Source organism: Macaca mulatta, chromosome X (genome assembly GCF_049350105.2).
Source record: "Macaca mulatta isolate MMU2019108-1 chromosome X, T2T-MMU8v2.0, whole genome shotgun sequence".
Classification (NCBI taxonomy): domain Eukaryota; kingdom Metazoa; phylum Chordata; class Mammalia; order Primates; family Cercopithecidae; genus Macaca; species Macaca mulatta.
The window spans coordinates 86980502-87268859 of record NC_133426.1 but is presented as its reverse complement, the minus strand read 5'-3'; the positions used below and the strand labels follow the sequence as shown (position 1 = coordinate 87268859).

At 37.1% G+C, this 288358-nt stretch overlaps 2 protein-coding genes, 1 long non-coding RNA gene, 3 other non-coding genes and 4 pseudogenes across 9 annotated transcripts; 4 read left to right on the top strand and 6 right to left on the bottom strand.

The window, feature by feature from the left end:
- Positions 1 to 2640: 2640 nt before the first annotated feature.
- On the bottom strand, positions 2641 to 2749 carry LOC114675190 (U6 spliceosomal RNA). The gene has a single exon (XR_003726285.2). It is a non-coding gene; the product is annotated as a U6 spliceosomal RNA (small nuclear RNA).
- Positions 2750 to 58366: 55617 nt separating this feature from the next.
- LOC709150 (ubiquitin-conjugating enzyme E2 L3 pseudogene) lies at positions 58367 to 59076 on the bottom strand (annotated as a pseudogene). The gene has a single exon (XR_001442034.3). The product of XR_001442034.3 is annotated as a ubiquitin-conjugating enzyme E2 L3 pseudogene (transcript).
- Positions 59077 to 61127: 2051 nt separating this feature from the next.
- On the bottom strand, positions 61128 to 61234 carry LOC114675166 (U6 spliceosomal RNA). The gene has a single exon (XR_003726262.1). It is a non-coding gene; the product is annotated as a U6 spliceosomal RNA (small nuclear RNA).
- A 27690-nt stretch (positions 61235 to 88924) lies between these two features.
- LOC709054 (cyclin-dependent kinase 2-associated protein 2 pseudogene) lies at positions 88925 to 89596 on the top strand (annotated as a pseudogene).
- Positions 89597 to 91519: 1923 nt separating this feature from the next.
- On the top strand, positions 91520 to 91646 carry LOC114675272 (small nucleolar RNA ACA64). The gene has a single exon (XR_003726351.1). It is a non-coding gene; the product is annotated as a small nucleolar RNA ACA64 (small nucleolar RNA).
- Positions 91647 to 102782: 11136 nt separating this feature from the next.
- On the bottom strand, positions 102783 to 103750 carry LOC708847 (histone H3.3A-like). The gene has a single exon (XM_002806298.4). The coding sequence runs from the start codon at positions 103731 to 103733 to the stop codon at positions 103323 to 103325; it is 411 nt and encodes a 136-aa protein (XP_002806344.2). The 5' UTR covers positions 103734 to 103750; the 3' UTR covers positions 102783 to 103322.
- A 9047-nt stretch (positions 103751 to 112797) lies between these two features.
- LOC106992281 (small ribosomal subunit protein eS24 pseudogene) lies at positions 112798 to 113238 on the top strand (annotated as a pseudogene). Its single transcript, XR_001442035.3, has one exon. The product of XR_001442035.3 is annotated as a small ribosomal subunit protein eS24 pseudogene (transcript).
- Positions 113239 to 139323: 26085 nt separating this feature from the next.
- Positions 139324 to 142100, bottom strand: LOC114674675 (uncharacterized). Its single transcript, XR_003725799.2, has 2 exons — positions 141966 to 142100; positions 139324 to 139982 (listed from the first exon to the last, which is right to left on the bottom strand). It is a non-coding gene; the product is annotated as an uncharacterized LOC114674675 (long non-coding RNA).
- A 193-nt stretch (positions 142101 to 142293) lies between these two features.
- BRWD3 (bromodomain and WD repeat domain containing 3) lies at positions 142294 to 276914 on the top strand. Of its 2 annotated transcripts, none has more exons than XM_015127728.3 (41): positions 142294 to 142708; positions 142844 to 142902; positions 143106 to 143135; positions 143549 to 143608; positions 158375 to 158525; positions 160201 to 160299; positions 205848 to 206008; positions 207330 to 207551; positions 213957 to 214057; positions 214560 to 214630; positions 215945 to 216045; positions 216680 to 216720; positions 220125 to 220229; positions 221268 to 221421; positions 224414 to 224548; positions 225570 to 225698; positions 226673 to 226898; positions 229813 to 229980; positions 231782 to 231968; positions 233294 to 233387; positions 238539 to 238688; positions 240638 to 240714; positions 243253 to 243421; positions 244498 to 244611; positions 248052 to 248159; positions 251262 to 251386; positions 252448 to 252530; positions 255689 to 255800; positions 256589 to 256650; positions 256759 to 256914; positions 257558 to 257678; positions 258646 to 258771; positions 258887 to 258965; positions 260600 to 260656; positions 261700 to 261840; positions 262709 to 262783; positions 264088 to 264240; positions 265632 to 265795; positions 266175 to 266272; positions 266801 to 266959; positions 270984 to 276914. In XM_015127728.3, exons 1-41 carry the CDS (start codon positions 142678 to 142680, stop codon positions 271736 to 271738), a joined length of 5409 nt encoding a protein of 1802 aa, XP_014983214.1. In that variant the 5' UTR covers positions 142294 to 142677; the 3' UTR covers positions 271739 to 276914. The 2 variants fall into 2 exon arrangements, with proteins under 2 accessions (XP_014983214.1, XP_014983215.1); XM_015127729.3 differs by having other exon boundaries at positions 266807 to 266959; positions 270984 to 274310.
- LOC106995254 (proteasome subunit alpha type-1 pseudogene) lies at positions 237279 to 238253 on the bottom strand (annotated as a pseudogene).
- Positions 276915 to 288358: the final 11444 nt, after the last annotated feature.

The following is a 288358-nucleotide window of genomic DNA, read 5'->3' as shown; positions in this document are numbered from 1 at the left end:
GATGAATTTTTAAGTGTGATAATTGTATGGCATTTTGGTATATTTAACATAATTTTAACAAATATGTTAAATATAGTTCTTATCTTTTAGAAATAAATAACTATTTACAGGTGATATATAATTCTAAGATTTGATTCAAAACAATCAGAGGTGGATGTGGAGGTGGGCAATATATGAAAGTAGACTTCATAGTACATGAAGTCAACCACTCTCTCATTAGCTACTTCAACTTCTTTTCCTCCTCATCTTTCTTCTGAGGCTACCCTGATCAAAACCTAATCTAGAAAAAGATTATGATCAATTCAACTATTCCTATCCCTTAGTCCTGCCCTCAGAGACACTAGAGAAACTTATATGAGCATTAAAATCAGTGCTACCACAAACTCCTGTTTCTCACAGTCCCTAAAACAGAACTCTGCTTTTATATTTATCCATTAAGCATTCTCTCCCACTTCCTTGCAGTGCTTTTCTAATGATTTGCAATCATCCTTCATTAGTTTATTCAGTTCCATTTAATTAATTCCTGTTTCTCTGCTTCTTGGATTAGCAGTCTCATGAACCCATCTGCTTCACAACCAAAGAGTTCTGAAAATCTTGACTCAACACACTGATATAGTTTTAAATTTTTGAAAGGATGTCATCAGAAGTACCCCAGAGTATTCTTTGAAGTGTCAACACTTTGAAGTGTCTGGTGCAGTCCTTTTCCACAGGGCTCTGAGATACTACTTGGTTGAAGACAAGAATTCTGAACTGTAGCTGATTGCAGAATTTTCAGGAAAGCATCAGAGTAAAACAAAAATTATCTGTAAGTAACAGTGACTTAAAGTCACTGTGGCTAATTTGTTACTGACAGTTTTCAAGAGTGAGAGATGTGATGAAAGATTATAATGAATAATGTAACTGACAGGGAAATATAGTTGTTTCTGTGGTATGCAAAATGAGATAATAAAGTCAACCAAAAAGTTTTAAACAAAATGTCCACAAAGACAATGCTTAAGTCTATTTTCAAAGAATATAATGAATATTATATTTGATAAATAAAAATGGATAAACATTTATTCCAGAGAAAAAAAAATTGATATAATGTAATCCTGATTCATAATATATCATAAAATATAAAACATAATATGAATATACTAATAATATATATAAAATATTAAGTAAAGAAATCCAGTAAAACATCAAGTAGAGAATAGGACCTAAATATCTCTATTATAATAAAATTCCATAGGTAAGTGATGTGAACCCCCCAGTTGAGAACCACTGGCCTAGAAGATCCTAGGTTCACATTAAATAAGTACGATTGAGATGAAATAAACATTTTAAATAATACTCTATACTGTTGCCTAACATCAGACAAAGTACCTTCAGGACTCATAAACATAGGAAAACTCAACATAACCTTGAAGTACTATTTCAATGTTTTCCCTGAGATTAAAATCTATTGTGAAAAGTGGAAGTATTTACAAATCTTCAGGGACTTCTAATTAAGCACACGATTTCCAAAATATTTATATTAATAAATTTTATTCATACAAATTTAACCTAGAGAGAGCTGAACATTTTTATCTGATAATTAGTCCCATACAACTCATTAGCAGTAATATACTAAATAAATTTTATTATTTCTAGCCCTTCTATTTTTACAAAGAAAGAAACAGATCCTTTGTGAGTTTACCTTCTTGAAAATGTTAGGTAGTTTTAGATGTAAAACATATCCCCACATTTTATTTTAGTTTATTTTACATCTAAGGATTCAACTTTGTGAAAGCAAAAATCAAAAGTGTTCTTGAAATTTGAGCACTTAAGATAGGATCATGGATGCCTGAGGGATAATATTTGTCTCCCTATTTGAAAGTGACAATACCAATTTTAAAAATAAAAATAGACATGATTATAAGGAAACTTAGCACTTTCTGTAAGAGAAAAATAAACAAAGATGTTATAAAGTCAACATAAAGCACACAATGGAGCACTATTCAGCCATAACAAAGAATGAGATTCTGTCATTTGCAACAACATGAATAGAACTGGAGATCATTATGTTAAGTGACGTAATCCAGACACAAAAAGATAAACAACGCATGTTCTCACTTATTTGTGGTATCGAAAAATCAAAACAATTAAGCTCATAAACATAGTACAAGGATGGTTATCAGAGACTGGGAAAGGTAGTTGGGAGCTATGGGAAGGTGGGGATGGTTAATGGGTACAAAAAAATAGTTAGAATAAATAAGACCTACCATTTGATAGCACAACAGGGTAACTATAGTCTATAAAAACATTTTTTTATTAGTAGTATTCTTTTGAGAGGGAGTCTCACTCCGTCGCCCAGGCTGGAGTGCTGTGGCCGGATCTCAGCTCACTGCAAGCTCCGCCTCCCGGGTTCCCGCCATTCTCCTGCCTTGGCCTCCCGAGTAGCTGGGACTACAGGCGCCCGCCACCTCACCCGGCTAGTGTTTTTTTTTTTTTTTTTTTTTTTCGTATTTTTTAGTAGAGATGGGGTTTCATCGTGTTAGCCAGGATGGTCTCGATCTCCTGACCTCGTGATCCGCCCGTCTCGGCCTCCCAAAGTGCTGGGATTACAGGCTTGAGCCACCACGCCCGGCCTATAATAACTTTTTAAAAAGATTTTAAGTTACAAACATTTAACAATTCACGAATTGTTAATTGTCATCTTTCCACAGGGACCACACTAATTCTCTCTGTAGCATTCCAATCTTAGTATACATGCTGCCAAAGCAAGCACAATATAGTCAGTAACAACGTACTTGTACATTTCAAAATAGAGGGTGTAAATGGATTGTTTGTAACACAAAGAATAAATGCTTGAGGGAATGGTTATCCCCAAAAATTATATGGTTAAAAAATGTGACTTCCTATTGTACACTTAAAAACAGTTACAACAAAATAGTGGCCGGTTGGCTCGCTGGGACCGCGCGCACCCCGCAGAGTCCCTTGAGTGGATTGGGAAGCGACGCCCCACCTGCCCCGAGCTCACCATTTTCCTCTCGCGCTGGCTGCAGCTGACCCGGCGAAGGAAACCGACCGGGCCCTGGGCTGGAGGTAAAACCCCACGCTCAGAAAGAAGAATTAACTCGACTTTTTTCGGAGGGGCGGAGCAAGATGGCCGAATAGGAACAGCTCCAGTCTCCAACTCCCAGGGCCAGCGACACAGAAGACCGGTGATTACTGCATTTTCAACTGAGGTACTGGGTTCATCTCACTGGGGAGTGCCGGACGATCGGTGCTGGTCAGCTGCTGCAGCCCGACCAGCGAGAGCTGAAGCAGGGCGAGGCATTGCCTCACCTGGGAAGCGCAAGGGGGAAGGGAATCCCTTTTCCTAGCCAGGGGAACTGAGACACACAACACCTGGAAAATCGGGTAACTCCCACCCCAATACTGCCCTTTAAGCAAACAGGCACACCAGGAGATCATATCCCACACCTGGCCGGGAGGGTCCCACACCCATGGAGCCTCCCTCATTGCTAGCGCAGCAGTCTGTGATCTACCGGCAAGGCAGCAGCGAGGCTGGGGGAGGGGCGCCCGCCATTGCTGAGGCTTAAGTAGGTAAACAAAGCTGCTGGGAAGCTCGAACTGGGTGGAGCTCACAGCGGCTCAAGGAAACCTGCCTGTCTCTGTAGACTCCACCTCTGGGGACAGGGCACAGTAAACAATAACGCAGCCGAAATCTCTGCAGACGCAAACGACTCTGTCTGACAGCTTTGAAGAGAGCAGTGGATCTCCCAACACGGAGGTTGAGATCTGAGAAGGGACAGACTCCCTGCTCAAGTGGGTCCCTGACCCCTGAGTAGCCTAACTGGGAGACATCCCCCACTAGGGGCAGTCTGACACCCCACACCTCACAGGGTGGAGTACACCCCTGAGAGGAAGCTTCCAAAGCAAGAATCAGACAGGTACACTCGCTGTTCAGAAATATTCTATCTTCTGCAGCCTCTGCTGCTGATACCCAGGCAAACAGGGTCTGGAGTGGACCTCAAGCAATCTCCAACAGACCTACAGCTGAGGGTCCTGACTGTTAGAAGGAAAACTATCAAACAGGAAGGACACCTACACCAAAACCCCATCAGTACATCACCATCATCAAAGACCAGAGGCAGATAAAACCACAAAGATGGGGAAAAAGCAGGGCAGAAAAGCTGGAAATTCAAAAAATAAGAGCGCATCTCCCCCGGAAAAGGAGCGCAGCTCATCGCCAGCAATGGATCAAAGCTGGACGGAGAATGACTTTGACGGGATGAGAGAAGAAGGCTTCAGTCCATCAAATTTCTCAGAGCTAAAGAAGGAATTACGTACCCAGTGCAAAGAAACTAAAAATCTTGAAAAAAAAGTGGAAGAATTGATGGCTAGAGTAATTAATGCAGAGAAGTTCATAAACGAAATGAAAGAGATGAAAACCATGACACGAGAAATACGTGACAAATGCACAAGCTTCAGTAACCGACTCGATCAACTGGAAGAAAGAGTATCAGCGATTGAGGATCAAATGAATGAAATGAAGCGAGAAGAGAAACCAAAAGAAAAAAGAAGAAAAAGAAATGAACAAAGCCTGCAAGAAGTATGGGATTATGTAAAAAGACCAAATCTAACGTCTGATTGGGGTGCCTGAAAGTGAGGGGGAAAATGGAACCAAGTTGGAAAACACTCTTCAGGATATCATCCAGGAGAACTTCCCCAACCTAGTAGGGCAGGCCAACATTCAAATCCAGGAAATACAGAGAACGCCACAAAGATACTCCTCGAGAAGAGCAACTCCAAGACACATAATTGCCAGATTCACCAAAGTTGAAATGAAGGAAAAAATCTTAAGGGCAGCCAGAGAGAAAGGTCGGGTTACCCACAAAGGGAAGCCCATCAGACTAACAGCAGATCTCTCGGCAGAAACTCTCCAAGCCAGAAGAGAGTGGGGGCCAATATTCAACATTCTTAAAGAAAAGAATTTTAAACCCAGAATTTCATAACCAGCCAAACTAAGTTTCATAAGTGAAGGAGAAATAAAATCCTTTACAGATAAGCAAATGCTTAGAGATTTTGTCACCACTAGGCCTGCCTTACAAGAGACCCTGAAGGAAGCACTAAACATGGAAAGGAACAACCGGTACCAGCCATTGCAAAAACATGCCAAGATGTAAAGACCATCGAGGCTAGGAAGAAACTGCATCAACCAACGAGCAAAATAACCAGTTAATATCATAATGGCAGGATCAAGTTCACACATAACAATCTTAACCTTAAATGTAAATGGACTAAATGCTCCAATTAAAAGACACAGACTGGCAAACTGGATAAAGAGTCAAGACCCATCAGTCTGCTGTATTCAGGAGACCCATCTCACACGCAGAGACATACATAGGCTCAAAATAAAGGGATGGAGGAAGATTTACCAAGCAAATGGAGAACAAAAAAAAGCGGGGGTTGCAATACTAGTCTCTGATAAAACAGACTTTAAACCATCAAAGATCAAAAGAGACAAGGCCATTACATAACGGTAAAGGGATCAATTCAACAGGAAGAGCTAACTATCCTAAATATATATGCACCCAATACAGGAGCACCCAGATTCATAAAGCAAGTCCTTAGAGACTTACAAAGAGACTTAGACTCCCATACAATAATAATGGGAGACTTCAACACTCCACTGTCAACATTAGACAGATCAACGAGACAGAAAGTTAACAAGGATATCCAGGAATTGAACTCATCTCTGCAGCAAGCAGACCTAATAGACATCTATAGAACTCTCCACCCCAAATCAACAGAATATACATTCTTCTCAGCACCACATCGTACTTACTCCAAAATCGACCACGTAATTGGAAGTAAAGCACTCCTCAGCAAATGTACAAGAACAGAAATTATAACAAACTGTCTCTCAGACCACAGTGCAATCAAACTAGAACTCAGGACTAAGAAACTCAATCAAAACCGCTCAACTACATGGAAACTGAACAACCTGCTCCTGAATGACTACTGGGTACATAACAAAATGAAGGCAGAAATAAAGATGTTCTTTGAAACCAATGAGAACAAAGATACAACATACCAGAATCTCTGGGACATATTTAAAGCAGTGTGTAGAGGGAAATTTATAGCACTAAATGCCCACAAGAGAAAGCAGGAAAGATCTAAAATTGACACTCTAACATCGCAATTAAAATAACTAGAGAAGCAAGAGCAAACACATTCGAAAGCTAGCAGAAGGCTAGAAATAACTAAGATCAGAGCAGAACTGAAGGAGCTAGAGACAAAAAACTCTCCAAAAAATCAATGAATCCAGGAGTTGGTTTTTTGAAAAGATCAACAAAATTGACAGACCACTAGCAAGACTAATAAAGAAGAAAAGAGAGAAGAATCAAATCGACGCAATTAAAAATGATAAAGGGGATATCACCACCGACCCCACAGAAATACAAACTACCATCAGAGAATACTATAAACACCTCTATGCAGATAAACTGGAAAATCTAGAAGAAATGGATAATTTCCTGGACACTTACACTCTTCCAAGACTAAACCAGGAAGAAGTTGAATCCCTGAAGAGACCAATAGCAGGCTCTGAAATTGAGGCAATAATTAATAGCCTACCAACCAAAAAAAGTCCAGGACCAGATGGATTTACCGCTGAATTCTACCAGAGGTACAAGGAGGAGTTGGTACCATTCCTTCTGAAACTATTCCAATCAATAGAAAAAGAGGGAATCCTCCCTAACTCATTTTATGAGGCCAACATCATCCTGATACCAAAGCCTGGCAGAGACACAACAAAAAAAGAGAATTTTAGACCAATATCCCTGATGAACATCGATGCAAAAATCCTCAATAAAATACTGGCAAACCGGATTCAGCAACACATCAAAAAGCTTATCCACCATGATCAAGTGGGCTTCATCCCTGGGATGCAAGGCTGGTTCAACATTCGCAAATCAATAAACATAATCCAGCATATAAACAGAACCAAAGACAAAAACCACATGATTATCTCAATAGATGCAGAAAAGGCTTTTGACAAAATTCAACAGCCCTTCATGCTAAAAACGCTCAATAAATTCGGTATTGATGGAACGTACCTCAAAATAATAAGAGCTATTTATGACAAACCCACAGCCAATATCATACTGAATGGGCAAAAACTGGAAAAATTCCCTTTGAAAACTGGCACAAGACAGAGATGCCCTCTCTCACCACTCCTATTCAACATAGTGTTGGAAGTTCTGGCTAGGGCAATTAGGCAAGAGAAAGATATCAAGGGTATTCAGTTAGGAAAAGAAGAAGTCAAACTGTCCCTGTTTCCAGATGACATGATTGTATATTTAGAAAACCCCATTGTCTCAGCCCAAAATTTCCTTAAGCTGATAAGCAACTTCAGCAAAGTCTCAGGATACAAAATTAATGTGCAAAAATCACAAGCATTCTTATACACCAGTAACAGACAAACAGAGAGCCAAATCAGGAATGAACTTCCATTCACAATTGCTTCAAAGAGAATAAAATACCTAGGAATCCAACTTACAAAGGATGTAAAGGACCTCTTCAAGGAGAACTACAAACCACTGCTCAGTGAAATCAAAGAGGACACAAACAAATGGAAGAACATACCATGCTCATGGATAGGAAGAATCAATATCGTGAAAATGGCCATACTGCCCAAGGTAATTTATAGATTCAATGCCATCCCCATCAAGCTACCAATGAGTTTCTTCACAGAATTGGAAAAAACTGCTTTAAAGTTCATGTGGAACCAAAAAAGAGCCCGCATCTCCAAGACAATCCTAAGTCAAAAGAACAAAGCTGGAGGCATCACGCTACCTGACTTCAAACTATACTACAAGGCTACAGTAACCAAAACAGCATGGTACTGGTACCAAAACAGAGATATAGACCAATGGAACAGAACAGAGTCCTCAGAAATAATACCACACATCTACAGCCATCTGATCTTTGACAAACCTGAGAGAAACAAGAAGTGGGGAAAGGATTCCCTATTTAATAAATGGTGCTGGGAAAATTGGCTAGCCATAAGTAGAAAGCTGAAACTGGATCCTTTCCTTACTCCTTATACGAAAATTAATTCAAGATGGATTAGAGACTTAAATGTTAGACCTAATACCATAAAAATCCTAGAGGAAAACCTAGGTAGTACCATTCAGGACATAGGCATGGGCCAAGACTTCATGTCTAAAACACCAAAAGCAACAGCAGCAAAAGCCAAAATTGACAAATGGGATCTCATTAAACTAAAGAGCTTCTGCACAGCAAAAGAAACTACCATCAGAGTGAACAGGCAACCTACAGAATGGGAGAAAATTTTTGCAATCTACTCATCTGACAAAGGGCTAATATCCAGAACCTACAAAGAACTCAAACAAATTTACAAGAAAAAAACAGACAACCCCATCAAAAAGTGGGCAAAGGATATGAACAGACATTTCTCAAAAGAAGACATGCATACAGCCAACAGACACATGAAAAAATGCTCATCATCACTGGCCATCAGAGAAATGCAAATCAAAACCACAATGAGATACCATCTCACACCAGTTAGAATGGCGATCATTAAAAAGTCAGGAAACAACAGGTGCTGGAGAGGATGTGGAGAAATAGGAACACTTTTACACTGTTGGTGGGATTGTAAACTAGTTCAACCATTATGGAAAACAGTATGGCGATTCCTCAAGGATCTAGAACTAGATGTACCATATGACCCAGCCATATCATTACTGTGTATATACCCAAAGGATTATAAATTATGCTGCTATAAAGACACATGCACTCGTATGTTTATTGCAGCACTATTCACAATAGCAAAGACTTGGAATCAACCCAAATGTCCATCAGTGACTGATTGGATTAAGAAAATGTGGCACATATACACCATGGAATACTATGCAGCTATCAAAAAGGATGAGTTTGTGTCCTTTGTAGGGACATGGATGCAGCTGGAAACCATCATTCTTAGCAATCTATCACAAGAACAGAAAACCAAACACCGCATGTTCTCACTCATAGGTGGGAACTGAACAATGAGATCACTTGGACTCAGGAAGGGGAACATCACACACAGGGGCCTGTCATGGGGAGGGGGGAGGGGGGAGGGATTGCATTGGGAGTTATACCTGATGTAAATGACAAGTTGATGGGTGCAGCACACCAACATGGCACAAGTATACATATGTAACAAACCTGCACGTTATGCACATGTACCCTACAACTTAAAGTATAATAATAATAAATAAATTAAAAATAAATAAATAAAATAAAGTAAAATAGTATGTCTTATAAAAATTTATCAAATCCACATAAAGCACAGAGAATTATTTTAGTAAGACACAAAATCTTTGCTATCTAGGTTAAAGGCAATAAATAGCAAACCAAGGAAATGAGCCCATCAAAATTGAGAAAACTTTGCTGAGATATTAAAGCGTGTAATAGCTTTTCAGACTCAGGCATTATAAAACAAGTCAAACAAAAATTGTCTTCCAAGTTTGCATTTTCATTATGCTCTTTCATTTTCTGGAACAGACTGACACTGTACTTTATTTAGGAGGTCTGTGAGGTCAGGACTAATTTCATATTACTAAGATGTTATTAACATGCAATATATTCATCATTGATAACTTCAAATGAATCAGTAAAGAAGCAATTAAATTTTTTCTTAGTTTCAATTTTTAATGTGGTAAATATTTGAAGAAATAACTCATAAAATAATGCTCCTTGGAGACCTCAATATATTCAAAGAGTGTATTACTCAGGGTTCTTTAAAGGGACAGAACTAATAGGATAGATGAATATATAAAAGGAAGTTGATTAGGAGAATTGACTCATGATTACAAAGTGAAGTCCCACATTGGGGTGTCTGCAAGCTGAGGAACCAGGAAACCAGTCCAAGTCACAAAACCTCAAAGTTAAGGAAGCCAGTAGTGTAGCCTTCAGTCTGTGGCTGAAGGCCGGAAAGTCCCTGGCAAATCACTGATGTAAGTCCAAGAGTTCAAAAGCTGAAGAATTTGGAGTCTGATATTCAAGGACAGGAAGCATCCAGCACAGGATAAAGATGGAGGCCAGAAGACACAAGCCAGTCTAGTCCTTCCACATTCCTCTGCCTACTTTTATCCAAGCCATGCTGGCAGCTGATTAGATAGTGCCCACCTGGATTGAGGGTGGGTCTGCCTCTTGAAGTCACTAACTCAAATGTTAATCTACTTTGGCAACACCCTCCCAGACACACCCAGGAACAATACATTCTTCAATTCAATCAAGTTGATACTCAATATTAACCATCACAAAGAGTATAAAGAAGTTTAGAGACAAAACAAAACAAAACAAAAATCCTCTGAGAACTGCTACTTTGGTATAACATTAATCGTGTCCATGAGAAACAGAAGCATGTACACAATCTTATTTCTCCAAAACTATTGTTCTTAAATATAGTCTCAAACATTTATATTAATTATCACTTTTAACCGAAGTAACTTCTATTTCACAAAGAAAATTGAGGAGTGGGTAACTGAGAATTGCCTACCACACCTCAGCATATAGCAGACCAGGAGAGTTCATGGATATGCATAACACAACATTTTAAAGCTACCCACATCCCATATACAGCATTTCAAAGTAGCAAGAATGAGCATATTATCATGACCTAAAGATACAATTTAGCAGTCACATGCAATGGCTCACACTTGTGGTCCCAGCACTTTGGGAGGCCAAGGTGAGAAGAGCACTTGAGCCCAGGAATTTGAGACCAGCCTTGGCAACATAGTGAGAACCCATTTCTATAAAATAAAAAAGTTAATGGGGTGTGTTTTATTTTATTTAGAAATGATGTAGACATTTAGTGAATTCATTGATTAACTCAATTCACTATGAGTCCAAGGTTTTAAGTTATCTGAAGATCTAGAAAATTATCTGGAAGCTGACATACTGCAAAGCATAAATACTATTGAAACATAGTTCATCAGAATAATGATTCAATTTGGTTAAATGTAAATGTACATATTTCATAATCTTAAACATTAAGTAATGCTAGTTTCATTGATCAGTAAACCTGTATAAGTCTAGGAAAAACATACCCATGTAGAATAGAAATGTATACTTGTATTATACATAACACTGATGAATCAGAGAAAAAGACATGGCTATTTTTATACAGGCAAAATTAACAAACTGCTCTGGTTTGCCAAAGTATTTGCTAAATTATGTAAACTTGGATTTATATCCAGTTTTAGTCTTCTGCATATGACTAGCCATTTATTGCTGCACCATTTATTGAATAAGAATCCTGTGTCCATTACTTGTCTTTGTCAGGTTTGTCAAAGATCATATGGTTGTATGTGTGTGTTCTTATTTCTGGGTTCTCTATTCTGTTGCATTGGTTTATGCGTCTGGTTTTGTACCAGTACCATGCTGTTTTGGTTACTGTAGCTCTGTAGTGCAGTTTGAAATCAGGTAAATGGATGCCTCCAGCTTTGTTCTTTCTGCTAAGATTGCCTTGGGTATTAGGGCTGTTTTTGTTTCTATATGAATTTTAAAATAGTCTTTTTTAGTTCTGTGAAGAATGTCATTGGTAGATTCATAGACATAGCATTGAATCTATAAATTTATTTGGGCAGTGTGGGCATTTTAACAATATTGATTCTCCCTATCCATGAGCATGGAATGTTTTACAATATATTTGTGTCATCTCTGATTTCTTGGAGCAGTGGTTTGTAGTTCTCCTTGTAGAGATCTTTCACTTCCTTAGTTAGCTGTATTACTAGGTATTTTGTGTGTGTGTGTGACATATATGAATGGGAGTTCATTCCTGATTTGGCTGTCAGTTTGGCTGTTGTTGGCGTATATGGTGTATATGGATGCTAGTGATTTTTGTCATTGATATTGTATTGGGCAACTTTGCTGAAGTTATTTATCAGCTGGAGGAGCTTTTGGGCCAAGACTATGAGGTTTTTTAGATATGGGATCATGTCATCTGCAAACAGAGATAGTTTGAATTCCTCTCTTCCTGTTTGGATGTCGTGTTTGTGTGTCTGATTGCCATAGCCAGAACTTCCAATACTATGTTGAAGGAGTGGTGAGACAGGACATCCTTGTCTTTTGCAGGTTTTCAAGAAGAATGCTTCCAGCTTTTGCCCATTCAGTATGATGTTGGCTGTGGATTTGTCATATATGGCTCTTGTTATTTTGTGGTATGTTCCTTTAATAGTTTATTGAGAGTTTTTAACATAAAGAGGTGTTGAATTTTATTAAAAGCCTTTTCTGCATCTACTGAGATAATTATGTGGTTTTGTCTTTAGTTCTGTTTATGTGATGAATCACATTTATTGATTTGCACATGTTAAATCAACTTTGCATCCCAAGGATGAAGCCTACTTGATCATGGTGAATTAACTTTTTGATGTGCTGTTGGATGTGGTTTGCAAATAATTTTTGGGAATTTTTGCATCGATGTTTATCAAATATATTGGCCTGAAGTTTTCTTTTCTTGTTGTATCTCTGCCAGGTTTTGGTATCAAGATGATGCTGGTCTCATAGAATGAGTTAGGGGAAAGTTCCTTCTCCTCAATTTTGTGGAATAGTTTCAGTAGGAATGGTACCAGCTCTTCTTTGTACATCTGGTAAAATTTAGCTGTGAATCTGTCTGGTCCTGACCTCTTTTTTGTTGTTGTTGGTAGGCTACTTATTAGTGCCTTAATTTCAAAGCTCATTATTGGTGTGTCCAAGGATTCAATTTCTTTCTGGTTTAGTCTTAGGAAGATTTATGTGTCCAGGAATTTATCCATTTTGTCTAGATTTTCTAGTTAATGTGCATACGGGTATTCGTAATATTTTTCAATAGTAGTTTGTATTTCTGTGGGGTCAGTGGAAATATCCCTCTTGTCATTTCTAATTGTGTTTATTTCAATCCTCTCTCTTTCCTTCTCTATTCTTGTCTGCTTGTCTTATTTCAAAAAGGCAGTGTTCAAGCTCTGAGATTCTTTCCTACACTTGGTTTATTCTGCAATAATACTTGTGATTGCATTATGAAGTTCTGTAGTGTGTTCTTCAGCTCTATTAGGTTGGTTATGTTCTTCTCTGCACTGGCTATTTTGTACGTCCGCTCCTGCCATGTTTTATCATGACTTTTAGCTTTCTTGCATTGGGTTACAATGCACTCCTGTAGTTCAGTGAACTCCTTTGTTATCACTATTCCGAATTCTATTTCTGTCATTTCAGTCATCTCAGACTCCGCCAGGTTCCAAACCCTTGGTAGAGGCCATGCAGTCACTTGGAGGAAAGAAAGTACTCTGACTTTTTGAGTTTTCAGTGTTCTTGCACGATTCTTTCTCATCTTTGTAGACTTATTTACCTTCAATTTTTGAGGTTGTTGACCTTTAGATGGTCTTTAAAATTTTATCCTATTTGATGACCTTCAGAGTTTGATTGTTGTATAAGGTGGATTCAGCCAACTGGCTTCATTTCTGGAAGATCTTATGGGGCCAACATTCAACTTTCAATTCCTGGACTGCATGTTCTAACTCTAGGGGACTTGTATTGGGCCCCAGCATTGTTCTCTGATTCCTCGAGGTTTGGAAGCTACTGCAGCTGGAGGACTGAGGTGCAACAGCTCTAGCCCAATGTTAGTGGATGCAGGGATGCCAGCCTCCCTGAGGGAGTTCATCACAGTGACAAAGGGAAGGCAGTTAAGGAGGAGTGGGGGGCCTCTGATGGAGACTGTGTGTGCTGTTGCACTAGAAGTGATGTTGATTTGGGGCAGGCTGCTGGCCAGGGCAGGTCTGGGTGCCTTTTCTGTGCCCTGCAAGTAGGAGTGATCGCTCAGGATGTGGGAGGAGACCCTGTTCTCTGGGCAGCATTAGCCGCAAGATTGGGGAACTGGTGGGGCGGGGCTTGCTGGCTCTGTGCCCACCAAGGCTCCATCTACAATGGTGGTCTGCAGGGGTCATGGGGCTGCTTCACTCCCGTGTGCTGGCAGGGCAAGTAAAGCAAAACCCACCTGTGCTGACACCCACCAGCAAACTGATGTGGGGAGTTGCTGTGGGTTCAGGGGAGCCTGCAGTATAGGGAGGGAACATGCAGGCTGGTGCACAGCTGTAGGGACCACCACACTGGAGCTCTCCACCTGTCAAGCATGGTTCAATGGTGCAGAAGCTACGATTTGTAATATGTTTCTGAGTTGGATTCTTCAAGCATACATTTTTAGCACATTGAAAATCTTAAATACTCAGTTTCCTTAATTTCTTGGAATTTTAGGAATATTTAATTATATAAGCATTTATTTATCTATATAAGCCATACATAATAAAGGTCCTTTTAATTTAAGTAACTTTATGATATAATTTATTTTTTGAGGTAAACATTACTTGCTTTTATTTATTGTGTTAGAAATAATATAATAATTTACTAACAACATCTGAAGGTAGAAAATCCCACACTCACATGGGAGGTCATGATCTTTATAAATTACAGGCACATAAATATGCAGACACAAAGGGGTTTACAGCTTCTGTTCCAAAATTTCAGCCATGTGGCCAAAAGCAGTGACACACACCTGTAATCCTAGCACTGTGGGAGACCAAGGTAACAGAATCACTTGAGCTCAGAAGTTTGAGAACAGCCTGGGCAACATAGTGAGACCACATCTCTACAAAAAAATTTTAAATTAGCCTGACTTGGTGGTGCACACCTGTAGTCTCAGCTACTTGGGTGGCTGAGGATCGCTTGAGCCCAGGAGATCAAGGCTGCAGTGAGCCGTGATTGTGCCACACCACTCCAGCCTGGGAAACAGAGAAAAACCCTGTCTCAAAAAAATGAATAAAATAAATTAAAAAATTAAGTAAATAAATAAATAAAATTTTCAGATATTAATTAAGAATAAACACAGAAACACAAAAGATCGCCAGTCCGGATATCAAAGAGCTAGTCCTCTTCCTGTTAGACAAAAAAATTCCTAATTATTTGAACTTAATTAAAATAGACAAATAAGACAACAAATTGAAAAAAAAACTAGCAAATGCAATTCCCTGTTGTCTCTCACCCAACATAGATATTATAAACATTTAATTCACTTACACATATCATTGATAAGAGTACAAAATCAAATTCCTCATGTATGGTCAGACTATAAAACCAAATTCCCAGTAATTACTCCTAGCTGTGATAAATAACTTATTAGCCACAAATGAACAAAAACAAATGAAATCAAAACACAACATTAATAAAGATGAAGATCAAAACTAGAGAAATAGAAAGTCAGCAGTGCTGGTGAGGAGTGGTGGCTCACACCTGTAATCTAAGCACATTGGGAGGCCATGGCAGAACGATTGCTTTGAGCTCAGGAGTACGATACCAGCCTGGGCGACATGGCGAAATCCCGTCTCTACCAAAAGTACAAAAATTAGCCAGGCTCTGGTGGCTCATGCCTGTAGTCCCAGCTACTCTGCAGGCTGGGACTGGAGAATCGCTTGAGCTTTGAAAGTGGAGGTTTCAGTCAGCTGAGATTGCACCACTGCACTCCAGCATGGGTAACAGAGTGAGACACTGTCTCAAAACAACAACAACAACAACAAAAAGAAAGTCAGCAGTGCTATATTGCCAATTTGGAGTCATCTCTAGAAGCCAAGAGAGACTGGTCTGGGCTTAAATAGCTTATGGGGTGCACTCCTCTCGTTAAGTTTACTTGGTTCTGTTAGAAGAATTCACTAGGCATCTCAGTGGAAAACTGTTAAAAGACAATTTTCAAAAAAAAAAAAAGTAAAATCATGACTGTCATATAAATATGTTATGTATTTCATTTAGCCATGAGGAAACAACACAGATATGACTACTGGTTCAAAAGAGACTCTGAAGAACAAACAAATTTAAAGATCAGAAAAATTAAAATAAATGTTCCAACAGAAGCAAAACTGCTTTTTTCAAGTAGAATGGGGGACCAAAAGAGAGAAGTTATTTGAACTTCTCTTGGATAGACAGAATTTGCAAATCCATAAATAAGAATTATTTTTCATTGATACCATTTATTTACAGTTTACAGAGTTATAAAATAGCTTCTAGAATCATAAAACTCAGAGAGGTGTTCTCTAGAGTCTAGAAAATGGATAGTTTTCCAGTGAAGTACTTTTCATTTTTCTACAGAGTGTCGCCTCCAGATTCTGTCAAACTTAGGTTTAAAACTCTGCTATTACTGTTCGCTAGTTGTACAACCTGAAGTTCAGTGCATAACTGCTTTCTCCCTCAGTTTCTTCCTCTATAAAACGGTAATAATGATACCATTCTCTTAGGATTGGAAAAGTGTAACGAAATATGCATTAAAGAGTGTCTGTCTTATAGTAACTGCTCAATATATGATATTGCTATTAGTAAATTAGTGACTTTTGAATCTAGCTACTTTCTTTTCCTCCTCCGTAACTTTTATCATAATTTCACAACCCTAAATTATGAGAAGCAGGAAAACATACTGGAAAGAGTATAGATTTCAGGCTTAAACAGATCTGAGTTTATATCTAGGTTCGAATATTTATCAACAATGTAATTTTTGGCAAGAGATTTAAACTGTCTATTCTGTTTCCTCGTATGTGAAGTGTGATAGTAAAAATTATCTCATATAATTGCTGGAATAATAAAAATAAGACAAAATAGCAAAGTGCTCAGTTTTGGGGGAACAGATGGTGTTTGGTTACATGGATAAGTTCTTCAGTGGTGATTTGTGAGATTTTGGTGCATCCATCACCCAACCAGTGTACACTGTATCAAATGTGTAGTCTTGTGTCCCTCAACCCCTCCCACCCTTTCCCCTGAGTCCCCCAAGTCCATTATATCATTCTCAGGTCTTTGTGTACTCACAACTTTAGCTCCCACTTATAAGTGAGAACACATCATGTTTGGTTTTACATTCCTGAGTTACTTCACTTAGCACAATGGCCTTCAACTCCATTCAGGTTGCTGTGAATGCAATTATTTCATTCATTTTTATGGCTGCATAGTACTGCATGGTGTTTATATACCACATTTTCTTTATACACTCGAATGATGGGCATTCCGGTTCAGTCCATATTTTTGCAATTGTGAATTGTGCTGTTATAAACATGCATGTGCAAATGTCTTTTTCATATAACGAATTCTTTTCCTTTGGATAAATATCCAGTAGTGGGATTGCTGGATCAAATGGTAGTTCTACTTTTAGTTCCTTAAGAAATCCCTGTGCTGTTTTCCATAGTGGTAATAGTTTACATTCCCACCAGCAGTGTAAACTTGTTATCTTTTCACCACCTCTATGCCAACATCTATTCTTTTTTGATTTTTAAATTATGAACAATCTTGCAGTAGTAAGGTGGTAAAACACTGTGGTTTTGATTTACATTTCCCTGATAATTAGTGATGTTGAGTATTTTTTCATATATTTATTGACCATGTGTATATCTTTTTATGAGAATTGTGTATTCATGTCCTTAGCCAACTTTTAATGGTATTGTTATATATTTTCTTGCTGATTTGAATTCCTTGTAGATTCTGGATACTAGTCTTTTTTTCAGATGCGGTTTGGAAAAATCTTCTCCCACTCTGTGGATTGTCTATTTACTCTGCTGATTATTTCTTTTGCTGTGCAGAAGCTTTTTAGTTTAATTAAGTCACATCTATTTATTTTTGTTTCTATTGCATTTGCTTTTGGATTCTTGGTCATAAACTCTTTGCCTAAGCCGATGTCTAGAAGAGTTTTTCTGATGTCATACCCTAGAATTGTGTGTGGTTTCAGGTCTTAGATTTAAGTCTTTGAACCATCTTGATTTGATTTTTGTATAAGGTGAGAGATGAGGATACAGTTTCATTCCTCTACATGTGGCTTGTCAGGGACTTGGAAGAATGATGATTGGAAAATTTGTGAAAATCCTTTTCAGGAAAGGGTATGTGGATGAACCTCTCTGAGTGGTAAAAAAACTGTGAAGACATTTGTATCCCATGTGAGTACTCACAAACGGGTGATCTAAGTGGAGGAGGAATTTAATAATCAAATGGATAGGATGACCCATTCTGTGGACACCACTCAGCCTCTTTCGCCAGCCACCCCTGTCATCACCCAATGGGCCCTTGAACAAAGTGGCCATAGTGGCAGGGATGGAGGTTATGCATGGACTCAGCAACATGGACTTCGACTCACCAAGGCTGACCTGGCTATGGCCTTTGCTGAGTGCACACTTTGCCAGCAGCAGAGACCAACACTGAGCCTTTGATAAGGCACAATTCCTTGGGGTGATCAGCCATCCACCTGGTGGCAGGTTGATTATATTGGATATCTTCCATCATGGAAAGGGCAGAGGTTTATCCTCACTAGAATAAACACTTATTCCAGTTATGGGTTTGCCTCTCCTGCAATGCTTCTGCCAAGACTATCATCCATGGACTCACAGAATGCCTTATCCACCATCATGTTTACTATTCCACACAGCATTGCCTCTGATGAAGGCACTCACTTTACAGCTAAAGAAATTTGGCAGTAGGTTCATGCTCATGGAATTCACTGGTCTTGCCATGTTCCTCAGCATCCTGAAGCTGCTGGATTGATATAACAGTGGAATGGCCTTTTGAAGTCACAATTACACCAACTAGGTGACAATACTTTGCAGGGCTGGGGCAATGTTCTCCCGAAGGCCGTGTATGCTCTGAATCAGGCTCCAATATGTGGTACTGTTTCTCCCATAGCTAGGATTCATGGGTCCAGAAATCAAAGGGTGGAAGTGGGAGTGGCACCACTCACCATCACCCCTAGAGATCCACTAGCAAAATATTTGCTTCCTGGTCCTCTGACATTATGTTCTTCTGGCCTAGAGATCTTAGTTCCAGAGGGAGGAACACTGGCCCAAGGAGACACAACAATGATTCCATTAAACTGGAAGTTAAGATTGCCACCTGGACACTTTGGGTTCCTCCTACCTTTAAGTCAACAGGTTAAAAAGAGAGTTATAGTGTTGACTGGAGTGATTAAGCCAGACTATCAAGATGAAGTCAGTCCACTACTCCACAACAGAGGTAAGGAAGAGTACTCATGGAATACAGGAGATCCGTTAGGGCGTCTCTTAGTATTACCATGCCTTGTGATTAAGGTCAATGGTAAATTACAACAGCCCAGTCCAGGCGGGACTACAAATGACTGAGACCCTTCAGAAATGAAGGTTTTGTTCACTCCACCAGTGAAAAACAAACAAACAAACAACAAACAAAAACAAACAAACAGACAAAAACAGGACCTGCTGAGATACTTGCTGAAAGCAAAGGGAATACAGAATGGGTGGTAGAAGGTAGTCATCAATACCAGACAGCTACAACCACGTGACCAGCTGTAGAAATAGATCTATAACTGTCATGAGTATTTCTTCTTTCTTTTGTTACAAACATATTTGTGCATGTATAAACTTGTACTAAGAAAATATCTTCATTTTACTTCCTTCTTCCTTTATCATATGACATAAGATTTATTGACTTCATATCAGCATTTAAGTATTGTTAACTTTATGTAGTAGTATTTGAGTTGCAGATTGGTGCATTTCCAGTTGTATGAAGAATAGCTGTATTATGTTAGGAGTAATTGTGACTTTATTATTGTCTTTATTTGAAGATTTTGTAGATCTCAGGAGATGTGTATGGCTTCATGTTGACAAGGGGCAGACTTGTGATGGTTAATACTGAGTGTCAACTTGATTGGATTGAGGAATACAACGTATTAATCCTGGATGTGTCTGTGTGGGTGTTGCCAAAAAAGATTAACATTTGAGTCAGTGGGCTGGGGAGCGCAGATCCACCCTTAATCTGGTGGGCACAATCTAATAAGCTTCCATGGAACATAAGGCAGGCAGAAAAATGTGAAAAGGGGAGATGGGCCTAGGATCCCAGTCTACATCTTTCTGCTGTGCTAGATGCTTCCTGTCTTAGAACATCAGACTCCAAATTCTTCAGTTTTGAGACTCTGACTGGCTCTCCCTGTTCCTCAGCTTGTAGACAGCCTATTGTGGGACCTCGTGATCACATAAGTTAATAATAAACTCTCTCTCTCTCTCTTTCTCTCTCTCTCTCTCTCTCTCTCTCTCTCTCTCTCTCTATATATATATATATATATATATATCCTATTAGTTTTGTCCCTCTAAGAGAACCCTGAATAATACAGATGATCATATGTTTTTTGTTTTTTTTTTTTTTTTGAGATGGAGTCTCGCTCTGTCACCCAGGCTGGAGTGCAGTGGCCGGATCTCAGCTCACTGCAAGCTCCACCTCCTGGGTTTACACCATTCTCCTGCCTCAGCCTCCCGAGTAGCTGGGACTACAGGTGCCCGCCACCTCGCCCGGCTATTATTATTATTTTTGTTGTTGTTGTATTTTTTAGTAGAGACAGGGTTTCACCGTGTTAGCCAGGATGGTCTCGATCTCCTGACCTCGTGATCCACCCGTCTCAGCCTCCCAAAGTGCTGGGGTTACAGGCTTGAGCCACCGTGCCTGACCTTGTTTTTAATTCTATTTATGTAGTGTATCACATTTATTGACTTGCGTGAGTTAAACCATCTCTGCTTCCCTGGTATAAAATCCACTTCATCATGGTGGATTATCTTTTTGATATGCTGTTGGATTCGGTTAGCTAGTATTTTGTTCAGAACTGTTGCATCTATTTTCATCAGAGATATTGGTCTGTAGTTTTGGTTATGTTCTTTTCTGGTTTTAGTATTAGGGTGATACTGGCTTCATAGAATAATTTAGGAAGGATTTCTCTTCCTTCACCTTTTAGAATAATTGCAGTAGGATTTTCACCAAATCTTCTTTGAAGTTCTTACGGAATTCAGCTGTGAATCCATCTTGTCTTGCACTTTCTTTTTTGATGGCAACTGTTTTACTACCATTTCAATCTCACTGCTTGTTATTGGTCTGTTTAGGGTTTTTATTTCTACCTGGTTTAAGGTTTACTCATTAAGTGTCTTAGAAAACTTTGATATCTAAGTGTGAGTGACACCAGTGTAAATGATTGAAGAAAAATCATTATAATATACTATTTGCACTCAGATTACATTGCAAACATCTTTTTAATTTCTTGATTCACTTTAAGAAAATTTAAACTGGAATAGATATAGTTTATGTAAGAAAGTTGACATGGAACTCCTTCAGGATACCCATAATCAAGGAAAGGTCATGTGCTAGAACAAATAATCAATTATTCAATGAGCATTTATATGTTTTAAGTTGAAATAAAATATTTAAGTTACTTTATTTTTATTATTTCTCAATCTAATTCAGATTTTAAACAAATTTTTCAACTATCAATTGATCCCTTCTCAAACTGCATCAGATAACAGAATCTACCATACTTTAGTAAAATTACAGTGTAATAATTGGAATGTTTGTGGTATATTCCTTCGATGACTAGTTTGTTGAGGGTTTTTATCATGAAGGGATGCAAAATTTTATTAAATAATTTTTTTGCATCTATTGAGATGATTATATGGGTTTTATTTTTAATTCTGTGTATGAGATAAATCACATTTATTGAACTGAGTATGTTGAACCATCCTTGCATTCCCTGGAATAAACCCACGATCACAGTGGATTATCTTCTCAATGTGCTGTTGGATTTAGTTTGATATTATTTTGTGGAGGATTTTTGCTTCTATGTTCATCAGGGATATTGGTCTGTTGTTTTCTTTTTTGTTGTCCTTGTTCAGCATTGGTATCAGGGTGATACTGGCTTCATAAATCAGATGGGGAGAATTTCACCTTTTTTTTTTATTTTTTGGAGCAATTTCATGAGAACTGGTACCAGTTACACTTTGCATGTTTGGTAGAATTTGGCTGTTGATCTATCTAACTCTGGACTTTTTACTTTGTTGGAAAAAAATTATCTTACTGATTAATTTTCACTATTTTATCACTATTCAAGATTTTTATTTCTTCTTGGTTCAATCATGGGAGTTTATACATTTCCATTTTTTTTTTACTTTATCTAGGTTTTCTAGTTTGTGGGTGTATAATTGTTCACTTTAGTCTCTAAAAATCTTGTGTAAAGACCATATATGACAACCCACAGACACATCATACTGAAAGGGAAAAAGCTGAAAACATCCCCTCTAAAAACTGTAACAAGACAAGGATATCCATTTTCACCACTCCTATTCAACATAGTATTGGAAGTTCTAGCAAAAGCAGCTCAGCAAGAGAAAGAAATAAAAGACATCCAAAGTGGAAATGAGGAAGTCAAACTATCTCCATATACTGATGATATGATCTTATACCAAGAAAACCCTAAAGACTTGATATGGTTTAGATGTTCACTCCAAGTCTCATGTCGAAATGTGATTCTTAATATTGAAAGTGAAGCCTTGTGGAAGGTGATTAGATCATGGAGGCAAATCATTCATGAATGGCTTAGCATCATCCTCTTGGTAATAAGTGAGTTGCTCAGTTAGTTCACAGGAAATTTTGTTGTTTAAAGGAGTCAGGGGCTTGCCCTTTTCTCTTGCTCCCACTCTCACCACCTAACATGCTGGGTTCCCTTCTCTTTCCAACATGATTGTAAGCTTCATGAGGCCCTCACCGGAAGCAGATGCTGGCACAATGCTTTGTGTACAGCCCGTAGAACCACAAACCAATTAAACCACATTTCTTTAAAACTTACCCAGTCTCAGGTATTTCTTTATAGCAACTCAAAAACAGATTAACATAAGAATTTTCCAAAAGAGTCCAGGATTTCATAAATAAATTCAGTAAAGTTTCAGGATATAAAATCAACATACCAAAATATGCAGCATTTCTATATGTCAACAACAATTAAGCTGAGAACAAAATCAATAAGTCAATTCTACTTGCAATATCTGCAAAAATACAAAACACCTCGTGTTATATTTACACAAGGAAGTAAAAAATCTATACAGGAAATATTACAAAATACTGATGAAATAAATTATAGATGACACAAACAAATAGAGAAACATCCTGTGCTCATGGATAAGAAGAATCAATATTGTTAAAATGACCATACTGCCCAAAGCAATTTAAAGAGTCAGTGCAATTCCCATCATGGTATCAATTACATTTTTGAAAGAATTAGAAAACAAATCCTAAAATTTATATGGAACCAAATAGAACTTGAATAGACAAAGCAATTTGAAGCAAAAAGAACAATACTGGAGGCATTATATTACCTGACTTCAAATTATGTTACTACAAGGCTATTGTAAACAAAACAGCAGTGTATCAGTATAAAAATAGGCACATAAATCAATGAAGACTAGAGAACCCGGAAATAAAGCCACGTGCCTACACTCAACTGATCTTTGACAAGGTTGACAAAAGCATGCACTGACAAAGAACATTCTATTTATTTAATAAATGGTGCCGAGAAAATTGGATTGCCATACGCAGAAAAATGAAACTGATCCTATACCTCTCACTCTATTACAAAAATTAACACAAGCCAAGTTAAAGACTTAAATGTAAAGCCTAAAACTATAAAATTCCTAGAAGAAAACCTATGAAAAGCTCTTCTGGATATTGGCCTATGCAAAGAATTTATGACTAAAACTTCAAAAGAAAATGCAAATAAAAGAAAAATAGACAAATTATACTTAAACTAAACAGCTTCTGAATCACAAAAGAAATAATCAGCAGAGTGAACAGACAACGTGAAGACTGGAAGAAAATATTTGCAATCTGAGCATCCAACAAAGAACTAATATCCAGAATCTACAAGGAATTCAAACAACTCAACAAATAATCCAATTAGAATGTAGGCAAAGAATATGAACAGACATTTGTCAAAAGAAGACATATAAAATATCCAACAAGCATATAAAAAACGCTCAACATCACTAAAATTCAAAGAAACGCAAATTTAAAATATGATGAAATGTCATCTTACACCAGTCAGAAGGGCTACTATGAAAAAGTCAAAAATAACATGTTGGTGAGGATGTGGAGGAAAGGGATCTCTTATATGCCCTTAGTGGGAATTCAAAACAGTACAGCATTTGTGGAGAACAGTATAGAGATTTCTCAAAGAACTAAAAATAAATACCATTTGATCCAGCAACTCCACTACTGAGTATACACCCAAATGAAAAGAAATTATTATATCAGATACCTACACACATACATTTATAGCGGTATTATTCATAACAGTGAAGATATGGAATCAACCTAAATGTCTATCAATGGATGATTGAATAAAGAAAATGTGGTAGTATTATACACACACATACCATGAAATACTACTCAGACATAAATAGGAACACAATTATATCTTTCGAAGCAATGTGTATGAAACTGGAGGCCAACTCAGAAACAGAAAGTCAAATACTGCATGTTCTCACTTATAAGTGGTAGCTAAATAATGTGTACACAGGGACATAGAGTGTAGAACAATAGACATTGGAGACTTGGAAGGGTGGGGGAGTGGGAGAGAAGATGAGATGAGTAATTTCATTTAGGTGATGGTTACACTAAAAGTTTAAGCTTTACCAATATGCAATATATTCATGTAACAAAACTGCTCATGCAGCCCCTGAATTTATGCAAATTTAATGAAAATAAAAGAATTGAAATGTTTGGGCCCAAAACAAAATAGGCAAGATGAACTTAAATGAACTCTTGTTGAGGTATTCAGTTGCATATTTAATTTAGTTTCAATAAAATAGCATCATAAGTCACATTCCTGTTGGTATTCAAATTTTATTGTATTTGTTCTTATGTTTGTAGATGAGATGTAAATTTTATTTATTTAGTCATGGCATGACTGGTATATTGAGTCAGCCTAACTCACAGCATAATAAAAATACAACTTTATTATTATTTTGTTTTCCCCTGTCCCTTTAATATTTATTGAGAGGAAGTAATCTTCTTCCTTCCTTAAAAAACTTACAAGTCCCAAACTTTTCTAATCATCCTTAGGTAAGTAGATAGTCTAGTTATGACTTTAAGTCACAAATTCAGTTTATTGAAAAATAAGAATATGCAATATGTGGCACAAGTTGAACTCAACTAAATTATTCAAATCTACCCTTTTCCAGCTTAAGATTACTTCAAGCTGGAAGCCTGTAATGGGAAGCATATATGGCCAACTTGTATTCTATTTCTCTGCTTTGTGCTTAACCTCCCCACCTTTTACTCTATCCGTTCCCCTTTTGCTAGCAAATTTCTGACTCATCCAGGCTCACAGTGGTTGGAAGAAGAGGTAGGTATGAAGATAGATGAGTCTTAATTGGACTTAATCTGTCCCAGACTGGCTTTGTATTCTCTGGATCCAACTGATAGTTAAAGCTAACTCTTTTATTTCAAAGCTTTTTTGCGTCCTTTAGAACATCTCTCCTGCGATTCTCTTGATAAGATGACAGGCATATATATCTCCATTAATGGCTGGTGAATTCTTCCACAGTTTATATGACTCTCACATTCACTTCTAGGTCTTTGCTGCTGAAATCCTCATGGCCACTACACTAGGAAACCCTATCAAAGAGATCCAAGATAACCTCCTTCTAACTTTTCCATGTGGCCAACATTGGATCGACAGAAAAGTTCATGAATCGTTTGCTCAAATCCAATACTGTCACCTCTATCCAGCTTCTATAGCTTTCTCTAGCTTTCTAATGAGTGAGCAAAGTACTAGTCCTCTGTATTCTCCCAACTGTAGGGAAAATATTTTAAGCTCTAAAACTCTACAAGTTGTCCCATGGATGCCCCATTAGTAAGTCCTATGGGAAGAAGTAGAACCTTCACAATTCTCCCCCATTAAGAGGATGTGGGGACTCATAGCAGTACAAAACTCTCTCAAAAAAAAAATCCTCATAAATTCTTCTCTTTCTCTATTCCCTTTTAAATTCTTCAATGAGTCAAGAGATTCAAGAGTGAAGGAACCATGACACTAACAATTTACATAGGGCAATCTGTCTTGCAATCATTTTGGTACCTAATACCTGTTGTATTGAGGCCAGAATTTCAAGTGAGATGAGATTCTTCTACATTAACAATTTGTTGCATCTGTATAAAAGCTAGATTTATGTTTTTCAAATCTATTAAAATCCCTAATCCATTTATTCTACCACATTTTCACTGCCCGTCAGCTCCATAATGTTCTTACTTATCACCTTACCCAGCTAGATTCCATGGTCCATCACTAAAATAAATCCCTTGCATACACTCTTTGGCCTCATTTTTCTGTCTATCTTACTCACCTAACAAATCACCAAATCTAGTTAACCCCCTTTAGTACCTGTTGTACACCTGAACTGAGCAGCAGAATATAGCTGGAAAACAATGCAGATTCATACTGGTTGATCTAACTTTATAATTATGTACATTACCAATCCTGGAAATCCCGTTACATCTATTTCATCATTCTCTTTTCCCCTCTCTTCAAGACAAATGTTTTGTAACTCCTCCACTCTCCTCAAAATTCTAATACTGCTCTCTTGTCTTCACTCTTTCTGATCACATTACCTCTTATTTAATTAAGAAGACAGAAGCACACAGAGAAGATCAATGTCATTTTCCCAACATTAAATCTACCAAACTATCTGCACATGTGTTCAAATACTTCAACTTCTAGATTTCTCTACTTCCAAGCTGTGTGACCTTGAGCAAATTACTTAGCATCTCCATGCCTCAGTATTTTTTTATATATAGAAAACTGGAAAAACACTGTTTCCCTCATTAAGTTGTCAGGAGAATAAAATGAGTTAATAACCCCTAGAATAGTTTCCTTCATTTAGTATATTTGGGAGAAATTGTAGTTTTCATTATTATTCAAATTTTTGTTCCTATCTGAGATCAGTTTCTCATTTGGCAACAGATGTGTATCCCCATGCCTGCTCAAGAACTTTGGCAATTAACTGCTATTTTTCCCATATCATTAATTTATTCATCATTATTTATTATTTCTATAATTATACAAACATGCTATAATAGCTCTCATCTATAAGAACTACTCTCTAGTTTACACGTTCCTCTTCAGCTAACTACCCCATTTCTCTGCTCTTCTTAACAAAACTTTTGAGCAACCTGGCCAACTAGACGCTCCTAATACCCCCCAAAAACAAAACACAAACAATAAATAAACAATAATGTTTTTAACAAAATAACAAAAAGAGAGCACCAGAGAACAGCAAAGAAACAGCAGAATTCCTGAAGAGCAAAAATCCCAGGATGGCCACATTTACAAAAAGGAAACATCACTTCTGTTACTCCATTCCCCTGGTCAGATCAGCTCAAAACAAGGAGGGTCTTCTTCCTGCAAGGAAAAAGTAAGCAAGAGGATTCCAGCAGCCACCATTGCCACCACGCCACCACAGTCACCTTCAGTTGTTGCTACTGGAAACTCTTGAAGTCCTCTGAAGCTCCGAGACCAGCAGATGGAGCTCCTCATAATCCATGCACAGCTTTCCCAAGAGAAGAAGCCAATACTGTTCCTTACTTGCTTCCATCTCATATCCCATGTTCCTATTGCTCTACCCCATCTTGGAACCAGAGCCACTGCTAGAGTATATATATTACAGGGGTGAGTAGCCATTATGTCTCTCCACTCCACAGGCTCAGCCACCGCTGCGTCATGTCCACCCAGTTGTGCACCAATCATCCCCAAGTAGAGCTGCTGCTATGCCCTATCCCCTAGGACCAAGCTACAGCAGAGTCACTCCTGCTCTTAGGGCTGAGGTGAAGTGGTGCACCACCACCACCTCCAGGGACCTGGAGCCTTGAACTACAAGAGCAGTTGAACCTCCTGCACCATAGCCAAAGCAGCACCCTGTCCCCCTGGGAACCTCAGGCCTTTGGCACACTGGCACTTTCTGAGGCTAAGGGGACATGGCACACTTGTGTCCTAGGGAATCAAAGCCTTGGCTGAGATGTGTCCCCCACCCTTCAGACCAAATAGCCACAGTACCCTGCCTACGTAGAACTGGACTAGTCCCGCACAATTTGAGCTACTGATGCACTCTGTCCCTCTGGGAAGTGAGATTATTGCTTCACTGCTTTCTGCCCCCAGGGCCCAAGGCACATCAGCATGTTGCCATTTCTGTGTTCTTGCTTCTGCTGAACCTAATCTTACAGAGCCTAAACTACGGCAGTACCCTATCATCCCAGGGTCCAGAGTCACCATTCTGTGGTACCTCATCCCTCAGAAAGAGCCTAAGTTGCTGCATTGCCCTGTTGGTTCTGGGTTCTGAATTGCAGCTGTGACATCTATTTCATCTCTGAATCAAATAGAGGGGCCCGAGCCTCTGGACCTCTTCTTCCTCAGATACATGCCAGTGGTGTGACTTGTTCCCCCAGGATTAGAACCACAGCTACATTCTAATCATCTGAGCCCAAACTTCTGAGGTTTGCCTCAGAGCAACACATCCTGGCTAGTAAAAGAACTGCACCCACTTGTGTCTTGGAGAGTAAACCTATGCTTCAAGTTCTAGGAAGTTTTCCAAGAAACTGAGCCCAGAAATATGGTTCCACAGCCATTCTGAACACCTGTGCCATGCATCCCAGTGCACCATGGCTTCCTATGAGTCATGTCAGACCCAATTCCAAAAGAGATTTCCTCAGCCAAGTCTCCCATTTGTAAGGAATACAAGAAAAAACATCCCAAAAGCCCTGGCCTTAGTAATCTACACAGCTACTGGCACTGCTGCAGCCTAGAATACTAAGGCACATGCAGTTATCACTAATGTTTGTCACAACTGAAAAAGCTGCACAGAGACCACACCACTGCATGCATATGAAACCAGAACCATCACACCATACCCAAGCAGCACCCTCAGTCCCATTTGCAGGTGAAAATCTTCCCCTATGAAAGCCACTTTGTAAAATTTGGAAGAGGCCACTGCACTACCAGATGCAGAGATATCAATGCAAGGACACCAGAAATGTAAAAAGGCAAGAAAAAATGACACCACAAAAAGAACATGATAATTGTCTAGTAATTCAAAGAAATTGAAACGTATGAATTGCCTGAAAAAAGAATTCAAAATAATAATCTTAAGGAAACTCAACAAGACACAAGATAATACACATAGACAATTTACTGAAATCGGAAAGACAATTCATGATCTGAATGAGAAATTCAACAAAGGGATAGATATCACTAAAAACAACCCAGAAATCTTGAAGCTGAAAAATTCAATCAATAAAATAAGAAATACAACTGAGAGCTTCAGAAGCAGACTGGGTGAAACCAAAGGAAAACAATCTATGAATTTGAAGACAGGCCTTTTGAAATGACTCAGTCAGGAAAAAAAGAATGAAACAAATGTGAGGACATCCTATGGGACTTATGGGGCATCATTAAGTAAACAAGTATTTGTATTATGGAGGTTTCAGAGGAAAAGAGACAGAGAAATGGACAGAATGTTTATTTAATAAAATAATTGCTGAAAACTTCTTAAATCTTAAGAGAAATATGGATATGTAGACCCATGAAGCTAAAAAGTTTCCAAATAGATTCAGCTCAAAGAGGTTCTCTCTGAAACACACGATAAGCAAAGTGTCAAAAATCAAGCGCAAAGAGAATTCTAAAAGAAAAATGTGTGGCTTCACAGCTGAATTCTATCAAACATTCAAAGATAAGTTAATACCAATATTTATTTAACTCTTTCAAAAAATAGAGCTGGAGGGTATACTACATTTCATAAGGCCAGAATCACCTTGATACTGCAGCTGAAAAAAGACATAATTTTAAAAAGTAAGCATTACAGGCAAATTTCTCTGATGAGCAATAATAACATGAATCCTCAATAAAATATTAGCTGACAAAATCCACCTCATAAAAAGCATTATACATTATGACCAACTGGGATTTATTTCTGGCTTGCAAGTCTCATTTAACATACACAAATCAATCAATGTGATACACCACATTAAGAGAATGAAATATAGAAATCACATGATTATCTCAATTGACATAAGGAAAGCATTTAGCAAAGTCCAACCATCTTTTCTTGATAAAAGCTCTCAAGAGATTAGGTATGGCAGATTTCCTCAACATGATAAACGTCACTTATGAAAAAACCTACAGCGACGTTACAACCAATGGGGGAAAACTGAAAGCTTTTCCACTAAGTTATGGTACAAGAAAAGAAGGCCTACACTCACCAACTCTATTCAACATAGTACTGAAAGTACTTGCAAGAGCAATCAGAGAAGAAAAAAATAAAAGGTATCTAAATTAGAAACCAAAAAGTAAAACTACCTCTATTTGCAGATCATATAATCCTATATTTAAAAAAAACTCCAAAGACTGCACAAGAAAAACTGTTAGAACTAATAATGACTTCAATAATATTGCAGAATACAAAACTGAAATACAAAAATCTGTAGCGTTTTTATACACAAATAACAACCTAACAGAAAAAAGAAATAAAGAAAATAATTCCATTTATAATTGCATCAAAAATACCTAGGTTTAATCAAGGATGTAAAATAAATTGAAATATATTTTGTGCTCACAGCTCAGAATGATTATTATTGTTAAAATGTCCACATTACCAAAAGTAATACACAGATTCCATGAAGTCCCTATCAAAATCCCATTCTTCACCAAAAAAAAAAAAATTCTAAAATTTGTATAGAGGCGTAAAAGACTCCAAATAGCCAAAACAATTCTGAGAAAGAAAAACAAAGTTGGAGGCATCATACCTCCTAATTTAAATTATACTGCAAACCTGTAGCAATCAAAACAGTATGAAATTGGCATAAAAACAGACATATAGACTAGTGGAACAGGAAGGGGGCCCATAAATAAACCCAAACATATGTGGTCAACTACTTTTTCACAAGGGCACCAAGAGGACACAATAAGGAAAGGATCATCTCTTCAATAAATGGTGCTGTTGAGAAAACTGGATTTCCACATGCAAAAGTATAAAATTGCACCCTTATCTTGTGCCATACACAAAAATCAACTAAAAATAGATAAAAGATCTAAATGTAAGATCAGAAACTATAAAACTCCTAGAAGAAAACATAAGAAAAAAGCTCCTGGACATTAGCCCTTCACAATGATTTTTGTATATTATACCAAAAGCTCTGGCCATTAAAGCAAAAATAAATGGGACTACATCAAACTAAAAACTATGTGCACAGCAAGGGAAACAATAAACAAAATGAAACATCAGTCTATTGATTGAGAAAAAAAATTGCAAACCATTTATCTGATAAGGATGTTACATAGCCAAAATTCATAAAGAACTCCAAGAACCCAATGGTGGAAAAACAAGTAACTTAATTTTTTTAATGAACAAAAGACCTGAATAGACATTTATCCAAAGACAGAAAAAATGGCCAACGGGTATATGAAAAAAGTGCTCAATGTCATTAATCATAAGGGAAATGAAATCAAAACTATAATGATATATTGCCTCACACCTGTTAGAATGGCTATTATCAAAAAGTCAAAAGTTAACAAATGTTGACAAAGGCTGTGGATAAAAGAAAACTCTTGTACACTGTTGGTGCAAATGTAGATAAGCGTGGCCATCATGGAAAACACTATAAAGGTTCCTTAAAAAACTAAAAAGAGAACTATCATATGACCCAGCAATCTGTCATTTCAGCGCATACTCAAAGAAAATGAAACCACCACCTCATAAAAATATCTGCAATTTCATGTTTGTTGCAGCACTAGCTACAATAGGCAAGATACAAAAGCAATCTAAATATTCATCATGTAACAAATGAATAAAGAAACTGCTGTTAAGCATATACAAAGGGATATTATTCAGCTCTAAAAAAGACCAAGATGTTTCCACAACACAGATAAGCCTGGAAGACATTATGCCAAGTGAAATAAACTAGACACAGAAAGAAAAATACTGCATCATCTTACCTACATGTGGAATCTTTTAAAAATTCAAATATATAGGATAAACAACAACAACAACAAAAAAAACAGTTATAGGGATGGTGGTGTTGAGGGCAGAGAATGGATATGTAGGATGAACAAGTCTAGAGATCTAATGTACAACACAAGGACTATAAGTAACAAAATTATATTATAATATGGGATTTATGCTAAATGAGTAGATTTTATCTGCTCATGCAACATAAACAAAATGGGGAACAATGTAAGATAATGTATATGTTAATTTGCTTCACTATGTAACCTCCTTACAATCTATATATATCCCATAACAAACATATTGTATACCCTAAATACACACAACAAAATATATTCTTAAAAAAAAGAACAAAAGTCTTTAAAAGAGATTTGTTTTTACTTGCCTACTTCGCCATTGACTCCTCCATCCACTCCAGTAAGGATTTTTCCACATCACTCCATTAAAAAGTCTCTTGTTAAAGTCACTAATAACCTACATGTTACCAAATTTGATGTTCAGTTCTTAGTCTTCATCCAATTCTACCCATCAGCAACATTTGACACAGCTGATTACCCACTTCTGCTTTAAACACTTTGTTTACTTGGTTTGTTTTTTGAGACATCTAGCACATTGTAAGTTCTTAATATTTGATGAATTAGTAAATAAATGATGGAAAATTATAACATAGTGTTTCTCAGACTTGAGAACTCAAGGACGCCTAAGAATATATCTTTAGATGTCTCCATTTTTAAAATTCACAATAAAATTTAAAAATTGTCCGTTTATGTGACCTTTTGGTGCTAATCCTATCACTAAACAACTGTAAACATGAATCCTGAAATCAATGAAACCATACAGCAGTTTCAATTACAAGAGGGTTATTCAAATGTTTCAAAATATACTTATGCTGACTCTATTTTAAATTACCAACTAAATAAAAATACAAACCTTACTCTCATAGAGGACTCTTAGACTTTGAAAATACATTGGTGGATCCCTAAAGAGAATGGAAACTCTGCAGTTTGAGAAACAATGGCACAGTGGTGATAACGCTTGAAGTCAGAAAACAATAATTTCATATTCCATCTCCACTAGTTATGTGACTTTCCAGTGATTTTACTTATCTAATGATCTGTTTTCTTATTTTAAAATGGAAAAATTATGGTCATTGTCATTTACTTCATATGGGAGTTGTATGGATTACATGAGCTAATTTACATACTATCATCTCTCTCTTTTAAAATTATCTCTATGTAAATGAATAAAGTTTTATCTCATATCTTAACCTTTTTGGAATTACAGTCTGATGTAGTTTGGATATTTGTTCCTGCCCAAATCTCGTGTTGAACTACAATCCCCATTTATGAAGATGGGTCTTGTGAGAAATGTTTGGATCATGGCAACGATTTGGCCATGTTTGGAGCATGGCTTGTTTGGAGCATGGCTTGCTCCAAAAAATGTTTGGAGCATGGCTTGCTGCTGTCTTCATGATTGTGAGTTATCATGAGATTTGGTCATTTTAAAGTATGTGGCACCTCATCCCCCCACTCTCTCTCTCCGTTGCCCCTGTAGTTGGCATGCGACATGACTTATCCCCCTTCACCTCCTGCCATGATATTAAGCTTCCAGAGGCCTCCCTAGAAGCTGAGCACCATGCTTCCTATAAAACCTGCAGAACCATGAGCCAATTAAACCTCTTTTCTTTATTACCCAGTCTCAGGTATTTCTTTATAGCAATGCAAGAATGGCTTTACACACAGTCCTTTTGAGAATCTGATGAATGTTAGACACCCTCTGTCCTAAAAATGCACATTTGCACAAAATCTGAATAATGTTTGCCATAATTCTGAATCCACTAAAGTTGTTCACAACTTCCTCCCAGGAAGCTCTCAAACTTCAAATGTAACTAGAATATAAAATAAATATTAAATTAAGACCCACAGAAGCCAGTTTTTCCTGAATTTACACACCTAAATGATGACAGAAGTCTAGCACTAAGGTTGTCAACACCAGGGATGCCCACTAAGAAATGATAGGGACTTGGACATTGGAGATAGGGGTACAAAAGAAACTCAATTATCAAAGTCAGAGTGGCACCTGTAACAGATGTAAGAAATGTGACCAATAAGTTACTGTCATAAACTTCCTTCTCTTCACCCTTCATTTATGGAGTCATTTCCATAATTTTTTAGAAAAGTTTCACTAGGATTTGTATTGGGTCTTCTTTGTAAATCTGATAGAATTAGAATGTGAATCCATTTATTCCTGTTTTTGTTTCTTTGAGGGAATTTTTACTACTGACTCTATCTCACTACTTGTTATTTGTGTGTTCCAGATTTCTATTTCTTCCTGATTCAATCTTGGAGAGTTGCATGTTTTCAGGAATTCATACGTTTCCTCTAAGTTTTCAAGTTGTGAGTATAGAATTGCTCATAGTAGTCTAGAATGATCTTTTTTTAATTTGTTGGTATCAGTTACAGTGTCCTCTTTTTCATTTCGTTTTTAATAAAAATAGATATACAAGATTTTTATTTTTGTTTTTACTTTACTTTTATGGACACATAGTAGGTTTATATATTTATGGAATACAAGAGATATTTTGATACAGGCATGCACTGTGAAATAAGCACATCATGGAGGATGGGGTATCCATCCCTTCAAGCATTTATTATTTGAGTTGCAAATGATCCAATTGCATTCTTTGAGTTATTCTAAAATGTGCAATTCAGGTATTGACTATATTTGTGCTATAAAATAGTAGGTTTTATTCATTCTTTCTAATTATTGTATACCCATTAACCATTCCCACACACCTCTCAACTCCATACTACTCTTTCTAGGCTCTGGTAACATTTTTCTACTCTCTTTGTCCATTACTTTAATTGATTTAATTTTTAGATCTGAAAAATAAGTGAGAACATGCAATGTTTCTCCTTCTCCGCCTGGCTTATTGCACTTAATATAATGATCTCCCATTCCATCCATGTTGTTGCGAATGCCTGAATCTCATATTTTTATGGCTGAATATTACTCCATTGTGTATACGTACCTCAATTTCTTTATCCATTCATCAGTTGATAGAAACTTAGGTTGCTTCCAAATCTTAGATATTGTAAACAGTGCTGCAAGAAACATAGGAGTGCAGGTATCTCTTTGATATACAAATTTCCTTTCTTCTGGGTATATACCCAGCAGTGAGATTGCTGGAATCATATGGTAACTCAACTTTTAGATTTTAGAACAACCTCCAAATTGTTCTTCATAGTATTTGTACTAATTTACACTCCCACTAACTGTATACACAATTTCCCTTTCCCCCATATCCTCACCAGCATGGGTTATTGCCTGTCTATTAAATATAAGCCACTTTAACTGGAGCAAGATGATTTCTCATTGTAGTTTTGATTTGTGTTTCTCTGATAATCAGTGATGCTGAGCATCTTTTCATATACCTGTTTTCCAATATGTATGTCTTCTTCTGATAAATATCTATTCAAATTTTTGCCAATTTTTTATCAGATTATTAGATTTTTTCCTCTAGAACTCTTCAAGCTCTTTATATATTCTGGTTATAACTTCCTTGTCACATGGGTATCTTGCAAATATTTTCCCCATTCTGTACATTTATTTTTCACTTTGTGGGTTGTATTTTTTGCAGTGCATAGGCTTTTTAACTTGATGTGATCCCATTTGTCTATTTTTGCTTTGATTGCTTGTGCTTGTGGGATATTGCTCAAGAAATCTTTGCCCAGTCCAATCTCCTTGAGAGCTTCCCCGAAGTTTTTTGTAGTAGTTTCATACTTTGAGGTCCTAGATTTAAGTCTTTAATCCAGTTTCATTAGACTTTTTGTATTTTGATATATAGGAGTCTAGTTTTATTGTTCTGCATATGGGTATCCAGTTTTTTCAGCACCATTTATCTTAGAGACTGTGTTTTCCCCAATGTATGTTCTCGGCACTTTTGTCAAAAATGAGTTCACATTAGGTGTGTAGATTTGTTTCTGGGTTCTCTATTGTTTTCCATTGCTCTATGTGTCTGATTTTATGCAAGTACAATGTTGTTTTGGTTACTATAGCTCTGTAGTATGATTTAAAATTAGGTAATACGATTTCTCCAGTTATGTTCTTTTTGCTCAGGATAGCTTAGGCTGTTCTGGGTCTTTTGTTGTTTCATATAAATCTTAGAATAGTTTTCTTCTATTTCTGTGAAGAATGTCATTGGTATTTTGATAGGGATTGCATTGACTCTGTATATTGCTTTGAAAAGTAAGGCCATTTAAACAATATTTATTCTTGCAATCCATATACATAATTTTTTTTCATTTTTTTTTGGTGTCCTCTTCATTTTCTTTCATCAGTGTTTTATAGTTTTTACTATAAAGATAATTTACTTCTTTGGTTAATTCTCTGATATTACATTTTATTAGTGGCTATTGTAATTAGGATTACTTTCTTAATTTCTTTTTCACATTGTTCACTGTTGACATAAAGAAATGTTACTATTTTTTAATGTTGGTTTTGTATCCTGCAACTTTATTAAATTTGTTTATCAGTTCCAATGATTTTCCTGCAGAGTCTTTAAAATTTTGCAAATATAAGATCATACTATCTAGATAATTTTAGTATTTAGTTTTCAATTTGGATGCCCTTTACATATTCCTCTTATTATGCTGAATAACAATGTTGACAGTGGGTATCCTTGTCATGTTCCAGAATTTAGAAAAAAACATTTATGTTTTTCCCCATTCAGTAGGATAGATACTAGCTGTGGGTCTGTCATATATCTCTTTTATTATGTTGAGTTATGTTCCTTCTATACCCAGTTTTTGAGGGTTTTTATCATGAAAAGATGTTGAATTTTATCAAATTTTATCAAATGCTTCTTCAGCATCAATTGAATGATTATACAGTTTCCATCTTTCATTTTGTTGATACTTTGTATCTCATTCATTTATTTGCATATGTTAAACTATCCTTGCATCACAGGAATAAATCCCACTTGATCACGATGATTGATCTTTTTAATATATTCTTGAATTCAATTTGTTAGTATTTTGTTGAGAATTTTTGCATCAATATCATCAGAGATATTGGCCTGTAGTTTACTTTTCTTGATGTGTCTTTGTCTGGGTTTGGTATCAGAGTAATACTGGCTTCATAGAAAGGGTTTGGTTTTCTTCTAGGGTTTTTATGGTTTTAGGTTTTACATTTAAGTATTTAATCCATCTTGAGTTAATTTTTGTGTAATGTGTAAGAAAGGAGTCCAGTTTCAGTTTTCTGCATATGGCTACCCAGCTTTCCCAACACCATTTATTAAACAGGGAATCCTTTCCCCATTGCTTGTTTTTGTCAGCTTTGTCAAAGATCCGATGGTTGTACATGTGTGGCATTATTGCTGTGGCCTCTGTTCTGTTCCATTGGTCTATATATCCGTTTTGGTACCACTACCATACTGTTTTGGTTACTGTACCCTTGTAGTATAGTTTGAAGTCAGGTATCATGATGCCTCCAGCTTTGTTCATTATGCTTAAGATTGTCTTGGCTATACAGGCTCTTTTTTGGTTCCATATGAAATTTAAAGTAGTTTTTTTCTAATTATATGAAGAAACTCAATGGTAGCTTGATGGGAATAGCATTGAATCTATAAATTACTTTGGGCAGTAGAGCCATTTTCACTGTATTGATTCTTCCTATCCATGAGCATGGAATGTTTTTCCATTTCTTTGTGTCCTCTCTTAGTTTCTTGAGCAGTAGTTTGTAGCTCTCATTGAAGAGGTCCTTCATATCCCTTGGAAGTTGGATTCCTAGGTATATTATTTTCCTTGTAGCAATTGTGAATGGGAATTCACTCATGATTTGGCTCTCTGTCTATTATTGGAGTATAGGAATGCTTGTGATTTTTGCACAACCTAGGCAATACCATTCAGGGCATAGGCTGGGCAAAGACTTCATGACTAAAACACCAAAAGCAATGGCAACAAAACCCAAAATTGACAAATGGGATGTAATTAAATTAAAGAGCTTCTGCACAGCAAAAGAAACTATCACAGAGTGAACAGGCAACCTACAGGATGGGAGAAAATGTTTGCAATCTATTCATTCGACAAAAGGTTAATATCCAGAATCTACAAAGAACTTAAACAAATTTAAAAGAAAAAAACAAATGACCCCATCAAAAAGTGAGTGAAAAATATGAACAGACATTTCTCAAAAGAAGACATTTATGTGGCCAACAAACACGAAAAAAAGCTCATCCTCACTGGTCATCAGAGAAATGCCAATCAAAACCACAATGAGATACAATCTCACACTAGTTAGAATGGCATCATTAAAAAGTCAGGAAACAACAGATGCTGGAGAAGATGTGGAGAAATAGGAATGTTTTTACACTGTTGGTGGAGGGGTAAATTAGTTCAACAATTGTGGAAGACAGTGTGGTGATTCCTCAAGGATTTAGAACTAGAAATACCATTTGACTCAGCAATCCCATTACTGGGTATATACCCAAAGGATTATAAATCATTCTACTATAAAGACACATGCACATGTATGTTTATTGCCGAACTGTTCACAGTAGTAAAGACTTGGAAGCAACCCAAATGTCCATTAATGATAGACTGGATTAAGAAAATGTGGCACATATACACCATGGAATATTATGCAGTCATAAAAAAGGATGAGTTTATGTCCTTTGGAGGGACATCAATGAAGCTGGAAACTATCGTTCTCGGCAAACTAACACAGGAACAGAAAACCAAACACCACATGTCCTCACTCACAAGTAGGAGTTGAAGAATTAGAACACATGGACACAGGGAGGGGAATATCACACACCGGGCCCTATCAGGGCATGGGAGGCTAGGTGAGGGATAGCATTAAGAGAAATACCTAATGTAGATGACAGGTTGATGGGTGCAGCAAACCACCATGGCACGTATATACCTATGTAATAAATCTGCACGTTTTACACATGTATCCCAGAACTTAAAGTATAATTTAAAAAAAAATAAGAAAAGAAAGAAAATGAAAGAGAGAGAGCGAAAAGGAAGAAAGAAAGAGAGAGAGAAAGAAGGAAAGAAAGAAAGAAAGAAAGAAAGAAAGAAAGAAAGAAAGAAAGAAAGAAAGAAAGAAAGAAAGAAAAGAAAAGAAAAGAAAAGAAAAGAAAAGAAGAAAAAAAGAAAAGGAAAAGAGAAGAGAAAGGAAGAAGAAGATGACGATGACGAAGAAGAAGAAGAAGAAGAAGAAGAAAGAAAGAAAGAAAGAAAGAAAGAAAGAAAGAAAGAAAGAAAGAAAGAAAGAAAGAAAGAAAGAAAGAGAAAGAAAGAGAAAGAAAGGAAAGGAAGAAAGAAAGAAAGAAAGGAAGGAAGGAAGGAAGGAAGGAAGGAAGGAAGGAAGGAAAGAAAGAAAGAAAGAAAGAAAGAAAGAAAGAAAGAAAGAAAGAAAGAAAGAAAGAAAGAGGGTTTAAGGGTTTGGAAGTATTCCCTCCTCTATTCTTCAAAGTAAATTGAGTAGAATTGGTATTAATTCTTTTTTAAATGTTCAATAAAATTCAGCAGTGAAGCAATCAGGTCCCAGGACTTTCTTTACTGGGAGACTTTTTATTACATCTTTTATCTCATTACTTGTTATTGGCCTGCTCAGATTTTTTATTTATTCTCACTTCAATCTTGCTAGGTTGCACATATCTAGGAATTTGTCCATTGAGAATCTTTGAATTTCTGCAGTATGAATTTTGATGTCTCTTCTTTTATTTCTGATTGTATTTATGTAGATACTCCTTTTTTTCATAGTCTAGCTAAAAGTTTGTAAGTTTTGTTTTAAAAAAAGAAAACTTTATTTTATTAATATTTTGTATTTTTGTTGCAATTACATTTATTTCTGCTACTTTCTTTATTATTTATTTTCTTCTATTAATTTTGGGGTGGGTTTACTCTTGCTTTTCAATTTGTTTAACATGCACATTAGATTGTTTATTTGAAGTTTTTCTCTTTTTTTGATGTAAGTGCCTATACCTATAAACTTTCCTCTTGGTACTGCTTTTTCTCTATCTCATAGGTTTTGGTATGTTGTGTTAGCATTATCACTAGTTTCAAGAAATTTTTCAATTTCCTTAATTTCTTCACTGACCCACTGGTCATTCAGGAGCATATTATTTTTAATGTATCTTTATTGTTTCCAAAATTCCTTTTCTTATTAATTTGTTGTTTTATTCCATTGTGATCAGAGAAAATTCTTGATATTATTTTAATTTTTTGAATGTTTTAAGACTTGTTTGTGACTACACATGTGGTCTTTCTTTAAGTATGATCAATGTACTAAAGAAAATAATGTTTATTCTGCAACTCTTGGATAAAATGTTCAGTAAATATCTATTAGATCCATTTGGTCTATAATGCAGATTGTCTAATGTTTCTTTGTTGATTTTCTGTCTAAAAGACATGTCCAGTGCTGCAAGTGGGATGTTGAAGTCTGCAGCTATTCTTGTATTGGGACCTGTCTCTCTCTTTAGCTCTAACAATATTTCCTTTTCATATCTGGGTGCTCCCATGTTGGTGTATGTATATTAAAAGTTTCTATATCCTCTTCCTGAATTGACCCCTTTATCATTATATAGTGACCTTCTTTATCTTTTCTTACAGTTTGTGTCTTGATATGTATTTTGTCTGATATAAGTATAGTGAAGCCTCCTTTTTTTATGTTTTTGGTTTCCATTGGCATGGAATATCTTTTTTTATATCTTTATTTTGAGTCTATTTGTATCTTTATTTGAGTCTATTTTGAGTCTATGTGTGTCTTTATAGGTAAAGTGTCTTTCTTTTAGGCAACACACTAATGGGTTTTGTTTTTTCATCCCTTCATTCAATCTATGTCTTTTGATTAGAGAATTTAGGCCATTTACATTCAGTGTTATTATTGACAAGTAAGGGCTTAATCCTGCTATTTTGCTATTTGTTTGTTAGTAGTTTTGTGGTATTCTCTTCCCTCTTTATTTTCTTCCGGTCTTCTTCCTGTCTTTTTTTTTTCTGCCTTAAAGAAATAATCAGCAGAGTAAACAGACAACCCAAAGAGTGGAAGATAATATTCTCAAACTACGCAGCTGATAAAGAACTAATATCCAGAATCTACAAGGAACTCAAAAAAATCAGCAAGAAAAAAACAAGTAATCTCATCAAAAAGTACACAAAGAACATGAATAAGCATTTCTCAATAAGATATACAGTCAACAAATTTATGAAAAAATACCTAACATCACTAATTATCAGGGAAATGCAAATTAAAACCACAATGAGATACGACCTTACTCCTGCAAGAATGGCAGTAATGAAAAAATCAAATAAGAATAGATATTGGTGTGGATGTGGTGAAAAGGGAACACTTTTATACCGCTGGTAGGAATGTAAACTAGTACAACCACTATGAAAAACAGTATGGAAATTTCTTAAAGAAGTAAAAGTAGATCTACCACTCAATCCAGCAATCCCAATACTGGGGGTATCTACCCAAAGGAAAATAAGTCATTATATAAAAAAGACACATGCACATGCATGTTTATAGCAGCATAATTCATGGTTTCAAGGATATGGAACCAACCTAAGTGTCCATTGACCAACGAGTGGATAAAAAAAAATGTGGTATATGCATGTTCTCACTTGTAAGTGGAAGCTGAATTATGAGAACACATGGGCACACAGAGAGCAACAACATCCACTAGGGCCTGTTGGAAGGTAGTGGGTGGGAGGAGGGAAAGCCTCAGGAATAATAGGTAATGGATGCTGGGCCTAATACCTAGGTAATGGAAAGATCTGTGCAACAAACCACCATGCACACATTTACCTATGTAGTAAACCTGCACATTCTCCACATGTACCCCTGAACTTAAGATGAAAGTGGGAAATCAAATAAATAAATAAATAAGCAAAAGAAAATGTGGTATATATATGGTGTATGTGTATATACATCATGGAGTACAACTCAGCCATTAAAAAATTAAAATAATGTATTTTGCAGTAACTTGGATGGAAAATACACTACAATATTTTGCAACATTTAGAAATCAAATAAGGAATAAAGGGATCCTGAGCTCAGAGATCTTCCTCAGGAAAAAAGGAATCGACAAATTAATAAACAAACAGGTGTAGTAAATTAAATTAGAATCAGTCTCATTGGGCCCATATCGGGTTATTTGTTCCTCTTGTTTTATAAAGAATAAGGTTTGCTTATACCAAAAATTTGTGAATAAGTTAGGGATATTATTTCTTTGATGGGCGAAGCCAAATAGGATATGTATTTACATAATAAGTGTTATCAGTCAAACAACCAACAATACCCAATAGAACCAGAAGAATAGAAGTTTGAAATGAATAAATTTTCTTCTGTCTGGCATGAAAATCACACACTGAAAAAGATGATTTTGTACTAGATTTAATTTACCTGGCAACAGGCAGAGTAAATGTAGGTGTTGTGAAGAAAGGGGTTTATACCTACCATGGTTGCCTCCCTGATAGCTATGACCCCTTCTTGCTGCAAAAACCCAATTTTGTTCATGTGAAATTGCACACAACACCAGAAGATGAATGAATATTTGCCTCTGTGTAGGTTGGAAAGAGTGGGGCAGTATGACCCCCCAGAAGATGTTTTAGAAAAGATTGAAGGTGGTTTTGCTTGTTATCACAATTACTGAAGCGTTACTGGAATTTAGTGAATGAGCTCCATGAATACTAGGTGTCATGTAATGCACTAAATAGTTCCACAAAATGAAAAATTTCCTGCTATCTCTTTGAATTTTAAATGTCCCACTAGATATTGACTATTGTTGAAGAAAACTTTTTTAAAATTATCAAACTTACATCTGTTTCACATATAAAGATAAGTAATTTCTGAACATTTTCAGTATACAATGAATTCTATTTCATTGTATACAGAATACAAAGAATGCAACTACTGTGCAAATGGAGGGAAAATTATACTTTGCATATTTTTAAGTTTACCAAGACTCGATAACCATTTTGGAAAATTGCATCACTGAAAGCAATACAGCTTGTAAAGTCTGAGTTGCCAATATGACAAACCAACAGTCTGTACTTGAGGCTATCAAATTTATGGCAATTCTATGTCTGGGGCAAGCATCTGACTACTTTATTATGTTTTCTAGCATAGTATGCACAAGCATTTCTACACTGAAAATACATATTGCCTTTATTGTAAATGATTCTGTCTTCTTTATATTATACTTATTATATTATTACTATTATTACACCCTTTTTGTGTTATGTGTATGTTTTGCCACCCATGCATTTTATTTCAGGATAGTAAAGAGGGTAACAAGCTATTTGTAATAAAAAGGAGCCTTGGATATGGTAGAGTTGGTAAACTAGCCTAAGCCAGTCATAGCAGACCTGTTGCCATTTGCCAGAGACTGATATAGGAGTTTCATGTAACTTTACTATTTATTTTTGCCAACAAAAAGTACATAGGCATCTGTGGGGATGATTTTCTCCTTACTAAAGAGGGAGCTACATAATAAAATACTCTTTTATAAAATTTGGAATAAAATACACATTAAATAAAATTTATTATTTTAGCCACTTTAAAGAGTACAATTCAGTGGCATTAAGTACATTCACGTGGCTGCACAACCATCACCACTGTCTATCTCCAAAACTTATTCATTATTTCAAACTAAAACGGTGTATTTATTAAATATTAAGTTCCCATTTCACACTTACCTAGACCTAGGTAACCACTATTCTATTTTCTGTCTCTGTGAATTTGACTATTCTAGGTACCTCATATAAGTGGAATAATACAATATTTGTCATTTTGTATTTGGCTTATTTCACTTAGCATGTCTTCAAGGTTCACCCATGTTGTAGCATGTATCATAATTTCTTCCCTTATTAAGGCTAAATAATATTTCATTTTATGTATATACTACATTTTCTTTAGTCATTTACTCATCAAGGGAAATATGAGTTGTTTCCTCCTTTTGGCTATTGTAAATAATGCTGTTGTTATTGTAAACATTGATACAGAAATATGTTAAATTCCCTGTTTTCAATTCTTTTGAGTATATGCCACCAAGTGGAATTGCTGTACCATATGGTAACTGTTTAATTTTTTGAGGAACTGTCTTACTGATTTCCAACAAGGCTGTACAACTTTACATTCTCATCAGCATTTTCTGAGAGTTCTAATTTTTCCACATCATTGCCAACAGAGAGAACACTGGAATTCAACAGAGAAGTATCATGAAACACCTAAGGCAAGAAAAGAGAAGGAAGCAAGTTAGTCTGCTTGGCCAGGATTGGCTGGGAGACCAGAGGCTTCCCAATTCAGGGAATAGCTAAATGAGAGATCCCCAGCAGTCCAAATTTTCACAGAAGCCTCCTTCAATTCTAGCTATGGGAGGGGCCCTCTACTATCACAAAATCAGAAACTAATTTCTGATTAAGGAACTTCCTAGAGACCACATGATGGCACTGCTCCATAGGGGAAACTTCCACTGGGCCTCACACATTCCTCATGTCCTAAGAAGACACTTCACAACATCATTTTGAGAGCACACCGCCACTAGATTGCAACCAGTCCTGGAGTTCATCCACATCCCTGGAGACCCACTAGTATCCTCCACCCACAACTGCTGCTGCTGCCTGGCTGACACTGGTAGAGCTGAGTAACAAGTCCCTAGCAGCAACACTGCTCCTCCTGCAAGAAGTGAGACCACTACTACACATGTAAACGTGCTCTGAGTACAAGCGCCCTCATATGCAGTTGCCACCTGGTTGTGAACATGTACTCCCCAGCCACCTGTTTATGGTTGTAGCCATCGAAAGCAACCCTGCTTTCTCCAGCAACAGGGCCACAGTGAAACCGCTACCATGCCCACGTAAACACTATACTTGAGGCCTGGTGGTCATCAGGAGATCAAGACCATCCTGGCCAACATGGTGAAACCCCATCTCTACTAAAAATACAAAAATTAGCCGGGCGTGGTGGCATGTGCCTATAGTCCCAGCTACTCAGGAGGCTGAGGCGGGAGAATTGCTTGAACCCAGGAGGTGGAGGTTGCAGTGAGCCAAGATTGAGCCACTGAACTGACCCACCTATAACTGTCTCCAGCAAAAATTCACCAAAGCCTCCCCTAACAACTATACCCTAAGCCACTCAGGAGCACCACTAATGCTACTTACAGTTGAAGAATCAAACAGAGACTACACTATTGCATGAAGACAGAATCGAATCCAAAGTGCTCTACTCAACCATAGCCATTTATAGACCTTCAAGAAGGAGTCTTTCCAATGAAAGCAAATATTAAAAAGTCAGAAGTTGACTGTTACAGCAGCTACAAAAATAAATAAAAAATAAAAAGAAATGAACAATGCCTATGTGAAATGTGGGACACCTATAGCAAACAAATATGCAAAATTCTGGTGTCCTGGAAGGTGAAAAGAAAATGAAAGGGACAGAAAACCTATTTAAGGAAATAATGGCTGAAAACTTCTCAAGTATGGCAAGAGATTTAGACATCTAGATATAGGAATATCAGAGAACCCCAAATAATTACAATTCAAAAAGGTCTTATTAACAGCACATGATATCCAAATTTTCAAAAGTCATGGACAAAAGTAGAATCCTAAAAACAGCAAGAGATAAGTGTCTAGTCATTTATGAAGGAACCCATATCAGACTAACAGCAGCTTTCTTAGCAGAAACCTTATGGGCTAGAAAACAATGGGATGATAAATATAAAGTGATGAAAGAAAAAAAAAAGATAGCAAAAAATACTATACACAAAAATTTTGTCCATTATAAATGAAAAAGAAACATACACTTTCCCAGACTTGCAAAAACTGAATTCATGACCACTAGGCCAGTCCAAAAATAAATACTCAAGACAACATTAAACCTGAAAGCAAGAGAAAATTTTATTCTATGGTGAAAAGAAATAGAAGTATGAAACTCATTTGTAAAGCAAACACAAATTAGGAAGAGAAAAAACTGAAATGATACCACTGTATAACAGCATAAAACCACAATGATATAAAATAGGAGAGAAAGAAAATAACAAAGAAAATTTTTAAATTCAGAAAACAATTATCAGTAAGACAGCTACAAAACCTCACATGTCGGCCGGGCGCGGTGGCTCAAGCCTGTAATCCCAGCACTTTGGGAGGCCGAGACGGGCGGATCACGAGGTCAGGAGATCGAGACCATCCTGGCTAACACCGTGAAACCCCGTCTCTACTAAAAATACAAAAAACTAGCCGGGCGAGGTGGCGGGCGCCTGTAGTCCCAGCTACTCCGGAGGCTGAGGCAGGAGAATGGCGTAAACCCGGGAGGCGGAGCTTGCAGTGAGCTGAGATCCGGCCACTGCACTCCAGCCCGGGCTACAGAGCAAGACTCCGTCTCAAAAAAAAAAAAAAAAAAAAAAAACCCTCACATGTCAATAATAACCATAAATGCAAATGGATTCAATTTTTCATGCAAAAAATATAAACTTATTGAATGAATAAAAATATAACCCAATCTGGAGTGGATGCCCAGTAAACAATAGCAGACCTGCAGAAGAGGGGTCTGACTGTTAGAAGACAACCTAACAAACAGAGAGCAGTAACATCAATATCAACAAAAAGGACCCTGACATAAAACCACATCCAAAGGTCATCGGCCTCTAAAATCAAATATAGATAAATCCAAGAAGATAAGGAAAAACCACCGCAAAAATGCTGAAAATTCCATACACTAGAATGTCTCTTCTTCTCCAAATGATCACAACTCCTCTCCAACAAGCGCATGAAACAAGGCAGAGAATGACTTTAATGAATTGACAGAAGCAGGCTTCAGAAGGTATGTAATTGTGTAATAACAAACTCCTCTGAGCTAAACGAGCATATTACAATCCAATGCAAGAAAGCTAAGAACCTTGATAATAGGTTACAGAAACTGCTAACTAGAATAACCCATTCAGAGAAGAATATAAAGGACCTGATGAAGCTGAAAAACACAGCACAAGAACTTCAAGAAGTATACACAGGTATCAATAGCCAAATTGATCAAGTGAAAAAAAGTATCAAAGATTGAAGATCAACTTACTGAAATAAGCCATGAAGATAAGATTAGCAAAAAAAAAAAAAAAAAAAGTGAAAAGGAATGAACGAAGCCTCCAAGAAATATGGGAATATGTGAACAGACCAAATCTACAATTGGTTGGGATCCCTGAAAGTGACAGGGAGAATGAAACCAAGTTGAAAAACACACTTCAGGATACTATCCAGGAGAACTTCCCCAACCTGGAAAGACAGGCCAACATTCAAATTCAGGAAATACAGAGAACACCACTAAGATATTTCTCAAGAAAAGCAACTCCAAGACACGTAATCGTTAGTTTCTCCAAGGTTGAAACAAAAGAAAGAATGTTAAGGGGAGCCAAAAAGAAAGGTCATGTTACCTAAAAAGGGAAGCCCATCAGACTAACAGCAGATCTCTCTACAGAAACCCTACAAGCCAGAAGAGAGTGGAGGCCAATATTCAAAATTCTTAAAGAAAAGAATTTTCAACTCAAAATTTCATATCCAGCAAAACTAAACTTCATAGGCGAAGGAGAAATAAAATTCTTTACAGACAAGCAACTGCTGAGAAATTTTGTCACCACAAGGACTGCCTTACAAGACCTCCTGAAGGAAGTACTAAATATAGAAAGGAAAAACTGGTACCAGCCACTGAAAAAACATACCAACATATAAAGATCAATGGCACTATGAAGAAACTGCATCAACTAATGTGCAAAATAACCTGCCAGCATCATGATTACAGGATCAAATTCACATATAACAATATTAATCTTAAAAGTAAATGGGGTAAATGCCCCAATCAGAACAAACAGACTGGCAAATTGGATAAGGAGTCAAAACCCATCGGTGTGCTGTATTCAGGAGACCCGTCTCACATGCAAAGACACACATAGGCTCAAAATAAATGGATGGAGGATTATTTACCAAGCAAATGGTAAGCAAAAAATGCAGGGTTTGCAATCCTAGTCTCTGATAAAATAGACTTTAAAGCAACAAAGATAAAAAATGACAAAGAAGGGCATTATATAATGATAAATAAATTACTGCAACAAGAAGAGCTAACTATCCTAAATATGTATGCACCCAATACAGGAGCACCCATATTAATAGAGTGAGTTCTTAGAGACCTACAGAGAGACATAGACTCCCACACAATAATAGTGAAAGACTTTTAACACCACACTATCAATATTAGACAGATCAATGAGGCAAAAAATTAACAAGGATAGTCAGTATTTGAACACAGCTCTAGACCAAGTGGACCTAATAGACATCTATAGAACTCTCCACCACAAATCAACACAATATACATTCTTCTCAGCACCAAATAGCACTTATTCTGAAGTCAACCACATAATTGGAAGTAAAACACTCTTCAGCAAATGCAAAAGAACAGAAATCACAAAAAGCAGCCTCTCAGGCCACAGTGCAATCAAATGAGAAATTAGGATTAAGATACTCACTCAACACTGCACAATTACATGAAAACTGAACAACCTGCTCCTGAATGACTACTGGATAAATAAAAACATTAAGGCACAGAAAACAAAGTTATTTGAAAACAATGAGAACAAAGGGACAATGTACCAGAATCTCTGGGACACAGCTAAAGCAGTGTTAAGATGGAAATTTTTAGCATTAAATGACCACATCAGAAATCAGGAAAGATCCAAAATTGACACCCTAACATCACAATTAAAAGAGCTAGAGAAGAGTCAGCAGAGCAAGAGCAAGCAAATTCAAAAGCTAGCAGAAGACAAGAAATAACTAAGATCAGAGCAGAACTGAAGGAGATAGTCATGAAAAACGTTCAAAAAAATCAATGAATCCAGGAGCTGTTTTTTTTAAAATGATTAACAAAGTAAATAGACCACTAGCCAGACTAATAAATAAGAAAAGAGAGAAAAATCAAATAGACACAATAAAAAAAGATAAAGAGGATATTACCACTGATCCCACAGAAATGCAAACTACCATCAGAGAATACTACAAACACCTCTACGCAAATAAATGAGAAAATCTAGAAGAAATGGATAAATTCCTGGATGCATACATCCTCTTAAGACTAAACGAGGAAGAAGCCGAATCCCTAAATAGACAAATAACAAGTTAGAAAATTGAAGCAGTAATTAATAGCCTGCCAACAACAACAACAAAAAAGCCCAGAAACACAAAGGTTCACAGCCGAATTCTACCAGAGGTACAAAGAGGAGCTGGTGCCATTCCTTCTGAAACTATTCCAAACAACAGAAAAAGAGGGAACCCTCCCTAACTCATTTTATGAGACCAGCATCATCCTTATTCCAAATCCTGGCAGAGACACAACAGAAAAAAGAAAATTTCAGGCCAATATCCCTGATGAACATCAATGCGAAAATCATCAATAAAAGAAAATACTGGCAAACTGAATCCAGCAGCATATCAAAAAGCTTATCCACTGTGATTAAGTTGGCCTCATCCCTGGGATGCAAGACTGGTTCAACATATGCAAAACAATAAACGTAATCCATCACATAAACAGAACAAATGACAAAAAGCAATGGCGTGGTTATCTCAATAGATGCAGAAAAGGCCTTCAATAAAATTCAACACCCCTTCGTGCTAAAAACTCTCAATAAACTAGGTGTTGACAGAACGTATCTCAAAATAATAAGAGCTACTTATGACAAATCCATAGCCAATATCATACTGAATGGGCAAAAACTGGAAGCATCCTCTTTGAAAACTGGCCCAAGACAAGGATGCCCTCTCTCTCAACTCCTATTCAACAGCATATTGGAAGTTCTGGCCAGAGAAATCAGGGAAGAGAAAGAAATAAAGGGTATTCGAATAGGAAGAGAGGAAGTCAAATTGTCTCTATTTGCAAATGACTTGATTGTATATTTAGAAAACCCCATCGTCTTAGCCCCAAAACTCTTTAAGCTGATAAGCAACTTCAGCAAAGTCTCAGGATACAAAATCAATGTGAAAAAATCACAAGCATTCCTATACACCAATAATAGACAAACAGAGAAACAAATCATGAGTGAACTCTCATTCACATTCACAATTGCTACAAAGAAAATAAAATACCTAGGAATACAACTTACAAGGGATGTGAAGTACCTCTTCAAGGAGAACTACAAACCACTGCTCAAGAAAATAAGAGAGGACACAAACAAATGGAAAAACATTCCATGCTCATGGATAGGAAGAATCAATGTCATGAAAATGGCCATACTGCCTAAAGTAATTTATAGATTCAATGGCATTTCCATCAAACTACCATTGCCTTTCTTCACAAAACTAGAAAACACTACTTTAAATTTCATATGGAACCAACAAAGAGCCCATGTAGCCAAGACAATCCTAAGATTAAAAAAAAAAAAAAAAAAAAAAAAAAGCTGGAGGCATCACACTACCTGACTTCAAACTATACTACAAGGCTACAGTAACCAAAAGAGCATGGTACTGATACCATAACAGATATACGGACTCATGGAACAGAACAGAGGCCTCAGAAATAACACCACACATCTACACCCATGTGATCTTCGACAAACCTGACAAAAACGGGCAAGAGGGAAAGGATTACCTCTTTAACAAATGATTCTGAGAAAACTGGGTAGCCATATGCAGAAAATTGAAACTGGACACCTTCCTTACACCTTATACAAAAGTTAACTCAAGACAGATTAAAGTCTTAAATGTAAAACATAAAACCATAAAAACCCTAGAAGAAAACCTAGGCAATACCATTCGGGACACAGGCATGGGCAAAGACTTCATGACTAAAATACTAAAAGCAATGGCAGTTAAAGCCAAAATTGACAAATGGGATATAATTAAACTAAAGAGCTTCTGTTCAGTGAAGGAAACTGTCATCAGAGTGAACAGGCAACCTACAGAATGAGAGAGAATTTTTGCAAGCTACCCATCTGACAAAGGTCTAATATCCAGAATCTACAAGGAAACAAATTTACAAGAAAAAAAGCAAACAACCCCATCAAAAGTGGACAAAGGATATGAACAGACAATTTTCAAAAGGAGACATTTATGTGGCCAACAAACATATGGAAAAAAAGCTCCTTATCACTGGTCATTAAAGGAATGCAAATCAAAACCACAATGAGATATTATCTCATGCCAGTTAGAATGGCAATTATTAAAAAGTAAGGAAGCAACAAATGCTTGTGAGGCTGTGGAGAAATAGAAACACTTTTACACTGTTGGTGGGAGTATGAATTAGTTCAACAATTGTGGAAGACAGTGTGGTGACTCCTCAAGGATCTAGAACCAGAAATGCCATTTGACCCAGCAATCCCATTACTGAGTATATACCCAAAGGATTATAAATCATTCTACTGTAAAGACAGATGCACATGTATGCTTATTGTGGCAGTATTTACAATTACAAACACTTGGAACCAACCCAAATGCCCATCAATAATAGACTGGATAAAGAAAATGTGGCACATATACAACGTGGAATACTATGCAGCCATACAAAGAATGAGTCCTTGTCCATTGCTGGGTCATAGATGAAGCTGGAAGCCATCATTCTCAGTAAACTAACACAGGAACAGAAAACCAAACATCGCATGTTCTCACTCATAAGTGGGAGTTGAACAATGATAACACATGGACACAGGGAGGGGAACATCACACACCAGTGCGTGTCAGAGGTGGGTACCAAAAGGAGGGAGAGCATTAGGACAAATACTTAATGCATGTAGGACTTAAAATCTGGATGACGGTTTGATAGGTGCAGCAAACCACCATGGCACATGTATACCTATGTAACAAACCTGCACGTCATGCCCATGTATCCCAAAACTTATAGTAAAAAAAAAAAAAAAAAAAAAAAAAAAAAGATACAGGATCACAGGATCATGGTGGACAAGTGGGGAAACTGAAGGCCTAGATTACAGGAGATTTTGATCTTACCTGGAGCTGAGTCAATTTAGAGAGCCGAGTGTAATCCTGGGGTAGAGGAAGCAGTGGGAAAACACCTGTGAGCTCACTGAGTCTCCTAGCAAGCCATTTTTGCCTGGCCTCACAGAGGCTTTGGGAAAGGTCATAGAGAAATCTCCAGCTGAACTTTGTCACAATTTGAACTGATTGAGAAGCCTCCTTGCCAGAACTCAAGGGATGGCATGAATCCAGTGTGCAGAATCCACAGGTGGGGGAAGAAGGAAAGGCATATTTGCTTTCACAACTGGGAGGCTGGTAGCATGGGGCAAGTTCTCCGCCCTGCTTGCCCAATGTCCAGAAAGAGACTTGGTGTTGTTGTGGAAGGCACGATGTGAGTAAGGCTGGTCCTTTCAGATTGCATGAGAGCTGGGTGAGGCCTGTGACTGCTGGCTTTCCCCCACTTCCCTGACAACCTGCATAATACAGCAGAGGCAGACAATCCTCCTTAGGAACGTAACTTTATTGACCTGGGTACCACACCCCCATCCCCCATAGAAACTGCAGCAAGTCCTGTCAAAGGAAAGTCAGATCTCAGAAATGCCTAGCTCTGCTCCCACCCAGTGGTCCTTCCCTGCTCACTGTGGTAACTAAAGACAAAGGATATATACTCTTGGGAGTTCTAGGGCCCCACTCACCACCTGTTTCTCACCATACTACCACAACTGATGCTTTCTGGAAAGCGCCACCTTCTGGGAGGAGGCCAGCTGGCACAAAAATAGTGCATTAAACCACCAAAGCTAAGAATGCTCACAGAGTTCACTTCACCCCCCCAGCCATCTCTACCAGAACAATTGCTATTATAAATGACTGAGAGACAAACAACCCCATCAAAAAGTGGGCAAAGGATATGAACAGACATTTCTCAAAAGAAGACATTCATACAGCCAACAGACACATGAAAAAATGCTCATCATCACTAGTCATCAGAGAAATGCAAATCAAAACCACAATGAGATACCATCTCACACCAGTTAGAATGGCAATCATTAAAAAGTCAGGAAACAACAGGTGCTGGAGAGGATGTGGAGAAATAGGAACACTTTTACACTGTTGGTGGGATTGTAAACTAGTTCAACCATTATGGAAAACAGTATGGCGATTCCTCAAGGATCTAGAACTAGATGTACCATATGACCCAGCCATCCCATTACTGGGTATATACCCAAACGATTATAAATCATGCTGCTCTAAAGACACATGCACACGTATGTTTATTGCGGCACTATTCACAATAGCAAAGACTTGGAATCAACCCAAATGTCCATCAGTGACAGATTGGATTAAGAAAATGTGGCACATATACACCATGGAATACTATGCAGCCATAAAAAAGGATGAGTTTGTGTCCTTTGTAGGGACATGGATGCAGCTGGAAACCATCATTCTTAGCAAACTATCACAAGAACAGAAAACCAAACACCGCATGTTCTCACTCATAGGTGGGAACTGAACAATGAGATCACTTGGACTCGGGAAGGGGAACATCACACACCGGGGCCTATCATGGTGGAGGGAGGGGGGAGGGGGGAGGGATAGCATTGGGAGTTATACCTGATGTAAATGACGAGTTGATGGGTGCTGATGAGTTGATGGGTGCAGCACACCAACATGGCACAAGTATACATATGTAACAATCCTGCACGTTATGCACATGTACCCTAGAACTTAAAATATAATAATAATAATAAAAAAGACAACACATTCCCAGAATCAAAAGGTCAACAGGAATTAAACACCTAAGCTGATAAAGGACAGATCACCAAGGACTCTGGGTTTTGAAAAAATCTCAGATAATGTAGCATATTGAAAGACACTTAGTGGATCTGTTTTTCTTGGAAGCAAATAACTCACTGTGTTTTTATACAATATCTGCTACTCCCAGTCCCCATCAACCAGACCTCATTCAACAAAACACTTTTTATATAGCATTTATCAATTTATTTCTCATGTAATGTTTTTAGATAAGCGCAATAAATAGCTAAAAAGGAAAAAAAAGCGTCTGTGCATGTCCTTCACTCACTTTTTAAAGGGGTTGCTTGTTTTTTTCTTGTAAGTTTAAGTTTCTTATAGATGCTGGATGTTAGAACTTTGTCAGTTACACAGTTTGCAAATATTTTCATCTGTTCTGTAAGTTGTCTGTTTACTCTGTTGATAGTTTATTTTGCTGTGCAGAAGCTCTTTAGTTTAATTAGATCCCAATGGTCAATTTTTGCTTTTTTCATAATTTTTTTTTTTTGTCTTTGTCATGAAATCTTTACCTGATCCTATGTCCAGCATGGTATAACCTAGATTGTCTTCCAGGGTTTTTAAAGTTTGGGGTTTTACATTTAAGTCTTTAATCCATCTTAGGTTGATATTTGTGTATGGTGTAAGAAAAAGGTTCAACTTCAATCTTTTGCATATGGCTAGCCAGTTATCCTAGCACCATTTATTGAATAGGCAGTCCTTTCTTCATTGCTTGTTTTTGTCAGCTTTGTTGAAGACCAGATACTGGTAGGTGTGCAGTCTTATTTCTAGGCTTTCTATTCTGTTCCATTGGTCTGTATGCCTGTTTTCGTACTAGTGCCATGCTGTTTTGTTTACCATAGCCTCGTAGTATAGTTTGAAGTTAGGTAACATCATACCTCCAGCTTTGTTCTTTTTGCTTAAGATTGCCTTGGCTCACAGGTATACCTATGTAACAAACATGTACATCCTGCACAGGTACCCCAAAACTTAAAATAAAAGTTGAAAAAAGAAAGGTTGTCTTGCCTATTGGGGTTCTTTTTTGTTCCATATGAATTTTAAAATAGTTGTTACTAGTTCTGTGAAGAATGTTGTTGGTAGTTTGATAAGAATAGCATTGAATCTATAAATTGTTTTGGGCAGTATAGCCATTTTAATGATATTGATTCTCCCTATTTATGAGCATGGGATGTTTTTCCATTTGTTTGTGTCTTCTCTGATTTCTGTGGGCAGTATTTGTAATTCCCATTGTAGAGATTTTTTTATCTCCCTCGTTAGCTGTATTCATAGGTATTTTACTCTTTTTGTGGCAATTGTGAATGGAATTGCTTTCCTATGTGGCTCTTAGTTTGGCTGTTGTTGGTCTACAGGAATGCTAGTGATTTTTGTACATAGATTTTTGTATCGTGCAAATTTGATAAAGTTGTTTATCAGCTGGAGGAGCTTTGGGCCAAAACTCTAGGGTTTTCTAGATATAGAATCATGTCATCTATGAAGAGAAATAATTTGACTTCTTGTCTTCCTATTTGGATGCCCTTTATTTCTTACTCTTGTCTGATTGCTCTGGCTAAGCTTTTCAATACTATGTTGAACAGGAGTGGTGAGAGAGGGCATTCTTGTCTTGTGCCGGTATTCAAGAGGAATGCTTCCAGTTTTTGCCCATTCAGTATGATGTTGACCGTGGGTTTGTCATAGACGGCTCCTATTATTTTGAGGTAAGTTTCTTGAATACCCAGTTTATTGAGAGTTTTTAACATGAAGTGGTCCTGAATTTTACCAAAAGCCTTTTCTGTGCCTATTGAGATAATCATGTGATTTTTGTCTTTAGTTCTGTTTATGTGATGAATCTTATTTATTGATTTGCAGATGTCGAACCAACATTCTATCCCAGGGATGAGGCCTGCTTTATCATGGTGCTTTAGCTTTTTGATGTGCTTCTGGATGTCGTTTGCAAGTATTTTGTTGAGAATGTTTACATCAAAAGGATATGAACAGACACTTCTCAAAAGAAGACATTTATGCAATAAACAGACACATGAAAAATGCTCATCATCACTGGTCATCAGAGAAATGCAAATCAAAACCACAATGAGATACCATCTCACACCAGTGAGAATGGCAATCATTTAAAACTTAAAGTATAATAAAAAGAAAAAAAGAATGGCAATCATTAAAAAGTTAGGAAACAACAGATGCTGGAGAGGATGTGGATAAATAGGAACACTTTTACACTCTTGGTGGGAGTGTAAACTAGTTCAACCATTGTGAAAGACAGTGTGACGGTTCCTCAAGGATCTAGAACTAGAAATACCATTTGACCCAGCCATCCCATTACTGGGTATATGCCCAAAGGATTATGAATCATGCTACTATAAAGACACATGCACACATATGTTTATAGTGACATTATTCACAACAGCAAAGGCTTGGAACCAAGCCAAATATCCATCAATGATAGACTGGATTAAGAAAATGTGGCACATATACACCATGGAATACTATGTAGCCATAAAAAAGGATGAATTAATGTCCTTTGTGGGGACATGGATGAAGCTGGAAACCATCATTCTGAGCAAACTATCACAAGAACAGAAAACCAAACACCGCATGTTCTCACTCATAGGTGGGAATTAAACAATGAGAACACCTAGACACAGGACAGGGAACATCTCACACTGGGGCCTGTCATGAGTGGGGGTCTGGGGAAGGGATAGCATTAGGAGAAATACTTAATGTAAATGACGAGTTAATGGGTACAGCAAACTAACATAGTACATGTATACCTATATAACAAACCTGCATATTATGCACATGTACCCTAGAACTTAACGTATAATTTAAAAAAAAAAAAAGAATACAGGATTGGCTTGTTTTTTTGTTTTGTTTTGTTTTTGTTTTTGTTTTTTTTTTTTTTTTGGTTTTTTTGACAGAGTCTTGCTCTGTCTCTCAGACTGGAGTGCAGTGGCACGATCTCAGTTCACTGCAACCTCCACCTCCTGGGCTCAAGCGATTCTCCGGCCTCAGCCTCTCCAGTAACTGAGATTACAGGCGCACACCACCACACACCCAGCTAATTTTTGTATTTCTTAGTAGAGACGGGGTTTCACTATGTTGGCCAGGCTGGTCTTGAACTGCTGACCTCATGATTCACCCACCTCGGCTTCCCAAAGTGCAGGGATTACAGGTGTGAGCCACTGTGCCCGGCTGATGGACCTGTATTACTACTATTACTATTATTCTTATATCCATTTCACAAATGTGGAAATGGAGCCTCAAAGAAGTTATGCATGTTGCCAAAAATTGACTAATAACTGACCCTGAATTTGGACATAAACCTATCAACTCCAAGCCCGCAAATGCTCTGTGGAGTGCTCTACTCTGAGTTAAAAGGACACTTTCCTAGACCATATGGGAGCAGAAGTCCTCAGTTCTTTCATGTTCTTTCATCCAATTCTATCAATGGGACAGTTGTTCTACCATAGCCAAATCGCTAACAGAGCATTGATTCTTCATTTTAGCTATTGGGAGTGCTCTAACTGCTCGCTGAATTTTTCAATGTACTTCCAGACAATGGGTGAGTTTTGGGGAGAATAACGAAATGTGAAGCAGCTACAGAGAGGTGATGTCACCTAATGGAATATGTCCTATGTTAGTTCTCCCAACTTGGATTATAGGCCCCCATCACACCTCCCAATTGTTAACTAAATAGCAGAGACTCTTGGCAAGTCACTTAACCTCTCTGTGCTTCTAATAATAGCTACAATAAAGCCAGTATCACCTGAAAAAAAAAATGCTTAACATAATGTAACCATTACTGAAATTCAAATAGGGAGACAACATTTCACAGCCACTAGGATTGCTGGTGTGAAAGTTAATTATTCAAATTGAGTCATTCTTGTCATACCCAAATAAATCAGTCAAGGGGCCACAGGGAAAAAGCCCTGGGAGCTCATAGCACCTGATCCAAAAATTAAATCTTCTATAAGCCCAGCTGCTGAAATGGCCTGCTGTAACCCCAAGACCACTTTTACCTAGAAGCTTCTGAAACAACCTGCTGGGACCCTAACACTGGTTTTACTTACCACCATCACTCACTAATCAGAGCTAGCAAGAAGCTTGCTATCTCCCAAAAGCTTCTCTAGTGTGAACGAACTTTCTTTCAAAACAATAAAGAGTATGTCTTTTTCTAATAACATTTCCAACATTCTCTTTGGGACATACTGAGGACAACTTGGTCTGTGTGTATGCCCTAAATTGCTTTCCAAATAAAACATTTTAAATGTAAAAAAAAAAAAAAAAGATGGCATCAACGTTAATCAAATATATTGGCCTGAAGTTTTTGTTTTTGTTTTTGTTGTGCCTCTGCCAGGTTTTGGTATCAAGATGATGCTGGCTCCATAGAACACGTTGAAAAGGAGTTACTCCTTCTTAATGTTTTGAAATAGTTTCTGTATGAATTGTACCAGCTTTTCTTTGTACACCTGGTAGAATCTGGTGGTGAATCCATCAGGCCCCAAGTGTTTTTCTTAGTAGGCTATTTATTACTGATTTAATTTTGGAGCTTGTTATTGGTCTTTTCAGGAAATTTATTTCTACCTGGCTCAGTCCTTGGACAGTGTATGCGTCTGGGAATTTATTCATCTCATTTGGGTTTTCTAGTTTGTGATAGTAGAGGCATTCATAGTAGTTTATAATGGTTGTCTTTTTTTTGGTCTTTTTGAAGGGATAAGTAGTATCATTTTTATTAAACATTTCTAATTCTGTTTATTTGAATCTTCTCTCTTTTCTTTTTCATTTTTTTATTTTTTATTTTTTAGAACATCTTAAATTTTTAATCCTTTCTTTACAGGTTACCTAGACCACTTTTGATTAAGAAAACTGTAGAAAGTTAATAACTGCCACAAGGGAACGCCAGGCGGTGGCACGTGTCAATTTCCACAGAGTCCTGCTTTGCGGGGTGTCTGAATGCACTGCACGGGGCCTCTGCTCACACTTGCTGGAACCAATAGTGGCAGATTTTAGTCCACAAGTCGCTTTTCCCCATATTTCTTTGTAAACTCTTCAGCATTCTTACAGAATTTTTTACGGTCCTTAGAGTATTCTTCAGCAAGGTCAGCCCGAAGCGGGTGCTCGGGCTGGGTGTCATTCACCAGTTCTATGAGGGACTGGATTACTTGGTCGGTTTTGGTTGCTGGCTTCCAGTTTTCAGCGCTAATTACTGGCAGACAGACCTGCCCCTTTTCGTCAATGTTCGGGTGATAGATCTTTGTTTTAAATGTGATCTTCGGTGGTTTGAATGGGTACTCTGCTGGAAAGTTGATTTCAATTCTGAAGGCCCCCTTATCATATGGAGGGTTGTCAGGAACAATAAGCCCTTGCCAAGTCAATAAATCAGCTTCATCAACCTGGATGTTACGGAAGTTTTTCATCCCACATTTGCGGATTTCTTCAAGCTCCTTCATCAGCCTCCTGCTGGCCGCCATCTTGGATTTGGTTCTCTTTTCTTTTTTATTAGTCTAGCTAGTAGACTAATTTATTAAATTTTTCAAAAAACCAACCCTTGGATTTATTGATCTTTTGAACTCTTTTTCATGTCTTGATTTTCTTCAGTTCAGCTCTGATTTTGATTTGTTTTTATCTGCTGGTAGCTTTGCAGTTGATTTATTCCTGCTTCTCTAATTATTTTAGTTGTGAAGTTAGGTTGTTAATTTGAAATCTTTCTAACTTTTGATGTGGGCATTTAATACTATAAATTTTCCTCTTAACACGCCTTACCTGTGTCTCACACATTCTGATATTTTGAATCTTTGTTTTCATGATTTTAAAAGAACTTCTTGATTTCTACCTTAATTTCATTATTTACCCAAAAATCATTCAGGAGTATGTTGCTTAATTTCCATGTAATTGCAGTTTTGAGCAATTTTCATAGTCACGACTTCTATTGTTAATAGTATGTTTGGCATGATTTTAGTTCTTTTATGTCTGTTGGGGATTGTTTTCTGTCTAATTATGTGTCAATATTAGAATATGTGCCACGTGGCAATGGAAAGAATGTATATTTTGTTGATTTGGGATGGAGAGTTCTGTAAAGGCCAATTAGATCCATTCGGTTTAATGTTAAGCTCAGGTCCTGAATATCTTTGTTAATTTTCTGCCTCTATAATCTGTCTAATAATGTCAGTGGAGAGTTGAAGTATTCCACTATTATTGTGTGGGAGTCTATGTCTCTTTGTCTCTTGGTAGGTCTCTTAAGAACTTGCTCTGTGAATCTGATTGTTGCTGTGTTGAGTTCACATGTATTTAGAATAGTTAGGTCTTCTTGCTGAATTGAACCCTTTATCATTATGTAATGCCTTTGTCTTTTCCGTCTTTTTTGATCTTTGTTGGTTTTAAATCTCTTTAGTCTGAAATTAGAACTTTAGCCCCTGCTTTCTTTTGTTTTCCATTTGCTTAGTATATTTCCTTTCATCTCTTTAATTTGAGCCTATGAATGTCATGATGTGTGACATGGGTCTTTTGAGGACAGTATATCATTGAGTCTTTCTTTTGTATCCAGCTTTCCACTCTGTACATTCTAAGTGGGGCATTTAGCCCACATGCATTCAAGTTTAGTATTGGTAGATGTGAATCTGTTCCTGTCATTGTGTTGTTAGCTGGTTTTTATGTTGGCTTGTTTGTGTGGTTGCTTAACAGTGACACTGGTCCATGTGTTTAAGTGCGTTTTTGTATTAGCTGATAGCAGTCTTTCCTTTCTATATTTAGTGCTCCTTTCAAGATCTCTTGTAAGGTATGTCTGGTGTAAGATATTGCTTATCTGAAAATGATCTTAGTTCTTCTTCACATAGGAAACTTAGTTTGATTAGATATAAAATTCTTGGTTGAAAATTTTTTTCTTTAGGAATGTTGAATATAGGCCCCAATCTCTTCTGGCTTATAGGGTTTCCACTGAGAGGTCCACTGTTAGCCTGATAGGGCTTCCTTTGTAGGTGACTTGCCTTTTGTCTCTAGATGTCTTTACATTTTTTCTTTTATTTTAACTTTGGAAAATCTGATGATTATGTATCTTGAGGATGAACTTCTTGTTTAGAATCTTGCAGGAGTTCTCTGTAGTTCCTGAATTTTACTGTTGGCCTCTCTAGCAAGATGGGGGAAGTTTTCATGAGCAATAGCCTGAAATATGTTATCCACATTTTTCACTTTCATCCCCTTCCTTTAAAACATGCCAATGATTTGCAGGTTTGGTCTTTTTACATAATCCAATACTTCTTGGAGGTTTTGTTTATTCCTTTTCATACTTTTTTCTTTATTTTTTTCTTACTGCCTTATTTCAGAGAACTACTTTTCAAGTCCTGAGATTCTTTCCTCAGCTTGGTTTATTCTGCTGTTGATAACTTCTAATTGCATTGTGAAATTCTTGCATTGTGTTACTTAGCTCTGATCCATTAGGTTCTGTTTTATACTGCTATTCATCCTTCAGCTACTGTGTTACTTTATTGTGATTCTTATTTTCCTTGGATTGGGTTTGTCATCCTCCTGAATCTCAATGAAAAATATGGGACACTTCACAAATTTGTATGTTATCCTTTTACAAGTGCCATGCTAATCTTCTTTGTATCATTCCAATTTTAGTATATGTACTGCCAAATTGAGCATGATAGTGTATTTTCAACAAGACCCTTTTGCTAATATCAATTTACATAACAAATTAGTAAAATCATATTATTCCCATTTTAACAAGTATCCTGCTGAGAATGGTGGCTCATAACTGTAATCCTACCACTTCGGGTGACGAAGGCAGGAGATTTGCTTAATCTCAGGAATTCAATATCAGCCTGGGCCCCATCTCTACAGAAAATAAATTTACAAAACATTAGCTGAGTGTGGTGGTGCATGCCTGTAGTTGAGCTACTGGGGAGCCTGTGGTGGAAGGATCACTTGAGCCCAGTAGACTGAGGCAACAGTAAGCCATGATCATGCCACTGTACTTCAGCCTGGGTAACAGAGCAAGACCTCTCACAAAAGCAAAACCAAAGAAAACAAATATCCAAGGTCTTCTGTGGTGTCAATGTTGCTAATTTCCATTCACATAAACACTATGTTGTTATATCCTAATATTTTAACACTATTTTAAAATATTTAAAGTTAATGCAGTGTTTATATTTACACAGAGTCATGATATTTTTATTTTACTTTACCAATCATAAAATTAATGATAATTTGTGAAGAGGTTATTGCTAATTAAACTTATAAACTAAAAAATTTCCAAGGCGGGTCTCAATCAATTTAGAAGTTTATTTTGCCAAGGTTAAGGACATACTCAGAAAAAATAAACATGGAATTATAGAAACAGTCTGTGGTCTGTGCCTTTATCCAAGGATGCCTGAGGGCTTCAGTATTTAAAGGGAAAAATTGGGCTGGAGGACACAGATGGAGGGTCTAGTAATTCACATGTTGCAAGAGAAAAAGGAGCAAGTGGAGGAATAGTTAATTTTGTATTCTAAATATCAGAGGGCCTCTTCTCCTCCAAAGGAATGCAGCTCCTTGCCAGCAACGGAACAAAGCTGGATGGAGAATGACTTTGACGAGTTGAGAGAAGAAGTCTTCAGATGGTCGGTAATAACAAACTTCTCCGAGCTGAAGGAGGATGTTTGAACCCATAGCAAAAACTAAAAACCTTGAAGAAAGATTAGATGAATGGCCAACTAGAATAAACAGCATAGAGAAGACCTTAAATGACCTGATGGAGCTGAAAATCATGGCACAAGAACTACGTGATGTATGCACAAGCTTCAGTAGCCAATTCAATCAAGTGGAAGAAAGGGTATCAGTGACTGAAGATCAAATGAATGAAATGAAGTGAGAAGAGAAGTTTAGAGAAAACAGACCAAAAAGAAACAAACAAAGCCTCCAAGAAATATGGGACTATGTGAAAAGACAAAATCTACATCTGATTGGTGTACCCAAAAGTGATGGGGAGAATGGAACCAAGCTGGAAAACATTCTTCAGGATATTATCCAGGAGAACTTTCCCAACCTAGCAAGGCAGGCCAACATTCAAATTCAGGAAATACAGAGAACACCACAAAGATACTCTCAAGTAGAACAATTCAAGACACATAATTATCAGATTCATCAAGGTTGAAATGAGAGAAAAAAATGTGAAGGGCAGCAAGAGAGAAAGGTCGGGTTACCCACAGAGGGAAGCCCATCAGAATAATAGTGGATCTCTCAGCAGAAACTCTACAAGCCAGAAGAGAGTTGGGGCCAATATTCAACATTCTTAAAGAAAAGAATTTTTAACCTAGAATTTCATATCTGGCCAAACTAAGTTTCATCAGTGAAGGAGAAAAAAAATCCTTTACAGACAAGGAAATGCTGAGAGATTTTGTGACCACCAGGCCTGCCTTACAAGAGCTCCTGAAGGAAGCACTAAACATGGAAAGTAACAACCAGTGCCAGCCACTGCAAAAACACACCAAACTGTAAAGACCATCAATGCTAGGAAGAAACTGCATCAACTAACAAGCAAAATAATCAGTTAACATAATGACATGATCAAATTCATACATAAAAATATTAACCTTAAATGTAAATGGGCTAAGTGCTCCAATTAAAAGACACAGACTGACAAATTTGATAAAGAGTCAAGACCCATCAGTGTGCTGTATTCAGGAGGCCCGTCTCATGTGCACAGACACACATAGGCTCAAAATAAAGGGATGGAGTAAGATCTACCAAGCAAATAGAAAACAACAAAAAAAGCAGGGGTTGCAATTCTATCTCTGATAAAACAGACTTTCAACTAACAAAGATCAAAAGAGACAAAGAAGGCCATTACATAATGGTAAAGGTATCAATGCAACAAGAAGAGCTAACTATCCTAAATATATATGCACCCAATACAGGAGCACCCAGATTCATAAAGCAAGTACTTAGAGACCTACAAAGAGACTTAGACTCCCACACAATAATAATGGGAGACTTTAACACCCTACTTTCAACATTAGACAGATCAATGAGACAGAAAGTGAACAAGGATGTCCAGAAATTGAACTCAGCTCTGCACCAAGCAGGCCTAATAGACATCTACAGAACTCTCCACCCCAAATCAACAGAATATACATTTTTCTCAGCACTATATAGCGCTTATTCCAAAATTGACCACATAGTTGGAAGTAAAGCACTCCTCAGTAAATGTACAAGAACAGAAATTATAACAAACTGTCTCTCAGACCACAGTGCAATCAAACTAGAATTCAGGATTAAGAAACTCACTCAGAACCACTCAACTACATGGAAACTGAACAATCTGCTCCTGAATGACTACTGGGTACATAACAAAATGAAGGCAGAAATAAAGATGTTCTTTGAAACCAATGAGAACAAAGACACAATATACCAGAATCTCCGGTACACATTTAAATCAGTGTGTAGAGGGAAATTTATAGCACCAAATGCCCACAAGAGAAAGAAGGAAAGATCTAAAATTGACTCCCTAACATCACAATTAAAAGAACTAGAGAAGCAAGAGCAAACATATTCAAAATCCAGCAGAAGGCAAGAAATAACTAAGACAAGAGCAGAACTGAAGGAAGTAGAGACACAGAAAATCCTTCAAACAATCAATGAATCCAGGAGGTGGTTTTTTTGACAAGATCAACAAAATTGATAGACCCCTAGGAATATTAATAAAGAAGAAAAGAGAGAAGAATCAAATAGACACAATATAAAATGATAAAGGGGTATCACCACCGATTCCACAGAAATACAAACTACCATCAGAGAATACTATAAACAACTCTATGCAAATAAAATAGAAAATCTAGAAGAAATGGATAAATTCCTGGACACATACACCCACCAAACACTAAACCAGGAAGAAGCTGAATTCCTGAATAGACCAATAACAGGTTCTGAAATTGAGGCAATAATTAACAATCTACCAACCAAAAAATGTCCAGGACCAGACATATCCACATTTGAATTATACCAGAGGTACAAAGAAGAGCTGGTACCATTCCTTCTGAAGCTATTCCAATCAACAGAAAAAGAGGGAATCCTCCCTAACTCATTTTATGAGTCCAGCATCATCCTGATACCAAAGCCTGACAGAGACACAACAAAAAAAGAGAATTTTAGACCAATATCCCTGATGGACATCGATGCAAAAATCCTCAGTAAAATACTGGCAAACGAAATCCAGCAGCACATCAAAAAGCTTATCCACCACGATCAAGTTGGCTTCATCCCTGGGATGCAAGGCTGGTTCAACATACACAAATCAATAAATGTAATCCATCATATAAACAGAACCAAAGACAAAAACCGCATGATTATCTCAATAGATGCACAAAAGACCTTTGACAAAATTCAACAGCGCTTCGTGCTAAAAACTCTCAATAAACTAGGTTTTGATGGGACATACCTTAAAATAATAAGAGCTATTTATGACAAACACACAGCTAATATCATACTCAATGGGCAAAAACTGGAAGCATTCCCTTTGATAACTGGCACAAGACAGGGATGCCCTCTCTCACCACTCCTATTCAATATAGTTTTGAAAATTCTGGCCAGGGCAATCAGGCAAGAGAAAGAACTAAAGGGTATTCAATCAGGAAAAGAGGAAGTCGAATTGTCCCTGTTTGCAGATGCCATGATTGTATATTTAGAAAACCCCATCGTCTCAGTCCAAAATCTCCTTAAGCTGATAAGTAACTTCAGTAGTCTCAGGATACAAAATCAATGTGCAAAAATCACAAGCATTCCTATACACCAATAACAAACAAACAGAGAGCCAAATCATGAGTGAACTCCCATTCACAATGGCTTCAAAGAGAATAAAATACCTAGGAATCCAACTTACAAGGGATGTGAAGGACCTCTTCAAGAAGAACTACAAACCACTGCTCAACAAAGTAGAAGAGGACGCAAACAAATGGAAGAACATTCCATGCTCACGGATAGGAAGAATCAATATCTTGAAAATGGCCATACTGCCCAAGATAATTTAGAGATTCAATGCCATCCCCATCAAGCTACCAATGACTTTCTTCACAGAATTTGAAAAAGCTACTTTAAAGTTCGTATGGAACCAAAAAAGAACCCTCATTGCCAAGACAATCCGAAGTCAAAAGAACAAAGTTGGAGGCATCATACTACCTGACTTCAAACTATACTACAAGGCTACAATAACCAAAACAGCATGATACTGGTACCAAAGCAGAGATATAGACCAATGGAACACAACAGAGCCCTTAGAAGTAATACCACATATCTACAACCATCTGATCTTTGACAATTCTGACAAAAACAAGAAATGGGGAAAGGATTCCCTATTTAATAAATGGTGCTGGTAAAACTGGCTAGCCATATGTAGACAGTTGAAACTGGATCCCTTCCTTACACCTTATACAAAATTAAATTCAAGATGGACTAAAGACTTAAATATTAGACCTAAAACCATAAAAACCCTGGAAGAAAACCTAGGTAATACCATTCAGGACATAGGCATAGGCAAGGACTTCATGACTAAAACACCAAAAGCGATGGCAACAAAAGCCAAAATTGACAAATTGGATCTAATTAAACTAAAGAGCTTCTGCACAGCAAAAGAAACTACCATCAGAGTGAACAGTCAACTTACAGAATGGGAGAAAATTTTTACAATCTACCCATGTGACAAAGGACTAATATCCAGAATCTACAAAGAGCTCAAACAAATTTACAAGAAAAAAATCAAACAACCCCATCAAAAAGTGGGCAAAGGATATGAACAGACACTTCTCAAAAGAAGACATTTATGCAGCCAACAGACACGTGAAAAAATGCTCACCATCACTGGCCATCAGAGAAATGCAAATCAAAACCACAATGAGATACCATCTCACACCAGTTAGAATGGGGATCATTAAAAAGTCAGGAAACAACAGGTGCTGGAGAGGATGTGGAGAGATAGGAACACTTTTACACTGTTGGTGGGACTGGAAACTAGTTCAACCATTGTGAAAGACAGTGTGGAGATTCCTCAAGGATCTAGAACCAGAAATACCATTTGACCCAGCCATCCCCTTAATGGGTATATACCCGAAGGATTATAAATCATGCTACTATAAAGACACATGCACATGTATGTTTATTGCTGCACTATTCACAATAGCAAAGACTTGGAACCAACCCAAATGTCCATCAATGGTAGATTGGATTAAGAAAATATGGCACATATACACCACGGAATACTATGCAGCCATAAAAAAGGATGAGTTCATGTCCTTTGTAGAGACATGGATGCAACTGGAAACCATCATTCTCAGCAAACTATCGCAAGGACAGAAATCCAAACACCACATGTTCTCACTCATAGGTGGGAATTGAACAATGAGAACACTTGGACACAGGGTGGGGAACATTACACACCAGGGCCTGTCATGGGGTTAGGGGAAGGGGGAGGGATAGCATTAGGAGATATAACTAATGTAAATGATGAGTTAATGGGTACAGCACACCAATATGTCACATTATACATATGTAACAAACCTGCAGGTTGTGCACATGTACCCTAGAACTTAAAGTATAATAAATAATAATAAATAAATAAATAAATAAATAAATAAACAAATGTGTTAATGTTGGCAAGTTAAATAAATAATAATGCTCAACAAATTTAAAACAGTCATAATTATACCAAACATAGTATTGGACTATTGAGCAATAAAAATAGAAGTGAAGACTAAGACAATACCTCAAAACAATGCAATTACATGAAAATTAAACAACATGCTCCAGAATGATTTTTGGGTAAAGACACCAAATTAAGACACCAAATCAAGTAGTTATTTGAAATTAATGAAGACAAAGATACAACATTTCAGAATCTCTGGGACACAGTTAAGGCAGTTCTTTTTTTTTTTTTTTTTTTTTTTGAGATGGAGTCTTGCTGTGTCGCCCGGGCTGGAGTGCAGTGGCCGGATCTCAGCTCACTGCAAGCTCCGCCTCCTGGGTTTACACCATTCTCCTGCCTCAGCCTCCCGAGTTGCTGGGACTACAGTCACCTGCCACCTCTCCCGGCTAGTTTTTTGTATTTTTAGTAGAGACGGGGTTTCACCATGTTAGCCAGGATGGTCTCGATCTCCTGACCTCGTGATCCGTCTGTCTCGGCCTCCCAAAGTGCTGGGATTACAGGCTTGAGCCACCGCGCCCGGCCAAGGCAGTTTTAAGAGACAAATTCATAGCACTAAATGCTCACATCAAAAGTTAGAAAGATCTCAAATTAAAAACTTAAATTCACAACTGAAAGAATTAGAGAAGCAAGAACAAATTAACCCCCAAGCTAGCAGGAGACAAGAAATAACCAAAATCAGAGCTACACTGAAGGATATCAAGACACAAACAAACTCATTCAAAATATCAATGAATCCAGATTTTTTTTAAGTAATTTTTTTTTTGAGATGGAGTCTCACTCTGTTGCTCAGGTTGGAGTTCAGTGGCATGATCTCAGCTCATTACAAGCAGCAAGGCATTCAAGAGGTGACATGACTTATTTTGAAAGCATTCAGTTATATGCATTAACAAAGAGATGGTTGTATGTTTGAAAGGGAAGTAGGGCATAAAAGTTAGGAAAATTTGTAGCCTGACTATGTGGTAGAAAAGAAAAACTATTTTTCTGGAAAAGAAATCAAGCCTGCTGCAGAAAGTTGCATAAGTAACAAGGAGCTGAATGTTAATAGCCAACACAATGGGGAAAATGTCTCCAGGGCATGTCAGAGATCTTCAGAGCAGCCCCTCCCATCACATGCCCAGAGGCCTAGGAGGGAAAAATGGTTTCACTGTCTGTGCCCAGAGCCTCGCTGCTCTGTGCAGCCCTGAAACACGGCACCCTGCATCTCAGCTGCTTCAGTTCCAGCTGTGGCTAAAAGGGGCCAAGGTACAGCTTGGGCAATTGCTTCAGAGAGTGCAAGCCACAGGTCTTGGTGGCTTTCACATGGTGTTAGGCCTGCAGGTGTGCAGAAGACGAGATAAGGTTTGGGAACCTCTGCCTAGATTTCAGAGGATATATGGAAACACCTGTATCTCCAGGCAAAAATCTGATGCAGAGGTGGAGCCCTAATGGAAAACCTTTGCTAGGGGAGTAAAGAAGGAAAATGTGGGGCTGGGGCACTCACATGGAGTCCTCACTGGGCACTGCCTAGTAGAGCTGTGAAAAGAAGGTCACCATCCTCCAGACTCCAGAATGGTAGATCCACCAACAGCTTGCACCATGCACCTGGAAAAGCCACAGACACTCAATGCCAGCCTGTAAAGGCAGTTGCAGGGGATGTAGCCTGCAGAACTACAGGGGTGGAGCTGCCCAAGGCCATGGGAACCCACCCCTTGCATCAGCATGCCTTGGATGTGAGACATGGAGTCAAAGGAGATTTTGGAGTTTTAAGATTTAATGACTGCCCGACTGCATTTTGGACTTGCATGGGACCTCTCTAGTTCCTTTGCTCTGGCCAAGTTCTTCCAGTTGAAATGGGAACATTTATCTAATTCCTGTACTCTCAGTGATTCTTGGAAGTAACTAACTTGCTTTTGATTTTACAGGCTCATAGGCACAAGTGACTTGCCTTGTCTCAGATGATACTTTAAAGATGTACTTTTGAGTTAATGCTGGAATGAGTTAAGCCTGGGGGACTGTTGAGAAGGCACGATTGGTTTTGAAATATGAAAACAACATGAGATTTGGGAGTTCCACATGGCTGAAGAGGATTCACAATCATGGTGGAAGGCGGAGGAGGAGCAAATGCACATCTTACATGGTGGCAGGCAAGAGAGCGTGTGCAGGGGAACTTCCCTTCATAAAACCCTCAGATTGCCAAGCATGGTGGCTAGCCCCTGTAATCCCAACACTTTGGGAGGCTGAGGTCGGTGGATCACCTGAGGTCAGGAGTTCAAGACCAGTCTGGCCAACATGGTGAAACCCCGTCTCCACTAAAAATACAAAAATTAGCCAGACATGGTGGTGGGCAGCTGTAATCCCAGCTACTCAGGAGGCTAAGGCAGGAGAATCACTTGAACCCAGGAGGTGGAGGTTGCAGTTAGCCAAGATTGCACCATTGCACTCCAGCCTGGGCAAAAAGAGTGAAACTCTGTCCTGAAAAAAAAAAAAAAAAGATCAGATCTCATGAAACTTATTCACTATCACAAGAATAGCATGGGGAAAAGCTGCCCCCATGATTCAATTACCTCCCACTGGGTCTCTCCCATGACACGTGGGGATTATGGGAGCTAAAATTTAAGATGAGATTTGGGTGAGGACACAGCCCAACCATATCACTATGTCTTTAGAAAATTATAAATTCATATCTTAAATTTTTAACAAACGTTTATGTTGGTTTTCATCTTTCTCTGGCATCTTTTTCAGTAGCTTAATAATCAACTTTTGGAATTTTTTTATCTGGTATTTCAAAGATTTTGTCCTAGTTTAAATCCATTGCTGGAGGGCTAGTGTGATCTTTTGGGGGTGTTATAGAATCATTTTGCCATTTTCTCTAAACTGTTTTACTAGTTTCTTCTCATTTGGGTAGACTATTTTTTTCAGTTATTTTTGAATTTATTTTTTATTTCACTTTTTAAAAATTTCTTTCCCCCACCCTTAAGGATGTGACTTTAATATTTACAGCTTATTGTAGCCTAATTTGGCTCTTGGTGCTTTGAAGTGTAAAGACTGTATGAGTTCCTTGGTTAGAGAAAGTCTCTATAATGATTTCCTCAGATGCTGGTTCCAATAGCAACGTGCTTGGTGTTTAAGCACGTTCACTGTCTCCTATAGTGTATAAATGGCAGAGGTCTCTTGAAGCATCTCTTTCTCCCATGGTGTGTATTTACTTATTTAGATATTCCTCAGTATTTTATTTACTAGGTTGAATAGTTTAGGCTTCAGGCCAAGAGTGGAAGTGTCCACAGTTATAAATTGGCTGTGGCTAAAGTAGGTGGGTAAATGCCATACCAAATGGTGGAAAGAGGTCCTGGTCTTCACAGAGGTGGCTGGGAAAGCTTTCAGTGAAATGCACTGAGGTCGTATCGGAGAGAATGACCAGAGCTTCCTCACCTATTTTGACAAGCTAGCAGAAAAGCTATCCACCTCCCAGACACACTCCTGACCCCATGCTCCAGCTATTCAAATCATATAGGCATCTCTTTTATATACAGAAATGTTGCTGTTCCAAGTAGAGAAGAATTGTGACTTTATCTCTCATGCAAGCCTGCACCTGGAGGGTGCTCTTCCTGTGGGGTTGCAGTCACCTTGAAGTGTTCTAAAGAAGCTGTCTGCAGGTACACCCACACCAAGCTTTCATGAGAAAAGCCCCAGCTATGTCTGCAGTAGTAGAGGAGGGGATAAAGAAGTCATGTTCTCCAAGACCCTTCAGGAGCAGCAGGGATGCCTGACTGTTGGGGTAAAGCTGCAGTCTTTCCCTGATAAGCCCAGCACTGCAACTATGCCTCTGCTGAAAGAAACCTTCCACCAGCGAAAATATCTAAGACTCAAGGCCTGTTGTCCAGATTCTTTTTTCCCATGGGGTGTTCCCTTGATGTGGTAAACTTCGCTTTCTCCCTAGGAGTAGAATACCTGAGAGCCAGACTACTTTGAATGCTGTTTCTCCTTTGGGTCTGGTCACCCAGTGGTATAGCTGCCACACTCCAGGCTGGTGCTAAGGGATGTCTGCAAAGGATTCAGTGATGTTACCTGTCCTCAAGTCTCCCAGTATCAGGTACCAGCACAAGCTCTAATGATGGTGGCAAGAAAGTGGTGTAGACTCTGTGAGATTCTTTGGTTATAGATAGCCTTAGTGTGTTAGCTTTCTCAAATACCACTTACAGTAGTAATGAACAAGTTACATGGACAGACTCAGGACCTCCTGTTTAACCACGGCGGTGCAGGCTATGGTAATAGCTAAGGTCATGTACAAGTTTTCTCCTTCCTGGGCTCAGTGCCATTCTACCTGGAGATGCTGTAATGGACTGGGTTGGCTGACCTTCAGCCAGGAGGTGACGCTTTCAAAAGAGCAGTAGCTGTGGTAGTAGCAGTGGCATTTATGCTTGCCTTATAGTACCCAGGGGCAATACTCTGGTTTCTCAGGTGATAGGCAGGACTATAAATCTCCCAAAAGTTTCTGTCCTTCATATTAAGCTACCAGGGGTGGGGGCGGTGGAAGGGTAAAGCCAAGTTGGGGCTGGGTCAGGCAGGTCCCTGCTCAGACTCTCCAGGTGCAGAGCAAGCAATGGCCCTGTGAAAGTCAGGGGTCAGTTTCTGGCCACTGGGGTAATGTTCCACCAAGCACCATAACTCTCTGCTGCACAGAAGTGTTCAGACAGGGAGTGGGGAGTACCAGCTGGCATTAAGTCCCACCCAGCTCCCACACACTTAGCAAGGCAGATCTCCCACAAGCAGTTTTCCACTACCCACAGCAAGCTAAGTTCCAGGTCATCTACACTCAGAACTTAAAACCGCCCCATATCATCAGCTTTCCCCATGAGGACAGAAACCACAGCATTCAGGTCACACCTCTCCCAGTCTGCTGGCACAGCCAGGGCACCCAGCTCCTGCGCTTGTGGCTGCAGCACACTTCCCACTCACCTCCTGGTTCTGGCCAAGGCGCTTCTGCCCCACTAAAGGTTACAGCATAAAATTCAGTTGGGAGCTTCTTTCAACCTGTGACCACTGCCTGAGTTAGTTGGCAGATTTCTGTGAGGTCTCCTGTGAAGCAGAATAAGGAATGGCTTCCTTGGACCATGCTGAAGATGGGAATGCAGGCAAGTTTCTTCCCACTGCCATTCCTACTTTTATATTTCTCACCACTCTCTTACTCAGTTCTGGCACAGGGTAGGGTCAAGACCTTCCCCTGTGGTCTGGATTTCCATTTTCCCGGATGGGGGTGTATATTCTGGAGGCAGTCTCTCTCCTCTCACATTCTGGGGACTTAACAGTTTTTCACCTGGCTCACGGTGTAGGTGGCAGCCTGCTGCTTCTTTAAAAGAATCTAGGGATTTTAGTTTTCCTGTTAAGTTCTTGCATTGTTTCTTGGGGAAAAAAGTTCACAGTGTGAATATCTACACACTATTTTGTGTTTTCAAGTGGGAGAGGCATGCGAACATTGCCTTGAATCTGCCATCTTGGGGGGAAAAAACCCACAAGAGATTTTAATGGAAAAATCAAAACTGGACTGATAATATTTTTATTTTCATTTGTAAGAAAGACATAATATCTTCCAGGTAAATCAAAAAGAAAGAGCAATCCTCTGAATTATTCTGATTCATACATTTCAACCTGAAATTGGAGGAGAGTAGATGGTACTAAAGTAAGCCTGACTAAGAAGTTCTAAAGCTTATCAACATCAGGCTATCTCTGCATAGTGCCAGGCATGTGGTTGGAAGCTGAAATATTGAAACACCCAGATGTTTGGCTAAACAACATCAGATTTCTAAATATTTAGGAATATCCAAATTTTTAAATGCTTTGTTTTCAGTTGCACTTCATGTTTAGATGTTACATGGAATCTTAAATACAGAAAGGAAAGAGTGGAGAAAATTTTCCATACAAACCCTAGGCATTTAATTCTGTACTAAGAAAAAAAAGACCTACTGGAGATCAAGCATGAATACTGGGAAAGTTACACATGGTATAACCAATCACAAATGAGCAATTAAGCAAACAAGCAAGCAAACCCCCAGCCATACCATAGCCAAAGCATGAGTAGCTTTGCAAATACCTGTTATTGAAACAACCGAAGTCAAATTGGACTGAACCATAACATAAAAAGTCATTCATACTAATGGTAAAGTCAGTATTACATGGTGGTTAAGAGCAGGAATTTTCAAATCACCAAGACCTAGGTTTAAATTCTGGCTCTGTAATCTTCATTAGCCTCAATATCTTCACCAGTAAATAGGGATATAAATAGGTCTTGCCTCATAGGGCAATGTGAACATTAATGAGATAACGCATTTAAAGTCCTTAGCCTAGTGTTTGACATATGGTAAATACTTAATATATGTTAGCTTTAAAAAATGATATGAGCTTTTTTGTAGAATTATAACATAATAGGAAGCTAGTTTGACTATTTTCACACATGGATAAGTCTTTGTAATTATTCACGATAAACTCATTTACCTACAAATGAGTCACACACCTGTAGATAAATAGAATTTCAATAAATTAGAGACATTATAATTTTTATTTCAAACAAAAACTTATGCAACTTTGTCAACAAAATATAAATATCTAACATAGTGAGATTTTACTATTGCCTAAAACATATTTTGCAAATAAGTTATCATTCCCCATTTGTACTTAAAGAACATTTACCTGAATAAAAATGTTTTTAGAGATAGCATCATACTGTTAGATAATGGAGATTCAAAAGAGATACTATAAAGTTTTACATCTCATATTATGATAGCTTGGCTTTACAATGTCACTAAATAAAGACATACAATATAGAAGAGGGAATAAAGAATAAATTACATTTAAAGAATATGCTCATATTCATTCAAATCAAGTAACTTGCAGGTTCAACTAAACAGAAAGTACCCTTAATTCATTTTATGCACTGGTTATATTTTTTTAAAGAGATAACCAGTAAACAATATCATACCAAAGTAATACTTTTTTTAAAAAAATAATTTTCCAAGAAATGTCATGTGGACCAAAAGAGTAATACATTCCAAATTTCTGTACTCCACCAGTTATTCCTCCAGATCCCTAGCCAATTTGCCTTCTTAGCTGTAAGGGGGAGGTTTAGTAAGGAGTAGGACTACTCCATGTTGGTTGGAACTGGAAGTCTCAATATTTAATTTTAACAATCTATATAAACTATATGGGAACACCAAAAAAAAAAAAACTTATTCAGCTAATTAACTTGAATATGCTTACTTTCAACAAACCATGTTGTATGTATTAAAATTTACTATGTTGAATTAGTCATAGTAAAACATTTTCAAATTGCTTGTCCTCCTCATTTTAAAATGATAGAATTTAAAAAGCTACTATAGTAGGCAGCTTCTAAGAAGGCCCTCAGTGATCCCCACCTCCTGGTATACACATCCTTGTTTCTACTCTCCTCCCCTTGAATGTGGGCTGAACTTCATAACTTGCTTCTAACAAACGGGATACAGCAATAGCAATGGAATGTCACTTCCGAAATTAGGTTACAAATAAACTGTGACTTCCATCTTGTGCACCTTCTCTTTAACCTCTCTCACATGCTCTGAGGGAAGTCAGCTATCATATTGTGAGCATCCCTATGGAGAGGCCCACATGGCAATAAACTGATATCTCTAGCCAACAGCCAGGCAGAATCTGAGGCCTACCAGGAACCATGTGAGAGAAGTTGGAAGCAAGTCATTCCCAAGTTGAGCTCTGAGATGACAGCAGCTGCCAACATTTTGAATGCAACCTTGTAAAAATCCCCGAGTCAGAGGCTTTCAGCTAAGCTATGCTCAGATTCAAGACCCACAAAAGCCATAACACAACTGATTGTTACTTGTGTTACAGTTGATTGTATAAGCCTCTAAGTTTTAGGGTAATTTATTACACAGCAATAGATAAATAATGTTGCTACTAAAATCAATAATACACCAATTGCAGAGATTCACTGGAGTCCAGGTTTTATTTTCACTCACTTCCATTCCATATTTTACCCATTTGTATCTAAGAGCTATGATAATGACATTTTAATTATGTTTATATTTTGTTTCCATCATTTATTTCTGATATAGGTGGGTGCACATTTTAGAAAGTTCATGAGCAGTATCTTTTTCACTGACAACTGAATAATACATACTTTTTCTTTTTTGTCTCTATGCAATTTATAAAACATAGAGGAAAAGCTCCTTAGATCTATGAAGGTGCTGGGTAGAATGAGGAAAAGGGATGGGTGATTAGATTACACAAGATGACCTTCAAGTTCCTTTCCATTGCTAAAATTCTATGACTCTATAAGAAGGAAAATTTTTGTCATGTTTTTCTCTTCCTCCTCCTCTTCTCCTTCTCCTGCTGTCCACTCTTGAGCAATGTATATGCTCAATATGAACTACATGGTTCCTTTTTGGAGGTGAAAGGCTAGAAGCATCTGTGCTCAGGTAGTCTCCCAAGTATGCAGCTGTCACTGTTCAGTACCTAATGTGGCAACTGCCAGAGCAACCTGGAAAGGTGCCAACTTCTACTGAAAGGCTGCTTCAGTTGGGCAAAAGCCCGGTTGGAGCAGAGAATCTCATAGAGTATATCATAGAAAGAAAATGTTTTTCTGCCCTTGACAGTTATGGTAAGCGTATTGTTGCAAGGTTTGTATTTACGAGGGGACAATCAGGGTAAATATTTTTCTATAATAATGATAACTTGCATTTATCTAGTGCTTTATGCTTTGGGGTTGGTCAAGCAAGAAAAGTGAAATAAAGAGATTAGATCAATTGCCCATATGCATACACAGCTGTGACCTAATCTGTAGACCTGAGTCAAGCCCAGAACTTGTCTTTAGATTCCTGGTTCACTGACCTTTAATTATTGTGAGGCTCTGTTTTAAACACAATATTATTTTCTAGGAAGGGATAATAAGGCAATCAAACAAATTGCTAATATAAAAACATTGTACTATATTTTTTAAACAGCTAGATCATTGTATCATAGTTTTATTTAAAAGAAAATTGAATTCCATATAAACAAGACGGTAGTCAACCTCAACTTGAATGGCCATAACTCAAGGATGAAACACTAATGGTTTTACGAAGTTTTATAAAATGATGTACAAGAGTCTAAAGGTAAAATAGTAGGGCAATTTATTTAAAGGAGTTAGCACAATAATTAACTCAAAATTTATTTCTAATATTCTGAGAATATTTGCATTCTGATATCTTAGTTGGCCTCTCAAAGTAACATCACTACATCACAATTTTAAATATGCCCTTTGATTAAATGATACCGTGAAATAACAACTGGAAGAAATCTGCAGCCTGAAATACCTTGGAGCATTAAAACAAGTAAGAGGATTTTATTGAGTACACATGGACATATGTATATTTGAGGATGAATGGTGCAAGGAGGGAGAGAATTCAAAAACTCCTTATAAGGTACTATGTTTATTACCTGGATGATAAAATAATCTGTACACCAAACCACTGTGACACAATTTACCTATATAACAAAACTGGACATGCACCCTTGAACCTAAAATAAAAATAATAAATAAGTAAAATTTTAAAAATTAATAAAGTAATAAGGTTTTGAGGTTGGCCATTTTTAATAGCCAAATGCATTCTCTCATACATATGTGTTTTAATTCAAGAAACAAAATGCACGGTGTTAAATTTTTTAATACTATCTTTATTGTAGCAGCATTTCAAAACAAAAAAAAGCCTAAGTAATATCAAATTCTAACCTTCACTTTATGCCAAATTCACTTCTAATCATTGCTCATTGGTGGAGATTGTTTACCTATTTTTAAAAATCGATATCATATAATTTGTTATTAAAAAGTAATTAGATTTCAAATGATCGGTACTAACAATTGGTACAAATAAAAATTAAATACTCAATGTTGGTTAATTTAAACATTTGCTGGGTGAGTAATTCTTTCAAAATAGCAGCTTAATACAAGATCTTATCTAATAGAAACCATACACAAAAACAACAGAGACAGCTAATCTTATCTTTCAAGTTGGTACTCAACTTGAAATTTTTGAATATTTAGATACCAAGGAATTGGCATCATTGACCTTCAGGGTTAGAGTGGGAAGCAGAGCAATAGTGGAGGATTAGAGTTGTAGAAGTAGTCAGCTCCTTAAGAAGACTAGAGAACTAGAGAATGGTAGGATATTTAAGTAGAAAGACAGAAAATGCCATGATAGTTTTTTTAAAAATTGAATATAATTCAAAACCTTTTTAAAAACACAAGTCAAAAAATTCTTTTTTTGGTCTAGAATATTTTATGTATGAATTTAAATTTAATACTACTATGAAATGATAAATATAATAGTAATAAAATATATGATATACAAGTAAAATATTTTGTCTTTAAAATATTCACAACACATCTGTGGAATGTGCATAAAGAAAATTTAACTCAAGGTGCTCTATGTTTTTAATACCTTCATTTTATAAATGACATACAGATCGTCTAGCCTATCAACAGGATTCTGAACATCTAATACCAATTAATGGCTAGTTGCCATAACACAGATATGAGAAATGGGATCAGTACATGGCATAACAGATGGCATTATTCCATACAGATGGTGCTTTGTGCTATATTAAGTAAATTTGTAGAACTGAGAAACATATATTTATGTTTTATGGTGCCAGTATCCTATAAATTGTGACGCAGATAAAATACAATACAGAATTTGGAGACAAAGGAGGGTGTCTTGTTGACTAAGAATATTTTTTGATAGCTACTAGACTAAAAAGTGATTTTTGGTTATGGAGCACCATCTAGAGGAAATGTAAGAAAATGTCCTTAAGCAAGAATGGAGTAAAATGAAAATCAAATTTGAAACAATCACATAAAAAAACCCTAAGGAACCAACAACTGTTAGTATTATATATAATTTTGAAGCGCTACCATCATCCAATCATCAATTATTTTTTACTTAAAAAGTAACTTTTTAAAATTATTTTTTCCATAGGTTATTGGGAGTACAGGTGGTATTTGGTTACATGAGTAAGTTCTTTAGTAGTGATTTATGAGATTTTGTTGTACCCATTGCACTGTGTATACACTGCACCCTATTTGTAGTCTTTTATGCCTCAACCCCCTTTTCACCCCTCCCCCCAAGTCCTCAAAGTCCATTATATCATTCTTCTGCCTTTATGTCCTCATACCTTACTTAGCTCCCACATATCAGTGAGAACATACGATGTTTGGTTTTCAATTTCTGAGTTACTTCACTTAGAATGATAGTTTCCAATCTCATCCAGGTCACTGCAAGTGCCATTAATTCATTTGAAAAAGTAAAGTCTTAATAGTGTTTTATATGATGGTTTATTTATAATTTCTATTTCTTTCTGAGGAGTTTTCTACAACACAGTTCTTTTTAGAAGGACGGAACTGAAAAGGACTTTAGAAATCATGTGGGCCACTTTCTTCCTTTTACAGGTGAGGAACATGAGGCTCAGAGTAGAGAAATAGCTTTCTAAGGGTCTTAATTACATTAATGATAGGACAAGGATTAAAATATAGAGAGTCCTTTCTCATTGTAACACACTACCCTTTAAACTGTATCATGCTGAATACACAGACTTTATTTTTGATTAAACAAAAGATCAACAAGACTACTGAAACTTCTCTAATCCTACTAAAATGTCTACCACAGAGTGACTATATCCTCATCCTCCTAATACAGTTTTAAAACACATCTATTTGTATGTAATGGAAATCAATCTTTTTTCCCTTCTAGTTTAGAAACCTGTTATAGCTGAATAACTGATGAGTTTTTGGTAGGTTATAACATTAAGCAACATAAAAACTGAATTGTCGAGTATAAACTGGATAAAGTTAATAACTGTTTCCCCAATTAAGAATGAGAACTTTTTGATCCACCACCCTCCACTGGTAATAATAATTAACATATAACTCATTTCTACTGGAGAATTACTGAAATGAAAGAAAGGTCGGTCCATGTGATTAGTAGAAGGTATGCTGGTTTTGTTGTCAGAGATCTGGATTTGAAACCCAAACACACCACAAGCTGCATAAATTTGGACAGGTCATTGAAGTGTCCTAAACCTCAGTGTCTTCATATGCAGAAGAATCTTTTAATAATACCAACTTCTAAGGGTTGTTATAGGAATTAAAGTGAGATAATGCCTGCAGAACCCTTAGCACGATGCATGGCTAACAAATGTTTACTTCTAATTGAAAGAAAAGCAATGCCAAGAATTAGTAAATTTCATATTAATTTCTAAAAACAAACGAAGATTTCTTGAGTATAACATTCCCTGCCTAAAAACTGACTGTTACGTGGGTCGGCGGGAGGGGTCCTCAGACCTCTGTTAAAATGCAAATATAGGGGTCCTATTTTGAATATTGGAATCAAGGTCATTGGGGTTGTTTTTAACATAAAACTGCATACCATGAATCTCAGAAGAGAGTTACAGTGGTTCTCAATCAGGGTGATTTTCTCCCCAGAGGATATTTGGCAATGTCTGGAGACACTTTTTGTTGTCCAACTTAGGTAGGGGTATGGTACAGACATCTAGTGGGAAGAGATTAGGAATGCTTCTAAACATGCTACAGTGTACAAGACAGTCCTCACCCAACATACACACACACACTAAATTATGCACCCAAAAATGTCAACTGTGACAAGGTTGAGAAACCCTGGATTAATGTATGAAAGTTATAGTTTATCAGAAACTAATAATGAATACAAGTTTGATAAATATTTGAAGCATTTGCTGTGATAGGCACTTGAACAAAATAAAAGTTTTCATCCATGAAGTCTTAAAAATCAGAATATATTATGCCATTTAATATATGGAACATATATGGAATGTTCAGGTATATGTTCCATATACCTGAAAATGTGTCCATACCACCTAGAGATATTTGTAAAGAACTTTATTGGCCTAAGACTTTCAACTGGCCATCTTGATTTTTTTTTTCATTTCTAGTTACTCTAAATAGAAACAGATTCATTATAAAACTTTAGATCACGGCCCCAGGCTTCAAGTAGCTTACAATCGAGCTGAAAAGGTAAGACATGCATTCAAGAAAGTCTACTATTCAGGAGTCCTGTCTATCTCATTCACCCCTATATCTCTTGTGCTTGGCACAGCAGCTTGGAATACAAAATAATAAACAGTCTTAAATGGAAATAAAACAACTAGGGAACAAGGTCCAAGAGTATAGGTTCAAGTAAAATATTAATAAATAATTAATGTTGTAGAATTGAGAGAAGGGAAAAATTTGTATAACTTTAGTAGTAAAAATAGGTCAGGAAAGTTTCCTTTAAAGAGGTAGATGTTAAATAAAATATAAAATTGTAGACAATATAAATATAAAAGATAATTTGAAGTTCTAACGTCTGCTTGCTTAAGTTTAGTCATTCTCCCTTAAACTCTATGGTCTAGCTAATTGATCTGAAACTATATGGTCTGAACTAATTGAATTTCTCCCCAAAACATCATGTTCTCTATGACACTTAGGTTTTTATACATGTTGTTTTTCTGTCTGGAACTGACTTTCCAACCTTATCCACCCCTTCAATCTTCTTTACGTGGTTAACTCCTACTCATCATTCAGGTCTCCACTAGATATTACAGTCTCTGGGAAATCCTCCATGAGCTCCACCAAGATTAGGTTAGGAGATTTTTTTATATTCCAATAATACTTTCTACTTCAACTGCAGCCCTTGCCACACTGTATGATAATATTCTGTTTACATGTCAGTGTTCGCCATCGGTCAATAAGCTTGCCATGTGCAGGAAATGTGCCTTGTTCACCTTTGTATTTCAAATATCTACCACATTGCCTAGCACAGAGTAAGCATTCAGGAAATGTTGTTGGATCAAAAAAATGAATAATATAGAACTAAGATGAGGAGAGATGATAGGACTATAAACATAATTTGGAAGTCATTGAATCAGAGATGGTAGCTAATGCCAAGAGACTATGAGTTATCTAGAGAAGAGAGAAAACAGAAAACAGCCAAGGGCTAAATATTCACACTTCGGTAATAACAACTAAGAAACATGAAAATAAATTAGAGTAAATAAAGAAAACAGAAGGAACAGTTGGAGATTCAGGAAGACAAATGGAATGGTATAGTATAGTAGAAACCAAAGTTGGAATTTCAAGAGGACTCTGTCCCAAGCAGCAAAACCACAGGATGGAGAAAGGTGGTTATATTTCACATTTTTTCAACAGTAGCAGTAGTAATAGAAGCCTGATTGAAGGGATTAAGGAGGAAATTAAGCTAAAAAGGCATAGAGACTTCAGTATGAGTCTTAGTCCAACTAGGAGAGAGAGAAAGAGAGAGAGACCACACAGTAATTTGAATAGAGGGAAGTTTAAGATAAAGAATGTTATATAATAACAGCAGATGAGAATAATGAGGGATTGATTAGAAAAAAGTAAGGTGACCTCTAAAGAATATAGGAATAGCAAAAATAAGGAGCAACTACTACTTCTAGGGTTGAAATAGAGTACCCAAGGAGAGCATTCCCACCCAACTCCAGCCGAGGGCTGAGATCCAGACCTTGTTGGAGTGGACACTACCATGAAAGATCAGTCACTGTGGCATTATGCTGGTGGAACTTGCTAGAAATTAATCCTTTAGGGCTTACTGGAAAATCACCCTCTAAGGATCCTGGGAAAGCTAATCATGCCAATGTGTCTCATTTGGAAGCTGTCTGCTAGAATAATGCCTGAGGGGCAAGGAGTGTCAATGGAAACTGGGAGGTGAGCACTGAAGAAGCTGCCCATGGCATAGAAGCTGGGCAATGGGGAAGCTTCCATATGCCTTAGGTGTCTTCAGGTAAAATCTCCAGTGAGAAAGACGGTAGAGAAACTGATGTCTTCGTGTGAGAGCCAGATTTTGTTGGGGTTGATAAACAGGTTTTAGGATAAAGTGAAATTTGCCTACAAAGAATCAGGGGCTTCACAAATCACCTTACTAAGAAGAAAAAGAGAAAATATAGGACAACTGAGAGTAAAATGAAGTGGGGATGTGTTGAATGAATATTTGTATCTTGAAAGGGGTAACAGAAATAAGAGACTTGCATCTTCATTGAATGGATATCGAAAATTTAAATGGAAGAAGTAATGGGATGGAACTAAAGATTACAGTCATAGAATTTTACAACTAGGAGTACACTCACTGTATAGATATTTTTTAAAAGCTTAAAAGTATTAGGTGATTTTTCCACAGTTGTACAATTAATGAAGGAGCCAGGATTAGAACAAAAGTTTTCTGACCCTCACAGTATTACTCTTTCTACTGCATCATGCTGGAAAGGGCTATTTTGAGAGAAGTAAACTACTAATTAGCTCATCAGAATTTCAAAGGATACACATAAAATGCACTTTGATGATGTTAGCTTAGGTGGGAAGCAAGGTTACTCAAACTAAGAAATTCATATCAAACACATTTGTAGAAAGATTTTAGTATTGTAATGCACTTTGAAGAAAGAGTAGGTACTTGAGGACTAGTGATTTAACTTTAACTATATCATTTAAAATGTAAAACGATAGGCTGGGCATGGTGGCTCTCACCTGTAACCCCAATACTTTTGGAGGGCAAGTCAGGAGGATTGTTTGAGCCCAGGAGTTCAAGACCAGCCTGACCAACATAGTGAGACATTTCCTCTAAAAAAATCTTTAAAAATTACTGGAGCATGATGGTGCACACTTGTAGTCCCAGCTACTTGGGATGCTGAGATTGGAGGATGGCTTGAGCCTTGGAGGTCAAGGCTGCAGTGGGCCATGATCACACTGTGCCCAGCCTGAGCATCTCTTAAAGATGAAAAACCAATGCTGTGGCCAAACTCTCTTCCTGGATGTGCAGAAGCCATCCCAAGATGAGTGGGGTTGCGAAGGAGGCCATCATGGTCCTGAAAAAAGAGCCTAAACCAGGCTTGCTAAGTCTGAATTTGGAGCAGCAGAGACTCCCATTGATGTGAGTTCCTGGAATATCACTTCCTAATTGGAGGTGAAACTCATTGAGAAGATAGATGACCACCTGACCCACCTCTACAGGCTGGCAGGCTCCAGACCTGGCTAGTCAAAAGCTTCTTGTTGACAACTGGGATTCTCCCAAGCCCAGTGACCTATGGCACCCGACAGCCTTCCCATGATCCTTCTTAACTGGAGCTTGTGCCAAAGTCACTTTCTCCAGTGTAAGACAGCTTTTTAACCACCCTAGAACTCTCTCCTAGTTGGTAGACCAAATGAAAACAATAAAACCTCTTTTTTTTTTCTGCCATAAATAATACAGACAGACAGATAGGTGATTGAATAAAAGATATATATTTTAAATAGCTTTCTTAGTGCCTAGCAATAACCAATTAAAACAACATAAATTGGTGAGAGAAGACTTCTTTCAGAGGTCTTAACAGAGCCCTGATACTTACCAGCACTGTGGCCTTGAGCAAGCCATGAAATCTCTTGGAGTCTTAATTTCCTTACCTCTACAATGAGCATAATAAATGCCTACTACACAGAATTCTTGTGAGAACTATAAATAATACATGCAAAGGTCTAGGCCAATGCTTAGCATATAATGGGTACAAAGCAACATCGATCTATCTGAATTCCAGAATAATTAACATTACTGAGTGAATTAAAATTTTAACAAGGAATATGTAGAATCTTTGTAAAGAAAACTTCACTAAAACATATAAATGTGTAATTAAGTGAATCAAGAAACATGACAGTAGCCACTGAGTGGAAAAAATGTAAATAAATAAATAAAGCAAGTGGAAAACAGAAAAAAAGCAGGGGTTGCACTCTCAATTTCAGACAAAACAGAGCTTAAACCAACAAAGATCTAAAAAGACAAAGAAGGGCATTACCTATAAAGGGTTCAATTCAACAACAAGATCCTACTATCCTAAATCTCTATGCACCCAACACAGGAGCACCCAGATTCATAGAACAAGTTTTTAGAGATCTGCAAAGAGACTTAGATTCGCATAAAATAATAGTGGGAGGCTTCAATGCCCCCACTTACATTATTAGACAGACTAAGGCAGAAAATTAACAAAGATATTCAGGACCTGAACTCAGCACCGGATCAAATGGATCTGACAGACACCTAAAGAAGTGTCCACCCAAAAACAACAGAATATACATTCTTCTCATTGCCACATGGCACATATTCAAAAACAGATCACATGATTGGATATAAAACACTGAATGACTTTTGTTTGTTTGTTTTTATTATACTTTAAGTTCTAGGGTACATGTGCACAACGTGCAGGTTTGTTACATATGTATACATGTGAAATGTTGGTGTGCTGCACCCATTAACTCGTCATTTACATTAGGTATATCTCCCAGTGCTATCCCTCCCGCCTCCCTCCACCCCACGACAGGCCCCGGTGTGTGATGTTCCCCTTCCTGTGTTAAGTGTTCTCATTGTTCAATTCCCACCTATGCATGAGAACATGCGGTGTTTGGTTTTTTGTCCTTGCAATAGTTTGCTGAGAATGATGGTTTCCAGCTTCATCCATGTCCCTACAAAGAACATGAACTCATCCTTTTTTATGGCTGCATAGTATCCCATGGTGTATATGTGCCACATTTTCTTAATCCAGTCTATCTTTGATGGACATTTGGGTTGGTTCCAAGTCTTTGCTATTGTGAACAAAACACTGAATGACTTTTGAGTAAAGAATAAAATTAGGTCAGCAATCAAGAAGTTCTTTTTTTTTTTTTTTTTTTTTTTTTTTTTATGGAGTTTCGCTCTTGTTGCCCAGGCTGGAGTGCAATGATGCAATCTCGGCTCACCGCAACCTCTGCCTCCCAGGTTCTAGCGATTCTCCTGCTTCAGCTTCCTGAGTAGCTGGGATTACAGGCATGTGCCACCACCCCCCGGCTAATTTTTATATTTTTAGTAGAGACAGGGTTTCTCCACGTTAGTCAGGCTGGTCTCAAACTCCTGACCTCAGGTGATCCGCCTGCCTTGACCTACCAAAGTGCTGAGTTTACAGGCGTGAGCCACCATGTCTGGCTAAGTTCTTAAACCACCAATGATATTCTGCATAGAACTAGAAAAAAAAAATTAATTCATGTGGAACCAAAAAAGAGCCCAAACATCAAAGGCAATTCTAACCAAAAAGAACAAAGCTGGAGGCATCATGTTACACAACTTTATATTACAGGGTTACAGTAATCAAAACAGTATGGTACTGGTGCAAGAACAGATACATAGATGAATGGAACAGAATAGAGAGCCCAGAAGTAATGACACACACCCACAATTATCTGATCTTTGACAAAGCTAACAAGAATAGGAAAAACCAAGATAGAACTCCCTATTCAATAAATGATGCTGAGATAACTGTCTAGTCATATGTAGATGACTGAAACTGGACCACTTCCTTGACTTAAATATAAAACCCAAAACTGAAAACCCTGGAAGACAACCTAGGCAATAACATGCTGGACATAGGAATGGGCAAATATTTGGTGATGAGGATGCCAAAAGCAATTACAACAAAAGCAAAAATTGACAAATGGGAACCAATTAAACTAAAGAGCTCTGCACAGCAAAAGAAACTATCAACGGAATAAAGAGACAGCCTACAGAACGGAAGAAAATTTTTGCAAATACACATCAAACAAAGGTCTAATACCCAGCAACTACAGCGAACTTAAACAAAATTACAAGAAAAAAAACATTGAAAACTAAGCAAAGGACAAGAATAGGCACTTTTCAAAAGAATACAGACATGTGGCCAACAGGCAAATGAAGAAAAGCTCAATATCACTGACAATTAGAGAAATGCAAATCAAAACCACAATGTGATACCATCTTGCACCAGGCAGAATGGCTATTACTGAAAAATAACTGGTGTGGGAGAGGTTGCAGAGAAAAAGGAATGTTTATATACTGTTGGTGGGAATAAAAATTAGTTCAGCCATTGTGGAAAGCAGTATGGCAATTACTCAAAGACCTAAATACAGAAATAACATTTGGCCCAGCAATCCTTACAACAAATATACCCAAAAGAATATAAATTGTTCTATCATAAAGACACATATACATATATGTTTATTGAAGCACTATTCACAATAGCAAAGAGAGTGAATCAACCTAAAAGCTCATCAATAGTAGACTGGATAAAGAAAATGTGGTAGATACATACCATGGAATACTATGCAGCCATAAAAGAGAACAAGATCATGTCCTTTGCAAGAACATGGATGAAGCTGGAAGCCATTTTCCTTAACAAACTAGTGCAGGAAGAGAAACCCAAATACCGCATGTTCTTACTTATGAATGGGAGTTAAATGATGAGAACTCATGGACACATAGAGGGGAACAACAAACGCTAGGGCCTATTGGAGGGTGGAAGGTGGAAAGAGGGAGAGGATCAGAAAAAAATAACTAATGGATACTAGGCTTAATACCTGGTTGATTAAATAATCTGTCCAATAAATCCCTATGACACAAGTTTACCTATATAACACAACTGCACATGTACCCCTAAACTTAAAATAACATTTTTTTAAAAAAAGAAACATGATAGTAGTCACTAAGTAGTATAAAAGTTAAATAAATAAATAAATAGAAACATGACAGGTTGAGTGCAGTGGCTCATGCCTGTAATCCCGGCACTTTGAGAGGCCCAGGTGGGAGGATCACTTGACGCCAGGAATTTGAAATGAACCTGGGCAACACAGCAAGACCCCATCTGTAAAGAAAAAAGAAACATAACATACACAGCACAACAATTGCAGTCAATATCCTCAATGTAAAATATGAGAGTGGAGAAGAAAAACATGACAAAATTTTTCTGAAGTTTCTCTGAAAAAACAAATAGAAGATAATGGCTTAAAAATGAAAAAGAGAAAAAAATCTTATGTGTGAAAGCTAGCCTTGTCAGATATTAAAATTTAATGTAACCTACAATGATTAAATTAAAATAATATTGGCACCAGATCAATGGAACAGAATAGACAGTGAAGAAACAGACCTTAGTGTAACACTTTAATAGATGGCAAAGAGAGTATAATGCAACAATTGTGAAAGTAAAGATATTTAATAAATAATGTTGGAACAACTGCTTGGCCATTTCACAAACAATCCTCTCATATCATGTAAATTCCAGCTGGATAAAAAGTAGTTAAATTTTCTTAATACAAAAAATCTAATTATAAAAATTTAAAATAGTAGAAAAAAGGTTGATTATGTAATAAATTCAGGATGAGGGGTCACTTTCTAAGTTTAGGAACACTGGGAAATAAATTATAAAATAAAACAATAGATATGATTGAATTTTATAAACTCTTCATCATTAACAACATAAATCAAATTTTAAAAAGAACAAAATTGGAAAAATTACCTGCAACAAATATTACAGAAAGGTGGCTACAGTCTTAATATATAAATAGTTCATACAAATTGATAAGAAAAATACAAAAACTCCAGTATATAAATGAATAAAGGACATAAGTAATTAGATGATTCACGGGAGATAAAACATAAATGGCTAATGAAAAAGTAACATGTTTAATTTCACTAAATCAAAGAACTTCAACTAAAAATAGACAATAGCGATTTTACCTAATCTATTAGAAACATATGCATGATGGTTTCGTGATAAAGCACTTTCACACACTACTGGAAGAAATAATAAAATTAGTGGGACACAGTGGCATACCTTGTAGTTCCAGCTACTTGAGCAGGAGGATTACTTGAGCCCAGGAATTCAGGGATGCAGTATGCTGTGATCTTGTGTGTGGATAGCCACTCCACTCCAGCCTGGGCAACATAGTGAGATCTTGTCTCTGAAAAAAATTAGTGGGGGTATAAATTAGTATATTTCTGAAAAGTAATTTGGTATTATTTTTGGAGAGCTTTTAAAAATGTTCATATTAGGCCAGGCACAGTGGCTCACACCTGTAATCCCAGCACTTTGAGAGGCCAAAGTGGGTGAATCAATTGAGGTCAGGAGTTCAAGACCAGCATGCCCAACATGGAGAAATCCCATCTCTACTAAAAAATACAAAAACTAGCCAGGTGTGGTGGTGCACCTGTAGTCTCAGCTTCTTGGGAGGCTGAGGCAGGAGAATCACTTGAACCTGGAAGGCAGAGGTTGCAGAGAGCCAACATCACACCATTGCACTCCAGCCTGGGCAACAGAGCGAGACTCCATCTCAAAAAAAAAAAAAGTTCATATTATTTAACCCAGTAATTTAAGTTTTATGGAACTATCCTAAGGACCTAATCCAAAATACAGACAAATATTAATGCATGATTATGTCTAATAGTGCTTTAGTTATTATAATAAAGGGAAATAAACCAACATAGAATATTAAGCTAAAGTAATTATAGTATGTCCAAATAATGTAATTCTTCACAGCTATTAAAACAAATTAATGAACAGTTTTTAATGACATAAGAAAACATTTATGCCATACTGTCAAATGAAATGAAAGCAGAAATCAGACAATTTTGGAAACAAATAAGGCATAATGTCAGGTTGGAAAGAAATGTGACAAAATACTAAGAGTGGTTCTTTCTGAGTGGTGAGATTTTTCTGTTTTTGTGATAGTGTTGAAATACTTATTTTTATATTAAAAGGACAAACATGTTTACTGTTAAAAATATATTTAAAAGTTCAGAATATAAAAATTGAAAAGTAATCAGAGCGCGGCTGAGCGGCCCCGCAGCCAATCCCGGAGGAGCGTCCGCCGCGCCCAGGAGTTGGGGATGTCCTACAAACCCATCGCTCCTGCCCCCAGCAGCACCCCTGGCTCCAGCACCCCTGGGCCGGGCACCCCGATCCCTACAGGAAGCGTCCCGTCGCCGTCGGGCTCAGTGCCAGGAGCCGCCGCTCCTTTTAGACCGCTGTTTAACGACTTTGGACCGCCTTCCATGGGCTACGTGCAGGCTACGTGCAGGCGATGAAGCCACCCGGCGCCCAGGGCTCCCAGAGCACCTACACGGACCTGCTGTCAGTCATAGAGGAGATGGGCAAAGAGATCCGGCCCACCTATGCTGGCAGCAAGAGCGCCATGGAGCGCCTGAAGAGAGGTATCATCCATGCTCGGGCCCTAGTCAGAGAGTGCCTGGCAGAGACACAGCGGAACGCCCGCACGTAACAGGAAGCGCCTCGGCCTCAGCGTCTGGACCTTTCCCGGCCACTGCAGAGCACCCGCTTCTCCCTGGCCTTCATCCCGAGTTGCATTAACCATCCTGGGCTTCCTGTCCTGTGTCCCTTGGTGGGTCCCCTCCAGGAACCAAGGAGCGGCTCTCACTCCAGGTGGCAGCACTAAGGACATCCCCCCACAACTCAGTGAGTCCCCATGAGTCCCACCCATGACCTGCCAACAGTGTTGCCCCCCGGAACTTTCTGTGGTCCCCACCGCTCAGCCCTTCCCAGCCCTTCTCCCACTTTGTCCCGAGCCTCCTTCTCCCCCAGCAGGGGCTCAGGCCTGGCACCTCACTGCCTTGTGTCCTGAGCCGTAGTGACTCTTTTATCATGCTGAATTCTGCCAAACTTCTAACTAATACCAATAATGCCAAACTAATACCAATACTACTCAAACCAGTTTTTAAAAAATAGAGCACAAGGGAACACTTCCAAACTCATTCTGCAAGGCCAGTAGTACCCTGATACCAAAACCAGACGAAGACACATCATAAAAAGGAAACTACAGGCTAATATCTCTGATGAATATTAATGCAAAAATCCTCAACAAAATACTAACAAACTGATTTCAACAATAAATTAGAAAGATAATTGATCATGACCAGTACCATTTATTCCTGGGATGCAAGGAGAGTTAAATATGTGCAAATCAATCAGTGTGATACATCATATCAATAGAATGAAGGATAAAAACAATCTGATCATTTTAATTGATCCTGAAAAACATTGATAAAATTCCACATCCCTTCATGTTGAATAAAAACCCTCAAAACCCTCAAAAACTAGGACTAGAAGAAATAAATGTCAACATAATAAAAGCCATATATGACAGACCCACAGCTAGTATCCTACTGAATAGAGAAAAACTGAAAGGCTTTTCTCTAAGATCTAAACATGACAATAATACCATTTTCACCACTGTTATTCAACATAGTACTGGAACTCCTAGTAAAAGCAATCAAACAAGAGAAAGACATAAAAGGCATCAAAATTGGAAAGGAAGAAGGTGGATCACTTGAGCTCAGGAGTTTGAGCCCAGCCTGGGCAACATAGTGAGACCCCCTCTCTACAAAAAATACAAACATTAGCCAGGCATGGTGGCACACACCTGTAGTCCCAGCTGCTCAGGAGGCTGAGGCAGGAGAATTGCTTGAGCCTGGGAGGTGGAGGTTTCAGTGAGTCGAGATTATGCTATTGCACTCCAGCATGGGAGACAGGAGTAAAACACTATCTCAAAAAAAAAAAAAAAAAGTACAAAAGATTTGAATAGACATTTCTCAAAGAAAACATACAAATGGCAAACAGACATGAAAATGTGCTCAACATCATGGATCATCAGAAAAATGTGAATCAAAACTACAATGAGATATCATCTTACCCCAGATAAAATGGCTTTTATCCAAAAGTCAGGCAATAGAAAATGCTCACGAGGATGTGGAGAAAAGGGAACCCTTGTACACCACTGGTGGAAATGGAAGTTTACATTTACATTTGGAATGGAAATGTACAACCACTATGAAGAACAGTTTGGAGAGTCCTCAAAACTAAAACTTGAGGTACCATATGATCCAACATCCCCACTGCGGGTATATACCCCCACCCCAAAAATAAATATATATATTGAAGAGACATCTGCACTCTTATGTTTGTTGCAGCACTTTTTAAAATAGCTAAGATTTGGAAGCAACCTAAATGTCCACCAATAGATGAATGGATAAGGAAAATGTGATACATATACACAATGGAGTACTATTCAACCATAAAAAAATGAGATCATGTAATTTGTAACAGCGTGGATGAAACTGAATATTATTATGTTAATGAAATAAGCCAGGCACATAAAGACAAACTTCACATGTTCTTACTAATTTGTGGGATCTAAAAGTTAAAAAAAAAAATAGATTTCATGGACATAGACAGTAGAAGAATGGTTACCAGAGGCTGGGAAGTGTAGTGGGGGGCCACCAGGGAGGTGAGAATTGTTAATGAGTACCAAAAAACAAAAATAAAAGAATGGTCTCTCTGCCCGGGTAGGTCCAGCAGTGTTGGACACACACATCCCACTAGTGGTTGGGGTCACTGGCATTGGTTGAATATCACCCCCAGCTTTGGCCATGGCCATGGGTGAGATTTGGCACCCAGAGCCTCCAGGGGCCTCAGCTTATTGTGCACTGCCCCATGTGCAGCTGTGGAACCCAGGCCCTGATGGGCACTGTGGCCTCTGCCCCAGTGTGGCCACTCATGTGGTCTAGCCCCTGGGTCTGGCCTTCAACCCCTAAACCTGTCTTCTCTCTGCAGGAAACTGATCCTCTCACACCTGAGCCCAACACTGCCAGGTCTGTGGAAAGGGGGACACTCAGCTGGCTCTGTTTTTCGAATAAAACTGTTTGTCTAAAAGAAAAAATTGAAAAAAATGGATAAAACCTACTATTTGATAACACAACAGGGTGACTATAGTCAATAATAAGTTAACTGTACAGTTTAAAATAACTTCATGGATGTAATTGGATTGTTTATAACTCAAAAGAAGGCCGGGCGCGGTGGCTCAAGCCTGTAATCCCAGCACTTTGGGAGGCCGAGACGGGCGGATCACTAGGTCAGGAGATCGAGACCATCCTGGCGAACACGGTGAAACCCCGTCTCTACTAAAAAATACAAAAAACTAGCCGGGCGAGGCGGCGGGCGCCTGTAGTCCCAGCTACTAGGGAGGCTGAGGCAGGAGAATGGCGTAAACCCAGGGGGCGGAGTTTGCAGTGAGCTGAGATCCGGCCACTGCACTCCAGCCCGGGCGACAGAGCCAGACTCCATCTCAGAAAAAAATAAAAATAAAAAATAAAAAAAATAACTCAAAAGATAAGTGCTTGAGAAAATGGATGCCCCATTCTTCATGCTGTGATTATTTTACATTTAATGCCTATATGAAAACATCTCATGTACTCCATAAATATATATGTATACCTACTCTGTACTCACACAAATTAAAAAATAAAAGAAAAAGTGTAAACCAAAAATAAAGTTCTAAGCCCCCCAACTATCTAAACAGACCCCTGTTCTTAGCTGAAGGCATTCCAAAATCAACCTGATAAACTGGTTTTGGTCATGATGGGAAGTGAGGGAGGTGTGTAAGACATGACTCACAGCTGACCAGCATACACATCAACAAAAGACCTTAAGAATGATGGAACAGACTCTTTAAGTCTAATAAAAAAAAAAAAAAAAAACATTTACAATCTATTTTCTCTGAAGTGTGCTACCTGGGGGCTTCATCTACATGATAAAACCTTGGTCTCCACAACCCCTTATTATAATGCAGACACTCCTTTCTGTTGATTCCAGGTCTTCATATAATAACTCTTTCAAACAATTGCCAATCAGACAATCTTTTAATCCACCTATCACCTGAAAGCCCAGTCTTCCAGTTGTCCCACCTTTCCAGACAAAACCAATGTACATTTTACAAGTATTGATCGATGTTTTATGTCTCCCTAAAATGTATAAAACCAGTTGTAGCCCAACCACCTTGTGCACACGTCGTCAGGACCTCCTGAGACTGTATCATGGGCATGTCCTTAACTTTGGCAAAATAAGCTTCTAAATTGATGGAGACTTGTCTTAGATACTCTTTATTTTACAAACTGGTAACCATGAAGGAACTCTGAGTAGAGGTTCCCCTGACCTTTGTCAAATCTCCTATCCATGCTTGGTAACAGTTTGAGCTATCGTTATTGCTCAATCTAATAGAAAAAATTTACTGGCTTTGGAGGCCCTCCTACAGAGAATCTCTGGTCTCCCAAAATTTTGTTAGAATCTGAGATTTATTTTGTTGTATGACTCCTTTTCTGGAGTTGTACTTTTTTCCAACAAGGAAGGTGAGTTTTCCTGATTCCATAACAATGGAAAGCAGGCAACTCCCTCTGGAGTTTCAGGTCGCCGCCAACAGGGAAGATGAGTTTGAGGTTTTTTCTGCTTCTAAAATAGTACAGAGCAGTCTTATGCATGGGCCCCATTCCTAGATAAGCAGCTTAGTTCAGTTTTTCTGTCTTGAAAGTTCTCCTTAATGACTAAATGTTAAAACTGACAACCAACTGGTTTTAATTTCTTACCATTTCTTACATTGTTTGTTTTGGTTATTCTCCCATTGGATTTGGCCAACTCTACCCAACTTGGTCAAATCTAAATGAGAATTCCAAATTATGGGGAATAAGGCTTCCGAATTGGCTAAAATTCCTCACAGCTGTAGGATAAAAACAAAAACAAAAACAAATCATGTACTTGGTTTCTCCACTCACTGCCTTTCTTTAAAAAAAAAATGTTCTTTCAATTACTTTTCTTCTGCCCTATTCCTCCCTCCAATTTTGCCATCTTCAGTACAAAGTTAAAAATCTAGAGAGGGCTTCTAACACTCAGACACCTTAAAGAACTCAGAATAAAGGTGCCATTCATGCCCCTTTTGCGGTGTTCAGCTTTCTTTGTGGAGTTGCAAGAGTCATGAGTAGATTCTTAAGTCTTGTATTGCATTAACTGACCTCTTTGGGTTTGGGGGAATCAGAGATTATCTTGTACTGCGAGAATTTGACCTTGATGTGTGTAATGGCAGGCGAGAGCTACAAAGTTAGGGGATGGCTGAGGATAGTTTTCAGGAAGGGGTCTGGGCTGAGTATTTTCTCCTGGGAAGCTGCTGTTTAGCATCCTAATTCTATTTTGAAAGTGCATTCTAAAAGGTCTTCTCCATTGCCTTTTTCTAAAGACAAAGAGAGTCATCCCCCTTTTGGGTATCCCATTTGGTTTCCAGTTCAGAGGTGCATTTCAAAGGGTCTTCTCCATTGTTTTTTCCACCTGAAATTAAGGTCAGTTGGTTTGTCTGCACATTTGCATGAGGAACTGAACTGTAATTTGCATAGACAAATGAGAGACTGAGCTACTTGGCTTCAAAAAGAAAGGGGATTTAGCCCCTCCCAGCCAAACGGCACCCTTGGGTGACTGGGGACTGAGTGGGAGTGTCTGAGGGTTGACCGCCCCGCCCCCCCGTCCCCGCGCCCCCCCCCCCCCCCCCCCGCCACAATGTGAAGTGGCCCTACAAGGAACCAACAAAATTTGTTTAAAAAGGCCTTGTCCGGAAAATGCATATAAGAGCTGATCACTAGGCATTTTGAGCGCTCTTGGAGGTGGTAGACCTCTGGTGAGAGAAATTGCAACATGTAAGAGGGCAGAAATGACTCAGTGGTGAAACACTGTGGAGTCCCACTCACAATCAGAACACATTAATACACACAAACACACACAGACAGACACAGACACATACACACACACACACACACACACACACACCCGTAGGCCACAACTCAGGTCCTCTTTTTTAGAAAAAGAGGTGAGAAACAATCTAAGAATGAAGAAAGAGGCTGGGCATGGTAGCTCGCACCTGTAATCCCAACACTTTGGGAGGCTGAGGCAGGAAGATCACTTGAGGTCAGGAGTTCAAGACAAGCCTGGCCAACATGGTGAAACCCCGTTTCTACTAAATATACAAAAATTAGCCGGGCGCGGTGGTGCATGCTTGTAGTCCCATCTACTCAGGAGGCTGAGGAAGGAGAATCACTTGAGCCCAAAAGGCAGAGGTTGCAGTGAGCCAAGATCATGCCATTGCACTCCAGCCTGGGTGACAGAGCAAGACTCCATCTCAAAATAAATACATACATAAATACATAAAAATGAAGAAAGAGAAGGAGAATGATCCTCTTTTTGGTAACCCATTGGTATTATGGTGCCTCTACTTGCAAGTGTGTGGGTAAAATGGAAAAGTTTGAGGGCATTTCAGGTTTTTTAGTACTCCAGTTGATTACATATTATGGTCTGCTGTACACATTTTAAACTGATGAGCAAATCACATCCAGGAAAAATTCAAAGCCCAAAGATCAACCTGCAGCTATAGAGTTTCTAAGCTCTCTATTTCTCTATTTTTTTTTCTGCCTGCTATAAATCTGTTGTTACTTTTCTACTGAGGTAAAAACCACTGTTTGGATCCAACTATTTCTTTGTGTTTATTTTTTGTTTCTGTAAAGCAATGAGTTTGTATTAATATATAATGGCTAGAGTTCTGAAGTAAAATATATGAGATCCTTGTATGAGTGTGTATGTGTGGGTTTATGTATACATGCATGTATTTTGTTATGTGTTGTGGCTACAAGGTACCAAATTGGATTAAAGTTAAGGAGTATTCATAAATTAAGTAAGTGATAATCCCAAATGCTTTTCAAGTTCATGTGACTTAAGTAAAATTTTCTATAAATAAGCCAAATATAATATTATTGGTAAAGTAATATTAGAAATGTCTTAAGAATTGTCAACATTTTTATTTTTTTTTATTTTTTATTTTTTTGAGACGGAGTCTCGCTGTGTCGCCCAGGGTGGAGTGCAGTGGCCGGATCTCAGCTCACTGCAAGCTCTGCCTCCCGGGTTTTTACGCCATTCTCCTGCCTCAGCCTCCCGAGTAGCCGGGACTACAGGCGCCCACCACCTCGCCTGGCTAGTTTTTTGTATTTTTTAGTAGAGACGGGGTTTCACCGTGTTAGCCAGGATGGTCTCGAACTCCTGACCTCGTGATCCGCCCGTCTCGGCCTCCCAAAGTGCTGGGATTACAGGCTTGAGCCACCGCGCCCGGCCTGTCAACATTTTTAGTTGCATTTATTGATGAAGCAGTTTCACTCTTATGCTTGCCAAATACTATAAAATGTCAAAATTTGGCATAAGGGTTATAAAACCGAAAACATAGCCCCAAACAGAATGATCTTTGCTTGTGTAATTTTTGGTAAGTAAGACAATTAATATTGTTGGTTCAATGAAAAGAGCTAATTTCTGAATTATTGGTAAAATACCCATATACTTCACCTCAAGTTTCTTGTGTAGGTAAAAATCTGAAATTTATAGGCTATAAAAATATTTAACAGGGAAATAACTTTAAATAATGACTAACACTGTTTTCATAAATAATCTAGGTAAACCATTAAAAATAAATAAATTGGTCAAGAAAATATAATGGAATAAACACTCATAAATACACTTGTAATATAATCTATGTTAATAGATATTTATTAAATGTCTGGGTAATTTCCAAATTATAAATTTATAGGAACACATTTTTTAAAAGAATGTATTCCTATTAAAAGGTAAATAATTTTTGTCTAATTCAAAAGTTATTTAAAGGTTACATACAAAACACAGTGAAAAGAACCAGGAAGTAAGAGAGATTTAAAGAAAGTTATAGGCCAGATGTGGTGGCTCACACCTGTAATCCCAGCACCTCGGGAGACTGAGGTGGGAGTTCGAGACCAGCCTGGCCAACAGGGTGAAACCTCGTCTCTACTGAAAATACAAAAAAGAAAAACTAGCTGGGCTTGGTGGTGCGCAGCTGTAGTCCCAGCTGTTTAGGAGGCTGAGGCAGGAGAATTACTTGAACCCAGAAGGTGGAGGTTGCAGAGAGCCAAGATCGCACCATTGCACTCCAACCTGAGTGACAGGGTGGGTGAGGCTCTATCTTGAAAAAATAAAATAAAAAATAAATAAGTAAAGTTATAGATATAAAGAGGTATTGTTAGTATGAAAGGTGAAAAGAAAAATGACTTTGTATAACAGAGAAACTTGTCTGGTAAATTTCTGTCCCAAGATAAAATTACTGGTTGTTTAAGAATGGTGGATATTTAAGACAAAACAGATAGTCCAAGCACATCATAAATGTTCTGTGTAAATTGTAATAAGAGTCACAAAAAAAATATATTAAAAAAGTCTTGTGCTTAAATTGGCTATAATTAAAGGAAAATGACAACAGAACAGTCTTCCTAGAAATTAGCATTTGATGTTAAAAATACACTAATGTAAAACTCAAGTATTGGTTAGAACAAGATTTGCTTAAAAACATTGACTTATTTTTTATTTATTTATTTTTATTTTTATTTTTTTTTTGAGACGGAGTCTCACTCTTTTGCCCAGGCTGGAGTGCAGTGGCATGATCTTGGCTCACTGCAACCTCTGCCGCCCGGGTTCAAGTGATTCTCCTGCCTCAGTCTCCCGAGCAGCTGGGATTACAGGCGCCTGCCATAGCGCTCGGCTAATGTTTGTAGTTTTAGTAGAGACGGGGTTTCACCTTGTTGGCCATGCTGTTCTCGAACTCATGACCTCGTGATCTGTCCATCTTGGCCTCCCACAGTGCTGGGATTACAGGTGTGAGCCACTGCACGGGGCCTGACTTAATTTTAATGAAAGATGTTTTTAATTTTAAAATTCTGTAATTTGTTATTTTTCTAAATTCTTTAGATTGATACCTTAGAAGTTCAACTTCTACTGCATCTTGCTGCCTCAGCTCTCCCTTTTGAGAAGGCCTGGGATAGTAAATCACTCCTTCAACTTTTATTGGCTCCTGTAATGCTTTTTATTTAAAAAAAAAATTAATAGTCTAAAGTAAGAGAGAGAATTTTTGAAAACAGGGATGTAAAAATGTTATAAGATCTGCCTTTTTCTGTACGTCTGTTATGTCTATATGTTTTATATGTATCATGTGAAAGTGATATTTCACTACCAAACCATATGAAAGAGCTCTAATCAATTGGCTTAAAGAAAAGTAAGTACTGGCCGGGCACGGTGGCTCAAGCCTGTAATCCCAGCACTTTTGGAGGCCGAGACGGGCGGATCACGAGGTCAGGAGATCGAGATCATCCTGGCTAAAACGGTGAAACCCCGTCTCTACTAAAAAAAAAAAAAAAAAATACAAGGAACTAGCCGGGCGAGGTGGCGGGCGCCTGTAGTCCCAGCTACTCGGGAGGCTGAGGCAGGAGAATGGCGTAAACCCGGGAGGCGGAGCTTGCAGTGAGCTGAGATCCGGCCACAGCACTCCAGCCTGGGCGACAGAGGGAGACTCTGTCTCAAAAAAAAAAAAAAAAAAAGAAAAGAAAAGTAAGTACTTATCAGACTAATAAAAACTAGCTCTGATGCCTTTTAGTTCACATGACTTTAGTAATATTTGGTAAGCTTAATTTGGTAAATTTAATCTTAAAATTCTCTCCAGTAGTTTAAAATTTTAAAAATCATGTTATGTTAAATTAAGTAATCCTCAATTTTTTGCACTGGGAATCTGGTTTACTAAGAGATAAAATAAGAGTAAAAAGTGATTTTGGTGAAGTTTATAAAACACAAGAATGTGGTTTTTGCTAGTTTAGAGGCTAGGGGTTTTTTTGTTTTGTTTTGTTTTGTTTCTAGTTTAGAGGCGATTCCAAACTTCTAAAAATATACAGGCAGCCGGGCGCTGTGGCTCACACTTGTAATCCCAGAGCTTTGAGAGGCCAAGGCAGGCAGATCTCCTGCGTTCAGAAGTTCAAGACCAGCCTGACCAATATGGCGAAAGTCCGTCTCTACTAAAAATACAAAAATTAACCAGATGTGGTGGCGTGCATCTGTAATCCCAGCGACTTGTGAGGCTGAGGTAAGAGAATCACTCGAACCCGGGATGTGGAGGTTGCAGTGAGCCAAGATCGTGCCACTGCACTCCAGCCTGGGAGACAGTGAGACTCCACACACACATTCATATATACACACACACACATACATATATACACACACACACACAGAGACAAAACTAAATGAATAAAGAGAAAATCAAAAGGTGGGAAATTAGAAACCTTTGATTCCTTGGTTATTATCTGTACAGTGTAAAATGAAATTAAAGAATAATGCTGAGGCTGGGTGGAGTGACTCATGACTGTAATCCCAGCACTTTGGGAAGCCAAGGTGGGCGGATAACCTGAGGTCGGGAGTTTTGAGACCAGCCCGACCAACAGGAAGAAATGCCATCTCTACAAAAAACACAAAATTAGCCAGGCGCGGTGGTGCATGCCTGTAACCCCAGCTACTTGGGAGGCTGAGGAAGGAGAATCGCTTGAACCCAGGAGGCTGAGGTTGCAGTAAACCGAGATTGCACCATTGCACTCCAGCCTGGGCAACGACAGCAAAACTCTGTCTAATAATAATGATAGTAATAATGCTGAGTTGGACCTTGATGCTAGACAGAGCTCAGATTTAAATCAGTCTGAGTTTACACCACCAGCCTGAAAGCTGCACCCCAAGGGCAGAATTATGCACGGCAACAGAAAGTAACTCTCAAACCTGTGGTTACCAAGAAGATAGTCAATGTGAGGGAAGGGCAAAACCAACCATAGAGTATAATGTAAAGAAATTGTTCCATTTTGTAGTTTTGTGTCATCCACTTCCTGAGAACCCTTTAATAGAATGTAAAAATAACTACTTTAAGGGCAGTATCTTATATTTTAAATGCTACAGAATGAAAGAGCATGTTTGGGTTGTTACAGTACCCATAGCTTACTATTAGACAATCACTGATGATTATATGTGATCCAGATGAAGAGCAGGTTATTTGTGAGAGAACAATCAGCCCAGTGGATTGGATGAATGCCACTTAAGGTCTGTTTACCCTGAGAAGGGGATTTCCCACCTCTCTCTATAAAATACCAAGTGTAGCATCCCAGATGAAGTAGCTGATATTCCTTATATGCAAGCCATGTGGGACTGGCTTTATGATAACTAAGATATGTTTCCACTGAATATGCCTATTACCCAGATCATGGTAAAAGCTGTGGTTAAGGGGGCCCCTTCTATATGGGCACCCTGGATGACATTACGTCTGCAGAATCAAACAACTGTTTAAGAAGCCTTATCAAATTTTCTGTCCTTCGTGGGTCTTACAGATGTTAATAGAACATTACAGTAATTAACAACAACAAAAAAGGGAAAGGCAAAAGGGAGTCAAAGGACTCATCCCAGAATGGTGGAAATCGTTAGATGTTTATTAAGAAATGAAATGAAATGAAAATTGATGGAGTTACGGCAAAGGTCTTTACAACACTATCAAAGGTTGGGTGAAACAAAGGGAGTCCCTGCTGGGTCCCCTCTACATTAAAAGGTCCCACATCACTTTCCTACATTTGCCCCATGTTGGAGGTATTTAAGAAAAAAACAAAAGGGAAAAGGTATAATGAGCAAGCTAACATTACCTGGGGGCAAAGCTGAGTTGAGTTAAGGTAAAGATTGACAAATGAGCTTGAGTCTCTTGGCTCAACTCCATGCTGGGAACCCAAATCCTTTTCCACCAGAAATGGTCAAATGGTCTGGTAGTAGAGAAGAAAAGTTCCCGGGACCAAAACATAAAAATGTAAAGACAGATAGGATTATGAAATTTGAGACGCTTAAACAGGCTTTCTGTAAGGTAGTTGTGACTCCTTTACCTAAATTTCCTATGAAAATGGGAATTGTATCTCACTAGGGGATGTTTTCCCTATCTAGTATCATAAAACTGAAGGCATGTAAATCTGACCTTTGAGAAATGTTCATTGGATACACTAAATGGGAACTAGTAAGATTGCCTGAGCCTACAGAATATAGGGTGGAAGCTAGAGTGCTGGTCAGGACAAATCCTTCATTTGATAGCTCTTTGTGGAGCGTTTATTGGGGCTTATGACAAATGCCTGTGAGCACTTTCCAATGATAACTACTGGAAGTTTGGACTAGAGAATTTCCACTTAAGGTATATTTACTGCCTTGCTATGGAATACTAACTAAAGCTACCCCTATGCTAACAAAAATAATAGTGCCCCTAAGATTGCCATGAGAAAATGAATGTGGTTTTTATAGGATCATGCTATCTGGGGATGCAAGGAGGAGGTATTCATTAGCAGGGAGCCTCTTTTTCCCTGAGGACTGGCTCTAGCAATGTGAATAGCTGCTAGATTTTTCAGTGCCAGATAAACAGCTCTCATCTGACAAGAGCTGGTTGGCTTGTGAATGGCAGTTCCAAGGTGAACAAACAACATTTTGTTTGAAAGCCTGCTGATTTGGTTAAAGGAGAGTCATGAAAATATTTTTATTTATTTATTTATGTATTTATTAGTTATTTATAGTTTACAGCAATTGGGTAAAGTATGTTTTTATAAGCAAATTTACCTTTCTCTCTATCTGAGGTCTCCAAAATTTGGAAACTGTTCATGCATATTCTGATTTCATAACAATATAATTTGCATAAGTTTACTAAGAGTCTTTTTTTTAAAAAAAATAAGACAATTGGAGACTCTGGTTATTTTTCCAAGGCTTTGACTAGAATAACACATTTTTAGGTAAAGTTCAGCAAAGCCTACTTGAAAAGAGCCTATATCGTCAAACAATTCTTGCTGCACTTTGTGTAAATAATCAGGCCAAGTATAATAAGCCTAAAACTTATTTCACACACAAATTGGTCTTACTGTAATTTCTCCTTAGTAGAAAAGGAGGACTAGAGGAGAGAAATTGTTTCAAAGGAAAACTATAACACCTTTTACTAGACTACAGCCTTGAATTTTGTTTTTGAGTGAAAATTGAATCATGAATTATTTCTGGGCTACAATAATATTCTAAAGAGTATCAGTATAATTTTCTTCATGTTTTTAGTTGGCATCGTAATGGAATAGGTTCCTTTTTCTGTTCTGACACGCACATTCTCTTTCTATTGTCAAACTATTGTTATTTATTTCTCGTAGTTTTACTTCTTCTGAGAAAATCAGAATCATGTATTCAGAAGACTAGAGATGATTTGAAAAGGCCTGCAAATCTTTGTCATTTTGAATCCCACTGGATCCAGTTAGTTTTTCACTGCAAATGTCCTGCTGCTAAACCTATACAAACAACTTTCCTCTAGGCCCAGGGACTACCCCAGAAGAAGTGGGTGTGTGAGATTATAAGGGCCAGTTTTGAGGAACAGAATTAATTCAGACCCTGCAAATCAAGGATGGGTACCTGGATGCCTAAACAGCTGGCAAAATAAGGGACTTTGTCTTCTGGATAATTACATGCATGGCACCATTTCATCCATCACAACCATAAAGAATTTTCTGCTTTCTGTAGAATTAAAAGAAAATTATTACTGAGAGGATATAAAGATACCTGTGATGAAGCCTACTGGGTATAATAGTCCCAGTTATGATATTTATCCAGATAGATATATACTTAAAAACATTATCAGCCACCTTAGGACAAATTGCTAAAAGAGGGCAAAAAGCGTTGTGGCACAAGTCTCTAAACTCCTTAGCCAAAAAGTTTTAACAAGGCTTATGTTTTGTACAGATAATTGTTACATTGTAACTAAAACCAAGACCACAGTAGCTCACTATATAGAAGTTAAAAGTAGATAAATCAGTTTTGTAACCTCACATTTGACTTTTTGTTTGGTGACTTTTATATACAAAATTTTAAGGGTTAATAAATGCCTGTTGATGTCCATTCCTGTTTGGCCTAGAACATTTAAATTGGCTATAAATCTTTTTTTTTTTTTTTAGTTTAATGTATTTTAATAGCAAACTTACAGGAACAGCACAGAAGACAGACAACATTAAAAACATGTACTTGCATGTAGGACAACTCAGTTAGAAAAGTATAGTGAATGAATGGAATCTACTGTATGATAAAAATGCTACAAACACCATTTAGTTGCCATCAATAAGAAATTTACTTGTTTTAAAAAAATCCAAATGCTGGCATTGTCCAGAAAAATTTAACAGGTTTATTTATAAGTATTATAAAGTTGAACCGCTGAAACTTGTTCACTGAAACATTTTAACTTGCATTAATGCTTTACGCCTCTGCATTTATATTAAAAATTCACACACAAATGAAAATGGAAAAACTGCCAATACCTGATTTCTGTCCCCTATTTTTCCACTCGCAATCATATACTTAGGTACCTTTTGACCCCATGGAAAAAAAATATCTAACGTTCAGAACTACCAATAACAGGAAGAAGAGAATTTTTTTTTTTTTTTTTTTTTTTTAGAATGAAATGTTTCCCATCATAGTGGATTCTTAAGCACGTTCTCCACGTATGCGCCGTGCTAGCTGGATGTCTTTTGGCATAATTGTTACACGTTTGGCATGGATAGCACACAGGTTGGTGTCTTCAAAAAGGCCAACCAGATAGGCCTCACTTGCCTCCTGCAAAGCACCAATAGCTGCGCTCTGGAAGCGCAGATCTGTTTTAAAGTCCTGAGCAATTTCTCGCACCAGACGCTGGAAGGGAAGTTTGCGAATCAGAAGTTCAGTGGACTTCTGATAACGTCTAATTTCACGGAGTGCAACAGTAACAGGCCTGTAACGATGAGGTTTCTTCACCCCTCCAGTAGAGGGCGCACTCTTGCGAGCGGCTTTTGTAGCCAGTTGCTTCCTGGGTGCTTTACCACCAGTCGATTTGCGGGCAGTCTGCTTCGTAGGAGCCATGGTACAGAGACCTCCTTACTTACTGGCTATAAATCTTTTGGCTCTAAGTCCCTTGACCCTAGGGTTCCCACTGAGGGAGAGGATGGACCTGGGCCAGGCAGCCATGCCGCCTTAGTAATACTATGGGTCAAAACAGAAGTTTGGTGGCCATCGATGTAACTTCTGGCAAATCTTGGCCAGAAAGGGGAGGATATGAACCAAAAATAAAATTCTAAGCCCCTCAACCATCTGAACAGACCTGCTTCTTGGTTAGGGGCATTCCAAAGTTAACCTGAAAAACTAGTTTCAGCCATAATGAAAAGTGAGGGAAAAGTGTCAGACATGCCTCACAGCTCACCAGCATTCACATCAACACAGACACCTTAAAACTGATAGAACAAGGCCAAGTGCAGTGGCTCATGCCTGTAATCTCAGCACTTTGGGAGGCCAAGGTGGGTGGATCACCTGAGGTCAGGAGTTCAAGAACAGCCTGGCCAACATGGTGAAACTCTGTCACTACTAAAAATACAAAAATTAGCTGGGCATGGTGATGCGTGCTTATTGTAATCCCAGCTACTTGGGAAGCTGAGGCAGGAGAATTGCTTGAACCCAGGAGGCACAGATTGCAGTGAGCCGAGACCATGCCATTGCACTCCTGCCTGGCCAATAAGAGCGAAACTCAGTCTCAAAAAAAAAAAAAAAAAAAAAAAAAAGACTGATAGAACAGCCTCTTTAAATCTAATAAGAAATATTTACTATCTATTTTCTCTGAAGCCTGCTACCTGGGAGCTTAATCTACATGACAAAACCTTGGTCTCCACAACCCCTTATTATAACCCAGATTCCTTTCTATTGATTCCAGGTCTTTAAGTAATAACTCTTTTTTTTTTTTTTTTTTTTGAGACGGAGTCTCGCTCTGTCACCCAGGCTGGAGTGCAGTGGCCGGATCTCAGCTCACTGCAAGCTCCGCCTCCCAGGTTCACGCCATTCTCCGGCCTCAGCCTCCCGAGTAGCTGGGACTACAGGCGCCCGCCACCTCGCCCGGCTAGTTTTTTGTATTTCTTAATAGAGACGGGGTTTCACCGTGTTAGCCAGGATGGTCTCCATCTCCTGACCTCGTGATCAGCCCGTCTCGGCCTCCCAAAGTGCTGGGATTACAGGCTTGAGCCACCGCGCCCGGCTGTAATAACTCTTTCAACCAATTGCCAATCAGAAAATCTTTGAATCTGTCTATGACCTGGAAGCCCCCACTTTTAGTTGTCCTGCCTTTTCAGAACGAACGAATGCACATGTTATGTGTATTGATTGATGTTTTATGTCCCCCTAAAATGTATAAAACCAGTTGTAGCTCAACCACCTTGTGCCCATATTTTCAGGACCTACTGAGGCGTTGTCACGGGCATGTCCTTACTTTTGGCAAAAGAAACTTCTAAAATGATTGAGACTTCTCTCAGATACTCTTTTGTTTACCAAGAGAATATTAATTTTTAGGCTTTGTATGATAACTTAATTACTGAAGATAAATTATGCTTCCTCAGTGACAACAAAGATAAACTAAGTCAGCTAACAAATATAATATAGGCTTTTATTTAGATTACTTCACATCATTCCCCACCTAACAATTCATTACATTTTTCCTGTTGTCAATGTGTTGAATCCCTGTAATTTGTACTGAATCCCCTCACATGTACTCTAAATCTTCAGAAATCCATGGTAAATATCTTCATAAGTTTATTAAGAAACCAGGACCAAGGAGCAAACACAGGTTCCATACAAACTGATAAAATCTCGGGCCTTTAAATTAGAGATTTAGGGTTCTCAAAACAGTCACTACAGACAGGATTAGCTACAAACGGTGTTAATAACTGTTTCACACAAGCAAATATTGAAGAGATAACTATAATACTTTTCCCCTTGAGAAAGCTATGGTACATGACTAGGATTATAAAATACTGCAATGACTACTTCACTCAAGACTTACATTATAATTTTACAGAATTAAGATAGTCGATATTAAGATAGAAAAAGCAATGTGCTGGTTACTTCACCATTTTTAATAATAAAATAAATATTATATCATACAATGCAGAGTCTGAGAAGAGGTACAAAAATTAAAATGTAGAAATTTGATTTGTAAAAGAACATCAGAATCAGATACATTCCCTCTCCATAGAGGGCTCCGCAGTGAGGCCACAGGTAGGGTAACACCCTCCTGGCATAAACAACTTGCTGGCAGTGTCTCTCAGGACTGTTGTCTGGCCTCTCCCAGGGCACAGGGAGAGATAAATTGCACTGAAAAAAGAGAGCTCAGCCGGGCGCGGTGGCTCAAGCCTGTAATCCCAGCACTTTGGGAGGCCGAGACGGGCGGATCATGAGGTCAGGAGATCGAGACCATCCTGGTTAACACGGTGAAACCCCGTCTCTACTAAAAAACACAAAAAACTGGCCAGGCGAGGTGGCGGGCGCCTGTAGTCCCAGCTACTCGGGAGGCTGAGGCAGGAGAATGGCGTAAACCCGGGAGGCGGAGCTTGCAGTGAGCCGAGATCCGGCCACTGCACTCCAGCCTGGGCGACAGAGCGAGACTCCGTCTCAAAAAAAAAAAAAAAAAAAAAAAAAAGAGAGAGCTCAGCTTCCCAGAATCAGAGTTGTCTTGGGTTGGGTGGTGGTGAAGGCAGATATCAGGCAGAAGTTTTGCAGGGATGGCAGGACACAAACTGCAGCCTGGAGCAGCTAGAGGTCCTCAACCATGCAGAGAAATAGACAAGTTTACCATTTTAAGTGAGTTCTCCTTACTTAAAACACTTTCATCTAGTTTCCTGGAAAATATAACGAAGGGCTTATAAACTGCTTTCACTTGATGCATAAGGCTCAATGTTCTTGGGAGTTAAAAGGAATGTGGTTAACATTGTCCAATGCCTTGAGGAGACAGATAATAAATAGGGGAGATGAGGCACAGATAAATGCAATTGACTCTTAAATAACAGACTACTTTTAAAAAGTAAAAAAGCAACTGAGAAATGTTCAAATGATGAAGGCATCTTCAGGTGGCTTCCTTTGTCATTCCCTGTTTTGGCTTGCACTTATTTTTCCTTTTGGTATTTTTCAAATTTTTTGTTTTTGTCTTTACAATTGTGAAGATATCTGGCGTCTCCAGTGAACTGAGGACTCTCAGCTACTTAGGCTTTTGTGTGTCTGTTTTTCACCTCAGCAGTCTTCATTTTACTTGACTGCTATCCTTAAGAAAAAGCAACAGGTAATTATTAAACATTTCCGGGACATAACAAGTATTAGTAATAGCTGAGAAGCCACTAGATACCAGGTACTTAGAGAAGTATGTAGAATTCAGTAAAAAAGTCCAATCTCTTCATCAAGGAACTGGTATTCCAGGGTATAATGCTCCTGTAGAAAAATGATGTCAAAAATCAAGCTTTAAATTATGTATATGTCATTACCTTCCGAAGTAGCAATGAAAGACACATAAGAGAGCATAAAGAAAAAGAGTGCAGGCCCATGTAAAAAACCCAGAATACTAAACATCCTTCCAACCCCACTATCTTATGGATGAAGACAATTGGCATAAATAGCATTACTTTAATCTATTTATCTAAAACTTTCATGTTTAGAGAAGGTAAACATGAGAGCATACCTCACTGAGTATTCCAGGTTTGAAACTGACTGGTTTTCGGCCGGGCGCGGTGGCTCAAGCCTGTAATCCCAGCACTTTGGGAGGCCGAGACGGGCGGATCACAAGGTCAGGAGATCGAGACCATCCTGGCTAACACGGCGAAACCCCGTCTCTACTAAAAACACAAAAAAAAAATTAGCCGGGCGAGGTGGCGGCGCCTGTGGTCCCAGCTACTCGGGAGGCTGAGGCAGGAGAATGGCGTGAACCCGGGAGGCGGAGCTTGCAGTGAGCTGAGATCTGGCCACTGCACTCCAGCCTGGGCGACAGAGCGAGACTCCGTCTCAAAAAAAAAAAAAAAAAAGAAACTGACTGGTTTTCATAATTGTAAAGTTAATTAGGTAGACACAATCTCTTAGTACACCAGTCTTCTGGTGTACAAAAGGAATTAAGTAAAAGGTAAACATGGCAAAGTCATTTGGGGACAGAACACTCTCTGAGTGAAATTAACCCAGCGTATATCACTGGAGGAGTATCAGCTGGAGGATTATGTTTAAGAAAATCATTATGGCTTACTTCTGCCAGAGAGGGCGGGGAGAGGAAAAGTCCACTTCATATTTAGGTTTGCTTTAGTTATCTGAAGGATCCGGATGGAACTGAAGCCTCTGTCTTACTTATTAAATAAATATGGGAACATAAACATAAATAAAAGAGGGTCCCATAATCTCAAAAGCATAAAGATTTGGAATGGCTGAAAAAAGAGAATGAGTTTGTGAACTAAACCACAAAGCATACAAATTTCCCATAGACTTTTGCCATTATTGCAGACTTGCTCCCTGTGTTTTACTATGCCTGTAGAAATACCCTGGAGGCTTTGAGTGAAAGCAGAGCCATTTCAGGAACGTAACCTAGCTATGGATAATCTCTCTACACTGGTGCTACTCTATGCCCATATGGCATTTGAGTGTCCTCAATCTTTTTATTTGTTAGATAGGGTAGTAGTAATGCCAATGTCTACAAAGCAGTTTATTGGTTTTAAAAGATTCTGCTTTATTTATTATTAGGTTTAATAAATATAACCACAGGTAGTAAATGCTAGAGGGTAACTAAATACGGTGAATCTAGAGAAAGAAGGGTTATGCTACAAAAAGTACTTAAAATATTATTTTAAAAAATACCTTCAGGCAGAGCGCAGTGGCTCACACTTGTAATCCCAGCACTTTGGGAGGCCGAGGTGGGTGGATCACCTGAGGTCAAGAGTTCAACACCAGCCTTTCCAAGATGGCGAAACTCCGTCTCGATTAAAAAATACAAAAGTAGCCGGGCATGGTGACAGGTACCTGTAATCCCAGCTACTCGAGAGGCTGAGGCAGGAGAATCGCTTGAACCCAGGAGGCAGAGGTTGCAGTGAGCCGAGATCGTGCCAGGGCACTCCAGCCTGGGCGACACAGCGAGACTCCATCTCTTAGTACACTTTGTTCTAAGTCATTACAGCAATAAAAGACTGAAGTAGAATCTCCTTTCAGTAGGGCTAATTAACAAACATGCCCCCAAATGAAACTGTTTTCTTTGGAGAGAGAAGAGTTGTAATGATGTCTTTGCAGAATGTATTCTACAATTGTGACCACATATATCTGGTCGAATATGTTTATACTGTTGGAACAAACTAGAAAAGAACTACAAGAAGGTACGGTCTAGAAAATGGAAAATGATAGGGTAATATTAACACCTTTAATTATTAAACTTAATTTTGCCATTACTTTAAAGAGAGTATGTTTAGCTTCCAAAGCTACTCATTATTTAGTGTGTTAAAGCTAATAAAAGGCCAAGTGCAGTGGCTCACGCCTGTAATCCCAGCACGGAGACCGAGGCAGGTGGATTACTTGAGGTCAGGAATTCAAGACCAGCCTGAACACGATGAAGCCCCGTCTCTACTAAAAACACAAAACTTAGCCAGGTGTGGTGGCACACTCCTGTAATCCCAGCTGCTCAGGAGGATAAGGCAGGAGAATCACTTGAACCCGGGAGGCGGAGCTTGCAATAAGCTGAGATTGTGCCACCGCACTCCAGCTGTGCAACACAGCGAGACTTCCTTTAAAAAAAAAAAAAAAAAAAAAGCTAGGCCGGGCACTGTGGCTTAAGCATGTAATCCCAGCACTTTGTGAGGCTGAGATGGGCAGATCACGAGGTCAGGAGATCGAGACCATCCTGGCTAACACGGTGAAACCCTGTCTACTAAAAATACAAAAAAATTAGCCGGGCGTAGTGGCGGGCGCCTGTAGTCCCAGCTACTCGGGAGGCTGAGGCAGGAGAATGGCGTGAACCCGGGAGCGAGTTTGCAGTGAGCCAAGATCGCGCCACTGCACTCCAACCTGGGCGACTGAGCTAGACTCCGTCTCAAAAAACAAACAAACAAACAAACAAAAAAGCTAGTAAAAATATCCTTCCCTTTCAAAGGTTTTGCTATATTCTGTTTCCATTACTAACCACTTCCCCTCATATACTTCAGCAAATATATTCCTTATATAAATATTTAGCTATTTACCAGTTTTTTATTTTTATTGAGATATAATTCAATATCATATACTTCACTTTTTTATTTTATTTATTTATTTTTGAGACGGAGTCTTGCTCTGTCACCCAGGCTGGAGTGCAGTGGCACGATCTCGGCTCACTGCAAGCTCTGCCTCCTGGGTTCATGCCATTCTCCTGCGTCAGCCTCCCGAATAGTTGGGACTACAGGCGCCCGCCACCATGCCCGGCTAATTTTTTGAATTTTTAGTAGAGATGGGGTTTCACCGTGTTAGCCAGGATGGTCTTGATCTCCTAACCTCGTGATCTGCCCGCCTAGGCCTTCCAAAGTGCTGGGATTACAGGCATGAGCCACAGTGCCTGGACTTTATTTTTTAGACAGGGTCTCTCTCTGTCACCCAGGCTGGAGTGCAGTGGCACGATCTCGTCTCACTGCAGCCTCAACTTCCTGTGCTAAAGGAACCCTCCCAACTCAGCCTCCCAAGTAGCTGGGACCACAGGCATTCACCACCACGCCCAGCTAGTTTTTAAAAATTTTTTAATTTTTTGTAAAGACAGGGTTTCACCATGCTGCCCAGGCTGGTCTTGAACTCCTGAGTTCAAGTGATCTGCCTGCCTCAGCCTCCCAAAGTGCTGGGATGACGGTGTGAGTCACTGCACCTGGCCCCTACTTTACTTATTTAAAATACACAACTCTATGGATTTTAGTACATTCACAGAGTTATGCAATCATAACCACAACCTACTTTAATTTTTCACTATATATTTGACATAAAATTTTATATATTTATCATCTATGACATATTTTGAAGTCTATATACATCTGTTACCTCACATAGCATTTTTGTGGTGAGAACACTTAACATGCACTCTCTCTGCATTTTTCAAGAATACAGTATATCTTCACTAACTATAGCAATCATGCTATAAGTAGATCTCTTAAACTTATTCCCCCTAATTGTAATTATGTATTCTTTGACCAATATCCTCCCATCCCCTCTCCCCCTTAATCACTTCAGCCTCTAGGAACCACCATTATACTCACCACATATATGAGTGAAAGCATGTGATATTTGTCTTCCTGTGCCTGGCTCATTTCACTTACTATCCTCCAGGTTCATCCATGTTGATGCAAATAGCAGGATTTCCTTCTTTGTATTCCAATGTGTATATACCATATTTTCCTTGTTCATTTATGTGTTGATGGACAGCTGGGTTAATTCCATATCTTGGCTACTGTAAATAATGCTGCAATAAACGTGGGAGTGAAAATACCTTTTGTACATACTGATTTCATTTTGTTTTGCTATATAACCAGTAGTAACATCATATAGCAGCTCTATTTTTAACATTTTTAGGAACCTCCATAAAATTCTCCATAAAGGTTGTACTGATTTATATTTCCACTAACAGTGTTATTACAAGAGTTTCTTTTTCCTTACATGCTTGCCAACACTTGTTATCTTTTGTCTTTTTGACAATAGCTTGTCTTCATTTGCTTGATGTTGCTGTAACTAAATATTTGAGACAGGTAATTTGTAAAAAATAAAGGTTTATTTAGCTCATGATTCTGGAAGCTGGGAAGTCCAAGATTGACAGGCTGCATTGGTGAGAACATTCTTGCCAGTGGGGACTCTGTAGAGTCCCTGATGGTGCAGGAAATCACATGACAAGAGGGCTAACCATGCTAGCTCAGGTATCACTTTCTCCTCTTTTAAACCCACTAATGCTCCACCCAAACACCATAGTCAGATTTCCCACCCTCTTAATACTGTTAAAATTAGTGTGAAATTTCTATATGAATTTCAGAAGGCACAAACCACCAAAATGTGACATAGCCATTCTAGCAGGAGTGAGGTGACATCTCATTGTGGTTTTGATTTGCATTTTACTGATGATTAGTTTTCTTGAGTATTTTTTCATATACTTGTTGGCCATTTGTATGTCTTCTGTTGAGAAATGTCTATTCAATCCTTTTGTTTGTTAATCAGGTTGTTTTCTTGTTACTGAGTTGTTTAAGTTCCTTATATATTTTAAATATTAATCCCTTATCATATGTATAGATTGCAAATATTTTCTCTTATTCTATAGGTTGTCACTTCACTCTGTTGATTGTTTCCTTTGCTGTGCTGGAGCTTTTTAGTCTGATGTAATTTCATTTGACTATTTTTGTTTTTGCTATCTGTGCTTTTGAGATTTTATCTAAAAAAATCATTCTCCAGACCGATGTCATGGAGCTTTTTCTCAATGTTAAATTCTAGAAGTTTCATGGTTTCAGTTAATAGTTTCGGGTCTTACATTTAAGTGTTTAATCCATCTTGAGATGCTTTCTGTGTATGGTGAGAGATAAGAATCTAATTTTACAGGCGGATATCTGGTTTTTATGTCACCATACATTAAAAAGCCCCCTTTCCCCATTTTGTGTTTCTGGCACCTTTGTGAAAAATTTATTTGCTCTAAATGCACAAATTTATTTCTGTGAAGAATGTCATAATTGTCTTGATAGAAATTGCATTAAATCTAGATAGTACTTTGTGTGGTATGGATATTTTAACAGTATTAATTCTTCTAGTTTATGAACACAGAATAGCTTTCCATTTATTTGTGTCTTCTTTGATTACTTTTCAAAATTTATTATTATTATTATTTCACTAGTTTTGAGGAACAGGTGGTGTTTAGTTACATGGATAAGTTTTTTAGGTGAGGTTTCTGAGATTTTGGTACACCCATCCCATCACCTGATTAGTGTGCATTGTACCCAATGTGTAGTATTTTATTCCTCACTCCCTCCAACCCTTCCCCCCAAGCCTCCAGAGTCCATTATGTCATTCTTATGTCTTTGCATCCTCATAGCTTAGATCCCACATACAAGTGAGAATATATGTTTGTTTTTCCATTCATAAGTTACTTCACTTAGAAAAATGATATCCGCTCTTTTCCTCCCTGACTGTCCGAAGATAGGCAGCCATCATGAACGACACCGTAACTATCCGCACTAGAAAGTTCATGACCAACCGACTACTTCAGAGGAAACAAATGGTCATTGACGTCCTTCACCCTGGGAAGGCAACAGTGCCTAAGACAGAAATTCGGGAAAAACTAGCCAAAATGTACAAGACCACACCGGATGTCATCTTTGTATTTGGATTCAGAACTCATTTTGGTGGTGGCAAGACAACTGGCTTTGGCATGATTTATGACTCCCTGGATTATGCAAAGAAAAATGAACCCAAACATAGACTTGCAAGACATGGCCTGTATGAGAAGAAAAAGACCTCAAGAAAGCAACGAAAGGAACGCAAGAACAGAATGAAGAAAGTCAGGGGGACTGCAAAGGCCAATGTTGGTGCTGGCAAAAAGTGAGCTGGAGATTGGATCACAGCCGAAAGAGTAAAGGTGCTGCAGTAAAGGCTACCTGTGTCCATTTTGGATTTTTCACAAGCAGATTAATAAACTAAAAACTTTCATGTGAAAAAAAAAAAAAATGATCTCCAATTCCATCAGGTTGCTGTGAATGCCATTATTTTATTCCTTTTTATGGCTGAGTAGTATTCCATGGTATAACACATTTAGGCCAAGCACAGTAGCTCATGCTTGCAATCCCAGCACTTTGGGAGGCCAAGGCAGGAGTTACAGACCAGCCTGACCAACATGGGGAAACCCTGTCTCTGCTAAAAAATACAAACATTAGCTGGGCATGGTGGCATGCACCTGTAATCCTAGCTACTCGAGTGGCTGAGGCATGAGAATCACTTGAAAAAAGGAGGTGGTGGTTTCAGGGAGTCAAGATCACACAACTGCACTCCAGCCTGGGTGACAGAGTGAGACTCTCTCTATCTATATATCTATATCTCTATATATCTATATCTATATATACACACAACAGAATGAGACTCTATATATCTATATAGATATATAGATACACACACACACACACACATGTATATATAATCTTGCATATCACATTACTTTATCCACTTATTGGTTGATGGGCATTTAGGCTGGTTTTATATTTTTGCAATTGTAAATTGTACTGCTTTAAACATTTGTGTGTAAGTGTTTTTTTCATATAATGACTTATTTTCCTCTGGGTAGATACCCAGTAGTGAGATTGCTGGATCAAATGGTAGTTCTACTTTTAGTTATTTAAGGAATTTCCATACTGTTTTCCACAGTGGTTGTACAGTTTACATTCTCACAAGCAGTTCCCTTTTCACCACATCCACACTAATATCTAATTTTTTTTAAAATTTTTTACTTATGGTCATTCTTGCACAAGCACGGTGGTATTGCATTGTGGTTTGGATTTGCATTTCCCTGATAATTAGTAATGTTGAGCATTTTTTATATGTTTTTTGGCCGCTTGTATATCTTCTTTTGGTAATTGTCTATTCATGTTCTTAGCCAACTTTTTTATGGAATTATGTTTTTTTTTTCTTTGCTGACTTGTTTGAGTTCCTTGTAGAGTTTGGGTATTAGTCCTTTGTCAGATGCACAGTTTGCAAATATTTTCTCCCACTCTGTGGGTTGTCTGTTTATTCTGCTGATTATTTCTTTTGCTGTGCAGAAGCTCTTTAGTTTAATTCGGTCCTATCTATTTATTTTTGTTTTTGTTTTTGTTGCATTTGCTTTTGGGTTTTTGTTCACGAACTCTTTGCCTAGGCCAATGACTAGCATAATTTTTACAATGTTATCTTCTAGAATTTTTATGGTTTCAGGTCTTAGATTTAAGTCTTTGATCCATCTTGAGTTGATTTTTGTATAAGGTGAGAGATGAGCATACAGTTTCACTTTCTCCATGTGGCTTGCCAATTATCCCAGCACCATTTGTTGAATAGGATATCCTTTCCCCACTTTATGTTTTGTTTGCCTTGTCAGAGATCAGTTGGCTGTAAATATTTGGCTTTATTTTTTAATTCACGGTTCCATTGGTCTGTATGCCTGTTTTTACACCACTATCAGACTACATTACAAGGTAAGTACAGCCTCATAATGTAGTTTGAACTTGGTTAATGTGATGTCTTCAGATTTGTTCTTTTGCTTAGTCTTGTTTTGGCTATGTGGGCTCTTTTCTGGTTCCATATAAATTTTAGGATTGTTTTTTCTAGTTCTACGAAGAATTATAATGGTATTTTGATGGGGATTGCACTGAATTTATAGATTTCTTCTGGCAGTTTGGTCGTTTTGACAATATCGATTCTACCCATCCATGAGCCTGGGATGTGTTTCCATTTGTTTCTGCCGTCTATGATTTCTTTCAGCATTCTTTTGTAGTTTTCCTTATAGAGACCTTTCACCTCTTTGGTAGGTATGTTCCTAAGTTTTACTTTTCTTAACAGCTGTTGTAAATGGTTTTGAGTTCTCTATTTGATACTCAGCTTGGTCACTATTAGTGTATAGCAGTGCTACTGATTTGTGTACATTGATTTTGTATCCTGAAACTCTGCTGAATTAATTTATCAGATCTAAGAGATTTTTGGATGAGTCTTTAGGGCTTTCTATTTATATGATCATATCATTGGCAAACAGCAACAGGTTGATGTCCTCATTACCAATTTGGATGCCTTTTATTTCTTTCTCTTGTCAGATTGCTCTGGCTAGGAATTCTAGTACTATGTCGAATAGAAGCGATGAAAGTGGGCATCTTTGTCTTATCCCAGGTCTCAGGGGAATGTTTTGAACTTTTATCTTTTCAGTATAATATTGGCTGTGTGTTTTCCATAGATCGCTTTTATTACCTTAAGGTATGTCCCCTTTATGCCATTTTTTGCTGAGAGTTTTAACCATAAATGAACGCTGGATTTTGTTAAATGCTTTTTTCTGCATCTATTGAGATGATCATGATTTTTGTTTTTACTTCTATTTATGTGGTGTATCATATTTATTGACTTGCATATGTGTAACCCTGAAACCCTGGCATAAAACCCACTTGATCACGATGTATTATCTCTTTGATATGCACTGAATTCGGTTAGCTAATATTTTGTTGAGAATTTTTGCATCTATGTTCATCAGGGATATTTGGTTTGTAGTTTTCCTTTTTGTTATGTCCTTTCCTGGTTTTTGTATTAGGGTAATGACTGGCTTCATAGAATGTTTTAGGTAGGATTTCCTCTTTCTCTATCTTTTGAAATAATTTCTATAAGATTGGTACCAATTCTTATTTGAATGTCTGATAGAATTCAGCTGTGAATCCATCTGGTCCTGGACTTTTATTGTTGGCAATTTTTATTACTGTTTCAATGTCATGAATTGTTATTGGTCTGTTCAGAGTTCCTATTTCTTTCTGGTTTTATTTAGGAGGGTTGTATATTTTCAAGAATGTACCCATCTCCTCTAGGTTTTCAAGTTTGTGCATATAAAGGTGTTCATAGTAGCCTTGAATAATATTTTGTATTTCTGTGGTATCAGTTGTAATATCTCCCATTCGTTCCTAATTGAGGTTATTTAGACCTTCTCTCTTCTTTTCTTGGTTAATCTCACTAATTGTCCATCAATTTTGTTTATCATTTCAAAAAACCAACTTTTTGATTTTTTATCTTTTGTATAATTATGCTTTGATTTAATTTAGTTCTGTTCTTATCATTTTTTTTTTCTTCTGCTAGGTTTGGGTTTGGTTTGTTCTTGTTTCTCTAGTTCTTTGAGGTGTTGGCTTAGATTGTCTGTTTGTACCCTTTCAGACCTTTTGATGTAGGCACTTAATGCTATGAGCTTTTCTCTTAGCACTGCTTTTGCTGTATCCCAGAGGTTTTAACAGGTTTTGTCACTATTATCATTCAGTTCAAATAATTTTTTAATTTCCATTTTGATAACATTGTTGACCCAAGGATTATTCAGGGGCAGATCATTTAATTTCCATGTATTTGTATAGTTTTGAGGGTCCCTTTTGGAGTTAATTTCTAATTTTATTACACCATGGTCTAAGAGGATACTTAATATAATTTCAATGTTCTGGCCGGGCGTGGTGGATCACACCTGTAATCCCAGCATTTGGGAGGTTGAGGCAAGTGGATCACTTGAGGTCAGGAATTTGAGACCAGCCTGGCCAACATGGTGAAACCCCATCTCTACTAAAAATACAAAAATTAGCTGGGTGTGGTGGCGTGCACCTATAATCCCAGCTACTCAGGAGGTTGAGCCAGGAGAATTGCTTGAACTCAGGGAGTGGAGGTTGCGGTGAGCCGAGATTGTGCCACTGCACTTCACCCTGGCCAACAGAGGGAGACTTTGTCTCAATAAAAAGAAATAAAATAAAATAAAATAAAGTAAATAATTTAGATTTTTAACAATGTACTGAGCCTTTTTTAGTGGCCTATCATATGGTCTATCTTGGAGAAAGTTGCATGTGCTGTTGTAAAGAGTGTATACTTTTCAGTTGTTTGGTAGAATGTTTTGTAAATATCTGTTAAGTTCATTTGTTCTAGGGTATAGTTTAAGTCCATTGTTTCTTTGTTCACTTTCTGTCTTGATAACCTGTCTAGTGCTTTCAGTGGAATATTAAAGTTCTCCACTATTTTTGTGTTGCTATCTCATTTCTTTTGTCTACTAGTAATTGTTATATAAATTTGGGAGCTCCCATGTTAGGTGCATGTATATTCAGGATTGTGATATTTTCCTGTTGTACTGACCCTTTTATCATGATACAGTGTCCTTCATCGTCTTTTTAAACTGTTGTTGCTTTAAACTTTGTTTTTTCTAGTATAAGAACAGCTATTCCTTCTCCATTTTTTTTTTCATTTGCATGGAATATCTTTTTCCACCTCTTTACCTTAGGTTTATGTGAGCTCTTATGTGTCAGGTGAGTGTCTCAAAGATAGCAGACTTTCTCTTTGAGACAGCAGACTGTCTCAAAGACAGCAGAATAAAAATTGGTAAATTTTTATTCATTCTGCCATTCTGTATCTTTTAAGTGAAGCGTTTAGATAATTTACATTCAATATTAGTATTCAGATATAAGATACTGTTTTATTCATCATGCTAGTTGTTGCCTGAATATCTTGGTTTTTTTCCCACTGTGTTATTGTTTTATACGTCCTGTGAGATTTATGCTTTAAGGGGCTTCTATTTTGGTGGATTTCGAGGGTTTTTTTTCAAAATTTAGGACTCCTTTTAGCAGTTCTTTTAGTACTGGCTTGGTAGTGGCCAATTCTCTCAGCATTTGTTTGTCTCAAAAAGACTTCATCTGTCCTTCATTTATGAAGCTTAGTTTTGATGGATACAAAACTCAAAGCTGATCATTGTTTTAAGGAGGCTAAAGATAAGACCCCAAACTTTTCTGGCTTACAAAGTTTCTACTGAGAAATCTGCTCTTAATCTGATAGGTTTTCCTTCATAAGTTACCTGATGCTATTGCATCACAGCTCTTAAGATTCTTTTCTTCGCCTTGACTTTAGATAACCTGATGACTATGTGTATAGGTGATTAACTTTTTTTTTTTTTTTTTTTTTTTTTTTGAGATGGAGTCTTGCTCTGTCGTCCGCGTTGGAGTTCAGTGGCCGGATCTCAGCTCACTGCAAGCTCCGCCTCCCAGGTTTAGGCCATTCTCCTGCCTCAGCCTTCCGAGTAGCTGGGACTACAGGCGCCCGCCACCTCGCCCGGCTAGTTTTTTGTATTTTTTAGTAGAGACGGGGTTTCACCGTGTTAGCCAGGATGGTCTCGATCTCCTGACCTCGTGATCCGCCCGTCTCGGCCTCCCAAAGTGCTGGGATTACAGGCTTGAGCCACCGCGCCCGGCCAAGAACACCAGTTATTCTTATGTTTGGTTATTTAACATAATACTAAATGTCTTGGAGGTTTTGCTTATTTTTTTAATCTTCTTTTTTTGGTTTTGTTTTGTTGGATTGGGTTAATTCAAAAGCCTTGTCTTTGAGCTCTGAAGTTCTTTTTTTCTACTTGTTTGCTTCTATTCTTGAAACTTTCCAGTGTATTTTGCATTTTTCTCAGTGTGTCTTTTATATCCAGAAGTTGTGATTGTCTTTTCTTTATGAGATCTATTTCTCTGGAGACTTTTTCATCCATATTCTGTTATTTTTTAAATTTCATTAATTGGTTTTCATCCTTCTCTGGTGCCTCCATGAGTAGCCTCATAATCAATCTTCTGAATTCTTTATCTGGAAATTCAGAGATTTCTTCTTGGTTTGAATCCATTGCAGGAGAGCTAATGTGATCTTTTGTGGGTGTTACAGAACCTTGTTTGGTCATATTACCAGAATTACTTTTCTGGTTCCTTCTCATTTGGGTAGACTGTTTCAGTGGAAATATCTGGAACTGAAGGGCTGCTGTTCAGATTCTTTTGTCCCATGAGGTGATCCCTCGATGTGGTACTCTCCCCATTCCTTTATAGATAGAACTTCCTGAGAGCCAGACTGCTGTGAGTGCTATTGCTCTTCTGGGTCTAGCCACCTAGCGGGGCTACCAGTCTCCAGACTGTTGCTGGGGAATGTTTGCAAAGAGACCTGTGATGTGATCCATCTTTAGGTCTCCTAGCCATGGATACCAGCACCTGTTCCAGTGAACATGGCAGTGGAGTGAAGTCAATTCTGTAGGAGTCCTTGGTTGTAGCTTTTGTTTAGTGTGCTGGTTTTCTCAAATGCTGGTTATGTTAGCAGTGAAGTTGTCATGTGCAACACTCTGTTTACCCAGGGTGTTGCAGGTGGTGGAATTAGTTGTTGTTTTATCCTTCTTTGGCGCAGGTTTCTTCTGTTATGACTTGTTTTAATTGCTTGAGTTGGTTGGCTTTTAGCCAGGAGGTGGTGCTTTCAAGGGAGTACTAGCTGCAGGAGTAGAAGAGGGATATAATCTTGTCCTACATTGGCCTGAATGAATGCTTGGGTTTCTCAGGTGATGGGCAGGGCCATAGCACTCCAAGAGAGTATGTCTTTGGTCTTCGGGGGTTTTGTCTCTCTTGCAATGTTCCCAGTGGCAAGCCACTTCTTTCAAAGGGTCTGTGAATTTTTTGGTTTTCTTGTTATGCTCCTGCGGTGGTTCTTAGAGCAAAAGTTCACAGTGTGAGTGTCCAGATGCTGTTCTGTCCATCTAAGCAGGAGCTGCATGTTAGCCCTGTCTCCTATCCGCAATTTTTTTCTCCCCTCTTCAATTTCTTTTATCAGTGTGTTATAGTTTTCAGCATAGATCTTTTACCTCCTCGGTTAAATTTATTCCTAAGGATTTTTTTTGTAGCTATTAAAAATGAGATTGTTTTATTTCTTTTTCAGATAGTTCACTGTCTTATTTCTTTCTCTTTCATAATTGACCTGGATAGGACTTTCAGGACTATGTTAAATTGAAGTGGCAAAAGTAGGTATTCTTGTCTTGTTCCAGATATCAGAGAAAAAAAGCTTTCAGTTTTTCCCTGTGGAATACGAGGTTAGCAGATTTGTCATAGGTGGCATCTACTTTGTTAAGATACATATTTTCTTTTCTTTTCTTTTCTTTTTCCATTGAGATGGAGTCTCACTCTGTCATCCAGGCTGGAGTGCAGTGGCACAATCTTGGCTCACCACAAACTCCACCTCCTGGGTATAAGCAATTCTCGTGTCTCAGACTCCCAAGTATCTGGGATTACAGGTGTGCACCATCGCACCTGGCTAATTTTTGTATTTTTAGTACAGATGGGGTTTCACCATGTTGGCCAGGTTGGTCTAGAACTCCTGACCTCAAGTGATCTGCCTGCCTCAGCCACCCAAAGTGCTGGAATTACAGGTGTGAGCCACCATGCCTGGCCAAGATACATATTTTCTATACCTAATTTGTTGAGAGTTTTTATCATGAAAAGATGTTAGATTTTTTTCAAATGCTTTTTTTTGCATGTATTGAAATGATCGGCCGGGCGCGGTGGCTCAAGCCTGTAATCCCAGCACTTTGGGAGGCCGAGACGGGTGGATCACGAGGTCAGGAGATCGAGACCATCCTGGATAACACGGTGAAACCCCGTCTCTACTAAGAAATACAAAAAACTAGCCGGGCGAGGTGGCGGGCGCCTGTAGTCCCAGCTACTCGGGAGGCTGAGGCCGGAGAATGGCGTGAACCCGGGAGGCGGAGCTTGCAGTGAGCTGAGATCCGGCCACTGCACTCCAGCCTGGGCTACAGAGCGAGACTCCGTCTCAAAAAAAAAAAAAAAAAAAAAAAAAAGAAATGATCATAAAATTTTTATACTTTATTCTGTTACTATGATATATTATGTATGTTGATTTGCATCTGTTGACCCCACCTTGCATCCCTGGGATGAAATCTCATTTGATCATGATGAATGATCTTTGTAATATGTTACTGAATTCAGTTTGCTCATTTTTTTTGAAAATTTCTACATCTATGTTCATCAATGATACTGGCCTACAGCTTTCCTTTTTTGTCTGGTTTTGATATTATGGTAAGGCTGGCTTCATAGAATGAGTTTGGAAGTATTTCCTCCTCTTCAATTTTTTGGAAGAATTTGAAAAGAATTGGTATCAGTTCTTTAAATCTTTGGTAGAATTCAACAGTGAAGCCATCAGCTTTGTGCTTTTCTTTAATGAGAGATTTTTCATTACTGATTCAATCTTCTTACTTATTATTGCTCTGTTTAGGTTTTCTATTTTTCATAATTCAATCTTGGTAGGATATGTGTCAAATAAATTATTCATTTATTCTAGGTTATCAAATGTCGGCATGTTATTGTTCATACTAGTCTCTTATGACCCTTTGTATTTCTGTGATATCAGCTCTAATATCTCTTTGTTCATCTCTTATTTTATTTGAGCCTCCTCTCTTTTCTTAGTCTAGTTAAAGGTTTGTTGATTTTGTCTGTCTTTTCAAAAAATCCAACTCTTCATTTTATTGATTTTATATTGATTTTTCATATTGTTTTTACAGATTCTGTTTTATTTCTGCTTCAATCTTTATTATTTCTTTCTTTCTACTAATTTTAAGTTTAGTTTGTTCTTGTTTTTCTTATTCCCCGTGATGCAACATTAGGTTGTTTATTTGAGATTCTTCTTCTTTTTTGATATAGGTGTGTATTGCTATTAACTTCTCTCTTAGAATTGCTTTTGCTGTATCTCATAGGTTTTAGTACATTGTGTTTCCATTTTCATGGAATAATGACCTTAAGGGGTACTGCAGGTAATATCTGAAAAATAATTTTAATTTCCCTTTTAACTTCTTTATTGACCCATTGGTTATTTAGGAGCATGTTGTTTAATATACATGTATTTATGTATTTTCTGCAGTTCCTTCTGTTATTGAATCTAGTTTTATACCATTTTTGTCAAAAAGATATTTGAGGCCAGGCACTGTAGCTTATGCCTGTAATGCCAGCACTTTGGGAGGCTGAGGTGGGAGGGCTGCTGGCGCTCAGGAGGTCAAGATCAGTCAGGATAACGTAGCGACATCTTGTCTCAATAAATAAATAAATAAATAAATAGATAGATAAATTAAAAAGTTAGGCAGGCATGATGGTATACACCTGTAGTCCCAGCAGAGGTGGGAGGATCACTTAAGCCTAGGAGGTGGAGTATGCAGTAAGACATAATCACAACACTGCACTCCAACCTTGGCAACAGAGTGAGATCCTGTCTCAAAAAAATAAAACAAATACATGATATGATTTCAATTTTCTTAAATTTGTTAAGACTTGTTTTGTGGACTAAAATATATATATTTTCTCCCAGAGTGTTGCACATGCAGTTCAGAAGAATGTGTATTCTACAGCTGTCAGATGGAATATTCTATAAATATCTGTTAGGTACATTTGTTCTAGAGTGCAGTTTAAATCTGATGTTTCTTTGTTGACCTTCTGTCTGGATGATCTGTCTGCTGTTGAAAGTGATGAGTTGCAGTCCCATAATGTTATTATTTTGCAGTCTATCTCTCCCTTCAGATTGATTAATATTTGCACATGTGTAATATATGTGTAGATGCTTCAATGTTGAGTGCATTTATATTTACAATAGTTATATCCTCTTGCTAAATCGACCATTTTATCATTATATAGTATTTTTTGTTTCTTTTTACAGTTGTAGTTGGCCATCAGTGACACAGGCTAAAAGTTGAGTTCATTTTGCAGGGGCTAAGTGTTTTCCTCTGGCATCGAGGCAGGTTTGTAGACTCAGTCCGAGGGACCAGTCTGGAGTCAGATACCATGGGGTGTGCCCAGTGCTGGGTTTTACTGTGGCAGGCTCGGTATTGGGGTCTAAGGCAAAGTTTCTCTCTTTTCCTCAAGAGGATGGTATGTGTCTCCACTCCGTGTTGCATGAAGTTGTGGAAGAGATAATGCAGGTAATGTCACACTGTTCTTTCTACCCTCTCCAATGCATCTTTTTTATTATGCTATAACCAAGTACTGTGATCTCTCATCTGGTTCTCTTAGATTTTGTGAAGGTATTTTCATGTATGGAGAGTTGTTCACACTGTTGTTTCTGCAGGGAGATGACTGCTGGAGAGTCCTATCCCACCATCTTGCTCCAGTTTCTCTATGTCTTACCACAATCAATTTTAGAACATTTCATCACTTCCCCCCAAAACCCACATCAATTGGCAATCACCCCCATTTTACCCCAAGTCTTTCAGTCCTGGCAACCAATAATCTACTTTCTATCTTAATAATTATTCTAATCTGGACATGTGATATGTGGTGTTTTTTGAATGAATTCTTTTACTTAGTATAGTATTTTCAAAGTTCATTCATGTTTGTACCATACATCAGTACTTCTTCTCTTTAAATTGTGGAATAATATTTTATTGTGTGAATATGCTATATTTGTTTACCATTCATCAGTCGATGGACATTTAAGTTGTTTCCACTTTCTTGCTATTATGAATATTCATGTACAATTTTTGAGATGGGCATATGTTTTTAATTCTCCTGAGTATATATCCAGAAGTGGAATTGTTGGGTAACTCTGTTTAGATAATTGAGGAACTGCCAAATAATTTTCCAAAGCAGCATATGAAGGTTCCAAATTACATTCCTATCAGCATATGAAGGTTCCAATTTTGCCACATCCATGTCAACACTCATTATCTATTTGATAACAGCCTTTATACTGTGTATGAAGTAATTTTGATTTGTATTTCTCTTTTGGCTAAAGAGGCTGAGGACCTTTTCATGTAATTATTCAATGTTTTTGTCTATTTTCTAGTTGGGTTATTTACCTTTTTATTTTTAATTTCTAAGAGTTTTTTTTATATATTCAAGCTCCTTATGTCAGATACATAATTAGCAAATAATTTTCCCATTATGTCGGTTTTCTTTCCATATTCTTGATAGTGCCTTTTGACACACAAAAGTATTTTATTTTGATGAAGTCTAATTTATATATATATATATATATATGTGTGTGTATATATACTTTTTTTTAACTTGAGCTTTTGGTGTCATATCTAATAAACCATTTTCAAATCCAAGATTATGAAGATGTACATCTATGCTTTCTTTTAATGGTTTCATAGTTTTAGCTCTTACATTTATGTCTTTGATCCAGTTTGAGTTCATTTTGTATATGGTGTGAAGTAGAGCTCCAAATTCATACTTTTTCATGTGGATATCCAGTTGTTTTAGCACCATTTCTGGAAGAGACTATTCCTTATTCCTTCCCCCATTAAACTCTTTTGAAATTCTTGTCAAAAGTCAATTTACTAGAAATGTGAAGGTGTACTTCTATACCCTCAATTATTTTCTATTGATCTATGTCTATCCTTATGCCAATATTTCACTGTCTTAAACACTAAAGCATTGTAGTAAGTTTTGATACCAAGAAGTGAGTCCTCCAACTTTGTTCTTTTTCAAGTCTCTTTTGACTATTCCGGTACGTTTCATTTACAAAATAGTTTTAGGATCAGTTTGCCAGTTTCTGGGGGGGGGGGGGGGGGGAGGGGAACCACCTGGGATTTTTACACGCATTGTATCATTAATACATCTGTAAATTAATGCAATGCCTATAAAAGTATTGCAGTATTAACAATAGTGAGTCTTCTGATACATAAACATAGACTCCCTTTCCATTTGTTTAGGTCTTCTTTAACTGCTTTTAACCATGTTTTTGTGGTTTTTAATAGAGAAACCTTAAATGGCCTTGGTTAAATTTATTCTCAACTATTTGATTCTGTTTGGTGCTACTGTGAATGGAATTGTTTTCCTAATTTTACTTTCAGAGTGTTCATTGAAAGTATACAAAAATACAACTGATTTTTGTACATTGATTTTTTTTAATCCTGAAGATTTACATAACTTGTTTATTTGTTATAATAGATTTTAATGGATCATTTAGGATGTTCTATATAAAAAATCATGGTATCTATAAATAGAGTTTTTATCTTCCCTTTCTAAACAGGATGTCTTTTATTTCATTTTCTTGCCTAATAGCCCTTGCTAGAACCTGACGTAAAATGTTGAACAGAACTAATGAAAAGAGACATCCTTTTTGAGTTTAATCCCTAAGATCAGTTAAGAATAAGCTCAGTCTTTACTCCATGAAGTATTATGTTAGCTGTGGGGTATTTTATAGATGCCTTTTGTCAAGTTGAAGTAGTTTCCTTTTATTCCTAGTTTATTCAATGTGTGTATGTGTGTGTGTTTGTGCATGTTTATCATGAAGGAGTGTTGGGTTTTGTCAGACTCTTTTTCTGCAACTATTAAGATAGTCAAGGGGCCAAGATGGCCGAATAGGAACAGCTCCGGTCTGCAGCTCCCAGTTACTAACGCAGAATGTGGGTGTTTCTGCATTTCCAACTGAGGTACCCAGTTCATCTCATTGGGACTGATTAGGCAGTGGGTCCAACTCACGGAGGGCAAGCAGAAGCAGGGTGGGACATCACTTCACCCAGGAAGTGCAAAGGACCAGGGACCTCCCTCTCCCCACCTGAGGGAAGCCACAAGGAACTGTGCTATCCAGCCAGGATACTATGCTTTTCTCACGGTTTGCAATCTGCAGATCAGGAGATTCCCTTGTGGGCCTAACCACCAGGGTCCTAGGTTTTAAGCAAAAAGCTGGGCGGCTGTTTGGGCAGACACCAAGCCAACTGCAGGAGTGTTTTATTTTTTGTACATTAGTGGCTCCTGGAACCCCAGTGACACAGAAACACTTACTCCCCTGGAAATGAGACTGAAGCCAGGGAGCCAAGTGGTCTCACTGAGTGGGTCCTACTCCCATAGAGTCCAGCAAGCTAAGCACCACTGGCTTGAAATTATCCCTGCCAGAACAGCAGTCTGAAGTCTGGGATGATTGAGGTGTGTGTGGGGGAGGGGGGCGCGGGATGGGGCGGGGGGCGGGGGAGCGCGCGTGGTGTCAGCCATTACTGAGGATTTAGTAGGCGGTTTTTCCCTGACAGTGCTAAGGAAGCTGGGAGGTCTGGGCTGGGTGCAGGAAAGTGGCTGTGGCCAGACTGCTTCTCTAGATTCCTCCTCACTGGACAGGGTATATCTGAAGAAAAGGTAACAGCTCCAGTCAGAGGCTTATAAACAAAACCACCATCTCCCTGGGACAGAGCACCTGTGGGAAGGGGTGGCTGTGGGCGCAGCTTTAGCAGATTTTATCATGCCTTCCCGCTGGCTCTTAAGAGAGCAGCTGATCCTGACAAGAGGGATTCTCCCAGCACAGTGCACCAGCTCTGATAAGGGATAGACTGCCTCCTCAAGTGGGTCCCTGACTCCCGTGCCTCCTAACTGGGAGACATCTCCCAGCAAGAGTCGACAGACACCTCATACAGGAGAGCTCTGGCTGGCATCCAGTGGGTGCCCCTCTGGGAGGAATCTTCCAGAGGAAGACACAGGCAGCAATCTTTGCTGTTCTGCAGTCTCTGCTGGTGATACCCAGGCAAACAGGGTCTGGAGAGGACCTCCAGCAAACTCCAGCAGACCTGCAGAAGAGAGGCCTGACCGTTAGAAGACAAACTAACAAACAGAAAGCAACAACATCAACATCAACATAAAGGACCCCTCACTAAAATCCCATCCAAAGGTCATCAGCCTTAAAGATCAAAGGTAGGTAAATCCACGATGAGGAAAAACTAGCACAAAAATACTGAAAATTCCAAAAACCAGAATGACTCTTCTCCTCCAAAGTATCACACTCCTCTCCAGCAAGGGCACAAACTGGATTAAGAATGAGATTGATGAGGCCTGTAATCCCAGCACTTTGGGAGGCCGAGGCGGGCAGATCACGAGGTCAGGAGATCGAGACCATCCTGGCTAACATGGTGAAACCTGTCTCTACTAAAAATACAAAAAAAAAAAAATTAGCTGGGTGTAGTGGCGGGCACCTGTAGCCCCAGCTACTTGGGAGGCTGAGGCAGGAGAATGGCATGAACCCGGGAGGTGGAGCTTGCAGTGAGCCAAGATCGTGCCACTGCACTGCAGCCTGGGTGACAGAGAGAGACTCCATCTCAAAAAAAAAAAAAAAAAAAAAAAAAAAGAATGAGACAGATGAATTGACAGAGTAGGCTTCAGCAAGTGGGTAATAACAAACTCCTCTGAGCTACAGGAGCATGTTCTAACCCAATACAAGGAAGCTAAGAACCTTGATAAAAGGATACAGGAACTGCTAACTACTATAACTACTTTAGAGAGTAACATAAATGACCTGATGGAGCTGAAAAACACAGCATGAGAACTTCGTGAAGCATATACAAGTATCAATAGTTGAATTGATCAAGCGGAAGAAAGTCTATCAGAGATTGAAGATCAACGTACTGAAATAAGGTATGAAGATAAGATTAGAAAAAAAGGAATGAAAAGTAACAAACAAAGCCTCCAAGAAATAAGGAACTATGTGAAAAGACCAAACCTACGATTGATTGAGGTCCCAGAAAGTGACGGGGAGAATGGAACCAAGTTGAAACACACACTTCAGGATATTATCCCAGAGAACTTCCCCAACCTAGCAAGATAGGCCAACATTCAAATTCAGGAAATACAGAGAACACTAATAAGATACTCCTCGAGAAAAACAACCCTAAGATGCATAATCATCAGATTCTCCAAGATTGAAACAAAGGAGAAAACGTTAAGGACAGCCAGAAAGAAAGGTCAGGTTACCTACAAACGGCAGCCCATCAGACTAAAAGTGGATCTCTCTGCAGAAACCCTACATCCAGAAGAGAGTGGGGGCCAATATTCAACATCCTTAAAGAAAAGAATTTTCAACCCAGAATTTCATATCCAGCAAAATTAAGCTTCATAAGTGAAGGAAAAATAAAATCCTTCCCAGACAAGCAAATGCTGAGGGATTTTGTCACCTCCAGGCCTGCCTTACAAGAACTCCTGAAGGAAGCACTAAAAATGGAAAGGAAAAACCAGTAACAGCCACTGCAAAAACAGGGCAAATTATAATGACCAATGACACCATGAAGAGACTCCATCAACTAATGTGCAAAATAACCAGCTAACATCATGATGACAGCATCAAATTCACATATAACAATATTAACCTTAAATGTAAATGGCTAAATATCCCAATTAAAAGACACAGACTGGCAAATTGGATAAAGAGTCAAGACCCATCAGTGTGCTGTATTCAGGAGACCCATCTTATGTGAAAAGACACACATAGGATCAAAATAAAAGGATGGAGGAATATTTACAAAGCAAATGGAAAGCAAAAAAAAAAGCAAGGCTTGCAATCCTACTCTCTGATAAAACAGACTTTAAACCAACAAAGATCAAAAAAGACAAAGAAGGGCATTACATAATGGTAAAGGGATCAGTGCAACAGGAAAAGCGAACTATCCTAAATAAACATGTACCCAATACAGGAGCATCCAAATTCATAAAACAAGTTATTAGAGACCTACAAAGAGACTGAGACTCTCACACAATAATAGTGGGAGGCTTTAATATCACACTGTCATTATTAGATAGATCAACAAGACAGAAAATTAATAAGGCTATTCAGGACTTGAACCCAACTCTGGACAAAGCAGACCTAACAGACATCTACAGAACTCTCCACCCCAAATCAACAGAATATACATTCTTCTCAGTGCCACATAGCACGTATTCTAAAATTGACCACATAATTGGAAGAAAAACACTCCTCAGCAAACACAAAAGAACAGAAATCATAACAAACAGTCTCTCAGACTACAGTGCAAGCAAATTAGAACTCAGGATTAAGACACTCACACAAAACCACACAACTACATGGGAATTGAATAATCTGCCTCTGAATGATTACTAGGTAAATAACAAAATTAACACAGAAATAAGTAAGTTCTTTGAAACCAATGACTACAAAGAGACAACATACCAGAATCTCAGGGACACAGCTAAAGCAGTTAAGAGGGAAATTTATAGCACTAAACGTCCACAACATAAAGTGGGAAAGATCTAAAACTAACACCCTAACAGCACAATTGAAAGAACTAGAGAAGCAAAAGCAAATAAATTCAAAAGCTAGCAGGAGACAAGAAATAACTAAGATCAGAGCAGAACTGAAGGAGATAGAGACACAAAAAGCCCTTCAAAAAATAAATGAATCCAGGAGCTGGTTTTTTGAAAAGATTAACAAAATAGATGGACTACTAGCTAGACAAATAAGGAAGAAAAAAGAGAAGAATCAAATAGGTACAATAAAAAATGAAAAAGCGGATATCACAGAAATACAAACTACCATCAGAGAATACTACAAAACCTTTATGCAAATAAACTAGAAAATCTAGAAGAAATGGGTAAATTCCTGGATACATACACCCTCCCAAGACCAAACCAGGAACAAGGTGAATCCCTGAATAGACTGATAGCAAGTTCTGAAAGTGGGGCAGTAATTAATAGCCTACCAACCAAAAAACCCAGGACAAGACAGATTCACAGCTGAATTCTATCAGAGGTACAAAGAGGAGCTGGTACCATTCTTTTTGATACTATTCCAAACAATAGAAAAAGAGGGTCCCCTCCCTAACTCATTTTACGAGGCCAGCTGATACCAAAACCTGGCAGAGACACAACAATGAAAGAACATTTCAGGACAATATCCCTGATGATGGATGCAAAAATCCTCAATAAAATACTGGCAAACCGAATCCAGCAGCACATCAAAAAGCTTATTCACTACAGTCAAGTCAGCTTCATCTCTGGGATGCAAGGCTGGTTCAACATATGCAAGCCAATAAACATAACCCATCACATAAACAGAACCAATGACAAAAACCATGATTATCTCAATAGATTCAGAAAAGGCCTTTGATAAAACTCAACATCCCTTCATGCTAAAAACTTTCAATAAACTAGGTATTGATGGAATGTATCTAAAAATAATAATAGTTATTTATGATAAATACAAAGCCACTATCATACTGAATGGGTAAAAGCTGGAAACATTTCCTTTGAAAACTGGCACAAGACAAGGATGCCCTCTCTCACCACTCCTATTTAACATAGTTCTGGCCAGGGCAATAAGGCAAGAGAAAGAAATAAAGAGTATTCAAATAAGAAGAGAGGAAGTCAAATTGTCTCTGTTTGCAGATGACATGATTATGTACTTAGAAAACCCCATCATCTCAACCCACAAACTCGTTAAGCTTATAATCTACTTCAGCACAGTCTCAGGATATAAAATCAATGTGCAACAATAACAAGCATTTCTATACACCAACAATAGACAACCAAAGATCCAAATCATGAGCAAACCCCCATTCGCAATTGCTACAAAGAGAATAAAATAGAACAATAGAATACAACTTACAAGGGATGTGAAGGAACACTTCAAGGAGAACTACAAACCACTACTCAACAAAATAAAGAAGGACACAAACAAATGGAAAAGCATTCCATGTTCACGGATAAGAAGAATCAATATCATGAAACTGGCCATATTGCCCAAAGTAATTTATAGATTCAATGCTATTCCCATTAAGCTACCATTGACTTTCTTCACAGAATTAGAAACAACTACTTTAAATTTCATATGGAACCAAAAAAGAGCCCGTAAAGCCAAGACAATCCTAAGCAAAAAGAACAAAGCTGGGGGCATTATGCTATGTGACTTCAAACTATACTACAAGTCTACGGTAACCAAAACAGCATGGTACTGGTACCAAAACAGATATATAGACCAACGGAACAGAACAGAGACCTCAGAAATAACACCACACATCTACAACCATCTGATCTTCCACAAACCTGACAGAAACAAGCAATAGGGAAAGGACTCCCTATTCAGCAAATTGTGCTGGGAAAATTGGCTAGCCATATGCAGAAAACAGAATCCAGACCCCTTCCTTAAACCTTATACAAAAATTAACTCAGGATGGGTTAAAGACTTAAATGTAAAACTCCAAACCATAAAAACCCTAGAAGAAAACCTAGGCAATACCCTTCAGAACACAGGCATGGGCAAAGACTTCATTACTAAAACACCAAAAGCAATGGCAACAAAAGCCAAAATTGACAAATGGGATCTAATTAAACTAAAGAGCTTCTGCACAGAAAAAGAAACTATCATCAGAGTGAACAGACAACCTACAGAATGGGAGAAAATTTTTGCAAGCTACCCATCTGACAATGGTCTAATAGCCAGAATCTTCAAGAAGTTAAAAAAAAATTACGAGAAAACAAACAAACAAACAAACAACCCCATCAAAAAGTGGGCCAGGGATATGAACAGGCATTTCTCAAAAGAAGACATTTAGGGCTGGGCACGGTTTCTCATGCCTGTAATCCCAGCACTTTGGGAGGCCGAGAGGGGCGGATCATGAGGTCAGGAGATTGAGACCATCCTGGCTAACATGATGAAACCCCGTCTCTACTAAAAATACAAAAAATTAGCCGGGCGTGGTGGCGGGAGCCTGTAGTCCCAGCTACTTGGGAGGCTGAGGCAAAAGAATGGCATGAACCTGGGAGGCAGAGCTTGCGGTGAGCAGAGATCACGCTACTGCACTCCAGCCTGGGCGACAGAGCGAGACTCCATCTCAAAAAAAAAAAAAAAAGACATTTAGGCAACCAAGAAATATATGAAAAAAGGCTCCTCATCACTGGTCATTAGAGAAATGCAAATCAAAACCACAATGAGATACCATGTTATACCAGTTACAATGGTGATTATTAAAAAGTCAGGAAAGAACAGATGCTGGTGAGGCTCTGGAGAAATAGGAACACTTTTACACTGTTGGTGGAAGTGCTAATTAGTTCAACCATTGTGGCAGACAGTGTGGCTATTCTTCAACGATCTAGAACCAGAAATACCATTTGACCCAACAATCCCATTACTGGGTATATACCCAAAGGATTATAAATCATTCTGCCATAAAGACACATGCACATGTATATTTATTCTAGCACTATTTATAATAGCAAAGACTTGGAACCAACCCAAATGTCCATAAATGATAAAATGGATAAAGAAAATGTGTCACATATTCACTATGGAATACTATGCAGCCATAAAAAAGAATGAGTTTATGTCCTTTCCAGGGACAAGGATGACACTAGAAGCCATCATTCTCAGCAAAGTAAAACAGGAACAGAAAACCAAACACTGCATGTTCTCACTCATAAATGGGAGTTGAACAATGAGAACACATGGGCACAGGATTGGAACATCACACACTGGGGCCTGTCGGGGGGTGGGGTGCAAGGGGAGGGAAGGCATTAGGACAAATACTTAATGCATGCAGGTCTTTAAGCCTAGATGATGGGTTGATAGGTGCAGAAACCACCATGGCACCTGTATACCTATGCAACAAACTTGCATGTTCTGCACATGTATCCCAGAACTTAAAGTAAAATTAAAAAGAAAAAAAAAAAGATGGTCGTGTGAGTTTTGTCTTGTATTCTGTAAATATTGTGTATTACTAATTGTTTTTCACACGTTATACTTACCTTGCATTCCTTAGATAAATCCCATTTGATAATAGTTTATAATCCCTTTTATATGTTCGAACTTATATTACTGGCATTTTGTCAGATTTTTGCATCTATATTCATAAGAGATAATTTTTTTTTTTTTTTTTTTTTTGAGACGGAGTCTCGCTCTGTCGCCCAGGCTGGAGTGCAGTGGCCGGATCTCAGCTCACAGCAAGCTCCGCCTCCCGGGTTTACACCATTCTCCTGCCTCAGCCTCCCGAGTAGCTGGGACTACAGGCGCCTGCCACCTCGCCCGGCTAGCTTTTTGTATTTTTTTTAGTAGAGACGGGGTTTCACCGTGTTAGCCAGGATGGTCTCGATCTCCTGACCTCGTGATCCGCCCGTCTCGGCCTCCCAAAGTGCTGGGATTACAGGCTTGAGCCACCGCACCCGGTCAAGAGATAAAATTGACAGGTTTTTTGGCTGGATGTGGTGGCTCACACCTGTAATCACAGCACTTTGGGAGGCTTAGGTGGATGGATCACTTGAGGTCAGGAGTTCGAGACCAGCCTGGCCAATCTGATGAAACCCCGTCTCTACCAAAAATGCAAAAATTAGCCAGGCGTGATGGCACACGCCTGTAATTCCAGCACTTTGGGGAGGCCGAGGTAGGCTGATCACGAGGTCAGGAGTTCAAGACCATCCTGGCCAATCTGATGAAACCCCATCTATACTAAAAATACAAAAATTAGCTGGGCGTGGTGGCACATGCCTGTAGTCCCAGCTACTCAGGGGGCTGAGGCAGGAGAATCGCTTGGACCCAGGAGGCGGAGGTTGCAGTGAGCCGAGATCGTGTCACTGCACTCCAGCCTGGCGACAGAGTGAGACTCTGTCTCAAAAAAAAAAAAAAAAAAAAAATTTCTCATGATGTTTTTGTTTGCTTGTGACATCAGGGTAATACTGGCCTTATAGAATGAGTTGGGAAATGTCCACTTCTCTTTCATTTTTTTGAAGAATTTTAAAGAATTGCCATTAATTCTTATTTATTTATTTATGTAGAGACAGAATCTCACTTTGTCACCCAGGCTGGAGTGCAGTGGTGTGGTCATGGCTCACTGCAGCCTTGATCTCTTGGACTCAAGTGCTCCTTCCACCTCAGCCTCCTTAGTAGCTGGAACTGCAGGCATGAACTACCACACTTAGCTAATTTTTGTATTTTTTCTGTGGACATGAGGTTTCACCATGTTGCCCAGGCTGGTCTCGAACTCCTGGGATGAAGCAATATATCCATGTTGGCCTCTCAAAGTGCTGAGATTACAGGTGTGAGCCACTATGTCCAGCCTATGAATTCTCCTTTAAATGTTTGATATAATTAACCAGTGAAGCCATATACGTGTAGGCTTTATTTGTTGAAAGGGTTTTTTTTTTTTTTTTTTAATTATTAGCTCAATACTTTTATTTTAAATATATTTAGAATTTCTATTTTTTTCCTTGAGTCCATTTTGATAGATTATGTATTTCTAAGAATTTTCCATTTCATTTAGGTTATCTAATTGGTTGGCATACACTTCTTCTCAATATTATAACCCTCTCTTGTTTCTGTGAGTTTGGCAGTAACATCTCTTTTATTCCTGATTTCAGTAATTTGAGCCTTCTCTCTTTGTTTTTCCTTGGTCAGCCTTTATTGTATTCATCTCAAAGTAATTTTCTAATTTCTCTTTTGATTTCTCTTTGACTCATTATTTAGGAATGTGCTCTTTTCTTTTCTTTTTTTTTTTTTAAGTGACAGAGTCTCACTCTGTTGCCCAGGCTGGAGTGCAGTGGCACAATCTCAGCTCACTGCAACCTCCGCCCCCGGGGTGCAAGTGATTCTCCTGCCTCAGCCTCCGAGTAGCTAGGATTACAGGTGCCTGCCACTGCACCAAGCTAATTTTTGTATTTTTAATAGAGACAGGGTTTCACCATCTTGGCCAATCTGGTCTTGAACTCCTGATCTCCTGATCTACCCATCTTGGCCTCCCAAAGTGTTGGGATTACAGGCATGAGCCACTGTTCCCGGCCTTCATTTTTTTTTTTCTTTTTTTTTTGGAGATGGAGTCTCACTCTGTTGCCCAGGCTGGAGCGCAGTGGCGTGATCTCAGCTTACTGCAACCTCCGCCTCCCAGGTTCAAGCAATTTTCCTGCCTCAGCCTCCTGAGTAGCTGAAATTACAGGTGCATGCCACCACACCGGCTAATTTCTGTATTTTTAGTAGAGACGGAGTTTCACCATGTTGGCCAGGCTGGGCTTGAACTCCTGACCTCGTGATCTGCCTGCCTTGGCCTCCCAAAGTGTTGGGATTATAGGCATGAGCCACCACACTGGCCTTGTTATATTAATCCTATTTATAATTTCTTGTTCTCTGCATCTGTTCCTGTGGCTTTAAGGTGCCATCTGGAATTACTTCCATATCCCAATACGGCTTTGTTCCAATCCATCTTCTTTTTGCTGTTATTGGCAGATACATAATATTTCTATATGTTATAGGGTGAACCATGCATTACATACACATTGTTTCATAAAACTGTTTTCTAAATAATTTAAGAAAGGAGAATAAATACGCATTTATATTCCCTTTTATAATTACATAACTATCTTTACCATTGCTCTTTGTTTTTCGTGTGGATTTGAATTACTTTCTGGATTCAGTTGCTTTCAGCTTAAACAATTCTCTTTGGTATTTCTTGTAATGTAGGTCTGCTAGAAACAAACTTTCTCACTTTATGTGGAAAAGTTTTATTTCATCTTCAATGTTAAAGTTAGCTTTGCTGAATATATGATTTTTGTTTAATGAATGTTTTCACTGGGCACATTGAGTATGTTATCACACTGCCTTCTGGCCTCCATTGTTTCTGGTGAGAAGTCAGCTTTTAATCTTCCTTTGTAAATTTCTAAGTGATGAGTCATTTTTCTCTTGCTGCTTTCAAGATTTTCTCTTTGTCTTCTAGCATTTTTATTATAATATGTCAGCTTGTGGATCTCTGCATTTATCTTACTTGCAGTTCATTGAGCTTACTGCATGTGTTGATTAATGTTTTTCAATAAATTGGGAAGTTTTTAGCCATTATTTCTTTATTTTTTTCTGCTTCCTTCTCTTTCTTTCCTTCTAATAGTCCCCTTACACATATGTTGGTGCATATAATGTCCCATAATTCTCTGAGGCCCTCTTCATTTTCCTTCATTCTTGTTTTCTCTGCTCTTTAGAGTTAATATGCTCTATTAATCTGTAATCAAGCTTGTTAATTCTTTATTCTCCCAGTTCAAATGGACTCTTGTTCCCTCTAGTGAGTTTTTCATTTCAATTATTGTTCTTTTGAACCCCAGAATCTCTATTTCATTTTTAAAAATATTTCCTCTTTTTATTTATATTCTCTGTTTGATTTGACATTAACATCACACCTTCTTTCATTTCTTTAATACTAGTTTCCTTTAGTCCTTCAAATATATTTATCATGGTTACTTTGAAGACTTTGTCTACTAAATCTGACATCTGGTAATTTTCATAGGCAGTTTCTGTTGCCTGCTCTTTTGGTAGTGTACAGTTTATACTTTCCTGTTTATTTGCATGCCTCAAAGTCTTTTGTTAGAAACTAGATATTTTAGATAACATATTGTAGCAACCCTGGGTACTTGTTCTTCCCACTGCAGGTCTTATTATTTTTGTGTGCTTATTAACTTCATTGTGTGAAACTGCTGATGTTGTTGGTCGGGGGGTACAGTCTTGGGTAGGCACATAATTACCCTGGGATAACACTGATTTTGGCAGGGCTCCCTTTAACTGCCTCTTTCCCCGACCACAGCCAGCTCTTATATCACTCTAATTAGCTGCTGATTGCCGTTTTGTTTTCGACAACACCCTGGGGCATAAACTGCTTCACAGACTGATCCCATCAAATTTGGGCACCTTAGTAGGAATATTTTCTTAGGTTAGTGTTTAGGACTTGCTCTGACTCTTGGAGGACTCTTTTTTGCTGCCTTTTCCCTCTGTCTTCTCTCCAGTAAACTGGCTGGCCTACAGTTTAGCCTATAATTTTAATAAATTTATCAGTTTTCTCCCCCTTCTTTGTTCTTGACAGCACCCTTAGGCTTGAATTTTTCCACACCCAGTTGCAAATAAAGTCAGTTATTTTAAGGAGAGATTCAGAGCTCTCTCTTTTAAGGCCTACCTTTCCCTTAGGGCAGAATCTCTGAGCCACAGTTCTGGTCCTGGAGACTGGAACAATGGCACAATTCTCTCTGATATCTCTGCTTGAGAATACCAGTGCTTGGTGGAGGAAGAAGACAATAGCCCTAAATCTCTTTAGCTTGCCTCTCTTAGAATACATCTAGTGCTCCTTAATCCAGGGCCAGGGAGATTGATGCCCTAGTATGCTCAGTACCACCAATGCTCGAGATTTAGCTTTGTCCTATGGTTAGGGGCAGGGTGGAAAAAAGGAGCCACCACCTCTTAGCCATACCAAACCAGAACTTAGCCTCAGCAACAGGTAATTGGGGGAAGCATGAGAAATGGTGATGTCCTGCTCCTCCTAGGAAGATAGCCCTCTAACTGAGATCTAGGAGGAATAAGGAGTCTTGTATTTTTGGATATTTCAGTCTAGAGTAGAGCTCCCCTCTTCACTAGGCTGGGAGGCAAGGTTGGAAGAGTGGGTTTTGGTTCATTTACCACAAACTTTCACTGTTCTTAAAATTTTAGTAGCTTTTTCTTGAATAAATGATTTTTCATTTGTTTAATGTCATTAGAAACATTTCCAGAGACTTTAGATGGTTGTTTATATAATTTTCACCAGTTTCACTATGAGCTGGTTCACAAAGTTCCTCAGGCTGCATGACAGAAGTGGCATGTATCAATTTACATGTAATGTTAGTATTGATGTAGGTGGAATTATACTATATTAATTTGTTTTTGATATCTCATGTCTTTTTTGTTCTATTCCTCCTTTCCTGCTTTCTTTGGTACTAAGTAAATATTTCCTAGTAAAATTTTTTATTTTTTCCACTATATTTAAAAAATTTTCTTAGTGGTTGCGTGATGGTTTGCCATATGCTTCTTAGCTAATCAGAATATACTTCATTTTTTAAAATTTAATTTAATTTTTTTTAGAGACAAGGTCTTGCTCTTTTTCCCAGAGGTGAGTGCAGTGGTGCAATCACAGCTCACTGCAACCTCAAAATCCTGGGCTCAAGTATCTTCCCACCTTAGCCTCCTGAGTAGCTGGACCTATTGGCGTATGCCACCACACCTCACTATTTTTTGTTTTTCTTTGCAGAGACAGGGTTCTCACTATGTTGCTTAGGCTGGTCTCAAACTTCTAGCCTCAAGCGATCCTCCCACCTTGGCCTCCCAAAGCACTGGGATTACAGGTATGAGGCACCATGCCCAGCCTTATACTTCATGTTTCTATTATCTCTTTTGAGGTATACAAATGCTACTCTTTTATAGCTCTATTCCCTCTTGTCTCTTTTTTCCATTATTATTCATATTACATCCATGTAATATGTTAAAATATGTTAATATATTATGATGCATGTAACATATTAAACATAATACATTATTTTATTACTCTATATAATTTTTTTAAAAAGCTGAGATAATAAAAGGAAGCAACTATTTACTTACAGTTATATTAATCTTATTGATTTAACACTTCTGTTCTTCCATCTCAGTATTTCCTACCATTTTTCTTTTCTCCTGCCTTCCTAGGGAGAACCATTAAGTTTTTAACATTTATATTCCATTAGAATGTGATTTTTTTCTTTTTTTAATTTGAGATAGAGTCTCACTCTGTTGCCCAGGCTGGAGTGTAGTGGTGCGATCTTGGCTTACTGCAACCTCTGCCTCCTGGGTTTAAGCAATTCTTGATTCTCATGCCTCAGCCTCCTGAGTAGCTGGGATTACAGGAGTGCACTACCATATCCGGCTAAGTTTTGTATTTTTAGTAGAGACAGAGTTTTGCTATGTTGACGAGGCTGGTCGTGAACTCCTGGCCTCAAGTGATCTGCTCGCCTTGGCCTCCCAAAGTGCTGGGATTACAGGCATGAGCCACTGAACCCGGCTTAAAATATGCTTTTTAAAGACCAAAGTAAAATAAAAATGTGTTGGTGGATTGAATTGTGTCCTCCCAAAAGATGTCCATGTCCTAACCCCAGTAATTGTGAATATGATCTTACTTAGAAATAGGGTCCTTGTGGGTGTAATTAAGTTAGGGTTCTGGAGATGAGATCATCCCGGATTAAGGGTGAGCCTGAAATCCAATGACTTATAAGAAAAGGGAGAGGAAGATTTGACATGTCATATGAAACAAGGCCTTATGAAGGTGGAAGAGGACATTAGAATTATGCGCTCACAAACCAAGGAATGCCAGGAGCCACCAGAAGCTGGAAGAAGCAAAAGGATTCTCCCCTAGAGCATGGTCTTGGCAAACACCTTGATTTTGGACTTCTGGCCTCTAGAACTGTGAGAGAACAAATTTCTGTTGTTTTAAGCCACCCAGATTGTAATAACTTGTTATGGCAGCCCTAGAAAACTAGTATACCTACCAAGTAAACATTCCAGATTTATCTTCTACGTAAATCAATTTTTGCTTCAGTTTATAAAAACTTTCCTCCCTGTCCATGTAAGACTTTGGCCACAGGGTTTAGAGCAGTGATTCTATTGTTACAAAATACTTCAAACATTAGTCCTCATTTATTAGTATTGATCTTGAACAACAAACAAACACATTTCATGGGAACACATACATTTCAATAACTTTCCTATTCCCTATCTAGGCATTACAATCAAGAAAGTAGCAGGGAAGTTGTGCCAGTTCATCAATTTGTTGCTTATCATCTCCAAATTCACCATTATTGACTGCTCTGTGAAAATGGATCTGAGCCATTTAAGTATTTTTCCTTTTGTCAGCTGGCACTGAAGCTTTTCCAGTAGAGGAAACTGGAAAGATGGTGCAGAAAGAAAAGGTTTTGCTCCCTGCTTCTGGCCGGCTTACTGGGTAGGGTGTTCCTGCAGCTTGTGCAGCTCTCTCCAGTGGCTGGCTTCTGTGCTGCAGTTTTGGCAGCATCAGGCAGCTTCCCCTGGCACCCTCCCTCTTGCAGTTTTTGTAGTAAAGTTCCTCTGCTGAAATACTTCCCTATGAACATCCTTCTCAGGCACTCTAGCAGGCTAATTGCAGAGGGTGGGTTTCCAGCAAGTTCTAGAATGCAGAGTTCCAGTAATTTCCAGAGGTTGGAGTTTCAGCAAGTTCTGCCTGTAAGGAAATACAGAATCTTCCGGCCGTAGAGTGAGTGTCCACTGGCTGTGTTCTCTCCAAGAAGGTCTGGATCTCAGCTAAGGGCAGAGAGTAAGTGTGGAGGGTGCTTCATCTCAGTTCCAGGGGTAGTGGCTATCATATCTACTATTATATACTTGCTATATCTATGGTATTTAGAGTTCTCTTTACTTCTTTACTTCTCTTTACTTCTTGCTAGCTAAGCCCTCATCATTCCAATTTCCTGTTATCATTAATAATTATTTATCTTAAACTTCCCTTATTCAAATGATCATGGGCTTTTTCCCTCCTGAATGAACTCAGACTGATACACAGGCGATCATGGAATCGCCACATAAATTTTGAAAGAGTACACAAATATATTTTCACATGAATTTTATAACAATTCCTTGAAGTAGACATGGCAAGTACTATTTATTATTCACATTTTACAGGTGAGGAATGAGGTTCACAGGCTGTGAGTGAACCAAAGTCATAGTCATTTTTATCATTTGTAAAATGAGAATAACAATCGAACCTGTCTCCTAGGGTCATTGTAAAGATTAAATGAGGTAAGCACGTAAAAGTGCTTAGGAGATGATAATGGCTTGTTAAGTGTTAACTGTTACATACAGGTCAAACATCCCTAATCTAAAAATCCAAAATTCAAAATGCTCCAAAATCCAAAATTTTTGAGTGCCAACATGACACAAATGGAAAATTCCACATCTGACCTCAAGTGGAGGATCACAGTCAAAAGGCAGTCAAGACTTTGTTTCATGCACAAAGTTATTGAAAATATTATATAAAATTATCTTCAGTGTATGTGTATAAGGTATAAATGAAACAAATAAAATTCACATTTAGACTTGGGTCCTATAGCTGAAATATCTCATTATGTATATGCAAATATTCCAAAATCTGAAAAAGTCCAAAATCCAAAGTATTTCTGGTCCCAAGCACTTTGGATAAGGAACACTCAACCTGTACATTATACTTGAACTATAAAAGTATTTAGTCTGGTATTTTGCCAAACTACTTGCAATAAGTTGTCTGGGTCTCATGTATCTTTTTGTATCATTTTGTTTTACCAATTATTTGTATTTGTTTTGTCAAGTTGCATAGCAATAACAACCAAAGATAAGCCTATCACTTCACAATTACCTCCTGTGGTTATTGCTTTCTGAGGAAAAAAAAAAAAATTACAAGTGAGAGCTAATCAACCTAGGCTAAGTTTGGTCAGCTTAGAAATTCAAGGCCCACTGTGGTCAATGGCAGAGCTCTGAGTGAGGAAACCCAATTCCCAAGAATATAGTCCTAAATTTAGACGAACCTTCAAATTGGAATATTTCAGTGTAAATAATACATGCAACTTAAAATGCATTTCTAGTATCATCAGGTTTAGGTGAGGGAGTGCGGTGAGGACAGGATGTTAAGGGAAAGTAGGGAAGAAAAGGACCTAGTTTACTAATCTGTGTCAATTATCATACCAACCCCTTTGATCACTGAAGATTTCAGCAACCAAATACTGAAGGTCACTGCGGTACCAAGAGTTGGGGTTATATATTAAACAGTGTAGTCCCGAACCTGTAGAAAACTATTGAAACCTTGCATAGAGATAGGCAAAAATACAGAAAGATTATTGAAAACTCTTGGTTAAAGTACTTCAGTAGTATTTGAAAACACAATAGGAAATTACCCTGTAGGAATGGGATAGATACGGCACGTGTTAAACTTTCAGAAGGGGGAACATGCTTCACGGTTGACTGCAAATTTCTCATGCAATACTTGTCAGAATCCGGGAGCATTTTAAGTGGTCTTCTAACAATATAAGCCCCGCATTTTTGACTGGTAAGTACAACATTTTCATTTGGTTACTACTACTACTACTACTAATAATTTTAAACAGAAACAAGTCACGACCAAATAGCGACTCTTATCCTCCCCCAGGCATAAAACCCTTTAGCCAGCTAGCCGCCTTTCCACTGGGTAGAGTGTAAACAAACAAATAAAACCGCTTTGGTGCCGGGAGGAAAAAGGGGAAAGGAGTCGAGTCAAAACACCTTCTCTCAAGTTCCTCAGGATCAACCCAGGGGGAAGGGTCCTCCACCGGAAAGGGCCGGATTGCCTTCACAGGAAGGGCAAGTCACTCCGGAGCTCGCAGACGCGAATGCCACCACAGAGTTCCAAGACGGCTGCCAGAGCGTCGGCCGTCAGTTAGCACCTCCCCCTCTTTCCCAGAGCTGTAGCTAAGCAACCATCGGGCTCCGGGAGAGTCTAGGCTCGGCTGCTGTATTAGTGCCTCTAGCGGGGAACTATGAGCACTGCAAAACCCTATCACCATTTTTACCCTCCCCTCTCTCCACCCCCTTTGCCCCCGCCCACCTCTTCGCCACTTCGGCTCCTCCCTCTTCTTCTCGCTCCGTCTATTTCTCTCTCTCTCTCCGCCCCCCCACCCCCCGCGTCTCTCTCTCTCTCTCTCTCTGTACTCTCTCCCTCTCTCTTCTCTCTCTCTGTCTCTCTCACTCACTCTCTCCTTCTCCCTCTCCCTCTCCTCTCTCTCCTTCCTCCTCCGCCTCCTCAGCTCTTGGGCTAGAATATCTATGGGTCGAAACGTGATGCGATGAATTCGAGAGAGAGCGAAACTAGGACGAGGAGTGCGGCGGAAGCGGCGGGACTCCCGGGCATGGGGGCTTCACCACAATAGAGGCAGCACCCCCACCCGCCCCCGCCAGCCCCTCCGGAGCGAAGCCCCCAAACCCCCTCGGGAAAAGGATGGCGGCGGCACCTACCCAGATCGAAGCCGGTGGGTAGCTGTGTCGGGGGGTGGGGGGTGCTAAGGGAATGGGGGCTTAGCGCGAAGGCTGTCAGTTTCTTTTGAAAAAGCTTCTATTTCTCTTCTCTTCATCCCTCTCAACCTCTTTTCCCCCTTCTTCCCTAGAGCTGTATTACCTGATCGCTAGGTTCTTGCAGTCTGGACCCTGCAACAAATCCGCTCAGGTAAGGGGAAGAAAGAGATCTGGGAGTCGTGGTGAATGATCCCAGTGGGGAAATCGAGGCAGCGGGACGAGCAGTTCCGCTGAGGGTGAGGGATAGGCCGGCCTTGACTAGTCAAACAGTCAGCGGCTGGGCTTTAAGTGTGGAGGGAGGAATGGGTTGTTGGCCCGAGCTGCTCCTCATATCTGTGTTTCCCTTTTGCTCAGGTGCTAGTGCAGGAGCTCGAGGAGCATCAGGTACGGAGCCCCTTCGGGAAGGGTGGGGAGGGTTGAGGTGAGACTGGAGGAGAAGGGGAGGGCAAGTCAGGGGCGGAAGACTGGCCGGGATAGAGGCTTCGATCTGGGTACCCGTTGCTGTTGTCACCGGGGTGAATTGGCTTCTTCCCTCAAAAGGGGCAGACAACGCTGGGGTCTTAACTCGTCTCCGCTTTATGCTTGTGGGAGGCGGTTTTTCAGGATTTCCTTTTCCGCGGCCCCCCTTCCCCCCCCATATACTCGTCTAGCTCTGAGCCAATAGCTATCAGGCCGAGAGAAATAAAGACGCTAAAGTGTTGAGGCTGGGACACAGGTTGGGTCCAGTTGATGGGGAGCGGAGGCTTTTCCTTCATCATTTGCCCCCCCTTCCCCCTTTCTTTTCGTCCGGCCCCCAGCTGATTCCGCGCCGCTTAGATTGGGAGGGGAAAGAGCACCGAAGAAGCTTCGAGGATCTGGTGAGTAAAGTTTTCATTTCAACTTAACCTAACTCTTTCACCACTCCCTCCCCACCTTGTACCCCCAACCCGCTCCCCACCTCTCAGCCGACGAGGTTCTAGAGCTCAGTGCAGAGCCAAAGAACGACTGCCCCTTCCCCCATCCCTGCTAGTCGGAAAAAGGGTACCTTGCCCTCCCCTTGGCCCTGCTTGTTTCCACCCGAAAACTTTGAAGAATGTGAGTTGATTATCAGAGGTGCCGTGTTGTGGATTATGAATATGTTACAAACATTGGGGAAGGCCCATTGTAGGCGGAAAAGGGAGAGAAACCAAGGGGTTATCTTGGGGCACGTACTAAGGTCTGACGCTGGCCAATGACAGCGTTGGTAACAGCCCGGAGTTCCGGATTAGTGGAAGAAAACTGGTTTCTGGTTGGTCCTGGCCTGAAATACGGGAACTAAGGCCAGGCTTGGTCTTTTTTTGGGGGGGGGGTTAAGGGGGAGGCGTGGGAGGAAGGGGCTCTGGAGGGGAATTGACGGACCAGGGATTAGGTAAAACGACATAATTAAAAATAATAAGGAACGTCAAGCCAATTTCAAATTTTGCCGGTTAGGTGATGGTCTACTGAGTAAAAGCATAATCGTTATGTATCTCTGATTTTATAAGCTCATTCAATCACCAGTTAAGTCGCATTTTCATAGACCTGTTTTCACTAAATAAAAACTGAGTTATCACTTTTTGAGAATTGGTGAAACACGATTTTGGGTTTACAGGGAGACAACAATGGACATATTTGAAAATGGAATATACTTTAGTGAAGGACCAAAGGCATTGGATTGTCTGCGTTGTTTCTTCTGCAAATATAATTCATAGTATAAATATACTTTGTATTCAGCATTGACACACAAAAACAGGTGATCCTTTTTATTTTGCGGGGGAGGTTCCCTTGTGTTAGCTGCTGCCACAGTGCATTGGAGGGTAGTGAAAGGAGAAAGGAATGATGTTACTAAAATCTAAATTCAGCTATCTTTCCTTCAAATAAGATCCAAGTGGAGGAAAATCGGACAAAGTTAAAGAAAGTTGGAGGTGTATGGTAGACTCTAAATATAAATGATTTAAAATTTGCTTGCAATAGGACTATATTTAAATTGCTTTAGTGTTCATTTTGTTATTTTTGTTTATATTATAACAGTGAGGCCACATTTTTATCAAGTCTACCGATTGTATAGTTGTCTTATATTTTGCAAGTCACAGAAAATGGTATAATTGTGATAAGGGTAAACTCGACCATCTGTACTATTATTAGTAACAATTTCTCAGATGGAGAAAAATTAGTTTTGAAAAACTTCATGTACTGCCAGGTTAATTTGTAGTCAGTCTTTCTGTTGGACTTAAGTCTTTCCCTCCCCCTAAAAGAGGCAAAAACAACAATGCCTACTAATATGTTTTAACACTTAATGACTGTTACAGGTTTTTGTATATAGTTTCAATACTGAGGTGTATTGAAAATGTTTTCCTTTACATTTGTCCCTCTCACAGCCTATATGTGTTTTTTTAAGCAAGTGACAAAGGAGATTAAAAAGGAAAAGCTTTTTTGAAACTAACTTGACGGTGATAAAAAGGAAATGAAAATCAAAGTAATTAAAAAATAGAGTCTTCTGACCAAAAAAACCCCAACCACCCAGTTTACTAGACTTTTCCTCATATTGTAAAGACATATTTTTACATAATTGTGATCAGTGTCCATTTTATGCTTCATATTTTTCTTAACATTGAAAAATGTACTTGTGTATTTGAATACTCATCATTATTTTAATGGTAAGAAAAAATTCAGTTGTATTTAAGGTACTATATAATTTGAACCAAGCTTCCAGCTGAGCATTTGAGCTACTTCCAGACTTTTACTAATAACTTTGCATAGTTAGGTGGTCTTTTTCTGCTTTTCACTTTCTCCCCTATCCCTTCTGCCCCCAGTTATTTTCCTGGACTTTATTCCCTAAAGTGGAGTTACCAGTTCAAAGGGTCTCATGAGTTTTATAGCTCTTGTCATATATTGTTTGCTCTCCAGAAGACTGTACTAATTTATAATGTCATAATCTAGGTATTTAGAGTGAGTTTTTTAATAGTTTTAAATCATTCGGTTTCTTTAATATTTAATAGATGTCAGTAGCTCTTGGTTGACTTAGGTAGCTTTTTTTCATTACTGGTGAGGCTTGACCTTTAAGGAATTAAAAAAAATTGTTAATTCTTACATATACTCAATTTTAATCTATCTTTTAAATATTTTCTGTTTTTATATTTTCTTATTTTTTTTTATGTACACAGAGTTTCTTCTATTGTTTGAACATTATAGTTTAGATACTATGGTTTTCTTTTACATGTCTATGGACTTCTTTGTAAGGGAAGATGGGCAGGGTTGAGTGATAATTTGAACAGAGGTGTAGTGGCTGAGAAGGGAATGTGCAGTGTTGGTTTGATTGCTAGTTTTGTCAGTAATATTGTTGATTAAAATTATTTCACATCTGAGCTGATTTTGAGTGGCTTCTTTGTAGAAGAGATGGGATACTTTTTCTTGGGGTAAGTTTGTTTTTTTTTTTGGATGGAGTCTTGCTCTATCGCCAGGCTGGAGTGCGGTGTCGGGATCTTGGCTCACTGCAACCTCCGCCTCCCAGGTTCAAGCGATTCTCCTGCTTCAGCCTCCCAAGTAGCTGGAACTACAGGTGCACGCCACCATGCCCAGCTAAATTTTGTATTTTTTAGTAGAGACGGAGTTTCACCATGTTGGCCAGGATGGTCTTGATTTCTCAACCTCACGATCCGTCCACCTTGGCCACCTTAGCATCCCAAAATGCTAGGATTACAGGCGTGAGCCACCGTGCCCCGCCTGGGGTAGGTATTTTTTAAATTGCCATTGGAATGATGGATTTATAAAGTGTGGTCCTTGATTTAGCTGCATATTTTGGATTGAAATTTAGGGCAAATTATTAATAAATAGTATCATCTTGATTTATCTGGAATATTACATTATATAACAGTACTACAAACTTAAGGTGTATTGAGGTATGAAAAGGAAAGAAGACAAATGTACAATGAAGTGTTAACTAGGATATCAACATAGTAAATTGGGGTTGCATGGCCACGTATACTGCATATACGAGACAAAAATCCTGCCTTTTTGTTCATATGTATACTTGCATTTGAACCGATTGTCATTAATACTTAACTTATTTATCCAGAATAATATTAAGGTAATGATAAATTGGATTTCTTCAACATTTCATTACTGTTAGTAGTAGTAATGAAATCCTTACCTTCTGTTTTCTGAAACAATCATATGATTCCATGTTTACACTAAATTACATATTCTAGAAATCCTTGCCTTCTGTTTTCTGAAACGGTCGTCTGATTTAGTGTTTAGTGTTTTACTCGTAATTTTGAACACAAAGGAAGGTGCTTTTTTCTTAAAGCTGCTGGCAGTTAAGTATTGACGTATCCTGATCTGAAATGTCATTTAAAAAAGAATCTGTACATGAAGCTTCTTGGTCAGTTTATGTTGAACTGTAAGGTTTTTGAATATGGCATTTAAAATATAACACTCTCGGCCGGGCGCGGTGGCTCAAGCCTGTAATCCCAGCACTTTGGGAGGCCGAGACGGGCGGATCACGAGGTCAGGAGATGGAAACCATCCTGGCTAACACGGTGAAACCCCGTCTCTATTAAGAAATACAAAAAACTAGCCGGGTGAGGTGGCGGGCGCCTGTAGTCCCAGCTACTCGGGAGGCTGAGGCCGGAGAATGGCATGAACCCGGGAGGCGGAGCTTGCAGTGAGCTGAGATCCGGCCACTGCACTCCAGCCTGGGCGACAGAGCGAGACTCCGTCTCAAAAAAAAAAAAAAAAAAAAAAAAAAAAAAAATATATATATATATATATATATATATATATATATAACACTCTCAATTTCCCAGAATTTTAAGTAATAATAGAGGGAAAATTTTGAAGTTGTGATTGTTTCTGAATTTTGATCTGGGCCCTTTATTTTCTGCTTCCTAGTTAGCTGTTACCATATAATAGAATTAGATTTGCTTCTTGCAATTCTTCTTAAGGTAGATAATTTGAATAATACAGACGTCCTTTCATTTGTGGTGACCCTATTGAGTTGTTGGCTAATTTATTGCTTCCTCCTTGGAGCATTATTGGGGACAACAGAGTAATCAGGGTTGTGTGTATTTAAATGAACAGTTCTTGTTAATCTGTAAGTTTTATATATTGAAATGGTGATTTGGAAACTTTTTAAAAACTACAAAGATTTTAAAATCATTTTTAGGAGACTCCTATCGTAAGATTGAACCAGGGCCTGGTGTGGTGGCTCATGCCTGTAATCCCAGCACTTTGAGAGGCTGAGGCAGGCGGATCACTTGAGGTCAGGAGTTCAAGACCAGCCTGGCTAACATGGTGAAACCCCGTTTCTACTAAAAGTACAAACATTAGCCGGGTGTGGTAGCTCATGTCTGTAATTCCAGCTACTCAGGAGGCTGAGGCATGAGAAATGCTTGAGCCTTGGAAGCAGAGGTCGCAGTGAGCTGGAATCGCACCACTGCACTCCAGCCTGGGTGACTGAGACTGTCTGAAAAAAAAAAAAGAAAAAAAAAAAAGACTGAACCAAAGTTATAAATATGTTTAGGTGTGGTATATAGTTTTACATTTATTTCGCATTTTCATCTGTAAAACTGAAAGCACCAGTTAGTGCTTACATTTGGAATGACATAAATTGTATTACTCTCATTTTATATGCAAAATACTAGAAGTAATTTTATGCTTTTTATGAAAAAACTTTTATAAAGGTTGTTGGTTATTGTCCTTAAAAAGTATACATACATCTATGATTATATGTTGTTGTAAGAACTTGCATCTGCATATAACACATTCAAATTCAAAAGTGTTTTCACATTATCTCATTTGATCCTCACCTAAAACACTGTATTTAAATTCCAGATATACCTGTGTTCTTTTCTTAACCAGCTGTTGTTCTCCAATTACTAATAATATATTAAATTGTCAATGAGAACAGCAGAATGATCTTTGAGTGCTGGTAGCATAGTTATTGCATCTATAAGTGTGGAAGCATTTTAAGCATGTGTGATTTATTAACTGCCATGTGGACATAGCCATAGTTAGGAAGAATAGGATGCATCATGGGATATCAAAAAGCATTCTCTGCTCAACCCCAGTGCAGTGTATTGTGCATATAATGCTTAACTGATAGGTATTATGACAGATAGAGGTCAATATCTGGAAATCAGTATTCCTGACTACTCCTGACTACTGACTTGCTTGAGCCACCATGTGCTTTCTGAAATATGTTGAGTTTAGTTATTTGTCTAGATTGATCCTTGGCATTTTTTTTTCCACATATGGGCTCTAAGGAACGTACTTTCAATGATTTAAAATCCTTTTGGAGATTTATCATTAATATTAGGATAACTGGTATCTCAGTACAAATGAGATATTGTGAAAGTGAAGAGAGCTGGTGTTAGGGACTAATACTTTGGATTCAGTGAATTTGCCTTAATGAAATTTTGCCCTGAGCATCTTTGTCACATTTGAATATTAGTTTTAGTTCCTGTGTTTTAGTTTTTGTTTTACTACTGATGTTGATTACTGATTGATTAATGAACACTTTCCTTTTGGTAGGCAGCAAAATAGTATTCTAAAAAGGCAGTTTAGTGTTTGTGTCATAATTTAGAGATGACCTTGCTTGACATTTCTTACGTGGGATTTTGTGAGTAGTAGAAAAGTCCCTAATATTTAGTATTTAGTAAATATTTAGTATTTACTTGTTGAGTGACCCTAGAGAAATTACTTAAGCTCTCAGAGATTGAATTTCCTCAATTATAAAATGAAAATTTCCCGTTTGTTGTGGGGAACAAGTTAGTTAAAGGTGAAAGAATGCGTTTTGTTAATTGTAAAATGCTGTGCAAATGAATTGTTCACTACATTTTAAAATTAGGGTTAGAGAGACCGAACAACCAGCATGGAAATCTGGAGAACTATGACCACAGATGTTATATTTTCTTAGTTGATGAAATATCACCCCCTAATTTTCTTAATTTTTTAAAATTTATTTTTATTTTTTTAAGATGGAGTCTTGCTCTGTCGCTCAGGCTGGAGTGCAGTGGCGCTATCTTGGATCACTGCAACCTCCGCCTCCCAGGTACAAGTGATTCTCTTTCCTCAGTCTCCCGAGTAGCTGGGATTATAGGCGTGCACCACCAGGCCTGGGTAATTTTTGTATTTTCAGTAGATATGGGGTTTCACCATGTTGGCCAAGGCCAACATTGAACTCCTGACCTCCAGTGATCCACCCACCTCGACCTCCTAAAGTGTTGGGATTACAGGCATGAGTCACCGTTCCTGGCCCTTAATATTTTTATAAAGTAAGGGGTATATAAAACAGTACTATAAAAAAAGAATATTTAAAATGTTAGTGTCAGAATTGAACTCAGAATGAGTGAGCTGTGTCTGTGTTAACACAAACATGAATGTATGTCAAAAGATATTTAGTGTAATTTGCATAGGTGTAGTACTCACTTTTTTTTAAAACAAATAGGAAGTTTATTGTGAGTCTTTCAGATGTCTTATTGCAGGGATTCTCAACCCTTCTGATTGTATCCTGAATTTATTTTCTATATATTATTGAGATTTATTTGTTTATTTATTGAGACAGAGTTTCGCTCTGTGACCCAGGCTAGAGTGAAGTGGCAGTCACTGCAACCTCCACTTCCCTGGCTCAAGCCGTTCTCCTGCCCTAGCTTCCAGAGTAGCTGGGATTACAGGCATGCACCACCACGCCCAGCTAATTTTTTGTATTTTTAGTAGACATGGGGTTTCATCATGTTGGCCAGGCTGGTCTTGAACTCCTGACCTCAAGTGATCAGCCCACCTAGGCCTCCCAAAGTGCTGGGATTACAAGCATGAGCCACCACGCCTGGCCTATTTACTCGTATTTTAAGTTACCCTGTTTAAGGTGTTTTCTCGGCTGGGCTCGGTGGCTCATGCCTGTAATCCCAGCACTTTGGGAGGCCTAGGTGGGTGGATCATGAGGTCAGGAGTTCAAGACCAGCCTGGCTAAGATGATGAAACCCTTTCTCTACTAAAAATACAGAAAATTAGCCAGGCTCGGTGACAGGCGCCTGTAATCCCAGACTCTAGAGGCTGAGGCAGGAGAATCCATTGAATTTGGAGGGTGGGGGTTGCAGTGAGCGGAGATCTGGCCACTGCCCCCCAGCCTGGGTGGCAGAGTGAGACTCCGTCTCAAAAAAAAAAAAAAAAAAAGATGTTTTCTCATGCCCTTTAGTATGTGCCATTGTGCTTTACAGTTAGCTGAGTGTCAATTATTTGTTCAGTTTTCTTAACTTTTCTTAGAAGCATGGTATATGTATTTTTGGTTTATTTTATCTGCTAGTTGGTACTGAGTTCTTTTGTTGGACCTTTCTCTGCTGAGCACCTACTAGGATGTGGGTGGGTCCCCTGTCCTTGTCTTAATTTCATCTACCCTCAGGCTATAGTGCTTTTAAGTGCTTTCTTGAGATAGTATAACCCAGAGAATACTTGACCCTAGGAGGGTCGCTTCTGGTTGTCTCTTTCTTGAGGAAATCTTACAACTAATAAAAAGAAAAAGAAATGCTATGCATAATGATTAGCATTTTCAAAGGAGAGTGATAGGAAATTTTAACATTTTGTAAGTGCGACTAGAGAAAGGCCTGCCTGCTGTCGTCTTCTTTTTTTTTTTTTTTCCTGCCCGGTTTTTCACTTCTCTTTCAAATTCAGCAACCATTAAAACACAGCATTTGATTTAGGTTATTGTAGACATGAAAAACAGAAAACCCAGTTTTTTTTTTTTATGTTTTCTTTTATGTGCAAAGAGAAAAACCAGTTAATTTTTTATGTTTTCTTCCAGTCTGGTTTTTTTTTTTTTTTTTTTTTTTGAGACAACATCTCACTCTGTTACCCAGGCTGGAGTGCAGTGGCTGGATCATGGCTCACTGCAGCCTTGACCTCCTGGGCTCAATCGATCCTCCCACCTCAGCCTCTGAGTAGCTGGGACTACAGGCGTGCACCATCATGCCTGGCTAATAATTTTATGTTTTGTAAAGACAGGGTCTCACTTTTTTTTTGCCCAAGCTGGTCTTGATTTCTTGGGCTCAAGCGGTCCTCCTGGGATTACAGACCTGAGCCACTGTACCCTGGGGTTTTTCATTAAAAAAAAAAAATAAAAAGGCCTTCTTAATAAGTATATATTATGCGCTAGCTACCATGCCAAATTTTACTGTGTTGGGGTGCCTTTCTCTTTGTTTGGAATGCCCTCCTTTCTCTTTCTGTCTTGTGAACTTTTCATATATTTTTCAAGGGTGAAACTGGACATGAACCCTTAAACCTCTACGCAAAATTAGGTGTACCTTACTTCTTTGCTTCTTTAGTTCTCTGTACTGACCTCTGGGCACTTGCAGCTTTAATTTGTTTCTACTTACTATTTTGTTTGCTCCTCTGAGACTGTGGGTTCCCTTAGGGCAGCGATTTAATCTTTCCATTGCTTTCCTATACTTTAAATGGCTGAATGAATGCATGAGTGAATGACTGTGTTTGTCCTAACCGAATTTTAGGAGATAGTTATCATTACTCTTTTACAGATGAGGAAGTTCGGGCTGAGAGGCTAAGAAACTTTGCCTATGGTCACATAAGTAGTAACTGGGGATGCTGCAAAGATTCAAATCAGTCTCTCTACTAGATCATACTACCAAAAAAGAGTAACAGCTAGTAAATTGTAGAGCCTGAATAATCCAGGCTCTCAGACTTCAAAGTACCCTGCTTATCTATACTGTAGTACACTTACATTGATATAAAGCTTTGCTGTATTTTTCAAAATCCATTTTGTTTTCTGTCTCTAAAGAGCAAAATATTACGTGACTAACTTTTGTATATGCCTGTTCTGTCCTCTAAATGAATCAATCAATCCCAGGCAAAAAGTTACATTTTACTTTTTGAGCATGCAATCCCAGTTTGCTTCTTCATTTAGCTTCTGTAGCCACAGTCTTGGAAAACAAATAGCTTATTCTCTGCTATATTTGTTTTTTAGAGTTACTTGTCTGATACTATTATTTTTAAAAGCCAGGGTAAACAAATACTTTTGGTGTTTGAAAATTAGTATTTCAAATGTAGCTCCTGGTGCAGTTCTGGCCTCCTGAGATTCGCTACCTTTCACGTTTTATTCAGTGCCCAGCTGGATTTCTTTTAACTAATTATGATGAATAGTATCATCTCAGTGAGTTTTCTGGTTTTCTCAGTTGTCATAATGATTCTGAAGTATGGTAATTCAGTTATTAGATTTGCTCTTTAGGTCAGCCAGTCTAACTATCAAGAAGGTTTATAATCTAGGGTTAATTTAATGTCTTTCAGTTTATTCAGATTTACAGTTCTCATTGCTTTGCAGCTTTGTGTTAATGATCTCTATCATCAATTTTTCAACTGCCTTAAGGGGACAGTAGTAGAAAGAGCAGTGGGCAGAGAAACCCAGATTCCTGTCTTGTTTCATTGTAACAATTTGACAAGGCACTTTACTTCTGGATCTGTTCTCTCTTCTGTGAGGTGTGGAGTTAGGTTGATTATACATAGGGATCCTTTCATTTCAGAGATTCTATAATTTAACTTTTAGAGCTGTTTTATAGAATAATACAGAAGTTTGAATTATACTCTTAACAAAAACCTTTTTTAGTAGAGATGGCGGTCTCACTATGTTGCCCAGGATGGTCTGGAACTCCTGGCCTCAAAGTGATCCTCCCGCCTCTGTCTCCCAAGTGCTGAGATTACAGGCGTGAACCACCACACCTGGCCTCGTATTATACTCTGTTCCCCCCCCCCCCCCGTATTATACACTTAAACTTTGTTTATAGAGAATGTTTTTCTTCTGCAAGCCTCAGAGCACTTAACTGTTCCGAGTTGGCCATTATATTCCAGAGAGATAAATGTAGTTAAATGACTGAAATTAGAATGTTTGAGCTTTAAACAAAAAGAGTGATTTATAATATTAAGACATTAATTTTATAGGCCATTATATAACAATAAAATAAATACATTTATTTAAAAATGTAAAAAAAAAAAAAAACTATTCAGGGTAGGTAAGAGTTCTTATGTCTGAAAAGATCACCTTTAAAAAGTTCCAGCTTTTATGAAAAGCAAATGGATTCAAGTAAGCAGTTAACTACCCTTATAAGACCTAAAGTTTGATTTAAAAGAAACATTTTAAGAACTACATCGATATAGTTTGGAAGCCTGCTAAAGTGGTTTGAAGGAGAAGCTAGCTATCATGTTTAAACTCAAAAGATTGTTATTGCCATTATTTTGATCGAATCTGTTTCTCTAGTGTTATAATCATATTTTATTTATTTATTTATTTATTTTTGAGGTGGAGTCTCACTCTGTCGCCCAGTCTGGAGTGCAGTGGCGTGATCTCGGCTCACTGCAACTTCTGCCTCCCGAGTTCAAGTGATTCTCCTGCCTCAGCTTCCCGAGGAGCTGGGACTACAGGCGCCCACAACCATGCCCAGCTAATTTTTTTTATTTTTAGTAGAGACGGGGTTTCACCGGGTTAGCCAGGATGGTCTCGATCTTCTGACCCCGTGATCCACCCGCCTTGGCCTCCCAAAGTGCTGGGATTACAGGGGTGAACCACCGCACCCAGCCATATAATCAGATTTTTATTGATTTTAGAGAAAAGGACATTTTCATGTAACTGCTTAGAAATCAAGCAGTTTTCTATTGTATAGAGTGAAAATCAAACTTGTTTATTGTACAAGTCTTTAAAGGGATAGTTAGGAGTAAATTGTATTTGCTGAATATATAGACCTCATTTATGACCATTAATGATCCTGTATTTTTGAATTATTACTGAGTGATTGATAAATCTTTTTATATAATTAGCTGAAACTCAAGCATCATTGTTTCAATAAAATGAAATAGACAGGGAGCTTAAGATATCAGTTTAAGATATAACTCCAACAAATTTTCTTTCTATAGGAGGGTAATGCTAAAAATTCTAATTATATAACTCCCATTTTCTGGATTGTATATGCTAAATATGTTGTATTTCTAGGGTAGTTAAGTGAAGTTTTTATGTAACAACTGAATATCTTGAGTTGGTCCAGAGGATTAAAAAAAGTAATTACCAGTAAAGATGTCAACTACTACTCTATGTAGAAGCCCTCTTACAGCATTTACTTGATGAAAAAATAATGACTGATAACAGAAGCCCAGTTTATCTAAGACAGTTTTGGGAAAAAAGACATAAGCTGTTATAGTTGTTAATATGCAGCACTTAAGAGTTTTTTTCCAGATACATATTTTAAGGGTACTAATTATGTTTGCATATAGTCATATTTAGGAAATGCCTTAATGTACAGGGTGTGAATTATAAACTAGGATTTTAGGATATCACTCTGTAGATGACAGGAAATGATTTATTCTTATTTTTATTTTTGTTTTTTTTTGTAGAGATAGGGTCCTGCTATGTTTACCAGGCTAGTCTCGAACTCCTAGCTTCAAGCAATCCTCCCTCCTCGGCCTCCCAAAGTGCTGGGATTATAGGCGTGAGCCACGTTCCCAGCCATGAAGTATTTTTTAGATTGAATCATCAGCTGCATTGACTTTAATATTACCTCTATATTTTTTTTAAACATAGCTCTGTATAGTTATTTGCTTGGAAGAAAAACTAAAGATGTGAGAATTAATGGATAGAATTTACTTAATCCTCTGTCCTGATGCATAAACTAAACCCTGGAGACGCAAATCTGAAATAATCTGATTACCATTCTTCCTGAGCATCATGACAGTTGCACAGGCTTCAATTATTTTGGTAGATTCAAATTGTTTTTTGAAGGAACTTACCAAAGATATATAGCAGGATATAATTTAAAACAAAAATAATCACGGGTGATACACTCATGTTACCAGAATTCTGAATACATGTTTGACTGTGGTTCTTTGACCTGTGTTTCCTAGGAAATCAAAAAAGGCAACCTGATACGAGAATTTGAGATTTTTCCTCCAGGAATTCTTACAATAACATCGATTAGGCTGGGCGCAGTGGCTCACACCTGTAATCCCAGCACTTTGGGAGGCCGAAGCGGGCGGATCACGGGGTCAGGAGTTCGAGACCAGCCTGGCCAACATGGTGAAACCCCGTCTCTACTACAAATACAGAAATTAGCTGGACATGGTGGCTTGCACCTGTAATCCCAGCTACTCTGGAGGCTAAGGCAGGAGAATCACTTGAACCTGGGAGGCGGAGGTTGCAGTGAGCCGAGATTATGCCACTGCGTTCCAGTCTGGGTGACAGAGCAAGACCCCGACTCAAAAAAACAAAAACATTGATTATAGTTAGACTTTACTTTGATTTTTATTCATTTATTCAACAAATATTTATTTAGTCCCGCTTTATGCCCAGCACTTTTTTGGGTGCTAGGAATACAGCATTGAAGAAAACATACAAAATATCTTCTCCCGTGGTGATCGCCAGAGATGATTTAGAAAATTATTCTTTTGTGTTTTATTGTTGTTCTTTTTTTTTGGAGATAGGGTCACCCAGGGGCTGGAGTGCAGTGACAGGAACACAGCTCACTGCAGCCTTGACCTTGTGGGCTCAAACAATCCTCCCACTGCAGTCTCCGAGTAGCTGGGACTACAGGCATGTCACCATGCCCGGCTACTTTTTGTTGTTGTTGTTCTTTTTTTTTTTTTTTCACTTATTTTCATTCAGAGCTATAATTTTTACATTTTTTGTAGGGATGAGATCTCACTATGTTGCCCAGGCTGATCTTGAACTGCAGGGCTCAAGTGATTCTCCTACCTTTGCCTCCCAAAGTGCTGGGATTACAGGCATGAGACACTGTTCCCAGCCCTTTGTTGTTCTTGATTGACTTGGTGGTAATACTATTGATGTGTGTCCTATTCAATGGCATATACACACACACACATGCATATGTATATATACATATACATATATACACATACATGTATAGATACACATATGTATTTGTACATATACACATACATATATGTGTATATACATATATGTGTATATATGCCACTGAATATATATATACACATATGTGTGTGTATTGTATATATGTATATACATATGTATATTGTATATATGTATATACATATGTATATGTATACATGTATATACACACACAATTATAGCACTTACAAAAATTGACATTGTAACCAGAAGTAGATTTTAGGACCTATTTCAAGATGAGGATGTAAATGTTTACTTTATCTAAAAGATTTTTAATATTCTGGTTTTTCTGTTTATTGTTTTAACAAGTATTTATGAAACACCTCAGGGATTTATACATTAGCTTAATTTAAAAATGCAACACAATTTTTGTTGTTTTATAGTTTCATTCTTATCTATATGTGGTATCTAATGTCCAGAATTTTACTTGGTTTTTTTAAAAACAAGTTTTTGTTTCAAGGAATTTTGGCTACATAGCTGAGTTATTAGTTATTTAAAGCATAGTATTTATAACATTGTTAGTTTTATACCCTTTTGGAAACAAGTTAACTTTAATAGGAAAAACAATTTTGCTTTATGGGTTGTGGGTTTGGTGCAAGCAATGCCTTTCACTTGTATTCTTATAATTTGTATAGAATCTAGGTATTCTGGTTTTGGATCAGTTCGTCACTACTGATTGAATCAAGTAATAGAGAGTTTACTCATCACTTGTGTGCTTTTTTGATTTTGGCATGTTAGTTGCTTTATAACACTTATTTCATAAGATTAACAGCTAAGCAAATGACTTTATCAAGACATTTAAATGTATATTAGAGTGCCATGCCATGTAAATGTTGTCATATCATTTAAATGTGCTTATTTTGTGACCGTTTCTTAAATTTGGTTAATTATTAAATATTTAAAATTTTCTCTTCCTGATTCCATATGTATATGGAATATGCACACACATACACACATATATGTATTTTTGTTTGTTTTTGTTTTTGTTTTTGTTTTTAGTCGAGGTCTTTCTCTCTCACCCAGGCCAGAGTGTGGTGGTGCAGTCTCGGCTCACTGCAACCTCTGCCTCTGGGGCTCAAGTGATCCTCTCACCTCAGCCTCCCGAATAGCTGAGACTACAGGTGCAGCCACCATACCCAGCTAATTTTTGTATTTTTTGTAGAAATGGGGTTTTGTTGTGTGGCCGAGGCTGGTATCAAACTCCTGGGCTCAAGCCATCCACCTGCCTTGGCCTCTAAAAGTGCTGGGATTATCTGCCTGAGCTACTGCACCTGGCTCTGATTCCATATTTTATTTATTTTTATTTTTTTATTTCTTTTTTTGAGTCAGAGTCTTGCTCTGTTGCTCAGATGGGAGTGCAGTCGCCCAATCTTGGCTCACTGCAACCTCCACCTACTGGGTTCAAGTGATTCTCCTGCCTCAGCCTCCTGAGTAACTGGGGTTAGAGGTGCGCAGCAACATGCCTGGCTAATTTTGTATTTTTAGTAGAGACGGGGTTTCACCATGTTGGCCAGGCTGGTCTCGAATTTCTGACCTCAAGTGATCGACCTGCCTCAGCCTCCCAAAGTTTTGGGATTACAGGCATGAGCCAGCATGCCCAGGCCTGATTCTATATTTTAAAACTGTACTTTGCTCTATAATGGAACAGTTTAGTAGTAGAATAGATTTATATTTTTAAACCAAATAAATGTGTTTTTCCTGTGTACTTTTTTAGGTGGCAGCAAATGCACACATTCCTCCAGACTACCTCCTTAAAATTTGTGAGAGAATTGGTCCTTTACTAGATAAAGAGATCCCTCAGAGTGTTCCTGGGGTACAGACATTATTAGGTGTCGGTCGGCAGTCTCTGCTACGGGATGCCAAAGGTGAGATTTTCAGAATTTAGAACTGTGATATCGGAGGAAGGAGTGGAGAGTAGCTTATTTTTAGGTTGAGTAAATGTTCCCATGCTTTTCTAAATACTAGTTTTTCTTATCTTGCCAATGTTGTTTTTGTTTTCTTAGTGTACAAATAAATTTTTAGAGACCTAAAAAGGAGTACTTTTGTGTAGAAGTGAATATATAGAGGTAAAGAATATAAAATACCTTTGTAATCATGGAATAGAGATCTCAAAGATTGCTGCTTTGATTAATACAGTATAAATACTTAACATATTCTTTCATTATAATGTTCTTACACTTTATTAGTTTTGATAATGTCATCCTAATGATATTGTGCTTTTTGTAACAGGTAAGTGAAAATTATATGTACAGTTTTAATATTTGAACATATTTAAGCAAAAATATCAACCCATCAGTAATTTTTTTTTTTTTTTTTTTGAGACGGTGTCTTGCTCTGTCACCAGGCTGGAGTGCAGTGGTGTGATCTCGGCTCACTGCAACCTCCGCCTCCCAGGTTCAAGCAATTCTCCTGCCTCAGCCTCTCCGAGTAGCTGGGACTACAGTTGTGTGCCACCTTGCCCAGCTAATTTTTGTATTTTTAGTAGAGACAGGATTTCACTATGTTGGCCAGGATGGTCTCAATCTCTTGACCTCGTGATCCACCCGCTTTGGCCTCCCAAAGTGCTGGGATTACAGGTTTGAGTCACCACGCCTGGCCTCAGTAATTGTTAAATAAGCTTTTCTACTCTGTTCATTTTCAGTGTTTTACAGATTTTTCCCACGTTTTACCTGGAACTTCAATATGTCAAACATATAAAGTGGTATTTGATAAACATAAACATGTAAAAGTAGTCATTAAAGATGTCTATTGGAGTAATAAATACTTAAGGTCTAGCAGCCCATTTATGTCTATGTTTTGTTTAATTAGCATACTATTTTTAGAAATCCTAATTCTCCAAGATAAATAGTTGTGTAATGATACCAGATTTTAAGCATCTCATTTTATAATTTAAGGAAATTCTTAATTGAGTTTATTTGGAAGCTTTCAAGAGAGCTTTTGGCTTTTTGTTTTGAAGCCAAGTTATTAGTAATATTTAATATTTTCTTCCATTTTTTGACTTAAACATGAAAGAGAAAAAAACACAGCTCTTTATAATCAGTTACCGTCTGATATGCGGTGCTCTTATCTGTTATGACACAACTGGCAAGTATTTCATAATACGAGCATGTACCCAAGTATAAATATACCTGAATTTTCCCTGGCATACTTATGCTATAGTTATATCCTTGCTTATACGGTTTTATATGAGTAGACATGTAAGCCTAAAGATCAAGAAGAACTGATGTAAACTTTAAAGCTTATTAATCTGTGATATATTTATATAAGATTCAAATATGTGCATAAAAAAAGCTTTAGTTCAAGGCTAGCTTAGAAATAAAATATCCAGATGATATGTTTAGGTGTTGGTGTTTACCAGTTATAAATTTAGTTTATAACATGTTCAAATAAATACCTATTATTTTCATTTTGGTTTAATAATTAAAAATGTATTCCAACAAATGAAATTAAAATCAGACATTTGCTTCTGAGACATGGGTTAAAAAAAAGAAAAAAACAAACTGCTCAATTCCTTAGCTAACCTTTGTTCTTTTTGTATAGACTGTAAGAGTACACTATGGAATGGGTCTGCTTTTGCGGCTCTACATAGAGGCAGACCTCCAGAACTACCTGTAAATTATGTGAAACCTCCAAATGTGGGTGAGTAATATACCTGTGTGTTATAAACAGGTTGTTGATTCTTTCCTTACTGAACTCAGTAGGAAGACAAAAATAGGTACCAAAATTAAATTGGAAGCATAAACAAACTGTTTACATTCCTGAGGAGTTTCATGGCTAGTCCAGATTTTTAAAACATTTTTACTTAAAGCACGTATAATGTTTTATAAAAGGTGATCTTTGTTTTCTTTATTTCATTTCATTTCACTTCTTTCTTAGCAGAAACTTTTTTTTAATATAGTATAGACGTTTTTAGCCATATGGTTGTCTATTTACATGTCTATGTGCTGAGTTTCCCAAACAAAAATACATTATTTATATGTGTTATTTTCCAAAATTATAATGATGTTATACATTTTTATATGTCTGTATTAAGACAAAAAGTCACCTTTCTTGGTTCCAGTTTAATGAAATTCACGTCTCATTCAAATTATTCTTGGGACATCTCTGGCCAGACCATTATGAAGAAATAATAGTAGTGGTTCCCAAAGAGATCTAGATACAAAACTATTTATATTAAAGTTCGCCCTCACAAAGTATGTGCAAAACCAAGGTGCTGGGTGAGTAATTGCTCCTCTGCTCCATTACTTTCTCACTCTTCTAAAAAATTACGTTATTTTATATAGTGTATAGTACCTACAGAATATGCGTAAAATTTGAAAGGGATGAATTTCAGATAGAAAAATATGAATACTTTTTAAAAAGGAATATTTCTTATACAATAAGCTTTGTAGTTTATCCTCAGAAGTTAAGTAAATTGAAGCTAGAAATATTTTTTAAGATATATTTAGACAAAATCATTGATTAGACATTCATAGGACTTATTCAGGGAAATTGGATACTCTGGAGTATATTGATAAAAATACTCTTCCATAGGTTGGATGTTACTTGGAAAAGTTGAGTCTCATTGAACATGGTATTGCTAACTTTTTTTTTTTTCCTTTCAAGGGTAGTTTGTTTATCCACCAGAATTTTCCAGCTTTAGTCATAATTAATATATTGAATTGAGATAACTTTTGTTATTCATGCATTTACTTATTTTCAAAATACAATATTTTTAGCTATACTGTCAACATTATTTTGTTAGTGTGTTATACTTCATGGGTCACATGTGAAGTGCTAAAGAGCAACCATTACAGTATTAGGTTTACAGGCTTTCTTTATCCCTTCTTCCCTTCTCTCGCTTTTTTTTTTTCTTTCAACTAAGCATATACTTTCAAACTTCTGCTGGTTTTGTAAAATAAACTGTTTACACAGATTGGAATCTGTTTGTTATTCTTTTAGTAATTGCTTAGGAATTGTCATGTCCCTGGCATTGATGCTTTTAAATTCATTTTAAATCTGGCATGTTATTTGGGGAGGAGCTTTTAGAACAGAGGCAATTCAATCATGATGTATTTTCACGTAGTACCTGGTACTCAAGATGCTTAAATTTAAGTTATTTAGAATTAAAAGCCTGACAAAAACTCACTAAGATGGATATGAAATCTTCTTTCCAGTTTGTGATTTGAGGCAGTTTTCTCTTTGTGGATCATAGTTCTCCATAGCTACTTTCAAACCAGTCAGTTTTATAGGTTGCCAATCTAAACAAAACTTAATCATGAAGGTATATCTTTTTTTTTTTTTTTTTTTTTTTTTGAGACAGAATCTCACTCTTGTCTCTTGTCACTCAGGCTAGAGTGCAGTGGCACAATATCTGCTCACTGCAACCTCCCCCTCCCTTGTTCAAGCAATTCTTGTGCTTCAGCCCTCTGAGTAGCTGGTATTACAGGCATGCGCCACCACACCCAACTAATTTTTTTATTTTTTATTTTTAGTAGAGATGGGGCTTCATCATGATGGCCAGGCTGGTCTTGAACTCCTGGCCTCAAATGATCCACCCGCCTTGGCCTCCCAGAGTGCTTGGATTACGGGCATGAGCCACCGCGCCTGTCTGGTATATCCTCTTGAAAGTTCTGTTGAATCTTAGAACTATAAAGAACTGACACTCTTTTTCAGGGGTGGGGGGGGTGGGAAAGGAGTTCATGGTCAAGTAAATGTGGGAAACAGCTTTTTAAAAATGGGGAAAAGTTGAATGAATGGAGGAATTTTCATATGTTAAAATGCATTGCTCACCTTAAATAGGGAGCATTTCCCAAGGAATTTAAGCATGGAAACTCTTTCCAGAATATCTGTAAGATCCTGGAAACAGATCTAGAGATCCTGTAAGTTCCTGGGAACAGATTTGGGGAACTTGGTTGAAAATCTTTTTGTTTGCAGCAGAGAAACCCAAAGCTCAGAGAAGTTATTTGATTGGCCTAAGTTACATTGCTTGTCTTCTAAATAGACTATCTATCATATTCATGGTCAGATGTCACCATATTTTCTTGGTATGACAGCTTTACAATCAGATAGCTCCAAAGACAGAGTATATAGCCATGATACTTTTTTAAGTCAACTATATTAGGATATTATTGACATAAAAGGCTGTCTTCTTAAGTGTGCAATTCAATAAGTTTTGACAAATTGTATACATTTTTGTGTAACCACCACCACAATAAAAATATGGAACATTTTTATCAGCCTCAGTATCACTTGCTTAACCCCTGGAAACCAGTAATCTTTTTGTGACTGACTGTGCTTCACGTTATTTAAAATGTCATCTAAATTAAATCATGTAGTAAGTAGCCTTCTGTGTCTGTCTGATTTCACTTAGACCAGTGCTTTTGAAATTCATGCGTGTCATTTCATGTATCAGTAGTTTATTTCTTTTATTACCAAGTAGTATTCCATTCTATGAGTTTACCATAATCTGTTTAATAATTTTGCCTATTATGGATAAAGCTATTACAAATATTCATGTACAGGTCTTTGCATGAATGTCTTTCCTTATTTCTTTGGGTAAATAAATATCTAGGTAGTGCAGTCGTTGGATCATATGTTAAATACAACTTTAACTTTATAAGAAACTGCCAAACTGTTGTGAAAGTAGCTATTATATGTTGTATTCCCACCAGCAATATATGAGATTTCTAGTCCCACATTCTCACCAGCTTCTGATACTGTCAGTTGGTATCTTTTCATGTGCATATTTGCCAGTCTGTAGATCTTTAGTGAAGTATTCACCCGTTTTTTAAATTGAGTTGTTTGGATTTTTTTTATTATTGAGTTTTGAGGTTCTTTATCTATTTTGGGTACAAATCCTTTGTATTTTGCAAATATTTTCTCTCAGTATGCAGTTGTCTCCTCCCTTCTCCCTCCTCTCCCTTCCCCTCCCCTCCCATCTTTTTTAATTGAGATGGGGTTTAGCTTTGTTGCCCAGGCTGGCCTCAAACTCCTGAGCTGAGCAATCACCTGCCTTGGCCTCCCCCTGGGATTACAGGCGTGAGCCACTGTCCCTGGCCCTATGTTATTAACAGTGTCTTTCAAAGAACAGAAATTTTTGCTGAAGTCTAATTTATCAGTTTTGTCTTTAAGATTGTACTTTTTGTGTTCAAAGAAGTATTTGCCTAACTCATGCTCACAGAGATTTTCTCCTATATTCTAGAAGTTTTATAGTTTTGTTGTATATTTAGACTTTTGATCATTTTAATTTTTATATCAGGTATGTGGTTTAGATTGAATTCCTTTTTTTTAAAATTTTTTATTTTTGCATATGGGTGTCTAATTCCAGTATCATTTGTTGAAAAGGCCATCTTTTTCCCCATTGGATTATCGTGGCACATTTGTCGAAAATAATTTAACCATGTGTATATGAGTCTTTCTGGACTCTCTGCTATCTGAGTCTTCCAACTTTGCTCTCATTTTTAAAAAATTGTTTTGGCTTTTCCATTCCTTAGCATTTTCACATAAATTTTAGAATCAGCTTCTCAATTTCCCCAACAAGAAGGTACTGGGGTTTTGCGATTGCACTGAATCTATAGAGACATTTTAGAATAACTGACATCTTGACAGCATTGAGCCTTCTAATCCAGGAACGTAGTATATCTCTCTATTTATGTAAATCTTTAATTTCTCTTAGCAGCGTTTTGTAGTTTTCAGTGTTGAGGTCTTAACACATCTATTGTGAAAACTTTCCCTAAGGATTTTACGGTTTTTATACTGTTTTAAATTGTATGTTTAAGATTTTTGATTTCCAGTTTGTTGCTAGTAGATAGAATTTTTTTTCTTTTTGTTTTGTTTTGTTTTTCTGTATATTGACCTCAGTACATTTATTTACTAAATTTAATGCCTTTTTTTCCTTGAGATTCTTTGTGATTCTTTACATAGATAACCCTGTTGTCTGTAAATAAAGATAGGTTTACTTTTTCCTTTCTGATTTTATGTGCCTTCTATTTCTTTTTCTTAAATTATTGAACTGCTAGTGCCTCTACTACAATGGTGGATTAGGCCGGGTGCGGTGGCTTACGCCTGTAATTCCAGCACTTTGGGAGGCCGAGACGGGCAGATCAGGTCAGGAGTTTGAGACCAGGTTGGCTAACATGGTGAAACCCCCTCTCTACTAAAAATATAAAAATTAGCTGGGCTTGGTAGTGCATGCCTGTAATCCTAGCTACTTGGGAGGCTGAGGCAGGAGAATCGCTTGAACCTGGGAGGTGGAGGTCGCTGTGAGCCAAAATTGCACGACTGACTGCACTCCAGCCTGGGCAACAGATCAAGACTCCATATATATGTATGTATATATGTAGGCAAATTAAAAGGGTGAGAGTGTACAGGTTTGCCTTGTTCCTGATCATAGGGTGAAAGTAGATCATCTTTCACCATTAAGTATAATGATAAATGCCTTTTTTTCGGTTGGAGGATGTTCCCTTCTCTTCCCACTATGCATAGAATTTGTATCATAAATGGACATGTCCCTCTTTTCATTCTGCCCATTATATTTGGAATTACATTAGTAATTTTTCAGGGCATATTTTAACTGGTATTTTATATAAAACAGTGCTACTCAATAGAACCTTCTTTGACAATGGAGATTATTGCAAAGAAAGTAAATATTTATTTTATTTAATTTTAAGTAATTTGCAAACACATGTGGCTAGTGTCCTCTATATTGGATAGTGTAGATCTAGAATAATATGGGAACAGGTAAGCTACTCTGGATAGGTGCATACTTTGAAATCATTCTATTTTAAAGATACACGCACACATATGTTTATTGCAGCACTATTCACAATAGCAAAGACATGGAACCAACCAAAACTAGAAGCCATCTCATCCTCAGCAACAAACCTCAGCAAACTAACACAGGAACAGAAAACTAAACACTACATGTTCTCACTCATAAATGGGAGCTGAACAATGAGAACATATGGAGACGGGGCGGGGGCAGAACACACACCGGGGCCTCTTGTGGGGGTGAGGGAAGGGAAAACATCAGGACAAATAGCTAAGGCATGTGGGACTCAATACCTAGGTGACAGGTTAAGTGCAGCAAACCACCATGGTACGCATTTACCTATGTAATAAACCTGCATGTTCTGCACATGTATCCCAGAACTTAAAATAAAATTTAAAAAAAAGTGTCTTTAATGTTTATTTGAAGAACTAGTATTGTTGATATTATCCATCATGGTAACAATTTTAGGAATTTTCCTAATTACAATTTTTATAAAATTACCTAGAAATGGTAGCAGGATGGCTCATTCATTTGAGACTGATACACAGTTTCTAGTTTTTATAGGTACATAGTAGATGTGTATATTTGTTGGGTATGTGAGATATTTTGTACAGGGATACAATGCGTAATAATCACCTGAAGGTAAATGAGGTGCCCATCACCTCAAGCATTTATCCTTTCTTTGTGGTTACATAGATATTCCAATTATATTTTTAGTTATTTAAAAATGTACAATAAATTATTCTTGACTCTAATCACCCTGTTGTACTAGCAAATACTAGATCTTACTCATTCTATCTAACTATATTTTTTTATCCATTAACCATCCCCACTTTCCCCCTCTTTCCCACTATCCTTCCCAGCCTCTGGTAACCGTCATTCTACTGTTTCCATGAGTTTAATTGTTTTAATTTTTAGCTCCTACAAATGAGTGAGAACATGCAAAGTTTGTCTTCTGTGCTTGGCTTATTTCACTTAATATAACGTTCTCTAGTTCTATCCATGTTGTTATAAATGACAGGATCTCATTCTGTTTTATGTCTGAACAGTATTCATTGTGTATATATACCACATTTTCTTTATCTGTTTGTCTGGTGATGAATACTTAGCTTACTTCAAAATCTTGGCTATTGTGAATAGTACTGCAATAGACATGGGAGTGCAGATATCTCTTCAATATACTGTTTTGCTTTCTTTGGGCTATATACCTAGCAGTAGGATCACTGAATTATATGGTAGTCCTATTTTTAGTTCTTTGAGGAGCTTCCATACTCTTAACCATAGTGGCTATACTGATTTACATTTCCACCAAGAGTGTACAAGGGTTCCCTTTTCTCCAAAACCTCACCAGCATTTATTATTGCATGTCTTTTGGATTTTTTTTTTTTTTTTTTTTTTTTTGAGACAGGGTCTCACTCTGTCACCCAGGCCTGAGTGCAGTGGCGCAGTCTCAGCTCACTGCAACCTCCGCCTCCCGGGTTCAAGTGATTCTTTCACCTCAGCCTCCTAGTAGCTGGGACTACAGGTGCATACTACCACGCCTGGCTAATTTTTGTATTTTTTGGTAGAGATGGAGTTTTACCATGTTGGCCTGGCTGGTCTTGAATTCCTGACCTCAGGTGATTTGCCTGCTTCGGCCTCCCAAAGTGGTGGAATTACAGGCATGACCCACTGCACCCGGCCCTCATTATAGTTTTGATTTGCATTTCTCTGATGATCCACGATGTTGAGCACCTGTTGATATGCCTGTTTGTCATTTGTATATTTTCTTTTGAGAAATGTCTATTCAGCTCTTTTGCCCATTTTTAAATTGAATTATTAGATTTTTGTTTTCTATTGAGTTGTTTGAGCTCCTTTTACATTCTGGTTTATTTTTATTTATTTATTTTTAAATAGGATCTTGCCTTATTCTGTCACTGAGGCTGGAGTGCACTGGTTCAATCATAACTCATTGCAGCCACGAACTTCTAGTGAGCTTCCTGCCTCAGTTTCCTGAGTAGCTGGAACTATAGGCATGCACCACCACTTCTGGATAATTAAAATATATATATTTTTGTAGAGATAGAGTCTCACTGTGTTATCCAGTCTGGTTTCAAACTCCTGGCCTCAAGTGATCCTCCCATCTCTGCCTCCCAAAAATATTGGAATTACAGGCGTGAGTCACTGTGCCCGGCTATATTCTGGTTATTGATCCTTTGTCAGATGAATAGTTTGCAAATTTTTTTCTCATTCTTTGGGTTGTCTTTTCATTTTGTTGATTGTTTCCTTTGTTGTGCACAAACTTTTTTTGCTGTGGTTGCCTGTGCTTTTGGGGTATTACTCAAGAGATCAGAAATCCTTACCCAGTCCAATGTCCTGGAGAGTTTCACCAATGTTTTCTTTTAGTGGTTTCATAGGTGGAGGTCTTAAATTTAAGTCTTCAACCCATTTTGATTTGATTCTTGTATATGGTGAGAGATAGGGGTCTCGTTTCATTCTTCTGCATATGGGTATCCAATTTTCCTAGCACCATTTATTCAAGAGATTGTCCTTTTTTTTTTTTTTTTTTTTTTTTTTGAGACGGAGTCTGGCTCTGTCGCCCAGGCTGGAGTGCAGTGGCCGGATCTCAGCTCACTGCAAGCTCCGCCTCCCGGGTTTACGCCATTCTCCTGCCTCAGCCTCCCGAGTAGCTGGGACTACAGGCGCCCGCCACCTCGCCCGGCTAGTTTTTTGTATTTTTTAGTAGAGACAGGGTTTCACCGTGTTAGCCAGGATGGTCTCGATCTCCTGACCTCGTGATCGGCCCCGCCCGTCTCGGCCTCCCAAAGTGCTGGGATTACAGGCTTGAGCCACCGCGCCCGGCCGAGATTGTCCTTTTTCCAATATGTGTTCTTGAGACCTTTGTTGAATATCAGTTCACTTAAGACATATGGATTTATTTCTCAGTTCTCTAATCTGTTCCATTGGTCTATGTTTCTGTTTTTATGCCAGTACCATACTGTTTTGGTTACAATAGCCCTGTAGTATAATTTGAAGTCAGGTAAGTGATTTCTCGAGTTTTGTTATTTTTACTCAGGATAGTGTCGTCTATTCTGGGTCTTTTGTGGTTCCATATCCATTTTAGGATTATTTCTTCTATTTCTGTGAATGTCATTGGTATTTTGATTGGGATTGCATTAAATCTGTAGATTGCTTTGAGTAGAATGGATATTGTAACAATATATTTCTTATAATTCATGAATATGGAATGTCTTTCCTTTTTTGTATCTTCTTCAGTTTCTTTCATCAGTGTTTTATAGTTTTCATTGTAGGGATCTTTCACTTCTTTGGTTAAGTTTATTCCTAGGTATTTTATTTTATTTATAGCTATACTAAATGGGATTACTTTCTTGATTTCCTTTTCATATTGTTCTCCGTTAGCATATAGAAATACTACTGATTTTTGTATGCATGCTTATATTTCTAAACTGAGGCAAGGGTATGATGCAGTAAGACTGTATTTTTAAACATTTTTTTCCCAAGGAAATCTCAACTGCACGACCCCTACTACTCCCCAATTCAGCAGGAAGCAGTTAGAGCGGTCGTTGGCCAACCTCCCCAGCAGCACTTGGATTTTCTTGTTGAGAGCGGGAACTGAGAGACAGGACTAACTGGATTTCCTAGGCCGACTAAGAATCCCTAAGCCTAGCTGGGAAGGTGACCGCATCCACCTTTAAACAAGGGGCTTGCAACTTAGCTCACATGCGACCAATCAGGTAGTAAAGAGAGCTCACTAAAATGCTAATTAGACAAAACCAGAAGGTAAAGAAATAGCCAATCATCTATCGCCTGAGAACACATGGGGAAGGATAGTGATCGGAATATAAACCCAGGCATTCGAGCCAGCAATGGCAACCCCCTTTGGTTCCTCTCCCATTTTATGGGAGCTCTGTTTTCACTCTATTAAATCTTGCAACTGCTAAAAAAAAAATTGTTTTTTGTTTTTTTATCTTTAGTACAAGTGGCATGTAGCAATATCCTGTAATTTATATAGTAAGCCTGTAATTTACACTGTATACAGCTCAGGAGCCTTGCATTAATTCTAAAGCCAAATTAATATTTACATGTTGCTCTAAGCTTTCATTTAGCATTGATTGACTCTTGACTTATTGGCCATTGTATCGTTATATGTCACTCTTCATGCCAGAATTCACTTGGACGTGAGGGATCTATCTCTTGTTTATATGTAAATGTAAATGGAAAGAAAGTAGTCTAATTTAAACTGTTTATCGGCTGAGGTGACTGAGTTTCTGCCAGGAATATATGTCACTCTCTCTAATTTTATGTAGTTCCTATATCTTGCCTATGTATCATACTTTTGCTAGGTTTTGCTTTTTGTGGCCTGCCTCCCTCTACTTACCACCTTCCTCCTCTTTGTACTCTCATAATTGTGCCTGAAGTGAGTTGCTTCTGAAGCCATTACTTTTATGTACCTGGAGAAGAGCGAGAGATTCTTGTCACACCTGCAAGTAATTAAACTGGAATGTAAACTCAATCTTTTGTATTTTCCACATTGTAAGTGCTCATTAAATATTAAATAGATGGAAGTGCTATGATTGTTGCCACATGGAAACTGAAGTATCCTTTTAAGATGTGTTTATGGGTTTATATAGCCTATATGTGTTTCTAGCCCCTTATATCCATTTCTGAAATCAGTATTGTAGTAATATTAGGATTAATAATTTAGTAGCTTTTTTTTAAATGAAACAGATTTTATTATATGAGGGCTTATTTTATTAAGTAAAATATAAGGAAAAAAAGTATTTTCTCTGTTTAATCCTAGTATGAACATGTTTTTTCTTTCCTCATTATTATTATTCCTTTAGATTTTTCTTTCAGTATACACCAAACTATTAATCTTTTGATGTTTGTTCTATATGTTTAACTCAGTACTTTATAGAAATAGAACTTTATACATCACAAAGGGAAGAAGTAAAACAGTGCTAGGTTTGTTTAGCTAGAGGAAAAGACAGTCTAAAACTTCTGTGTATGTTAACCAAATCAAGTTAAAAAGTTTAGAAGAGGATTTAAAAAAAAATAAAGATTTGGGATGTTTATCATTCCAAATTATATAAGTGAACTTTGCAGAAAGCCTGAAAGGAACTGGAAATAATGTTTCTTTGCCATATTTCACTTAATATTACCCTAGCAAAAAGATGTTCAATGGCCGTGAATATCAATAGCCTGTAGAACTTACTAGTGTTATTTAAGTTGGACTGTGGATTGATGTTATGAGATGTGATTGGCATCAACTTTGAAGACTATATACTTTTACTATTGTTGGTTAAGGTTTTAGAGACATAATTCGATCCATAGAATCAAATGCATGAAAGAAGTAATTCTATACTTTTGTAATTTTACTAGAATTATCACATTTTATTCATATTCATTTTGGTCGCTTTTGTGGCTTGTTTCAATATTTTAGTCTATATTAATCTGTTTAGTTGTTGGAGCTTTTTTAGGAAACCCCCAACGAAGCTTCACCAAAAACTAGCTGGGACTACAGACATGCACGGCCATGCCTGGCTAATTTTTTAATTTTTTTTGTAGAAATGGGGTTTTGTCATGTTGCCCAGGCTGGTCTCGAACTTCTGGCCTCAAGAGATCTGGTTTGCTTCCCAAAGTACTGGGATTACAAGCATGAACCATTGCACCTGGCCACTTTCCAGTGTTTTTGGCAGTATTTTCTTAGTCTATTATTGTCCTGTTTACTTAATAGAAATATATATGCTTACTACATTTTAACCAATCAGAGGGTTGCATACATTCTATTTTCTTTCTTTCTTTCTTTTTTTTTTTCTTTTGAGACAGAGTTTCACCCTTGTTGCCCAGGCTGGAGTGCAGTGGCACGATCTTGGATCACTGCAACCTCCACCTCCCAGGTTCAAGTGATTCTCCTGCCTCAGCCTCCCGAGTAGCTGGGATTACAGGCGTGCGCCACCACGCCCAGCTAATTTTTTGTATTTTTAGTAGAGATGGGGTTTCACCATGTTGACCAGGCTGGTCTTGAACTCCTGACCTCAGTTGATCCACCCACCTGGGCCTCCCAAAGTGCTGAGATTACAGGCGTGAGCCCCCGCTCCTGACCATGTTCTATTTTCTGATGAAATTGTTTGTTTTTGAGATGGAGTCTTGCTCTATTGCTTAGACTGCAGTGCAGTGGCACCATCTTGGCTGAGTGCAAACTCCACCTCCCAAGTTCAAGCGATTCTCATGCCTCAGCCTCCCAAGTAGCTGGGATTACAGCTGTGCGCCACCACGCGCGGCTAATTTTTGTATTTTTAGTAGAGACCGGGTTTCACAATGTTGGCTGGGCTGGTCTCGAACTCCTGACCTCAAGTGATCCACCTGTCTCGGCCTCCCAAAGTGCTGGAATGACAGGTGTGAGCCACTGTGCCTGGCGAAATTTTTAAAAAATAAAACTAATGTTGACCAGGTTATTTATTTGTAAAAGAGAAAATACGAATCCAAGGTTATTTTAGCTCTGCTTAATTACGTACAGCTTGTTTTCTGAAAAACTCTTTGTATTTGAAGATGAGGATATTGATGATGATAGGTGTGGTACAAGAAGCCTGATCTATGAACAGTAGTCCTTTCTGCCCTATGTCTATACAGCTTTAAGACTATATTTGATCAGTAGTTATTGGCTGAGCCTTGTACTATTTTTGATTCAGTCTTAATCTTTTGCTGAAAGCACTCCTCTCCTTGCTTCATCCCCCACTGGGCCTTCGTATTCTTGACTTAAAATTGAGGTAGATGTGCAGCTACTGTTTCTTAGAAGTTTAAAACTTTGTTTTGAAGTTGGTTACAGGATTTTCCTAATCCTATAAGCATCATATTTGAACATTACTTTGATAATAATGTTTTTGTCCTATCCCCTTTAAGTCTGGCCTACTAAAGTTGGGTTGAGATTATTATTCTTTCAAATAGCTAGATTTTCTATTTTCCAAAGACTTATTGGTAACAGGCACTTTTCAACTCTGAGTTTTTTAAAGCTTAAAACACAATAGAATCTTATTTTTTACCTTGTCATAGATGAAATGTGGCTTCTATGTTTATGAAGTTAGCTTGACCTATGGCCAAAATAATTGGGTTTCTCTTTCAATGCCATTTATTGAAAAATTGGAAACAGTCTATTTTTATATAATTTACATTAAAATTTAAAAATTAGGCTGAATGTGATGGCTGAAGCCTGTCGTCTGGCACTTTGGGAGGCCTAGGATGGAGGATCCCTTTAGCCCAGGAATTTGAGACCAGCCTGGGCAACAAAGTGAGATTGCACCTCTAGCCAAAAAATAAAAAACTAAAAAAATTAGAAAATTACGTAAGGATTTCATATATACTATGTTTAACTTTAATGATTTCAGGTAACAGATAAAATTGCCCAAGAGTTATGTGATTCATTAGTATTCAAAAAATCAGAGGCTGGCCATGGTGGCTCGTGCCTGTAATCCCAACAGTTTGGGAGGCCAGTGCTAGAGGATCACTTGAGCCCAGGAATTTGAGACTAGCCTGGGCAGCGTGATGAGACCCTGTCTCTACAAAAATTAAACAATAAAAAATTAGCCAAGTGTGCCTATAGCTCCAGCTACTCAGGAGTCTGAGGCAGCAGGATCACTTGAGCCCAGGAGGTTGAGGCTGCAGTGAGCTGTGTTCACGCCATTGCACTCCAGTCAGGGTGACAGAGTGAGACCCTGTCTCAAAATAATAATAATAATAATACCACCAATTTGTATACTTCTGGTTTTTTCTGGAACTTGGTGCCAATTTGCTGATAAACTCTCTTTCCCAGCAGATATGATAGTTACCTGGCTTTGGTTAAGTCCTATATCTCTTAGCATTATTGATCAGAATATTTCCTGTGATAATAAACAGAATTCAATGAGTTACTCATCTTTCTTGGGAGTAAAAGTCTATTGTGGTTAGTGATTTTCTGGTTTAGGCTCAGGAGGTTTTTTAGGGGGGTCTTAAGAGTGCTTTTGTTGATAGGAAACTGCTGAATCTGTAGGATAATTCAAAATGCATTTTTTTGTTTAAGCATAATCAACCAAGGACCACTAAGAATTAGCCTGTAGTCTGAGAAAATCAGATGTATTGATGTATAGTAAGTGAGTAAACTCCCAAGTAACAATGAAAGGCCTCTGGATAAGAGGGATGAGGGAAGTTTTTTGTAAAGTTTGGTTTACATTAAAGTATTCTGAGGAGGGTCTGATGGAAGCCAGGATCACTTCTAGATTGGTGGCTGTTACTGAGGCAAATTGGAACAAGTGGGGATTAACTATGGATCGGGTATCGTCATGAAGCAAGGACATTTTAGGAACTGGGTATCTCCCTCTGGTAATAAGTGAAAATAGCAAAGTGGGTCCAGGGTCACTGCTGGTAAGAAAGCAGTAATCACTCGAGAGGGAGTCTTCATGATATTTTACAACTGCCTCATAACCTTGGGAAAAACAATGTTTCCTGTTAATTTTGCAGCTGGTTTTATCTATGTCTGTCTTCCCAAGCCTGATTAATTGCACGGTTGCTTTTTTCTTTTTTCAGTCCTAGCTGATATTCACTCTTTCAGTCCCAGATAGATTTTGACTCTTTAACATGTAGTCTTATAAATATTTCAAAAGCAGTGGTCAATATATAGCATTTTGTTACTGATTTTACTTAAGGACTCTCCTCAATGTTCTTAGTCTGTTGAGTTGAAAATCCTTTATTTTAGCCTAGAAACATTTTTCTGACACCACTTTAAAATTTCATGCCTGTGTGAAATAGTTGTAATGCAAACAGATTTTTTTTCTAATGTAAATAAAGACTGGACTAGTTAGTGGTCTAACAACGCTGATGTGACCATCTTGGAATACTCTTTGAATCTTGATGAGCTTTTCAGTAGAACCAAATTTATTTGAAGCCAGAGCCTTTGCTGATGGTGTTGTCTCTCAGGTGGAGGTAAGATCAAGGGATATTATGTAGAATTTTTGCTGTTAAATTATTTCTTATTGCAGGCTCACAGCAGATTACATTTTGTAAAATGTCATTAAATAGACAACATTGAAAAGCGGGAAGACTATTAAACTAGAATCAGGAGACCTAGATTGAGCCTCTGCTATTTTTTTTTTTTTTTTTGAGACGGAGTCTCTCTCTGTCGCCCAGGCTGGAGTGCAGTGGCCGGATCTCAGCTCACTGCAAGCTCTGCCTCCCGGGTTTATGCCATTCTCCTGCCTCAGCCTCCCGAGTAGCTGGGACTACAGGCGCCCGCCACCTCGTCCGGCTAGTTTTTTGTATTTTTTTAGTAGAGACGGGGTTTCACCATGTTAGCCAGGATGGTCTCGATCTCCTGACCTCGTGATCCACCCGTCTCGGCCTCCCAAAGTGCTGGGATTACAGGCTTGAGCCACCGCACCCGGCCAAGCCTCCGCTATTTTTTGACTCTGTGATGTTAGGCAACACACTTAGTTTCTTTGGGCCTTAATTTCCTTATTTACAAAGTGAAGAAACTTGCCTTCAAATCTCACAAGACTACTGTGAACTCATGAGATGTCTGTGAATACTTTATAAGCTTTGAAACATTATGAAAATATAATTTGTAATTATGATATTGGATCACAGATGCTGATATATTGGTAATGATAATAGTGACTCAGATTAAAAATTCAGTGTTTGTGTTATCTTTATGAAAAGACTTTGTAGCTCATATGCAATGATACTGGGACTCTAATATCCAAACTTTAGTATTAGACCTAAGTGCTTTGACTTCAAATCTAGTGCTCTTTGCACAAAAGTATCCTGGCAAAGTAAGAGGTGTTTTTTAGTTGCCATGATAGAACCTCTTGTCAGGTATTTTAAGTGTTCTGCAATCTTTATAATACACATATTTGCTGTCACTTTCCCAGTTAGTTTCCATCCTCTGATTTCTGTTTAGAATCATAGTTTTGTATGTGTTTTAAATAAGACATGAGATAATATGGTAGGGATTGGTAAAAAGCCATAATTTTATTCAATATAGTCTGGGCCCCAATTGTGTCAAGTAAAGCCCCTTGAAAAACAAGTAGTGGTTTTATTAAGAGGAGAATAGCCTGTTTGACATAACAAAGGCTTAGAGTTTGTGATGGGAGTTGAGACTGGAAAAGGAGGTAGGGGCCCAAATTATTCTACATCCTCTATGCCAGGAGTCTGCAAACTTTTTTTGTGTAAAGGGCCAGATAATAAATGTTTTTGGATTTCTGGAACATTTGGTCTCTGTTGCAGTTACTCAACTCTGTTGCTGTGAAAACAGCCATAGAGAAACTAAGAAGGCAAGGTATAGAGAGGCAGGGAGAATCAGAAATGATATCTTGTAAGTCATAAGAGAATTACAGAGTTGATTAACATTTCCTGTAAAGCTTACTCTATGGCATTTATTTTTATCAATGGTGTTAGAAGATTGAATGATATTACTTAATTTTCTAGAAATAAGTTTGATTTGATTCAGCAAATACGTGAACACCAAATATATGTAAAGCATTTTCCAAAGTGTTCAGGGCAGTTGTTGCTCTCAAAGAGTTTACTTTTTGGAGAAGATTAAGCAGATGCCAGAATGTGATTGTAGTATAGGACTTAAACTAAGTGATTTAAGGGAAGTATAAAGTGTAATGGGCATTACAAGAAGACCAATTTTGTTGATCTTACCAAAAACCCAGCTCCTGGATTCATTGAAACGGATTAAGAAAAACATGGGAAGACTTCAAAGAATAAATGACCTTTGAGATAACTTTGAAGGGTTCATTGTAACTTGAAATGGAACTTTCCAGGTGAGAAGATACCTGCATAGGACAGTGGAGGAGACCTGTCTATTTCAGGTGGAGAATTTATGCCCTGGAGGAGTAGGAATTTTGGTTGGATATTTTGGTAAGGGTGGGACCAGATTAATTAAAACAAATACCTGAGCGCCTTTCCAAGGGACTGAGCTGGATTAGTGCTGATAGTTACACATTAATCCTTATTCTCAAATGCTTAAAATCTTAAATCAGAAATATGTAACTAGTATAAGATATACCATGGTAAGGGCCAGAACTGAAGCAGGAGAGTTCATGTTTAGCTGACGTGATTGAGAAAGATTTCATGAAAAAGGATGCAATTTTAGCCTGTGCCTCCAAGAATAAAAAGGATATTGATAGGTTGAAATGACAGAGGTGGGCATAAGGCTAAAGGAATAGCAGAAAAAAAGGTGCTGGGGTGGTACACTGGGAGATGTTTGGCTTAAGACTCAGGAAATTGCTTATGGTCATGTCAGATATCCTCAGTTTTACCTGTACTCATTTATGTATATATCTATGTTGCATGCTAAGTTCTGTACAATTTTAGTAATTGCGTATCCACTAGCGCAGTCAAGATAAAGAAGTTTTATGTCCTCAAGGATCATCATGTTACTCTTTTATAACCACATCGGCTTCCCTCCTGCGTGACCCCCCACCCCATGTTTTCAATCACTTATCTGTATTATATTTCTATAGTTCCATCATTTCAAGAAAAGTTATATCAATGGAATTATACACTATGTAACGTTCTTTTGCTCAGCATAATTTCCTGACCATTCATCCTATTTGTTGCACGTGTCATTCATTCCTTTTTACTGCTGAGTGATATTCCATGGTATGGCTGTCCCACAATTTGTTTGGCCATTCACCAATTGAAGGACATCTGGGATGATTCCAGTTTTTGGCTATTATAAATAATGCTGCTATGAACATTTATGTAAGGGTTATTTGTGAACACAAACTTTCATTTTTCTGGAATAAATGCCCAAGTTTGTAATTGGGGATCATATGGTAATTGAATGTTTTGTGGCTTTTTTTGTTTGTTTCTTAGAGTTTTATTATTAATTTCTGTTCTTAATTACTTTCTTTGGGATCATTTTTTTTTCAATTATACTTTAAGTTCTAGGGTACATGTGCACAACGTGCAGATTTGTTACATAGGTATACATGTGCCATGTTGTTGTGCTGCACCCATTAACTCATCATTTACATTAGGTATTTCTCCTAATGCTATCCCTCCCCCTGGCCCCTAAACCATGACAGGCCCCAGTGTGTGATGTTCCCTACCCTGTGTCCAAGTGTGCCCATTGTTCAGTTCCCGAGTGAGAACATACTGTGTTTGGTTTTCTGTCCTTATGATAGTTTGCTCAGAATGATGGTTTCCAGCTGTATCCATGTCCCTGCAAAGGACAAGAACTCATCCTTTTTTATGGCTTCATAGTATTCTATGGTATATATGTGTCATATTTTCTTAATCCAGTCTATCATTGATGGACATGTGGGTTGGTTCCAAGTTTTTGCTATTGTGAATAGTGCCGCAATAAACATACGTGTGCATGTGTCTTTATAGTAGCATGATTTATAATCCTTTGGGTATATACCCAGTAATGGGATGGCTGGGTCAAATGGTATTTCTAGTTCTAGATCCTTGAGGAATCACCACATTGTCTTCCACAATGGTTGAACTAGTTTACAGTCCCACCAATAGTGTAAAAGCATTCCTGTTTCTTCATATCCTCTCCAGCATCTGTTGTTTCCTGACTTTTTAATGATTGCCATTCTAACTGGTGTGAGATGGTATCTCATTGTGGTTTTGATTTGCATTTCTCTGATGACCAGTGATGATGAGCATTTGTTCATGTGTCTGTTGGCTGTATGAATGTCTTCTTTTGAGAAGTATCTGTTCATATCCTTTGCCCCCTTTTTGATGGGGTTGTTTGTTTTTTTCTTGTAAATTTGTTTAAGTTCTTTGTAGATTCTGGATATTAACCCTTTGTCAGATGAGTAGATTGCAAAAATTTTCTCCCATTCTACAGGTTGCCTATACAGTCTGATGGTAGTTTCTTTTGCTGTGCAGAAGCTCCTTAGTTTTATTAGCTCCCATTTGTCTTATTTTGGCTTTTGTTGCCATTGCTTTTAGTGTTTTAGTCATGAAGTTTCAGCTTTCTACATATGACTGGCCAGTTTTCCCAGCACCATTTATTAAATAGGGAATCCTTTCCCTATTTCTTGTTTTTGTCGGATTTGTCAAAGATCAGATGGTTGTAGATGTGCGGTGTTATTTCTGAGGCCTCTGTTCTGTTCCATTGGTCTATATATCTGTTTTGGTACCAGTACCATGCTGTTTTGGTTACTGTACCTTGTAGTATAGTTTGAAGTCAGGTAGCATGATGCCTCCGGCTTTGTTCTTTTTGCTTAGGATTGTCTTGGCAATGCGGGCTCTTTTTTGGTTCCATATGAACTTTACTTTAAAGTTTTTTTCCAATTCTGTGAAGAAAGTCATTGGTAGCTTGATGGGGATGGCGTTGAATCTGTAAATTACCTTGGGCAGTATGGCCATTTTCACTATATTGATTCTTCCTATTCATGAGCATGGAATGTTCTTCCATTTGTTTGTGTCCTACTGTATTTCGTTGAGCAGTGGTTTGTAGTTCTCCTTGAAGAGATCCTTCACATCCCTTGTAAGTTGAATTCCTAGGTATTTTATTCTCTTTGAAGCAATTGTGAATGGGAGTTCACTCATGATTTGGCTCTCTGTTTGTCTGTTATTGGTGTATAAGAATGGCTTTGATTTTTGCACATTGATTTTGTATCCTGAGACTTTGCTGAAGTTGCTTATCAGCTTAGGGAGATTTTGGGCTGCGATGATGGGGTTTTTTAAATATACAATCATGTCATCTGCAAACAGGGACAATTTGACTTCTTCTTTTCCTGATTGAATACCCTTTATTTCTTTCTTTTGCCTGATTGCCCTGGCCAGAACTTACAACACTATGTTGAATAGGAGTGGTGAGAGAGGGCATCCCTGTCTTGTGCCAGTTTTCAAAGGGAATGCTTCCAGGTTTTGCCCATTCAGTATGATATTGGCTTTGCGTTTGTCATAAATAGCTCTTATTATTTTGAAATACGTTCGATCAATACCTAGTTTATTGAGAGTTTTTAGCATGAAGGGCTGTTGAATTTTGTCGAAGGCCTTTTCTGCATCTGTTGAGATAATCATGTGGTTTTTGTCACTGGTTCTGTTTATATGATGGATTATGTTTATGGATTTGCGTATACTGAACCAGCCTTGCATCTCAGGGATAAAGCCGACTTGATCATGGTGTGCAAACTTTTTGATGTGCTGCTGGATTCAGTTTGCCAGTATTTTATTGAGGATTTTCACTTCGATGTTCATCAGGGATATTGGTCTAAAATTCTTTTTTTTTGTTGTGTCTCTGCCAGGCCTTGGTATCAAGCTGATGTTGGCCTCATAAAATGAGTTAGGGAGGATTCCCTCTTTTTATGTTGATTGGACTAGTTTCAGAAGGAATGGTACCAGCTCCTCTTTGTACCTCTGGTAGGATTTGGCTGTGAATCCACCTGGTCTGGACTTTTTTTGGTTGGTAGGCTATTAATTATTGCCTCGATTTTAGAGCCTGTTCATGGTCTGTTCAGAGATTCAGCTTCTTTCTGGTTTAGTCCTGGGAGGGTGTATGTGTCCAGGAATTTATCCATTTCTTCTAGATTTTCTAGTTAATTTGCGTAGAGGTGTTTATAGTATTCTCTGATGGTAGTTTGTATTTCTGTGGGATCGGTGGTAATACTCCTTTATCATTTTTTATTGTGTCTATTTGATTCTTCCCTCTTTTCTTCTTTATTAGTCTTGCTAACAGTCTATCAATTTTGTTGATCTTGTCAAAAAACCAGCTCCTGGATTCATTGATTTTTTTTTTTGAAGTGTTTTTTGTGTGTCTATCTCCTTCAGTTCTGCTCTGATCTTAGTTGTTACCTTCTGCTAACTTTTGAATGTGTTTATTCTTGCTTCTCTAGTTCTTTTAATTGTGATGTTAGGGTGTCAATTTTAGATCTTTCCTGCTTTCTCTTGTGTGCATTTAGTGCTGTAAATTTCCCTCTACACACTGCTTTAAATGTGTCCCAGAGATTCTGGTACGTTGTGTCTTTGTTCTCACTGGTTTCAAAGAACATCTTTTTTTCTGCCTTCATTTCGTTATTTATCCAGTAGTCATTCAGCAGTAGGTTGTTCAGTTTCCATGTAGTTTTGTCGTTTCGAGTGAGTTTCTTAATCCTGAGTTCTAATTTGATTACACTGTGGTCTGAGAGGCAATTTGTTATGATTTCTGTTCTTTTCCATTTGCTGAGGAGTGCTTTACTTCCAACTATGTGGTCAGTTTTGGAATAAGTGTGATGTGGTGCTGAGAAGAATGTATTTTCTGTTGATTTGTGGTGGAAAGTTCTGTGAATGTCTATTAGGTCTTCTTGTTGCAGAGCTGAGTTCAGTTCCTGGATATCCTTGTTAACCTTCTGTCTTGTTGATCCTATTGACAGTGGGGTGTTAAAGTGTCCCATTATTGTTGTGTGGGAGTGTACGTCTCTTTGTAGGTCTCTAAGGACTTGCTTTATGAATCTGGGTGCTCCTGTATTGGGTGCATATATATTTAGGATAGTTAGCTCTTCTTGTTGCATTGATCCCTTTTCCATTGTGTAGTGGCCTTCTTTGTCTCTTTTGATCTTTGTTGGTTGAAAGTCTGTTTCATCAGAGACTAGGATTGCAACCCCTGCTCTTTTTTTTTTTTTTTTTTTTTGCTTTCCATTAGCTTGGTAGATCTTCCTCCATCCCTTTATTTTGAGCCTATGTGTGTCTCTGCACATGAGATGGGTCTCCTGAATATATCACACTGATGAGTCTTGACTCTTTATCCAATTTGCCAGTCTGTGTCTTTTAATTGGAGCACTTAACCCATTCACATTTAAGGTTAATATTGTTATGTGTCAATTTGATCATGTCATTATGATGTTAGGTGGTTATTTTGCCCGTTACTTGATGCAGTTTCTTCCTAGCCTCGATGGTCTTTACATTTTGGCATGTTTTTGCAATGGCTGGTACCAGTTGTTTCTTTCCATGTTTAGTGCTTCCTTCAGGAGCGCTTGTAAGGCAGGCCTGGTGGTCACAAAATCTCTCAGCGTTTGCTTGTCTGTAAAGGATTTTATTTCTCCTTCACTTATGAAGCTTAGTTTGGCTGCGTATGAAATTCTGGATTGAAAATTCTTTTCTTTAATAATGTTGAATATTGGCATCCACTCTCTTCTGGCTTGTAGAGTTTCTGCTGAGAGATTCGCTGTTACCCCTTTGTGGGTAACCTGACCTTTCTCTCTGGCTGCCCTTAACATTTTTCCTTCATTTCAACCTTGGTGAATCTGACAATTATGTGTCTTGGGGTTGCTCTTCTTGAGGAGTATCTTTGTGATGTTCTCTGTATTTCCTGAATTTGAATGCTGGTCTGCCTTGCTAGGTTGGGGAAGTTCTCCTGGATAATATCCTGAAGAGTGTTTTCCAACTTGGTTCCATTCTCCCCATCACTTTCAGGTACACCAATCAAATGTATATTTGGTCTTTTCACATAGCCCCATATTTCTTGGAGGCTTTGTTCTTTTCTTTTTACTCTTTTTTCTCTAAAGTTGTCACTTTATTTCATTAATTTGATCTTCAGTTACTGATACCACCCTTTCTTTCACTTGATCATATTGGCTATTGAAGCTTGTGCATGCATCATGTAGTTCTCGTGCCATGGTTTTCAGCTCCATCAGGCCATTTAAGGTCTTCTCTGCTCTGTTTATTCTAGTTAGTCATTCGTCTAATCTTTTTTCAAGGTTTTTAGTTTCCTTGCAATGGGTTTGAACATCCTCCTTTAGCTCAGAGAAGTTTGTTATTACCAGCCTTCTGAAGCTTACTTCTATCAGCTCGTCAAAGTCATTCTCCATCCAGCTTTGTTCCGTTGCTGGCAAAGAGCTGCGATCCTTTGGAGGAGAAGAGGCTTTCTGGTTTTTAGAATTTTCAGCTTTTCTGCTCTGGGTTTCCCCATCTTTGTAGTTTTATCTACCTTTGGTCTTTGATGTTGGTGACCTGCAGATGGGGTTTTGGTGTGGATATTGATGCTATTCCTTTCTGTTTGTTAGTTTTCCTTCTAACAGTTACGTCTCTCAGCTGCAGGTCTGTTGGAGTTTGTTGGAGTTCCACTCCAGACCCTGTTTGCCTGGGTATCACCAGTGGAGGCTGCAGAACAGCAAATATTTTTTCCTGATTCTTCTTCTAGAAGCTTTGTCCCAGAGGGGCACCAGGCTGTATGAGGTGTCAGTTGGCCCCTACTGGGAGTTGTCTCCCAGTTAGGCTACACGGGGGTCAGGGAGCCACTTGAGGAGGCAGCCTTTCTGTTCTCTGAGCTCAAACGCTGTGCTGGGAGAACCACTGCTCTCTTCAGATCCTTCAGGCAGGGATGTTTAAGTGCAGAAGTTTCTGCTGCGTTTTGTTCAGCTATGCCCTGTCCCCAGAGGTGGAGACTACAGAGGCAGTGGGACTCGCTGAGCTGAGGTGGGCTTCTCCCAGTTCAAGCTTCCTGTGGCTTTGTTTAGCTACTCAAGCCTCAGCAATGGTGGACACCCCTCCCCCTGCCAGGCTGCTGCCTTGCAGGTGGATCTCAGACTGGTGAGCTACCAGTAAGCAAGGCTCTGTGGGCTTGGGATCCGCTGAGCCCAGGTGCGGGATATAATCTCCTAGTGTGCCATTTGCTAAGATTTTTGGGAAAGCACAGTATTTGGGCAGGAGTGTCCCGGTTTTCCAGGTGCTGTCTCTCAAGGCTTCCCTTGGCTAGGAAACCGACCCCTTGCACTTCCCAGGTGAGGCGATGCCCCGCCCTGCTTTGGCTTGCCTTCCAAGGGCTGCCCCCACTGTCCAACCAGTGCCAATGAAATGAACCAGCTACCTCGGTTGGAAATGCGGAAATCACCCATCTTCTGCATCGATCACGCTGGGAGCTGCAGACTGGAGCTGTTCCTATTCAGCCATCTTGGAACAGAATGCCTATGTTTTGTGTTTTAAGAGTAACTGTAGCATTTGATGTTCCCACTAGCAATGCATTAGCAATCTAGTTTCTCTACATCCTTGCCAGCATTTGATCTTGTCAAAGTTTTTTATTTTAGCTTTTCTTGTGCATATGTAGTAAAATATCTCATTGTGATTTTGATTTGTATTTCCTTGCTGGCTCCTGTATAGTCAGGGTACGTCAGAGAAACAGAATCAGTAGGATTGATAGATATATTTATTATAAGGAATTCGTTTATGTGATTATGGAGGCTGAGAAGTCCCATGATCTTCCGTCTGCAAGCTGAAGACCCAGAAGAGCTGGTGGTATAAGATCCTGTCCAAGTCCAAAAGCCTGAGAACCAGGAAAGCTGATGGTGTAAGTTCCAGTCCAGGTGCAGAAGAGAGAGATGTCTCAGCTTGAAAATAGACAGAGAGGGAATCCTCCCTTAACCTGCCTTTTGTTCTATTCAGACCTCCAAGGCATTGAATGAAGACCACCTGATTCATTGGGGAGGGCAATCTGCTTTACTCCATCTACCAGTTCAAATGTAATCACATGCAAACACACCCAGAATAATGTTTAGCCCAATGTTTGTGCATTCTGTGACCCAGTCTGGTTGACACATTAAAACTATCACAGATTCACCCTTTGTCAATTTGGCATCTACACACATTTCCTTAAATTATCTTTATTTGGAGGATTAAGCATTTAATCCTCCAAATAAAGATAATAACAAGGTCATAATTTCACTTGCCATGATACATCTGTTTGCATACAACTGAAATACATTAGACCTCTTCCCCAGGAGAGGAAAGAAAGTCCTTGAGTGGTGTTTACTTTTCTCTGTAGCTTGTAACGTAAATACAATGAGGTAAAATTAACATCAGTTCATATTATTACGTAATATTTAATTAACATTAAATATAAGTTAGTACATCTTATGTTAGATGGTAAAGGAAAGCAAAGAAACTGTTTTATACACACACAGATACATCATTACAAAACAAGGAGGAATAGTCTTTAATAACACTTACAGTACTCAGTTCTATAACTGGTCACATGGTTGTAGCTGGTATGTATAACTACCCTCTTTTACTACCCAGAATAGTAAAATAAGGTAGAGTGACCCAAACCTTCATTCCTGAAATGTCTGGGCCATTAGTCGTTCTCTCTGGATTGTATTGTAATTTTCCATTGACCTTAATCACAGGGCATGGTAATACTAAGAGATGCTCTAAAGGGTCTCTTGTATTTCAAACATTCTCTTTCTTACCTCTATTGTGGAGTAGCAGTCCTGTTTCCTCTCAGTAGTCAGTGTCAATCAATATGGTAACTACCCTCTTTGCCTGTTGACTCAGAGGCATAGGATACTTGCTTAAAGTGATTAGCTGGGCAGCAGTCTTAACTTCCAGCTTAATAGAATTATTGTCGTGTCTCCTGGTAGAAGCATTCCTCCTTTGGGAACTATAAGACCTCTAGGCCAGCAGAGCAGAAGTTTATTGGAAAAGGAAGCAAAAATTTTGCTAGTGGGTCTACTAAGTAATAGTGTTTGATGACACTCTGTTTTTACCACTTAATTCCTAGACCCTTGAATCCTGGCTGTGGGAAAAATAGAACCATGTATTGTATGCTGATGGCCCAAATTGATATATAAAATTAGCTATCACAGCTACTAATGTTGAACATCTTTTTGTATGCTTATTTACCATATGTATATGCTTTTTGGTGAAGTGTCTATGTCTTTTTCCCATTTTCTAATTAGATTATGTTTAATTTCATTGTTGAGCTTTAAGAGTTTTTCATGTATTCTAGATACTAGTTTTTTGTCGGATATATTCTCTGCAAATATTTTCTCCTAGTCTGTCTTTTCGTTCTTTTCACATGGGCTTTCAAAGTCTAAAATTTAAAAAAATTGATGACACCCTGTTTATCAATTTTCCCTTTTATGGATCTTGCTTTTGTTGTCAAGTTTAAGAATTCTTTGCTTAGCCCCATACTCTGAAGATTTTCTCCTGTGTCTTTTTTTCTAAACGTGTGATAGTTTAATGCCTTAATTTAATTCTATGATTAATTTTGCGTTTAATTCTGTAAAGTGTAAGGTTTAGGTCAGGGTTCATTATTCTTTTACTTCTGGATGTCAGATTGCTTCAGCACCATTTGTTGAAAAAGCTGTTCTTTCTCCACTGAAATTGAGCTGTACCTTTGTTAAAAATCAGTTAAGAAAATTTATGCAAATTTTTGGGGCCCTTTATTCTGTTTCATTCATTTGTGTGTTTATCTCCTCACCAATAGCATGCTATTTTGATTACTGTAGCTATGTAGTAAGCCTTAATATTGAGAAGAAGACTCCCTCTCATTTTATTTTTGTAAAGATTGTTTTCTATGTTCTAGGGCCTTTCCCTGTGAAGTTTAGAATACACTCCTTGATGTCTACAAACGCTCTTTGGTAGGAATTGTGTTAAACCTATAAATCATTTGGGGAGAATTGACATGTTACTCTGTCATACCTTCCAATCTATGAACATAGTATAGTATGTCTCTCCATTTATTGTGGTCTTTAATTTTTTTCTTCACCATTTTGTAATTTCCAGGATAGAGATACTGTGCATATTCTGTTAAATGTATATTTAAGTACCATTTTCTTTGGTGTGATCGTAAATGGTATTTTGTTTTTAATTTTTGTTTCTAAATGTTCATTTTTAGTGTATAAAAATGCAGTTGAGTTTTGTGTGTTGCTCTTGTTTCTTGTGACCTTGCTGGAACTAATCTCTTATTTCTAGTAGATTTTAAACATCTTCTTAGGGCCTATTCTATCCTACTTTTGTTGCTTTGGCAGATTTATGTTCTAGGTCGGTTTGAGCTAGAATTTGAGATATGGGATGAAATCCGTTGTAGTCATTGGAACATAGTTAGCTATTGGGGTATATGATAATTTTTTTTTCATTTTTCTCTCATTTTAAGAAGAGCAACTATAAAAGCAGCCATAGCAAAGAGATCAACCTTTGAAACCAGATTGCCTGGGTTTGAATCTTGACTACTACTTAATAGCTAAGGATCTTAGGAAAGTGAGTTAACCCTTCTATACCTCAATTTCTACATATTTAGAAAGGAGATAATAATAGTACTCACTTCGTACGGTTAAATAAGGTAAACATGTAATGTGCTTAGAATAGTACCTGGCATATAAAAATCATTAAATATTAACTTCTGTAATATAAAAGGGTATTTAAAAAATATATCATCGACTCTGGTCAGCAAAGTATAGGTAAATTTTTTTTTTGAGACGGAGTCTCGCTCTGTCCCCCAGGCTGGAGTGCAGTGGCCGGATCTCAGCTCACTGCAAGCTCCGCCTCCCGGGTTTACGCCATTCTCCTGCCTCAGCCTCCCGAGTAGCTGGGACTACAGGCGCCCGCCACCTCGCCCGGCTAGTTTTTTGTATTTTTTTTAGTAGAGACGGGGTTTCACCGTGTTAGCCAGGATGGTCTCGATCTCCTGACCTCGTGATCCACCCGTCTTGGCCTCCCAAAGTGCTGGGATTACAGGCTTGAGCCACCGCGCCCGGCTGGTAAAATTTTTGCATATATTTTATTTTCTTTGTAGTAGTGATCACTATTCATTAGAGTCACCAGGCTAATACCAAACTTTTGCCTGGTATTCCTACCCTACCCTATTTTGACATGTGAGAGTACTGAGACCCCAGAGAGGAAAGGAAAGGGTAAAGGAACTAAGCTTTAATGAGCAAATGCCTACTGTGCTAGACATTCTACAAAATTCACCTCATTTAATTCTTAGATAGGGAATATAACCTGTTTTGTAGATTTTATAGGTAAGGAAGAAGCTTTGGCCACTTGTTCTTTTTTCAATACTGTATTGCAAGTACATCATTCTACCAAGGTAGGGAGAATTGGTAAAGCCAGAGGTGGTTCTGCCAGCACTTAATTGAACTATTCATCTGGCCTTTTGATTTTCCCACAGGATTGCTTTGTATTTTATGCCTTTATCCCACTCCTTTCCCCATCCCCCCAGCACATACCCTTTTGGTTTATCTCCTGCTATTGAGTAGGCACATGGCACCAAAAAAACTGAGGAGTTCACTGCTTTAGATCCATTAATATCTTTTATTTGGTGGGAGATAAACATTGCTGATATATTTAAACATGAAGCACTCAGCAGCAGCTGTGGTATATGAAAAAGAACATTTGACCCAAGTTCATGCCCCTTCTCTATCACTTATCGCTTTTAGGACTTAAGAAAACTTGCTTCATCAACATGGTCCTTAGTTTTATTATATGTAAAATGAGAGGTTGCATTAAGAATTTATCTTTAATGTCCCTTTGAGGTTTAGCACAATTCTGTAAGAGATTCTAGTTCAAAGAGAGAAAGGCAAAACATGTTTGCTTGTAAACTACTTCCGAGAGCTTCAGAAATGGTGATTAACCCCTCAGTCTTCACTAGGGTTGGTTTGTATCTTTGAGGTTTGCATCTTTTTATTGCCAAAGTCAGCTGATTTTTTTGTCTCTTGCGTTTTTTTAATCTTGAGAATTAAAGGACACAAAGCTCAGTTGCATTTTAAATGTAAATCCCCATGAAAATTTCGTAAGGACATAGAAAATGAGTAGTAATATTGTTTCTAATTGTACCTGTGGGCAAATGTGTCTTCATGTGGTTGAATCAAATGCTTATGATTTCTACAAAAATGGGCCTTTCTAATGCACTTTAAATTTGGATTCTGCTATTGATATCTGTGTCCCAATAAGAAATGGTGTGATATGGATTATAGATTTCATAAAAAATACTAATTTTATCTCTAATATGGAGCCGTTTTTCAATACACAGACAAGGAAGACCCTTAAATACCTAAGAATCTAATTCAAATTTACTCTAATTAAATATGTAAAATATTAAACCTTAAGTTTAGTATAAAATGATAACTGCTTTACACCTGATTACCACTTTTTGTCTTTCCTCAGTACTTAACAATTTTTGGCGTCTTTGCCTGCTAATTCAAATTTTTTCTTAGTAAATATGTAAAATGTTAAACCTTAAGTTTAGTGTAAAATGACAATTGCTTTACACCTGATTACCACTTTTTGACTTTCCTCAGTATTTAACAATTTTTGACTTCTTTGCCTGTCATATAATTGCTTCAGTGTGTTTCAGCATAGTCTTTTTGTGGGTTTTTTTTTTTTTTTGTCTAATAATCTATTTTTCATTCATGAAGATAATAGAAGGAAATGTGCTTTGAGGTATTTTATGCAGAAGTTACGCATTTCCAGTGATCCTTTTATTTCTTCTTATTACTGGCCTAGATGGTGATATGATTGACTGGATTTAGAACAAACTGGTCTTGAACTACAGGAAGGAATAAGTTGATGTACTAATAAGGTATCATTAGTATAACCACTCTGTAATAATTTCTTGATTTGGATTCATTGTTATTAAACATCTTTGTTATTGAGTCTTTTTTTCTTTGGTTTATCACCAGTTAATATTGAGGGTCCAATACTAACTAAGCTAACCAATAGATTTTAAGAGATGGAGTCTCACTCTGTCACCCAAACTGGAGTGCAGTGACAAGATCATAGTTCACTGCAACCTTCAACTCCTGGGCTGGAGGGATCCTCCCACCTCAGCCTCCCTACTAGCTAGGATTATAGGTGGGAATTACCACACTCTGGTACTAAGCTTTTAAGTCGGGATAGTAAATTAGTACATCTTGTACTACACTGGCTAAAACACTTTTTTTCTAACACTAATATTTTAGCAGATTACTGGTAATTTTTTTCTAAAATAATGGGTTGCATTGCTAATGGGTAGCACAATGAAGAAAGAAAGAAAATAATCACATCCTTATAATAGATTCAAGATGTCACAGAGTAAGGAAAGCAAATCTATTATTGAAGGCTATATGAAGAAAACCACAGTCTGGTTTGAACTTTGTTAATTTGGGTTACAATATTTCATATTATAATTTTGAAACAAAGCAATTTAAATATGTGAAATGTATTAGTATTCCAGTGCAGATTAGACTATCATACACTTCAAATGGCATTTTCCTGTGCCTTTTTTCAAAGTCCATTCAGTGTTCTTAATTTCTAAAGGTAATTCATTAGCATTTAAAGATATTAGTAGAAAAAATCGACCAATTTCAGGAGAACCTTTATTTGAATTGTATTCATTTAAATTAAATCTTTACTATGTTCTTGATATAATTGGAGGCTTTTATGGGATAACTTTATCCCTGTTGCTGTTCATCAGCACTTATAACTGATGTTGAAAAAACACCGAAAATTAAGCTCAGATAAGTTTATTTTGCTGTTTGTTAGGGTCAATGGTAAAAATACCCAGTTTATAAAAACATAATGGATAGCAGGTGTAATAGAAAAGAAATCCACAAAGAAGGAGTTGGTCAGTAATTCACAAGAGAAAACATTAAGGGTTCAGCAGAGTACTTACAAATATTAAGTATAAAGTAACAAAGTAAACTAGAAGCTTTAACATGAAGAGTTATAGAAACTTGACGCGGGATTAGTGTTTAATATATAGTAAGAGTGGCTATTCTTGGTCTTAAATAAATTTAATTGGAAGGTGAGGAGTAGCAGTGCATGTTAAGTGTATTTAGGAATCTATAGACCAAAATGTGGCTGTGAAATGTGAAAAACACTGGATGGGGATAAAAGGAGTGCTAAATCTATATGGGATTATATTACAGACTAGACAGTATAGATGATGATTTCCTAATAGGTAAAAAGCAGGATACCCAGATCAAACTCATGCTCGACACTTCCCTTCCCCTCCACACTCCAATTATAGCTATCATGTTGAGCCATATGAAATCACTGCTTTTGTATGTAGAAAGCAATTATTAGCTATTTCATATTGTTTGACCCATATAGAAATGCCCAAAAGGACCTTTAAAGTTCGAATTTGCGTATGGGGAAGGAACCCATAGATTTTATTATATGGGAATAGATGGTATAACATTCATAGCTAGAACGTAAGAGCTGGAGAGAATAATATTTTGCTTTAATTTTCTCTATCAAGGATACTGATATATATTCAAAGGGTAGAGCAAGCATAGTTAGAGAAAAGAAAATGCAAGGTAGATTAGTACCTACCTACTTTAAGAAGCCCAAATTAATTAAAGCCTGCTATACTGAAGTAATTTTCACTGGAAGATATTCTTTGTGAAATCAAAGTAGACAAGAGAAGTAGAAATGGCCCAGTGGGCAAGTATACAAAAAGGAAAAAAGAATAGATTCTAGAAACTATAGATGGTGAACTCAGCTTTAACCCCAGACAAAATTTTAGACAGGTTTATTCATCAGGTGTTTGTGCACTTTCAGAAGATAGTCAAACTAACTTTATTTTCTCTTTCATCTGAGCACTAGATACTTAAGGCAGCATTTTAAGAAACCTAATGTAGCCTTTGCAATCTTAAGCTTCATTCATAGAAGTGTAGTTTCCTGATGAAGGAAAATAATACACTGTACTCTGCGCTGATAAGACCACTGGAACATTGTGCTCTTACTATTTTAAAAGGTTCAGACATTGATAAACTAGAGACCTCCCAGAAGAAAGTGGCCACAATAATATTTATGGCGAAGGAGTGTTTTTCTTGAGGGGATGTTAGGAAAGAGAAGTAACTATAAATTACAGCTGTGAGTAATGTAGAAGGGACTTAACATGTTGAAAGAAAACTTAAGGTACAAATGATAGCTATCTTTATTTCATGGATTACCATGTAACAAAAGGAATTGACTTTTTTCTTTTTAGTTTATTTTTTAGAGATGGGATCTCGCAATACTGCCCAGACTGGAGTGCAGTGGCTATTCCTACACAGATCATAGCACATCCTTCCACCTCAGCCTCTGAGTAGCTGAGACTACGGGCACCACCATATTATTTTCTTTTTTAATGTCCCTCCCAAGGGTAGAACCTGGACAACTCTCTGGAAATTACAGGGAGAGAGATTAAGTTCAATTAAAGGTAGAGTCTCCCCTAATTAGAGCAACTCTACATATGAATTGGCCATTCCTGGAAAAGAAAAACCTTATCTTTACTAGTGTTCAGGCAGAGGTCAAATGGCCATCTGCCATTTAGGTTATAGAAAGGATAATTTTGTGAGGAGGTAGTTTGGACTAGAATTGATGGTTCCCAAACTTGGCAGAGTATCACCATCACTGCAGAGCTTGTTAGAAAAACATTTTGAGAGTTGTATAGGTTTTTGTAGATCACTTTTTCCCCAATGAAGTGTTTCATTCCTGAAATTGGATAAGTGATACAAGCTTTGCAGAGGAGAATGTAAATTCCATGAGTACAGAGACCTTGTTTGACTTTTTTATTTTTTATTTTTTTGAGATGGAGTTTCACTCTTGTTGCCCAGGCTGGAAAGCAATGGCGCGATCTCGGCTCACTGCAACCTCCGCCTCCCGGGTTCAAGTGATTCGCCTGCCTCAGCCTCCCGAGTAGCTGGGATTACAGGCATGCACTACCACGCCTGGCTTTGTATTTTTGTTAGAGATGGGGTTTCACCATGTTGGTCAGGCTGGTCTCGAACTCCCTACCTCAGGTGATCCACTCCCTTGACCTCCCAAAGTGCTGGGATTACAGGCATGAGCCACCGTGCCTGGCCTATTTGACTTGTTTATAAGCAGTATCTCCAGGATCTATCACAGTGCTTTAGTTCCTAGTAAGAGGTAAACCAATGTTATGTTTTAAAGAAAGCAGTTAAGTCCATTGATGACTGTTTATTGATCTTATGACTTTATAAATTTGTAAAATATATACAGTAAATCTATTATCCTGTTGTTATTTGAATATTTAAGAAGTATGGTCTATCATTGAGTTAGTTCATTTTGTCTTTTGTTAGAGAACAATTTAGAAGCTTATAGTATGAAATTTTATTTTATTTTATTTTTATTTTTTTTTATCAAAGGTCATGAATTAACAATGCTTTTATTATCAAACCAGAAAATTACATTCATCTATATATGTGTTATCCTTCTATATTACATATGAATGAGAATATAAAGTTACATTTTGTTATCAACAAGATGAGAAAAGAAAGTTACAGCAGAGGAAGAAAATTATAAAAGCTCTCCTTTATATCAAGAGCTAAGTCTGGAGAACTTGAATTACAGGATACTTCCGGCCTTCAATGACATACAGTTCCATGTGACTATACCACTTTATTTATTTATTTTTATTTTTTATTTTTTTACATTTTAATTTATATTTAGATTTCTTTTTTTTTTAATTTATTTATTATTATTATACTTTAAGTTGTAGGGTACATGTGCATAATGTGCAGGTTTGTTACATATGTATACTTGTGCCATGTTGGTGTGCTGCATCCATCAACACGTCATTTACATCAGGTATAACTCCCAATGCAATCCCTCCCCCCTCCCCCCTCCCCATGATAGGCCCCTGTGTGTGATGTTCCCCTTCCTGAGTCCAAGTGATCTCATTGTTCAGTTCCCACCTATGAGTGAGAACATGCGGTGTTTGGTTTTCTGTTCTTGTGATAGTTTGCTAAGAATGATGGTTTCCAGCTGCATCCATGTCCCTACAAAGGACACAAACTCATCCTTTTTGATGGCTGCATAGTATTCCATGGTGTATATGTGTCACATTTTCTTAATCCAATCTGTCACTGATGGACATTTGGGTTGATTCCAAGTCTTTGCTATTGTGAATAGTGCTGCAATAAACATACGTATGCATGTGTCTTTATAGCAGCATGATTTATAATCCTTTGGGTATATACCCAGTAATGGGATGGCTGGGTCATATGGTACATCTAGTTCTAGATCCTTGAGGAATCGCCATACTGTTTTCCATAATGGTTGAACTAGTTTACAATCCCACCAACAGTGTAAAAGTGTTCCTATTTCTCCACATCCTCTCCAAAATAAGAGACATAATGGATTCTGAATAGAATATTTTGTATTCAAATACACTGTATTCAAATCTACATTTGACTAACTTATCTACTAGTGAATTATTCAGCGTTGCTAAATTAAATATAAAGAAATGTTTTTCTGAAAAGGGAAGTTCTTCAAATATTTTAAGACAATTTACATGTTTATATTACCATTCAAGAAAAATCTATAGTTAATTCATGGTTGGAAACTGACTGTAATCTCAGCTTTCAAGATATAAAGGAGTCATAAGTATTATGTATTGTTTTTTATAAGTTGTACATTCTTAACAACAGTGGATGAAGAAGCATACATTATGTTTTCCTGACTAAAATTATGTTGATTGACTGCCCTGTTTTAATGAGTTTTTAGAAGTGTATTGTCATTTTACTTTTGTGACATAGTGGGGTTAAATTTTTTAGTAAATAGAGCCAGGGATAATGTTACTTAACTTTTAGGGTGCTTTTGAAATAATTAAGGTACTTATCAAAGTAACTAATTATATATACTAAAACTTATTACATAACCTTGAAGTATTGTAGATTTTAAAGTTTAACAGTGGGAATGTAATGATGCTATTATAATGAATGCGTCAGGCTAGGAGTATGGGTTTTTTGGTTATTTATTTGTAGTTGTTTCTTAACATTTAATACTTCATTCTACTTACAACAGAAGTTAAATTGCTCATTTCTAAACTTGCATCATGCTTATATTAAAACTAAAAAGAAACAATTCACTCAGTGTCATTTGATAGAGACATTTAGATAGAACACAGTGGTAGCCTTGTGCATGTTTGTGTGTGTGTGCAAGTGCGTATGTGTGTGTTCGTTTTTTAAACTGTTATTTTAGATAAAAGGAAAAATGGTTTGGAGCATTCTCCTTCCCCCAGGGAAGAGTGTGATATTCATGCTAGAAGAATGAGATCCAGTTCTTCCCAGTAAAATACTCATGAATTGGTCAGAAGGGAACACTTTTCAATTGTATCTGTATAATCAATTATCAACCATTAACATTTGGGGAACATGTTCCTAATAAAGGGTACCATAGTAAGTAAAGCAAGAATCAGTACTGAAAATTAATGGCTAAATGGAGAATATGTGCAAAAGAGAGTGGTGTTGACCTTTCTTTCTTTCTTTCTTTCTCTTTCTTTCTTTCTTTCTTTCTTTCTTTCTTTCTTTCTTTCTTTCTTTCTTTCTTTCTCTCTCTCTCTCTCTCTTTCTTTCTTTCTTTCTCTCTCTCTCTTTCTTTTTCTTTCCTTTTCTTTTCTTCTCTTCTCTTTTCTTTTCTCTTTTCTTTTCTCCTCTCCTCTCCTCTCCTCTCCTCTCCTGTCCTCTCCTCTCCTCTCCTCTCCTCTCCTCTCCTCTCCTCTTTTCTTTTCTTTTCTTTTCTTTTCTTTTCTTTTCTTTTCTTTTCTTTTCTTTTCTTTTCTTTTCTTTTCTTTTCTTTTATTTTCTTTTCTTTTCTTTTCTTCTTTTGACGGAGTTTTGCTCTTGTTGCCCAGGCTGGAGTACAATGGTGCGATCTCAGCTCACTGCAACCTCCGCCTCCTGGGTTCAAGCAATTCTCCTGCCTCAGCCTCCAGAGTAGCTGGGATTACAGGCGTGCACCACCACGCCCAGCTAATTTTTGTATTTTTAGTAGAGACGGGGTTTCTCCATGTTGGTCAGGCTGGTCTTGAACTCTCGACCTCAGGTGATCCGCCTACCTCAGCCTCCCAAAGTGCTGGGATTACAGATGTGAGCCGACATTATTTCTTAATGTATAGAGACTAAGACCTGTTGTATTAACAATGACTGAGAAAAAATATATAGACACCATTTCCAGTACCAGATGAATAAGTAAAAAACTGAACTCGGAGAAGGAACTTTTAATGATATATGTCATATCTTATGTTAGATTTTTCTTGAATAGCTGTTAGGTACTATTGGGAAGAATCTAATAGAACATGTATATTTAAGATAAAAATATATTTTTAAGAGTATTAAGTGAAATTTAAAAAATTTCCTCATTCTTTTAACACAAAGCAGTTGACTTCATTTCTTTTGTTTCTTTATGGTCCTTATCCATACATTTGTGCATAAACTTACATAGTTAATAGTGTACACATAATTTTGTATTTTATATTTTTGCTGTGTAACCCCTAATTTTTTTCACATTGCTTTTTATATTATTGATTCCAATGTAATAGTCTATCAAATATTCCATAATTTATATAATTAACCATTCCCTTGATACTGGACTTGTAGGTTGTTTTTAATTCACTGGCTTTATAAATAGTACTACTTTAAATATTTTATATATGTAACTGTTTTTTGCTACTCACTTATGTCCCCAGGATAGATGCCCAGAGGTGGAGTAATGGATGTGCATATTTTCATGCCTCTTCAAATATATTGCCAAGTTATTTTCCTAAGGGATCATGTCACTGTATGGTGCTTTTAGAAATGGAGGTGTATATCAGTTTTAAGTATTAATTGCTAGCATTAGGTTTTTGAATTTTTAGAAATGCTAATTTATTAGGTGTAAAATTATGCCTCATTTTCATTTAAATTTCTTTGATAACTGGCAAAATAGTTGTATCTTTTCTGTGAGTCAGCATATTATTTATATTTCATATATTGTGCCTTATCTATTAACTTTTTTTTACCAAATCATCTTTTGGGTGTTGATGGTGTTCTTATAGCTCATTAGTTTTATATGTATTTTAAAATATTAAGATTTTTCCATCTTGTAAATATTTTCACTTTTTTCTTTTCAATTTTTACTTTTTTTTGTAAAGGGGTTTTTAAAAGTAAACTAATAGCACAGCTAAAAGATAATATAACAGAGATGCGAAGATGGTTCAACATATACAAATGTATAAATGAAATACGTCACATAAGCAGAATCAAGGAGGAAACCATATAATCATCTCAGTAGATGGCAGAAAAAACATTTCTTAAAATTCAGTATTCCCCCCCCCTTTTTTTTTAAATTTGATACAGAGTTTCACTCTGTTGCCCAGGCTGGAGTGCAGTGGTGCCATCTCGGCTTACTGCAACTTCTGCCTCCTGGGTTCAAGCGATTCTCCAGCCTCAGCCTCCTGAGTAGCTGGGATTACAGGTTCATACCATCACATCTGGCTAATTTTTTGTATTTTTAGTGGAGATGGGGTTTCACCATGTTGGCTAGGCTGATCTCGAACTCCTGACCTCAAGTGATCTGCCTGCCTTGGCCTCTCAAAGTGCTGGGATTATAGGCATGAGCCACCATGCCCAGCTTCAGCATTCCTCTTTGATAAAAACCCTCAACAAATTGGGCATAGAAGGAACATATCTCAAAATAATAAAGGGCATGTATGATAAACCTACAGCTGATATCATATTGAATGAGGAAAAGCTGAAAGCATTTCTTCTAAGAATTGGAGCAAGACAAGAGTACCTGCTTTCACTCCTCCTATTCAACTTAGTAATGGAAGTCCTAGCGAGAGCGGTCAGATGAAAGAAGACATGAAAGGCATCCAAATTGGAAAAGAGGAAGTCAAATGATCTCTGCTGATGATATGATCTTATACCTAGAAAATGCTAAAGAATCCTCCAAAGGACTCCTAGATTTGATAAATGAATTCAGTAAAGTTTCAGGTTACAAAATCAAAGTACGAAAATTAGTAGCATTTCTGTATACCAAAAATGACCAAGCTAAGACAAAATCAAGAGGCCAATGATAGCTACAAAAAAAAAAAAAAAAAAAAAAAAACCCAAAAATCTAGGAATATATTTAACCAAGGAGGTGAAAGATCTCTATATAGAAAACTACAGAACACTTAGGAAATTGTAGATGACACAAACAAATAGAAAAATAGCCTGTGCTCATGGATTGTAAAAAACAATATTGTTAAAATGATCATATTGCTGAAAGCAACCTACAGATTCAGTGTAATCTCCATGAAAATACCAATATCATTTTCACAGAAAAAAAAAAAAACCTTAAAATTCATATGGAACCAAAAAGAGTGCAGATAGCCACAGTAGTCCTGAGCAAAAAGAACAAAGCTGGAGACATCATGTTACCTGATGTAAATTACGTTACAAGGCTCTAGTAACCAAAACAGCATTGTATGGGTATAAAAATAGACAAACAGACCAAAGGAACAGAATAGAGAACCCAGAAATAAATCCACATATTTATAGCCAACTGATCTTTGACAAAGCTGACAAGAACATGCATTGAGAAAAGGACACCCTCTTCTATAAACAGTGCTGGGATAAATGAATGTTCATATGCAGCAGAATAAAACTGGACCCCTATCTATCTCTAACCATATAAAAAATCAACTCAAGATGAATTAAAAACTTAAATGTAATACCCACAACTATAAAAATAATAGAGGAAGACAGTGAAAACTCTTTTGGACATTGGTCTAGGCAAAAAACTTATGAGTAAGACCTCAAGGCCAGGTATGGTGACTCATGCCTGTTATCCCAGCACTTTGGGAGGCCGAGGTGGGCAGATCACCTGAGGTCAGGAGTTCAAGACCAGCCTGCCCAACATGGCAAAAGGCTGTCTCTACTAAAAATACAAAAAATTAGCCAGGCGTGGTGGCAGCGCCTGTAATCGCAGCTACTCTGGAGGCTGAGGCAGGAGGATTGCTTGAACCCGGGAGGTAGAGGTTTCAGTGATCCGAGATCATACCACTGCACTCCGGCCTGGGTGAGAAGAGTGAAACTCCGTTAAAAAAAAAAAAAAAAAAAAAACCCTGAAAAACACAGGCAACAAAAACAAAAATAGACAAATGGGACTTATTGAAGTCCTAAAGTACTAAAAAGCTTACGCACAACAAAAGAAGCAATCAGCAGAGTGAAGAGATAACCTGTAGAATGGCAGAAAATAATTGCAAATTATCCATCTGATAGGGGACTAATAACCAAAATATACAGGGGACTCAACTCAACAACAAAACTCAGAAACAATCCCATTAACAAGTGGCTGAAGACATAAATAGATATTTTTCAAAAGAAGACATGCAAATGGCCAACAGGTATACGAAAAAATGCTCGGCTGGGTGTGATGGTTCACGCCTATAGTCCCAGCGCTTTGGGAGGCTGAGGCAGGTGGATCACCTGAGGTCAGGAGTTTGAGACCAGCCTGGCCAATGTGACAAAACCCTGTCTTTACTAAAAATACAAAAATGAGCTGGGTGTGGTGGTGGGCACCTGTAATCCCAGCTACTTGGGAGACTAAGGCAGGAGCCTGAACATGGGAGGTGGAGGTTGCAGTGAGCTGATATGGTGCCACCGCACTCCAGCCTGGGTGACAGAACGAGACTTCATCTTAAGAAAGAAAGAAAGGAAGAGAAAATGCTTAACATCACTAATTATCAGAGAAATTTTAATTAAAACCACAATGAAATATCATCTTACCTCAGTCAGATTGGCTATTAATAAAAAAAAAAAAATTAAAAGAAACATATTGGTGAGGCTGTGCAGAAAAGAAATCTTAACACACTGTTGGTAGGATTATAAATAAGTACAGCCTCTGTGGTAAATAGTATGGCCATTTCTCAAAGAACTAAAAATAGAATGTCCATTCAATCCAGTAAACCCATTGCTGGGTATATAACCCAGAGGAAAATAAATCATTATATCAAAAAGATACTTGCACTGGTATGTTTGTAATGGCAGTATTCACAATAGCAAAGATGTGAAATCAACTTAAGTGTTATCAGTGGATGAATGGATAAAGAAAATACTTTGGAAGGCCAACGTGAAAGGATCACTTGAGCCCAGGAATTCAAGATCAGCCTGGGCAGCATAGAGAGACCCAATCTCTAAAACAACAGCAAAAAATTAGCTGGGCATGGTGGCACGCATCTGTGGTCCCAGCAACTTGGGAGGCTGAGGTGGGAGGATCAATTGACCCCAGGAGGTCTTGGCTGCAGTGAGCTGTGATAGTGCCACTGCATTCCAGCCTGGGCGACAAAGCGAGATCATGTTTAAAATAATAATAATACTTAAATAAAAATGAATAAATTAAAAAAACATAAAAAAAAGGAAAATGTGCTATATGTATATAATCAAGTACTATTCAGCCATAAAAAAAGGAAGTCATGTTATTTGCAGCAATATGGATGGAACTGGAGGTCATTATCTTAAGTGAAACAAGCCAGGTACAGAAAGTCAAATATCACATGTTCTCATGAACTCGTAAGTGGGTGCTGCAAAATGTGTACATCTGGATGTAGGGAGTGGAGTGGTAGACAATGGAGACTCAGAAGGGTGAGGCTGTGGGAGGGGAATAGATGTTGAGAAATTACTTAATGAGTACAATGTATGATATTTGGGTGTTGTATGCCCTAAAAACCCTGCCTTGACCACTGTACAATCTTTGCATGTAACAAAATTGCACACATAGCCCATGAGTTTGTATGAATAATGAAATAGTTTAAAAAAAACGCATTTTGCTTATGTACTTAACTGTGTTTCTTTGGCCATTAAGGAACTCAAATATCTGTTAGATGAATGAGTGGATTTTCTTTCTGGTAGTTATTTACTTTTCCCCTCTCTTTCTCTGGCTCTTGCTGTCCTTCTCTTTTTGTTTGTTTCATTCATTTATTCATTTTTATTGGCAAATAATTTTGTATATTCAGGGTGTACAATGTCATGTTTTGATCTATGTATACATTACAAAGATTCAACCAAACTAATTAGCATATCCATCACCTCAACAACATTTTCTTGTGGTGAGAACATTACAAATCTATTCTTTTAGCAATTTTGAAATACGCGTTTTATTATTATTAACTGTGGTCACCATGTAGTACAGTAGATGTCAATACTTATTGCTCCAGTCTGACTGAAACTTTGTGCCCTTTGATCAGCATCTCCCCTTTCCTTACCCCTCTCCTTTCCTTGTATCCTCTGGTGACTACCTTTCTACTCTGTTTTTATGAGAGCAACTTTTTTAGCTTCTACATAAATGATATCAAACAGTATTTGTTTTTCTGTGCTTGGCTTTTTTCACTTAGCATAATGTCTTCCAAGTTCATCCAAGTTGTTGTGAATGGCAGAATTTCCAATTTCTTTCCTTTATAAGACTTAATGGTTTTCGTGTGTGTGGGTATGTTTCTCTCTCTGTGTGTGTGTGTGTGTGTGTGTATAAAATACTTTGAACCATTCATCTGATGGACACTTAGATTGCTACCATATCTTGGCTATTGTGACTAATGCTGCAATGAACATGAGAGTGCAGACATCTCTTTGACATTGATTTCAATTCCTTTGGATATATATCCGGAAGTAGGATTAGTGGATCATATGCTATTTACATTTTCAATTTCTTGAGGAACCTCCATACTATTTTCCAAAATATTTCAATTTACATTGCTGCCAGCAGTATGCAAAACGTTTTCTTTTCTCTATATCCTTACCAACACTGATTAGTAATTGTCTTTTTGATAATACCCATTCCAACAGGTGTGAAGTGATATATCATTGTTCCTTTAATTTGCACGTCCCTGATGACTGGAGGTGTTGAGCATTTTTTTCGTATATCCATTGGCCATTTGTATGTCTTCTTTTGAGAAATGTTTGTTTAGATCTTTTGCCCAGGTTTTAATTACATTTTTTTTTTTTTTGCTATTGAGTTTCTTATATATTTTAGATATTAACCCCTTATCAGATAGATGGTATACAGGTGTTTTCTCCCAATCTGTGAGTTGTATCATCTGTCTGCTAATTGTTTCCTTTGCTGTGCAGAAGCTTTTTAGTTTGATACTATCCCATTTGTCTGTTTGTGATTTTGTTGCCTGTGTTTGGAGTCCTACCCAAGAAATCATTGGCCAGAACAGTGTTGTGAAGCTTTTCCCTTATGTTTTCTTCTAGTGACCTTACTCTTTGAGATCTTCTGTTTAAGTCTTTAATTCATTTTGAGTTGGTTTTTGTACATGTTGTGAGAATAAGGTTCAGTTTCATTCTTTTGCATGTGGATATCCAGTTTCCCAGCACCACTTACTGAAGAAACTGTTCTTTCCCCATTGTGTGTTCTTGGAATCTAAGTTGAATATTGTTTTATTTTAAATGCTTGGATTAATTTCTGGACTTTATATCCTGTTCCCTTGGTTGGTGTGTCTGTTTCTATGTCAGTATCATGCTGTTTCTATTAAATAAGCTTTATCATACCTTTTAAAATCAGGGAGAATGATGCCTCTAGCCTCATTGTTTTTGCACAAGATTGTTTTAGTTGTTTGAGGTCTTTTCTGGTTTCATTTGAATTTTAGGATTTTTTTTCTATTTCTGTGAAAAATGTCATTGAAATTTTCATAGAGATTGCATTAGATCTGTAAATATCTTTGGGTAGAATGGACATTTTTGACATTGAGCGGCTGAATGGATGAAAAAACGTGACCCAATAATATGCTGCCTACAGGAGACACTCATCATCTCTAAGGACACCCATAGACTGAAAATAGAGAGTTGGAAAGACATATTCCTTACAAATGGAATCCAAAAGAGAACAGGAGTAGTTTTGTTTATATCAGATATAAGAGACTTGAAAAAGTGAATAGTGACAAAAAACGTCACATGTAATGATAGAGATGTTAGTTCATCAAGAAGTTTGGCAGTTGTAAATATATATGCACCCAACATTGGAGCATCAGAGCACCTAAATATACAAGGCATATATGATAAAAACTGAAGGGAGGGAGGGAGGGAGGGAGGGAGGGAGAGAGAGAGAGAGAGAGAGAGACAGAGAGACAGAGACACTACAACTCCAGTACAATAACAGGAGACTTCACTACCTCACTTTCAACATTGGACAGATTATGTAGACAGAAAATCAATAAGGAAACATTGTACTTAAACCACATTTCAGACTAATTGGACCTAATAGACATTTATAGAACATCTCAGCTCAAGTACATGTGGAATATTCTCCAGGATAGATCATATTTTAGGACACAAAGCAAGTCTTAACAAATTTAAGGAGATTGAAATCATATTAAGCATCTTTTCTAATCACAATGGCATGAGACTAAAAATAACAGGAGGAATCTTGGAAGGCTCACAGATGTATGCAAATTAAGCAACCTACTTCTGAAAACCATGAGTCGAAGAATAAATTAAAAGGGAAATTGAGGCAAATGAAAATGGAAACACAACATACCAAAACTTATGGGATGCAGCAAAAACAGTCCTGAGAGGTAAGTTTATAGCAGTAAACATTAAAAAAGATAGAAAATATTGACATTGAACCTCAAGGAACTAGAAAAAGATGAACAAAGTATGCCCAACCTTAGCAGAAGGAAGGAATAAGGAAGATCGGAGCAGAAATAGACAAGATAGAGACTTGAAAAACAACAGAAAAGATTAACAAATCTTAAAGTTGTTTTTTTGAGAAGATGAACAATATTGACAAATTTTTAGGTAGACTTAAGAAAAAAACAAAAGACTCAGAATCAGAGATGAAAATGGAAACTGAACAGACCAATAACAAATAATGAGATTGAATTGGTAGTAAAAAGTCTTCCATCAAAGAAAAGCTTAGGACCAAATGGCTTTTCTGTTGAACTCTACCAAACATTTAAAGCAGAACTTACACCAGTGTTTTTCAAACTCTTCCAAAAAATTGAAGAGGAGAGAATACTTTCAAATTCATTTTATGAGATCAGCATTACCCTGATACCAAATTCAGACAAGGATACTACGGGAAAACTAAAGGCCAATATGCCTTTTGAGCGTAGATGCAAAAGGCTGGGTGCAGTGGCTCATGCCTGTAGTCCCAGCACTTTGGGAGGCCGAGGTGGGCAGATCACTTGAGGTCAGGAGTTTGAGACCAGTCTGGCCAACATGGTGATGCATCCCTGTAATCCTAGCCACTTGGGAGGCGGCGGCAGGAGAATCACTTGAACCCAGGAGGCGGAGGTTGCAGTGAGCCAAGATTGTGCTACTGCACTACAGCCTGAGTGAATGAGTGAGACTTGATCTAAAAAAAAAAAAAAAAAAAAAAAACGCACAAGTCCTTAACAAAATACTAGCAAACTGAATTCAACAGCACATCAAAAAGGTCAATCACTGTGATCAAGTGGGATTCATCCCTGGGATGCAAGATTGGCTCAGGATATGTAATTCAGTAAATGTGGTGCACAATATTAACAAGAGGAAGGGCAAAACCTGCATGATCATTTTAATAGATGCAGAAACAGTATTTGACAAAATTCATGATAAAATCTCTCAACATAAGAGGTATAGAAGGAATGTATCTCAGCTGGGCAAGGCGACTCATGCCTGTAATACCAGCACTTTGGGAAGCTGAGGTGGGTGAATTATCTGAGGTCAGGAGTTCTAGACCAGTGTGACTAACATGTTGAAACCCCGTCTCTAATAAGAAGATGCCCATTCTCGCCACTTATATTCAATGTAGTATAGGAAGTCTGAGCCAGTGCAATTAGGCCAGAAAATGAAAGAAACAAAATGCATCCATATAGTAAAAGAAGGAGTGAAATTTTCTGTTTTCTGATGACATGATCTTATATGTAGAAAACCCTAAAAATCCACCAAAAGAACCCTCTTAGAACTGATATACAAATTGAGTAATGTTGCAGATTACAAAATTAACTTGACAATCTGCATTGTTTCTATACTCTAACAATGAACTATCCAAAGAAATCAAGGAAATAATTCCATTTATGATAGGACCTAAGAAAGTACTTTGGAGTAAATTTAAGTATAGGCGAAAGAGCTGTATAGTGAAAACTATAAAACATTGATGAAAGAAATTGAAGATTCAAATAAATGGAAAGGCATCCAATGCTCATGGATTTGCTTTCTATCTCCTGCAGCTCCCCTTCTCAGAACTGCTTTTCTGTTTGTTTTTTTTTCTTTTTTCCTTCTATTGGTAATGATGTTTTTTGCTTTTATACTGCAAGCAGTGATTTTAATCTGGGGCAGTTTCTTACCCTAGACAACATCTGGAGATATTTTTGTCATAACTTAGTGTTGGGGGGATCCTGCTAGCATCTAGTGGGGACAGGTGAGAGATGCTGCAAAACACCCTACAATGGAAAGTCCCCATAGCAAAGAATCATTCAACAGAGAGTATCAATAGTTTCAAGGTTGAGAAGCCCTGCCATAACCTGTCTCCACTGCATCTACCTGCAAAGTATGAAGAGACAAAAGCTAAGCAGAAGTAATGGTTAATTGTTTTAAGGAACTCAGAGCAGTAAGAAATGTTTCATTGGACAAGGAAGTTTTCTGAAGTCCCAAATTAGGGTACCAGCCCTTCCTATCTTGGAGTCATAGATTTTCTTGTGATTGAGATGGTAACACCTGCCAAAAAGAAATCCTCTTGCCTGATACTGATGCTTATGCAGTTCCTCCCATTATTTACTCAGCATCTTGCAGTATTACATAGCTACTCAGGTCTCTTATGTGTTCTAATTGTTTATATTCAACATGTCACTGATTTTGCTATTCATTATTCATTTTTTGTCATTTTGTCAGTTAAAATGGCCAGTGGATCTGCCTTTGCCTGAAAGAAAGACTTCATTGCTCTTAAAATTGTGAGATGTTGAAAGATTTAATATTTTTGATTGTGGCATGGTTCTAATCATACTAATCTAGCTAGAACTCAGTTCTTGCTTTAATCTTGCCCTGCTTGAACATGAAGCTATTTTCATTTTGTACTGTATTATTTATGCAGTGTGGTAAAATGTCACTTTGCCTCAAGGTGACCTTTGAAGTTATAGGGAGTCTATGTTTTGATTAAAATATATTGTGTGGGGTATTAAGCATTTTTAGTGTATAAGGGAAGATGAAGGTGTTCACAGGGCAAGTGGGTGGCTGTAAAGTTTTACATAGAGATCAAGATTTGTTTTTTAGATATGAGCAGAATCCACCTGGTAATTGGAGAAGAATTATGTAGACTTACGATATATTATGTCATTTTTTAAGAAAATGGAGAACAAGGCAAAGCGAACAAGAAAAAAGAAATGAGACAGGACCTAAAATGACTTCATAGGAGATGAAGCCTTTAAAGTTCAGTGTTAACTAGAGGGAGAGCCTCTAAATTCAGAAACCAAAAGGAAAGAACCCGTAGAAAAACCTAGGTTGTTTGCAACATAAAATCTTTGTAACATCATAGATTCCTTATCTTTTCACTGTATAGTTTTTTTTACTTGTATTACTCTTGAATTTTTAGGGGCAGTCATACATGTGGTGGATAGGTGTGAGGAGGTAGGACAAGAATTTATGAAATTCCTGTATAATTTTTTAGAGAAATACACTTAACCAAGTACAGTTTTATTCTAAAATTTCTTCATGTTATAGAAAGATTTACCTATGTATTTAAAATGACAGTCTCTTTGACTATAGCATACCAAGAAAAGCAAAGTGAGAATGTGCTTGAGAAACCACAGTAAGCCAAGCAGAATATCAGACCTTTGGGATTTAATGGAAGAGTATTCTTGGTGCTTTCTTGTAGTAAACTGGAGTTCATAAAATCCTGAACTATGTAAGGGAATTTAGACTTCTCACAGGGCAGAATTGCTATAATATATGTACTCTGTTTTGTCTCATCTTAATATTTATGACTTAATTTCATGAAATCAGTTTCACTTTTAAGTTTTAAGTTAATTTCTTATTTTTTTCAGTGAATATCACCTCTGCCAGGCAATTAACCGGATGTAGTCGCTTCGGTCATATTTTCCCTTCATCTGCTTACCAGCACATTAAGATGCATAAGAGAATTCTGGGGCACTTGTCATCTGTCTACTGTGTAGCATTTGACCGAAGTGGGAGAAGAATTTTTACAGTGAGTTTAAAATTTATAATATGGTAACATATATAGAATTACAACAATTGAAGCCAGACTGCATGGCATGGCATTGCGATTTGTAAGCAGTTCACCTTTTTTGGATATATGGGTGCAGAAAAAGATGAGTGGAAATTGAAAAATTTTTCTCATTTTGTATAAGTAAACGAGTGAACGAAAATGTTTACTATCTTCTTGGAAGTTTAATTTAACAAAGTTAAATCTTCAGAAGACCTTATATTCTAGAAGTGGTTAATTGATGTGAACCAAGTGTACTCTATTTCATTTCATTCAATTTTAACAAACATTTATTAAAATGCACTTCCGTGTGTCACTTGGTGTAATTGCTGCCAGTTTTGCCTAAATAATGATTTCATGACATTTTTTTGATTAGATAGTTGAACTACACCGTAATGAAGCTTATAGCTATTTTTTATATCTTTTTCTTCGTTTTAGTACTGTTTATTTTTTAAGCTGAACTTTTATTAAGCAGATAATACTGTATGCTTTTGAGTACAAAATTGTAGTACACCAGTATTTCCAAAAAAAAAGCTTAGTCTCATTGCTTTAGTATTAACATAGAAGTGTGGGTAATAGCATAATTTTATTTTTATATTTGTATGCTACAACAAATGAAGCGGAAGTTATTCGGGAAGTTATTACACCTTAGAGTTTATTTTGGACTCTTCCATTAATTACTTAATGACTCTAAATGCATCACATACGTATTTGGATGTTAGTGATCATGATGAGGATGATGAATGCTATATTTTAATAAACAGATAATTGTTAAGTAACTTTTCTACCGTAGTAGAGTAGAATTGCTCTTTACAGTTCACTCTTCTGAAATTCTCAAAAGGAACTTTAATATATTTTTACCAGAAATAATCATTAACTGCTAGCCTCATGTTTACTGAGAAATGCATGTAGACTTTAGGTTAAATTCTGAATAATTTGTGGAAAAAATATTTAAAGAATTTAGAAAAAAGGCTGTCAGGTCTAAAGAAAGAAATGATGGTAAAAATGCTTAATGCCAAATCACTAAAAAGTGAGTTTAAAATATCTTGAGTTGTCAGGATTGGTGGTAATTTTGAAAAGTTCTTCATAAATGCCATCGTCACTTTGGAAAATGCTTTGTTATTGCTGTCATTTGGACATCATTTATACTTGCTACTGGATCCCTATTATATGTAGAGAGGAGACTAAAGAGGAAAGACTTAGAAGTAATTTAATAAAATCTTCTTTTTGGCTGTTTTTTGGGTGGGGGGATTGTGGTGAATTTCTGCTTCATTATAAATCTATTGTCCTTTTGTTACTATAGGGTTCAGATGACTGTTTAGTAAAAATTTGGGCTACAGATGATGGACGTCTTCTTGCTACACTTCGTGGACACTCTGCTGAAATTTCTGACATGGCTGTTAACTATGAAAACACTCTTATTGCCGCAGGCAGCTGTGATAAGGTAGTAAGAGTATGGTGTCTTCGAACTTGTGCACCCGTTGCAGTCCTTCAGGGCCATTCAGCTTCTATTACTTCCATACAGGTAAGAAAAGTGATAAAATTTACCTCAAACATATGTAATAAAGGTGAGAATTCTCTGATTTCATGTTACATTGTATAGATAATAGCCCAACTAATAGCAAGAGAAAAATGCTCTCTTCTGGACTTTGCTCCTACCCTGCAGCAAGGTATTTTTTTAAGTTCCTTTTCCATATAATTCTCTTTTTAAAAAAATAAGTAAAAAGATGATTTAAAGAGTCCTATAAATAGAGTGAGACATCTTATTTGTATTTGTTAAGGAGGGAGAAAACCTGTAAATGCCTTAAGAGCACACTCTTTCCTTTTAGAATATAAACGGGTTCTAACTTGAATATTGGCATACCTTGTATTAATATTTAATGCAAGATGTTTGCCAGTCAGATTTAGTATGTGTGTGTCTGTTTTTAGGTTAATATGAGAGGAATTTTTATTCTTAGTTTCAGTGATTTTTTTGTTTATTTCAATTTGATGTGTTTTATTTTGTTTTGTTGTCACCCATGCTGGAGTGCAGTGGCGGGATCTCAGCTCACTGCAACCTCCACCTCCCAGGTTCAAGTGATCTTCCCACCTCCACCTCCTGAGTAGCTGGGACTACTGGCATGCGCCACCACATCTGGCTAAATTTTGTATTTTTTGTAGAGACGGGGGTTCACCATGTTGCCCAGGCTGGTCTTAAACTCCTGGGCTCAAGCGCAATTCCTCTGGCTTTGGCTTCCCAAACTGCTGGGATTACAGGCGCATGAGCCACTGCACTCAGCCTCAATTTGATTTGTAATGTAGAATATGTTGGCTGCTTTTAATACTTGTCCACATACTGGTTTTACCAGATGTTGGTAGTGAAAGTCATGGATGATTTTAAAATATTTTTTATTTAATAAAACTAATGAAACTGAACTTTTGTCCTCTGCTTTGTATTGAGAGGAAAACAGAGGAATCTTAAAAATTTTACACTTTGGAGAAAGAGACCACTTTTGGAGGAGATAATTACTCCCATTTACTTTTGTTTATTCTTTAGGAAATCATAAGTATGCCATTTTTTGGTGTTATTTAAATAATATGTCATCTTTTTATGGGGAGCTAGCAAGAATTGGGTTCAGTGTATGTTGAATTTGAAAAAGTTCATGTCAAAATTTTGATTATTTGAAATTATTTCATGGATTTTGATTTGGGAGATTATCAGTTACTTGTGATCTCACTATCATATCTGACTGATTATTTCTGGAATTTGGACATACTGTCATATGCCACTGAAAAAAATCATTTTATTATAGTAGTCCCCCTTATCTGCAGTTTGGCTTTCCAAGGTTTCAATTACCCACCGTCAGCCATAGTTTGAAAATAGGTGAATGCAGTGCAATTACATACTTTGGGAAAGAGACCACATTCATATAACTTTTATTACAGTGTATTGTTATAATTTTATAGCAGTATTATAAGGTATTATTTGTTAATTTCCTACTGTGCCCAATTTATAAATTAAGCTTATCATAGGTATGTAGGCACAGGAAAAAACAGGGCTTGGTACTATTCAAGGTTTCAGGCATCCATAGGAGGTCTTGACATGTGTCCTCTGCAGATTATTTAGTAATAATGAAAAATATTTATGATACTGTTGTTTTTTTTCATAGTTTCATTTGCTAGTTTGTTTTCTCATTTTTTTTTTTTTTTTTTTTTTTGAGATGGAGTCTCGCTCTGTCACCCAGGCTGGAGTGTAGTGGTGCGATCTCGGCTCACTGCAAGCTCGGCCTCCCGGGTTCACGCCATTCTCCTGCCTCAGCCTCCTTAGTAGCTGGGACTACAGGTGCCCGCCACCACGCCCGGCTAATTTTTTGTATTTTTATAGAGACGGGGTTTCACCATGTTAGCCAGGATGGTCTCGATCTCCTGACCTCGTGATCTACCCGCCTCGGCCTCCCAAAGTGCTGGGATTACAGGTGTGAGCCACCGCACCCAGCCTTTTCTCATTTCTTTTACATATTGTAGTGCCTTAGAGATCGGTAGACCTTTCTATCATACTCTTTCTCTTAGTCATCTCATGGTTTTGAATTTCATCTGTAAACTGATGATTTCAAACTTCCATCTCCATTTAGGAACTATCTTTTAGCTTCATACTTGTTTATGCAACTATCTTCTTGGAATCATCACATGTATGTCTACTAGGTATTTCAAACTCATTATATTCAAAATTGAATTAATTTTTCTTCCTCGTATCTCCCCAAGCCTTTTCATCCAAACAAATGGCAATACCCTGCTTTCAACTGCTCAGAGTAGTCATCCCTTTTATCTTTCTCTTATACTTTGTATCTAAAACTTGTCAGCAAGTCATGTTGGTTCTACCATCAAACTGTATCTAGAATCTGGCAAATTCTCATGACCTCTATTATTGCTATCCTGTTTTAAGGCACTATCATCTGTAGTCTAGATTATTGAAATAGACTTCTAACCGATCTGCCTGCATCTTCCATTCCCTTTCTCCTGCCCCTTCCATTCCCTTTCCCCTGCCCCAGTTTAGTCTCTCAGTTTAACAGACAAAGTTATTTTAAAATGGCAGTTAAATCATGTCACTGGTGCTCAGGACCATCAGTAGCTTCCAATCTCAGAGTTAAAACTGAAGTCTCCACAATGCTCTGTATTCTCAGCCTCCTTGGTGCTCTTCAGTCTCATCTACTGCATGTTTGCCTTTTTCACTCTGCTTAACTGCTGGCCACTTTGCTTTTCTTGAACATTCTAGGTGTACATGGCTGCTTTGGCTTTTACTGTTTCCTGTCTCTGGAGTGGTCTTCCCTGGATATTCACATAGTTTGTTTTCTCAGTTTGTATGTGCTTTGTGCACATGTCACCTTCTCAGGGAGACCTCTGACCACCTTATTGCTCTGATTAAAATTGTAAACCACCGCCCCCTAGCCCCCTCCACTGTGTGCACAGCAACTCTGTATCTTCCCTTCTGTTTCATTTTTCTCTGTAGTAATAGTCATCTTTTGGTATTCTTTATATGTTCTTTATTATTTGTGTATTGACTGTCTTTATTAACATCAGTGATATATTATACTCCCACGTTTTGTATTTTTTTAACAAAATTTAGTTAGAATGGTATGATGCTAATAGTGGTTACCACTGAATGGCAGAATTACATGTTACTTTTTTTCTGTTTTTCCACATTTCCTAAATTTTCTACAGTAGGTATGTATTAATTTGTCAGAAATACAAAAATAAATGTTATATTAAACAATCCGTAACATGGTTTCTCATTTAAAACAATTCTATTAAGGCACATTAATGGGCCAGATCCCCCTTTGTGATTGATGAAGCAATTTTAATGCAATGGAGATAAAGGTTTCAATGTTTCTTCACTTTATAAAATTATACTATTTCATATTTAATTGTCTAATTCCTGTAAATCTAAGATCAGCAAATATACAGGCCAGATAGTAAATATTTAGGCTTTGCATGTCATACAGTCTCTGTCACAACTGCTCGGCTCTGTTCCCATAGTGCAAAAGCAGCCATAGACAGTGTAAGGTGACTGTGTTCCAATAACGCTATATTTACAGAAACAGGCAGCAAGCTGAATTTGGTGTGTTGGCTGTATTTGTGGATTACTGCTGTAGATTTTAGAGTAAGCTTTTGTTGTTGTTGTTGAGACAGAGTCTTGCTGTGTGACCCAGGCTGGAGTGCGGTGGTATGATCTCGGCTCACTGCAACCTCCGCCTTCTGGCTTCAAGCGATTCTCATGCCTCAGCCTCCTGAGTAGCTGGGATTACAAGCATGTGCCACCATGCCCAGCTAATTATTTTATTTTATTTTTTATTATACTTTATGTTCTAGGGTACATGTTCACAACGTGCAGGTTTGTTACATATGTATACATATGACATGTTGGCGTGCTGCACCCATTAACTCGTCATTTACATTATGTATATCTCCTAATGCTATCCCTCTCCCATCCCCCCACCCCACAACAGGCCCCAGTGTGTGATGTTCCTCTTCCTGTGTCCAGGTGTTCTCATTGTTCAATTCCCACCTATGAGTGAGAACATGCTATGTTTGGTTTTTTGTTCTTGTGATAGTTTGCTAAGAATGATGGTTTCCAGCTGCATCCATGTCCCTACAAAGGACATGAACTCATCCTTTTTTATGGCTGCATAGTATTCCATGGTGTATATGTGCCACATTTTCTTAATCCAATCTGTCGTTGTTGAACATTTGGGTTCGTTCCAAGTCTCTGCTCTTTTGAATAGTGCTGCAGTAAACATGTGTGCATGTGTCTTTATAGCAGCATGATTTATAACCCTTTGGATACATACCCAGTAATGGGATGGCTGGGTCAAATGATATTTCTAGTTCTAGATCCTTGAGGAATTGTCACACTCTCTTCCACAATGGTTGAACTAGTTTACAATCCCACCAACAGTGTAAAAGTGTTCCTATTTCTCTACATCCTCTCCAGCACCTGTTGTTTCCTGACTTTTTAATGATTGCCAATCTAACTGGTGTGAGATGGTATCTCATTGTGGTTTTGATTTGCATTCCTCTGATGACTAGTGATGATGAGCATTTTTTCATGTGTCTGTTGGCTGCATAAATGCCATAGGCATGGACAAGGACTTCATGTCTAAAACACCAAAAGCAATGGCAACAAAAGCCAAAATTGACAAATGGGATCTAATTAAACTAAAGAGCTTCTGCTCAGCAAAAGAAACTACCATCAGAGTGAACAGGCAACCTACAGAATGGGAGAAAATTTTTGCAATCTACTCATCTGACAAAGGGCTAATATCCAGAACCTACAAAGAACTCAAACAAATTTTTTATTTTTAATAGAGACGGGGTTTTGCCATATCAGCCAGTCTGGTCTCAAACTCCTGACCTCAGGTGATCTGCCTGCCTCGGCCTCCCAAAGTGCTGAGATTACAGGTGTGAGCCACTGCGCCCAGCCAGATTAAGCTTTTTAATGCAAATTTCTCAATCTCAGAAATGAAAATATAGTTAACCCTTTGTATCCGTAGATTCTGCATCTGTGGCTTCAACCAGCTGAGGAACAAAAGTCATTTGAAAAAAATTAATCTTCCTACTGAACATGTACAGATTTTTTTCTTGCCATTATCCCTTAAATAATATAGTATAACAACAAATCACTACAACATTTATATTGTATTAGGTATTATCAGTAATCTAGAGATGATTTGAAGTATACAGGAGGATGTACATATGTTATCTGCAAATACCATACCATTTTATATCAGAGACTTGAGCATCTGCTGATTTTGGTATCCATGGGAGGTCCTGGAAGCATCTCAGTGATACCAACAGAGGACTATATAGGCATGAGTCCTGGTTTCTTTACTGCACATCAGTTATTAATGGATAATATTAATGAGTAATTTTTGTTTGAATTCATCTCTGTTGTCTTTAGAAGTTCTGTGCTTCCAAACAAAGAAGCTAAGTAAATTACTTCTAATATCTATAATGATAATTTTCTTTTGATTTGCATTCAAAATGTATTCAAACCCTATACATCTTAATCCTTAGTCATCATCTCAGTGGAAATGTTTAATTATCTTCATTTGGGATTTTAAAAACTCACTGACATGTAGGAAACTCTTGTCCAATTTTCAGCTTTTTCCTGTGTCCCAGACGTCAGGAGCTCAGTTGTTCTTTTTCCTTTTCTGTGATTCTTTTCTGAGGATATGTAAAATACTGAGAGTAAGAGCCTGAGAAGCCCACATGATAAAGGCCTTGATCCTTCTGACATATTAGTAGTCCTCTATATTGACAACTTAAGTTTTTTTTTTAACTTGATCTCCATTTTTCCACAATGATATGATATGAATAATGATTTGACCTATTTTACATTATTTATGGAAACAAATGGCTTACATCTAAAAAGGACAAAATTATATACTTCATTGAATGAAACTGGATTTTAAAGTGAAAAAATAATAAAACCAAATACTTGGATATTAACTTCCCAAGTGTTTTTAGATTTACTTCTAATCCTCTGTCCATCTGAACTATAAAAATTCCACAGTTGTTTCTATAAGTGTATATATAGCACATTTGTAAAGTTTTAAATAGTAATGCGCTTGTGAGTTTATTCTCCACTGAAAGTGATTAAAAAATCTTAAAGTGTAATATTAAATAATTTAAAAGTAATTTTTTTATAACTAAAACATTTTATCCAAAGTTCAGTTACTTTTTCTATAGTTTTTTGATATTTTTAAATTTTTAATAAGGTATTTATTAATCTAGGAAAGTAAAATAGTCCCTTGACAAAAATTTTTAACTGAATTTATTGAAATTATATTTGTTAAATGATTACAATTTAAAAATACTCTGTGTTTGATGTTAGGCTGAACATGAAAACTTTTTATTTGAATCATATATATATATATATATATTTTTTTTTAAGTTTTGTCCATCAACTAAAGGCACAAACAGATACCTCACTTCTACTGGTGCTGATGGAACAATCTGTTTCTGGCAATGGCATGTCAAAACAATGAAGTTTAGGTAAGTTTAGAAATTTTGTGAAAAATTAATCATGTTAATTTTTATCTATTGCCTTGATTCTTAATAGTCCATGTATTTAGATATATGTATATATATTTATATATGTGTATGTGTATTTGTGTATACATATCCATACCTACTTCAATAGATAAAGAGATTTTAGGATAAATTTTTTTTGATATTAATGTTGAAGAGATAATTTATATAGAAAATTCTGGTAGAATTTTATTTGTTTCATTTCTTACTTTGGTAAGAAATCTCATAATGGTAGTAGTAAGTAATATGGTTAATAAAACTGTAGTAATACTGATATCATAAATGATGTTTGCAAGGTTAAATGCATTTTTAACCTAATGGATGGGAATAGTACTTATTGACCACATTCCTTTTGTTTTTTCTGTAATATTGATGCTAAATCGATCAGTATCCAGTAGTGTGCTAACATTCTGGCCCATTAGCTAAACATGATGAAACATAAAAATACCTTATTTTTCCTCTTTAGAGATCGCCCAGTGAAATTTACTGAGAGATCCAGACCTGGAGTCCAGATATCTTGTTCATCTTTCAGTTCTGGTATGTGTAAAACTAGAATGTTTTGAGCATCTGGAATATTAAACGATCCAGTTGTAAAAACAGATTATGTGATTTATGAATAAAAAGATACACATTTGAGTGTTAATTGAAGGATATCAAAAATCTGAACCATGTGTTATGATAGATAAACTCTTTTGGACTCTAAGTAATGTGTAAGGTTGATTTTTTTTTTCCTTATTCATAATTTAATATATTTTTATATAATGGTGATTTTGCTTGGTAAAAACAGACCCCCTACTCTAAATATCCACTAACAAAAAAATTTACTTCCCCCACAATCAACACAAAAATTCTGCCCTGAGTTACAAAAAAACATGTACTGTTGCTCCATATTGAAAACTCTTTTACAGTGCTTTTTCTACTGCTAAGAATCCTACATTAGTTAACCTTTTTTTTCTCCTTTTTTTGATTCTGGTGAAATATACAGAACTTAAAATTTTATCATTTTAGTCATTTTTAAGTGTACAGTTTGTAACTTTAAGTATATTCACATTGTTCTGCATCTGTCACACCATCCATCTCTAGAACTTTTTCATCATCCCAAAAGCAGTTGACTTTTTACACTCAACCACTATGGCCACGGTAAAGAGAATTGTAGATAAATTGTCTTTTTTTTTTTTTTTTTGAGACGGAGACTCGCTCTGTCGCCACTATGGCCACGGTAAAGAGAATTGTAGATAAATTGTCTTTTTTTTTTTTTTTTTTTTTTTTTTTTGAGACGGAGACTTGCTCTGTCACCCGGGCTGGAGTGCAGTGGCCGGATCATAGCTCACTGCAAGCTCCGCCTCCCGGGTTTACGCTGCCTCAGCCTCCCGAGTAGCTGAGACTACAGGCGCCCACCTAGTTTTTTGTATTTTTTTAGTAGAGGCGGGGTTTCACTGTGTTAGCCAGGATGGTCTCAATCTCCTGACCTCGTGATCCGCCCGTCTCGGCCTCCCAAAGTGCTGGGATTACAGGCTTGAGCCACCGCACCCGGCCGATAAATTGTCTTATAAATAATTTTGGAACATTACATTTCTAAATAAAGAAATGAATTCCTCAAGGATGTGTTCTTTAATGTTTATGATCATAGGCCTGTATTCAGTGTATATATAGTTTGTAGATTTTGTTGGATGAATGATATAGTTTTACATTTTCTCTGAATCACTAGTATGTCTCCAATAATTAGAAGACAACCTTGTGTTTCTTGAAGCCTTTTTACTAATGCAAGGTGTAGCATACAACTAAGGAAGTAATGAGATGGTTTTTAGGGTTCCTTGGTACTATGTTTTGTTTTGTTTTTTAATCTTCTAGGCGGTATGTTCATTACAACTGGTAGTACTGACCATGTGATTAGAATATATTATTTGGGTTCTGAGGTTCCTGAGAAAATTGCTGAATTAGAGTCACATACGGTAAGAGAAAATCAGAAACAGTTGCTTTATTTTTGAATATCCTTGGAAAGTTTATTTCATTTCTTTTCTGATGTGTACCATAGTAATATATACAAATCACAAAGTTTGGCTTACACTTTACTCTTGTCATCAGTACTATACATACTAGTAAAAGTATGAGTTAATTATTCTAAAAGATTTTAAATAGCAGTCTCTAAACTATGGTACTTATAGACTGTCAGATGATTCCATTGGAAAATAATTAGATAAATGATGTGGGAAACAGGAAATGATTATTTTCAAAAATTAATAAAATTACGTGGAAAATCTAATGCAACTACTATTAAATTAACTATTTTAAGGTGTTATCTTACATTAGTGTGCTGTCTTATTATGGAGAACGTAATAAACTAATATCTATTCAGAAGTATTTGTCTCTTGAGATATGGTTTATAAGGTTTCCCTATGTCTGGTTTGTTTCCTATTACTGCCAATAAGCAGTCCTCATTAGTTAGTACATTGTTTTGGGCCTCATTGAAATTAAAAAAAAAAAAATCTACTTCATGATGTTTTTACCTATGAATTTGAGAGAAAGAGCACTTAATTCATTTTACAAATAAGTCCATTTTAACCAAAAATCTGTTTTATGTCTTAGGATAAAGTTGTTGCTGTTCAGTTCTGTAACAATGGAGACAGGTAATTATGTAATACATATTTGTGTAAACAGATGTTTGATATATGTTACTACCATTCCCTCAGATGCAGCTACTTCTATGATAGATACCTTATTTCTGTCCAGTTATTTAGGTTCAAAGCCCTTGTTTGTCTTTGATGACATCCTTAGCCATCACTTCCACAATCTCATCCAAGTCGTAACCATAGCCTATCAGGTCTTCCTTTCTGAGTGCTTTCTTTTTTGTTTATTTTGCTCTATTTCTTTTAGCACCCACGTTATTCAAGCATTTCATTATTTGACCTGTGACCTGTCCATCTCTGCCAGTGAAACCTTGTTCTTTTTTTTTTTTTTTTTTTTTTTGGAGACGGAGTCTCGCTCTGTTGCCTAGGCTGGAGTGCAGTGGTGTGATCTCGGCTCACTGCAACCTCCATCTCCTGGGTTCAAGTGATTCTCCTGCCTCAGTCTCCCGACTAGCTGGGATTACAGGTGCATGCCACCACACCTCGCTAATTTTTTGTATTTTTAGTAGAGACGGGGTTTCACCGTATTAGCCAGGATGGTCTTGATTTCCTGACCTTATCATCTGCCCGCCTCGGCCTCCCAAAGTGCTGGCATGAGCCACCGTGACCAGCCAACATTGTTCTTTACAGAAATCTTTAGTGTTTCCTCTTCTCTGCCTATGGAGTAGAATTCAAATGTCTTAGCCTGGCATTCAGAGCTCTTTACCAAATGACTTAGATCTACATTCTTTTCTACTGTTCTCCATATGAATCCTTAGATCCGGCCTAATTGGTATACCCTGCTCCTGTTCACATCTCATCCATTCCTTTGCTTATACTTTTCCTCATATCATCTCTACCAAGAAACGCCATTTTCTACTTTCCCCTAACCTCTTTCTCTTTCTCTCCTACTTTCTGTCTTTCTCTTTTCCTCTCATGTCCCTCTCCTTTCTTTTTTTCCCCCCTCTTCTTAACTAGGTCTTATCTTCCTTTTACGGTTCATGCCCTACCTGAAACCTTTCCTGAATGTTCCAGCGTTTAATTGTCTTGACTTTCTCTGAATATCTATATCACTCATTATCCCTATATCCCTAAAGTCAGAAATTATATGCAGATATCCTTGCACTCTCTAAAGTGTCTAATCCCAAAAAGATGACAGCCAAAAAGGCTCTAGCCTAAAAGTTTACCTAGCATAATAGATTTAAAATTTTAAGCACCTAGCATTACTTTGTTTCCAGTACAGGTTATTTCATATCCAAAATACTTGGTACCAGAAGTGGATATTTTTTCAGATTTTGGAATATTTGCATATTATAATGAGATGCTGGGAGATGGAACCCAAGTCTAAACACAATTCATTTATGTTTCATGTATACCTTACACACGTAGCCTGAAAGTAATTTTATACAATATTTTACATAATTTTGTGCATGAAACAAAGTTTTGACTATTTGGTGACCCATCACAAGAGGCCAGGTGTGGACTTTTTGACATCTGGCGTCATGTTGACACTCAAACACTTTCAGATTTTAGAATTTTGGATTCGACTAGCTCAACTTGTATGTCTATAAGGACTTTTTTTTTTTTTTTGAGGCGGAGTCTCACTCTGTCACCCAGGCTGGAGTGCAGTGGCACGATCTCGGCTCACTGCAAGCTCCGTCTCCTGGGTTCATGCCATTCTCCTGCCTCAGCCTCCCGAGTAGCTGGGACTACAGTACCATGCCACCGTGCCTGGCTAATATTTTTGTATTTTTAGTAGAGACCGGGTTTCACCATGTTAGCCAGGATGGTCTTGATCTCCTGACCTCGTGATCCGCCCGCCTCGGCCCCGCAAAGTGCTGGGATTACAGGCGTGAGCCACCGCGCCCGGCCTATAAGGACTTTATAGGATGATCATGTTCTATTTTTAAATAACTTTTGACTGCAAATAATTACACTGATGGAGTTGTTCATTTTTGTCAAATTTGAGAGTAAATAATGATGGTCTACAAAGAGTGATGTCTATATTAGGAATGAAAAAACCACCAAATAAATTTTAAGGTTGACTTGATTGCATTATACTGAGTTAGATGCTTGAACATTAGTATAGCTACTATTCTTTCATGCTAGAAGAACCTAAATTTTTAACTCCCTGTCTTTTTCTATTAAGGAAAAATTACATTATTGTGGTCTTAATTATTCGTGTGACCAATAAACACATGAGGAGATGTCCAATTTTACTAATAATCAAAGAAATATAAATTAAAATAACAGTCACTTTTTTTTCTTTCAGAATGACAAGATAATGAAAAATGATAATCCCAATATTGCCAAGGGTTTTGGGAAAATGGACACTTCTACAACTTGTGATGAGATTGTAAATTATTAAAAAAACTTTTCAGGGAAACAATTTGGCAGTATGTATCAAAAGCTTTAAAAATACACCTACTCTGACTCAGCAAATATATGTATGAGGTTGTACAAAGATTATATAGAGATGTTCATCACAGCATTATTTATAATAGTGAAGATTGGAAACAACAGTTGATCATTAAGGGATTAATTAAATAAATTTTGGTACATTCATATAGTTGAACACTTATTAAAAGTGATAGTTTTGTACTTGGAAACATAGAAATAGATCAACAAAATACAGTTAAGCTAGGGAAAAACATATATAGTTCAGTTCAATTTTTTGTGGTAGAAACTATTGAAGTGTATATGTCTGTATTTTATAAATTCTGAAAATAGAAACCAAAGTGTTGACAGTGACAGAAGTATGAGTGAATATGTATTCTTTTTAAATGACATCTTTATTGAAATATAATTTAAATAACATAAAATTCATTGGTTTTTAGTATATTCATAGGGTTGTGCAACCATCACCACAGTCAATTTTAGAACATTTTCATTGGCCCTGAAAGAAGCTCATACCCTTTAGCTGTCAACCTCCAATTCTCCTATCCCTTCACTCCCAGCTCTGGGTAACCATTAATCTACTTTTTGTCTTTATAGGTTTGCCTATTCAAGATCCATCTATGTTACTGTGTCTATCATTCTTTCTTTCTTTTCTTTTTTTTTGCTGAATAATATTTCGTTGTATGAATATGCTACATTTCGTTTATCCATTTATCCCATTGATGGACATTTGGGTTGTTTCCACTTTTTGACTTATTATAAATAATGCTGCCATGAATATTCATGTACACATTTTTATGTGGACTTATGTTTTCATTACTCTTGGATATATACCTGGGAGTAGAATTTCCAGGTCATATGATGACTATGTTTAACATTTTGAAGAACTGCCAAGCTGTTTTCCAAAGTGACTGTACCATTTTACATTCCCCTCAGTAGTGTGTGAGGGTTAATGTGTTACTTATATTATCAAAAAAAAGTGATTTACATTTTGAGAAAATTAATAAAGTTATTTTAACTCTGTCTAGTTTAAGATTTGTTAGTGGAAGTCGAGATGGAACGGCAAGAATTTGGCAGTATCAGCAACAAGAATGGAAGAGTATAGTGCTCGACATGGCTACTAAAATGACTGGGTAAGAATATATGTTAGATGTTTATGTGGTTCTCATGATATATTTTACATTGAGTTTAATAATGAATATAAAATATCTTTTTACATTAGTAAATAGTTTGAAGTTAGTTGTAGACATGAAGTTTGCATCTGTACAGCCTCTAAGCAAATCATCTTTACTGTTGATTGACAGACTGGATGACAGGAATATTGCTGATTCATTTGATATTCTGGTCTGTTGTGACTCAAAGATCTCTGTGTTCTACTGATGCCTATAGAGCCATTCTCTGCCTTAGATTTTTATAGGTCATTAAAAAATATATCTATATTACTTTCTACCTTGAGAGTTGTCCCTGTTAAATGTCATCATATGTTTAACTTTTTCTTTAATTTTCTAAGGATACTTTTATAATATTTTATATTGTTAGCATTCCTACTCAGTAATATATTTACACTTAATCAGCATTCAGTTTTGTCATCTTCACTGTTCATTGAAAGATACATAATTACTTCTTTGGGACACTACAGCTTCTTTAGGGTATGGCCCTGAAATCAACTGTCTTTCCATTAGCTGCAGTATAAAAATGACTTTTTCATCATAGCTACCTATTGATAATGTCATATTTAATTACATAAAAATGGTACTAAATTTTCTACTGCTTTTTTATAAGACTTATGGGTTTTCTAAAAAAATTCATATTTAAGAGAATAGATTGGCCATTATGTTTTCCTATTTTCTGATAACCAACATAAGCATGAATTTTATTTTTCAAGGTATTTATAGATTTCTTAGTAGTTTCATAATTTTTGGTTCTCAAGGAACTATTTACCAAATTTTTGTCATTTTAGGGTCTTTTTTTCTCCCTGAATTAAGCTAACAGGTATTGCCCTATGCAGATACATTTACTTTTTTCTTTCATGAATACTTAACAGTATAGTTTAGGATTTTTTAATCTAAACAGTTGTGTACTCCTGGAGAAATTATGTCATAATTTGCTACTTAACATGCACCTTTGTCCAAAATTCATAAGATATGAATACTGCAAATTGTTTTGTTTAGCAATAATTTGCCATCTGGAGAAGACAAGATCACTAAACTTAAGGTGACTATGGTGGCCTGGGATCGCTATGATACCACAGTTATTACTGCAGTGAATAATTTTCTTTTGAAAGTGTGGAATTCTATCACAGGACAGCTTCTTCATACATTATCTGTAAGTATTTTATTTTTAGAGTAATTAAAATGGTCAAAAAGCACATTATTTTAAGACACAGGAAATTTAAGTTCCAGTTTCCTTTCTGTGATATACTATACTAGCCCTTGGAAAAATGATTTTCTGAGAGGCCTCTTTTGACATAGCTGTAAAATAGGGATGACACGCACTATACCTGCTAAAAGCAAGTATGAAATCTTTTCAAGATCTTTTCTAAGTCTAGTAGTTACTCATCTACTGTGTTATTGTATGCAATGAGGACATGTAAGTTATTTTGTTTTTACCAGGGGTTAGCATTTTTTCATTGTTACCGTTATAGGGGTAGAGCGTACCTTATTTTGGTAAAGATATCCTACATAGTCTACCTTTAGTGATTAGTTTATGCAAGGAATAGGGGTAAGAGGAAGAAGTAGGAAAAGAAAGGTATTTTTTCCTCTTTCAGAAAGTGTATATTTGTCATTGTAAGAGGCTACAGTATTTGTGATGTAAAAAGTTGAAAGGATTAATAGCAGAAATCACATGGGTGGTGTTGATGTTTTTCAGTTTATCATAATACTGGTTGACTTCAGATTAAGTTTAATTTAAAAACCTTATTTTGTCTGTTTCAACTATCAATTCATAAGCATTTTAAAGAGAGAATGCCAAATGCTTGCCATGCGATCACTCGTTAGTAAGTGATAAGGTTCAGACTAGAAACCAATTCTTCCGACTCAACTCAGTTGTCTTTGTAGTATATCATGGTGTTTATGTATCAGAGGGATGTAAAGTTCTTCTGTTTTGCAAATGCTGTTTGAGCATCAGCTGTGTGCCAAAAGTGGGTTAGGTGTTAGATATAAATGGTAAATTAGACAGAGTCTTGTCATGCCAGAGCTTATAGCCTATTATGAGAAATACTTTTAATCAGATAAGTGCTAAGAAAGGAAAATGCGAGATAGAATGCAAACTTCTAACATGGTAACCAAATTTGATATGGGAGGCTTAGAGAAAACTTCCTGAGGAAGTGTAGTTTGGGTTAAGTTTTGAAAGATAAGTAAGAATTACCCAAATCTCAACTTAAGTGTCAACTCCTTGATTAGGCCTTCCCTGATCAAACAATCCAAGATAGCCTCCTCGTCTTTGTCTTATTATGTCACCTTGCTTTACTTTTACTAGGTTCATCACTATCTGATATTTTATTGTTATGTTTTCTTATTTTTTTACTGCCTCTACATGGTAGGGTATCAGTAAATATTTGGTAAATCAAATATGTGAGGAGACTGGGGAGTGTTTCTAGAAAGAGGGAATGGCATGTGCAAAGGTCCTGAGGTAGATAGGAGCTGAAAGAAAGCCAATTTAGCTATATCACAAAGAGCAGAAACAGAGTCTCCCCAGATATAATGGGAAAAGTGGACAGGGGCCAGACTAGGATTTTGTAGGATCTATTGTAAGACCAATAGAAAATCATTAAGGGTTTTGCTTTTGAAAAATACCTTTTAATTTTGGTCACAGAAGAGGGAATAGATTGGAATGAGTTGAGAGTGACTGCAGGTAGATTATAGGAGTCTGATAGTAGCCAGGATGAGCCAGGATGATAATTTAGATTTGTGTGGGGGTGGTGGAAATAAAAGTGTGCTTACCAAATACAAATATGGCATTTTAAGATGATAAATTGATAAATTTTAAGACATTACTTATTTTGACTAGATCTTGTTCCCCATGATCTAGTAACTATGTCCTCTCCTAAGGCATGTGACCCAAAAAAAGGAAAATCCCCAGCTTCAAAGTTCTTTTTTTTCCCCCTAATGTACATTGAAGTAGTCATGTCATTATCATTAGAGTTTAGCAAACTCACTTTATTTTTTGCTGGGTACGAACCTGAGAAAATATTGGCTATATCAAATTGATTCTTTTAGCAAGGGATTTTGTTATAGCAAAGAAATAACTTTTTCTGTAGTCGCTGGGAAGAATTTTGGTAAACTTTGAGTTGTGATGGTATTTATCATAAGGGGATTTTTCCTACTAATCTTATCACTACGTTTTGAGCCAGTCTAAAGTTATATTTTCATTCAGTAAGCTGTATTTTTGTCCATAATCATAATATAGTAGGATACTCTATTATTCTACTTTTTTTAATAGCATGATTTGGGACAAAATGCACTTTTGAGATTTGCAGGATATGATCATTTTTTAGACGCTACTGATGTATAATGTGATAGTGTGTTCCTAAGATAAGTGCAGCTTCGGAATGTTCTCTATGCTTTTCTAAGGCTTGGAGCCTGTTCTTAAACATAAACTCTCTAGTCAGGAGTTAAGTCCAAAGAAAATGAACAATGATCTTAAAGCAGATGTTTGTAAACTTTTCCTTTCCGAGGCATATAAACATATAACATATGTAAACTTGTTATATGTTATATAAACATATAACATATGTAAACATGTTATATGTTGTATAAACATATAACATAAAGCATTGGTTTTCAAACTTATTTCTTTTTAGCAGAAAATGTATTTTCTAGATAACATCTTAAATGGAACTCCCAAATGTAAAGTAGGTGTAGAGCAGAACCACTGTGCTTTATCCTTTGAATGTATCATGAGGCTTACTAAAATACAATTTGAATACCAGTAATAGAGAATAGAGTGCTGAATTGTATTGATCATTGTGTCAGAATTGGGTGTTATTGAAAGATTCTGTTTGTCATATATTCTGTGGCCTTTTAAATAGCCCAGTCCTAAATTCCACTTCAGAGCCTTGGTTAATGAGCTGTATTGTTTAGACTATATTTTAAAAACATTTCTGGATCTTCTGTTTATTGAATACTTGATAAAATCAGCAGTTTATAAGGAAATCTCACTGAGGTGTATTGTTCATATAGTATCCACGTAGTAAATGCTGTTTATTATTCTGCATAAATCCATTTGAACCAGACTGATAGCACACTGAAGACCTTTTTACCAAATGAACAAGACATTTTGTGTTGTTTTTCATTTTTAATACTGATTTTTATTATAGGGACATGATGATGAAGTATTCGTTCTGGAAGCCCATCCATTTGATCAAAGGATTATACTTTCAGCAGGTCACGATGGGAACATTTTTATTTGGGACCTTGACCGGGGGACCAAAATTCGGAATTACTTTAACATGGTAAGAGACACCTGTGTCTAGTTCACATTAAAACCAACTTCTCTTATGTAATAACTTGGTTAATTAAAGTATACCTGGTACAAAGGAACCTCTTGTCATTTGTGTTTAAATTGGTTAAATAATTCAGAGAATAACTCAAGAACTGAGAATAAGGCCAGTTGAGCCTTTCAAGATGTTAGCATTTTCTTAGGTGTTAGCATTTTCCAAATTCTGTTCCCTAGCCCTAAACTGCAGATACTCAAATGTATTAAGCTTTGGAGTTAACACCTAACCAAAATCACAAAAAGATTGATGTTTAAAATGTAATTCTCATTTATGAATTATAACAGTGACTGTAATACTTGTGTCTGCCCCTGGTAAACCTCATATGATTTAGTAATCAGAAAGTTGTTTGGCAAACATGGACTTGGAGATATGGATGCTCTTAAGATATGTCTCATACAAGCCATGGAAAAATCTGGTGAGCTATCTCTCCTCTCAGAACACCCTTCTATGGTGATGGGAATACTCATATCCTCTTAAGAATAATTCTGACTAAACATTTCTAAATTGTTGGTTGGCCTTTGAGTTTACTTTTATATGCTTTATATAGACCCAAAGCAAAGACAGATCCTCTGTCTTTTATTAGTAAAATTGATTGTGTGCTTTAATTTTAGGATGGTTATTTTAAGGCTTCATTGCATTATAACTTAAGATGTGAAGATAGTATCTTGACTTTGCTGAGGTAGTGCCTTTGTCATTTTGGTTGCATTTAGTTCTATTTTAATCTTCACAGTCACTCATTTAGTATTTCATGAGGTATGTCATTGCTAGCAATGATTGATTTTATCCATTGCAATTTGCCTCTCCCTAATTTCTTTCAGGGATTTACTGTTTCAGTAGGGTTCTGGCTACAGAAGCCAGAGAGTACTTTGGAATGTTTGTGCATCACAGAGTCCATGGTATTAGCAAGGAAAAGTTGTCACCTATCTATTATTTGAAAATTACTCTTAAGATGACTTGAGACTCCTCTGAATTTCAGATTGAAGGCCAAGGCCATGGTGCGGTGTTTGATTGTAAATTTTCACCGGATGGAAACCATTTTGCCTGCACAGATTCTCATGGGCATTTGCTGCTTTTTGGTTTTGGATGCAGTAAATACTATGAAAAGGTTAGCATATTTTAATTTTGCTGTAGAGTATAATTTAGGATTGTGTCATTCACAAATTTTGTTTAAAGTCCTCCAGTTAATAAGGGCTGTTATGTGTCAGTAGATATAAAATAAAAGAAAGTTGTCTTTCTTAGTAAAGGTTCTCAATTGTGATCTGCACTGCCAGAACATTATGTTTGGCTGTGCAGATCACGACTGAGATAAATTACAGGGTGATGAAGACATAAAAATTCCTTAGGAAATCCTTTTGCTTTGAACATATTCTCTACTGCCTTCCAGGTATAATAGGAGAGTAATTCTAATACATCACATCTTCTACTTCTCATGAATTGGGAATAGACTGCTGGCGACTGAATATGTTTATTTTCTTAGGTGGCTATTTTACTTATTATTGATCCTGTTAAAATACTTTGGGAGCTAACTTAATTAGCTAACTTAATTAGTTCTTTATGTTTTGTTAGCTGTGAATTTGAGAAAGTTTATAGAATTGTAGAGTTGGAAGAGAACTCAATCATTGAGGTCAGCTCAATAATTGTATTAATATCAGGTTTGAGTGTCTTTGATGTGATTGATATTTACCTGTTTTATCATATGTATTATACTGCATCTGTCTTCATTTGAATAAAAATAAGCAAGAAAAACATAATTATATAGGTTTGTGTAATTTTTACAACTTAAATACAAATGCCCAACTATATCTACTGGGTTGTTGCTTTAGTTCTTCTTATCATAATAGAAGAAATATGATATGTCTAAAAATTAATACAGATTATAGGATTTTGTGGAGAAAAGAGAATTACCATCTAGATAATTCAATTCTATTCTACCTAAAGGGGGAATATAGGGCAACAAAGGACTATAAGAGTATGCAAAAAATTATCTGATTTAAAAAATGAATGTGCTCTAGGAATGAAAACAAGTATTTACTTATAAATTCCCTGTGTATGTTAACCCACTAAAAATCTGTCATAAAGATTCCAGATCAGATGTTCTTCCACACGGATTATCGTCCTCTTATTCGTGATGCCAATAACTATGTATTGGATGAACAAACCCAACAAGCTCCTCACCTCATGCCTCCTCCATTTTTGGTGGATGTTGATGGAAATCCTCATCCCACAAAATTCCAACGGTTGGTACCAGGACGGGAAAATTGTAAAGATGAACAGCTTATACCACAGCTGGGATATGTGGCTAATGGTATGTTTCCTCTAAAAGTAAATTTAAAACATTTTGCACAATATTATACATTACTGCTGTATTCTCTATGATGTATACCTCCTGCTAACCTCTGGAGTAGGTTATAATATGTTTCATCTTCTGTTACTGTTAATTTTCAGTTGTATAGTACTTTTAACCTTAGCATAGTACTTTTTCATTGTTTATCTCACCTGGACACAGATAAGTGGGTTAGGACCAACATAAGCATATATGCTCAAGCAGATAATGTATTGACCTATTTCTTTAGAAAACCTTATATATGTATGAACCCGTTGTTTTCTATAGTATTGAGTTGTAATAAAAGCTTTTGTAACTGGTGGAATTCCACTGCTTATATTATTGATATTTTAGTTTGAGAGTTCATAGTTAATTAAACTAAGAAGGTGAAACTTTGAAAAACCACAGACTGGCCAGGAGTGGTGGCTCACGCCTATAATACCAGCACTTTCGGAGGCCGAGGTGGGTGGATTACTTGAGGTTAGGCATTCGAGACCAGCCTGGCCAAGGTGGTGAAACCCCGTCTCTACTAAAAATGCAAAAATTAGCTGGGGGTGATGGTGCCCGGCTGTAATCCCAACTACTTGGGTGGCTGAGGCACAAGAACCACTTGAACCCAGGAGGCGGAGGTTGCGGTGAGCCAAGATTGTGCTACTGCACTCCAGACTGGGCGACAGAGTCAGACTGTCTCAATAAAAAGAAAACAACCCCTACCCTGCAGCTGGAGGTAGCTATTTACCTATTCTCATGTTTGAAATGCAAAGAGTTATTGGGTGTAGAGTAAGCGGATGTGACTATTTAAATAACACTCGGTCTTGGGAGATATTGGGAAAGCAGAGATGAATGTGATATATGATGGGAAGATAGGAGAATAAAACATTGGAATAAGCTATTTTCTATCAAAGAAACTTACTCTCTTCTGGTTAGCATATTTCCATTATTTATTCTGCCCTCTACCCCCACATAAAATGCCTTCATATCTTACTTTGGTACTTGTAGGTTGTCTTCAGGTATGAGCTAGTAAGTTACTGATTTGCAAGTAGAATTTTGTATCTTTGCTAGGGAATTAAGGCTTGAACTGACCCTCATAGAATGAAATGCTGCACATCTTTTTATGTTCTTGCTCATAAAGGTTGTAGAGCAGGGAAATGGTATTACACATGTGCCTGTAGTTACTGTGATGATATATTTATTAGCCAAGGAGAAAAGGTGTGAATATTAATTAAATGGGAGATAAACTTGAAAACAAAGGAATAAGAAAGTCTAATTTATCAGACTTTATTTCTTGTATATTTCTCGTAAGATCTGATCACTTGGTTACTCTGTCAAATCTGACTAGAGGACAAGATGAAAACCAGGGCAATGATATACTTAAGAAAGAAAAAGATTTAACGTTTTCATTCAGAAATAATCATTAAGTTTCAGTGTATATAAAAAATAATTTTGTACTCATTAAACTAAAATGTTATCAAAAGACAATAATAGTTCAAAGATCATCATTTTGACTTCTTTCAAAAAGGAAATTTTCACAAAGAAGGATGCAAAGCATTTTAGGTATCTGTGGTTAAACTTGTTTAATTAAACCTTACTCAAAACTCTCATGGCATAGCTAGTTGCTGTTAGGCAGCAAACCTATACAGCATTTAACTGCACTGAATACCATAGACAGTTATAAATACAATGGTACATATTTATCTAAGCATATCTAGACAGAAAAGGTACAGTAAAAATGTGGTATAAAAGATAAAGAATGTTATACCTGTGTAAAGCACTTACCATGGAATGGAGCTTACAAGACTGCAAATGCTGTGGGTGATTCAGTGAGTGAGTGGTTGATTGTGAAGACCTAGAACATTACTATACAATAGTGTACACTTTATCAACACTGTACACTTAGGCTATGCTAAATGTGTATAAACAATATTTTTCTTTCTTCAGTAACAAATTAACCTTAGCTTACTGGAAACACTTTTTAGGTTTTTTGTTTTGTTTTTTTAACTTTTCGACTCTTTTGTAATAATACTTAGCTTAAAACACAAATACTTTGTACAACCGTATAAAAATATTTTTTATATCCTTATTCTATAAGGTTTTTCTATTTTTAAAATTTTTATTGTTTTACTTTTTAAACTTTTTAAAAGTTAAGACACAAACACACATTAGCCTAGGTCTACACAGAGTCAAGATTATCAATATCCCTGTCTTCTACCTCCACATCTTGCTTGTCCCCCTGGAAGGTCTTCAGGGGCAATATGGAGCTGTCATCTCTTATGATAACAATACCCTTTTCTGGAATACCTCCTGGAGGACCTTCTTGAGGCCATTTTACGGTGCAATATTTTTTAGTAATTAAAAGTAGTACATTTCAAGATGATACGAAGTATGGTATAGTGCATACATAAAACAGTAATATAGTCGTTTACTACCAAATATTATGTACTGTGCATAATTGTGTGTGCTATGCTTTTATATAACTGGCAGTGCAGTAGGTTTATCCCAACATCACCACAAACATGTGAGTACTGCATTGCACTTTGAGGCTGTGATGTCACTAAACAAGAGTTTTTCAGCTTCATTATGATCTCGTGAGACTACCATTGTATATGTGGTTTATCTTTGACTGAAATGTTGTTATGCAGCACTTGATTGTATTTTTAAAGATGAGAAGGCCCTCATAATAATGTCTAATTTGGGAGCATTGGTTAAGTCAGACACATAAGCTAGCACATCAAAAATATTTAAAGTTTTTAATAAAATGTTTCATTTGATATATACTTTATTTTACATTTAATCCTGTTTTTAATCATTTATGTAGAAATTTATAGGTTGTTTTTACTATGTTTAAGGTATACTAAAATGTAAGTAATTTTGGGGCTTTGTATCTGGTCTTATTAAGGTGATGGTGAGGTAGTAGAACAGGTAATTGGGCAGCAAACCAATGACCAAGATGAGAGCATTCTTGATGGAATAATCAGGGAGCTGCAGAGAGAACAAGACTTGAGACTAATTAATGAAGGAGATGTTCCACATTTTCCAGTTAATAGAGCATACTCTGTTAATGGTGGTAAGTATTTTTATACTTGTAAAGGGTGTAGTGTATGTACTGTAATTATTTTACTTTTCCCAAATAATTACATGGAAAATATTTTACCTTTATAAATAAAAACATTTTTATTAATTTGCAATTTTGATATCAGATATATCAAAGTCTCATAATCTCATCATTTGTGGGTAAAATGACTTAAAGTCTCCTGAGAAATTCAGGTGATGCATTTTAATACACTGTCTTCTTTTTACTCAGTAATTTATCTGTAATCTTTACATTTGTTTTAAGAAGTGAAGTGCTACAGTATGTCTAGCCCTCTTGTAGGGGAACCAACCTATACAGTTTTCGAAATTAAAACTACCTTAAGTTTAGAAATTACTGCCAATTCCTCTTTTGTGGAGAGGAAAGCAGAATACCATGCTCCTCTCTTGAATTAAAAAAAAAATACACTGAAGACAAGAAGCTGTCTTAGGGAATACAGATGCAGCTTCTGAATTGACTTATAATAGTTTGATCTTAATACCAGTGGAAGTTATTGTATAATTAATTATCTTAAAATGAATATTCTATCCTTAAATGATATTAAAATGATATCCTATCCTATCTTTTACATTAAACGTGAAAATGAATATTCTATCCTTAAATGATATTAAAATGATATCCTATCCTATCTTTTACATTAAACGTGCCAGGGCATCTGAGTTTTATGTAAATCTTAGCTTTTATCAAGAGCTATTAGTTTTATCTTCAAATGTAGTCATCTTATGAGATTTTTTTTCAGATTTATTTCTTTTCATATATTTGTAACTAGAGTCATTTATCTGTGTAACGTTGCATTTTAGATTTCATAGAAATGAATAAGGTGATTTAAATTTGTGGTGATTCACAGAGTATTTTACTAATTTCCTGATTTCTTCAATATCTCATAAAATTAAAAAAATTCATTTGGGTTACTTGAACACCTAACTCAGATAAGCTTTTCTGAACCTGGAACAAGATAACAAGTGGGCTGATAATCCTATCTATCCAGGCCCTTTATTCCTGAAATGTGAAACTTTCTCAGAGCCCTGATTTAAATATCCATTAATGAAATCAGTATTCTGTTGTACCTTCAATACTAGGTTTCTGTGGACAGATTAGAAATGACATTAGTCAAGAGACCCCACTGACTTCTATTGGTAATATTCATTTGTTTTGAAATTTTTCTGACATTTAACAGTTGGATGTTTCAGTTTCCATTTGTTTTTTTTTTTTTTTTTAAATATAAGAAAAATAACATGAACCTTTCTGGAGTATTAAAAAATAAAACTTCTGTTACTTTGTTTTCTTTCTTTCTTTGCTCATCAATCTTGAAAATGAAATTTTGATTTAAAAAAATAATTATTTACACTTTGAATCTTAACATTTTTGAAAGTTTTATTGATGCTTTATCTAGAAACACTGTAATGGAGAGAATAAAGATAGAATTTAGATCAAAAAGCTGCTTCCTGAACTAGCACTAATAAACATTTGTGAATCTCCAAATCATGTTGAATACATTTTTTTATATTCTGTGAGCATTTAGTAGATGTCAGATGTGAAACTACTTTGAAAAAAATTAAAATAATTATAGAAATTTTAAACATTTCTCAATAAAAGTGCTTACTTTATTTATAACAATATGAAAAACATAAAGGAGGGTACAGAAAATATAGAACAAAGGGATAGCAATTCTTACAGCAGTACTATCTTTGAATCTACTCTTTTATTTAGAGCTGTGTTCTGGAAAACTGTGGTGCCTTTGCTCAGAAAGTGACAATTTTCCTTGTTTTTGTTTTAGCTCTGAGAAGTCCAAACATGGACATATCTTCTTCCCCAAACATCAGGCTTAGAAGACATAGTAGTCAAATTGAAGGTGTTAGACAAATGCATAACAATGCTCCTCGGAGCCAGATGGCCACTGAAAGAGATCTCATGGCATGGAGCAGAAGAGTGGTGGTCAATGAACTAAATAATGGGGTTAGTAGGTGAGTCAGTAAGGTAACATTTAGAAGAAAATTTAAAGCTTTATTCTTAGGAAGTGAATTGAAATGTACTATGTTAGCCTAGTAAATGAGGTATTTTAAAATATAGTTTAGTCATGCATTAGTTTTTCCATATTATTCCAGTGAGTTCACTCCATAACAAATAATGATTATCTTCAGCTTTGTGCTGAATGCTTTGGGGAATATTGAAAATGCAAAACATTATCTCTGTTCTCAGTTTATAGCCTAGATTTGAAGAAAAGAATACAAGTAGTATTAAGAACTCATGAGGTCTTACGTAATTAAATATGTGAGTGATATATGGACCCTAACATTTGAGCAACCTGGGAGTACAATTATTTGCTAGATGCTAGTGCTTAAGAGTATCTTTAGAAATGTCATTTAGGTAGACTTCATTGGATGAAAGAATTTCATTAGGATTAATTTCAAGCTTACAATCCCTATTCGTATTTGTAAACCCTGAAATTTGCTGTAATAACAACTTTCAGATACTCCACAGCAACTGGAAATAGATTTAGAAAAGAGAAAGGATATTTACAGAGAATATGTACAATTCATTTTAATCAAGTATCTTCCTAACCAAGCTTTTACCAGATCAACCAACAAGTAGCAAAATTAATTTGGTTTCTTCTTTTCTTCTGCTTTCTGCTATAAGAAGGCAGCAGTAATAAGAAAAAAGAAAGACATAATTAACTTGTGTCTTTGGAGTAAATGATTATTTACTCAAAACATTGAAAGCAGAATTGAAAGCAGGGACTCAAAGACATTTGTATACCAGTGTTAAATGTGACATTATTCACAATAACCAAATGGTGGAAACAACTCAATTGTCCACCAACAAATGAACAGATAAACAAATTGTGGTATATGTACAAAATGGCATATCATTCAGCTACAGAAAAGAATGTTCTGATACCTGCTACAACATGGATAAACATGCTAAGCGAAAGAAGCCAGAGACAAAAGGACAAATATTATATGATTCCACTTATATGAAATATCTGGACTAGGCAAATTCATAGAGACATACAATAGATTAGAGGTTTTCAGGGGCTAGGAAGAAGGAGAAAATGGGGAGCTATTGCTTAATGGTCACAGAGTTTATCTTTGAAGTGATGAAAAAGTTTTGGAAATGCTGATAATGGTTGCACAACTTTCTGAATGTAATTAATGCCACTGGATTATACACCTAAAAATAGTTCAGATGGCAAATTATATGTTTAAAAGTATTTTTGTTATCTGATTCTTAGATGATTGGTTTTCTTTTTGATGATTTTCTGTTACTTTGACCTTTGACTTGTTATTAGGGTACAGGAAGAATGTCGAACTGCAAAAGGTGACATAGAAATCAGTCTTTATACAGTTGAAAAGAAGAAAAAGCCATCTTATACTACTCAAAGGGTAAGTATAGTTTTACAATACTTTGGGATACACTATTTGCAAATATTTGTAGATAATAGGCTTTTGAGAGGCAGCAGTTATGTATTAAGAGACTATTTTAGTAGGTATCTGCATATAAGGCACGTACTTTTTGAGCCACAAATTGAGATATATGATTATTATTAATAAGAATAAAGTTATAAGTCCAGAGTGTCCCCCCAAATCTAGGACATGTGGTCATTGTAGGTATAAGATATTTGTATTAAAATAACCATTTTTATATGGTCAAAGTGGAACCTTAAATATATTATCAGATCACTAATTAGAATGTAAAACAAATGATCCAGATATCCTAGGCCAGAGATTGACAAACTATAGCCCATGGGCCAAATCAGTTCTGCTACCTATTTCTGTTAATTTTTATGAGAACACAACCACGTTCACTTATTTATATCTTGTATATGGTTGCTTTCAGGCTGTAAGACAGAATTGAATAGTTGTAACAGAGATTGTATGACTTGCAAAGCCAAAAAATATTTACACTTTGGTCCTTTGCAGAAAAAGTTTGCTGATCCCTACCCTAGACCCATTCCTGGCTTACCAAATCATTTAGGAGCAAAACATGATCTGTATATTGTGATGTACTATAGAAAGAAACTGCTAAGCAGAATACTCTCAGGTACACCAAATGTATAATTTTCTTCCCAAATTTAACCATAGTTTCTGTAGAGTGTGGTAATTTGAAGAGTCTAGGATGATTTTGATGTTGTTAAACAAATCTAGGTGATGGACCCTGATTTTGATTTTTTTTTTCCATAATTGATAAACAGAAATTTAGATAAATATGAAATGGGTATCTTCAAATATTAGATCATTTTGATGTTTGCTTTCTTAACTCTTAACTTTTATTGTTAAGAAATTAACTTTATTTTGTTAGTTTTTTTTTTAAGAGATTTTTGAATGACTCAGAACAGTGATTTTTATTCTTTTTTCCTACTAAGCTGATTTTATCAAACATCAGACTTGACTGAGACTAATGGACAGGGTCCTTAGGTCTGTAGATATTTTTGCTTATGTTGAAAATGTGAAACATTTACATACACTTTTAAACTTGTTGGTTCCTAATTACATTCTAGGATTGCAGCTTAGCTAAATGGAATGTCAATAGTAATGTTTTGTATTTGTAAAGGTTAGAATAAAATAGTTTTCACTTCAAATTTTAGTTGTTAAAAATTAAATCTCTATTTTGACCTTTTTACTAAATGAATATACTGCCAATTCTTGTTATAACTACAAGTAAGTTATCCATAGTAACTCAATTTCTTTTCTTCTATATTGTCCACAAATAGTAGAAATAATCCTCAATGGGATATAAGGGATTAAGCATGGCATGAATTTCTGTGCGTCTGTGTGCCTTCGATGAAGAGTCAAATTCTAAAATATTTGAAGAGATTTATTCCAAGCCCAAAATGAGTGACCAGTGGTCTGTGGCACAGCCCTTAAGAGATCCTAAGACTCTGTGCCCGAGATGGTTGGGCTACAACTTGGTTGTATACATTTTAGGGAGACATAAGACATCAATCAATAGATGTAAAATGTATATTGGTTTGGTGCAGAAAAGCAGGACAACTGGAAGGTGGGTAGTGGGCTTCCAGGTCAATTTCCAATCCAAGATTTTCTGACTGGAAATTGGTTGAAAGAGTTTTTATCTAAAGACCCGGAATGAATAGAAGGGAATGTCTGGATTAAGATAAGGGTTTAGATAGCTGGGCATGGTGGTGCATGCCTGTAATCCCAGCTACTCGCAGGCTGAGGCGGGAGGCTGAGGCAGGAGAATTGCTTGAACCTGGAAGGCGGAGGTTGCAGTGAGCTGAGATCGCGCCATTGCACTCTAGCCTGGGCAACTAGAGTGAAACTCTGTCTCAAAAAAAAAAAAAAAATGACGGTTTGTGAAGACCAAGATTCTTTATTATGCGTATGAAGCCTCCAGGTAGCAAACTTCAGAGAAAATAGTTGTAAATGTTTATTATCAGACTTAAGAAGATGCCAGACTCTTACTTGATTCTCTCTTGAAGGGAATCCTCTGCACAATGTAGGTTTTCCCCCACAAGAGACAGCTTTGCAGGGCTATTTCAAGATATGGCGAGAAACATTTGGGGTTAAAATACTCTGATTCCCCTCCTTATCTGTCATGTGATGTTATGCCAAAGTGAGGTTGGAAAAGTAAAGCCATGTTATATAGAGTTAAATAAAACTACTCTGATGGGACTCTATGGTTTGTAAGGCATGACTCTCCAGACGCTTGAGATAGGAATTTGAGCAAGAGAAGAAAAAAGGAACAGAGTTTAGATTTCAGTTCCGAAAATTAAATGGTTACTTTTTGTATGTAGATTGTTTTGAGTCCTTTCCCTTCTGTTGTTAGAAGTAATCTAAGATTTATTATTTCATTTTTATTTTAAACAACTCTCTCCTGGACCTAGTTTTGTATTTCAGAGGTGGGGGGTTGGAGATTGGACTAAATTTATTCTAAAGATACTTTTTAACTCTTAAGAATCTTAAGAATGCTGTTGATGAAAGAATCAAACTCTGTAAAATATTTGAAGAGATTTGTTCTGAGCCATATATGAGTGACCAGTGACCGGTCTCAAGAAGTAGTCCTGAGAACATATGCCTAAGATGGTCAGGCTACTGGTTGGATTTGTACAATTTAGGGAGACAAGACATCTATCAGTACATGTAAGACAGTACATTGGTTTGGTGCAGAAAGGCAGGACAACTCAGGGGGGTGTGGCAGAGGAGGTTCCAGGTCATAGGTAGATTCTAAAATTTTCTAATTAGCAATTAGTTGAAAGAGTTAAGTTATTGTCTAAAGACCTAGAATCAATGGAAGGAAATGTCTGGGTTAAGATAAGGAGTTTTAGAGACCGAGATTCTCATTACGCAGAAGAAACCTCTAGGTAGTTTTTCCACAGAGAGTAGATAGCAAATGTTTCTTTTCAGACTTAAAATTGATTCTCTCCTGGATCAGGAAAAAGGCCTGGAAAGAGAACGGGATTCTCTACAGAATGTTGATTTTAAGACAGCTTTACCGGGCTATTTCAAGAAATGACAAAGAAACATATTTGCGGTTAAAATATTTTGATTTCTTTCTTTCTCTGTTGTATGATGTTATGCCAGAGTCAGACTGGAAAGTTAAAACATATTATATAGGGTTAAGTAAAACCCCTCTGATGCGACTTCGTGGTTTGTAAAGCGTGGAACCTCCGCTCCCATGCCCACCCCCGCAGAAGGCCTCTTAGATATTCTAGATCTTTAGAATATCTAGAATAAAAAGTATCTAAGAGGCCACCCCCGCAGAAGGCCTCTTAGATAGAAATTTGGGCAAGAGAAATAAAAGATCAGAGTTTAGTCTTCAATGTTAATCTAGAATGAACAAAAGTGTAGATTATTAAATCCACTTATATATCTTAGCACTTTAAAAAAGTTTTCTAGATTTTTGAATAACTAAATAAATACATATTATATATACACAAATGTGACTGAAATGTCTTGCTTCATCCTATAATAATTCTGAATAATGTGGCATATGTAAATTATGAATGGGCAAATTCTTGCAACCCAGACATTTCTTTTTTTTTTTTTCAGGAAGTGAAACAATTTTATATTACAGTTGGCTTTAAAATCACAAAGACACTTACTTTTTTCATATAAAAACATTAGTACAGATACCTGTACTTTCTAGAAAATGATTATATAGACATCTCAAAGAAAAATGTACACCATTATATGGTTTTAGTGAGGTTACTTAGAAAAAGCTCAAATCTGGACTGATACCTAAAACATACCATTCCACTACCATTCTACTGATGATTAGTATCATCAGTATGTCTTCCAGCATTATTACGTATTTGATAATACATACATAGGCTGGCTTATCACTTAATGTTCCATTGGTTCATCAGCCTTTTCTGCTGGTTGATCAGCAGGTTGAGCAGGCTGTGCCAGCTGGATTGTCACTCAATGTTTCATTGGTTCTTCAGCCTTTTCTGCTGGTTCATCAGCAGGCTGAGCAGGCTGTGCCTTTCTCTGTGGCCTTTCTTCAAGACCTTCCAGGAATGGAGACACATCATCATCATCATCATCATCATCATCATCATCATCATCATCATACATTGTAAACTCCAAATTTTTACCAGCATTTCCAATGGGAACGTTTTTGTAGTTATGTCCTGATCTGCAGGAATTGTCTCTCTTAAGGCATGCAGACCATGTTTAACCAGTTCATTTGAATTGTATTCCATAAATTTGCACATATGTCTCTCCAAGTAAGTACAAGCTGACTGAGAACGGGTCCCAATGGACATAGCTCTGTAGTCAAAATAGTCAGCAGATGGCCAAGTTTGGAAAATGCGAGGCCCATATCAACATACCCAGCAATAAGTGGCCCAACACCATATGGTCTCCAGCCGTATTGTTGTGTTGATATTTGGGTCTTGCTTCCAATTAGAGATACAAGAGAAGACACAGGAAGTGGTCTATCGGATACAAATCTGGAATTGAAACACTCCTGGCACATAAAATTACATAACAGTCTACCATCATCAGTAAGCCCTGCAGTTGAGATACTAATATGGTTGTCAACATGGAGAATATTTTCTGATGAGCTGCAAGCTCCGATGGTGCCCTTTTCAATGCAATCAATAGTGCATGGGTTTTTGATTTCAGACCAACTGTGGCTGAACCTTGTTTAACAGCTTCCATTGCATAGTCAGTTTGATGAATCCTGCTCCAGACAATGATATCATTGTCATACTGGTTTCCAAACGTGGTTCCGGCCAGGTCTGGTTGCAGCCTCTGGCAAAACTGAGGATCAAGGAGTTGCTGCCTAAACTATCACTCTGCAGTGTACAGAGAAGTCTGTGGGACTTTGCAACCCAGACTTTTCAGCACTGTCTTTAATTTTTCACAAGGTTTACAAAATAGGAGAGTGATCAATATTAGTGGAAAGTGGGTTAAATATGTATAAATATAGTTATATGTTGGCTTTCTTTAGGGGAACTTATTCTCATCTCCTACTCACCCCTACCCCCCACCTAATTTCCTTTATATATGTTCCTTGTGTGTTTACTGAGATTTTCCTTTTTTAAAATTTATTATTATTCTCTTTTACAGAATGATTATGAGCCTAGCTGTGGGCGTTCTTTACGAAGGACACAGCGCAAACGTCAACATACTTACCAAACACGGTCCAACATAGAGCATAATTCACAACCTTCATGTCAAAATTCAGGTGTACAGGAAGACTCAGACAGCTCCTCAGAGGTTAGATATATACTATTATTTATTTGATGTAGTTTTTTGTTTCCCAGTTCGTATCATCCATTTGGGTTTAAGGGTCACTTCTTTAATAGAAAATTATTTTAATTATATTCTTGTAAGAGATTTGTTCATTAATAATACATTTAGTAGGTATATTTGGGCATATTTAATTCCTTTAGGTGTCTTCTTGGATTTGTACCTCAGATGCTGTCTTTGTGAGGGTATCAAATATGCCAGCAAGAGTTTGCCTTTGACACAATGAAAAAAAGAGTTTAAGAGGAAATCAGCCTAGAAATGGAAAGGAGTGAAATATAAAGAACTTTAATAAGTTCCACAGTTTCAGAACTGTTTGGCTATCTAATCAACATAATATACACATTTTTTGTTATTATTGACTTCACCTCTCATGGAGATCATTGAGTGTTGATTTTTCTCAGATCTACCTTTTTCATGGTAATGAATAAAGAGTGTAGCTTCTTTTCATCTTGTTCTTCTGTTCTCCAGTCTTTTTGTTCTCTTAACAGCTTTCATTGTTAAATGCATAATGAAGGTTTAATCATGCATTGACAATATATGGTACTGTCATTCGCGTGCCATTCCCAATTCTTTTTTTTTTTTTTTTTGAGATGGAGTCTTGCTCTGTCCCCAGGCCGGAGTGCAGTGACACGTACTTGGCTCACTGCAACCTCTGTCTCCCAAGTTCAAGAGATTCTCCTGCCTCGGCCTCCCCAGTAGCTGGGATTACAGGCATGCGCCACCATGCATGGCTAATTTTTGTATTTTTAGTAGAGCCAGGGTTTCACCCTGTTGGCCGGGCTGATCTTGAACTCCTGACTTCAGGTCATCTGCCCGCCTCGGCCTCCCAAAGTGCTAGGATTACAGGCATGAGCCACTGCACCTGGCCCCATTCACAGTTCTTAAACTGTTATCAAAGATGTCCTCCATTCATGCCCCACCCCCACCTGTATGAAATCTTGATCTTAAAAGAATGATCACTGTTCAGGAACTGATGCTCCCCCCACCCTTTTAAAAAAAGACAAAAACAAACAAACAAGCAGAAGACAGAGTCTTGTTCTGTTGCCCAGGCTGGAGTGCAGTGGCTCAATCTCAGCTGACTGCAGCCCCCACCTCCCAGGTTCAAGCAATCCTCCTGTCTCGTCCTCCGAAGTATCTAGGACTACAGGTGCATGCCACCATGCCCTGCTAATTTTTGTATTTTTAGTAGAGACAGGGTTTCACCATGTTGGTCAGACTGGTCTCGAACTCCTGACCTCAGGTGATCTGCCTGCCTTGGCCTTCCAAAGTGCTGGGACTACAGGGATGAGCCACTGTGCCTGGCCTGATGCTCCCTTTTACATGTAATGTGATAACAGCATTATGGTTGTACTTCTAAAACAAATCCTAATCTTAATACATATTTATGGTTAAAATGGTTTTTTTGGTCATGATGTGCATCAAACTAATGCTAAGAGTATAAGGCAGTGGGTGAGGGCATAGATAAAATAGGAAGTTAATTATTGTCTAAACTGGAGATTGTGTACACGGGTTATCTGTTCTCTCTACTGTATTTAAAATTTTACATAAAAAATATAATTAAAATTTTTAGTGGAGAGTAATTATATTAACTTGATAGAGACATATAGGCATTTTTAAAACAATGTTTCTAATGTATTTAAGAGGGTTATATTTGGACTTAAAAAATCTATTGAGTCTTTGAAATCATAAAAAGATGTTTTATATCAATAAGATAATGATGCCAGAAATTTAGAAATACCTAGTAGACTTAGTTGTGAGTTACAGATATACTTAGAACAATAATTATGTGCATTTTAAGGAGAGTATTTTTTGAGGGCAGAATTCAAAAAATGCTGTAAAATAGGTAGCGGTTTTTTAACTAGAAATACATTAGGTGGTAATATCCATATATCTTAATTGCTGGCTCTTTGTTATAGGAAGACGAAACTGTTGGCACAAGTGATGCTTCAGTAGAGGATCCTGTTGTTGAATGGCAAAGTGAAAGTTCTTCCAGGTAGTTTTAATGATTTCAATTTGGTCGAATTTATTGAACAGTTTTAATATGAAATTATGTTCTTGTAGGAAATTGGTAAAATCAGAATTAAAATAGTGTTTTATAGTAGAAAAGGTACTGGCTGGAAGCCGAGAGACCTGATGTGATCCTGGCTCTCCCAATATCTTTCTGACGTCACTGTGGGCCTTTTAGTTTCTTCATCTACAAAATAAGATTCTTTTTAAATCCAAGATTCTACATCTTGGCAATCATATTCACCCTCTGCATAATGATCTTTCAGCCAATGACGGAGTGCATATGACGATGGTCCCATAATGAAGCTGAAAAATTCCTGTCACCTAGTGACATCATACCCATTGTAACACTGTAGCACAAAGCATTATTCACGTGTTTGTGGGGATGCTGGTGTAAGTTAACTTGCTGAACTGTCAGCCATACAAAAGTTTAGCATATACAGTTATGTACAGTATATAGTACTTAATAAACAACTATGTTACTGGTTTATTTACTATGCTATACTTATATATTATTATGTTTTCTTCATTTCATTTTCTATTCTTTTAGAGATGGTGTCTTGCTATGTTGCCCAGGCACGCCTTGAACTCCTGGGCTCGAGCAGTCCTCCCACCTCAGGTACATCCTGAGTACATCCTGAGTAGCAGGGTGTACAGATGCACACCAATATGCTCAGTTTATGCTATAGTTTTTGTTGTTATTTTAGAGTGTACTTGTCGTACTTGTAATAAATTATTAACTGTAAAATATCCTCAGTCAGGTCCTCCAAGAGATATTCCAGAAGAAGGCATTATTATCATTGGAGATAAAAGCTCCATGTGTTTTTGTCCTTGAATACCTTCCAGTGGAACAGGAAAAGATGTGGAGGTGGAAGACAGTGATATTGATGATCCTGACTTAGGCTAATGTTTGTGTCTTAGTTTTTAAATAAAGTTTTAAAATAAAATTGAAAAAAATTAAACCTTAAAAATAGAAAAAAGTCTTATAGAGTAAAGAGATAAAGAAAAAATTTGCCGAGCGTGGTGGCTCACTTCTGTAATCCCAGCACTTTTGGAGGCCGAGGCGGGAGGATCACTTGAGGTCAGGTGTTCGAGACCAGCCTGGCCAACATGGTAAAACCCCATCTCTACTAAAAATACAAAAATTATCCAGACGAGGTGGCGGAGGCCTGTAATCCCAGTTACTAAGGAGGCTGAGGCAGGATAATTGCTTGAACTCGCAAGGTGGAGATTGCAGTGAGCCAAGATTGTGCCATTGCACTCCAGCCAGTGCAACAAGAGCGAAACTCTGTCTCAAGAAAAAAAAAAAAATGTACAGCTACACATTAGCTGTACAATGTGTTTTAAGCTAAGCGTTATTACAAAACAGTCAAAAAGTTAAAAAAAAGCTAAAAAGTATAAAGTAAAAATGTTACAGTAAGCTAAGATTAATTTCTTATTGAAGAAATAAAATTTTTTTAAATAAATTTAGTGTAACCTAAGTGTAGTGTTTGTAAAGTCTTCAATAGTGTACAGTCATTTTCTAGGTCTTCACATTCACTCACCATCACTCACTGACTCACCACCAGCAACTTTCAGTTCTACAAACTCCATTCATGTTAAGTGCCCTATGTAGGTATACATTTTTTAAAATCTTTTACACCACATTTTTACTGTACCTTTTCTATGTGTAGATATAAACTTAATATTGTGTAGATATATACTTAGCATTGTGTTAAAATTGCCAACTATATTCAGTACAGTCACATGCTGTACAAATTTGTAGCCTTGGAGCGATAGGCTCTACTATATAGCATAGCTGTGTAGTAGGCTATACTGTCTACGTTTGTGTAAGTATACTCTGTATGATGTTCACACAATGACAAAATCACCTCATGATGCATTTCTCTGAAGGTATCGCCTTTGTTAAGTGACACATGACTGTATATGACTGTATATGTATTTATTTCAGTTTTAAAATAATCCCATTTCAACATTTCCAAGAATAAGATGCTTTTTTATTTTGAAGAAGCTTTTGTGATTTTGGACGGGATTTTAATTAGGAATTTAATTAAAATTACTAAGATAATGATTGAAATTCTATATTGATTTTCTTTTTTTTTTTTTTGAGATGGAGTCTCACGGTCACCCAGGCTGGAGTGCAATGGTGCGGTCTTGGCTCACTGCAATCTCCACCTCTTGGATTCTAGTGATTCTCCCCTCTCAGCCTCCCAAGTAGCTGGGACTACAGGCATATGCCACCACACCCGGCTAATTTTTGTATTTTTAGTAGAGACAGGGTTTTGCCATGTTGGCCAGGCTGGTCTCGAACTCCTGATCTCGTGATCCACCCACCTCGGCCTCCCAAAGTGCTGGGATTACAGGTGTGAGCCACCGCGCCTGGCTGATATTTTTTCTCTTAAGTTAGAACAAAATCCAGCCATGTCATTTATAATGCTGTTTGATTACAGTATGATCTTTCAATTATTAAGTAAAACTATTCCTTTTCTGTACTTAGGTATCCATAATTTTGATTTATTTACAGTGATTCATCAAGTGAATATTCTGATTGGACAGCAGATGCTGGAATAAATTTACAACCCCCAAAAAGACAAACGAGACAGACAACACGGAAAATATGCAGCAGCTCTGATGAGGAAAATTTGAAGTCCCTAGAAGAAAGGCAAAAGAAACCTAAGCAGACTAGAAAGAAGGTTTGTAACTTTATGAGTTATTTTGTTTTTGTTATTTTTTGTTTTTTTGCCTTTGATGCTTAAATATTTAATAGTAACATTGACTTTTCTCTAAAAATAACATTTCATCTGAGAAAGTAAGTAAAAGTAGTTTCACTTCAAAATGTAAAGAATTTTTGAAATTTTTCTGTTACCAAAGGTAGAGGCTAGAATGTTTCATTACAATTTGTTATTCAAACATATTCACAATCATTTGTTAAAATGTGGCAATGTCCTAAAATAAACTACTGTCTCACAAAATTATTATTCTTGTCACCTCTATCTGATAACATTTCTTATCTGACAACATTATTATTCTTGTCATGTGGTATTTTGAGTCCTAATTTTTAACATTTTTAACTTGTAACATGGAAGAGTATGATAAATTGTATAGGACTTTTCCTCCATTCCACTGTTTTTTGGTGTTTTTATTAGAGAGATGGGATCTCGTTATGTTGCCCAGAGTGGAGTGCAGTGGCTATTCACAGGCATAATCACAACACACTGCAGACTCGAACTGCTAGGCTCAAGCAATACTCCCACCTCAGCCTCCTGGTTAGCTGGGACTACTGTTGTGTACCACTGTGCCTGGCTTACCTTTATGTTTTTATTTCATCCCAGTGACAGTTTCTTGGTTTATGTAGTTATTATAATTTATTATAATTTTAACTTCAAATTTGATTATAGACACATTCTGTAGTCTTTTGCTTTAGTAGACATAATTATTTTCTAGATTATCACTATTTTATGGGCAAAAACTTATTCTTACATTTGAATTCATGTGGTAGTCAAGAGACATATGTAAAAGTTATGGTTTTCAGGTAGTATATAGTGTCAAGTTATTACCTGTCAGTTAAAATTTAGTAACGGGATTTTTTTATTGCCAGAAAAGTTGTATGTAATAAAGCAAAATCATTCAAATTTATATATGTTAGGTTTCATTGTATCCTGAAATTTTTAATCTTCTCTGCCTAGTATTTTTCATACTATTGTTTATGTGTTTTATGTATTGGAGAACTGTGTTTTATACATATACTGTTCATGTTTTTATGTTTTAGAAAGGAGGACTGGTTTCTATGGCAGGTGAGCCTAATGAAGAATGGTTTGCCCCTCAGTGGATCTTGGATACTATACCCCGACGTTCCCCATTTGTTCCACAAATGGGAGATGAGGTAATTGTTACCTGTTATAACCTTTTTCTGTGTAGCCTCAAGAGCACTAACCTTAATCAGTCTGAATATATTTATATTCCTAATTCCATTATAATAATATATACAGTATCTTATCTGCTCTGCTTAATTATATATTTCTTGTGGAAGGTGATTGAACAGTATTAATCTTTGTATCCTTCGTAGGGCCTGGCACAGTAGCTTCAGTCTATTAGATGCTCATTGAATATGGAGATAAATTAATCAGCTTATGAAGTCATGAAAATAATTGGCTTTATTTTAATCTGAATTGCCACTTAGTAGAATTGAGTGGTATTTTGAGTCCTCATTCATGTTCCAATATTTTTTTTTAAAAGAAAAGTTCAACCTGAAAGAAAGTACACAAGAAGGTATTCACTCCTTTAAATGAGTAGGGGAATGTAATTTTGCAAACAGGTCTTTCTTTCTGAGTCTGTGATTGACAAGTATAGCCATATTTATTATTGGCCAAAAATTAATCAAAATTCTACCTGGTAAAAAAATTTCATTTTATTTTGAAATTTAGTATTATTTTATAAAATAATAAAATAATATTGGAACATTAGAACTCTTTTTGGCTTGGATATTGTCTGATATACTAATTTTTTTTTATTGATTCAATGTTTTTACACAGTTTTAAATTTAAGAGTGATAGTAGAAATGTAATATTGTCACTGCAGCAGCAGAAGGAGCAAAACCTTGCAAATTGACTCTAAACATTTTGGGAACAATAAAAATTTTACAAAACTTTTTTGTAATTGCCTCTTATAGAGATCTTATATCAGAGTAGCTATCAAATAGCCTTACAAATAAATTATTACCTGCTGATTATCTTTAGATATTTTTAAATGTTTCTTTTGATGTTTTCTTATAGGTATTGGACTTCTGAGTAATGCTTGTTTGCATAATTATGTTAATAAATATTTTCTGACGAATGCTATACTTAAAAACAGAGAACTTGTAAAATGTTATTGGCATATCTCAAATCACTATTTCTTATAGTTATTGCCTGTTTTTATTTTCTGGAGGCAGAAGAGGAGTCATGTTTAATTACCTTAGAAAACTTTATAGAACAAAACAAGGATCTATACACTCTAGGATCTGATGAGACTCCTGTCTAAGGACCATTTTTCTCCATTCTTTGGTTGAATTCCTTTTCCTCTATGTTGTTAAACTTACTATATCCTTATATGCTTCAAGACTAATGTATATGAGGTGAAGACAGTTCTTCAGGTAATGAGGAAGATGTATGTAAATCAGACAATGAATATGTAGAGAATGTTTTTAAAGAAATTATAAAGGCAAACATACACTTTTTATATAATTCATTTCTTAATGGCAACATTACTTTTTACTTCATCTTACTATTAAGCCTTTATTGTCTTGCCTAGATATCCCTACCCACAGATCATTGCTTCTTAAAATTATCATTTTCAAGGTCTAATTCAAATACTAACTTTTCCAGGATGTTGTCCTTGTTTTTCATTGACCAGTTCCTCTGTCCTCATAAGCTTTTCTACCTCAATTATCTTTCTCTTCTGATATATAATATATTCTACCTTGCGTTATAGTTATATATCCACATGTGCTTCCATATCCTAGAGGAAATGTTTTTATACCTTATCACAGCATCTAGTGCCTATACATAGATGTTCAATGATCAGTATTTGTTGAGTTCAGGAATGAATATATAATAAAGGATATCTTAATGTCATGTGTATTATTGGTTTTTAACCCTTACAATTATTTTATTTACTAATTTTAAACCTTTTTTATTTTCTGCTCAAATTTTTAGCTATTAGAAATTCTAACTTAGTATTGATTGGTAGAGTATGTTAATGTATTTTAGAAATCTCATAATATGGTATTTTTTGTTACTTTCTTCTATTTACTTATCTCTATCACTACTTTTTTTTTTTTTTTTGACCGACTCTTGCTCTGTTGCCCAGGCTAGAGTGCAGTGGAGCTATCTTGGCTCACTGCAACCTCTGCCTCCTGGGTTCAAAGCGATCCTCCTGCCTCAGCCTCCAGAGTAGCTGGGATTACAGGCGTGCACCACCATGACCAGCGAAGTTTTGTATTTTTAGTAGAGACAGAGTTTCACCATGTTGGCCAGGCTGGTCTCGAACCCCTGACCTCAGGTGATCTGCCCGCCTCGGCCTCCCAAAGTGCTGGGATTACAGGTGTGAGCCACTGTGCCTAGCCTCTATCACTGCTTTTAAACTTGAGGAAAAGAAACTTTTTGTAATAAATACAGAAAACGATAGTAAATGGTGGCTTAAAGAGCTGAAGAATTAAGTAATTGAATTCATTTTCCTTCCATAATATGCCAGTTCTGACATGAACTCCTGTAACAGGCAACTTTTAATTTGCCTTGAAATTACTCCATTTACTAACCTGTGATTTATACTGTTTATATGAAATGTGTAGACTGAATATTAAAATTTTGATAGAGTGTCAGTTATAATTTGAAGTATAGTATAGCTGTCCTTTGGTATCCACACAGAATTGGCTCTAGCACCCCTTGCAAATAACAGAATCTACAAGGACATTATATAAAAGGCCTAGTATTTGCATATAACCTATGTACATCCTCCTATATACTTTAAATTATCTCTATATTATGATACCTAATACAATGTAAATGCTGTATTAATTGTTGTTATACGATACTGGTTTTTTATTTGTATCATCATTTATATATTTATTTATTTATTTATTTATTTATTTATTGTGAGGGAGTTTTGCTCTTGTTGCCCAGGTTGGAGTGCAATGTTGTGATCTCGGCTCACTGCAACTTCCACTTCCCGAGTTCAAGTGATTCTCCTGCCTCAGCCTCCCGAGCAGCTGGGATTACAGGCATGTGTCACCACGCCCAGCTAAATTTTGTATTTTTATTAGAGACGGGGTTTTGCAACGTTGGTCAGGCTGATCTCGAACTCCTGACCTCAGGTGATCCACCTGCCTCAACCTCCCAAAGTTCTGGGATTAAAGGCGTGAGCCTCCATGCCCGGCGTAATTGTGTTGTTTTATATATCTATATCTATAGAAAATATCAAATATTTTCAACCTGCAGTTGATTGGATTTGATGATGCAGAAGCTGTGGATATGGAGGGGCACATATACTTTAAAATATGACCAGTTTTGTGTACATTTTCCGTGATTCTGCTTCTTCAGCACACTTATGAAGCTGATTGAAGGGAAAGGACTGTGTTTACTGTGTTTATATGATGTGGTAATGAGCACAGGGCTACATAGGCGTGAGTACTGAATTAACATAATTTGAAACCTTTATTGTATGAAGTCTTTCAGTATTATAATTATTTCTTTCTGCAAACAGAAGAGGATGTTTGTAGGAATGTATATTGGACATACAGTGTTATATAGGATGCTGCTGTTTAATACCTTATGTTTTCTGTTTTAGCTTATCTATTTTAGGCAAGGACATGAAGCTTATGTTCGGGCTGTAAGGAAATCAAAAATATACAGTGTTAATTTACAAAAACAGCCATGGAACAAAATGGATCTCAGGGTAAGTTTGCCAAATTCATAAGCTATGCAATTGAAGTAGCTTTGGAATTAAATTGCTTACCCATGGTTTTTTCCCTCAGTTTTATGAATATTTCACTGTTGATTGTGTATCCAAGATAAGATGGTGTACTATGCTCTTGTAGAACTGAATATTATGGATCACATTTTATATGTTTCTTAAAATTTGTATGCTATTTTCTATTGTCTAGTCTATACTAGTCCATAATTAGAGCAAAGCAGGAGTTCCCTTGTGTGGATATTTTCTCTAATCAGCAACTTTGTATGTTCTGGATGCTTCATAAACTGAGCGTGTAGACTATAAACACTCTCAAGGTTCTGACAGCTTTGGTATATATTAAATATGATAAATCACAATAAGCCCCGAAACTTATGGTGTTTTGTAAAATAGCTGTTTTAATATATTACCCATGTAGCTACATATATAATACCCATGTGGCTCCATACTTTATGGAGAATGATTTTGTCAATAAATATTTCATTCATTTGTGTATATATATGTGTGTCTATATATGCACACGTGCACATACAGACAGACATAGGTATACATTCACCACCATTTCTACCTAGGTTTATTTGTGTTTCAGTTTGGTTTTCTGAACAAGAGACTAAAGGGCCATTTTATGATAGTTTTCCAGGTAAATGAAGGGTTGTGTGATGATTCTTGACAGGAAGGATATAAGAGAGAATATGTATATTTATTTATTTATTTTTTATTTCTTTTGAGACAGAGTCTCACTCTGTTGCCCAGGTTGGAGTTCAGTGGCCCTATCTCGCCTCACTGCAACCTCCGCCTCCAGGGTTCAAGTGATTCTTCTGCCTCAGCCTCCCGAGTAGTTGGGATTACAGGCACATGCCACCACGCCTGGCTAATTTTTGTATTTTTATTGGAGACGGGATTTCGCCATGTTGACCAGGCTAGTCTTGAACTCCTGACCTCAGCGTGATCCACCCACCTCAGCTTCCCAAAGTGCTGGGATACAGGCATGAGCCACCATGCCCAGCTGAGAATATGTATATTTATTAAAATAAAGATTTGATTTAGATGTTTGTAAAACTTTTTATTAATGTCATCAGGTGGTAAAGTAGCTTATCACGTGAGCTTTACATAATCATCTTCTGGAAGATAGGGACAGCTTCCATCTGTTCTGCATCAAGTAAAAGTTGAGTTCTTCTTTAGATTCACAGGACTGAATAAAACATGTGATTTCTTTTTTTTTTTTTTTTTTTTAAAAAAACAGAGTCTTGCTCTGTCACCTAGGCTGGAGTGCAGTAGAGCGATCTCCACTCACTGCAACCTCTGCCTCCCAGGTGCAAGCAATTCTCCTGCCTCAGCCTCTCGAGTAGCTGGGATTACAGGCGCCCACTACCACGCCTGTCTAATTTTTGCCTTTTTAGTAAAGATGGGGTTTCACCATGTTGGCCAGGCCGGTCTCAAACTCCTGACCTCAGGTGATCCACCCTCCTTGGCCTCCAAAAGTGCTGGGATTACAGGAATGAGCTGCCGCATCCAGCCAAGTTCTTTCTTTTTATCCTAACCTTGTTGTTCTAGGAAATTGTAGGAGCAGCTTATATGTGGTAAATGAGCTTAGCCTTTGGAATAAGACCTGGATTTCAATTGTAGCTCTGCTATATGCTAGTATATAACTTTAAGCAGGACCCTATACCTACAAAGATCAGTTTTGCCATCAGTTAAATGTGACTAATAATTAGTGAATGTGTATGATTATTGTAAGATCATATCCAGAATCTATAAGGAACTTAACAAGCATAAAAACAAACAATCTCATTAAAAAATGGATAAAGGACATGAACAGACACTTCTTAAAAGAAAATGTATAAGTGGCCAACAAACATGTGAAAAAATGCTAAAACATCACTTATCATTAGGGAAATGCAAATCAAAACCACAAGATACCATCTCACACCAGTCAGAATGGGTATTATTAAAAAGTCAAAACAAACAAACAGATGCTTGTGAGGTTGTGGAGAGGGGAGAATACTTATCCACTACTGGTGGGAATGTGAATTAGTTCAGCCACTGTGGAAAGCAGTCTGGAGATTTCTCAGAAAACTTTAAGTAGAACTACCCAAATTCCATTACTGGATGTATATCCAAAGGAATATAAATTGTTCTACCGTGAAGACACATGCACACGCATGTTCATCATAGCACTATTCACAATAGCAAAGACATGGAATCAATCTAGATGCCCGTCAGTGGTAGACTGGATAAAAAAAAATGTACATATACATCATGGAATACTATGTAGCTATAAAAAAATGAGATCATGGCCTTTACAGCAACATAGATGAAGCTGAAGGCCATTATTGTAAGTAAAACAGCTAAAAAACAAAAAATCAAATACTACATGCCCTCACTTACAAATGGGTACTAAACAGTTGGACAATTGGACATGTAGATGGAAATGATAGACACTGGGGACTCCAAAGGAAGGGAGATTAGGAGAGGGATAGGGTTTAAAAAATTAGCTATTTGGTACAATGGTTACTCTTTGGAGGATGGGTACACTAGAAACTCAAACCCCACCATTATGCAATATATCCATGTAACAAACCTGCACGTGTACCCCATGAATCTAAAGTAAAACAAAAACAACAAAAAAGATAATGTTGTAGATATTAAAAAGTATAAGTCTTCACCCCAAACATGTACACGTACATATATACCTGTATGCTTACATATTGTGTTTTTGCTAGGGGAGTGATTTTTAACCAGAGCATCATACTGCACTAGGGAGTTTTTCCAAAATAGATATATTACCAAGCTGTACCCCAAACATAGAATTCGATTCTATAGGTATAGGATTTCAGAACATTAAATTTGAAGCATTTCCCCAGGTGATGTGGCTGCTCATTCTTGGTTTAGATCCTTGCACTAAACTACAACCTGCTATTAAGAGTTAAGAGCCATGTCTTATTACCTTTAACACTTAGTGTAGTGCCCGGCATTTAGAGAATCTTCAGATATTAATAAATTATTCAAGTAATAATGAAATACTATGCAAATGTTAAGTAATTATTTATATTGAAAGTAATAATTTATTGGTATTCTCATGAATAGGAGCAAGAGTTTGTTAAGATTGTAGGAATCAAATATGAGGTTGGCCCACCCACACTGTGCTGCTTGAAGCTTGCATTTCTGGACCCAATTTCAGGCAAAATGACTGGAGAATCTTTTTCCATTAAGTGAGTAGTTATCTCTGGGTCTCTGTGTTTGAGTGTGTGTATTTTAATACCTATTGTATATTCTACAGAGTACAGGGCTCAATGGGAGAGAAAACACTATAGCATTCTGTACTACAGGGTTTAGAATTATAAAGACCAGAGTTTAATTCCTAGTTTGTTTCTCCATTTTATTTATATTTGTATGTGTGTGTGTGTGTGTGTGTGTGTGTGTGTGTGTGTATGTATTTATGTTATGGATAGTTAGATAGATAGGTTCATAAGCAAGTTACTTAACCTCTCTGAATTTGTGTCTTCATTTGTAAAATGGAAATGGTAATCTCTTCCTAAAGATTGTTGTGAGGCATCAAAGATAAACCTTTATAATTCCCTAATCGAATGTTTGAAACATGGTAGTTGCTTTTTTTTTTTTTTTTGAGACGGAGTCTTGCTGTGTCGCCCAGGCTGGAGTGCAGTGGCCGGATCTCAGCTCATTGCAAGCTCCGCCTCCCGGGTTTTTACGCCATTCTCCTGCCTCAGCCTCCCGAGTAGCTGGGACTACAGGCGCCCACCACCTCGCCCGGCTAGTTTTTTGTATTTTTTAGTAGAGACGGGGTTTCACCGTGTTAGCCAGGATGGTCTCGAACTCCTGACGTTGTGATCCGCCTGTCTCGGCCTCCCAAAGTGCTGGGATTACAGGCTTGAGCCACCGCGCCCGGCCGGTAGTTGCTTTTATTTCTGTTAATAATAACAGGAATAATAAGTCAGAGACTCTTTATGTGAAGCTGAGTTTAAAATGTAAGGAGATTAAAGAACATTAATTCATACTCCTTAATATAAAATACCTCATATTAATGTTTATAAACCTCTATTGGCATCTTTATATTTTTAAAGTAATATGACAGTAGGCAGGGCACTCTCCAACAGATCAGATAAGATGGTGTTTAAGTAAAGGCATTTCTAGGGACTGTGAGGTTTGCACAATTTTCATAATGGGTCTACAATAAACATATATCCTTGGACATTTAGCAACATATATTGTTATATCTCTATATTGATTCATATGTGCTTTATTTTCTGTATAGGTATCATGACATGCCAGATGTCATTGACTTCCTTGTGCTACATCAGTTTTATAATGAAGCCAAAGAAAGGAACTGGCAGATTGGTAAGTATAGAATTGTTTTTTAATAACTATTAAGCTTATGTATAGTAAGTAACTTTTTAACTGTGATTGAACAGAAAGAAACTAGCTTATCATTTAGCTGAAAAAAGCTATCAGAGAAACTAGAAAACTTAAGTTAAAATTTCCTTTTAGTTATTTCTCATGCACATTGTATGTGGCATATAATCTCTAAACCTTCTGCAAATATCTACTCTATTAGTATACAAATAGGAATATAAAGAAAATTCGCAAATGTCAGTTGCCCTAAAATAGAGCACTTTACACTTAGGTTCTAAAACAGATGATTACTGATTGTGATTTGTTTCCTTTTTTCCTTCTTCCATCTTTGTTTCCCTCCCTGTCACCTTCCCACCCTCTTTTGCTCCTTTACCTTCCTTCCTTTTCTTTTTTGATTATAAAAAACAGTATAACAATAATGTAAAGGAAAACATTTTAAAAGTTAAAGAAATTTGCTTGTAGCTCTATTGTGTAACAATACAATACAGAACATAAGGATTTTTAAACTATTGACTTTTTTGCACACTTAATTACTTTGGCCTGAATTTTAAAAATCTAATTGTAGCCATACGTATTAGTTCATTTTCACACTGCTATAAAGATACTACCTGAGACTGGGTAATTTATAAAGAAAAAATTGTTTATTTCACAGTTCCACATGACTCGGGAGGCCTTAGGAAATTTACAATCATGGCAGAAGGCAAAAGGGAAGCAAGACTTTCTTCATATGGCTGCAGGAGACAGAGAGTTAGAAGGGGAAGTGCCACACTTTCAAACCATCAGATCTTGTGAAAACTCACTTACCATCACGAGAACAGCATGAGGGAAATTGCCCCTATAATCCAATCAGCTCCCACCAAGTCCCTCCCCGGATGCCAGGGGATTAGATTTCAAGATGAGATTATGGTGGGGACACAGAGCCTAGCCATGTCATTCAGCCCCTGGACCCTCCCAAATCTCATGTCCTCATTTCAAAACCAATCAACAGTCCCCCAAAGTCTTAACTCATTCCAGCATTAACTCAAAAGTCCACGTACAAAGTATCATCTGAGACAAGGCAAGTCACTTCTGCCTATGAACAAGTTTGTTACTTGCTAGATATAATGGGGGTACAGGCATTGGATAAATACACCCATTCCAAATGGGAGAAATTGGCCAAAACAAAGGGACTGAAGGCTCCATGCAAATCTGAAATCCAGCGGGACAGTCAAATTTTAAAGCTCCCAAATGATCTCCTCTGACTCCATGTCTCACATCCAGGTCACGCTGATGCAAGAGGTGGGTTCCCATGCTCTTGGGCAGCTCCATCCCTGTGACTTTGCAGGGTATATCCCCTTTCCCAGCTGCTTTCACAGGCTGGCGTTGAGTGCTGCAGCTTTTCCAGGCACACTGTGCGTGCTGTCGGTGAATCTGCCATTCTGGGGTCTGGAGGACGGTGACCCTCTTCTCACAACTCCACTAGGCAGTGCCCCAGTGGGGGCTCTGTATGGGGGCTCCAACCCCACATTTGCCTTCTGCACTGCCCTAGCAGAGATTCTCCATGAGGGCTCTGCCCCGGCAGCAGACTTTTACCTGGATATCCAGGCATTTCCATACATCCTCTGAAATCTAGGTGAAGGTTCCCAAACCTCAATTCTTGACTTCTATGCATCTGCAGGCCCAACACCACGTGGAAGCTACCAAGGTTTGGGGCTTGCAACCTTTGAAACAACAGCCTGAGCAATACCTTGACCCCTTTTATTCATGGCTGGAGCTGGAGCAGCTGGCAAACAGAGCACCAAGTTCCAAGTGTGCACAGAGCAGGGGGGCAGCCCCAAGAAACCATTTTTTCCTTCTAGGCCCCGGGGCTTGTGATGGGAGGGGCTGCCTTGAAGAGCTCTGACATGCTCTGGAGACATTTTCCCCATTTTCTTGATGATTAACATTTGACTCCTAGTTACTTATGCAAATTTCTGCAGCTGGCTTGAATTTCTCCTCAGAAAATGGGTTTTTCTTTTACTTTTTCTTTTTCTTTTCTTTTTTTTTTTTTTTTTGAGACAGAGTCTCACTCTGTCGCCCAGGCTGGAGTGCAGTGGCCAGATCTCAGCTCACTGCACGCTCCGCCTCCCGGGTTTATGCCATTCTCCTGCCTCAGCCTCCTGAGTAGCTGGGACTACAGGCACCCGCCACCTCGCCTGGCAAGGTTTTTGTATTTTTTAGTAGAGATGGGGTTTCACCGTGTTAGCCAGGATGGTCTCGATCTCCTGACCTCGTGATCCGCCCGTCTCGGCCTCCCAAAGTGCTGGGATTACAGGCTTGAGCCACCATGCCGGGCCAGGTTTTTTTTTTTATAGTATCAGTCATCAGGCTGCAAAATTTCTGAACTTTAATGCTCTGTTTCCCTTTTAAAGATAAGTTACAATTCTAAACAATATCTTTGTGAATACATAAAACTGAATACTTTTAACAGCAGCCAAGTCACTCCTTGAATGCTTTACTGCTTAGAAATGTCTTCCACCAGATACCTTAAATCATCTCTCTCAAGTTCAAGGTTCCACAGATCTCTAGGCCATGGGCAAAATGCTGCCTGTGTCTTTACTATAGCATAGCATGTGTGACCTTTACTCTAGTTCCCAATAAGTTCCTGATCTCCATCTGAGACCACCTCAGCCTGGACTTCATTGTTCATATGACTATTAGCATTTTGGTCAAAACCATTCAACAAGTCTCTAGGAAGTTCCAAACTTTCCTACATCTTCCTTGATTTATAGCCTGCCTTGAAAATCTGTAATATACAAACTAGTATGAAGAGATTTTTAAAGAAAGCTAAAAGCAAGATAGAAGAATCAATTGCATTTATGTACATATGTAATACAATAAGAAGTGTGCCTAATGATGATGCTAAGGAATTGAAAAAGTTATCATTTATTTAAGAAGACGTGGTCATATGTAATTTATTTCAGCAAGATTTCTACCACTTGGAAATCAAAATACATGAAGAGGTTAAAACGTAAAATAATCACTTATCTCGAAAACCTAGATGGAAGCTTCTGATAATGCTAGATACAATGTTACTTCTGTAGTCAACAAAAAGCAGTAATTTAGAGTGGGAACAGAGCTAATATTCTCAAGAGCATCCTTTTAAAAATTTTAAAACGTTATAGGTGATAGATTCCGCAGTATAATAGATGACGCCTGGTGGTTTGGAACTGTGGAGAGTCAGCAGCCTTTTCAACCAGAGTATCCTGATAGTTCTTTCCAGTGTTATAGTGTTCAGTAAGTATGTTTATGATCTTTTATGCCTAATATGATATTGTAGTAGTATGTGGACTTTTAAAAACCTCCACCAGGAGTAATGCCCTTTTATCTGACTTATCTAGTCTCACAATACCTGTACCTGTAAAGAAGAAATTTGATGGTAAAGTGCTCAGTTCTTCCCTTGTTTTAGTCAAAGCAAAGTTCTTTGTTTTCTTTGACTAAAACAAAGGAATAACTAAACACTTTATTTCTACCTCTTTTATTGTCTGCATTTTTTATTAACTATTTCTGCTTCAGACAAGAATTGCAACTATTTTTTAATGGGAAATACGGAAACTAATTTACTACTTAAAGTAATTGTTATTGCTGGAATATAGCAATGAATATTAGTACTTAGTCTTTTGTTTAGTCGTATGAATTCTAGGCAGAGGTGGTTGCCTCATGTTTGGAAGTACTATTTGTTTGCAACATTTACTTTAATTCTTCTTGAAAATCCAGAGTTGTAAGATTGCTAATGAATAAATCCTCTCAAGAATGATAGAAGAAATGTTCATTCTATGAGGACTGACTTTCAGTCTCTGTATTGACTAAAAGTAGGCTTTCTGCCCTCTAAGTTTCATAGAGATGGACCATGTTTTCTCTATTAGAAGTTTATTGTTATCTGTATATAACCAGAGTTGTACTTTCAAGACAACTGTATTGCCCTTTTCAAATCTCACCCCCAAGAAGTCATGTAAAATTGTGGTAGTATATGAAAGGAAGTACTCTATGATTAATTTGATTTGCATCTTCTTATTTTTTAATAGCTGGGACAATAATGAGAGAGAAAAGATGAGCCCCTGGGATATGGAGCCAATTCCAGAAGGAAGTAAATATGCTTTTAAAAATGAATTATAATTCTTTTAAAAGTAAAATGATATTCACGTGATACTGGAAACTAATTTTTTTCTGATTTTTTTTTTAATCTTATACCTAGCTGCCTTTCCAGATGAAGTTGGTGCTGGTGTCCCTGTCTCCCAGGAAGAATTGACTGCTTTGCTATATAAACCCCAGGAAGGAGAGTGGGGGGCTCATTCCAGAGATGAAGAATGTGAACGGGTTATTCAGGGCATCAACCACCTTCTTTCCCTGGGTATGATGAATGTGAAAAAATTTTAGGAGCATGCAGAGGAGCTAGGAAAATCAGCAGAAATTTTAAGTTCTACAAAAGGATATACGGTTTCTCACTGTACACTTTAAACTCAAGAAGCACAGTGATTCTAGTTTTAATATTAACAGTTTTATATGCTTGGCCAAAGTAATAACTGATAATTTTCTTTAAGCAATCTGGGGGATAATAGTAAGGTAACCATGTAAGTGTCTATTTCCTTTTTGCATCACTTTGATTCTCTAGCTATTCCCTGAGCCTGACTTTGGATGGGTTTTTTGGTAAGGACAGTGGATGAGTAATGTATTTTACCCACGTGAATAGTTAAATTTTCTAAAACATGTCACTTGAGAAGTTTGGCATTTATCTAGGAAAGACAGAAATCTGAAGTTAAACCCAGTGCTCCTCTAATTTTGTTTTACCTGATTTGAACCAGTGTATCATGCATGATTCATAGATATGATATCCAAATATAAAGAATAACATTCTGTTTGTATAATGGAATCCTCATGGTTTTAGAAATGTAGTATATCACCCTCCCTTCTTGTTTATATATGAATAAATGTTTGTTACCATGAGATGTTAATGTCCTTTATAGCTACCTTATTTGATTTTGATGATTTTGTAGATTTTGCCAGCCCTTTTGCTGTTCCAGTGGATCTCAGTGCCTACCCCTTGTATTGTACTGTAGTTGCTTATCCAACTGACCTCAATACCATCAGGCGGAGACTTGAAAATCGCTTTTACAGGTCTGTTTTTTTTTAATCACTTATTATAAAATTTATAGCTTTATGGCTTTTGCTTTCCTTTTTGAGATCTGTGTTTTCATAATATAACATGATCATCCAAAAGATCCACACCAAAATTTCCTTTAAAAATTTAGAACATTAATTTCCCTTTATTTAGTAGATTCTCACTCTTGGGGATAGAGAAGAAAGGCTGAGAGGAAAATATGGGTAGTACAAATGGTGTGTAAAACAAAAACTACATTTAACTTTAGTTTATTAAAGGCAATTTAAGTGGTTTGTGGATTCATCATGATTAAGGTGCTACTGATTTGGAGCATGTTTAAATCCTCTGTTGGAGAATTTGGTCACAGTTAATTAGATTTAGTTACCAGCCCTGAAATATATACAGGAAAGGAGCCAAGTAATTTTTTTCTTTGTTTTGGTTGGGATGGGAGATGATTATGGGAAGGCAGTAGAGGGCATTTCTTGGTCCATCTCTCATCCACGTCTCCTACTGACCACAGTATTCCATGACTGGTTAATCTGCCTTTGCAATTGAGAACTGGTTATATTTTCATAACATATTATTTTGATTTGATATTTATATCATAACAGTAATTAGATAAAAATCTGTCATTTTTTAGAATCTGGTTTTTGTTGTTGTTGTTGTTGCTCTTCTTGGTTCTTCCCCTGAAAACTAAAGTAAACATTCTTTTGACCTTGTCTAATGACTCTTTACCCATAATGTCCTAGGTCAGTTTAAGTTTTGTATATACATTCCAGTGGTTCAAAATCCCTGCTTGTGCTTTAAATACTGTAACTATATCATCTCCTTTTAGTGCTCATCAGTCAAATATATTGAGTTATATGCATATTGGAACACCTTTGACATATTATGTTTAAGTACATATTTGGTCCATATTGTATAATCCTAAAATATACTCTAAATATATCAGCCAAGACTAACAGAGTATTTTTTGTTTCACAGGAGAATATCAGCATTAATGTGGGAGGTACGCTATATTGAGCATAATGCCAGGACTTTCAATGAGCCAGACAGTCCTATAGTTAAAGCAGCTAAAATTGTAACTGATGTCTTACTTCGATTTATTGGGTAAGAAGCAGTTTTAGCTTCCAGAGAATCTAACTTAAGGTTTTTAAAAAATGAATTTAAAAAAAATTAATTGAAAACTTGTAAAAATTACTGAAGCTATTGACTTGTTTCTTAGGGATCAGAGCTGTACTGATATACTGGATACTTATAATAAAATTAAAGCAGAAGAACGAAACAGTACTGATGCAGAGGAGGTAAGAATCACAGCATGATTAGTAGGAATGAGTTACTTTTCTCTTATTTGAAGTACAGTATTATGTGTAAATGTTGTAATTGGCCATGAACAGCAAAACAGATTTTTGAAAGCTGGCTGAATACCAGCGTCTTTTAAAGTGTACTTAGATGGCATATATCAAAAATAAAATAGTGCTGCAGGGTTTATTCAGAGACAGGGGGCCAGTCATCATATTTGACACAGTGGGTGTAAATGATGAGAAATCAACACTTTATTTTCAACGTTTAGAAACAAGACAGGTGCTCAATATTTTAAAAAAAATGCTTAGTTGATGGAAATTTCAGTAAGGATGTTATTTTCTATATGCTGTATAGAAAATATCAAAGTATTTTAAAGTTTCAGGCTTGAAAGTCTAAATTTTCAGTAGTTTCGTGAAATTGCTACTCGATTTCCTTTCTGAAAATGTATAAAGATAAACCAGTCTCTTCTGAATGAAATGGAAGTAGTACGCAGCAGACCCTCATATTCCTGATTTCCCCCTGTGTTTCTAATTTACACAAAGCCATATTTGACTGGAGGTTATGATCGAAACAAAAACCAAAATAGAGGTTGGAACAATATTGGAAAGTGGTAATTCACAAATCTTTACTGGAAAACAATTCATCCCAGGGATGAGTGACTCACATGTGCTAGATTGTGTTGCAGTGGCATGAGATATTTTGCATGTTTATATTATTTATACTGTTAATCTCCAGAATGGTAAATCTCCAATGCTGTTTTTTAAATTTTTTCGTGAAAGTGTGTCTGACAATGAAATATATTATTACAGTTAAATGTTATTTACATAATAAGGAAAACATGATATACCAATGAGATATTATTATAGTTTCTTGACACCTAAGAAAAATCTATCACTAATATTTTTTATATTTTCTTATATATTCCTTATATTTTCTCTGACCTTTCACATAAATGTATTTTAGCTCGAAATTTGGTGTAGCAGGAATTTCACCTCAGAGTAGCACTGTTTGGGTTAAAATAGAAAACTTAAGTAAAAATATAACTCAACAGCTTTATTTTATTAGAAAGGAGTACCAATATCTCATGAGCTACTTTTGATTTTCTACTACATATTACCCAGTATTTCACCATCACTAGTGGTGCTTGGGTCTTGACTCTTCGTATTAAAAAAATTATGCCTTCGAGAGATACTTAACTGAAATAGATCTCTTTCCTATAGGAAAATATAAATGCATATTATATGAGATCTATTTCTTGAAATGGCAATGGAGTAATCATGAATAATTAATAATTGTATATTAAATGAGCATGTCATATAGAATAAGGTTTTTAAAAATTACTAACACTTAGGTACAATTTTAGCAAATAGCAACCACTATACTGTTCCCCTCCTTTCCGATTCTTATTTAAAGAGAAACCTTGTTTAATTCTTCTTCCAGTATATTTTCCAGCTTGTACACTGCATATTGGGAAAGTTTGGCGTGAGTCTCCCTCTATCTTTTGTTCTACTTGCTGCTTCAGTGGGGGAAGTTAACTGTGATTTTATTTCCCATTTATTTGTAAATGTCCATCTAATTTATATGACTTTGAATGTAACTTACAGTCTTTTCCCACTCTTCCTTTTTAATTTAGGATACAGAAATGGTTGATTTAGATTCAGACGGTCCTGGTACTTCATCTGGAAGAAGGGTGAGTAAATAAGTGAACTGCTGAGGAGATGCGTTTTCAGGTTTCCTGTGTCAGTGATCCCTAAGACCAACCCCATATTTGGAGAATTGCTAGAAGGATTCTTGTAACTAAGTATATTAGGTATGCTCATTGATAAGATTTACTACAGTGATGCAGTAAGGGTACTCAGTTGAGTAATGGGGGAAAAGACACCGGCAGAGTCTGGAGAAATTTATGTACAGGCTTCCTTATGCTATTAATATCTTTCCCCTGTGTGGGGTCACATATCACACTCTTTTTCCAGCATGTGTGTGATTAGAGACTCAGTCCCCAAAGATTTTACTGGGGGCTGGTTATTTGGGTACCCTCTAACTATCACATACTGAGATTCCAGATTCCCAGAAGAAATCAGGTATTCAGCACAAATCACATTGTTTATACTGTCTAGGGGCAGTAAACTGTCTTAATAATTTAGGAAGCCGTTCAAATGCCAAGTTCCCAAATGCCAGCCAAGGCAACCTTAGAAGCAAGCTCTGGCCTACTTTGTTAACTCTTTTGTGCAGACTTCTGCTCTATAATAATTAGACATGTAGTTATTTTATATAAGGAACAATATATTTTGAAATACTGAAAGAGATCGTAACAAAATCAAATGGTACAGAACAGAATTTATCATGACCTCAAAGGATTTCTGGGAAACAAAAATCATTCAAGTGTTCTTTTGAGAAAAATATGATGCCATTGTTAAGTATACTTAACTACCAGCAAATATTAAGGCATTATAACTTGATCTTGTAGAGGAAGGAAGCATTTGTTCCTCTGTACCTTATTTGAAGTTCAGATTTGAGTACTAGAATTCTTGCAATTTCCATGAATATAATGTCTAGGTTTTTTTGCTCATTAATTATTTTTGCCAGTGAAAATACTGTCTGATTTAAGCTAAGAATCTAAAATAGCAGCTGCGCTATATATATACAGATAGATATATTAACATTAGGGACTCATGAGAAAATCAATTGAGTTAAGGAAAGATCTTTTACATATAACTCTATTAAAATCTGTAGGTCAAATGCCGAGGCAGAAGACAGTCTTTAAAGTGTAATCCTGATGCTTGGAAAAAACAATGCAAAGAACTATTGAGCCTCATTTATGAACGTGAAGACTCAGAGCCATTTCGACAGCCAGCCGATCTTCTTTCTTACCCAGTAAGCATACAGTAGTTTAAATAATCATCAGTATGATAATTTCCCATAAATGTCCATGCTAAAATCTAGATAAGAGCAATGTTCTCACTCCCTGCTTTCCTTTCTTTTTTTCCAATCTTTTGATTGTGAAAGTAGTAGTGTGACTAGTTGATTTTTTTAAAAATGCCATTGTGTCTTCAGTGTGTAAATTTTACAGTTGTTAAAGAAAAATTTGAATCAGAGTTCATTTGCTATTCTTTCCCACTTTTATTTCAGATGTTTATTTAATACATTTTACTAAACTCGAATACACCTCTGTACACTGTAGATGTTTGGTGACATGTCAATCCTGTGTAATTTATACTGAACGTGTTATCAATATGGCCACTTAGAGTAGCCAGTATACCAGTATGACTTTTCTTTGCAATGAAGGTAAAAGGATGACAACTTTGATTGTAGGATTTATTTTCTGGGAGTGTATCTATTCACTGAGGTAGTATAGATAGCAAATCTATTTTAACTTTTTCAGAGAAGAGGTACAGCACTATTTTAGAAATACATCAGACCATCCTATGAGCTTACTACACATTGGTATTCTCTGTATACTGTGAGTCTCAGTTGGGAAAAAATATCATTCAAATAAGGAACAAGATTGTGTTCAACAGAATTTGTTTGTTTGCTTGTAGGGAGTTTGGGTAAAATAAATTAGTCTTGTGTTTTTCATAGCAAAGGAGAATGACAAATGTATAATTCCTTCACCTAAAAGTACAGCCAATAAAAACATGATTCCAGTGTATAAATCTTTGAGACTTAAGTCATAATTGTATTACATGTCTTGATATTTTGTTATAGTTGTCTGGAAACCAGTATATACTCTTTACCCTAATAGGGTTATCAGGAGCAAGAGGGAGAATCCTCAGAGTCTGTTGTTCCAGAAAGACAACAAGATTCATCTCTTTCTGAGGTAGGCCTGGTAGTCTCTTAAAAGACGTACTGATTGTTTTTACTTTCTAAACTCTCCATACTGTACATGAACCTTTTATAATTTGTTAAGACTGCCTTCTAACTCTGCACCCTTTTTACCTTTGTTTGATTTTTTGATCATTTATTTTTTGTTCCTCTTTCTGAATCAACATGTGTTCTCAAGATTGTTCTTTGTGTCCTCCTTGTAAATGTTTACTTTTTAATGTAGATCTGAAGCTACTGTAGCAGAGTAGAAAACATCAATTACACAATATAATTGTGTCTGTATTGCAGCTGATTATTCCCACTGGAACTTCATTCAGCAAGCAGGCTGAGTCTCTTAAATTTTGTTCATCGTACTACACAAGTTCTAACATAAGCCATACTGTGTGTTAGAATACACTTCTGTTTTTTTATGATTTAAGAAAATAAGATATATTTAGAACATTTGTGATTTCTCATACTTTGAAAAATATTTTCTCTCTGTTTATAATACCTTTTATCTGTCCCCTTCTGGCTTTTTGGCTTTTCCTAGGAGGGAAATGTGGAGATTTTACTTCTTGATGATTCTAAATACAATAAGGAATCTAATACTGAGTATGGTTTTCACTCTGAAACTTGTTTTTGAGGCTTGTAGCATATATAAGAATTAAATTTCAGATGTAACTCCATCTGATAACCCTAGGAAAATCTTTACTGGATTTAGGTTAAAATGGAATCTCTCCTCTTCCCTAATCAAAATCAAATGAATTATGGACCTATAAGATGGAATCCCTTCGATGAAGCAAAGGTATCACATTGATTTAAAATCAAAAAGGAGAAAGGCACAAACATGACCAACTTGACTTTGTCCCTTAACTAATGACACTTAAGTAGAATGTTCTCATAGCAAGGAATCGTGGAAATATGTAGCTAATTTGTAGAGTGGAACAATTTAATGATATGTGAATAATCCCATCTTTTATCATTAAACAGTGTGCTGGGGTTTTGGAGGTTGTATCAGCCTTTAAGCAAGACATGGAAGCTGTAGAGATGAAGCCAACAGCTATGGATTTTCTATTCTTTCCCTTCGTAGTTATTTATGGTTATTACTGTAGTGTGAGGGCTAAGGCTTTCCCACAGACTTCTGCTGTTTTTATGAGCCACCGAAAGATGTTTTGGGGTTGTGGGGAGGTAGGTGGCACATTGAAAAGCAATGTGTTTATCTCATGGTGGATGGTAGTAGGTGATACCAATTGTAGTCCCATTGTATTCCTTAATATTGCTATGCAGTTTGAGTATTTAATAACACATTCTTCTTTGTAGGATTATCAAGATGTTATAGATACTCCTGTGGACTTCAGCACTGTGAAAGAAACTTTGGAAGCAGGAAACTATGGTAGTCCTCTGGAATTTTATAAGGATGTTCGCCAAATATTCAACAACTCCAAAGCTTATACCTCTAATAAAAAGTCAAGGGTATGATTATTAGTTGGGTTAATTATCAGGCAGTTTCCTTTAACCAGTTACTGAAATTTGATCCTCAGTATCTTTTTTGAAATATGGATTGCTTGTTAGGCATGCATAAAGATATATTTAGCAGTCATTCTGAAATTAACCACCTTTTCCTTTCTATTACTTGTCTCTTTACTCTTTAATAATGATTATTTATAGCTACTAGAGAAAGAACAAGGAGAGGAGAGATAGTAATTTGAGTACACTTTAATATGTCTAATAAGTGGCTTAATAAATAGAAAGGGGATTGACAGTGTTAATTTATGTGAAATATTTTTATTAGCTCTGAATATGTATGTTCCATTTATTCTAACAGATAATAAACCATCTTGGGAAGTTGTAACTGCTTATTTATATTCACATTTAATATTTTCCCTATATTTTGTCAGAACTTAAAGTATATTCAGAATAGAAAAATAGTCATTATTTTTTTCTTTTGAAATCACTGGTATCTGATTAACTTTTAATCAGTTGCACAGTAAATATATACTTGCGTACTTCCACTTTGTGGAAAATGCATTTCCACTAATTTCTGCAAACATAATTTGTTTACACTTGCTTCCCCTCCCCCTTGATCCTGATTGCTAGAGTGAAATTTTCTATAGAAAGTTTGGGAAACACAGAGAAGTATAAAGAAGGAAACAAAAATCACCTGTGAAACCTATCACCTATTTTTACTTACAGTTACTGTTTACTTCCAGGATTTTCTACATTAACACATACATCTACATATGTTTATATATTCTTTATAATATTAGATTTTGTATTTTGAAGCATTTTTTGTTACTTAAGTATTATGAATGTTTTCCTGTGTCGTCATGACTCTTTGAAAACAAGGTTTTTAATGGTATTCTGTTGTGTGGTTGTTTTATGTTATAGTATAACCAGTGTTCTTTGGCTAGAGATTTAGGTTGTTTCCAGTTATTCATTTTACATGAATAATGCTATAGGTAATACCTTTAACATTCTTGAATATAATTTTTTATGTATATAATTCTGTGGTATTTCCTAGGGACAAATTCCCAGAAGTAAAATTATTAGCCAAAGGATGTGTGTATCTTTAAGGTTTTTTAGTACAGACTGTATATTGTCCTTTAGAATGCTGTTTCAATTTATATTCTCTCTTGCATTGTATCAGAGTCTTTTTTTTCTACCCTTTAGAACATTGAATACTATATTTGAAAAACATTTATTTTTAGGTGAAAATGGTATCCTACTTTAGTTATTTGAGAAGAATTTTTCAAGTGAACAAATATTTTGTCCGTAATGATGATGCTTAATGTTGGTCTAGGCATGTTTATACCTTTTTAAAAAATACAAAACTAGTTAAGACTATGTAATTTCTGCCTTCTCAGATTTATAGCATGATGCTGCGATTATCTGCCTTATTTGAAAGTCATATCAAAAATATCATCTCTGAGTATAAGTCAGCAATCCAGAGTCAGAAGAGGAGAAGGCCACGGTACAGAAAACGTCTAAGAAGCAGCAGCAGTTCGTTATCTAGTAGTGGAGCACCTAGGTATCATTACATTGATACAACATTTTTTTGTTCTCCAAGCATTTTGTGTATATTACCTAATTTATGAAAGTTGATGAATAGTTTGAGGAGATCCCAAGAGGTCTTTTTGTTTGTTTCCTAAACTCTTATGCCTATGTAGAGTTAGTAACCAAAAGAACTATTTATGTGGATTTTACTATCCCAGAAACTTTTTTTTTAATTTTAATGATTGAAATTTCACTGTCAAATTATCTATTTCAAGCATTTTACATGAACTTTAGGGCATTTCCTCTTTGGTCAGCTAATACCTGACCTTGATACCTCTTTGTTTCATACTGTCTATCATAATATGTTGCTAACAGAAAAAAAAATGCTCGTTGTTACGTATTTTTACTTCCAGTCCAAAAGGGAAGCAGAAACAAATGAAGTTGCAGCCTAAAAATGACCAGAATACCTCAGTATCTTATGCCAGGACTAGCTCTCCTTTCTCATCTCCTGGTAAATATGTCTTTTGTTTTTGGTGTTCTGTATCTCAGTTTAATTCTGATGTTAGGGATATGGAAGAGGCAGCATGGTTTATAGTGCAAAGAACAATGGATTTAGATTTTTAAACGTTGTGTTTTATTCCCAATTCTACTTGCTAGTTTTGTGTCCCTGAGTATGACATTAGGCCGTATGATTAATTTTCTTTATTAGACTACATGAAAAGTCTCTTAGTTTTAAAATTTTATGATTAAATGATTAATGTCTATAATATCTCAGAACACTCATCTATAATATATTTACCAACGTAATATTTGAAAATTTGTGATGTGCAATTGGACAAGTTTTTCTGACATTCAACCATTTGTTCTCAAAATATTCATATCATTTTGTTAGAGAAATTTATAATTTTGGTTATAGATTTGGAATAGAGAAACTTATAATGTTGGTGTTGGAATAAAATAAGAGAGATATGGTTTTAAAAAGTAGCCTTTCCTGAAAACATGATAATTATGTTAGTATTAAAATCTTTTAAAATGCAAGTTTCAGATGCTGCTGAAGGGCTTTCACTATATCTACTTGATGATGAGCCAGATGGGCCATTTTCTTCATCGAGCTTTGGTGGATATAGCCGAAGTGGAAACAGCCATGACCCAGGGAAAGCCAAATCATTGCGGAATAGAGTTTTGCCAGTTAAACAAGGTAGGAAATAAATGCGGGACAAGACATTTATTATTTATTTCTTTATGACAGAAGATAAATCATTTAAAAGCTGACATATTGGCATAGTAAAAACTAGTGTATCCTTATAGTTAATGAGAATTTTGTCACATATGAGTCAGATAGCATTTCATATTCATAACTGGGAACAGGCCATTAATAGATTTCCAATAGCTATTTTCAAATGTATTTTAGTCATAAAATAAAATGTAAAATGGGGCCAGGTATGGTGGCTCACACCTGTAATCCCAGCACTTTCAGAAGCCGAGGTAGGAGGATCACTTGAGGCCAGGAAATTGAGATCAGCCTGGACAACAAAGCAAGACCTAATCTCTACCAAAAAAAAAAAAAAAAAAAAAAAAGTAAAAATTATCCACATGTGGTGGCACACAACTCTCAGCTACTTGGGAAACTGAGGTGGGAGAAGCGCTTGAGCCAGGAGTAGGAGACTACGGTGAGCTATGATTGTGCCACTGCACTCCAGCCTGTGTGACAGAGTGAGACTCTATCTCAAAAATAAATAAATAAAATAAAAGGAATTGGGAGAAAAAACTAAATGAAGAGTTCTTTCCCCAAGCACATGAAAACACATTTAGGATTTTTCATTTATTAAACCATATTAATAAGAAAGGAGAGTTTCCAAAGTCATCTTTAAATAGGTCTCATATTTTTGTGGCCCACTGCAGTAAAAATATGAGTCTGGACTGAGAAATGAGCCTTCTTTCAGTCAACAGCCGCTTCTACCACCTTCCTTAAGGTTTTCCAGTTATATAAGTCAGATATCCTCTTCCCTAGGGGCTTGCTGTATCACAAAGTCAGTGGTTTTCAGACTGTGCCCTGCCCGTTTCTGGGGCATCCACAAAAGTACTTCAGGCATTCTCAGAAGAACCTTCTGCATTTAACCAGACAGTTCTGTTTGTTATTTCATATAAGGAAATGCTATTTTACTTTTTATTAGGAGAAAAATGTTCACTGCTTGAAAAGAAATCACTGACCTAATTCATTATGTGCCTCTATTTTGGACCATACAAGGGACATCAATTATCATAAATATTTGAAGTTTATTGTTACCCAAACTTTCTTCTTATACTTAGTCCTATATTAGGGACTTTGAATGTATTCAAAGAAAGTTCTAACATGTTCAGCTATTTGAAGTTTGTGAATAATATTTAATATGCTTTTTCAAATAATTTTATTGGAATATACGTTTAATTTTATATACATTTTAATGCAAGATTAAGTAGCTTATCCATTGTTATTTAACTATCAAATAACTTAAAAATAGGCTTTTCCAAAGATATTTTATAGTGGCTATGTAAGAAATATTGAAACATATTTGATTACTTGAAAATAATTAGTGCCTTTGTCTTTCCCAATTTATATCTTTAGTGTCTCCTCTGATCTTGCATACTTATGCCATTGCCTTTTTTTCATTTTACTCTTCCTTCCACTGCCAAGATTAATCCATGTTTCCTTCATCTATTTTGCTTTTCCCATCCACAGAGTCGTTTATCCTTTGTAGTATGGTGTCTGTCCCGACCACTCTTCAAAAGCTGTTCTCGAACTCATCAGTACTCTTCAGTGGCCAGCTAGTGTCGTTTTTTAGTTTTTAACTTCTCAATCTCTGTATCATTGCAGGTTGTTGATTACCTTCTCTATGAACTCTACTCTTAAGCTTCTATACTCTATTGATTAGCTTATATCTTTTATTTCTGTTTCTTCTCTTTGCAGAGTTTGCCACTGTTTTTTGTTTGCTTGTTTTTGTCTTCCACAAATAAAGGAATCTAATGACTGCATCCGTCATCTTGACGTGATGACTCTCCAAATGTATATGCACCGCTTAGATATCTCTTTATTCTATTAGAATAATTTCCAAGTGCTTCCTTAAAAAATTAAAAAAAAAATCTTCGGTTGCTTATCATCTTTGCATCTCAAACTTGCTTCTTTTTCTTTGCTCACTATTTTAGTTAATGGTATCACCATCTTTCTTGCCACCCAGCTTAAAATTTCAGTGTTTTTTGAAATTTTTTTACCTTCATTTTTTACCTTCATTTTTACCTTCATTATCTTCATTTACCCCTCATACCTAGTCAGTTGCCAAGTTTTGTGAATTCCACAACTCTTTAATACCACTTAAACCTTCTGTGTAGTTTCTACTGCTATCACCCTAGTCTCCAGCCTAGAGTATTAGTCAGCTTGGGTTTCCATAACAAGATACCACAGACTGGGTGGCTTAAACAGCAGACATTCATTTTCTCACAGAGCTGGAGGCTCGATCCAATGTCAAGGTGCCATATAGATGTGTATCTGATAAGGGCTTTTTCCCTGGCTTCTATATGTCCACCTTCTTGCTTTGTCCTCATGTGACCTTGCCTCTACAGAGAGACAGAGGGAAATACCTCTAGTATCTCTTCTTCTTCCTGTAAGAACGTCAGTCCTGTTGAGTTATAGTCCCACCCATATAACCTCATTTAACCTTAATTACCTCCTTAAATGCCCTAATCTCCAAATGTAGTCGCTTCAGGGGTTAGGGCTTCCATGAATTTTGAAGGGATGCAATTCAGTCCATAACACCCAGACTTATTAGATTAATCTTGTAATTATCTTCAGCCCTAATCTTACTTCTTTTCAATTCTTCCAGTCTGCTCTCTTGATTCCTTCCTACCTCACTGGCTGGTCCTCCATTTTATTTGTTGGTTCTTCTTTATCTTTAAATGTTTGAACATCTCAGGTCTCAGTCTTCAGCCACCTTGTCTGTCTTTACTTACTCATTCAGTGAGGTCTCCTAGTTCTCATTACCCTAAATATTATCTCTACTGAAAATTTCCACAATTATATCTCCAGCTCCACCCTCTCCCCTGAGCTCCAGACTGGTGTTTATTTCTTTTTCTTTTTTTTTTTTAAAAAAGTCTTTCCTGGGATCTGTGTCAACATCTAAAATGAAATCTTGATTTTTCCAGTGCCCTGCTCAAACCTGTTGCTCCTTCAGTGTTCTCTACCTCAAAATATCTCTACCATTCACCCACTTGCTTAGACCATAAAACCTAGGAGTCAGTCTTCATTCTGTGCTTGACACTTGACATATGGTCTGTCAGCAAGTCCCATCAGTTCAGCCTTTGAAATGTTTCTCTAGAAGGAAATATTCCAAATATAGTCACTTATCATCACATCTATTGACATATCCTTCATCATGTCTTACCTAGAATACTGCACTGGACACCCAAACAGTCTCTCCTTCCACTTTCAGTCTTGCCTCCTCTGTGATCTTTTTTATATACAGCAACCATACCGTTTTAAAAATATAAATCAGATTCTTTCTCCAGCTCAAAATTCTCCACTGGCACTCATCTCCTACCACTCACTGTTTTTCTATTCCACTATGGTTATACTGGCTTGCTTTCTGTTCCCTCCTCTGGAATGTTCTTTCCCTACATCTGACTTCATTCAGTTATTTCTTCTAATACTACCTCTGTAGAGAAGTCTTCCCTATCTAAAATACACTCCCTTCTACACATAAATACTCTTTTTAAAAATCCTCTTTATAACATGTCTGTGTGAAATTTTATTATTAATTTATCACTTTATTATCTTTCAAGGTATTCCCACTAAAATACAGATTCCAAGAGCAAGGACTGTCCCTTTCATTGCCATATTCAAATCTTCTAGCAATGCCTTGCTAATAGTAGACAATGAATAAAAATTTATTGACCAAATGAATGAAACTAATTCATGTTCTCAGATAATTCTTCCTGAAGTAGGCCCTTAAAACTTCTGCCTAAACCTCATTGCCATCATTCCACCCCCATAATCTCCTCCCCCTCCCAAAAAAGCAGACAAAAATGAACACTTTAATATCTTATATTTTGAAGAAATTTAAATTCTTACTCTGACACCCTCTGTGATTTTATTCCACGTATTTTTGGGAACTGTAGACTGTTTTTGAACCTAAATAACCATTTTGTCAATGTTGAAGCTTAACAATTAAAAATCATTTATTTTAATTTAGATCACTCCCTTGATGGACCCCTTACAAATGGTGATGGCAGAGAGCCCCGGACAGGAATCAAGAGAAAACTACTTAGTGCATCAGAAGAAGATGAAAACATGGGAGGAGAAGATAAAGAGAAAAAAGAAACAAAAGAGAAGTCTCATTTATCCACCTCAGAGAGTGGAGAGTTAGGATCCAGTTTAAGTTCTGAAAGTACCTGTGGTTCTGACTCTGACTCTGAATCAACTTCCAGAACAGATCAAGATTACGTAGATGGAGACCATGATTATAGCAAATTCATACAAACCAGACCTAAAAGAAAACTCAGAAAGCAACATGGCAATGGAAAAAGAAATTGGAAGACCAGAGGCACAGGAGGAAGAGGCAGATGGGGAAGATGGGGTAGATGGAGTAGAGGAGGCAGAGGAAGAGGAGGCAGGGGACGAGGGAGTAGAGGAAGAGGTGGAGGTGGCACTAGGGGGAGGGGAAGAGGGAGAGGAGGAAGAGGTGCTTCTAGAGGAGCTACCAGAGCCAAACGAGCACGTATTGCAGATGATGAATTTGATACCATGTTTTCAGGACGTTTCAGTAGACTGCCTCGAATTAAAACAAGAAACCAAGGCAGGAGGACTGTTTTATATAATGATGATTCTGATAATGACAATTTTGTGTCCACTGAGGATCCTCTGAATCTTGGTACATCCAGATCAGGCAGAGTGCGTAAAATGACAGAAAAAGCCAGGGTTAGCCATCTCATGGGATGGAATTATTAACAGTTAATAAATTTAGAATAACTTAAAAAATTCAATGGCCTTCTACTGCAGGGAATTTACCAGGAAATCTACAAAGCAAGTTGTGTGGGGACTTCTGCTTCCTTTCACATTGGTGCTTTTCCATTTATGCCAGTATACATTTGTTTCAAGACTTTTGATCTCCACACTTCATTTGTTCAAATAAGCCTTACTCATTAGGCCTTAAATTAAAAGAAATTCTGCCCACACACACACACACACAAACACACACACACACACGAAACACAACACAGACACACTACAGATTTACTACATTAAAGGAGCATTCAGCTTCTTAAGAGTAGCATGACATTTTTATCTCAATAGAATAGCCCTCTTTTGCTTTTGTATCACAGAAGTATAGCACCTTCTTACAGAGTTTTATATAGTTTGTTTTTGCCATTTTGATTCCTATACCCAGTAATAATAACTTTTGCACAATACACCAATCCTAAAGGCAGCTATTAAATGTTTACAGTTTCTATATTGTAAGAGCGATCTGGATTATTTTACTCTTCCCAGGCCAAACTTTCATGACTTGTACTGAACTGAAGTATATATTTATACTACAGTTTTTTGGGGGGTGGGGGGATCTTGATATGCTTTTCATTGATTTGCATAATTCACGTTAAAGGTGAGAAAGGGTTGGTGCCTTGTAAATATGTAGCAGATCTTCGTGGTGTGTTCTGATGTGTGCATTAACTTTATTAAAAAAGAATACTTGAGGTATCAATCTAGACAAGGTGCCAAATGCAAAAGTTTCCTGCATCAATTTTTTTTCCTATCACATTTTATTGCATTAATAGAATTTGTGTAGCTTAAATAACTTAAACATTTGAAAAATCCTCATCCACAAAGAACAACTTCTTTGAACAGTAGCTCAGCTACCTCTTAACTACAACTACTGGAAACATTAAGGAAAATAGATGCTGTTATTCCTTACTGACTAAGGAGAAATAGAACAAGCTTAGTAGGAATGAATACCCATAAGTTATAAGCTGAGAGGTTGTTAATAATTGTATTGGCTCTCAAATTAATAATTGTAATTAACAAACTTTCATAAGTATAGTATGCTCTACCTTAGACTTTCTTAGAACATGAACATATTTGTGTAAGTAGACTTGGGCTACTGCTCATATATTTCTGCTCCACTTACCATTTAACAGCTGTGAGTTACTGGTTTTCATTTGAATCTTAAAATTTAACAAAGCACCTAGTTTGAGTTGGAATGTTTTGGCTAGCTAGTATTATGAATCAACTTACAGATTCTGCTCATATCATTCCAAAGGGTTCTTCTGTTCTAGTCTTTCAGGAAAGAACCTTATTGCACTGCACACTGATGTTGTGAATCATTATTTTATAGATAAAAAGCATCTTTAAAAACCCTTATTGTCTTGTTTACAGCAGTAGAGTGCACATGGTTCCATAAGTGAGCTTGAGTTTCAAGGTCAATTTTAGTCCCCAAATTTAATATTACAGATTTGTTGATTTGTTAGATACTTACATTTCTGAGGTAAGAGGGATAATATCAATTTATGTTTCTGTAACAGCAAATTTGTTGCACTTAGATCAGGCTCATGGGATAAAACAGACTTCTTAGTGTATACCTAGCTATCCCAGGATTTTTCTTAAGCTAATGTGTTTGTCTCATGCTTTCAATCATTTCATGCATCTGAAAACCCTTAAGTGCAGAGGAAGGTGTACACACATAAAACTTTGCTTTTTTGGTAGGGTCGGCAGTAGGGTTATTCTTGGACTAACATCTTTAAGCAGTTTTCACTTGCAGTAGAAATGATGTTCAGGCTTTAAGAGAAAGTATTGTTGTGAATTGTTAATGGCACTAACTTCTGTTACTAGACAGCAGACCAAGCTATTTTTTTGTTGTAGTCTTTTTTTCACTAAACCAAAACTACTACTGGTTGTAACTCAGCTGCCACTTTTAACCATAGTAGAGATTCAAAACGTTCCTATTTGAAACTACATTTGGTTTTTCCTAAAACGTGCTGTTTCAGTTATTTATCTCTTGGGCATTTAGACTAAATCGTGCCTGTATTCCTGAAATCAATAATACTTTGGCCTATCCTGATCTAAGTAACATAGTTACTTAAATTCCTGGATATACCCAAATATGGATCACATGTATCATTTTAGTGTGAAATTTTTTGTTGACATTCTTCTATGAAGAGCTGACCTCTTGAAATGTAGAAGAATTGACATTTGTGTGATTTTGGCTATCTGGAGCTTTATTTATAATTTATTTTGAAAAATAAAAATGCCACATTTATTTCCCAAATGTCAAGATTTTCTAGAATTAGATAATTAGAATAATAAGGCTGAAGACATTTTAAAGCATATTTTATATGTAGTGAAATACTGTGAAAATATTAGTGAACAGCACTTTGCTGTAATGTTTATTTCAGTTATTAAGATTTAAAGAGTTAGTCATCAGGGTATGTTAGATAAACATAGTTATCATTTATTAAACAAACAGATAATTTTCTGTTTGCATGCAAATTATTTTAATAAGTGTGAAAAATAAAAGTTTGGAAGATAGTATTTTTACTTTTATATCTGGACTTTTTTCCCCCCAATTTACACTTTGCTTTCTTGTAATACCACCTCCTGTGAATGTGTTGTAATTAGTATCACATTGATTACTTTATCATTTTAATTTCTTTGAGGCCCTTTAAACTTACGTGAAATCTGGGTCCAGCCATAGCAAAGCAAGTAGGAAATGAACAAAGAATTTTGAAGAAAAGCCTAAATCTTAAATTGCTAAGAAAAACCACTGTTATATTTAGGCCCATGAGAGCATATACATGTATAAACCTAATCCTATGCTAGATATGAATAGTCAGTGAGCTGTAATATTTCTCATAAATGCTAATAATGTTTAAATTCCCAGCTTTAAGATCTTAGTGTGTGTATATATTTATAAAATCTGAACTGTGTGTTTCTTCTATGGCTTACTGTGTGTTTCTCTTTCAGCAATAGGATGCTCTCTCAAACATTCACTAGCCTACTAGCCCAATTACTAAATTTTTGTATATGTGTGTTTGTGCACTTGTATATGTGTAAAGTTTTTTCCCCAACTTGACACACCTTATCTCCGACATTGAAAAAAAGAGAACATTTTGTATGGAGGACAGTCTACCAACTTTTTGCCTCTGTACAGCTCTTAGCCTGTATATTTACTGCTTGATCATCCATTTCATTATGCCTTCTAGATAACCAGTCCAGATTTTATCATGTATCTGTGTCCCTCTATTCTTTTTGTTTCCCTTTTTAATTTTTTTTCTTTTTTTTCCCCTCCCCAGAAATCAGACTTGTGTTGGAATTCTTCTCTACAACACTTTGTTTCACCCAGATGCAAAGTAACAAAGTAACTGAGTAAAATTATAAATCTCATTCTGCACAACTGTGTGCTCGGCTATTTAACTCAGCCTTCTAATGCTTTGAAGTACATTTCAGTTATTTATGTTTTTGTTGTTTTTGTTTTAATCCCATAGATTGTCATCAGACAATAATAGAGTGATTGAAAGAGAAAGATGTAAATGCCACTTCTAACTTTTTGATAAAACTTTTTTGAGCATTTTTCAAAAATTTGTGTGTTTCTGGTAATGGGGAATTGAAACACCTTTTGCTTGTTTATGTATGTTGGGAATCATTTTATGTACATTTACCAACTGGTACGTATCTTCAAGTTGGAATTTTCACATCCATAAAAGGGAGACTTGCATCATATATAATTTTCAGTATACTTTGCTGTCCAGCCTTTTAAACAATTACAGTCATATTTTGAGTTCTGAGATGAATAGTTCTAGGGGAAGGGATGGAACTTTTGACATGTAAAGTCCATTGTTTTAAATGCTAACCCCATCCCCAATATTTTTGTGGAGCGTGAGGCTTTATGAAAGGTTTATCAGAAATAGAATATTCTAAGGTCACTTTTATGGCTTGTTTCAAAAATTAGTATGAAAGTATTTTCATGCTTTTTTGTTTCTCATCTTTTAGCAAAGCTTCTTTACCAAGTTTTGATTAAATTCCAACATAAAGTTAAGTTTTTTCATGGTGCTATATTTTGTGGAATATGGGTAGCACTCAGGTTTCTTTTCTTTTCTCTTTTCCCCTTCCTTCCTTCCTCCTTTCCTTCCTTCTTTCTTTCCTTTGTTCCTTCGTTCTTCCCTCCCTCCCTCTCTTCCTTCCTTCCTTCCTCCCTCCCTCCCTCCCTCCCTCCCTCCCTCCCTCCCTCCCTCCCTCCCTCCCTCCCTTCCTTCCTTCCTTCCTTCCTTCCTTCCTTCCTTCCTTCCTTCCTCACCTCGGCCTCCCAAAGTGCTGGGATTACAGGCGTGCGCCACCGTGCCCGGCCTATATACCCTTATTATTGATTGTTTCTTTTTTCATCTTTTCAATCCTGCTTACTTTTATCCTCACTTTCCTTTCTGCCATGAAAACTGCACCTAATTTACCACACTTAAGATTGGCAATTTTTGATTCATTGATGGGAGAAGTATAGTAGAAAGGCCCTGCAGTTTAGAATTAAGTTGTGTTTGTTTATTTACATGTATGCCCATTTCTTCTAAATTAAATCTAGAATATGAGACTTTGACATATAAAAGCATGATAAGTATTTTCTTAAAAAATAAAACTATTGATAACATAATGAAACCACCATTGGTAATTGAATTTTAAAATGATATGCAAAAATATTTAGAAATCCAGTTGGGAAATGTGTTTTTGCATATGTCACCAGATACACATTAGGCAGTACTTCAAATGTTAACTCTTAAACAATACTGTGGTGATGGCAATCAGTAATTTATTTCTTTGTCCTGTAACTTATCATTCTTGTCTTTTGTAATCTCTTACACAGTATTAACATAACTGTACCTTTTATTTGTTCTTGGTATCCATACATTTTAAGATGGAAAAATCAGTTCATAGTTGATATGATATTGTATATGGGCAAAATGTCCATTAAACTAAAATTCAGTAAAAAAGGTAATCTAAACTGGCTTGATTTATAAAAGATGTTTTGTTTGGCAGTTGTCAGTCATTAATAAGCAATTATCTTCAAAGACAAAAAACTGGACTAATTTGTTGCCATTCTTTATGGGATGTTTACAATAAAATTCCAAGTTGTTTGGAATCAATTGCACTCTTGCTGCTTTATGCCTTAATTTATGTACCAGAGAAAAATTAACCAGAAGAAAGAAATAAGGAGTTACCTATTCAGCTTTAGAGATTGTAACATGTAACTCTTAGGTCTTGTTTCTTTGTCATAGAATATTTTATTACTATTATTTTTTAATCTGAGAAACTAGGATGCTTCTTCCTATCAAAGAAAAGGTTTTGTTTTTTGTTTTTGTTTTCATCTTAGACATTGCAAATATTCTTTGGGTCACTTTTAGGATAATAAATATGATGTTTACACTTTAAATGGGGGCTGCTTGGTGCATTCAATAACAGCCTGCAAAGCATTTGTCAACATTTTGTTTTGCAGAGCTTTTCAAAATGAATAGATCTCTAATATATTTATGACTTATGACTTTTAACAGCTGAGCTATATATCCCTGGCATTTTAAAATATATGGTCAGATTACCTATACTGTAAATGGTGCTTTAATTCAGTATAAGTGTAGGAGGGAGAGAAGTGAGGTGAAATGATCTGAATGCTCTAACAGGAACATTCATAACCTATATAGTTACCAGAATTTGTCTCCCAATGGCAAACATTCCACTAGATACAAGATAAATAAGCTGGCCAAAGACTGGACTGTATCTTTGATGTATATACTGTCTATTTTGTGTATTTAGAATAAAAAAAAATGTATTTAGGACAAAAGTAGCCTGATTTTTTACAATATTCAGAGATTGAAGTGGAGATAAGTTGTTTGGTATTTTGTTTAGTTGCTTAATTGGTTAGAGATAGTCCTCTTTAAGGATATAAAAATCTTACATTAAAAAGTTTTGGTTAAGGCCAGGCACAGTGACCCACACTTATAATCTCAGCATTTGGGGAGGCCATGTTGGAAGGATTGTTTGAGCCCAGGAGTTCAAGACCAGCCTGGGCAACATAGTGAGACACCATATCTACAAAACAATTTTTTTTTTTAATTAGCTGGGCGTGGTTGCGTGTGCCTGTAAGTCCCAGGTACTTGGGAGACAGGTGGGAGAATCACTTGAACCTGGGGGGTCAAGGCCGCAGTGAGCTGTGATCATGCCACTGCACTCCAGCCTGAGGATCCGTTTTTTTTTCCAAGTTGAGAAGGTCAAGGAAAAGGTGCTCTCCATTCTCTCTCAATTATATGTTCTTGACAATTTAAAGCTACTTTACAAAAATGTGCAAAATAAAACCAATATATTGAGCCTGTGAGTTGATCTTTTAAATGGGATTTTTGGTGGGATAGTTAAGCCTATAAGCTTACAGTGGCTTTCTCAGGTCATTTATATAAATACTTAAGGGCTTTTTAATGCTACAAAACATAGGTAGATCAAACAATAATATTAAATGAAGTAAAATTTTTATGGTATCAATTTTTTCCCCAAAGTTTTAGGGACACGTTTTTCTTTCCTTTCTATGTTACTTTAATAGATATTTCTTTGCCAGCTGTGACAATTGCCTTAATGAAGTTCTTATCTACAGATTATAAACATTTAATTATAATTATAAAATCTTATAATTTTATTATAATTCTAGACATCTAATTTTAACAGTTATTAATTAACAAATATTTAATTTGATGTTGGAGACTTAAAAGTCTTTCTGATTCTAGTATTAATTTTGAATTGCCGTGTTGCCTGGTCAGCATCTTTGCAGTTCTCTTCAATTTTATAAGTTTTGTAAGTAAATATATGAAGAAATAAAAACATTTTAAATTCTTTAATTTAGGTGACTAATATTAATTGGTGGAGCTTATTCATTTTTAAGGATTTTTGTGGTTGATTTTTGTCATGTTGCAATTATAGTTAGAATTTGTATAACAACATGTTAATTTGTATTGGCAATTTTGTATAGTCTGTTAAGTAATTTAAGTCGAGGAAACTGCTAACATGTTCCGTCCTCCCTTGGCTTTTAAAAAAAGCTTACAATATGTTTAAATGAAATTTGCATACCAAATTGTGTAATCATTTGAAAAGTACTATTTTGTTACCCTTGAGTATTATTCATCTAAAATATTAATAATGAAGTGCTGGTAGTTCTGAATTATTTCCATATGTTAAATTTTAATTTATAAATTAGATTCAGTATTGTTTATAAAACAAGTGTTTTTGTCTAGTCTGACCCTATAGAGCAAAAAATATGCCCATGATATCCTCATAGTCATGAAATTACCAAGTCATCCTTTTACTTTTGTAGATTTGTGTTCATTTTTATTCTAAATGTGGTTTGTCGTTTTCATAAGAAAAAGAAGTTATTAAAACAAAGCAGTAGTTGAAGGTTGTGGTACATACATTTTTGCTTTCCAGTTTTCTCAAAAATTTAAGACTGCTGAATAAAACGACAAGTTTTTAACACTAAAAATACCTTTTATAACTTTGCTTATAAGTATTCAAGCAGAAATTCTCGGAGAATTATCTGAGGTAATGAGCCACATTCTTTCTCTAAACATGTGTTGGCATCTCCTTCAAAAAAGATATTTACCAGCGGGAAGTTGTAGCCTGTTCTCTTCATATTAGTGAGAAGAAACAGCTAAAAAAAAAAAAAAAAAAAAAAAAAAAAAAAAAAAAAAAAAAAAAAAAGACTGACTGTTTCTACCTAGATTTGTTCACTTTTTTATTCATTCATTCAGCATTTACTGAGTGTCTTCTATGTGCCAAGCACTGGAATTTTATAAAGAGCTTTACTGTTCACAGAGTCCATAATCTCAATCATCAGAATGACATTATCAGTTAATTTGATTTTTCAGATCAGAAAGATGAGTTTTAGTGAAATCAAGTAATTTGCCTAAGCCTACATGGCTACTCACTAGAAAAGCCTTGATTCATCCAGCATATCTGCTTCCAGGTTTCTAGTCTTAACTTTTATTAATAAGATGTTTTGTTCTACATTCTTTCTTCCCAATCTCTATGAAATGGAGACTTCTAAGTCATGCATGTGTATCTTGAAAATAACCTTTGTTTTTGCTTCTGGCTCAAATCTTTTAATAAAGAGGACCTTGAGATATGGATCTTCAAACCTCTCAGTGCTTTGGAATTTTTAATACTACCAGGTTTGGAAGTAGAAAAATGATTGAAGCTCAAATGATTGAATTGTATATCTTACACACTCTTACAAAAAAGTAAATGCCCAAGAAAACTGTAGAGGATTTACTTCTATCTTATTTTGAAGATTGTGCTAATATATACAAATGTGCTTTGCAATGTGTGACTTTAAAAAATGATCTGTTATTGCAGTCTTCCCTACTCTGTGCTTCCTTGCCAGTGCAAAACCTTGAAGTTTGAGTTCAAACGGGTTTCAGGTACAGTTCTCAGAGAATGCAACAGTGTTCCTGACTTAATCCCTGAGTTTAATTTAGGGTTTTTGTTTTGGGGTGTTCTTACTTTACATCCTTTGAACTATCTCTCAGTTTTACTCATTATTTAATGTATCACTCCCCTTCCCTTCCCTTCCCTTCCCTTCCCTTCCCTTCCCTTCCCTTCCCTTCCCTTCCCTTCCCTTCTTCCCTTCCCTTCCCTTCCCTTCCCTTCTTCCCTTCCCTTTCCTTCTTCCCTTCCCTTCTTCCCTTCCCTTCTCCCTTCCCTTCCCTTGCCTTCTTCTTCCCTTCCCTTCCCCTCTTCCCTTCCCTTCCCTTCCCTTCCCTTCCCTTCCCTTCCCTTCCCTTCTTCCCTTCCCTTCTTCCCTTCCCTTCCCTTCCCTTCCCTTCTTCCCTTCCCTTTCCTTCTTCCCTTCCCTTCTTCCCTTCCCTTCTCCCTTCCCTTCCCTTGCCTTCTTCTTCCCTTCCCTTCCCCTCTTCCCTTCCCTTCCCTTCCCTTCCCTTCCCTTTCCTTCTTCCCTTCCCTTCCCTTCCCTTCCCCTTCCCTTCCCTTCCCTTCTTCCCTTCCCTTCCCTTTCCTTCCCTTCCCTTCCCTTCCCTTCCCTTCCCTTCCCTTCCCTTCTCTTCCCTTCCCTTCCCTCCCCTCCCCTCCCCTTTTTTGAGACGGAGTTTAACTCTTGTCACCCAGGCTGGAGTCACCCAATGACGCAGTCTCGGCTCACTGCAACCTCCACCTCCCATATTCAAGCGATTCTCCTGCCTTCAGCCTCCCAAGTAGCTGGGATTACAAGTGTGCACCACCACACCCGGCTAATTTTTGTATTTTTAGTAGAGACGGGGTTTCACCACGTTGCCCAGGCTGGTCTCAAACTCCTGACTTCAGGTGATCCGCCCTCCTCAGCCTCCCAAAGTGCTGAAATTACAGGCCTGAGCCACTGCAACCGGCCAGTGTCACTCTTTTTTTACACCAATCCATATACCAGTCCTTTGGAATCGTTTTAATTATTTGTGGGTTTTTTTTTTCTAATTAAGACTTTGGGACAGGAGTGTTGGTTGACAAAGGTCGAGTGGCCCTATAAATATAGTAAAGTGAACTTGAACCACTGCTGATTTAAATTTTTTTATAACTCTTCTGTCACAGTATATGTTGTTATTAGGGGCTATTAGGAGAAAATGTTTCAAGTAATTTAACTCAAAGACTTGTGCATTTTCTCTCTTTATTCTCAAGAAATGGGGTTTTGCAGTGGTCCTTGAGAAGACATTAGGCCTACTCAAGTTGCATTTGGTTCATAGCATTTATGTTAATCTCATTCATATTTCACAATGCCATCTTTTCTCCTCTCCTAAACAGCTTCCACTTGGTCTGATCATCATCCAAGGAAAAGTGTTGGCTTTCAGCAGATAGAGTATTGAATTATGTCAACAAAGATCTCTGTAAAAATCAAAGAGGGAATAGAAAATAAAATAATTGGGTTTATTTTTCTAGCTAGATAAAGTACAGCAGGTTTGACTAGCTGATTATACCTACACTAATCTTTGCTTGTATTAGGAGAACATAAGCTAGAAATCTAGGTCAGAGCTTTGTTCTGTGGTTAGATACTGTCATACAGCCTTGCTTATATTCCTCACAATGTGTATTTCGATGGAAGTAGCCTGACCTGGAGTCAGGTACTGTAGTTATTATGAGAGTTAAGGGGATAAGGGAAGCCTTTGAGATCTTTCTAAGAACCATGTTAACTAGAGGAGAGAAGAGAATGGGGTTTGAAGGTTTAATGAGGAATGAAATTCCATAGTGTTCAGGGTTTGGATGTCAACGCCTTCAGTGAGCACAGCAGCCTCAGATCACTGGAAACAGGTTTGGGGAAGGCCCCACGTAAGTTTTGGGGTATTTTTTATTGTTGTGTTGTTTTTTGTTTGTTTTGTTTTGCTTTTTGGTAGAGGTGCAGGTGCATGAAGGGAGAATTTGCAGAAGGATTCTTGGTGGGGATAGGGACATTTTAATGTTATAATTATTGCATTATAGTAGTTGTGTTTCTTGAGGTCTCAAACCTATTAGGTATTATTGTTAACACTCTTTTACAGATGAGGAAACTGAGGTTTAGAAAGGCAAAGGAATTGACCAGATATCACATTGCTGTTAAATGGCAGGATTTATCCTCAGATATGTTTCCAAAACCTGTTTGCTTAACTATTATGCATGCCACTTCTCATCGGGCTAGTTTTAATACTAGCTGTTGGAGACTCGCTGAGTGGCTTTAGCCAAGTTCCTTGTTCTCCTTGGTCTCAGTTATCTTTAGTTGTGTAAGGCTGAAGTTGATCACTAAATGATTTCCAAGGTCTTTATGTTTCTATTTAAAAAAAAGCTTATCCTTATGCACCTTCCTAGTCTAACATACTTCCATTGGAGATTCAATTTTCTTATAATCTTTATAAGCTCTGTATCCTACTTGTTAAAGTTATTTATTTGAAATCAAATCCCGTATGAACTGCTTTAGGTTTCCGTTTTCATAAGAAAGCCTTATCAAATTCAATTTAGGAAGTGTAAAAGTCATTGGAAAGATTGACTAACGTCATAACCGTGAAGAACTCCAATACCTCACTCCTCAGTGACACTGACACTTGTGGAAACTATGTTTTAAAAAACACAAGCCTCTGGAGATGGTCCACAGGGCAAGCAACAAGAGAATCTGTGAAAATTTAGTAAGAAAGGTGAGAATCTGTGGTATTCGAACCAAAACTACTCTCTTTATTTTCATCGCATCCCAGACTTCACTTTAAACTGCTTCAGCCAAGAACACAAGGCACACTCTGTCCCCGGAAGCTTGCCATTGTCCCCATAACCAGCTCCAGAACCCTGGCTCAGACATTTTGCCTGGGGGGAGAAGCAGACTATAAAACATACAGCTTATAATCTCTTTCCAAAGGAATTGACTTTAGTTACAACAGGCCTTAAGAGTGCTCTTTAAGAGCAATGGAGATTGTGGAGAAAGGCGAGTGAAGAGATTCAACCTACAGACTAACCTGTAGGCAAGCTAGCTTGCCGGAAAGAACCAAGGAGTAAGACAGTTGGGAGGAGTCCTCCTAGGGTCAGAACAATATCAAACACTAACCAAAAACTATTCCTTCAAAAGAACAAGCATTTAGTTGGATTTGTTTAGAGCAATTTATGCCACAGGGCATTACTGAAAACAATTAAATAATCGGTTTGTGACTAGTGGATTCTAACAGCTGCGTGTGGGCATGGAAAGAGAGGAAGAAAGCCCTACCCAAGCCACTGTCATCCCAGGTGGGCATACCAGAAGATGAGCCTCCCTGAGGAGCAACATAAGATTCTTAACACCTGGGAGGATAAAGAGACTTCAATAAAATAATCCAGCCTTTTACTAAACACATAAGCAAATAAGAATACCAAGCATGGAGGGTTAGGAGTGTCAGTACCAAGAATTACTAAAATACATTATCTAAAAATCCAGTTTCCAACAAAATAGTCATAAGATGTAGAAAATGAAAAGGGAAAATGGCAGAAGTAAATCCAGCTATATAAATAATGAAATGTGAATGGATTAAATGATCTAATCAAAAGGCAGATTTTAATAAAATTTTTTTTAAAAAACTCATTTGCAGGAGACATTATAGATTTAAATATACAAATAAATGAAAAGTAAACAAATGGCAAAGACACATACAATGCAAGCAGCAATCACAAGAAAGGTAGAGAGAATATGGTAAATACAAGCAGTGGACTTTAAAACAAAAACTTAGAGTTCCATTTATAATAAAAGGTTCAGTCCCTCAGGGAGAAAAAAACAATTATGAATATATGCACCTAACAGCAGAGCTCCCAAAAAGTAGACAGAATTGAAGGAGAAATAGTTCAGCAGTAAATATTTGGGGACTCACTACCCCACTTTTAATAATGTATGGAATAGGAAGAAAATTAACAAGGATATAAAAGGCTTTAACGACACTATAATCCAACTAGACCTAACAGGCATAGAACACTCCACCTAAGAACAGCAGAATACACATTCTCAAGTGCATGTGGTATATTCTCTGGAATATACTGTAGGCAAGACCATAAAACAAACTTTGATAGGTTTAAAAGGATCAGAATTATACGAAGTATATTCTTCCACCACAGTGCAATAAAATTAGAAACTAATGACAGGAGGAACTTGGGAAATTTACAAATATGTGGAAGTTAAACAACACACTCCTAAATAACCAACAGACCAAAGAAAAACCATAACAAATCAGAAAATACCGCAGTCCACCCTTATCTGTGATTTTGCTTTCCTCAGTTACCCCATAGTCAACTGTGGTCTGAAAATATTAAATGGAAGATTCCAGAAATAAATAATTCATAAGTTTTACATCGCATGCCCTTCTGAGTAGTGTGATGAAATCTTACACATCCCACTCTGTCCTGTCCAGGATGCAAATCATCTCTTTGTTCAGCATATCCATGTTGTATATGCTACCCACCCACAGTCACTTAGTAGCTCTTATCACATTTTATATATATATATATGTATATGGTTTGGTACTATCTGGTTTCAGGCATCCACTTGGAGTTCTGGTATGCATCTCCTGTGATTAAGAGAGGATTACTGTACATTGAGAGAAAAATACATATACCAAGACTTATGGGATCAGCAAAAACAGGGCTGAGAGGGAAATGTATGGTAGCAAGTACCTATATATAAAAGGAAGAAAGTTCTCAAATCAATAACCTACCTTTCCAGCTTAGAAAATTCGAAAAAAAAAAAAGGAGAAAACTAAACCCAAAGCAAGCAGAAAGAAGGCAATAAGAAGAGCAGGAATAAAAGAATGAAATAGGGAACAGAAAGCAGTAAGGAATGTTATACAAAGAGACTCAAATTATTAAAATCTGAAATGTAAGACAGAACATCACTACTTACCTCACAGAAATTAAAAGGCTTATTAGAGAATACTGAGAACAATGGTATATTCGTCTGGTAGGGCTGACATAACAAGATACTATAGACTGTGTGGCTTAAACAGCAGTCATTTATTTTGTCACATTCTGGAGGCTTGAAGTCCAAGATCAAAGTGCTGACAGGGTTGGTTTCTCCTGAGGCCTCTCCCCATGACATGCAGATAGCCACTTTCTTACTATATTCTTCCATAGCATTTTCTCTCTGTGCATGTGCACACACACACACAAGTCTAGTGTCTCTGCCTCTTCTTATAATAAAGACACTAGTCATTGGAGTAGGGCCACAGCCTTATGACCTCATTTAACCTTAAGTACCTCATAAAAGGTTTTGTCTTCAAACAGTCACATTGGTGGTTAGGACTTCAACGTGTGAATTTAGGTAGAACACAATTCAGTCTATAACAGCATGCTAACAAATTCGATAATGGAAAAAAACAGATAAATGCCTAGAAAGACACTATTAAAACTGACTAAAAATAAAATAGAAAGTCTGAATAGACCTATAACAAGTAAAGAGATTGAATTAATGATTTTAAAACTGCCCCCCCCCCCCCAAAAAAAAAAACCCAGTCCTAGATGGCTTTACTGGTGAATTCTACCAAGTGTTTTTTTTTTTCTTTTTTAAACACCAATTATTCACAACTATTGCAGAAAATGTAAGAGAAAGGAATATTTTCCAACTAATTACATGATGCCAGTATTATGCTGATACCAAATCTGACAAAGACATTACAAGAAAATTACAGGCCAATAGTCTTTGAATATAGGCACAAAAGTCATCAAAAATACTAACAAACAAAATCCAGTAACATATAAAAAGTACGTATACCATGACCAAATGGGATTATCCTAGAAAGGTTGATTTAAAATATAAAAGTCAATCAATGCCATACTAAAATAATAAAATCAAAATCACATAATCATAATCATTAGAATAAAAAAAGCATTTGATAAAGTTCAACAGCGTTTATGATAAAACTTTGCAGCAAACTAGGAATAGAAGGAGACTTCCTCAAAAGATAAAGAGCACCTATGAAAAACTCATAGCAAGTAACACAATAGTAGAATACTGAATACTTTCCTTTTAAGATCAGGGGATCTCCTTAAGACAGGATTTCTGGTCTCACTACTTCTATTCAATAGTGTCTAAGGTTCTAACATCAGCAATTTAAAAAAAAAATAGGCGGAATGGAAAGGAAGTGAAACTATTCGCAGGTGATATGATCTTATATAGTGAAAAATCTTAAAGAATGAATGAAAAAAGTTTTAGAACAAATGAACAAGTATGCCAAGCTTGCATGATACATGAGCAAGATAGAAAAATCAGTTATTTATTTACTTTAGCAGTGAAGAATACAAAAATGAAATCAAGAAAGCCATTCCCTTTACAATAGCATCAAAAAGGGTACAATACTTATAAATAAGTTTAGCAAAATAAGTGCAAGACCTGTAGACTGAGAATTACAAAACATTGTTGAAAAGAATACCTAAATAAGTGGAAAGTAATTCCATGTTTACGATTTGGAAGACATGATATTGTTAAGATGGTAATATGCCCCACATTGACCTACAGATTCAACACAATCTCTAGCCAAATTCTAGCTGGCTGTTTTTTGCAAAACCTGCAGAAATTGATATGGAAATGCAGGGAACTCAGAATGGCCAAAACAATCCTGAAAAGAAAAAGTTAGAAGACTCACACTCCCCAAATTCAATCCTTACTAAAAGTTACTATAAGGAACACTATGGGGTACTGAAATGAAGATGGGCATACAGATCAATGGAACAAAACTGAGAACACAGAAAATAGCCCTTACATCTATGATTGATTTTTGACAGTGGCGCTGACAATTCAATGGGGGAAATGAATAGTCCTTTCAACAAATGTTGTTGTGACAACTGGATAACCAGATGCAAAAAAAAAAAAAAAAAAAAGTTGGACCACTACATCACACCACATATAAAAATTAACTCAAAATAGATCAGAGACCTATAGGTAGGAGTTAAAACTATAAAACGCTTTGAAGAAAACCCTGGCATAAATACTTGTTAGATTAGGCAATGGTTTCTTAGGTATGACACCTAAGGCACAAACAACCAAAGGAAAAAAATATAAATTGGACTGCATCGAAATTAACCACTTTTGTGCATCAAAGAACACTATCAGGAAAGTGAAAACCCAAAAATGGGAGAAAATGTTTTGCAAATCATGTATCGATAAGGGTCTAGTTTCCAGAATATATGTGAAGAACTTAAATCTCGACCACAAAAAGATAACCCAATTTACAAATGGGCAAATAATTTGAATAAACATTTTTCCAAAGAACATAAACAAATGGCCAATAGTTACATGAAAAGTTGCTTAGCATTATTAATCATTAGGAAAATGCAAATCAAAACCACAATGAGATACCACTTTTCATCCAGTAGGATGGCTATAATAAAAAAGACAATGACAAATATTGATGAGGATGTGGAGTAGTTGGAACCCTCATACCTTGCTGATGAGAAGGTAAAATTGTGCAGCCACTTTGAAAAACATTTTTGCAGCTCCTGAAAAAGTTAAACTGAGTTACCATGTACCCAAGAGAACTATAAACATAAGTCCGCACAAAAAGTTGTACACAAGATGGGCATTGTGGCGCATGCCTGTAGTCCCAGTTACTTGGGAGGCTGAGGTGGAAGGATCGCTTAAGCCTGGGAGATAGAGACCGCAGTGAGCCATAATCGCGCCACTACACTCCAGCCCGAGCAACAGAGCAGGACCCTGACACACACACATAAACACACACACACACACGTGCGCACACACAGGTGTACACAAAAGTTCACAGCAATATTATTCATAAAAACCAAAAAATACAAACAACACAATGTCCATCAACTGGTGAATAAACAAAATGTGGTATACTCATACACGGGAATATTATTTATCCTAAAAAAGATTGAAGTACTGATATATGCTACAACATGGATGAACCTTGAAAATATTATGCTAAGTGAAATAAGCCAGTCACAAAAGGTCATATATTGTGTGATTTCACCAATCGTCCCTTGCTATACATGGGGGATTGGTTCCAGGATTGCCTGAATATAGCCAAATCCGCACATAATCAAGTCCCAGAGTTGGCCCTCGGGAAGCTGCGTATATGAAAAGTTGACCCT

What these genes read in the sequence shown, in the direction of transcription:
- LOC708847 (XM_002806298.4), bottom strand. Translation starts at nt 103,733, where the DNA reads ATGGCTCCTACGAAGCAGACTGCCCGCAAATCGACTGGTGGTAAAGCA.
- BRWD3 (XM_015127728.3), top strand. Translation starts at nt 142,678, where the DNA reads ATGGCGGCGGCACCTACCCAGATCGAAGCCG. An exon ending in GAAGAAGCTTCGAGGATCTG is followed by an intron (nt 143,609 to 158,374) that starts GTGAGTAAAGTT and finishes GTACTTTTTTAG; the next exon opens with GTGGCAGCAAATGCACACAT. An exon ending in GTCTTACTTCGATTTATTGG is followed by an intron (nt 258,772 to 258,886) that starts GTAAGAAGCAGT and finishes CTTGTTTCTTAG; the next exon opens with GGATCAGAGCTGTACTGATA.